Below are 238,127 nucleotides of genomic sequence, written 5' to 3'. Positions count from 1 at the left end.
GATTCAAGTTTATTTTCTTCAGAATGGATTCAAAATAAAGGTATATAAAATTATTTGCTTTATTTTTATATAAATATTAAAAACCTACAAAATACAAATGAAAGTAACTTAGGTGGATACATTTCTTGGCAGACTTTTTTTCTTTTCTTTCTTAGCTTCCTTATTCAGAAGACGTGTTGAATTCATTTTTATTTTCTCTAGAGCCGCTGTTTTTGCTCGACATGGTGGCTTGGTACTTGCCAGTGTAACAGGTTGTGTAAATTCTTGATGGTCACTTTCACTGTCAAATTCCTCTGCTTTGGAAGGTTTTTTTTCTGTTTCTAAGCTTGGTGGCAGCTGGTGTTTTTATATATCCTTGCTGGGAAGTGAAACACAAGGTGGTGTGAAGAAGGAATCTGCTGATGTCACCTCAGTGGGGTCTAGAAGCTTGGGAGAGATCCTCACTGCCTGTGCCATCCATGACATTTTCATGGTTTTGACACTTAACAGGGTCACATTTACAGCCCTCATTGCATCCCATCTTATGTTTCCGACAGCCACACAATTTATTTCCACAATGGCCTTTGCAGGAACACCCAATCTTCTTAGCAACTTTACTAGTTTTACTGGGAAATCCGTTCTGCATCTTCCTCTTTATTCTGGGAGTTCTCTGATTCCGAGATGAGCACCTCTAGCTTCATGCGTGGTGCCAAGCCTGGAGCCCTGGCCATAGTACGCCTGTAGTTCCTTGGCTGTTTCAATACTTCATTCTCTTGGATAAGATGCTGGTTTTCCTCACAAAGTTCTCTCATGTTCTCAAGCTCCTCATCTGTTTCCTCATGCTGCTGTTCTAGCTGCATGAGTTGACACTGGTGATCCGTTGCCATCTCAGCCATCTGACTTTGATCCTTAAAGGTGGTTTTCTGAATGTATGCACACAGACCATTACTCTGCTTCAGGGCACTCTCCAACTTACTGCTCTGCACTTTGGAAGAAACCGGCTCTTCAATGGCGCATTTTGCTTCAACAATGGTGACAGTCATGTCCCAGCGTTGTTTCACTTGATCCTCGCTGTCTGCATCTAGCAGCTTCTGTTGTAAGTCAGTAATCTGGGCGCTCCGGAGCTCCATTTCAGTCTCCAGGCTCTCTATCTGCTTGGCTGTAGATGTATCCTTGTCTTCAATATTAGTTAGTACTTTCACAGTATAAGCGCGCCTCAGGATGATTCTTTCTAGCATCTGTGCCATTTATCCTGCAGTCTCACTGAGCTCCTGGCTCAATTTTCCATTTTCCTCTTCCAGAGAGCTGTTCCTCTCCATCAGCGACTTCAAATTCTCAGATGGCTCCATAACAGCATTATTTATGTATGTGATTTGGTATGTGCATCGATATCCACTTTGGTGGATTAAGAATCCATTTTGTTAAAAATGTTTCTACTTCCTACATTTCTACTGTGATTTCTCTGGAGGCAGATATCCTATTCTCAAGATATGTAAAGATTTGCTCACTGTTTCTTTGTATTGCTTTTTCAGGTCAATGTAACATATTTGTGTAATTTAGCACATGGAGTATCTTTTGATAGGAAAGGAAATTCTTTATTCCTTTAAAACATGAATATAAAAAAGTTCTGAAATGCTGTCTTAGACATCCCCATTGTATTTTATAAATACAATGTCTACGTGTTATAAACTCACCCCACCCCCAGGATTAACATTGTCTTTAAATATTAAAATGTTATTTTTAACAGGTTTCTGAATGTCTTAAAAATGTATGACAGAGAGTGCAAAATTATACTTAAAATTGTATGCATTGCACTTGGTAACAATTATAAAGGAAGCATGAATGCCTGTGCTAAATTGTAATCAGCAAATTGATTCAGAACATTCTAACTGATTAGAATACAGGTGTTTTAAAGGAAATAATCATACATTAGTCACACTCCAGAATGATTGCTTAAAAATGAATGAACTTTCAGTAACAACTGCAAGAACAGCAGTTTTGTTTTTTTAATATCAGCATTTTCAGGCACTGGGAGTCTAACTTTGTGCAGTAGTGGCACCTAGTGGCCAGACATGGGCATATATACCAGGCTCATGAAGGCTCCATAGTGTGTTGCCCTTGATTTAGTGAAACAAATGATAGTGGGAAGGTGGAGATGGCTTGAGAAAAACCAGGAACACAGGGTGATCATAAATTCCAAAAAGCTTTATTTCTTATACTTGTAGTGACAGGGTGTTGCATATCAATACAAGTATAAGAAATAAAGCTTTTTGGAATTTATGATCACCCTGTGTTCCTGGTTTTTCTCAAGCCATCTCCACCTTCCAACTATCGTTTGTTTGTTTCATTACGGTATTGTTTTTTGTTTTCTTCTTCTCGCCCTTGATTTAGTTACTGCAATAACTAAGTTAGATGAGAGAACAAGGGGGGGGGGGGGGGGTTATAAAATAGGGGTAATTATCCCAGGTTTTCACCAATATAAAGGCTTGAGTTTTGGGTTTAATCCACTGTAAATTCCTAATTGAGCAAGAAGTACAAAGGAGCCAGTATTTATTTTCATAAAGAATTCCATTCAAGCACATAAGGATACATTCTTATATCAAGAAAATAGGGCATACAGATAATCTTTACAGCAAATGTTTTACACAGCAAAAAGAAACATTCAGAATATCAGTTCCTAATTAGTCCACAGTAACAAAGGGGAGAGAAAATATCAGATCAAATTTGGGAATTAATACTGGAAAAAAAAAACAAGGAGTAAGGGATATAACACACAAGCCCAGCTTCCATACATACAGCTTGAGTGACAAACCCAAATGTCTACTGTATTGGGTACCTTTTTACGCTCAAAGGAAAACTTTTAACTGTTCTGGTTCCTAGAAAACATAACGGACATTAGCAAACTTACACACTGGGTTTTTTTTTTTTTGGGGGGGGGGGGGGGGGGGCTGAAAATGGATGTGCGGCAAATTGAAAATTGCTGCACATCCATTTTGGGTCTGAGACCTTACCGCAAGCCATTGACCTAGCGGTAAGGTCTCACACGGTAACCAAGTGGTAATGGTCTGCACTTGTCAAATGCCATGTGCCAGAAAATAATTTTCAGACGTGCGTAGCGGATGTGAGCCAAAATTGAAATTACCGTAAGGGCCACACGGTAACTGGGTGGTAACTCCAATTGGGCGCGCGTAGTTGCCAACGCAGTTTAGTAAAAGGGCTCCTCAGCACTGAAACAGAAGCAGCTACCAGAGAGCCAACCCCAAGAGTGGGACTGAAGAAAGCCAACAATTTTCATCAGTCCCGCAATGGGAGAGGAAACTCCAGCAGTGTGCCACCATGTTTATTCATTTATCTGGGTTTAGTTCACACCTTTTTCAGTAATTGTCCTTTTCCTTGAGGGATTAGTCGAAGGAGTCCTTTTACCAAGGTGCGGGCAAAAAGGGCCCTCCGCTAACGGTGGGGGCTGTTTTTACGCAGTGAGTAAAAAGACCCCAAGCACCTATGGAACCCTTACTGCCAGCCATTGAGGTGGCGATAAGGGCTCTTGTGGTAACCGAGCAGTGTGCAGCAATGCCCGATTACCACCACGCAGGCTATTTCCAGGGGCTTCCTTTGTCCCCTGGAAATGGCACATACTCGGGGTGGGACTACAGCCAGTGGGCACGTTGGGCTTACTGCAGCTCTGTAAAATGGCCCCTAAATTTGTTCCTGCAGCAATGAAGGATTAAGTGACATACCATCTGTCCAAGATGCCAGTGTTAACTGCTTGACTAAAAAAAAAAAAAAAAAAAAAAGACAAGAAGGGCTCTATTGGGGGCAGGGAAGTACATTTAGATTAAACTGGCTTTCTTTCCCCTGTTGGTCTGTAGGAGTCTTCTGGGTTGGCCACTTCCATTGGTACTAGGCACAGGCTTCTGGACTGTGGCTGCATGTGTTTCCTTTTTTTGGCACATTGCTGTCTAGTGACATAGAGTTAGCTTCATGGCTCTGACTGATCTCATTTGCTTGCGCTTGTTACAGCATCATCTGGTACCAGCTTTTCTGAGTTGATCGGACAGCTGTGGCTAAGTGCAGGTTCCAGGGTTCTGGCTGCCATTGCTGTCCTTACCAACACCTTGCATATTCTAGAGTAGTGCACCAAAGAGGGTAACGGAGAAGATAGACACGAACAGAACATAATGCAGGGATGGGCAACCTTTATATAAAGAGAGCCATGTGAATGTCATTACTATCCCTAGTGGGCTGCACCCAGAAAGTTAACAACTGTGCCATATAATTAACTGCCAACAAAACTCAATATGATGACCTGAAAGAACATGAATTGTTACCAGAATGGTCTCTTACCATACTTCTGTCTTTCCAAACAGTTGTTAACACTGTGAAACAAGTCTTGTCTTCTAGCCAACAGTTCTATGGACTACAAAATTCTGGTTAATGATTTTTGTGTGGGTCTCTTTTAAATCTTTTTATTGGTGAACAGAATGTAATATAGGACACCAAATATTATAGCATATCAAGAAATGTGTCAACTCAACTGTAGAGACTTGCTGGAATTCTAAAAAAAATCACCATAAATGGGAAATAAACAGAAGAGCCCAATTATATTTGTACACAACACTCGTGATTATTATTTTTTTTAAACATGAGGAAAAGACCTCAAACATACAAACACTTATTTTTTCAGCATCATTCACTGGGATAATATTTTGTATCATTGGTCAGAAAAACTTTTTTTTTTTCCAATAAACTATTCAAAAATCTGGTACTACTGGTATATTGTAATTTAAAATCTTCCTCTTCGTTAACTTTTATACACAATTGTTTATGAGCTTAAATTGTATCTCATATAGGCTCACGTTTGGGGCATTATCAAAACTATATGATAGTTTGTCTTCTGAAAGTTCCTCCCCTATCAGGAACTAGCCAACTTGGAGAAAAAAAAAAAAGGAGAGGGGTGATGTTCCCTACCCAAGTTATACCATACAATTAGTTGTTTATTTTGTGCTTGCAAGTATAAGAAAAGTTTGTCAAGTGAAGGTGGGGCATGTGTTACCTGCTCTTTGCAAAGAGAGGCAATAAAGTCGAAGCTGAAGAATATTGCAAAAAGCTAGTACTGGCGGTTTGGATTGAGGGAGTATCTCCGATGTCTGCATCTACAAACTGACCAATGTATCTGTATTCTGTACGACCCTAGCTCTGAAAAGATGTTTCACTCTGACCTGTTGGGAAATCCAGGTTAACAAGCTCTAAAAAATGGAGGAGGACCTAAATATTTCCCAGGTTCACAGTCCACAGGTTGCCCGACCCTAACATAAAGTGTTTTCCTGCAAAAGAATGCTTAAAATATGTACTACTGCACTTAACATACTGGCAGTTCACGTGTTGCTACTCAGTAGTCCTGCACACAGAACATAGTAATATAGTAGATGACAGCACATAAAGACCTGAACAGTCCATCTAAGTCTGCCTAACAGTCACATTCATTATCAATTCATGATTAAACCAACAATGAATGTTACATAAAAAAAATACTTGATCCTGGCCTTTGCCATTTTCAGAACAGAGACCAGTAGTACTTCCATTACTTTTACAATGACCAAAGTGAGGCTTACCAGCCTATAGTTCCCCACTTCTTCTGTGTCACTACCTTTGTGAAGAGGGACCACATCTGCTCTTCTCCAATCTCATGAAACCTCTCCTGTCTCCAAAATTAATTAAGCATATCTTTAAGAGGACCCACCAGAACCTCTCTTGAGTTCCCTCAATATCCGGGGATGGATTCTGTCTGGTTCCATGGCATTGTCCACCTTCGATTTTTCAAGTATGATATCTACTCCATTCTCATATGTACCTTTGTCAGCTGAAAGTGGCCCTTCTCTGGTATTTTCTTCCATAAACACAGAAGTATTTTTTTGAATGTCTGCTTTTCCTTCACTCTCCACATACTACTTACTACTACTACTTATCATTTCTATAGCGCTACTAGAAGTATGCAGCGCTGTACACTTGAACATGAAGAGACAGTCCCTGCTCAACAGAGCTTACAATCTAATTAGGACAGACAAACAAGAAGAGATAAGAGAATATTAAAGTGAGGATGATAAAATAAGGGTTCTGAACAAGTGAATAAGTGTTAGGAGTTAAAAGCAGCATCAAAAAGGTGGGCTTTTAGCTTAGATTTGAAGATGGCCAGAGATGGAGCTTGACGTACCGGCTCAGGAAGTCTGTTCCAGGCATAAGGTGCAGCAAGATAAAAGGAATGGAATCTGGCATTAGCAGTGGGGGAGAAGGGTGCAGATAAGAGAGATTTACCCAGTGAACGGAGTTCCCAGGGAGGAGTGTAGGGAGAGATGAGAGGTACTGAGGAGCTGCAGAGTGAATGCACTTATAGGTCTATAAGAGGAGTTTGAACTGTATGCGGAAACGGATAGGGAGCCAGTGAAGTGACTTGAGGAGAGGGCTAATATGAGCATAGCGACATTGGCGGAATATTAGTTGCGCAGCAGAATTTTGAACAGATTGAAGAGGAGAGAGATGGCTAAGTGGGAGACCTGTGAGAAGCAAGTTGCAATAGTCTAAGCGACAGGTGATAAGAGTGTGGATGAGGGTTCTGGTAGTGTGCTCAGAAAGGAAAGGGCGAATTTTGATGATATAGAGAAAGATACGACATGTTTTAGCAGTCTGCTGAATATGTGCAGAGAAGGAGAGGGAGGAGTCAAAGATGGCCCCAAGGTTACGAGCTGATGAGACAGGAGGGATGAGAATGTTAGCCACAGAAATAGAGAATGGGGGGAGAGGAGAGGTTGGTTTAGGTGGAAAGGTAAGAAGCTCAGTCTTGGTCATGTTTAGTTTCAGATGGCGGTGAGACATCCAGGCAGCAATGTCAGACAGGCAGGCTGATACTTTGGCCTGGATTTCAGCTGAGATTTCTGATGTGGAGAGGTAGATCTGGGAGTCATCAGCGTAAAGATGATACTGAAAACCATATGATGAGATCAGAGTACCAAGGGAAGAAGTATAGATGGAGAAAAGAAGAGGTCCCAGGATAGATCCCTGACAGTGGGATAGAAGTAGAGGGGGATCCACCAGAGTATACACTAAAAGTATGCTGGGAGAGATAAGAAGAAAACCAGGAAAGAACACAGCCCTGAAATCCAGGTGAGGACAGTGTATCAAGGAGTAGGCTGTGATCAACAGTGTCAAAAGCAGCAGATAGATTGAGAAGGATGAGGATAGAATAGAGTCCTTTGGATCTGGCCAGGAACAGGTCATTGGAGACTTTAGCAAGCGCTGTTTCTGTTGAATGAAGGGGGTGAAAGCCAGATTGAAGTGGATCAAGAATAGCTTGAGATGAAAGAAAGTCAAGGCAATGACGGTGAACAGCACCATCCTTCAAGTATCTTGGATAGGAAAGGGAGGAGGGAGATGGGGCGATAGTTGGAAGGACAGGTATGGTCCAATGAAGGTTTTTTAAGGAGTGGTGTGACTATGGCATGTTTGACGGCATCAGGAACAGTCGCAGTGGAAAGTGAAAGATTGAGGATATGACAGATAAAAGGGATGACAGTAGGAGAGATAGTGTTAAGTAGATGGGTGGGAATAGGATCAGAGAAACAGGTAGTTAGTTTTGAGGAGGAAAGAAGATGTGTAGTTTCCTCTTCAGTGATTTCAGAAAAGGAAGAAAAGGAGGCAGGGGTTGGAGGGTTGAGAGAATGGACTAAGGGAAGGAGAGGTGAAGGTGACCTGGTTGAGAATTCAAGTTTAATCTTGTGAACCTTATCATGAAAGTACTCAGCCAGAGTCTGGGGAGAAAGTGACGGGGGAGTGAAGGCACTTTGAGGAGAGAGCTCAGTGTGGCAAAGAGACGTTGAGGGTTTGAGCAAAGAGAATTTATCAACTGGATGTAATAGTCCTGTTTGGCAAGTAAAAGAGCAGACTGGAAGGAGGTCAGCAAGAATTTGAAATGTATGAAGTCAGCATGGGCACAGGATGTTGCCAGCCTTATATTTCTCTTCAATTTCCTTCAGTTTCATCTGATACTCTCTTCTGTGTTCCTGTTTTCGAGTTTTTCTATATTTCATGAATGCCAACTCTTTTTGCCTTTATTTTCTCAGCCACTTGTTTAGAGATCAATATTGTTTTCCTTTTTTCTCTTGTTTTTATTTACTCCCCTTACACAAAGGTCTGTAGCCATTTTTATAGCTCCTTTCAGCCTGGACCACTGTCTTTCCTCTTCTCATATGTCTTCCCATCCCATCAGCGCTTTCTTCAGGTCCTTCCCTATTTTACTGAAGTCATCATGTTTGAAATCCAGGAATTTGTGTTTTGTGTGGCTGCCCTCTACTTTAGCTGTTATATCAAACCAAACTGAACACTACTGCCAGGCGTGTACACATTCACACATTAGACGCACTTTCCCCATTTGTGAGCACCAGGTCCAGTGTTGCTCCTTCCCTCTTCCATTTGCCTGAGCAGAATACTTTGAAAGGCACCCACAATCTCTACTTCATTCCAGTTCTGCAGATGCAACTCCAGTCTGCATCCAACAGGTTGAAATCTCCCAGCAACAGTACCCCTTCCCTTTTATCCCCTACTTTTGCATATTTACAACCAGATCTTTGTCCTGCTGCTCTTTCTTGTGTCGGAGATCTGTAGACAACACCCATGTGGATAGAGGTTTCATCTTTCCTAGGTGATCTATATTGCTTCTTTTTCCCCCCAGGCTCCCTCCATTTCATTCGTTTTAATATTATTTCTCACATACAGAGCTACTGTTATGTTGATAATCTGTACTTCCAGAAAACATGTGTGTCATTCTAAGCCATATCTAATTTGACAGTAGGATGTTAGGCATTCAATATGTTGTAAAGAAAAAGGCTCCCACCCGAAATGGCTGCGCGTCAAGTGCTTTACTTGCCGTCTGGCCAGGAAAGTGAGACCTTCCCTTTTGCCAGCTGCGGTAAAAGGGGGCCTTGGCGCGTGTTTGCCAGTGCTGGCCCTCTTTTGCCGGACCTTGGTAAAAGGGGCCCTACATGTTCCATCTTTGCTTTACTCTTCGCTGTTAATTAAAATGTTCTATTACGCATTGTGTTGACATTGCAAATAGTATACCATGCCATACTTTGTATTGTTAGTTGTAAATTTTTACTGCTATAATTGCCTATTGCTCATGTTTGATCTTTTCCTACTGTACACCACCTTGAGTGAATGCCTTCAAAAAGGTGGTAAATAAATCCTAATAAATAAACAAATAAAACAATTAAGTTCTAACTGTACATAGTTTTAGCAAAAGGGCCCCATATTTTCCAACATCTGTTGAGAAACTATGCAGGGAGTGAAACTGGGTTCCTACTTTAACCCCCGAGATTAGCAGAATACAGGCAGTAGAAACTGTCTGCACGAGTACTATTACGTATCTTTATTCTGGCCAACAGATGTCCTCATAATATAGAAATACAGCTGATTTACAGCCTTGCCTTTTCCTCTTTAGGGACACATTTTTGCTTTACAGCTTTCTCTGATGATGAAATATGTTTTTTTCAAAAGGACATCTCTGGATTTATAAGTTCTTAGATAACATTCTGAAAAATAGTGTAGGCTTTTTTATAGACAAGTTAACTCGACTATGCTGTGAACTATACTATCACTATATACATAAACTGCCCTTATGAAGAGATACAGCATTGTACGAAAGTATGTGAAGTAAAAAGTAGAAAAATAAGTCCATGTTCCTAATTATACACAAGGCACATGACTTCTCAAACCTGCTCTGGAGATCTCACAGTCGCTCAGGTTTTTAGGTAATTCATAAAGAGAGAAATCGGTATGCACTGGAGGCCCAGCTTCATGCATATTAGTTGTGGATGGCACCCTGACATTATAGCCTTCTAACAAAATAGCCCGTCACAAAAATAAGAAGTATAGTAAAACTCTGTCTCCCTCCCTCCCTCTGGGGGGTCCAAGCCTCTCTTTTCCCCCTCTATTCCTAACTCATGCATCTGAGCTCTCTTTTCTTTCAACTCCCTCTCCAGTACACCTTTCTTTCCCCACCCCAGTGTTCTGTCATTTATGTCCCATTACCCCCTTCCCTGCATTCGTGGGGGGGGGGGGGGGGGGGGCACATCAGTGCGCCAGCTCCTTTCCAGCCTCAAAGGGGGCCCGGTACCTTGGTCTGTCTCTCATCTGCTCCAGTGTGCCGGGACCGGTTTCCAATAGGAGCAGGAGAGAGACAGACCCTGGGGCCTGGTACTGGGCCCCCCTTGGAGGCCGTGCCTGGGGAATTTTGCCCTCGAGATCTCCCACGTCAGTGCAACAGCTCCTTCCCAGCCTCAAAGGGAGGCCAAGTCCCGGGATCTCATAGCAACCCGAGAGTAAGTGAGGGGCAGCAGCGGTGGCTGCGCTCTGGGTTGGGCCCAGCGGCTGTGTCCCAAGTGTGATTGGGGGACCTTGCAGCGCCTGCATCCCTGAGTGTGTGTGTGTGTGTGGGGGGGGGGGGGGGGCTAGCGGCAGCCCTGCCCCAGGCTCGGCTCTGTCTCTCGGCAGCCCTGCCATCGTGAATGTTGAGGTCTGAGGGAGTGAGACAGTTGTACCATTTTTGACAGGTGTCCATTATGCAGAGACAAAGGGGGCTCCTTTATGGACAAAGGGCCTGTGTTATGGAAAAAATTGCCTGGATTTCTTCAACTGTGCCCATCGATGCAGAAAGGAGTTGAAGACATATTATTTTGATCATGTGTCTTTTCATGAGTACTGTTTTAGGCAGTTGGTGTCCCTGGTGTTTGAAGCATTTGGATGAGCCTGGGGAGTATTTTAGTGTGGTACTGTGAAATCTTGTTGTGTATGCCAATGACTACGTTTTTTTAAAAATTGAGAACCACTTAGGTTTAAATGGGTATAAATGGAAATACATAAACAAACAAGTAATCAAGCCATGATTTTCACCATAGTCTTGCATTACAGCTTCTAGGGGTTGCAGTAGTATTACGAGACTAGGGTGAAAGGTCACTGCTCCCATATTAGATACTACTGCAACCATGGTAAGGAGCCAAATGGGCATTGCTCCTGCTCCAAAGGACACCTACAAGACCAGCAGGGATTCAGGTAGACCTGAGGGTGGGCCATAAGGAAGGGGGGGGGGGCAGTCATTCACTCTTGGCAGGAAGTGGAGGAGCTGAAGGAAGAGGTCCCTGAAAATTTTAATTTTCTATCTTCTGTGATGACAAAAAGGAAGTGGGAACCTTAAAATAAAATGGGATGTTAGAGACAGACTGCCTAGCAAAATTTGTTTTTATTAACGAGATCTCTAATATGAAAGGACAGCTTCTTTTTTTTGGGGGGGGGGTGGGGGGGGGTGGGGAACATGGATGTCTCAGAGATGATGGAAGGGAAACCTTGTATTGAGGATATGGTCTCTTTGGAATAAATGAAACAGTTACGCATTATGATTAATGCCACTTTAGTGACGTCTGGCCTAGTATCCTCATCTGTGTTAAAATATCTGTACAGAGGATTTATTAATTTTGATTTGTGATGTAGTAAAAGCCTCCTTGCTACTGAAGAACTCAGAAATCACAGTCTATAAAAAGGGAGCTGAAGATTTGTCAATTTGTGCCAATTATAGGACCAATATTAAAATTTTCATGTTTGGCCAAATTAATTGAGAAAGAGGTAGTTATGTAAGTGGGATTTTTTTTTTTTTTTTTAAAGAAGAGACTAGTGCACTGTTATGATGCCTTTTACTTGCTACCATGCTGGATCTGATCTGTCACTATTTAGATAAAATTGAATCTATCCTCTTGTCTTTCCCTTGACCTAAGCTCTGCCTTTGATTTGGTGAAATTTGATCTACTAATTATGAGATGCTTTCAGATGGCTCTAGTGGAGAATGTGCTGAGATGGTTTGATTCATTTCTTGGGGACAGAACTTTTCAGGTGAAGTACAAGGGGACTTGGTCTTCAGCGACCATCTCTTTGCTACTATTTAAGATCTACCTGTAACACCTTGGACAGATAATTCAATCTTGAAATATGGAAGATGCCTCATATATTCATTGGTAGATTAAACTCTTGTTTAAACCAAGTCACTGGCTTGCTACAAGAAAGTGTCCTTGTGCTTAATGTGCATAAAACCAGATTTTTGGGGATACGTGAGTGACCCATACTGTCCCATAATTTCCCATTAAGAATGTGAAGTTTAGAAGTTTGGTTTGACAAAGAAGCTACATGTCACTCCAGGCAGCCCATTCAACAGAAAATGCCTAATTTAGACTCAGATTAATGAAAAAAATGAAACAATTTTTAGATGACGGGGCTTCATTGGTGGTATTGATATTTAGGAGGTAATTTTATAAAGGATTTATCATGTGTATATGCCAGTACGGCTAGATTCTATATTTGGTGCCCAAAAAATCAGCACCTAAAAAAGCGCTATTCTATAAGCCATGTTTAAAGTTAGGTGTGGTTTATAGAACAGTGCTTACACCCAGTAATCACGCCTAACTTTAGGCATGACCATTTGCACCAACTGAAATGTGGTGCAAATTTACACACCTACATTAACCTAACCTGGGGCTTTGGATCCAATTTGGGGGGGCCCCGGCCCCCAAGGCCCCTCGTAAGTACGCCACTGGCATAGATTGCATACTTCAGTTAGCACAACGCTCTTATCGCAAGCTGTCAGTTCTGCAGTTACCACTGAGGAAGCTTTAAGTGCTTCTGTGCTACTCACAAACAATCTTAATGCGTGGTAAAGAACATTTCAGTGTGGCGGCTGCAGAGGACGTGCTCGCCTGCCCTCAACAACTGCCATACAACCTTTGCACTTACCCTTCTACAAGTTTTTGTTGTTAAAGGGAAGTAAGTGCAGAAACTTATCACACTTTAGTAAAAGGGCCCCCAGAATATCTTATTTCTGAAAAAGAAATTACAAAGATGTTGCATTAACTTTGCTGCACAGTTCAAATCTACAGCAGCCTAAATCTCAGCATTGCTGCAGTATAATTTATTAGGCACACATGCCATGTCTGTTCTTGCTAGCTAATATAGTCACTGACAAAGCAAATCTGTACAATAGGTTTACTGCTTTGAGGAAAGTTTTACACCAATTAAAATGGAGTTTATGGGAATACACCTTAAGTTACAATTCCAGCACTTTAAAAAGACTTGCAAAAGTCCTATCACACTATACTCTCCAGCTATATGCTGCAAAGTAGGGTTAAATACAGCAGATAATCAGTGGGACTCTGCATTTTGCTCAAATCCAAAGGGGGTCGAACAGTCCCTCTCATACATTGTGCTGTAAAGGATGGAAGAATATTGGCATGAAGTCCCTTGCAGATAATAGAATAAAACAGCCATCAAGCATCTCAGAATTGTTCTCTTACAAGCATTGGTTCTATAAATAGCAGTAATCCTTTGACACAAGCACTGGGTCAAAACCCAAACACTTAGGGCTCTGTTTACTAAGGTGAGTTAGCGTTTTTAGTGTGTGCTAAAAATTAGTACTCGTTAACCATGCAGATGCCCAAAGGAATATTATAGGTGTCTACATGGTTAGCGCACGCTAAAGATGCTAACGCGCCTCTAGCATGGCTTACTCAACAGGGTCCTTAATAAAGGCCATTCCAATGCAGAAAATATCAGTGCAATGCATTAGATTTCTGGTCCAATAAATGAGAGCTGCTGCTGCTTCTGTAGGTACAGACATGGGAGGAATTCAAGAAATGGTGCCCAAAGTTAGGCATTGGGATGATGAGTGCTACGTCAGTATTCTGCGAAAGGTACTCTGTGCAGAGCAACCTTGACGTGAACGGGCAGACTGGATCGGCCATGCGGTCTTTATCTGCCATTATTTTTCTATGTTGTGGAATACTAGCTTGGCGCTCATTTCATGTCTAACTTTGGGCGCCACAGGAATTGACCAGCGAAGTGGAGAAACTGGATCCACTACGAAAGGAGTAGCACAACGAGAGGAGTAGCGTGATCATCAAGACTCTTCCAAAAAGCCGAGATGAGGTGAAGAGAAAAGCTCTTTATTATTATATAATAACGAGCTTTTCACTTCACCTCGTCTCCTTGGCTTTTTGGAAGAGTCTTGTTGATCATGCTACTCCCCTTTTGTTGTGTAATTTTGGGTGCCAACATTGACACCTACCAAAGACTGGCACTAATGGCAGTAAGGCATGCAAATGACATTATTCTATAATACTGCACCTAAATACTGGGAATGCCCCTCCACTGGTTATGCCCCCTTTGGAGTTGTGCACAGTAAAATTGAGGAACTCATGTTACAGAACAGGACAGATCCACATGTAACTCCTAATTACTGTCAATTAAGTGCTTTTTTAACACCAACTATTGTTGAGCCATTATTGGGGCAGAGACTGTACAATGTAGGGGGCATCATGGATTACATACAACACACAGCAGAACCCTGGTATTTACAAACAAGCTGTAGTCAACCCATTCCCTTATATTTTGCTGGTTACAGGCTATAACCAAAGTGGGTCGCTCTTGTCTTATGCAAGTTCACAGTAACAGTCATAAGCAGAGGCTCGTAGTGCAATTGTAGGCAATTCTCTTCTAAGGCAGCAGTCCCAGTCTCAAGGCCAACCTCCTCTACAGTCTGTCAAATGCATTAGACGGCTGTGGTACAGAGTGGGTTGCATTCCTGTCTCCAAGCCTCCATACCCGTCACAAAACCACACAACAGCTAGTGCAAATCCTGCAGCAATGACACAGGGGTCAGAAAATGAGGTCTCCAAAGTTCTCTATACATTTGTTTCCAGTCCGAGCAAGCGTCCCATGCGTTCCATATTCTTGTCTATTGTGGCGCGACATGTGATCTCTTTAGCACACTCCATTGGAAACCATCCTGTCTCTCCATCCCGCACTCTTTCGCCTTCATACCAACCTGAAAAGCAGAACAGAAAACACAAACTCACAATTAGATAATTATAATAATAATAATAATATATATATATATATATATATATATATATGAGCTTATAAACCATAATTTAAAAAGTTTATTAATTACTTGATATTTTGTTTTGATAGAACTTATAGGTTTTGGAAAACAATTTTTTCTATAAAATGGCAAAAAGGCCCTTTCACAAAAATGCATTAGGCAGTTACGGGATAATTCTATATAGTCTGTCAATTAGGTGCCTAAAAAGAGCCGATAATGGTAGTTAAGTGCAGTTAGGCGCTATTCTATAACTGGGTGCCTGTCCAGCTTATTTTCGAAAGAGAAAAACGACCAAATTCCGACCTAAATCGGGAGATGGACGTCTTTCTCTTGTGGGTGCCCAAATCGGTATAATCGAAAGCTGATTTTGGGCGTTTCCAACTGCACTCCGTCGCGGGAACGCATAAAGTTGACGGGGGCGTGTTGGAGGCATGGTGAAGGCGGGACTGGGGCATGGTTATCGACTGAGGACAGATGGGTGCGCTCGGCCGATAATCGAAAAAATAAAGGCGTTTTTAGCCAGAATTTAGGACACTTTTTCTGGACCCTGTTTTTTCACGAACAGGTCCCAAAAAAGTGCCCTAAATGACCAGATGACCAATGGAGGGAATCGGGGATGACCTCCCCTGACTCCCCCAGTGGTCACTAACCCCCTCCCACCAAAAAAACCCGAACTTTAAACACTTTTTTTCCAGCCTCTATGCCAGCTTCAAATATCATCCCTAGCTCCATGATAGCAGTATGCAGGTCCCCCGAGCAAATTTAGTTTAGTTGGTGCTGCCCGGACCCATGCAGAGAGCAAAAATTGGAAGAAAAAAAAAACATGCAAGTGCAATTGGGGACGTCCAAATTAAAAAATAGTAAAAGGGAGATTTGAACCAGCCACCTTCTGTAGCAATGCTTTGAAGGAGCCACCACTCACCATCATTAACTTTCTGATACACCAGAACCACATCAGCAACCTGAAGAGAGAGTTCCTCTGGCTGCTTGGCCGTGTAGCTTCTGACGATCTCCACCTGCGTCAGTGCTGGAGAAGAGGATCATACATTATGAATGTACAGGATGGACATACAAATATATAAATGTAGTAAACAAAAATAAAACAAAGAGAGAAAAGTAATAGGATACCTTTTTATCGGACCATCTCAATACATTTTGGGGGCAATTCTCTAAGTGGGTGCTTTCTTTTAGATGTCAGGTTGCTGGGTAGTTGAGAATCTATTGTCTAATGCAGGATTTCTCTACCCAATCCTTGGGACACACCCAGCCAGTCAAGTTTTCAGAATACCCACAATGAATATGCATGAGACAGATTGGCATGCATTACCTCCATTGTATGCAGATCAATGTCAAGCACATTCATTGTGGATATCCTGAAAACCAGAGTGGTTGAGTGTGTTTTCCGAGGACTGGATTGAGAACCCCTGGTCTCATGACATCTAAGTGCCCAGATTCCATTACAGAATACTACGGTAACCCGACATCATCGTGCCATAGACCTGGCATGAACTATGGGTGCTTAAAGGCAATGAGAGCATGCATAACTTACTGTGTTTTGCAAGTTGTGAGTTTAACTGCCCAACTTCCCCTGGCATTTGCGTGCTATGCCACTTATCAGCATTCTTACAGAACAGTGCTTACTCACTTTGCTGCCCCTTACCCATAAAATGCTGATATTCTGTACATTTATGTGCATAAGTAGCATGTACATGTTTAATTACAGAATTGCCTATTTTATGATTCACTTTTAAAGTCCAGAACCTCCTTCCTAAGGTCAGGACACTATGAGTAAAAGATGACAATACCAGAATAAAATTGAAACATAAAAGCATTCTGACGACTATTCTCAAAGGGAAAAGGTGAGGGTGGGGAGTGAGACACAGGGAGAGATGGATAGGGATCAAAAGGTGATACAGCAGTATAATTTCATGGTTTTTTAATGTGAGAGTTAACCCATGTTTCTGTTAAGGGTTATCTTATTAGTGTCAAAGTATTTCATCATCTTAATATCAAAGGTCTTACATTTCTGAATTAAAATTCCCTTTTATTATACACAGCAACTGCACTATTTTATCAAAATATATACCATAAAAAAGCAGCAATATTATATTTTTAAAAAGTATTTAAGCATGGTTATAACTGCATCTTAATTTGCTTTTCATGCTTCCGGTCACTTTAAGTGTGAAATCATTTCACAGATGATGCCGTTTGAAGGCCTCAGCAGATAGTGGAAGGGTTTGTTTACTATCGGGCTCACTCTATAAGTGGGTGCCCGCTTTTAGGCACCCTGATGCTATGCAGGAAATGCCTACTCTATAACGACCATAGCCGGGACTGAGGCAAGACCGCTCCCCCCACTTGCACCCCCCCTCACTTGTACCCCCCTCCTACGTTCAGGTCACCCGCTCCCTTACCTTCTCTGCCTGACTGCTCCTGCGTGCCGGCCGGGACCCAGATGATTGCATTAATGCGATATCCTGGGTCACCCAGGTTATTGCGTTAACACAATCATCCAGGTCCCGGCCTGTACACAGGAGACAGACAGACCTGGAAGAAGCTTGATGGTGACGGGCCCCACCTTGGAGGCTGGGCTCGGGGAATTTTGCTCCCCTGTCCCCTCTGCGACAATTGGATGCCCAGCTTCTGTACAGAATATTCCTGTAAGCCGGTACAGATTGACCTGGTGTAACTGGGCACTCAAATGTAGCAAGGTTGAACGTAACTTAATGTAGCTGTGAGTGGCAGCACCACCAATGCTGTCCATTTGATCTATAGTTCATCTAGGTATGAACCTGCCTCCCCACTGTTGTTGAAACTTCACTGGCTCCTGCTTAAGGCTCAAATCATTTTAAAATTGTGTACCATGGCTTTTCTTATTTTTTTTTATGGTCTTTCACCATTGTATCTGGCACATTTAATTCAGCTAATGGCCTTAAATGACAAATTGCCATTGCTCTTGCGATTTCCAAATCCAAAGAGTGCGATTTATAAAACCATATTTAATGGAATGTTTACTTATATATCTCCTCATTCGTGGAATGCGCTTTCTTTAAGTGCTTGGCAAATAACTCATTATCTCTCATTCAGAAAGGAACTGAAAAATCATCTTTATGAGGTTTTTAAAAAATATAAACTGTTAAAATTATTTTTAATTTTGTCACAGCTATTATACATGATCATTGTATTTTTCCTGGGAACTGCCTAGCCCCTTGAAGTCTGAAAACTACACAGAACCCATATGGGGCATTGTGTTAGATTGTATGGCGAACGCCCCCCCCCCCCCCCCCTTGCATTTACATGCTACCCCCCCAGGCAATACCAGCACCCAAAACTGCACATAATCCTGAGATCTGTGCCCAAATAAGTTAAAGAGCCATTAACAACGAATAATTGGCCATTAACAATCAAGTACTGACGTTAATTGGCTCTAATTTGGATTTGCATGAGGATCTATAAACTACCATTCCCAAATCTTCTCATGTGGAACTCAAGAGGGGGTATGGCTACAGGACAGTCATAGGCATGCCAAAGAATTCCGCACAGTGTTACAGAATTTAGGGCGGCTGGGTGCCCAAGTTGTGTGCCTGGATTTACACCAGGTTTAAGTCCTTGTGCCCAAAGATGGATGCCAGAATACACACTAACCACTATTCTATACAGAGCACTTAGCCTGGCGCACCCTTTGTAGTAAGCACCGAGGAAAAATATTTCCCATCGCCTAACTTTCAGTACAAATTACTGACTCCAGCCCTAAGTCACTTACATGCCCTTAGAGAGTACAGCATTGGTGCTACCATTCACATAAGTGTACACTTTTATCTGCGAAAGTGACAGTATTCTCTACACTTATGTGTTCAAATGGTGAGTAGCAGTGGGCATTCTGTTACAGATTAATCTTTCAAGTTCTCCTTGGTGGTACGCAGGTTTTCTGACTGTCCACAAAGAAGAGGTACAACTTTGATCTGGAGGTTCTGTTGCTGATACTTACTTGACCTGTCTATGCTCTGCCTGTCACCGTTCTGGCTCAGTGCTGTGATCCAGCGTGCCCGTTCACTCCTGCAAACAATAAAGGCAGGTTTAATCCAGGGACCATTACCACTTCCTACATACCATTAGTCTCCTTTACCAAGTTCAATGCTTTAGTAGTCATAATGACACCACAGAAGGTAGACGTTGTCCACCCATTTCAAAACAGAGAGGGCACTTGCCTCTAGTAGCTAGAAAAGTCAGGTCACAGGACAGAACCAGAGGCAGGGTTACTATATGTCCGGATTTACCCGGACATGTCCTCTTTTTGAGGACATGTTCGGGCGTCCGGACGGGTTTTGCCAGTCTGCCCGTTTATCCTGATTTCTGGACAAACGGGCAGGCAGTGGGCCTATCCTAGCCTCCCCTTCCCTTACTTACTATCTACTGCCCTGGTGGTCTAGTGACCTCTTCAGGGCAGGATAGAGCCCCCTCTTTCCTGCCCGGAGCGCTGCCCTTGCCCTGCATCCTGTTGCTGTGACGGTCTCGGGATTCAAAATGGCTGCTGAGAGTTGAAGCAGCCTCGTGAGACTTCAACTCTCAGCGGCCATTTTGAATCCCGAGACCATCACAGCAACAGGATGCAGAGCAAGGACAGAACAGAGCTCTGGGCAGGAAAGAGGGGGCTCTTTCCTACAGCGAAGAGGTCACTAGACCACCAGGGCAGTAGATAGTAAGTAAGGGGAGGGGAGGGGATGGGGGGGCAGGGGAGGGGAATATGTGACCCGGGGGGAGGGGAATATGTGACAGGGGGCGGGGTGAGGATTCAAAAGGGGCAGGGCATGGGCGGGACATGTGTCCTCTTTTTGAGAGGACAAAATATGGTAATCCTAACCAGAGGAAGTGTCAGCATTTAGGAGGTGAGGGTTGGGAACTCATTATACAAGATCATGGTTTCTCCCAGCACCAGCTCTGAAAAGAGAGGTAATACATGGGAAGGATGTGAATTGTGCTTTCCAGAGATATTCATCCCCTATTCAGCTCAAGAAGCAGTGGGAAGTCAAGGCTGCCTCCAGGTCAGCCAAAGGTCAGAGTGAGACTAGTGCCCTACATTTTTCTGTTTCAAGATTCCAGAATTCACTGGTAAAGCCCTACTAGCTAAACATACATTCACAGCTGATCTCAATGAAAACTAACACTTTCCCCTATATTGAGCCAGGGCTAGGTGGTCTGAATGCTAACCACAATGAGGAAACCCATTTATTAGGATTTATTTACCACCTTTTTGAAGGAATTCACTCAAGGTGGTGTATAGCAAGAGTAAGTCCAACATAGCAATAGACAATTACAGCAGTAAAAATATTCAAATAGCAGTACAAAGTATGGCATAGTATGCTACATTACAATGCCAACACAATACACAAGAGAACATCTTAATAGAAGGTCGGAGAAAGAAGGCTGCTAAGGGGCTCATAAATATGGTATAATGGGGGTGAAAGAATTGAACTGCACAACCAAGAGGAACAGCCAGTGATGATGATAAGAGAGAGTACAGACAGATTGTGCTTGAGAGGAAAAAAAAAAGAAGAGGAAAACTGAGAAAGCACAGTACCTGAGAGTCCCGAAGAAGTCAGGTGAGAAAGAAGGAGGGAGCGGTTTACTAGATCAAAAGCAAACGAGAGATCAAGTGAAACTAAAAGATTTTTCCTGCGTGAAGCATAGAATGAATTTTGCTTAAGAGTGCAGTGATTCAGTTTCACTGCTGTGGGAAGCCCTGAAACCAGTTTGGTGGGGGTGCAAAATGGAGAGCTGATTAACATGGGCAGAAAGTTAATCGAAGACAATCCATTCAACTACCTTGGAAAGAATGCAAAGATTTGAGACAGGACAGAAGTTTCTGGACTCTGTAGGTTCAGGGACCATTTCTTCAAAAGAGGGAAGACAAGTGCCTTTTTCCAGAGGCAAGGAACAAGTTGAAGAAGCAGGGGGAATCAGACCATGTCTGAGGAGGAGGAGGAGGAACCAACCAACCAACCAGAAGGGATAGGATTGAGGGGATAGATAATAAGATGCATAGATGACATAAGCTTTGATAGTTGGGTTAAGGAAGGAAGAGAAAAAGTATCCCAAGTGGAACAAGATTTGGTGATAAATGCAAAATATCAGGTGCAATAGGTGGTGATGGTAGCGGAGAGAACATAGGCAATGTGTCCCACAAGAGGGTGACTTTAGAGGAGAAGGGCGTGACAGAGCAGAGTCTGAAGAGGGGTGAGAAGACAGATAAGACCACCTGGAAAAGTTTCCTAACAAGATAATTTGATGCACAGTATTAATAAGGTGACTCAAATAAGAGTTCTTATCTCTTCATCTGGGAATGGTAGAACTTGCTGACAGATTTGAACATATGGAGATTAAGTGATGAACAATCTTTTATGCCAGTGGTGCTCAGCTTTCCAAACCCAATAGCGAATGAGATGAATCCACTGTGAAACCAGGCCTGTTCACGTGACGGAAAGTGTTTAGAAGCAGATGAAGACACATGGGGGAAATTGGAAGGAAAGGAGAACATTCCAACAGGAAGCCATCTTGTCAAGTGGGAGGGAAGGAAAATTGTCAGGGAGACATGGAAAGAGAGGAGTAACAGAATTAGGATTTCGGTAGGGAAGCGGGATTGAGAGAGAGGGGTCGAGGTACAGTTGGCTGAGGGGAAGTGAGAAGGAGGGGGTGAAAGCCTAAAGGTCAGACCGGATAGCTAGATAATGTGGTTGGAGAGAATACTGGATTTAGAAGTGATGACTAGATCTAACATATGACCCATATTGTGGGTAGGAAAAGAGACCAATCCTGAAAACCCGACCTGGCCTAGTGCATCAGGTACCCTTGGACGAGCCCTGGTGGCAGTGACTTTTTCTCTGCATTAACTGCATGGGAAAATGCTGGAAAGATCCCTAACAGTTAGCACAGACGTTTTGAAGCTGCCACATGCTACTTTTGGCAATTATTGCATGGTCACTGCAGAACCTTAGTACACCTTAGAACAATAAATGAAGCCCTCTGTAAATCAAGTCCACTGTCTCATGCTCCATAAGGAAGTCTTGTGTTTGTTTCTCATGAAACATCTATTATTCCTCTAAGTCATTAGTGACCTAAGCAACAAAACTAAACAAAAACATTCTGACGCAAGCAATTTTTTCCCAGATATTTAATTGTTTTCCTGAGTTTCCTTATTTGATGAAATCACTTTTTGTCCTTTGTGATAAGTGTCAAACAGTATTTGAAGTATATTACTGGAATATTCAACTCAGTACCACAAAGTTTATATCACAATTTGGTACATTCATTATAACAAAACTCTCAAAGGAGAAAGTTTTGTTATACCCTGGAGGAAAGGGGAAATAGGGGTGATATGATACAGACGTTCAAATATTTGAAAGGTATTAATCCGCAATCAAACCTTTTCCAGAGACGGGAAAGTGGTAGAACTAGAGGACATGAATTGAGGTTGAAGGGGGGTAGACTCAGGAAAAATGTGAGGAATTATTTTTTCGCGGAGAGGGTGGTGGATACTTGGAATGCCCTCAAGCAGGAGGTGGTGGAGATGAAAACAGTAACAAAATTCAGAAATGTGTGGGATAAACACAAAGGAATCCTGTTCAGAAGGAATGGATCCACAGAAGCTTAGCGGAGACCGGGTGGCAACACCGGTAATTGGGAAGCAAAGCTAGTGCTGAGCAGACTTCTACAGCCTGTGCCCTGAAAATGGCACGGAATAATCAAGGTCAGGTATACATATAAAGTAGCTCATACAATGAGTTTATCTTGTTGGGCAGACTGGATGGACTGTACAGGTCTTTATCTGCCATCACCTACTACGTTATTTCTTTAAGGGCTTTATCATTTTCAGGAACTCTTCTAAATCTTTCTAGATAGCCATGTTTGAGCAAGCACAATAAGAGGGGCTGAACAAAGAGGAATGTACTGGGGATCAGAGTTCGAAATCTGATCTGGAAGGAAAGATGAAGAGAGGGGTAAAATACCACCATCAGAATGCAGTAGCATTGACAGAAGGACTCACACATCCTTCCTGACAGTGAAGATTCAAGATGTTCTAGAATGCATTCTAGAGCACTGGAGAGAGATGGAGATGGTGGTGGTGGGGAAGAGGGCTAGTGGGAGGTGTCAGGGGTTGGATGCTGGGAGGAGATCTTGGTGTAAGGGAAGGGGGAATTATTTTATTTATTTATTTTTATTAGGATTTATTTACTGCCTATGAATTTTGAACAATCTAGGGGAGGTCGTGGTCTGCACTGGGGAGAAGGGATGACAATTTTATTAGAGCCTACTTGAGCATGTAAAACACCATTCTACACATTCAAGTCCATTATAAAAGTACCAACTAAGTGGTATTTTAGAAAGGATTTTACATTTTTAGCCCAGATACCAAATATTTTTCATGCATCTAGTGCCCGAACCCCAATGTGTTGAAACCACTGCAAGCTATCTCTGTATAAAGAAACAGAACCCAAGTCTCTCAAAAAGCTCATTTCTAAACAAATTAAATGCTGGATCAAACACAGCACTAAATACAAGTCAAATACAAACACATAGAGAACCTGGCGCAGAAGCTAGACAAATAAAAAGGAGCTGCATTATTTTCCTGAAGAATTCAAAATGACATAGAGGGGGCATAATCGAACGGCGCCGGCCATCTTCGGGGCCGGCCCCGCAAAGGGGCGGTGCCAACTGTATTATCGAAAAAGATGGCCGGCCATCTTTTCTTTTGATAATACAGTTGGGGTTGGCTAAATCTCAACATTTAGGTCAAATGTTGAGATCGCCAGGTTTACAGATGGCCGGCTTCAAAAACAGTGGAAAAAGAATCGGATTTGAACCGGCCACTCTGGATTACAAGACTGGTGCTCTAACCACTTGGCCACAACTCCACTTACTTAGATATCCCTCCCTTTTGATTATGCCCCTTCAGGTCTCTCTCAGCCAATCATAGACAGGGGTCTCTCTCAGCCACTCACAGACAGCTAAATGCGCTGTGATTGGCTGAGAGAGACCCCTGTCTATGATTGGCTGAGAGAGACCTGAAGGGGCATAATCAAAAGGGAGAAACATCCAATTAAGTGGAGCTGTGGCCTGTAATCCAGAAGTGGCTGGTTCAAATCCCACTGGTACTACTGTGGACCTCCCTGATGAGCACTTGGATTTTTGGGGTGGGGGGGTGGGAGGGGATTGGTGACCATTGGGGGAGTAAGGTGGTTAGTTGGGGCTCTTTTTTGAAGTTTGGTCGTGAAAAAAGAGGGACCAAGTAAAGCCAGCGAAATGCTCGTCAAGCCTGGATTTTTTTTTATCGGGCGAAGCCGGCCATCTCGTAAGCACGCCCCTGCCCCGCCTTCACTACCCTACCGAATGCCCCCTTGAAATTTTGCCGGCTCCGCGACGGAAAGCAGTTGAAGCCGGTCAAAATCGGCTTTCGATTATACCGATTTGGCCGGTTTCAGGAGATTGCTGGCCATCTTCTGATTTGTGTAGGAAGATGGCCGGCGGTCACTTTCGAAAATGAGCTGGATTGTGTTTAAAAAAAATGAAGTTTATGTCTAGCTTTGCAGACATGCAAAAGCAGAAACCAGAACAATAAGAATCTGTTGGGAATAAAGCACATGTAAATGATCTGAAGGGGGGGAGGGAAAGGGAAATGGGACTTGATATACCACCTTTCTGAGGTTTTTGTAACTACATTCAAAATGGTTTACATATATTCAGGTACTTATTTTGTACCAGGGGCAATGGAGGGTTAAGTGACTTGCCCAGAGCCACAAGGAGCTACAGTGAGAATTGAACTCAGTTCCCCAGGATCAAAGTCCACTGCACTAACCACTAGGCTACTCCTCCACTGAAGGGATGGGGTCACAGCATATACAGCATACTGGGATCCCAGATTTCCACAAATCAGCCTATGCACTCCCTCCCCTCCTAAGTTTATCTAAAACAGAGTTAGAGCAACATTTTGCATCGGAATTGAGATGTCCAGGTCAGGATGTACTCCATTCCGATAGCATTTAAGAAAAGGATCTGCCAGCGTACAGCCTTTTGTAAAATACCCATAGGAGTTCACATGTATTTGCCAGAATGTGCAGTGGGAGTAGCCATTTTACAAGTATACACGTGGGAAAAATCAATGGAAGAAACACATCAACTTACACGTATATATCAGCCATGTTGCAAACCTGTGTGAAATGCTGCTAATTAGAGAGATCACAATCCTTACTTTCAATTTGGAGGGGGAAATGAACAATGGAAGATTAAAGAGGATGCCTCCCTTAATCCCTCCTGTACAGGGCTGGCTGAAACAAGCACGTTTAAAAAATATATATATGTACCAGGATGCAGCGGGAAATCTCTACATGAAATATTATGCGCTACGTGCATTCCCTTTATGAAATGGAGAATATATGTATAGATGCTTAACCCACCCAGGCTGCAGGGCCACCAAGAGACAAAGTTGGGGCCCAGGACAAAAAATCTTAACAGCCCCAACGCCACCCTCGCCCCCGTGGTCTGCCATCCCTGTTCTCCCCCCCCCCCCTTGTCTGCTTACTGGCATCGCTCTCTCTCCCTGCACACATGCTGGCATATTTTACCCTTCTTCCCCCCACTACCCGCGGCCCGATATCAATGTCATCCTTCCCTCCCCACCTTCAGCAGTCCTCCATCGTTTCTGCAGGCTGCCGGCAGCATCAATAAGAAGCGCAAGCTGCCTCTGGTTGGCCCTGAAAGTGTTTCCTCTGCTGTGTCTTACCTACGTGGACACAGGAAGAGGCAGGACACAGCAGAGGGAATGCTTCCGAGGCCAACCAGAGGCAGCTTGCTCTCCTTATTGACGCTGCCGGCAGCCTGAAGAAATGACGGAGGACTGCTAAAAGGGAGGAGAGAAGGATGGCAGCAATATTGGACTGCGGAGAGCACGTCTAGATTTTTTTTATGGCCGGCGTCAGGCCCTCCTTAAAGGTCAGGCCGGGGAATTTTGTCCCCCCCCCAGCCCCCTTCTCGGCGGCCCGGCCAGGCTGTGCCCAAATGATGCCCTATATCTCCTTGCAACTTCTATGTATTATGGACATCCACATGCAAACTGAGCCCTTTCTACAATTGCCATTTATATATGCATGTTGCTTCCAGGTGTAAGTGCTGGAATTTCCATGTGGAAATTGTGAATAAGGTTTCTAAAATAATTGCCTTATTCTTTAATTCTTGTATAGAGCCTTTGGCATCAAACAGATGCTTCTTGCAGTTGTCTGTAGCAGCCAGGACAAGACCATTCTTGTGGTTGCTGCCTACAGCAGAACTCTTCTTGAAAATCTTCCAGTATGTTAAGGATCAACCCCCCTCCACTGGCAGAGTTTCCCCAGCTTCCCCTAGGGCTATAAGGAGCCATGCCAAGTAGTTCCCACTGTTTACATGAAAGTAGTGTGTTTCATTCCATGATGGTATCACTCTACATGGGCACCATTTAATAAGCACAGAGCATGAGATAAGAATCTACAGTTTGCAGAGGTTAATCTTTCTAGTGTGAGATGTTTGTGATGGCATTACACAGCATTGTAAAAGCGTCAGTCAACTGGATGTCTTCATTACCCAACCAGCCAGAACATTGTCATTTTAAAAGAGCAGCTCTAAAGCAATTATCAGTATTAAGAGAGCCCACAGGTTAACTATGGGCATGATAACATTGGCTTAGCTGCTGTAGTAAATTCATTGGTGGTGGGGGTGTGGGAAAAAAAGAATTTAAAGAAAATAATAGTAAGTCAATAATTGCTTGTTAAGAAGCAATTGTCGGTGCTGATTTTCTTGTTACGTAATTAAATTGCACACATAAATCCAGAATACGACCGGATTTGCACGCACAATTTCAGTCGCGATATACAGAATCCGATGGATAGTGTGCAACAAGCCAGAAACTATTAACCTATGCTCTACTGTAGGTCCTGTTGGCCTGACATATAACTGGCCCTCCAATATCAGAAATGTCATCAAAAAAAGGTGGGGGGGTCAATATATCGATCTGCCTCGTGTGCATATTGCCCTTCTCATGAATACAGTTTTGGAGATAATCCTGAATAACTATTCAGACTCACCTATTCGGAAAGGCATACCCGACTGACCCAAACTTAAATGCCTCAACCGTGCAACACTTCACTATCAAAGATCGTACTGGACATTAACAAACCCTTCTACCTCTAACCCAACTTGACTGAATCTTATCTTCCCTATCCCTCTATAACATCTTTTGTACTTATCCCCTACCGGACTTGGCGAATGCCTTTACGGTATTATGTAAGCTCTTTGAGCAGGGACTGTCTTTCTTCTATGTTTGTGCAGCGCTGCGTATGCCTTGTAGCGCTATAGAAATGCTAAATAGTAGTAGTAGAAATAAATAAATACATAAATTTCCATAAATATTATCTGTATGTACTGTTTAAACAGTCAATAGTCTACAGCATTTGTTTACTTTGCAAAATCCCCTAATTGAGCAAACACAGAGACCCAGTCCATAACTGCTACACTACCATCTTGTATAAAAAATTGATGAGATCATTTTAAACTATTGTGTACATAACATTCCTTTCTGTAAACAACTTCATAAAATTACGGGTTGCATCCAAAAATATTGCATCCTCCAGGTGACTCTGAGGTCAGAAAGTTACTGAACTTGGCTACTTTCAGTTCAACCTCGTCAACTAATTTTCAGTTGCCCGTATTATTATTATTTTTTTTTAATGATAAGTGACACTTATATGGAATTGCTTTGTATGAAAAGGTCAAATGAAGATCATGCAAACGTTTAGCATTCAGACTTTGCCTTGGGATAGTTTCCAAAGATTTATTGTAAATTCAGTGATGTATGTTTACTTTCTTGGTCTGGTTTTGAAAAGGGACTTCTTAAGCTATAAGCAGAGATTTAACTGTTGATTACATCAGTATAAAGCAGACTGCATGTAATTGGAAAAGATTGCTGACATTTCTGGTAAGACTACATTTTTTGCCACTCTTTCCATATGACAGTTTCCTTGTGAAACCACAGAATACCTTCACTATTATGCAATGTGGGAAGACCCACTCCCTTCAAATGTAATTATGGGGCTTTCACTTTCTGAGTCACTAAATGCAGGCACCCCACAGACATAATGTATTTGGTCTCTGGCATTGGTTAAGGGTTTATTGTTCTTTAGTTTTTGATTCATGTTATACAGGACCTGGTACAAGGGGTAATGGTATGGGAACCTCCAGGTAACAGTGATAACAGTGGGATCAAATCTGTCATCACTGGAAGGAAAATGCTAAAAACAAAACAAAAAAAAAACCCTACTGTGGTAGCACTTAATTGTACAAAGGGAGACTATGGAAAATTTAAGGAAACTGGACAAAAGAAAACTAAGACCTATGTTTACTAAGCGGCACTACGGGCTCGTTAACAATTTTAATGCGTGTAAATGGTTTATGCGCGTTTAACGCTAACGCGCCCATAGAAATGTATAGGCGCATTAGCATTTAATGCGCCTTAAATTTACAGGAATGTTAAAAACACTAACGCACCTTAGTAAACATACCCCTAAAAGAAGCAGTTACATTGCCAGGGTCAAATGTTTGCATGAGGCGTGGACATTATTTAAAAAAGACCATTTTGGAAGCCCAAATAAAATATATTTTGTGCAAATAAAAAAGGTCAAAAGAAGGTCAAATAATGGTTAGTGTGGTCTTATGGTGTGGTAGAAGTTGCAGTGACAGCCAAAAATGAAGAAAACAGGGATCGGCATAAGCTTTGGAAAGCTAGATGTAAAAAGTTAGTAAGCCTGACCAAGAGATACCAAGAGGTAAAAGGAGTACTCAAGGTGGACATGATAATAGCAAAACATCAATCTTTAATGTGGAGGATGCTGGGGTCATTTCAACACTAGAAACCTTCTTTGATGGTGATCATTTGGACCAACTACAGAACATCGCCCTAAGTTTAGAAGACGTAATAAATCAAACTGACAAACACAAGAACAATACCAAATAACTAGACCTCAATCTTTTTCACCCCAGAATGCTGAATGAGTTCAAACTTGAGATTGCTAGTCCATTACTAGTAATCCATAATCTATCATTCAAAATGGCCAGGATACCTGAGGATTGGAAGGAAATGGCATTTGTTAAAAAGGGTCCAAGAATGATCTGGAAAACTATAATTGGAGAGCCTGGAGTTCTTGCAGGGCAGGATGGTTGAAACTATACTAAAAAACAAAATCATTGATCAGACAGACATGACGTTATGGAAAGTCAGCATAAGCTCAGAAAAGTCAAGTCCTGCCTTACCAATAGATTAGATTTCTTTGAAGGTGTAAACAGAATAGTAGATAACAGTAAGGAGTCCTTTTACAAAGGCGCTCTAAAAACTGGCTTGCGGTAGTGTAGGCACAGGTTTTGGGCACGCGCCAATCCATTTTTCAGCGCACCTGTAAAAAAAGGCCTTTTTTTTGCCGAAAATAGATATGTGGCAAAATCAAAATTGTTGCGCGTCCATTTTGGGTCTGAGACCTTACCGCCAGCCACAGATCTAGTGGTAAAGAATTTGGGCGGTAATGACCTGTGCGCGTCCACTACTCGCGCCTGAAAATAAAAAAATATTTTTTAGACGTGCGTATCGAACACGCGCCAAAAATGAAATTACCGCAAGAGCCACGTGGTAGTCGGGCAGCAACTCCATTTTGGCGCACGTTGGGCGCGCGTAGATGCTTATGCGGCTTAGTAAAAGGACTCCTAAGTGAATAACAAGCCAATTACTGCCAATAATTGGCTTTTTAATAATTATTGGCACTGATCAGATTTACTAGATAATTATGTCTGTAAATTTAAGCACAGGATCCACACTTCAATTTTACACATGACCTAAAAAAGGGGGCATGGAAGTGGGAGGCTCATGGGCCTTTCAGGGCAGAGAGGTTTTGAGTTACGCACGTAACTGGGGCATCGCGTGCAAATTCAGGTGCGGTTATTTGCACCACATTTTCGTTTGTGCAAATGGCGGTGCATAAATTTACACACGATCCCAGAGCCTAAGCATTATTCTATAAACCGCACCTAACTTTAAGCACGGCTTATAGAATAGTGCACCAATTTTTTTGTCACCATATATAGATTTCACCCTTATGTGCAAAGAGAATGCACCCTTTCTGAACAGTTAGCCTATGCCAATGGCTGCCCTGTTTTAAAGTGTGCACTCTCACTTGAAAGAGTATGTACTATTATCGGCAAACAATAAAACATTAATTTTGTGTATTTTCTGCTCATTTTCATTTGATAACAACATGGAATGATTTGGGATATGTTGCAAACAAATGCCAATCCCTAGTCGTCAGTGATCTACTTACAAAGTTTCAGCTCCCAGAAGCATCTCCACTTTTTCTCCTGCATGGTTCATGTGGATGGTTAGCCTGAAGAGGTGACTGGTTGAACTTTGGCGCAAGTAGAGCGCTGTCGTACTGTTTTTCCCTGGGGAAGAATTTGGCTCCTCATTGTCACACTGTTCAACTGAAAGCTGATCCCTTAACGCGTAATCTGTGACATTGTAACTGTCCTCACTGCATGAGAACAAAAGACATTTTTTAAAAAAAATTACAGTGATTCCCTATAGCATACAACAGGCTACAGAGTTCACAGCTGGTGTTCAGACATTTCATCCAAGTTCCTCAATCAACATTTTGGGAAATTAACAAAACATCTGCTTGTCCAGGATACAAAAGAAATTAAAGCCAGAGCCTTGAGGCATTGTACTCAAATGAAATAGCTCTGAAATGCATTCTGTGAAACAAACACTTCTTACCCTATTCACTGACAGTTTAGGGATGAAAGACATCTAGAAAGTGGAATGGTCCACAGTAGTTTATTACCTTTACTGACAGGTCAATGCTCAAAACGTAACGCCAGTACCAGAGGCGATAGAAAGCACAAAATGCTTAGAAGGCTCTAGTAAGGGTGATAATGTGCATGCCAAAGATTATCACAGATAGCATGCAAATGTATTTAAATAGATGTTCATGAGGATCATTTCCTATTCCCTCCCAGTGCTCGCAGAACAGCACAGAAAACAAAGCTGCCCTTACCCCTGAAAACCTAATGCCAACTTGGAGCAGGCGTTAGGATGTTTGAAGAGAGGATTTCTCACAATTCTTTCTTTAAAATCTGCTGGTTCTGATTTCTTTTGGAAGTGGAAGAAAGCCCGTGCAAACCTGTAGGCGTCGGTACTAAGGAAGAAATGTTTGCGAGCCCGAGCAAACCCAAAAGTGAAAGCACACGCTGGTGCCTCTTTCGTGCACTTAAATATAAGCCTTCCAAGTAAAAAAAGAAATTGAACAGCTTATATTTAAAGGCGCAGAAAACAGGCACTAATGTGTGCTTCGGTTTCAGGTTTGCCTGGCGCATGCGCACAAGAGCTACGTTTATCTCAACACTCTTCTGCGCATGCGCCAAGCACGTTCCCTCTTGCTTTCGCTTTTACAGAGCGCATATAATTTGAATGCCAGTTCCTTTGAGCATTGGTGAGCTAGATTTCTTCGCTGTTCCGGCGGTATGGGTTCTAAACTTTACTGCGGGAGTTCTGGGCATCAGTCTATGAAAGCAGAATGTGATGAACAAACCTACCACTCTTCTTATAAGTTGCAATTAGAAAATGCTCTGTCCTTCTCTTCTTAGGTTTCTAGTCAGAGTGCAATAATTTACTTTCAACTTTATTGCAGTATGATCTATCTCTTGGTTTCATATCTATCTAAATTTTGTATGCTGTTCTTATCTGGCTTTCCTTTATGTGGGTGTCAGAGAAGCTCAGTGCTATCATGAAATTAACATGAAAAAATTCTGCTGGCATGCTATTCACAATGAGAAGAAAAATTACTGCCAAATTAATATCGTGCCCCTTCCCTTTGGAATGGTTTGCCTCTGGGACTTCGTCTAAACTGAAAATGCATCTTTTTTTCTGCCGCCTTTGGCTAGATGTAGGGCTGACTGCACGATTTACTGTACTGGGCTCAATGGTATTACATACGGAAGTATTGATGTCTAGATTCTTTGGGGCCGATATTCAGATAGCGGGAGTCAACCCAGCTAATTCCCACTGTCAGCGTTAGTGCCGGATATTAAATGCCAGGCTGTTTCCCGTGACCGACACTGAATATCCGGTTTGTTTTTGGATGGTTTGAACTTATCCAGCTGATATCTGTCCCTAGTCGGTTAAGTTCAAAGCAACCAAAGATATACCAGCTATACATGTGGCCAAAGATGGCTGCCAAACCCATGCTACAAATTGGTGCAGAAATAGCCGGCTATCTCTCGTTGAATATCTCTGGATAACCAGCTAAGTACCATTTCCCTAGCCAGGTGCCATTCCTGGCCTGTTAAATGGTTTTGAATATCAGACGGGGGGGGGGGGGGGGGGGGGGGGGGGGGGGGGGGGGGGGAGGGGGGTCTCTGTTCTGTTATATATAGATTAGACTAGTATCTTGTGTGAGTGTGTTCTTTCCTGTCCATTTTATTGTAGTTCTTGTCTTGCTTTTTGGTTTTGTTAGGTTTTTTTTAGTTGTACATCGCTTAGACTTAGCTTGTCCACAATTTTGTGATCCATCAAGCTCTCAATAAACATGAACACTGTGAAATGTCACCCTTCATGTCAGTGCGTGAGTAGCGATTGGGTCACACATTGACAAGAAAAAATGACATTAACAAAACCCCCAAAAACAAAACAAGCCAGCAGTTTGCATTCGTCAAACTCCCTCTCTAACCTGACTCACCTAACCCCCAATTCAAGAAAATCTTTATTTGGTAGTATAGTGGCCCCCATCCCTCCTTGACCCTCTTTCCCCCTGACTAAAATAAAAATGTAATCCCTAGCTATTTTTGAAGATGTGATGCCAGAGACAGGAGTGACAGGTGGGCTCGGCAGGGCCTGGGGAAGGGGTGGGGTGCTACTAGACATCAGGAATTTAAGGTACATAAGTATTACCATAGTGGGAAAGACCAAAGGTTCATCGAGCCCAGCATCCTGTTTCCAACAGTGGCCAATCCAGGTCACAAATACCCGGCAAGATCCCAAAAATGTACAAAACATTTTATACTGCTTATCCCTGAAATAGTGGATTTTCCCCAAGTCCATTTAATAATGGTCTATGGACTTTACCTCTAGGAAGCCGTCCAAAACTTTTTAAAACTCCACTAAGCTAACCGCCTTTACCACATTCTCTGGCAACAAATTCCAGAGTTTAATTGCACGTTGAGTGAAGAAAGATTTTCTCCGATTCGTTTTAAATTTACTACATTGTAGCTTCATCGCATGCCCCCTAGTCCTGGTATTTTTGGAAAGCGTGAACAGACGCTTCACATCTACCCGTTCATCTCCCCTCAGCCGCCTTTTCTCTAAGCTGAAGAGCCCTAGCCGCTTTAGCCTTTCCTCAAAAGGAAGTCATCCCATCCCCTTTATCATTTTCGTCGCCCTTCTCTACACCTTTTCTAATTCCACTTTATCTTTTTTGAGATGTGGCGACCAGAATTGAACACAATATTTGAGGTGCGGTCGCACCATGGAGCGATACAAAGGCATTATAACATCCTCTTTTTTGTTTTCTATTCCTTTCCTAATAATACCTAACATTCTATTTGCTTTCTTAGCCGCAGCAGCACACTGAGCAGAAGGTTTCAACGTATCATCAACGACGACACCTAGATCCCTTTCTTGGTCTTTGATTCCTAATGTGGAACCTTGCATGACGTAGCTATAATTCAGGTTCCTCTTTCCCACATGCATCACTTTACACTTGCTCACATTAAACGTCATCTGCCATTTAGACGCCTATTTATACGTTATTCATATTCGGCTGAATGGTGATTTACTACTACTAAATTCAAATAAGAATAATCTGGGTTTGTACTAAGCTAAATCCTACTGAAAAACACTTTCTCTCCTATTTCATGTTGCTTCTTTTATTATTCGGTATGTTAAAACCCAAGGTGTTTTTTTTTTAAGTTACGGGGGGGGGGGGGGGGGGGGTTTGAGAAGGGAAGGAGGCCACTAGACTACCAGGGAAATGTGTTTTTAAATATTGGGGGGGGGGGGGGGATAGGGTGGGGTGGCCAGTTTGGGTAGGGGAGGAAGGGTTGTTGCAGAAAACTATCTGGGGCAGGGTGGTTTGGTTGGGGAGAGAGAAAGGAGACAATTTTAAAGACTATTCAGCTGTGATTATGTCATTCTTGAGCTGGGCTGACTTTTTTCTTCCAGCTCAAAAGCTGCCAAGTCACACAAAGGACTGTGGTATCCTCCATTCAGTAGTGCAGCGTGTCAGTAACTATACTGGTAATGGAGAAAATGAGATTCCTTACAAGGAGAAATACTGAGTAGAAATAATCCTGTTTTTTTCAGTCGTTATATCTCTGTACTGAACTTTTAGATCATAACACACTCTGGGGGTAATTTTAAAAAGCAATGTTGTGCATAAACCACATGTTGAGGGTAATTATATAAGGGGGTATCTAGTCAGTGGCGTAGGAAGGGGGGCGGTGGGGCGGTCCGCCCCGGGTGCACGCGCTGGGGCGGGGTGTCGGCTCGCTGGTTCTCTGCTCTTTCTGCCCCGGAACAAGTTACTTCCTGTTCCGGGGCAGAGAAAGCAGGGAAGCAGCAGAGCAGACGCAGCTCCCAGTGATGTGCACTGGGGGCGGATCGGCCCTCCCGCCTGCCCCCTGCTGCAAGGTAGGGTGCGTTTTGGGGGGGGGGGGGTGTGCAGCGGCGACCCGCCCCGGGTGTCAGGCACCCTCGCTACGGCACTGTACCTAGTGTAGGTGCATTTTGGGGCACCTATTTTAAGTCAGTTTTATAAAGACAGATAGAAGCCTATTTGTCTTTACAATATATCAGTTTACGTGGCAGGAACTGTGCCTATATTGCAGGTATTGACCTGGAACAAGTGTAGATGTCAACACCAGGCCGGTTAAATGTCCCATAACCAGCTCTCCGGCGATATTCAGTCCCGCTGAATATCACCGGTTAGCGACTAGCAGATAGCCAGTTATATAGGCCGACATCAATGGCTATCCGCCGATTTTCAGCCCCACTTTAGCGGTTATATTTGGCTGTGTGAATATGTGGGGTATCTTTGGCCGGTGAAAAGATCACCGGCTAAGTCTGGATATCAACATAGCCAGTTATCTTCTAACCAGCCAAAAATAAACCGGATATTCAACGCTGGTCACTGGAAATGGCCCGGCATTGAATATCCCGGGTTTGGCGGTGACCGTGGGAGTTAGCCAGGCTAACTTCTGCGGTCTGAATATCGGCTCCATGCATTAGTATCTGCATATAATAATAAAAATAGTATACCATTTTAGTTGTACCATAGAAAGATGGTATATCAAATCCACAAACCAGGCACCTTGTTACAAAATTATCTTTTGTTCTTTGGTTAGCATTTGCTGTTTGTGAAATGAGTGCTAGCAGGTGTTTAAAGTGCAGAAGAAATAGCCTGAACACTTCAAGCTGGTTTTTGTCACGCTTATTGTTTTGTTTTTTTAGTCATTTCTGTCCAACAAACATTAATGCATGCCTGAAAGAAGATCTTCCAGGAAACGCTCGTCTTAATAAATTGGCCAGAGTTCGGGCATGTTTATGTCTGTTTGGTTAACAAACATATGTTTTGTGGAGAAACTTGAATAATCTGTGCTGCAACCAGGAAGTGAATTCCCAGTCTGAAATCAAGAAATGCTTCAAAGGCCTTGACTTTTTTGTCAACACTAAGTGGCTCTTTTACTAAAGCTTAGCTTGAATTATCTGCAGCAGGTCCCATATTATTCCCACGGGCCCTGCTGCAGATAACTCGAGCTAATCTTTAGTAAAAGACCCCCTATGAATTTTCTTTAGGAAATGTATCCCATAGTTGCAGTGTCATAGCAAGGGCGTGGCGGCAGTCCGCCCCGGGTGCACGCCGCTGGGGGGGGGGGGGGGGGGGGGGGCGGGGTGTCGGCTCCGCTGGTTCTCTGCTCCCTCTGCCCTGGAACAGGTTACTTCCTGTTCCGGGGCAGAGGGAGCAGGGAACCAGCGGAACCGACACCCCCCCAGCGGCGTGCACACGGCAGCCAAGAATGCACTAGGGGTGGGGGGGCTTGGGTGATGTGCCGAGGGGAGGGGCTTGGGTGATGCGCCGAGGGGGGGGTGTCATGCTACACCTGGGGGGGGGGGCACAGCGACGAGCCGTCCCGGGTGGCAGCCGCCCTCGCTACACCACTGCATAGTTGTCTTACAAGTACAAGCAAGTTTTCTACCTGATAATCAAAACAGAAGGGCCGCCCTGAAGAGAAAGGGGTTCTCAACCCAGTTTTTGGACACACCTAGCCAGTCAGGTTTTCTGGATACCCACAATGAACATGCATGAGATAAATTTGCATATCATGGAGGGCATGCAAATCTATCTCATGCATATTCATTGTGGGTATCCTGAAAACCTGACTGGCTAGGTGAGTCCTCAGAACCCCTGCTGAAGAGTAATCGATAACTATTACATTTTAATGAAATCATATTCTTTCAAAATAAGAAAAAATCAATTTGTATAATAACCACAGAAAATTGATGAACAGGGGTTTCATACTCTTGCTCTTCAAATACATACAAACATACAAAAATACATACAAACTTATCTATGTACTTATGTACTAACATGTGTACTTGCAAAATCCAGGCATGGACACTTGCACCTGCTCGTGAGACACTCGAGAGCAGGTGGTAATATTCATTCCTGTATGGTAGTGTGATTTCCACTGCTTATGCTGAATTCAAGCAGGGGCGTAGCCAGATAACAGATTTTGGGTGGGCATAGGCAAGAAGTGGGTGGGCACCAAGTGTTCTCCCTCCCCAAAACCACCACTAAAAAATATCTCAGCTGGCATGAAAATTCTTCTTCCCACCTTGGCAGTCTGTAGCAGGCATGCATTGAAAACTGAGCATGCGCAGGTGCCAGTACCATGGAGAGTAGCATCTCCGTTACCATCAGGGGGAAGTCTTCAGCTGGCAGAGCTTGGGATCTCCACCAGCTACTGCTAAACGTGTGCTACTGTTGGGTGGGCCTGAGCCCTAAGTGGGTGGGCCCTGGCCCACCTGTGGCTATGCCACTGAATTCAAGAGAGCTTGGGACAAGTACACAGGATTTCGAAGGGAGTGACAGGGAGAGCAGATGGCATGGATGGGACACAATGGCTAGGCCATACAGTCTTTATCTGCCTGCAATTTTCTATGCATGCAGAAATTCCATGATGGACCATCAAAAAGATTCAGTTTTACTCCTTCTATGCACTCCAAAATTATTATTATTTTTTATAGTCGTGACAAACACTTCCCAAAAATCTGCTTTTGTGATAATTATTATTCAGGATTGTTTTTATTTATATTCATCCTTACAAACACCAAGAATTTGGATGAATCCAGCCTCAAAGTGAACTTCTGAAGTGTTGCCTGATGCCTAAGAAGAAATTTATTTTAAACGTTTGTCTTAGGAGTTTAGGCACTGTTGAGGTTTGGACCTGAGTGGTGCTGGCTCACACTTGTGTGATATGGTGCCAGAGATACAAAATGGAAAATTCAAGTGAAAATGATGCTCTAACCCTGGAAAAATGTGCAAAATTAAGTCTGAAATATTTCAGCTCCAGTTCCAAAGCTTGCCTTGAGCTACTGCTGAAAACATAATAGCTAAACCCAAATAAAATAGTTTCAGACAGCAAAACACATTCTCATTGGCCATCGGCTGTCACACAGAGAAAAAGCAACAGAAAAGTTATAGCGCTTACGAGTGAGACTGAGATTGAAGATATATAATTAGTGGCTATTTTCTCTGAAAGATTGAAATGATGTATTTTTGTTATATGACAACACTTGAAAAAGCTCACAAATAATATTTTACCATTGATTTAACAAAAAAAGTATCTGCATATTATATTTTGGTTGTTGCACTTAGAAACCCAATGAAAGATAATATTAAGAAAGGTTCATGCTTGAAATATCCTCCTTTCTGAGGATGTCATCTGGATGAACATTCATTCTGAGGGCTTCTCTCACATATTAACATTTTTTTTTTAATTTTTGCATTTGTTATACACACTGGTTTATTGCTATTGTTGAATCAGAGTTCAGTGCTAGAGGGTCTTTAGAGTTTGCTCAGATGACATGAGAACTGGAATATTTTGGTATGATGATTTTCATGGAGAAATGTCTTAATTCTGATTTGCACCTGTTATTGGGTGGAGGTTGGATTTTGTGGACGCAGAGACTGTTTACATTTAACACATAAGAATCCCCTCACTCCCTAGTTGCAGTTATGAAAAGGAGCCACCCCTATTCCTGGTGCCTTAAGGGGGTGGGGAACATAGGCGGGGCATTGAGGTTCAGCATAAGGGGCAAGGAATGAGGTGAAGTATCATGAGGCGCTGGTGGTGCTATCTCAGCCCTGAACTCAGACAGCAGTGCCATACCTGGCTGCTGCTGCTGCTCATGGCATTGGGTGGGCCTCCAGTCCATCGTAGTTTGGGTTATATAGGCCTTACGTGCACTGCTGTTTCCTGATCTGCCTAGCCCCAGACAAACTGGCTGCCACTGCAGCGGTATTGTAGATCTGAGTCCTGCCCCCATGGCCTGCATAGGCACACTAGTAAGGTCTTGCCCTCTGGCCTCCTCCACACTCCACCATGTGCCATGACCTGCCCAGAGCCAGGATCTGACTCAGAAGCCTTCAACATGGCTCAGTACATGCCTCATCCTGAAATAAAAGGGGCACAAGTCAGAGTGAAGACAAGACCTCCCTTGGCCCCTCTACTAGTGCTCAGGCATAGGCATAGTTTGACTGCTCCATTGGGGGGGGGGGGGGGGAGGGTGTGCTCTGACATATTAGCATACTAATTTGCATCTATACATCTAATATACATCTAATAATGCAGGATCACCTCAATTTCCGGAAATCACTAAAGACCGATCTGTTCGAAAAGGCATACACTACTGATCCAACTTAAGTAACTGAACTCAGCAACACAACGAAGCCATAACCTGCAATGAACAATATATCACTCTACTTCTCTTGAATCTCTAATGTTCTGTAACAACATCACTCTGTATTTGTTTCATCACCGGAGGTGGCTAACACCTCACGGTACTGTGTAAGCCACATTGCGTCTGCAAATAAGTGGGAAAATGTGGGGTACAAATGCAACAAATAAAATAAATAAATAAATAAAAAATATATTCATTATGGCTCGTATTCACATTTGTGATACATGCTGTATGCAAGGAACTTAACTTATCAAAATGTTGTCACAACTAATGTTATGGATCCTTCTATCACTTATCCCTATAGTGGTCATGTCATTTTGCTTTATGGTTTTCATCAGGGTACATATGTATGACAACTAAGAGGTTCACCAGCATATTCTTTCGTTGAATGGGTCTGAATTTTATTACAGTCAAACATGTAGACACTTTCAGTATGGTGTAAGAGTTCAGCAGCCGAAAGCGTCTAAATTTTTGACTGTATTATCTGTATCAGCTGTACCTAATGGTTAGAGCAGTAGGCTGCCAACCAGTGAAACCAGGGTTCAAATCCAACTGCAGCTCCTTGATTTCTTGGATAAGTCATTTAACATTCCATTGCCTCAGGTAAGCACTTACACTGCAAGCCCTCAAGGAAAAGGAAATATCTACTGTACCTGAAAGTAACTTTCTTTAAGCTACTACTGAGAAAGGCGTAATCTAAATTCAAATCCAGTATCAGGCATATTTTAAATTAAAAAACCCTAGAAATGTCACTCAGGAACTATAGAGCAATTCTACCATACCACAATAGCACTAATTTCTAAGAGTCACACAAGAAGGGCCTACCTAAAAGAAGACTGCACCGTAAACATTGTGGTGGACACTAGAACATCAATGTACCTATTGGAAAACTAAACAAGCCAGATTAGTACAGATTGATCCTGCACAGACATTCAATACGAACAGAACACTTGGTCTCTTCCACACACATAGAATGCAAATAGATCCTCACAAAATATGGAATAAATAACTACAAATTAAAAATAGATATTTGCAGACAAAAATTAAACTGAACTCCCAAAATAGCCAGACTTTGCACACAACACCAGCAAACAGTAGTGTGTCCCCTTATACAGAGAAACCTCGGTTTTCGTCGATAATCCGTCCGAAAACAATCGTCGAAATCCGAAACCGATGAAAGCCGAGGCAAATAACGAGGACGGCCAAAATCGGTAGAAGGATGTCCATCTTCCGATACAAATTGTTTTTTGTTTTGTTATGTTTTGTTTTGTTACATTTGTACCCCGCGCTTTCCCACTCATGGCAGGCTCAATGCGGCTTACATATTGTATACAGGTACTTATTTGTACCTGGGGCAATGGAGGGTTAAGTGACTTGCCCAGAGTCACAAGGAGCTGCCTGTGCCTGAAGTGGGAATCAAACTCAGTTCCTCAGTTCCCCAGGACCAGAGTCCACCACCCTAACCATTAGGCCACTCCTCCACTCAAATTGGGAGATGGACGTCCTTTTTCAACGAAATCCGAGGCAACCAACGAAAACCGAGACAAATTTCTTGTCGAAAAAAATCAACGAAATCCAAAACCAACGAAAACCGAGGTACTACTGTACTGTGCAAATTATAAGGACAGCAGGTGTAAATTTCAAAACCTGACGTATTTCAAATAGTACATTAGAAAATAAGGGGTTATTTTACTAAGGTGCATAATGGATTTAGCATGCTAATGATTAGCGAATGCTACATGCTAAGAAGCCCATTTTATACCTATGGACTTCTTAGCATTTAGCACACACTAATCATTAGCACACCTTAGTAAAAGGACCCCTAAATATGAGATACTGTCCTAACCAGAGGAGGGTGGCTTTGACCTCTGAATGCTAACTGAAAAATGAATTAACTTCGTCCAATAAAAAGCTATCACCTTATTTTCCATCTTTTAATTTATATTTCATTTGTAATATACTGTTTGTAATATGCCAGTTTTTGATACTGATATTTTCCGCAGTACAGAGGGACAGACAACACTGTTTCTTTTTCTGTGATGTTGAATTGTGTGCTGAGCTTAAGGATTCATTTTAATTTTTGTCTACATATTTGTTTTATTTTTTATATTAACCTTTAGAGTAGGATTCAGGGCTATGACACTACTTTATCCTAAATTAAAAATATTTTTTTCTACCTGTGTGGTCCGGGCATTTACTTTTTCTAATCATGTTGATTTCAGTCTCTGGTTTCTGCTTTCCTCTCTCTTCTCTTAACTCTCTTGCCAGGGTTTCATTTTCCATTTGCCATTTTTCTCTCTCCTCCTGTCCTTTTCATTCTGGTCATTACATCCAGCATTCATTTTTTTCCTTTCAGTTTCTTCCATTTATAGTTCTGCCTCTCTGTCCAGCTTTCATTATTACTGACCAGTCTTCAATTGTTCCTCTTTTTACTGCACCTACCTACATGTTTCCATCTCTTTCCCTCAACCTGGCTCTCCCATTCTCCTTCCTCATATTCCCCAAACTTTTACCAACTCTGTCGTCTCCTCCTACCATCCTCGTTCTCCCTATTTTGTCTCCTTCCTTTCCCTCTCTCTCCCCCTATTCCATCCACCATCTCTGCTCTTTCTCCTATTCCCTTCCATCCTGTCTCTCACCTCCCCCCTCTTCCATTGTCTCCCCTCCCTCCACTTCCATTTAATACCTCTCCTTTCCCCTTCCCCCTTCCATCAAGCATCTTCCCTCTATTGTCTCCCCTTTACCCCCCCCCCCTCTCTTCTTCCATTTCAGTATCTCTCCTTTCCCCCCTTTCATCCCTTCCTCACCATTCCATCCAGAATCTCCTCTCTCACTCCCCCTTCCCTGCTACAGTCATCCAGAATGTCCTATAATGCTCCCTCCCTCCCAGCCTGCCTTGCCCTGGGCATCTAGGATTTCTTCTGTCTCTCCCTCTTATGCCCCCACCATTCAACATTACCCCTCTGTTTCTCTTGCTCCCCCACCATTGCCCTTCTGTCTATCATCCCCCAGCACCAAGCATTACTCTGTCTCTCTCTTCCCTCCCTTCATTCAGCTTGGCCCGTCTCTCACCAATACTATTGTCTCTTTTTACCTTCTCCCATCATGCAGCATAGTCCCATCTCCCTTTTTCTTTCTACCTTGCTCCCTCTTGATGACTAATTAAAACATCTTGAGTCCGCAGCTGCCTGGAGGCAAGCAAAACAAAATGAATTCCCTACTGTCCATACCTGGGCAGGGGTAAGGGCTGGTGCCCAGACACTGATTTCCTCCCAGGTCGCTACTGCGGTGGCCTGGAGGAACCATGAGTTGCCCTGTCTCTTGCTCGCTCTCCTCTTCTCGTGGTGGCAAAGCAAAAAACAAAATGAAACTATGCACGAGGCCATAGCCCTGCACGTGCCGCTGCTGGCTTCCTTCCTTCTTCCTCCCCTCATGATGTAACTTCCTGTAGAGGAAGGAAGGAAACCGGCAGCGGCGCGCCCAGGGCTACGGCTTCAGTTTGTTGTTTTGCCGCCACGAGCGCGAGAGTCAGAGAAGAAAGTGAGTGAGCGAGCAAGAGACAAGGCATCTCGTGGTTCCTCCAGGCTGCCGCAGTAACAGTCCGGAATCAGTGTCTGGGCACCTGTGCCTTTACCCCTGCCCAGGTAGGGGCAACTCGTTTGGAGGAGGGCAATGTCTCCCTCATTCCCCCAAACTATGCCCAAGTGCCCAGGTTTAAAAAAAAAAACCTCTTGCATTTTATCTATGTACAGGGGGTGGGGGTGGGGTAAGTGCAGGGAAGATGATGGGGTATAGGGAGGGGAGATATGAAAGAGCTTATCCATGTTAACTCTGGGCCCATCCAAATAGTCAGGTCTGGCTAGGCCACAGATGCAATCAATTGGAGTGGAGGAGAATCTTAATGTTAGTAGTGCGGTGGCCTGAGAACCAGAGAAATGGGGTTCAGAGCTAAGGCTCTTCAGCTTGGAGAAAAGGCAGCTGAGGGGTAGATATGATAGAGGTCTATAAAATAATGAGTGGAGTGGAACAGGTAGATGTGACTCGCTTGTTTACTCTTTCCAAAAATACTAGGATCAGGGGGCATGCAATGAAGCTAGAAAGTAATAAATTTAAAACGAACTGGAGAAAATATTTCTTCACTCAACATGTAATTAAACTCGGGAATGTTTGCCAGAGAATGTAGTAAAAGCAGTTAGCTTAGCGTGGTTTTAAAAAAAAGGTTTGGATGGCTTCCTAAAGGAAAAGTTCACAGACTATTATTAAAATGGACTTGGGGAAAATCCACTGCTTATTTGTAGAATGTATTTATGCATGTCCTTGTGACTCTAGACAAGTCACTTAACCCTCCATTGCTCTAGGTACAAAATAAACACCTGTATATAATGTGTAAACCACTTCCACTGTAACCACAGAAAGGCGGTATATCAAGTTCCATCCCCTTATGTTAGTAGAAAATCAGCACTCATTCAAAAAACAGAACACATCTTCATTCACACAGAAAAGACAAAGGGAGGCTGGATGTCTGCCAGCTTACACAGAACTTCCAATGGAAGCAAGACACCAGTGAGAATGAAAGGTGATATTTACAGGGCTTGACCAGAGACCCTTTAATTGCTTTCTGGATGGCATGAACAGCTGCAGATCCAGGAATGAGCCAACCACAAATTCGACTGCCCCCCTCCCCTGCAACCCGGAAATTCCTTCACTTGCATTAAAGTATGACAATGTCTGTTTCCTTAGGAAAGTGACCTGATGTGACTGAAGATGTTTCTAACTCACAGGAAGGAAGACAAATGGTGCTAATGACAGTCCCAGTCAGCCTTTCCTGGTAAGTATCCAGCCTCCATCATCAAATTTCAAGGTCAAGACAATGGGTTTGATTGGTAGTCTTTAAAAATCTATTAAGAGTAGCCTGGAAAAGATTTGCAGCACCTGTGATGAAAGTAAATAAGGTGGCAGGATACGGTGCATTAATAAGATTAAATGGTGCCAAGCAATTCAAGATTTAAAAAAAAAAATCTTTTTAATGTGGTATTTTCTTTTGGTATATCTTCTGTTGAATCAGCATTAAGCCACTTCAAAATTCGGACCCCAATTCTATTCTATAAAGAGAACTCATCTTGGAGAATAACGCTGGGTGCCTTTTTTTCCGAGGTCCAAATTTAGACACCATTTACCGAATCTAGCCCTACAGGGAAAGAGGGCATGTCCAGAAACACAACAACAGGAAAAAGATCTTTTTGACAGGCACGCTAGAAACAATCTTAGGGCCTGTTTTACCAAGTTATGGCAAAAAGGGCATGTTTTCGATGCACGCCGAGGCCCCCTTTTACCGCAGTAGGTAAAAGGTATGTCTTTCTTTTCTTGATGAAATGGCCATGCAGTAAGCTCATTGAGGTGGTGGTAAGGGCTCCTGCACTAAAATGGTAGTAACCAGGCAGCACGTGGCACTGCCCGATTACTGCCAGATACACGGTACACTGGGGGTAGGAACTACTGCCAAGCTGCTGCGGTAGCCCAGAGGTACTTCCTTATTAGCGAGCGGTAAGCCCGTGTTGGGCTTATAGCAGCTTTGTGGAACAGTGGAATAGCAACATTCCATGTAGAATCTCAAATAGTAGCAACATTCCATCTAGAATCTCCAATAGTAGCAACATTCCAAAATCTCAAATAGTAGCAACATTTCATGTAGAACCTCAAATAGGGAAAGGGAACTGGGACTTGATATACTGCCTTTCTGAGGTTTTTGCAACTACATTCAAAGCGGTTTACATATATTCAGGTACTTATTTTGTACCAGGGGCAATGGAGGGTTAAGTGACTTGCCCAGAGTCACAAGGAGCTGCAGTGGGAATCGAACTCAGTTCCCCAGGGTCAAAGTCCATTGCACTAACCACTAGGCTACTATTGATCTTGGAAAGCCTGTTACAGAATACTGTTTAGTGCCGATTTTTTTTCCAGTGCTGAATTTTGAGCGCCATTTATTGGATTTCCCCTATGTGGAAAGAGGGAACACTGTTTCATGACAACACTCTTTTCCAGAAAGGGCATGCCTGCGTTCATAAGTCTGCACATGTGCAAAGGTTTCATTATCAGCAATGTGTGTCCTCTTTCCATATAGGACTAGATTCTTTATATGGCGCCTGAAAACTGAAAAAAAATGCACCTAGGCGGTACTCTATATAAAGTATACCTGATTACATTTAGTTGTGGGCAGTTCCGCCATGTAAAACTTGGTGTAAATCCCGGCGACTAAATTAGGCGTGCACCTGGTATATTCTATAACAACGTGCAGAAATTAAAAAAACACCAATGACCTGCCCATTCCATGCCCATGGCCACGCCCCCTTTTCAATTATGCAACTTAGAATTTACATGCATCACATTACAGAATATGGTTAGTCAATTGTGCACGTAAATTCTAATTAATAACATTTAGTGTCAATAATTGCTTTTTACATGGCAATTATCAGCACTGAATGGCTTGTTAACTAATTAAGTTGCACGTGCAAATCCGGAATATGACCAGATTTGCACACGCAACTTATGTCGCACTGTACAGAATTCGGGGGATAGTGCATACGATTTCCACAGAGTGTGCACTACTAACAGAGAAAGGCAAAACACGAAATGTCGTGGGTTTTTTTCCCCCACTCGTTTTCATTTGATAACAACATGCAACAACACAGGATCATTGTTGACATTTCCTAATTGCAAACGACAGCCCATCCCTAGTTTAGAATCGACTTTTCTCAGTACACTTAGCTCGACGTTTACTAAGGCACGCTCGCGTTTTTAGTGCGCGCTAAAATTGTGGGCGCGCTAAATGTTAGAGACGCCCATAGGAATGCATTGGCATCTCTAATGTTTAGCGCACCCTCAATGTTAGCGCGTGCCAAAAACTTGAGCGTGCCTTAGTAAAAGACCCTCTTAAAATTTTGTATTTTCAGGTTCTGTCGAACACCAATGTTTTAGAAAGAGAATGGAAATGGAGGTGATGAACTCATGACCTTAAATGCTACAAATTGGTCTTTTAAGGATAGTGACAGTCACGAGATTTGTTTGCAAGTAATGACTCCAATTTACGTATTTTGGCTACCCTTACAACAAAGCTATTTGGATAGTCTGGGGTTATAGATTTTTCTGATCCCTTTCTCTTTCGCCTCTTGTCCTTCAAATGGGGATGCTACCTTTATAATGAAAAATATTTGTTCTCCAAAACTGTAGACTTGGCCTTTCCCTGTATCCTGGCAGGCTCCTGAGAAGCAAACCAAAATTTGAATTAAAAACCTTCATTCCTTCTGAAGGCGTGTAATGCTACACTTAAGCAATGTGTCAACAGGGGCAGCACTCCTGCCATTTAACAATCTGATGCTATATTTTAATACTAATGTGACAGCCTGCCTCTTAAAACATAATTTAATTACAAATATTTATGTCTACATAAAATTGGAATTCAAGGTCATATATATTTGGCACCTGCATGTAAATTGTGTGAGCAGCTGTTCAGCAGTTGCATTGCTTTGTATTGTTTTGATATTTGGATCACTTCCAATTTATGAAGTCCAGCTACATTCCACAGCTAAGAATATCTCAGGAGCTGACGAGGCACAAAGTCATTAGTTTCAAAGAATTTGAGAGGAATCCCAGGGGTGCACAGAGTGATCAGAAAGCTTAACAACTATCCCAGCCAAAAAGACTGTAGAAACTAGTTAGGTCTTGGAGAGATTATTTCATATTTCAAAAGGTATTTTAGCACCATTATCTTAACAAGCCAATCAGTGCCAATAATTTCCAATTAACAAGCAATTGACACTAATTAGCTCTCATTAGAATTTACGCACACAACTTGCTAAGCGTATTCTATAATGTGATGCGCATACATTCTAATGCATACTGCCAAAAGGGGCATTGGCCATGGGCGTGGAATGGGCAGATTGTAGATGTTATAGAATACACCCACTCCATGCCTAACTTATACCAAGGTTTACTTTGCATATGTTCCCGCGACTAGATAGTCATGCGGATGGGCTCTAGGTGTATTCTATAAACCGCACCTAACTTCAGGCGAATTTTATAGGATACACCTAGGCATATATTTTTTTCGGTGCCAAGTTTTACAGCACCATATATAGAAGCTAGCCCAACATGCATTTCAGACTAGTCAACATATATGTGGGAAGGCAAGGAAAAATGTGGTCTCAGGCGGAGTATGGTTATGACTGTTTTAAGCATGTTTAGAGTTTCTACTCTTAGTTGTTTATAAATTGTAAAATTAGGCTTTTTAAAAAAAGTTAATTAGGGGTTCTTTGAGGGTACATAAAATCAGTATTTATCGGTGTTTTTGCAGTACATAGTACCAAAGTAACATAATAATGACGGCAGATAAAGACCTCAAAGCTTGAAGGAACCTCAACAGCATGACTCATTCAGACTCCCCAGAAAGTTTGGGGAGTTTCTGGCCAAGGTTGTGCCAGAAACTCTTTGCAGGTTACCCCCCCCCCCCCACACACACTTTTGTCTTTAAGGGGTACTTTTACTAAGCTGCGGCAAAAAGTGGCCTTAGCACACCCTTATGTAGGTCTTTTTCATGAGCTAAGGACACTTTTTGTTGTGGCTGGAAAATGGTAGATTTTCCATTTTCTGATTTAATGGCCATATGCTAATGTTGCCATCAGCATGTAGTCATCAACAAAAATTAGCACATGAGCCCTTACTTATCACGTAGGTGCTCACATGATAATCCTGTGCTAATCAGTTAGTGCTCGGTAATGAAGCTGTGCTGATTCGTGTAGACACACCCCCTTGGCGAACGCATGCCAGTAGCGTGTGCATACGTCAAAAGTATTTATGTATTTATAGCATTTATATCCCACACTTTCCCACCTATGGGCAGGCTCAATGCGGCTTACATTAGGTCAAAAAGGCTAACATCAGTGTAAACAGGCTTACATCAATCTAGTAACAAACAATCAGATACATTAAGGGTGAAGTAGTTGGTGAATAATGACAGAGGGGAAGAAAAGAGAAAGGTGCAGAAGAATTCAATACGGCCCCATAACAGTAACAGTTCAGGAGTCACTAATTCAATGCGGGACTGTAGCGTAAGCTTTTCTAAATAAGGTGGTCTTCAGTGATATTCTGAAAGCCTGTTGTTCGGAAGTAGTTTTAACTGATTTGGGTAAACCATTCCACAATTGTGCGCTGATATAGGGAAAGGTAGATGCATAGCTGGTTTTATACTTGAGGCCACTACATGTGGGGTAGTGGAGATGTAAGTAAGAACGAGAAGATTTGTAAGAATTCCTGGGTGGTAAGATGATAAGATTATCCATATAAGTACTACTACTACTACTACTTATCATTTCTATAGCGCTACTAGACGTACGCAGCACTGTACACTTGAACATGAAGAGACAGTCCCTGCTCGACAGAGCTTACAATCTAATTAGGACAGACAAACAGGACAAACAAGAGATAAGGGAATATTAAAGTGAGGATGATAAAATAAAGGTTCTGAACAAGTGAACAAGGGTTAGGAGTTAAAAGCAGCATCAAAAAGGTGGGCTTTTAGCTTAGATTTGAAGACGGCCAGAGATGGAGCTTGACGTACCGGCTCAGGAAGTCTATTCCAGGCATATGGTGCAGCAAGATAAAAGGAACGGAGTCTGGAGTTAGCAGTGGAGGAGAAGGATGTAGATAAAGAGATTTACCCAGTGAACGGAGTTCCCGGGGAGGAATGTAGGGAGAGATGAGAGTGGAGAGGTACTGAGGAGCTGCAGAGTGAATGCACTTATAGGTCAACAAGAGGAGTTTGAACTGTATATGGAAACGGATAGGGAGCCAGTGAAGTGACTTGAGGAGAGGGCTAATACGAGCATAATGACCCTTGCGGAATATTAGTCGTGCAGCAGAATATTTAACAGATTGAAGAGAGAGATGGCTAAGTGGGAGACCTGTGAGAAGCAAGTTGCAATAGTCTAAGCGAGAGGTGATAAGAGCGTGGATGAGGGTTCTGGTAGTGTGCTCAGAAAGGAAAGGGCGAATTTTGCTGATATTATGGAGAAAGAAACGACAGGTTTTAGCAGTCTGTTGAATATGTGCAGAGAAGGAGAGGGAGGAGTCGAAGATGACCCCAAGGTTACGAGCTGATGAGACAGGAAGGATGAGAGTATTATCTACAGAAATAGAGAATGGGGGAGGAGGAGAGGTTGGTTTAGGTGGAAAGATAAGAAGTTCAGTCTTGGTCATGTTTAGTTTCAGATGGCGCTGAGACATCCAGGCAGCAATGTCAGACAGGCAGGCTGATACTTTGGCCTGGATTTCAGCTGAGATTTCTGGTGTGGAGAGGTAGATCTGGGAGTCATCAGCGTAAAGATGATACTGAAAACCATGGGATGAGATCAGAGTATCAAGGGAAGAAGTATAGATGGAGAAGAGAAGAGGTCCCAGGTCCCAGGGTAGAGGATTTTATGCACCAGGGTGCAAATTTTAAATGTTATATGATCATTGACAGGTAGCCAGTGCAGTTTTTCACGTAATGGTCTGGAACTCCAGGATGCCTCAGCACGCCCCACAGTACACTATTTTAAGCTGCGGCAAGCATGTTTAGTCCTTACCGCAGCTTGGTAAAATGGCCCTTATGTTTGAAATTGATCACCAGTGCAGTCTCCCCTCCCCCCTCCATGCCTTTTTTCTTTAAAGTGTAAAAAATGATTTAAGTTTTACTGTGAGAGAGTGGGAATGCTCTATTCTTGACTTCCATCTTCATGCCAAATAGGAAACCTTTCGTGTTTATCCTACACCTTTTTGACCACCCCATCCATCCCTGTTTTTGACCCCACTAATTCCCACAGAACATCTGAGGCATGCACCACTCTTTCCGTTACAAAAAAAAAAAAGTCCTTACATTGCTTTTAAGTTTTCTTCTTTGCAACTTCATTTCATGTCCTCTAGTTTTACAGCCTCTCCATTTTTGGAAAAGGTTGTATTGGTCTTCATAATCTTTCAAGAATTTAAATGTCTGTATCATATCTCCCCTGTCCCTCCTCTCCTCGAGGACATATCAGAGCCGTAGCGAGGGGAGCTGACACCCGGGGTGGGTCGCTGCTGCGCACCCCCCCCCCGGGTGCAGCACGGCGCACCCTCCTCCCACTGGGGCGCACCCCCCCTGGAGCGCATACCTCCCCCCCCCCGGAGTGCATACCTGCGGCGAGGGACGGGCGGGAGGGCCGATCCGCCCCAACTGCACGTTGCTGGGGTGTGTCGGCTCCTCGCTGGTTCACTGCTCTCTCTGTCCCGGAACAGGAAGTAACCTGTTCCGGGGCAGAGCACCAGCGCGGAGCCGACACCCCCCAGTGGCGTGCACCCGGGGCGGACCGCCCCCCCCCCCCTGCCCTCCCTTCCTACGCCACTGGGACATATATATATAGCAGTCTTCAAGTCTTCTCATATGTCTTCTGGTACAGACCCCATGCCATTTTAATTTAATTTAATTTGGGCATTTATAATCCATCAAGTTCGAGGCGTAGAACAATCCAAACTAGAACAGTTTTACAGTGCAACGTTTAACCTAACTAGACGTATGAACTAATGAACACAGGGTTAAATTATAATAAGTCAACCTTTAAGTCTAACAATTGACAAGAACCTAAGACTTATTAGAATTAGTTAGAACTAGTTTTTCTCTTCTTTGATTCAACATCAGTGGGACTCTATCCGTTGTGATCTGGTGCTGTCCTAATTTCACATTGGATGTCTAGAGTTCATGCTATTAACGTTAACTGACTGTTCATTGAGTTCTATTTGTGTACCACAATATTTTTGAAATAACCAGGTTTTCAGTTGTTGGTGGAAGCTCAAATAGTTTGGTCTCAGTCTGATCTCCGAATGCAGGGAATTCCAGGGCTCTGCTCCCTTTCCTAATAGGGTGGCGTTGAATGTTTGTTTCAGATGGCAGACTTGGCTGTTAGTCATTATCAGTCTGATGTCATTTAAGGATCTGAGTGCTATCCTGGGTTAATAGATTTGCACAAACTGTTGTAGGTAACCTGGCGACAGGCCATAAAGACCTTTGAAAGTTATGATTAGTAACTGAATTCCACCCCCGCTTTGAGCGGAAGCCAGGGCAGTTTTATCAGGTAAGAGATGGAATGTTTGAATCATTGCCCTCTTCCTATTAATTTGGCTATGCTATGATAAATATATGTTACATACTGCTCATTTATCCCTCATGGACTTCTTGGTGGTTTACATATTTAAGACCAGTGCTTTTTTTGTGCCGGTACGGCCTACCAGCACCTTATTTACCTCCCGAGTCCAGTTTTCTCTCAATGTCTGCGTGAGAGTCTGGGCCCCCAATCAATCAGTACAAGGCCCGGCACCAGCACATTCAGCCTTTGAACCTATCTGCTCGTGGAGGCCCTGTTGGTACTGCCCCTCTGACGCATACGTGAGAGGGCGGAACTAACAGAGCCTTCCTTGCAGAGCGCATGGCATTAGGCGCAAAGGCTCATCAGAGCTGGTGCCGGGCCTTGTAGTGGCTGATTAGTGCCAGGGGCCCGGACTCTCAAGCAGGCAGGCAGCGAGTAACACTGTGTGTTCTGCATTTCTCCTGCACGGAGTCTTTTGGGCTGCTTTATTTCCTCTTGATCATAAGCACATAAGCACCGCCATACTGGGAAAAGACCAAGGGTCCATCAAGCCCAGCATCCTGTCTCCGACAGCAGCCAATCCAGGCTTCAAGAACCCGGCAACCCCCCCCCCCCCTAAAATATATATATATATATTTTTAATAATGTTCAATGGACCTTTCCCTCAGGAATCTGCCCAAACCCCCCTTCAACTCCATAAGGCCAGCTGCTGTCACTACATTCTCCAGCAACGAGTTCCAGAGTCCAACTACATGCTGAGTAAAGAAAAACTTTCTCCTATTTGTTTTAAATCTACCATATTCTAGCTTCATCTTGTGTCCCCTGGTTTTGTTGTTGTTTGAAAGTGTAAACAAACGCTTCGCATCTGTCCGCTCTGATCCACTCATTATCTTGTAGACTTCTATCATATCACCCCTCAGCCGCCTTTTCTCCAAGCTGAAGAGCCCTAACCTTCTTAGCCTTTCCTCATAGGGAAGTCCTTCCATCCCTTTTATCATTTTCGTCACCCTTCTCTGCACCTTCTCCAATTCCTTTATGTCTTTTTTGAGATGCGGCGACCAGAATTGGACACAATATTTGAAGTGCAGTCGCACCAAGGAGCGATACAATGGCATTATAACATCCTTGTGTTTGTTTTCCATCCCTTTCCTAATAATACTCAACATTCTGTGCGCTTTCTTAGCCGCCGCAGCACACTGAGCAGAAGTTTTCAACGTCTTATCAACGATGACTCCCAGATCCCTTTCTAGGTCTGTGACTCCTAACGCGGAACCTTGCATGACATAACTGTAATTCGGGTTCCTCTTACCCACATGCATCACTTTGCACTTATTGTGACCCCTGATCATTATTGTGACCCCTGAGGCAGGCGTTTGTTTACACTGAAACACAGACGCATTGGGTCCCTTTGTCCACGCAACAAATAAAGCGTCTTTTAAGTACCACTTCTTGTTCTGGAGTGTCTGTTGGCCTGCCTCTACTCTAATTTGGTTTGTGTCATTTTGGGTATACTGGAGCTGTATCAGCTTACAGAAATTATTTATAATGAAAAAAAAATCACAATTTATTTTTTTCTCCTATACTGGTTTAATATTTTCAATGATGCCTGTTTCTATGTGACATGGCTGGTAAAAGGGGTGCAGCTACTGTGGGTGTGGCTACCATAGGGGTGGAGCCATGGATAGTGACCCCCATTCCTAAGGTAACTCATAATGAGTACCGGTACCTTTTTTCCTACAAAAAAAGCACTTTTTAAGACCAAGCTCATCTCATGAAGAGAAAACTATAAATAAAGTTTTTGAACAACGTGTAGCTTCCTCATAAATTTGTTCAGGAGTCCTAGGTATACTATGTTGCAGTAGTCCAAGACAGATAGTACCAGGGCTTGCACCAGGGGCGTAGCCAGTCAACAAATTTTAAGCGGGCCTAGGCAAGAAGTGGGTGGGCACCAAGTGTTCTCCCCCCTTCCAACCACCACCAAAAAAAAAATATTTCAGCTGGTGGGAAAATGCTTCTTTCCACCTTGGAAGTATGCAGCAGGCATGCGCTGAAAACTGAGTGTGTGCAGGTGCCAGTATTGTGGAGAGTAGTGTTTTTGTTACCATCAGGGGGCAGTCTTCAGCTGGCTGAACTTAAGATCCCCATCACCTACCGCTAAATGTGTGCTACTGTTGGGTGGGCCTGAGCACTAAATGAGTGGGCCCCGTCCCACCCAGGCCCACCTGTGGCTACGCCACTGGCTTGCACAATGCTTTCCTCTGGACCACTTCAAGTCTTTTTACGCCCTTGGTAAGATGAAGCCTCCAAAACTGAACACAGTACTCCAAATGCAGTCTCATCAACGACTTGTACAGGAGTGTTATCCAAGTTTCCAAGTTTATTTAGAGCTTGCTATACTGCAGATCAACAGAAATATCCGAGTGGTGTACAAAGCTACACTAGGAAGTGCAAAGAATAGTGGATAGAAAAATGGTATGTTACGTCTCTCTCTATGCAGCCAAGCAACCTTCTGGGCTTGGCCATTGCCTTGTCATATTGCTTTGCCACCTTGAGGTCCTCACACACCATCACCTCAAAGTCCCTTTCCTGGTCTGGGCACCTCAGACTCTCACCTCCTGTCACATAGAACTCTTTATGGATTTCTACACCTTTTATGGTTGAATCGCATATATACACTTGTACAACTGAGAATGATCAACACAGAAAACATACAAAGACAGAGTGAAGGATCCAAGGCAGGTCGTGCAGAGAGTACTAGAGTGAATGGATTTTTTCAGTTTTTATCCAATAAACACCTGCATTTTTTTGGTGCCAGTGAGGTTTTTGTTTATTAATTAAAACCTAAAATCAGAAGCCCTAGACATGTTGCTTTGCCTTCATATCTTCAAGAAATGAGCGGAACTCTGTTCACTGGGTAAATCTCTCTTATCTGCACCCTTCTCCTCCACCGCTAACTCCAGACTCTGTTCCTTTTATCTTGCTGCACCATATGCCTGGAATAGACTTCCTGAGCCGGTATTCAAATCCAAGCTAAAAGCCCACCTTTTTGATGCTGCTTTTAACTCCTAACCCTTATTCACTTGTTCAGAGCCCTTATTTCATCATCCTCATTTTAATATTCCCTTATCTCTTGTTTGTCCTGTTTGTCTGTCCTAATTAGATTGTAAGCTCTGTTGAGCAGGGACTCTCTCTTCATGTTCAAGTGTACAGCGCGCTGCATACTTCTAGTAGCGCTATAGAAATGATAAATAGTAGTAATCTCACACACGCCCCTTACTTCTTTCTCATTCTCCCATGTTGTGTCTTGTCTTTTTTTTTGCCTCTGGTGCGCATTCCTCCCTTTCCAGGCTTTCACCCAAGTCAGAGAAAGCAAATTTATTTCAGAGGTGATACAACCTGAAGGGTTCTTATTTATGATTTAGAACACTGATGTTGGCAAATTAGAGGAATTCTATCCCACAGATGTTTTGCATTTTTTCTGTCATATGTTCTCTCGTTTTAATAACAGCTATCTAGCAGAGGCAGGACAAGGAATTAACAGACTAAGGGGGAGTTTTACTAAAGTGCACTAACGTTTTGCACTTAGCGCATCTTAATAGTAAAATTTAAAACACGCTAAGTGAAAAGGTTGTTCAGTACTGGTTAGAGACATGCCTAGCATGTCCTGCACAATTACTGCCTGCCTACACTTGGTTGCAATAAGCATGGAAGCATTAAGGGGAGAATTGATCTGATCTATTCAACACATAGAAACAATATCATTACTTATAAAATTGCCACGCCTTACCTTTAAGGCCTTCAGGCGTGGGATCCCTGAGTATCTTTCCTGTCTCACTATTCCTTACTTTCCCTCCAGAACCCTCCGTTCTTTAAATGGTCACCGTTAAGTTCTGCCTTCTCCAAAACGTGCTCACTTGGAATCAACACATCACAGCGCTTTCTTTTTTCTTGCTCCTCCCACCTGGAATAATCTCCCCTTTCCCTTTCGTAGCAATTCCTCTTTCAAGAACTTTAACATTCAGCTGAAAACCTGGCTCTTCCAATTAGGTTTTGGGGAAACAGTCTGATTGAAACAACCAGTGGTACCCGTTCAACCCTGCTATTCTTTTAGTGTGCGTTTTCTTTTTTCTTTTAGCTATGGTTGTCTTTCAGATTTAACTATCCTGCTCTTCTGTACCTTTTCATGTTTTCTACCTTAGCCTTTACACTGCTCTGTCTGCCCATCAGCTAGAGGAGTATAGAAAGTTTTGCAAATAAATAAATAAATAAATAAATAAATATCTCATCAGCCTGCCCTTCAAACACTAGTTCATGCTCTAGTTATTAATAACTTGGATTACGGGAATGCCCTTCACAAGAGCATTAAAGTCTTTGAGAATCAATGCCTTCAATTAATTCAAAATCTTACTATTAAACTCATTATAGGAGCCAAAATACGATCACGCCTCAATTACTCAAGCAAGCACACTGGCTACCACTGACATATTACATTACGTATAAAATACTGCTATTGGTTCATAAGAGTCAACAGTCTGGTTTCCCACTTTTTCTAGCAAGTTTACTGATCCCATACTCCCCAAGCCGAGCACTTTAAATGAGGGGAGATATGATTGAAACCTACAAAATCCTGAGTGGTGTAGAACGAGTAGAAGTAAATCGATTTTTCACTCGTTCCAAAAGTACAAAGACTAGGGGACACTCAAAGGAGCTACATGGAAATACTTTTAAAACAAATAGGAGGAAATATTTTTTCACTCAAAGAATAGTTAAGCTCTGGAACTCTTTGCCAGAGGAGGTGGTAACAGTGGTTAGCATATCTGGGTTTAAAAAAGGTTTGGAAAAGTTTCTGGAGGCAAAGTCCATAGTCTGTTATCGAGATGGACATGGGGGAAACTACTGCTTGCCCCGGGATTGGTAGCATGGAATGTTGCTACTGTTTGGGGTTCCGGAATCTTGTCATTGTTTGGGATTCTATAATGCTGATACTATTTGGGTTTCTGCCAAGTACTTGTGACCTGGATTGGCCACTGTTGGAAACAGGATACTGGGCTAGATGGACCATTGGTCTGATCCAGTATGGCTATTCTTATGTTCTTATAAGTCAACAACTGCTTGTGGTTCCCACATTTAGGTACATTAAGTATGACCATGTTTGAAGTAAAATCTTTAGTGTAGTTGGTCCCAGGCTATAGAATGCTCTTGCAATTCAATAACAACTAGAAACTTCTCTATCAAAATTTAAGTCTCACCTGAAAACTTCTTTTCCAGGATGCGTTTTAAAATCTAGAGTCTAGCTTTTCCTTAGAGATGCAGGAGTGCCTCTGGTTAGTTGGTAGGTCTGGAATGTATGGCTTCCCGTCACCTTTTCTTTCTTTTTATACCTTTCCAGTAAAATATGGAAGGGTCCATATTACGCCGGTGGCACTCAGCATTTTACTGAATGCTGCTGACATTATGTCCAGAAATTCAATGCCAGGCCACGTCCAGGCTTCATAAGAACTTAACAATGCCATACCAGGTCAAACCAATGGTCCATCTAGCCTAGTATCCTGCTTCCAACAGTGGCCAATCCAGGTTACAAGTACCTGGCAGAAAACCAATTAGTAGCAACATTCCATGTAGAATCTCAAAGAGTAGCAACATTCCATGCTGCCAATCCCAGACACTGCATATCTGGGTTTCCGGAGCCGGCTACACCATAGATGGTTAAGTGCAATATTCAGCATTCAACCAGTAATGGGGCACCGTATAAAGATAGGTTTGACTTTTATGCGATCCTATTTATGCGGTTACCTTGGCTGGTCGAGTTCTGAATATTGAATCAGCCATGTGCCGACTCCACTCCTGGAATGCCCCCATAATAGCTGGTTTTACTTTAAAGTGCCACTGAAAAATGACTGGTTGACCTAAACAGGTGATTTAACCAGCCAGGAGTTGTTTCTGGCTTGTTGAATTGTTTTGAATATTGATGCCGGGGTTCCTTCCTTTTTTTGTTTTTATACTAAATCCAACTTTTATGCCTTGCTTTAGTTAGTAATTGTAAACCGCTCAGAAGGCACCAGAGCGCGTGCCGGTCCTGTGTGGGCTGCAAGAGATGTAGCTCGCGGGACTCTGCTCTCTACTCTTATTAGTGCCAGTATCAGCATCGGTGCAGGGAACTGTGCCTAAGGAGGGCTTCACACTCTCCACAACAGAAGATAAGCAGTGAGAACATCGGAAGTGTGAGCAACTTGGATTCTTTTTGTCTCTACCTTTCGGGCACCCTTGAGTTTGAAGAAAAGCCCGTCCTGCTTGTCAGGGATGTCCTTTTTTTTTTGTTTGTTTTTTTGAGTGGACGTCCTTGGCATGCGCAGAGCAGCCAGCATAACGCTTGGCTGCTCTGCGCATGCTCCGCTGGCTGACTGGCTTGGAAGGAAATCACATGCAAATGAGCTAGCAGTGAGCAGCTGATTTGCATGCCCGTTTCTTACCGATTCGCTAAGGAATCAGTAAGGGCAGGGCTTTAACGTTTTTGTTAGTGCATCTACCCCTTAATGGGGAGCGCACGGTTTATTGTGATTCCCATTAAGTCACTTTAAAATTAATGAGCTGCTTCACTTGGATTTGCATGTGGCATGGCTCATTATTGTTTTCCTTGAAATGTGCCAAATGTATTTTGTTACATTTGTAATGCTTGCATATGCATTACTAATACCATAATTAAATGCAGGTTTAACCTGTGTTGCTTCATCACAGTAGGTTAGTAAACAGGTTCCTTAGGCATGCTCAGTGCAAAAGAAATGCAGGATTCAGTATTGATGAATTTTCAACCTAAAGTTTTAATTCCTAAGGGTCAGATGCACAAAGCTTACCATGCTGTTAATATTTGCTTTCTAGCCAGTCTAAAGCAAATGTTCTTTAGCTAGTAATGCACAAAAGGGTTTTCTGTGGCTCTACATGTGACGCTAGTGGTCACCGAGAACCCCATGCAAATGTATTACAATGAGCTCATTAATATTGTAACGAGCATTCTGGGGAATGCACAGCTCCAGAGCAGCCGCAAATTTTATGGCTTCTTTGGAGCTGTCGAAGAGGAGGGAAGCATAAGCAGGCAGCTCTGGCACCCCCCCCCCCCCAGTGAGACCCCTGGGTAAGCCCCCATCCAATTAAAAAAAAATTCCCTGGTGGTCCAATGGACCAGACCCCCCCCCCTCCCCCGGTGACCACCCCAAATCTTTTTTTTTTTAAATTTTCCCTGGTGGTCCAGTGAACGATCCGGATCCCGCACCCCTCCCTATACCTTTGCAAGGTGGAGGCAGGAGAAACAACAGATCCCTCCTGCCTTGGGCCTGCCTGGAACAAAATGGCAGCACCCAGGCCATGCTCAGTGCATTTTGAAATGCATTGGGGGACTAAGCACCATATAGGGAAAAACCTCCTTATATGGTGTTTAGCTTTGCACAGTGTATCCCAGAATGCACTGGGCAGGACCTGGGCATCCCATTTTATGTTGGATGGGCCTGAGGCAGGAGCTGTTGCTCCTGTTCTTCTGCCTCCACCTTGTAAAGGTACAGGGAGGGGTGTAGAAGCGTGCAGGGGGGGTGGGATCAGGGTCAGTGTCTGGAGGGGGTCCGGTTCAGTGGACCACCAGGGGAAAAAAAAAAAAAAGATTTGGAGTTGTTGCTGGAGGGTGGGGGACAGTCAGGGTCCACTGGGCCACCAGGGAAAATTAAGAACTGGGGAGGGTCACGGTGGGGGTGCCAGGGAGGCATGTCACAGGGGGTTCGGGAGGACAGAAGGCGAGTCGCGAGGGGAGTGGGGTTCTGCAAGCAAGCTGTCGGGAGGTGAGGGAGGTCGTGTTCGATGTGGGTATGGTCAGTGCATCCAGAGCTTTCAAATGCATTTGACAGCTCAGACTCGCAAACAGTGACCGATGCACAAAGGGGGTTCTGTGCAGCTCACTTGCATGAAATCCCCTTTGTGCATCGCTTGCTGTTTCTGAGTTGCTAAATTTTACCAAGGCAGACGTATTTTACGGTTGCTTTTGCATATCGGGCCCTAAGACTGCCTAAAAATCATCCAAATATAGGTGCCTAAAATAGGAACTATAGTGAAGCACAGAACTAACCAATAGATGGAGCTCTAGAGAGAACATTGGAAACTAGAGTGAAGTTAATACTTTCTATGGGCAAAGCTTGCTGGGAAGTGTAGTTTCAAAAGGAATCTTGCCTGGGCAGCCAGATGAAAATGAAAAAGAAAACAACTAGCAGAAATGCAGTCAAAGAGGAGGACCTCAGACTGACAGATAACCTATGAATGAATATACTTATAGGGAATTTTAATTTAAGAAACATGTGCAGTCAGCTGTTAGCTGTTTTAACAGTTTGCTAATATGCGGAAGCAGAGTTTTCATTCTCATGGTATGTAGTTACGCTGGCATTTTTGCACTTATGTGCATGCCTGGAATGCTTGTAGCACTGAGCTGTAAATAGCGTCTTGTGGCAAGAACAAAATGGGAAAGTACTGCTGCTGAGAGAATATATATAGGGAGGTATAGAAAGACATAGATATATAGTTAGATATAGACGGATAAATATGGATATGGAGATGTATTTTCAAAGCACTTAGACTTACAAAGTTCCATAGTCTAAGTGCTTTGAATTCAGCCTTCACAAGTCAGGAATAATCAGCCTTGCCCTTGCCCCATGGACCTAAGGCTGCCCTCAGACAAGGGGGGAGGGGGGGGGGTGTATAGCACCCTATGGCTATCTGCTCTTTAAGGATCACATAGCAAATTGCCAATGTTCTCAAGGACATTTAACTACACCTTTTTAGGAATCCTTAACTTTTCCAGCTTAATGGGCAGTGCATAGTTTATTGTGATTCCCATTAAGTCACTTTAAAATTAAAGAGCTGCTTCACTTGTATTTGCATGTGGCATGACTCATCATTGTTTTCCTTGTATTGTGCCAAATTTGTTTTGTTACATTTGTAATGCTTGCATTTAATTATGGTGTTAGTAATACAAATGCAAATGCCATGTGAACACTGAATTTCAAAGCAGTTCCATAGTAGCCTATGGAACTTTGTAAGTGTAAGTGCTTTGAAAATGAGTCGCTTAGATACACAAAATAAAGATAAATATTTAAAAGTATGATGTCAATTTTGCATTTTTTTGTGGAATTCTAGTGGGATAAACTCAAACTCAACAATCATGATTAAGGGCCTGAAAATTAATTGCACCAGCCCTGGGTTGGAAAGGGGAAGCTAAAGGTATAGAAAAAGTGAAAATGGGGGAGGGTGAAAGAGAGGAAGATGGTGGTAGGTGGAAAGGCTGGTTGTGGGAAATGTCTGGAAGGAAAGTGGAGAGAAGCTGACACTGCTGATTCCCGGGCCCGTTTCCTAAAGCACTTATCGCACAATAAATATGTGAAAACAGCCTTCTGTGAGTCTGCGTTAAGACATTTTGGGGTAGTTTTCCTGTTTTCATATATTAAACCATGTTGCTGAATTTTTTTTTACAATTTTTTATTTATTTATTTGTTGCATTTGTATCCCACATTTTCCCACCTCTTTGCAGGCTCAATATAGCTTACAATACATCATGAATAGTGGAGATATATATGAAATAAACATTTAGTATTACAGAAGGATCTTGGGTAACATGATAATGATAAAGCATGATTATTAATATAACAAGCAAATAGTAAAGACAATTCTGGATATATGTGAAGGAGGTTTCTCTTCAAGGTCATGGCACGGGTGGAGATTGAGCATGGAAGCATAACTGGCTAACACACTGTTAAAGCAGGATCACTCTGCGCCTCCTAAATAGGAAGGGGTACCTCTCTCCAGGTACCATGTGCCAATGGTAACATTAATGCATAAAAAATAGAGAGAACACCCCCCCCCCCTCATTAAATCTGGTAATAGCCTGTTTCACAACGTGTTAATGTTAGCAGCTAAGATTTAATGGTAATAAATGCAGGGTCATGCACATGGGTTACAAAAATCCAAGGGAACGGTACTGTATAGGGGGTGAAGTACTTCTGTGTATGAAAGAACATGACTTGGGAGTGATTGTATCTGATGATCTTGAGGTGGACAAACAGGTAGAAAAGGCGATGGCCAAAGCCAGGAGGATGCTCAGGTGCAAAGGGAGACGTATGACCAGCATGAATAAAGAGGTGATAGTGCTCTTGCATAAGTCTCTAGTGAGGCCCCAATTAGAATACTGTGTGCAATTCTGGAGACCACACCTATGAAAAGATATAAAGAGGATGGAGTCGGCCCAGAGGGCGGCTACAAAATTGGTCAGTGGTGTCTGTCATAAAGCATATAGGGACAGGCTTAGAAACCTCAACATTTATACTCTGGAAGAAAGGCGGGAGAGAGGTGATATGATAGAGATGTTTAAATACCTCCATGGCATTAAGGTACAGGAGGTGAGCCTTTTTCAAATGAAGGAAAACTCTGGATGACGTTAAGAGGAAACAGTCTCAGGTGCAATCTAAGAAAATACTCTTTCATGGAAAGGGTGGTGGACGCGTGGAATGGCTTCCCAGTGGAGGTCATGGAAACATGGACTAAGTCTGAATTTTTGGCAATTTTTGTTTATAATTTCACAGCTATACTGGAAGTGCAATAGGCATACATTTCATAACTTCCTTGTCTTCATCCTTCATTGACTCTGAGATAAGCTGCAAAACAGGCCATAATAAAATACAAAACAATACATTGTAGAGGATCAAGTCAGCAAGTGTATCATCAAGTAATGTTCTAGGATCCAGAAAGCAACATTTAAGAGATGTTCACCGAGTTTGAGCACTTTCAGAGTGAGAAACCTCTTACCTCTTCTTCTTCGTGACAATGAGGACATCGTTGAAGAGGAAAAAGTAGACTTGCTGCTTTGAGGTGCGCTTAGAGAAAATTCCAGTGTCTTCTACGTATGCCATTAGCTCTCCCCTTTTTACTAGCCACCGGGAGGCGGACACCAAGGGAAATGGCTATAAATAAATCAGATAAACAGGACAGAATATTTAATTGCGCAGGGACATAAATACTATAATAATCTTTGTCCTTATCCCAGGCAACTATTTAATTCAACACAGTCCAGCAAAGCAACAACAGAGTATAGATTAAATCCAGAGCCCTTCAGAAGTTTCTTACATTATACTCAGCATTTTTACTATTTTCAAATAATTTCCATAAGGATCATCAGAATTCACAGCATCAGTTTTGTTAAATTTTCTTTAAAAATATTCCAAAATGCAATACCACTTAACTTGCAGCTGTTTTCCAACACGATTTGGAAAACAGCTGCAAGTTAAGTGGTATTGCATTTTGGAATATTTTTTTTTAAAAAATTTAACAAAACTAGAAAATTCAAAAATCATATCTAATGAAAATTCAATGAAAGAATCTGAATGGATCGATCACAATTTGCACATCGTTCCTTTTGAAGAGTTTGATAGCAACGTTGATGCTGTGAATTATTTGAAACTAGTAAAAATGCTGAGTATAATGTAAGAAACTTCTGAAGGGCTCTAGATTTTATCTATACTCTGTTGTTGCTTTGCTGGACTGTGTTGAATTAAATAGTTGCCTGGGATAAGGGCAAGGATTATTATAAATAAATCAGGGCATAAGATGCTACTGTGATCTCTTCAAAAACAAAGGCAGTCACACGTTGAGCTACTGGCAAACTACAGTCATTACCTTGGCCTGATATTCAAAGTGATTTAGCCGGCCGCTGACTGGTTAAATCGCTCGGTCAAGGCCAGCTGCTGAATCTCATGGCTAGCGCTGAACACAAAACCAGCTATATTGGGGGTGTTATGGGGGCGGAGTCAGCAATTGGCTGTTTTAAGCGCTGATATTATGCACTTAAGCGGCTAGGGTTAGCATATAAATGGGACCTCATAAAAGTTTGTCCTATTTTTATGCGGTAAGCCCATGGCTGCATAAGTGATGAATATCAACTTAAACGGCTATGTGTTAGCCAGCTTAAAAATAACCAGATATACAAAGCCGAAGCCCGCACAGGTCCCAGTTTCGAATATCCAGGAATAATTCCATCGGCTTTGACCCCCCCCCCCCCCCCTCTATTTTTGATATTGTTTTTCATTATAATTTTTCAATGTTAGCCCACAGTGATTGTAGACACATCATCAGATCTCTTAGATCACAAGCAAAGTGCTAACTGGATGTTCCTTTCTTTCACTAGGGGGTAGATGCACTAAAAAAAAACCGAGCCATTAATGTGGGTTTTAAACTGGTTCAAGCCAGTTCAACGAGCAAGTAGTAAACCGTGCCATGCACAAAAGGGCATTTTCCTGTCACGGTAGCAGCTAACGAAAAATGTATGCAAATGATCCAAAGGGTATTATAATGAGCTGCACTACCGCTGCAGGCTATTATAATGAGATGCACTAAGGTATTACGATCCCCTTACCATGGAAAACCTAATGGGAGGTCTGCACCTCTCGTTAGGCTGGGGCTGTTGTGAACGGGACCCATGGAGACCAGTGGGAAAGCGCCTAACACCCATCTAAAAAAAAAAAAAGAACAAGCTGCGTGTTCCAAGTGCTCGTGAGGGACTTTTACAGACTTTTACATTTTTTTTTTAAAGTTATGGCACCTTCGCTAAACGCGCTGTGATTGGCTGAGAAAGAAATAGGGGCGGAAGATGGACAGGAGTTGAAGACGTGGACATCCTCAACTGCGTTCTCCTGCACTTTTCTTGCCTGGGGTGGGCTCTCAGGGGTGGCGGCTGACTCAGGATCACGGAAGGAAGGAAGGAACATCGAAACCTTTCTGCAGCAGGCTGTGGAGCGGGTGAGCGGTGCGGCGTCTTCCTTTTCCCGGGCGGCACAGGGAGGCGCATGGACGGCCACAGGCATAGCGAAGCTGCCATAACTTGGGGCAGGCAGCTTGTTCTTTTTTTGCTGAGATGGGTGTTAGGCGCTTTTTGGACATATTTGGCATGCGCAGAGTAGCTAGCATAACGCTTGGCTGCTCTGCGCATGCTTGACCGGCCGACTGGCTTCTGAGGGAATAGAGAATGCAAGTGAGCTACAACGAGCAGCTCATTTGCATTCCCTTTCCTTGATGCATTTCCATTGCTTACCGATTCGCTAAGGAATCGGTAAGCAACGGGCATTAACGATTGTTTTAGTGCATCTTCCCCTAGGTCTGGCTAGAGGAGGTTCGTTCTCACATGTTTCTTTTTACTGCTGGGGCGACAATGTGGAGCTGAGACAAATTACTTCTTTGTCTAGTTTTAAGAAGCAACTAAGGACTCACTTACTCCGCCAAGCTTTTTCTAACGATGTTTAATGAGATGGATTTTATGAGGAATGCATTAATTGATATTATGTTTTGATTTTAATTATTGCATAATTATTGCATGTGTTGTAATTGTCTTTGGGGATCTTTTACTACAGATTAGCTCGACTTATCTAAAGCAGGGCCCTGCTGCAGATAACTTGAGCTAATCTTTCGTATAAGACCCCCTTTGTCTTTTATAACTTTATGTCTGTGCTTTTGTAACTCAGGAGTTCTTTTACTAAGCTGCAGGAAAAAGGGCCTTGCGGTAGTGGTGGGGGCCATTTTTCCCACGTGCCAGGGCCCTTTTTATTGCAGCAGGTAAAATGCCCCCCCTTGCAAAAAAATGATCAGTCTTTATGTCAGGTTTCAGGAGGCGTAAAGTCCTTGTGCCCAAAGTTGGATGTGGGAATCCGTGCTCAGCACTATTCTATAAAGCTTGCTTAGTGCTAAGTGACCTTTATGGAATTGGCGCTTAGGGCCTGGTTCTATGTATGGCGTCTAAAATTAATGTATGCTAGGCAATTACATCTAAGTTCTAAATACCACGTGTAGATTTATGTATGGTATTTAGAATATGTTTAGGTGTAATTAATGCGACTGAATCTACATGCGTCCATGTATGCAAACGAAAAGATGGTGTAAATCCCTGCGTGTAGATTTACGCGCACCGGCCCACATTTTATAACAATGTGTGCAGATTTTGGAACGTCCACAAAACGCCCATTTCCACATCCCCCCCCAACCACACCCCTTTCTGCCTGTGTGCATCAGAATTGAGGCGGAGTATATTACAGAATGCGTTTAGCAATGTACGTGTGTAAATTCAAATTTTTGCCAATTAGTGCTCGTTATTACTTGTTAAGAGCTGTTAACGCTTAACAGCTTGTTAAAACAATTAATTTATGCAAGTAGTTATAAAATACACCTAGATTAACACAAGGAATCACGCGAAACTCTAGGGGCACTATATAGAATCCGGGGGATGGGGTGAATTCTATACATGGCACTGAAGAAAGCGTTATTCTATAAGCCGCACTTAAAGTTAGGCATAGTTTATAGAATAGAGCTTACACCTGGGAATCGTGCCTAATCTTAGGCGCTGCCATTTGCACTGACTGAAATGTGATGCAAATGTACACACCTACATTAGGTGCATATCCTTGTTACTCTATAATAACACGTGTAAATTTTAGGAACACCCCCATCTGCTCATGACCGCACCACCCCCTTTTTGTAATCGTGTCTATATTTTAGGTGTAGATCCCGCGCCTAAATTTACGCGCATAAAGTTCAATTAACTTTTATTAGTGCCAATACTTGCTAGTTAAAAAGCCAATTATTGGTGCTAATTGGCTTGTTATTCAATTAAACTGTGCACCCAAATTGGGTACATGCCAAATTTGTGTGCACAATTTTTGGCAATTTTTACAGAATTTTATTTATTTTAGATCATTTATACCCCGCCTTTTGCCACAGATGCGCAGCCCCAAAGCGGCTTACAAAGAACTAATAAAATAAATTAAGTACAAAGAGAAGGAAAGGAAGGGAGGAAGGGAATATAAATACAATCTGAAAGCAAATTAATAAACTAAGTGCCCTCGGTATGGGCTCTAAAGTGACTGACTGGATTAGGAACTGGTTGTTAGAGTGGAAGGCGACAGAGAAATGATAAATGGAGCTCACTCTGAGGAAAAGGATGTTACTAGTGGTGTGCCACAAGGTTGTATTTTTGGGCTGGTTCTTTTTAACATTTTTGTAAGTGATATTGCTGAAGGGCTGTCTGGTAAGGTTTACCTCTTGGCGGATGATACCAAAATCTACAATAGGGTAGATACCGGTGATGGTGTGAATAAGATAAGGAAGGACTTAAGAGATGCTGTAGGAATGGTCTGGAATTTGGCAGCTAAGATTTAATGCTAAAAAAAATGAATGGCCAAGCATTTGGGCTGCAAAAACATAAGCGGGTACAGTTTAGGGGGTGGGTATGCGACCTTTATGGAATTGGTGCTTAGTGCGGATCAAAATAGCGCCTAACTTTGGGTACACACTGTCATTGTTAAACAACAAAACACAAAATGACATGTTTTATTCTGCTCATTTTCAGGACATGGGATGTATTGCTTACATTTCCTATATCTAGCAAATGACAGCCTATCCCTACAAGATACCTTCCACTGTAGTTGCAGGTGATGGCTGCAGAGGTTCAGAGAAAATATCCACAGTGGGATTCTCCTTCTGAACAGACAGACACACACTGGTCAGTTTTACAGGATAGACTTGTTCCTATCATAACCAAACGTATCTTCTTACTGGACAGATCGCAGCTTTTCAGGGTCTGCAGTTTGAAATTTGTGGGACTGTTCTGCATGTCAGATGAGTTCAAAAGCAGAAATGGAAGGTTACCTTGATTTTAAACTCCAGCTGGGAGTTGATTGTATACATCATTTCTGTCCTCTCCATTGTTCGAGCTCCCTCGTTGCACAAGCGAACCAACTGGAAAGAAAAAGAATTAAGGCATTATTATTATTTTAAACAGGTTTCTACAATTTTCTTTCTTTAACTATTTTAGTGTCATCCCCTGATCATATAAACTTTTAGCATCCTGCAAGTATCAAAAACAATTTGAGTAGTCACATGGCTATGCAAGGAAAGCTCTGAGGTCATGCACGAGTGACTCACACCATTCGCATGTGCAGCATCAGGTCACTGTGTCACAGCAAATTGGAGTTTGGCCAGGAGCCTAAAAATGACTGGAAACAGGGGAGGATTTAGGGCAGGGGACAAAAGTTAAGAGCTTAGCACTGATTTCTAGTATCAGGCACCTAAGGGACCCTTTTACTAATGGGTGTTAAGCCCTAAAGCAAACTTTGTGTGGGAAAATCAGACTACTGCAAAACGCGTTGTTTCGCGGTATTTTGCTTCTTTTTTTGTGCTCTGGCACATTAGCTATTTGTAAAAAATATTTTTGGAGGGGGCGTGCCATGGGCTGAGAATGGACATGGAAGCATTAACCAGCTAGAGCGTTTGCATTAGCATGCGCTAACTGGCTCACGTAGAGTTAATGTAGGAGTACTTATCACCTCCTAAATAAGAGACGGTAAGGGCTCCTGCATTATCTTTTTATAGTTACTGAACTTTAATGTGAATATTAGTGCATAACCTGAAATTCAAAAAATAGAAAATGCAAAGTCCCATATTAAGCCTAATTAAGACCAGATTTCAGTGCAGTTTAGTAAAAGGGCCTCTGAAAGAGCTCAGCTTTCTTTAAATATCGAGCCTGTACTACTACTACTTATCATTTCTATAGCGCTACTAGATGTACGCAGCGCTGTACACTTGAACATGAAAAGACAGTCCCTGCTCGACAGAGCTTACAATCTAATTAGGACAGACAAACAGGACAAATAAGAAGATAAGAGAATTACTAAGGTGGGGATGATAAAATAAGGGTATTGAACAAGTGAGTAAGGGTTAGGCGTTAAAAGCAGCATCAAAAAGGTGGGCTTTTAGCCTAGATTTGAAGATGGCCAGAGATGGAGCGTGAATCAAGGGCTTGCACTGTTCTTTATGGGGAAAAAAAACACAAAATAAAGGAGACACCTCCTTACATAGGAACAGTCACCTTTCAAGTAAGACAATAAAAGGTTTTGTCTAAAGAAAGAGTACAAGAAAGTACACAGGGCAGCTCTATTACTGCATCCAAATATTTGACAGCTAAACAGGAAGAAGGCAATTTTGAAAGGCAATGGGCCTGCAAGCAAATTTTCCCAGGGAAACTCCCCACAGAGTTTCTCTTCAAAATTCAGGCAGTGTGTGCACTCTGTGAGCACTTCTCTGCTCATGAACTTCATGGAAGCAGCTGCAACTAGAGATCTGAAAATGAAATCACTGCACACCTCAACTGGTCTTTTTTCTTTTTTTAATTATTTATCATTTTAACATTTTTACCAAGCTAATAACTTGTATAGAAAGGTAGACTATTCAAGAATAATTATATTTCAATAGTGAAAAATATATAAAAAGAACAATCATATTTTGAATAGATACTCTCAAGTCTTCAAATTTGAATCCAAGATTAACATAGGTGGAATTAATCTATAGAAATAATTCAAGAAAATAATAGAAAAAAACCCTGTTAACTATTAAATGTCTTATATTATTAAGGCTCTAAACTAAATGACAATAAATCATTACCATTATTCCGTGAGTTGTGAAGGGTCAAAGAAAACATATTTTATCGACTGATAAAGAACTATACATTTGCATGGGTAACGCAAGTAAAAGGTTGCACCAATCTGGAGAACTCCTATCTTAAGTAACAAAAATTGCCGACGTCTTCTTTGAGTCTCTTTAGTAACATCCTGAAATATTCGTATTTTAAATCCCATAAACTCTTTATCCTTATTTTTAAAGAACATCTTCATAATCCAAACTTTATCTAGAGTTAATGCCACTGTGGCCAATAAGGTAAAGCTAAGTCTGTGTCTGAAGACTCCAAAATTGCTGACACATCCAAAGGGGTGTCCGCTGATTGATCAGTCAGTTGAGCTGTTGGTGGCTTACTCGGCAAGTAAAATACTTGTGGGAAAGGTGGAATAGCATCATCTGTAACCCCAAATATTTCTTTTATATATCTATTCAACATTTCCCTAGGTGTTATCGATAATACCCTAGGAAAATTCAGAAATCTCAAATTGTTAATTCTCAAGGAATTTTCTCTTTTTTTTTTTTTAACATGGGTAAAAGGCACTGGCGGGGGAGGGATCAATTTCCAGACACTAAGGGAAGAGGGAAAATTTCAAATAGTCTTTTACATAAGTAAATATGTTTACCCAGGCAAAACGTTTTGAATAATGTGTCCTCAATATAGCAAACTCTAAAAGACTGAGGAGCTGATATTCCAGCTAACTCCCACGTTTTGCGGTGAGCCTGGATATTCAATGTCGAGCCATTTCCGGTGACCGGCACTGAAAATCTGGTTTATTTTTAGCTGCTATAAACATAGAGGGTCATTTTGAAAAGAAACATCTAAGTCGGAATTTGGACGTTTTACAAAGACATCCAAATTCGGAGGCGGGGAGAAGGTCATTTAAAAAAAAAAATGGCTGTCCATCTTTCGTTTCGAAAATACCAAGGACGTCCTTAGATTTGGACGCCCTTAGATTTGGACGTCTTTGATTTTCAGCTATTTTCGAAACCAAAGACGTCAAAGTCCAAAACGTACAAATGCAAGTCATTTGGACGTGGGAGGAGCCAGCATTTGTAGTACACTGGTCCCCCTGACATGCCAGGATAGCAATAGGGCACCCTAGGGGGCACTGCAGTGGACTTCATAAAATGCTCCCAGGTATACAGCTTCCTTACCTTGTGTGCTGAGCCCCCCAAAACCCATTACCCCCAACTCTACACCACTACCATAGTCCTTATGGGTGAAGGGGGGCACCTATATGTGGGTACAGAGGGTTTCTGGAGGGTTTTGGAGGGTTCGCTGTTTCCTCCACAAATCTAACAGGTAGGGGGGTATGGGCCTGGGTCCACCTGTCTGAAGTACACTGCACCTACTACTAAACTGCTCCAGGGACCTGCATGCGCTGTCAAGGACCCGAACATGACATCTGAGGCTGGTATAGAGGCTGGCAATCAATATTTTTAATTATATTTTTTGAGGATGGGAGGGGGTTAGTGACCACTGGGGGAGTAAGGGGAGGTCATCCCCAATTCCCTCTGGTGGTCATCTGGTCATTTCGGGCACCTTTTGTGCCTTATTCGTAATAAAAATAGGTCCAAGTGAAAACATCCAAGTTTTAGGCTTGGACGTCTCTGCTTTTTTCCATTATGGCTCAAAGACATCCAAGTCTTACGAACGCCAAAGTCCCGCCTTCACCACGCCTCCGATATGCCCCCCTCAGATTTGGACGTCCTTGCGATGGACTCTCGCTAGAGACGTCCAAAATCGGGTTTCGATTAAACCGATTTGGACGTCTCTGAGAGATGGACGTCCAAGTGACGATTTATGTCGGAAGATGGATGTCCATCTCTTTTGAAAGTGAGCCTGATAGCCAACTAAGTCAATATTGAGCACTGGCTAGCTAAGTTCATAGTGGTCATAGATAGGCCTGCTATTTCGGAGGCCCAGTTTGGCCACTAAACTTAGCTAGTGAAGCTCTCAATATTCGTGGATAGCCAGTTATATCGCATGATATAACCAGTTAGCCGCTATGCGCTGATCATGAATATTGAGTGGGAGATAACCAGCTATCTCCCACTGAATATTTGCAGATAGCCAGTTAAATGCTATTTAACCAGTCAGGAGCCGTTTCTGGCCTGTTAAATAGTGCTGAATATCATGCAGTGAGGCTTTAACTCCTGGATTCTATAAAAGTCACCCAAATTTGGGCACCTAAATTTGGGTGTGGATCCCAGATAGGCGCAGAACCTAATTAGTCAATTAGGTGCCAACAATTGATTACTGGCATTAATTGACCCTAATTATGAATTATGTGCACATCTGCCCTATGTCCTATTCTATATCGTGGGCGCCTATATTTCATAGCGTGCAACTCAAAAGGCGACATGGGAGGGGTATGGGCAGGTCAAGGGGCATTCCCTAAAATCAGGCACCATGTCATAGAATAATTGGATTTCCATGTCCAACTGTCATTAGTTGAGCATGAGATTTAGCCCAGGTTTCGGTGGCTGTTAAGTCCTCGCATCCAAAGATGGGTGTGGGAATCCACTCTAAGGGGATCTTTTACTTAGGTGTGCTGGCGTTTTTAGCGTGCAATAGGCGCGCCAATATATTCCTATGGGCATCTTTAGCGTACGCCTATTTTTAACACACACTAAAACCACCAGCATGCCTAAGTAAAAGACCCTCTAAGTGTTATTCTGTAAAGACTGCATATTGCTAAGCAACCTTTATAGAATTGGCACTTAGAGCAGATTTTAACGGCGTCTAACTCTGGGTGCCGTTTACTGAATCTGGCCCTAAGTGACCATTGAGAGACACAAAGCTTATACATGACCAAAATCAGATAGATGCACCAATCAATGATTCGAATCATCAGTACTGTACAAAAACCTGAATGTTTGTGAACAGGTACAAACTTATCCAGGATAATAATTCCAGGAACACTGCCACACGATGCACTGGCAGAAGAAAGTATAGACACGATGCATGCAGGAAACAAAACAGTGCAAAGTTCCTAGCATACCATTCTAAGAATAAAATAATCTCTGACTAATACAAGTAAACAGAGCCATACTAATCACCGAGGACCTTGCTGCCAAAACAGTAATGCATGCTCGATTGCCTCCTAACATCTTAAAAATCATAAATATGAAAATGATCATAGCCTATAGCAAAGAATTCCTTTCTAAACTCTGTAATTATGGGCCCTAAATCTAGCACATGGTAGTGTTTTCCTCTCTCCCATTGGAACTGTGAACGCTGCCTCTATGTTCAGCATCTCAAACCCCAGTCAATACAGGGAGCAGAAGATCTGAACTGGAAACTGAACAACAGTCCCTCCACTGAGCCACCGGACACGCCCTCCTGTACAGTTTTCAAGGAATAGACATTCAACTGACCTACAGCACTTTCAGTAAGAGTACTTGCGACAAAGTGGTACCTATACCAATTCATTTATAACACTAAGGGGCCCTTCTAGTAAGCTGTATTGAGCAGCTAACACTGCATTATCAGTCTGGTATAAAGTAGCGCAGGCCCGCGCTACTGGCTATTGTGCCACATCAGGAGGCTTTCGGTATGAGATGCTGAGTTAGCTGCCTAACATGGGACTGGGCTGGGTCTGGGTGTGTCAGGAGTGGGACAAATTCAGCAACAGCAACGATTTCAATTCCAATGAAGTGGGACAAACAAACTGCCCGCCGATATTCAGCAATAAACAGACGCAGTTTCATCAGCACTGTCTTGATCAAATTAAGTCTAGTTGCTGCTGGGCAGAACTCCCCTGACGCAGCCTCTCTGAAACAGGGGGCCTCGTCAGGAGTTGCTCGTTCATAAGTCTCTTCCAGCTGCTGCAATTGCTAAAGACTGCTCCTGCACGTTACTCTCTGCATTATTAAGCTAGTACAGTACAGTCTCGATTATCCGAACTTCGCTAATCTGACCATCCAGCATATCCGACAACCCCCCCCCCCCCCCCAGCGACATCATTGCATTTACTTCTATTAAAAATCTTTGTTTTAGATCAATTTTTGAAAATTGGGAACTCTATGCCTTTGTTTAATGCATTGTTTGAGGGGTTTATGCCGTGTTTTTTTGTATTATCCAACTTTTCACTTATCCGACAACGGTTCGGTCTCATTTATGTCTGATAATCGAGACTGTACTGCACTTTATTCTGTTTATAATTTATGAGACGCTTTATAAAATTCTTCCAGTCTAGCCCAAGTTTGTATTTAATTGCAGTGTATTTTTCAAAGCTTTTACATTGTTCATCATCATTTTGGAGAGTTTGGAAATTGAGTTTTTCTGTCCAATGATGGTGATTTTTGCTGTACAGGCTGAGTACTTCTTTTTTGTATAGGTCACTGAGGTCTTTTCTCCATTTCCTTACAGCAGGACTTTAATTCCTTTATGATTTACAGATTGGGTTTTCACGTGTAATATTGATTTTCTCCCTTCTGTATTCTATAGTAGTTCTTTTTGCTAGACTAGATACTCTCATCTGCGTGTTGGACTGAATTGCTGTTGACTTATTTAGATACTAGTAAAACATGCCCATTTCTGGAGGAAATGAAACGGGCGCTAGCAAGGTTTTCCTCCTGAACCCCCCCCCTACCCACCCCTTCGGCGTTGTGAAGCCACTGACCGCCATTGTTCCGCACCTCGTCAACGCACGCCACCTTCATCCACTGACGCCATTGCTCCGCCCTCGATCTTTGACGCCATTGCTCCGCCCTCGACGTCATCACGTTTGACGCGAGGGCGGGGCCCAGACACAGTAATTTCGGTGGCTTCACCACCACGAACCCTTTGAACCCGAAGGAAGTGCCCGCAGGAAGTGACACTGACGTCAGTGTCCTCAGAACGTTGAGGGTGAGTTTTATTATATAGGATTTGAATCATTGTGATCCTCATTGGACCCCTGATGCAGCCCGGTAAAAGGCAAAATATGGGCACATCGGGCGATTGTTTTGGGAAACTTCCTGTTAAGAATAAAAGATTTTATCCTACTGAAGTGTAACCTGCTCTTCTTACACTCCTGCATGATATCTGAATATTGTCTAGCATCCGCATAACTTCTGGGTTCACCGGAGTACTGGATAGCCAATGCCAATACCTGGCCATGGCCAGCAGTGAATACCCAGGTCTAATTTAGCTGGCAGCAGTTAGCGCTTACGACAATGCCGACTGTTCCCAGTTGAATATTGACCAAGTAAGTGTTATTTCCTAGACTCCTGATGAAGGATGCCAAGCCGAAACATGGTGCCCGTGTTGGGTCCTTTTAATAAAGGCTGACCTTATCTGCACATCCTTCTAGTGTGTTTTGACTCCACTCCTTGTTTGCATTTGGTTCTCATTTTGTGGAGCTCTGGACTTTCCCCTTCTTTGCCATCAACAACCCTCCAGACAAGTCTCAGAAGGAAGTCTGAATACACAGATCGTCTCATTGTGCGTACCTTGCTTACTACTTTTAAGGCTCGTTTGCAGGCTTGATACTTCGGTGAATCCTTAGGTGTTTTCTGACAGATAGTCTAAAAGCAACAAAAAACAATATTAGAAAATTAAATCTGTCAACGTTATCATAGAACGGCATGATGTTTTCATAGACTAGACAGATATTTATCAAGGAAGACTATAGAATAAAGTGAATGCCGTTGCCTAAAACTATTATGTCCGCAACTAGTTATATTGATTTTCCACATAGACATTAGCAACATATCTATTATTTCAAAGGCAACATTGATATTTTGCCAATTTCTAAGTCATATTTTTACGAGCATCATTTAAAATGTGTTTATCGCTTAACTTGGTCTGAGAAAGAACAGAGGTATTTCAATCTAGCAGAGTCTAAGACTTGGCTTGGAAAGGGTATCCAGATGTACACAGCACACCGACAATGGCAGGAGGAAAGGAAAACTATTGTAAATTCAAAAATGATTTCCTCCAAAGTCAAAAACTTCTTGTGACTTAGGAGAACCTGTCTTGCATCTACAGTGGTGCAATGATTCCTTGTTGAAGTTCTGTCAGGGATAAAGTGTTCTGAACGTGATGTGCCAGGAATACAAAACTGTCAGGTGTGAACCCCCGGAAGAAACGCTCCAGAATGTAAAAGAAAGTAGTTTACACATTTTAAAAAGAATTTTCTCCTTTGCAGGCAGGCTGCATTATATTTTAGCACAAGACATCAATAAGTAAAGCTTTCCCCCTGGCCTGGTTTTTCAACATAACCGTTACTGCATCACATTTGTCAAGTGTGGAAGTTCAACTATAGGTATAAATCAAATCCCAGAAAAGACCAAATAAACTAATACAACCTCCCCCCCCCCCCAAACCCCACAATATATTTGTAATTTCAGGTAACCTGAAAATGCGCACACAAAGACACACACACACACACAGAGGAAAATCTAGGCATGAAATAAATTACTTTTAGCTAAATGCATAAACAATTTGAATCTTGCAATGATGTAGTTCAACTTAAATACAGTAAAACACTTACAAAAAATATTTGGTTGCAAGATTAGCCCTAACCTGTTTATACAAATGATGAGTCAGTGAACAGAAAAGGCGAAACAATTTATTATAAATATTAATTCTTCCTAGCAGAACTGCACTTAGGAAAGAACGCGGGAATCATGCCTTTTCCTATTTTCCTCTAAGCTGTAATAACTCAGCATTAGAATGCTAATGCACTTACATCCATTAGCAAGGGGAGGCGTGTTACCCTCTGCATCGGTAAAATGAGGAAAGATATCATGGGCAAATTGCGACAGTCTTCATTGGATTCTATGCTAGATAACACTTCTTTGAAGGATGCATTTGTTGATCTGGGGAAAAAAATACCATAAAGATTAGGTTTTATTCAGTTTTGCTGCCTGGTCTCAAACTTTCAGCCTTGTGCCCTGTTCTTCCAAGTTTCAGGTCCCTTGGATTCCACTTCCCTCCCTAATAATTTGATAAATTTAATAATCATTGTCACCCCAACACCATCCATACCAGAACAATCCAGTAAAAAAGTATAGTTAGGCATGTTCCAGCTGATAATCAGCCAGCGGAGGTCAGCAGTTTTATGTCCGCCACTGGCTATATTCCTGGATATTCAATGCTGAGCCATGTCCAGGCACCGAGCTGAATATCTGGTTTTATGTTGGCCAGCTAAAGCTTATGTGTTTAAGTTCAATATTCAGCCCTTGACCACATAAGCTGAACTGCTTAAAGATAGGACTGCTATTTATGTTGCCCAAGTTAGCCGGTTACAGGAGCAGACCGAGGGCGGCCGGTGGCCTTGGCCCCTAGGCACTGAAGGTGGTTTGGGCCCCCCTTGCCACCGCCCTACACTCCCGTTGCCACCGCAGCTGATGCCCCTGCTACCCCTGGTCCTACGTGAGGGGTCCTGGTAGTGTGCAGGGGGGCATGTTCTTTCCTGCCCACTGCGCTGTTGCTATTCGCCCACCTGCTGATGCCGCTGTGTTTTCAAAATGGCGGCTGAGACTTCCCGTGGTACTCTCACGGGTCTCGACATTCTTACGAGACTTCCGCAGGGAGTTTCAGCTGCCATTTTTAAAATATGGTGGTGCCGGGTGGGGGAGGGGGAATAGTGGCAGCCCAGCGGACAGGGCAGGAAAGAACATGTTCCCCCCCCCCCCCCTCCCGCTGAGGCAATTAGATCACCAGAGTCGCGCCAGGCACCTGGGCAGAGCCTCTGGGCCCTCAGGCACTGCCCGGTTGCTTGAAAAGTCAGTTCGCCTCTGGCCGGTTATCTTTTGCGGTTAAGAGCTAAGCATTGGCAACTTAACCGCATAAGTGCAACTCTGCCCCGGAGCATCCTCAAATTAGCTGGTTTCGGCGCAGGCACGAACTGCAAATATTCATTTGTGCTAACCAGTTAAATGCAGCTGAATATTGGCAGTTAGCCACAGACAAGTGATATAAGCGGGTAGGAGCCTCTCCTGCTTGCTTTAATTGTTTTGAATATCGGCCGGTATACTTTCAAATATTAGCACAACCTGGCATCGGCCTGTCATATACTTACATACCATAGTTACACCAGCCATAAACCTGGAGTAACTGAGAGCACTGAAACTCAACAAGGGTGCCCATAATATATTTGTAATTTCAGATCACCTGAAGACGCGTGCTTGCAACACACACACATACACACAAATACGTGCACACAGACACGTGCACGCATACACGCAGGCACACACACACACAGTGGAAAATCTAGGCATGAAATAAACGACTTCTACTTAAATGCATAAACAATTTGAATCTTGCAATGATGTAGTTCAACTTAAACACAGTTGTGTATCGGCCATTAAGGGCCTTGAAGTCAGATCATGCGATGCTGCTTGTAACTGGTGATTTGCATTCTGCAAAATATGTTTGTACTTGGAATGCTGCTGTTCTCACTCACTGGTCCGCAGTTTTGGAATGCACTACCTGGAGTTATTAGGTTGTGCAGTCGTATGACATGTTTTCATAAATTACTGAAGACACATCTGTGTGTGCAGGCATGGAGCTAATGTGTTAAAATTTTGTACACTGCTGCAGTAAAATAGTTTTTATTTTATTTAGGGGCCTTTTTACTAAGGTGTGCCGAAAAATGGCTTGCGCTGGTGTAGGCCCGTGTTTTGGACTTGCGCAGGTCCATTTTTCAGCGGGCCAGGAAAAAAGGCCTTTTTGTTTTGTGCAGCAAAATTAAAACCATTTTCAGTTAGCGGTAAGTTCTCACACGCTAACCAGGAGTAATCGTTAGTGCACATAAACTGCTGATTACCACCGGGTAAGTGCAACATGTTAGAAAATAGGTAGTCGGGCGGTAGTTCCAATTTGACACGTTTTGGACGTGGGTAGGCACCTAGGTGCCTTTGTAAAAGGGCACCTTAATTCGCTGAGACCATATTTGTATGTGTTAGTATGAGGTCAATCTGTTACATTTTTGTTTTGCATTGATTTCACTTTTATTTGTTTAAATTGGATTATGTGCTCTTGTAATCCACTTAGTTGTAGGTGGAATATACATTTAAAAAAAAATAACTTAGAGTAGTCTGTAAATTTCATGAGTAAGTGAAGCACATGTTCTATCTCTGTGAACATCCCAGGGGCGTAGCCAGACTTCCGTGGCAGGGGGGTGCAGAGCTCGAGGGGAGGGGGCACATTTTAGCCCCCCCCCCGGCGCCGCCCCCCCGCCGCCATTGACGCCCCCCGTCTCTGCCGACCCCCCTCCCGCCGCGAACCCTTCCCCGCTGCCGCCTACCTTCGGTTTTGCTGGCGGGGGACCCCAATCCCCGCCAGCCGACGTCCTCTCCGACCGTTCTGCTGCAGTAGGACTCAGAAAACTCTTATTCCTTCAACAGTTGCATGCTGACGTCCTGCACGTACAACGTGCTGGACGTCAGCATGCAACTGTTGAAGGAAGAAGACTTTTCTGAGTCTGACTGCAGGTCGGAGAGGACGGGGAGGGGGGTCCCGACTGAAATCTACGGGGGCCCAGGCCCCCTCAGGCCCCACGTAGCTACGCCACTGGAACATCCCCTCCTCTGCATTTACGTGCTATGCAACTTGTGCACTCCTTTAAAAAACTGCGCTCTGTCACTTTGCTACCACTGTATACTTACGAAAGTGTTAGTATTCTGTACATTTACAAGCGCAAGTGGTGCGACCATGGGGTGCCCAGTTCTAGAATTTCCCTTAAAGAGAACATGCACAACATACTTTTCTGCATCCGCATTTCCGCACTGTTGGGGCTGGATTTGGGAGCCTTTTTGAAACAGGTTTAAAATAGACACCTTTTTGAACTCCTCACGTAGGTTCATTGTTAAGAAATCAGCCCCGAACTGCATAAATGTATGGTAGTACACTTCGGTAAATGAAATCTAGTCTTAAATTTGTTATAAGCAGCATAGCACTTACTGCAGTACACAGGCCAGTTTATTTCAAACCTAGGGCCAGATGCACTAAACTTTACGAGCCATTAACGAGCAAGTAGTAAACCCTGGCATGCACTAAATACTCCCCCCCCTCCCCCGAGGATGGTAGCAGCTAACGCAAACGGAATGCAGATGAGCAAATTGTGTAGAAACCCAATTGAAATGAGATGCACTAAGCTTTTCCACTTGCTCTAACGCTGGAAAATGCTGGGAAATCTAACAAGAGGTCTGTACCTCTCGTTGGGGCTGCGCGGGCTTGGAAAACTTATAAAATGTAAAAAAAAAAAATCGGGAGGGGGCAAAAACGACCAAATGCTCGTCAGGAGTGTCCTTTATGGACGTTCTTCACTGTAGTGTATTATAAAAAAAATCACAGGCTCCGATGCTGCAGGCATCCGCTGCACCTACCATGGTATGCCGCTCCCCCCTACCCCTGCATTGAAATCAGAGCTTTCCGCAGCCCCAGCCCCCCTCCCTTGAAATGACAGCTCCCCGTCATCCTCCGCCCCCCTGTGGCCCCGCCCCTGCCGCCCCCCCTGAGGTCGGCGCCACCACTCCCCCTCTCCGTCTGCCACCGGGCCCTCATAGCGCCTCTCACCTCCGTGTGAAGGCGCTGCACTGGCAACAACAGCTGATCGCCTCTCCGGACTTCCCTCCTTTCCTCCCTGGCCCGCCCTTGTCTGACGTAAGTAACTTACGTAAGTTACTTACGTCACAAGAGGGTGGGCCATGGAGGAAAGGAGGGAAGTCCGAAGAGAGGCGATCAGCTGTTGTTGCCGGTGCAGCGCCTTCACACGGAGGTGAGAGGTGCTTTGAGGGCCCGGTGGCAGAAGGAGGGGGCGGGTGGAGGAAGGGAGCGGCGGCGGCGATGACCTCAGGGGGGGCGGCGGGGGCGGGTCCACGGGGGCGGAGGATGGCGGGGAAGTTGTCATTTCAAGGAAGGAAGGAAGGGAGGGAGGGAGGGGGGCCGGGACTGCGTAAAGTTCTGATTTCAATGCAGGGGGGAGGGGAGTGGCGACCTCGGGCGGGGGGTGAGGGGGGGGCAAGGCCGTCCATAAAGGACGTGTTTGTTTTGTTTTTTACGTCTTTGGCATGCGCAGAGCAGCCAGCATAATGCTTGGCTGCTCTGTGCATGCTCTACCGGCCGATTATCCGACGGTTTTACGAGGGATTAGAGAATGCAAGTGAACTGCAACGAGCAACACATTTGCATTCCCTTTCCTTCATGCATAGCCGTTCCCTACCGATTCGCTATGGAATTCGGTAGGGAAAGGCTCTGACGACGACTTTAGTGCATCTTGGCCCTAGTCTCCTTTTAAGGAAAAACAAGATTAATATATAACTGAGAACTGCTCCTGGCTGGGGCTATGGTGGATCAAAGAATCAATCAGGACCCACTAGATTACTTTTGATGACCTATAAGACATTTTCATATGCAACTTCACATTGCCTTATTTAAGAGACTGCAATGAAAATATTTTAATACAATACTAATAGTAAAAGGATTCAGTGCTAGAAACCTTTGGGCCCACCTAACTATCACCCAGTTAGTCATCCTTTCCCTCCAATGCCTCTTTTACTGTCCACGATCTCTCCTACCAGTCATTCCCAAGACTATTTGCTGGGTATTTCTGAAGCTACATTCAGCTTCCTGTAGTGGATTTTGGCAAATGCTCTCCCTAAACAAGGTCAGTGCCATTTCAGCCTGCCCTCTAAAACCTCCAAACCTTTCTCCTCCTGTTCCTTCTCACACCTCAGATCTCAGTGGTTCTGCTCCAGTGACAGTTTCAGCAGACTCTCATATACAGGTCTATCTAATCCATGCTTCCTGAGGTTGAGGGATGAATGGGAGGCAGCAGTAGAGAAAGGTTCTTAGGTCTGGGGTAATATACAAAAAGAGGAAATACACTGTGCAACTACCCCAAATTATTCTATCAATACCTTTGACTTCACCAGCACTGTCAATTATTCCAGTCCTATGGCTCACACGATAATTTGGGTTTTAAATGCAAAATATCTAGGACACTGAAGTTACTGTTGACTACTAATGCAAAATGAAATATGACGTTTGAAGGAATGAGACATCTTACATTAGTTTCTGAAGTGTTCTCTGCTGGTAAACTTCGTTAGTGCAATACTTTACATAAGGGTCAAACGTTGACATTGCATGTTTCTCTACAATATCACTTATATCATCTATAAGAATGGCTTTCTGGTGCCTTGCTTCTAGTTCCTTAAAGAACCTGGAAAAGAAGAAAAGAAATGATTTTGATTGAGGGTTTTCTCCGTTAAGTATGGAAAACGTTCTCATTTAGCCTGGCAAATGACCAATGTGATAAGCATCTAGGAACTGGTTTCATCAAGTCTCAAGTCATGCTAAAGCTACTTCTGCTATGGCTTAAACCTGGTGACATTATGGACTAGATCCAGTAAATGGCCCTGAAAAACAGACGTCGAAAAAACCCCATGCGGAGCACTATTTTATAAACGGTGCTCCAAGTTGCATGTGGTTTACAGAATAGCGCTTAGAGACGATTTCTGCGCCAAACTTTGGGTGCAAGGATTTACACCAACTGAAACCTGGTGTAAATCCTGGCACGTAAGTTAAGCTCAGATCCCCGGTATTCATTTATACTACACGCATCTTTAGTGAATGCCCCTGAGCCACCATGCCCCTCCCATGGCCATGCCCCTTTTGAGTCGCACACTATAAGATTTGCGTGCAGATCTTTATAATGCGTCGCAAGATGTGTGCACAAATCCAAACTGTTTCCAATTAACACCAATAATTGTTGGCGCTAATTGTGTCGTTAGCCAATTTAGTTATGAACGCATCTCGGGATAGCGCATAATTTTGCACGCTGTTTATAGAATCCGGGAGTATATGTCAGACAGCCAAAGAGTTTTCAAATAACACAAGAAGGAGATAAGACTTTAAAGCAGAGCAAACATTACCAGTCAAGAACCAAAGGAAGCAGAGATTAAACCTGTTCCACACAGGAGGATAAATGACGCAAAATTTGGGCACCGATAAATATTTGCGCTAAATGTTATTCTATAAATGGTACTCAGAGTTGGGCGCCAGGGGCGGCCTGACCATTAGACCACCTGAGGTGGGGGCCTCAGGCAGCACTCTTCAGGAGCGGCATCTCCCCACTCTTCGGGGAGCAGCATCTCCCCCTTTGCGGCGTTTACCTCATCATGTTCCAAACCCGGAAGCGATTCCCATACGCTGCCCTGCCGCCGGTACCCGCCTCTTCCCTTTACTGTGGCTGCCTCTCTGATGTAACTTCCTGTTTCGTCAGAGGCTCAGACAGCCGCAGTAAAGGGAAGAGGCAGGTGCTGGCGACAGAGCAGCGTATGGGAATCGCTGCCGCTGCTGGGTTTGGAACATGAAGAGGTAACTGCCACGAACAGGCTGGAGGTAGGAAGGAGGGCAGCATCCTAGCTCCGTCTCAGGCGGCATCTTGCCTTGGGCCAGCCCTGTTGGGTGCCTCTTATAGATGGCATTTGACGCCAGGATTCACATCCAGTTTTGGTATGACGATTTACACCAAGTAAAACCTGGTATAAATTCTTGCACCTAAATTAGGCACACACGTCCCTTATTCTATAAAACTGCACGCAAAATTCCAGGAACGCCCCTGATCCGCCTATGCCCCTCCCAAGGCTATGTCTCTTTTCAGATTTGCATGTAAAATTTACGCATGGATCCTGGCGCCTAAAGATGCCCATTTAAATTTAAATTAATGTCAATTGGTACAGAGAATTATTAGCACCCAATTAAAAGTGCTAACTGGCTCATTTATCAATTAAAATATGTGCGTAAATTGGGTATGCACCCATACTTACGGCGCAATTTTGAGCGCCATATATAGAAATAGGATGAAAATGCATTAACAATTTTTTGACAGAATTTTCAGCTAAAATCAGATCCAGGTAAAGTGGCATGAGGACTCACAAATGAAGAAAGAACCCATAACAGGCCAAGCAGCCCTGGTCCTAGGGCAGCTTCTGGGGGCTCTGAGCCCATTTCCCTCCCCTCTGAGGTGCTCTGAGCCCGTTTCCCTCCCCTTTCAGGTGCTCAGTCACACCTATTTCACCTAATGCGCAGATTGTAAGCTCTTTGAGCAGGGACTGTCTTTCTTCTATGTTTGTGCAGCGCTGCGTACGCCTTGTAGCGCTATAGAAATGCTAAATAGTAGTAGAAGAGATTCCCATTCTTCACTGCCACCTCTCTCTCTGCACCTTAAATGCACCTGCTGACCTGTCACTTTCTTCTATGCCTTTCCTATGATGGTGACAATGCTAAATTATGTTGGAGACAAGACAGAGAAAGTAGTGATGTCTAATGGCCGCTCTACATCTAGATGTCAGAAGGGCTGAGCTTCTATAGCTTCCCGTTTTATGGAGGATATGTTTTAAAATTATGACAATCAGACTCTATTATGTATTGCTGCTACCCTTAAGATCTATGCACCAGCTACTACTACCACTACTTATCACTTCTATAGCGCTACAAGGCATAAGCAGCGCTGTATATCATACACAAAAAGACAGTCCCTGCTCAAAGAGCTCACAGTCTAAATATGGAATGTTGCTAGTGGAATAGCAACATTCCATCTAGAATCTCAAATAGTAGCAACAGAATCTCAATAGTAGCAACATTCCATCTAGAATCTCCAATAGTAGAAACATTCCATGTAGAATCTCAAATAGTAACAACATTCCATGTTCCACTGCACTAACCACTAAGCTAATCCTCCACTAGCAACATTCCATGTAGATTAGCAATGTAGCCGCGCAGGCTTCTGTTTCTATGAGTCTGACGTCCTGCACGTATGTGCAGGACGTCAGACTCACAGAAACAGAAGCTTGCGCGGCCACGTTGCTGATCTGCAAGGGCAGGCTTCTACATTACTACTACTACTACTTATCATTTCTATAGCGCTACAAGGCATACGCAGCGCTGTACACCATACACAAAAAGACAGTCCCTGCTCAAAGAGCTCACAATCTAAATAGGACAGACACACAGATAGTAAGGGAATTAAAGAGAGAGGTGGGGATAAAAGGGTACAGGGCAAGTGAGTAGTGGTTAGGAGTCAAAAGCAGTGTTAAAGAGGTGGGCTTTTAGCCTGGATTTGAAAATGGCCAAAGAGGGGGCTAGACGCACAGGCTCGGGAAGTCTATTCCAGGCGTGAGGTGCAGCGAGATAAAAGGAACGGAGTCTGGAATTAGCAGTAGAGGAAAAGGGGACAGACAAGAGAGATTTATCCTCAGAACGGAGTACCCGAAAGGGGGCGTAGGGAGAGACAAGAGTGGAGAGGTACTGGGGAGCAGCAGAGTGAATGCACTTAGAGGTCAAGCCTTAAGGTGTATTGATAAAAGTTTATCCTTGTTTATGGTTGCAAGTCTGAAGTTTTGGAATATTTTACCTCAGAGTTTACATTCGAGCAAATAACTGCTTAACTTTCTAAAAACAATTGAAAACATTTTTTTTCAGGAGGCCTGCCCACAGGAAATTGCATCAGAGGAGGCAGGAGGCAGCAGAGGGCAGACCCAGGAGCTGTCCAAAGACAGCTTGTCATCAAGCTACTGCTGGCAGCAACCAACATAAAGTTTAAGGATTGGGGGGAGGGAGAGAAGAGAGGGTGTGATACTGGACCCAAGGGGAGGAGGAGAAGTGGAGGGGAGAGAGAGACTGGACTGGACCTGGGGGTTGGGGAGAGAAGAGACGGTAGACTGAGGGAGGGAGTGATTCCAGACCTGTGGAGGGAGACGAGGGGGAGAAGTCTTAAGCTTTAGACCAAGCGAGGCACTGGCAATGACTTCAGAGGCTGGGGATTTTGGCACCCTTTATCGCTAGCGCCCTGAGCCAGCACTCACCTGGGTCCAAATGTTATGCCAGCCCTGATGGACATACTTAAAATTTCTTAGCTGTTATTTTGTACTGCTATGAAAAAAAAAAAACAAAATGACACACACATTTTTTTCTCTACTCCTGAGGTGTGGGGATTGGACGCTCATGCTATGCACGCTCTCTCTCTCTCTCTCATTTTCTTGTACACTCTGTCTCTCTGCTTCAATCCTCTGGAGTGAGAGGAGAGATAGAGGGGGCCATTTACTAAAGCTTAGCTCGAGTTATCTGCAGCAGGGCCCATTTTATTCCTATGGGCCCTGCTACAGATAACTTGAGATAAGCTTTAGTAAAGAAGACCCCCAGAGCTAGCAGTGCTATGAGTATTTATTTTTGGATATAGCTCACACCTTGTCCAGTACTAGATCAAGGTGAATTGCATTTAGGTATAATAGGTATTTCTCTGTCCCCAGAGGGCTCACAGTCAGGGCCGTGCCTAGGGTCTCCGGCGCCCCCCTGCAGTTGGCCCCGCCGGCGCGCCCCCCCCCCGAAAACGATCGCTACACTACCCGCCCTCTTCTCCCCAGATCCTTTTCCTTTTTTGTTTAAATTTACCTCTCCGGCGCGCGGCAGCGTAGCGTTAGTGAGAAGGAGGCGGCGCTCCCCCGCCCCGACGTGTCTTCTTCCCTTCGCTCAGTGTCCCGCCTTCTTCTGACGTCAGAAATGACGTCAGAAGAAGGCGGAACCGAGTGAAGGGAAGAGACTGACACATCGGGGCGGGGGAGCACCGCCTCCTCACTAACGCTACGCTGCCGCGCGCCGGAGAGGTAAATTTAAACAAAACAAAAAAAAAGGACAAGGATCTGGGGAGAAGAGGGCGAGGTAAGCATGGTGCGGCGGGGCGCCCCCCAGAGGATGGCGCCCTCCTGCCATGCTTACCTCGCTTACCGTGTCGGCACGGCCCTGCTCACAGTTTAATTTTGTTCCTGAGGCAATAGAGAATTGTGACCAAGATCACAAGGTGCAGCAGCTGTAGGTTTTGAACTAGGTTTCTCTGGTTGTCCACCTGGTGTAAGCAGAAACTATTTCCATCCTGGCTTTGTGTCCATGCAACCAATATTGATTTATTGCAATGTAAATTAAACTGTTGCTGTAATGAACTCACTGCCAATACCGACCGTGTTTCAATTCTCTATCTGACAGTGCATGCGCTGTAAGTTGAAACATGTCAGTTTCAGTGAAACATTCCTGGTTTCAATATATCACGGAGCAGAAAATATATAACAGTCTGCACTGGGCCTTCCAGGCAGGGCAAGTTGACATCATAGTGCTTTAGGCTAATCAATTATTTGGCTGCTATTCACCCAACTTAAAAGTCAAGGATGCTTTCTAGAATCACCTTTATGAAGCTTCAAAGAGTTTTATTATGAGTAAGACTGTCCTTATCTTAGGTGCATTCATATAATTAGAGAAGAAAGCTATCAATCAAAGATCTGTCTTTGTGAGAATGAAGCACCGTTTATCCGACAGATTTAGAGATAAAACAGAAACAAGCATATGTGTCCTTACAGGTGAAAAACAAACTACTGTATTTCTTCTCAATGTCCTCTCTTTTTCATACTGAGAGATCTTTCTTGGGTTTTAAATTGTCTCTGTCCTTTTTTCTCTCTAAAGTGAACAGCCACTGCCTAGCCTAGGGATCCTCAAATCCAGTCCTCAAGGTCCACAACCCAACCTGGTTTTCTGCATTTCCAAAATTAATATTATCAATAGAAAACAAACAAAATAAAACATGGAAAAGAAAGTCAGAATGATTGAATATTTTGACACCCAACAGACAGGACTTAACAAGGCTCTGGGTTTTCTAGCCCATTATAAACCATAAAATTGTATGTCTCTGTTTATCACCCTCCTCTCACCTATCCAATCCTGTTAGAATATCAATGATATGCTTTGATGTCCCCATGCATACCTCCTACCCACCCCCACCCTCCAACCCTGTCAGACTGTCAAAGTAATGCTTGGATGTTTCACTTATATATACTATCTGCTACCACATTTGCTTATTTCCGATCTGACGAAGAAGGGCAACCTTCGAAAGCTAATCAAGAAATGTATTAAGTTATGTCCAATAAAAAAGGTATCATCTTTTCCATGTTTTATTTTGTTTGATTTCTATTGATAACCTTAAGAGTGGACTAACACGGCTACCACACCTCTCTACTCAAACTTAGTATGTATGGAGGTGGTGGAGATGAAAACGGTAACGGAATTCAAACATGCGTGGGATAAACATAAAGGAATCCTGTGCAGAAGGAATGCATCCTCAGGAGCTTAGCTTAGAATGGGTGGCAGAGCTGGTGGTTGGGAAGCGGGGCTAGTGCTGGGCAGACTTATACGGTCTGTGCCGGGGCTGGTGGTTGGGAGGCGGGACTAGTGCTGGGCAGACTTATATGGTCTGTGCCGGGGCTGGTGGTTGGGCGGCGGGGATAGTGCTGGGCAGACTTATACGGTCTGTGCTAGAGCCAGTGGTGGGAGGCAGGGATAGTGCTGGGCAGACTTATACGGTCTGTGCCAGAGCTGGTGGTGGGAGGCGGGACTGGTAGTTGGGAGGCGGGGATAGTGCTGGGCAGACTTATAGGGTCTGTGCTAGAACTGGTGGTGGGAGGCGGGACTGGTAGTTTGGGAGGCGAGGATAGTGCTGGGCAGACTTATAGGGTCTGTGCCAGAGCTGGTGGAGGGAGGCGGGGTTGGTGGTTGGGAGGCGGGGATAGGGCTGGCCAGACTTATACGGTCTGTGCACTGAAGAGGCCAGTACAAATAAAAAAGTAGCACATATGAATTTATCTTCTTGGGCAGACTGGATGGACCGTGCAGGTCTTTTTCTGCCGTCATGTACTATGTTTATATGTTTGTATGAGATCTATTTGCATTCACTGCTTCCACTGCATGTGTAGATCTCATACATATTCATTGTAGAAATCCTGAAAACCAGGCTGGGTTGTGCCCACAAGAAGTACAGTTAATTATATAGCATTTCTAAAGTTGCTAAAGGCCCATTTATTCCATGAGTATTTAGATTGATTCCATTAGGTCTTTTAAAAAAATCTTTATAAGGTTTTTAGAACAATACAAAAGTAATATATATGTTTATAAGAAATGAACAAGCACCATATAGTATAACCAACGAATCGCCAAACATTTTCAAAAACTAAAATAAAAACAATAAACCAAAAACAATAAAGAAAACCTATTATATCAGTAGGTTAACAGAAAATAAAACAAAACAGTGTATGTATATATTTTAGAGAGGTTGAATTGATCTTATAAAGTTACATCTAAGTGTCAATTAACATAGTTGTCTAGCAATGACCATGGTATACGAAATGATAAAATGTGACCAAATTTTATGGCAGCTATTTCCTTGTAACGCCTATATGAACAAAGCAAATTCCACCATTCATGAAATGAGACATGCAGATTATTTTTCCAATGTAAAACAATCAATTGAAGAGCAAGCAAAATCATCAAATTAAACCATTTTGCATGTTTTAATGGAACTGACAAACCAGGGGTGGATACTTTAAGGATTAACACTTTAAATGACAAAGTATCTGAAATAGCAAATAATTTTTGAAAAATGTCCCAAATCACAGGGCCGTGCCAAGGGTCTCTGGCGCCCCCCTGCAGACTACCAGTTGGCGGCGCCCCCCCCCCCCTGCCTGGCTCCAAGGCAGCGATTCCCCTCTCTCCCCTGCCCTCCCGCTCCCAAGTAGGAACTGCCCGCCCTCTTCTCCCCCCCAAGATCCCGTTCCTTTTTTTTTCTTTTAAATTTACCTTCCTCCGGCAGCGCAGCGTCATTGAAGGAGGCAGCGCGCCCAGTCCCGACGTCTCTAGCCTTCCCTTGTTCGCTGCTCACTGCCCCGCCTTCTTCTGACGAACAAGGGAAGGCTAGAGACGTCGGGACTGGGAGCGCCGCCTCCTTCAATGACGCTGCGCTGCCGGAGGAAGGTAAATTTAAAAGAAAAAAAAAAGGAACGGGATCTTGGGGGGGAGAAGAGGGCGGGCAGTTCCTACATGGGAGCGGGAGGGCAGGGTAAGCACGCAGTGGCGGTGCCCCACAGAGGATAGCGCCCCCCTGCGGCGCTTACCCCGCTTACCGCATCGGCACGGCCCTGCCAAATCGATTTCCAGTACGGTTGCAAGTTAACAGTTGCAGCGGTGGCAGGATCAGAAGCAGACATATTCAGAACCTGGAAAGCCTTAGCTATATAGGAAGGCAACTCCTCCTTACAAAACACCCACACTGCGGTGGAATCATCAGATTCCTGACCTGCTGAGCAGAAATGCCTCCCGGCATAGCCTCATGATGTTCTCTGGCTGGTCACAAGAAAGGGGATCTGGTTTCGAGAGCCATGGTGGCCGCTGGATGAGAGATGCAATTTCTTCGGCTGGCCTCTATATGGGACAGTCTCTCCCGCTGCAGGTGGCAGCGCTTTCTTCCAGAACGCAGTTGACTTCCTTTTCCTAGTCCTGTCTGGCTTCCGTGGCTGCCCTTTGCAGTTCGGCCACTTGGTCCTCTGTCCTGCCATGGATGGTTTTTGCAGATCGTCCAGTATTTTAGTTGTAACCCACTTTGATTCTCTGATTGAAACAGACTGGACTGAATATTGATGGGGCGAATGTTATGATGTATTGTACTTGATGATTTTATGTATGTTTTGATGTAACTCACCTTGGTTTAAGGCAGGATTTAAATATGAAAATAAATAAAATAAGTCAGGTCATGTGAGTGATTATCTGTTAGAACTTTTGTAGATATAACACAGTGGGGTGGATATACAACTTGATCTAACCAGCCAGAAATGGCTCCTGGCCAGTTAAATCGCCTGTTCAGGAATAGCTGTTCATTTTTAGTGGCATTTAACCGGTTAGTGCCAAACTAAGAACCAGCTATTTTAGGCGCATTCCAGAGGCGGAGTCAGCATTTGGCCGGTTAAGTGCTGATATTCAGAACTTACGGCCCTCTTTTACAAAGCCGAGCTAGCGATTCCCGCACGGCAAATGGGAGGAAACTCACAGGAACTGAATGGGTTTCCTCTCACTTACTGCGCAGGAATCACTAGCGCAGCGTTGTAAAAGGAGCCCTTAACCAGCCAGGTTAACCACATAACAAGGACTGCATACAAGTCAGTCCTATTTTTATGTGCTGAATATCACACTAAGGGGCCCTTTTAAAAAGGCACGCTAGCATTTTTAGGGCATGCTAAAAATAAGCATGTGCTAACCCCTGGATTCTATATAGCACGCTTACAGTTACGTGCGGTTCTGTGTGTAAATCTAGGCGTATTCTATAACTACACGTGTAGATTAATAGTTTTAACAAGCTGTTAAGCGTTAATAGCTCTTAATAAGCAATAATGAGCACTAATTGGCAAAAATTAGAATTTATGCATGTACATTGCTAAGCGAACTCTGTAATGTATTGAGCCTAAATTCTAACGCACGTAGGCTAAAAAGGGGAGGAGTGCTTAGGGGTATGGAAATGACATTTCGTGGGCGTTCCAACATCTATGCATGTTGTTATAAAATATGGCTGTAGTTAAAGATAACACTAGACAAAATTTCAGCGACAGCGGAATAAAGTATAACACTAATAATGAGCTGAAATGAACTTAACTAACCTAATCACTTAAAAGTGTGTGGTATCCAGTTAGTGGCTTTCTTTTTTATTTTTTCAGTACAGAAAGAGACCTCAGTAGTCACCGCGTAGCAGCAGAACAACAAATGCACTCGGTGCTCGCGTTTCTTTGACTCCATTTTTATCATTGGTCAAAAAAACTCTGAGACTACTGAGGTCTCTTTCTCCACTTAAAAAATAAAAAAGAAAGCCACTAACTGGATACCACACACTTTTAAGTGATTAGGTTAGTTAAGTTCATTTCAGCTCATTATTAGTGTTATAAAATATGGGCCAGTGCACATAAATCTACGTGCAGGGATTTATAGCAGCTTTTCGCTGGTGTAAATGGACACGCGTAGATTTAGTCGTATGAACTACACCTAAGCGTATTCTAAATACCGCACATATATTTATGTGTGGTATTTAGAATACATTTAGGCGTGATTGCCTAACGCATGTTAATTTTAAGCGCTATATATAGAATCGGGCCCTAAATGCTAGAGACACCCATATATTCCTCTGGGCATCTCTACTGTTTAGCGTGCGCTAAAAACACTAGCGAACCTTTGTAAAAGGACCCCTTAACCGGCTATATGTTAGACAGCTCTGCAAACCTGGAAATTTGTTGTTGGTGCCCAGACACAGCCTGGCATTGAATTTCTGTATTTAGTCCAGCAGTGGTCAGCAAAACGCTGATTGACGCTAGCTGAATATTGGACCCAGTGAGTTTCAAACACTGGTTTGTGGAACTGATTTATCACACTGGATTTCTGGGATTACTTTATCATTTTTAGTGGAGGAGTGGCCTAGTGGTTAGGGTGGTGGACTTTGGTCCTGGGGAACTGGGTTCGATTCCCACTTCAGGCACAGGCAGCTCCTTGTGACTCTGGGCAAGTCACTTAACCCTCCATTGCCCCATGTAAGCCGCATTGAGCCTGCCATGAGTGGGAAAGTGCAGGGTACAAATGTAACAAAAATAAAATAGATACTATTGGAGATTCTACATGGAATGTTGCTACTACTGGAGATTCTACATGGAATGTTGCTATTCCACTAGCAACATTCCATGTAGAAGCCTGCGCGGCCACATTGGTGATCTGCAAGGGCCAACTTCTACATGGAATGTTGCTAGTGGAATAGCAACATTCCATGTAGAATCTCCAATAGTAGCAACAGTGGGGGAGTGGCCTAGTGGTTAGGGGTGGTGGACTTTGGTCCTGGGGAACGGAGGAACTGGGTTCAATTCCCACTTCAGGCACAGGCAGCTCCTTGTGACTCTGGGCAAGTCACTTAACCCTCCATTGCCCCATGTAAGCCGCATTGAGCCTGCCATGAGTGGGAAAGCGCAGGGTACAAATGTAACTAAAATAAAATTTTTGGCTTTTTTTTGGACTTGTTATATGTATTCATTTATTTAATTTATTTAATACATTTATACCCCACATTTTCCCGCTAGTTGCAGGCTCAATGTGGCTTACACAAAACTGTAGGAAAGGCTACAGTACAGAAAAGTACAATTAAACAGTGTAAAAGTAAGATAGTGAACATATAGACATCATTTAAACAACAATACGTAGATGATAATAAAGATAATTAGTGTCCATGAATCTTGTTAAACCAGGAGTTAATCAGATTATGTTGAACCTGGAGAATAAGACTTCTTGAACAGGATGGACTTCAATAATTTTCTGAAATTTAGGTAGTTCTGAGTACATTTTACTGATTTGGGTAAAGCATTCCACAGTTGTGTGCCTATGAAGGTGAAGTTGGAGGCATAGGTAGAATACATACACTTTGATTTATAGTACTGTAAACTGTTTTGATCTTTAAAGTGGTATATTAATCCCTATCAAACATAAAAATGGCGAGTGTCGTACTCACTCACAAATGCGCAGTAGAGACCCTCTCTGCCCCACCCCCGCGTCAATACGTCATGATGGGGGCGGAACAGAGAGGGTCTCTACTGTGCATTTGCGAGGGATGAAACCGCCGTCGCTAACGCTCCCCCCACCCTCCACCCGGCCGGGCCCTCGCTCCGCTATTGAAACAGAGAGGGAACGCAGCACACAACTCTGCTGAGCTGCCGTCCTTCCTTCTTCTTCTCTGCCTGTGTCCCGCCCTCGACGACGTTACATCACACGAGGGCGGGACACAGGCAGAGAAGAAGAAGGAAGGCCGATGGCAGCTCAGCAGAGCTGTGTGCTGCGTTCCCTCGCTGTTTCAATAGCAGAACGAGGGCCCGGGCCGGATGGAGGGGTTGCAGCGGTGACTCGGGGGGGGGGGGGGGGCGAGCTCGGCGGCGGGGGGGGCCTTGCAGAGGCGACGGGAAGGGGCTTTCAACCCCCCCCTTTCCTATACGAGCCCGTTTTTACGGGCTCAACGGCTAGTAAACCATAAACCATTCATTTGGACTGCACAATAATTTTGTTCTTTTTTTCCTGCCGGGGGGGGGGGGGGGGGGGGATATATGATTGAGAATGTCTTAGAAATCAGAAAAAAAATTGGAAGTGTTTTCCGTCCTGTGATCTACGATGCTTTTTTCAAATTTTAGTCTTACAATTTTATTAACAATGAGTAAAAAGTTTGAGAGATACATCATATCTTGCTTTTGACTTCGTTCTTTTTTATATACAATCTAATTAGTTTTTTGTCATCTGGGGTTTCCACTGCTCGCACAGATAGCGATGACAATGATCTCTTGTAGCAAACATTAGATAAGCGAAACTTCATCAAGACAGCCATGTCTGCATCTTGACAGTGATATAAAAGACCTTTTGTTTACGTACTCATTGCAGACTGGCACAGTCAGACACAGGGCTCTCTCTGTCCATGCTGCTATCAATTTACAACTGCATGACTCTTCAGTAGCCTGCCTTGAGGCAGAAGTGGAAATAATCACTCAGTGCAATTTTTTTGCCTATGAAATCAGTTTCAGCTGAAAAAGCATGTTTTTTTTTTCTTCTTTCTTACAAAAGGTCTGTCTACAACTCAGGTTCTTTATTGTTGCAAAACAATCTAGCATTGGCGAAAGACCAAGACTAACAAACACTGGTACCGACTACGTCAAGGTTTTTCGTAATCCTATTGGAGACGCAGAGAACGCTCTTAGAATGAAAATATTCATACCTTTGTGGTGCACTGCATACTTGGCTAGGTTCAGGTCAACTATCTTCACTGAACAATGAGTAGACTACTTTGGTGTAAAGAATGCAACAAGGCCAGCCAAAGTCCCATAAACAAAACTTAAAGGCACAGGTGTGCCCAGTTTTCATTGTATGAACTCCTTTTGTATTTATTTAATTGGGAGCACCTACCAGTAATTTATTTGAGTGCCTGCTTTCACTTAGCAAAGTTTTGTGCTTGCCTAGGTTAATTCCTACCCAGAACAATGTGTCATGTCCCCTACCTCAACGCAAGCGGTGTCCTCGGCCTGCGCGGGGTCCCGTCGACACGCACACTTGACTGGCACTGCCCTGACCCATGAGTGTGTAGTTCTTCTCTGGCTTTGTTCACATCTGCTCTCCCTCTGCCTGGCTTCCCTTGCTTCTCTCCTATTGGTCTTCTGGGTCCTCCTTCCCCTGCTCTTGTCCTATGGCTGTGCTCCTTCTCCCTGCTGGTTCCTCCTGATGTCAGAAACCAGCACTTTATCAGCTGAGCTCTTCCTGGACTCCATGCTTCAGCTTCTACTTTGGTAGGTGTTACTTGCTCAGTAGTTTGCTTCTTCTCTACTTTGTCCCTCATTGCTGACTTTGCTTGTACCTGGATTACTCTCTTGCCTGCTGCCTGCCTATTGACTTTACCTGTGTCTGGATTACTCTCTTGACTGCTGCTTGCCTACTGACTTTGCCTGTACCTGGATTATTCTCTTGACCTGCTGCCTGCCTGGCCGAGACATTCACCACCCCGCTTCCAGCTCCGTCTCGTAAGTCCTGCAGGCTGCCCGCACCTAGGGGCTCAACCTCTGGGGAACGGCGGTCAGCGCAGGTGAAACCCGGGGTTGTCCGGCTGCCAAGCAGAACCAGGCTCAGCAGTGCTCTACTTGGTACAAGAACTCACAAGTCTGACACAATGTTACAGTATAGGAAAGCCCAAAAGCTAATAAAGCTATGACACTGCAGAAGAAATGAAACTGGAAGACTAGATGGGATTTATGGGCCTTATCTGCTATCATATTCTATCCGGAGGCCATGTTTATCAGGCAGGGGGCAGGGGAGAGGAGATTTATTTCATTCCTGGCTTTGTACTCATATACACTCAAGATCCTAGACCCTCACTATCCTCAGAGCTTGAGGAAAGCATCCTCTGATTACTCTCTGTGCCTAGATCCCAGGAAGGGCACTGCCCTGCATTACACTCTGCGCTCAGTCTCTTTGGCCCCAATGCTACTACTACTACTTAACATTTCTAGAGCGCTACTAGGGTTACGCAGCGCTGTACAATTTAACAAAGAGAGACAGTCCCTGCTCAAAGAGCTTAGAATCTAATAGACAAGTGAACAATCGGTCCGATAGGGGCAGTCAAATTGGGGCAGTCTGGATTCACTGAACGGTAAGGGTTAGGTGCCGAACGCAGCATTGAAGAGGTGAGCTTTAAGCAAAGACTCAAAAGTAAACGCAAGCACTAGAGGCTTTTAGCACCGTATAGTGCCCACATTTACTGTACAGAATGTTCAGAGCAGTCTAGCACGGGAAACAACAAGAGTGTCGGGCATTAGCACAGATAGCATGCAAATGTAGTCAAGTTCATGCTAATGAGGTCATTTTATATTCCTCCTCAATGCTCAGAAAAGAGCGCCTGAAACAAAACAGCCTCACTGCTGCAAAAAATAATGCCAGGCCGCAGCAGGCGCTAGTGTGTTGGAAGAGAGGATTTCTCATGATTCTCATGCTTCTTTCTGCAAAATTTGCCAGTTTTGATTGCTTTTGGAAGCAGAAGAAAGCCTGTGAAAACCCTTAAGCGCTGGTCGTGAGAAACAGCAGACCCAAGCGAAAGCACACATTGGCGTAGGTTTCCTGCATCTAAATATAGGCTAAAAATATTTAAAATTCTTGTATTTAGCCCACAGAAGACATGAAGCCAATGTGTGTTTCATGTTCGGGTTTTAGCAGGTGCATGCGCACAAGAGCCAAGCTTACTGCGGAACTCTTCTGCGCATACATCAAGCACAATCCTCCTGCGCCAAAAGCACAATCCTCCTGCTGAACTCCCTAATGTTCAACGCTATGAGCGTGCCTATATTTGCATTAGTGTGTTGTTCTTCTGCGCTGTTCTGGCGGTATTTATGGCGCCAAATATCTGGGGCTAATCTAGCTGGCAATAGTAAGCATTTTTTTTAAATGCTGACCGCCACCAGCTGAATGTCGACCAGTTTATGTTTTATGGAGGAAAGTAGTGGAGGATTAAATAATTGCGAGAATATGGAGCATCTCAGCAAGTAAAACGGTGACAGCCCCTTGACATGCAACTGGAAATGCATCAATGATTATGTAATAATCAACCAGTATGGTTATCCCATTGGCTCTTCCAGTGTAATTGCCCCTATAAGTGGCAAACATAATGAGGGTAAGTTTATAACATAGATTCTACCATGTGCTCCATATGTTTTATAAAGTAGGGCTGCAGATTTAACATGTTAATAACATGATTAATGCGTAAAATTTTTAACGACAGCTAAAATATTTAATCGTGACTAACAACAGCATCAGCGGAAGGCAGATGCCTATTTCTGGGTCTGGCAGAGCCAGCAATAAGCTACCCTTCCACCCTTCCCATGAATCCTTTGGTCTCACCTCGCTCCCACAGGGTGACAACTCTAGGAGGAGCATTACCAGCACTGCACAGCCGGCTGGGCGGGGCCTTGAGTGTCTGTGAATGCTCAAGGCTGGCCTGTTTCCGGCTTCTCCAAAACAGGAAGTTCAGTGGGGACAGGAACTGGCCAGCCTTGAGCATGCGCAGATGCTCAAGGCTGTGCATTGGGCGGGCCATGCAATGCTGGTGATGCAACTCCTAGAGTCACTGCCCCATGGCTGCCTTGATACCAGTTTCTGCAGCCTTTCGCCAATCCCGGGCCACTCCAGGGAAGCCCCAGACTGCTGCAACTGTCTGGCTGTTCCACTCCTGCCAGAAGGCAAGACGTCCTTTGTTTTTTTGTTTTCTGTTTTTTTTTTTTAATTTCGGGGAAGAGAGACAGCAGACATAGATGGAATGAGGGGAGAAGGCAAACGTTGGGTGGGAGGGTGGAGAAAGGACAGACGTTGTTGCACATTGCATGTATAGGTAACAAATGTATTTTTTTTTTATAGTGGATGGAACAAAGAAGAGAGATGGTGTCCACAGAAGGGAAGGGGGGGGAGGAGAGAGAGGGAAGATATTTTGGAACAGGGGAAAGAGAGAAGGGAGGGGGAGGGAGGGAGGGAGGGAGAGGCAGAAATAAGATGCTGGCACGCATCTTTTAATTGCACGATTAACCAACTAAAAATTTTAATTGTGCGATTAATTACGATTAATCCTTCCTGTAGCCCTATTATAAAGGGAATTTATGTTAATATATCTAATTTTATAAAGCAACCCTCTGGCAAAATGAACATTCCCATAAATGACACGGGAAACATAACAGAAAAATGTTCTAGCTTTACACACTTATATCTAAAGTGACGTGAAAATACTACACTTTACAGTTTCAGTGAAAAGAAAACTTTGTCCTCATGGTCCACCAGTCTCAGCAGGTAGTAAAGTTGCATTTTCCCTCTAACCTCTCTCTGTAGATAGTAACCCTAGAAAAATAGAATTCCTATGTTGTTTAACTGCAAAATATTGGTTGAGGAAATTATTTTGTTTTGACTTCTCTTTGCAGTACAGTTTGAAAAGATTGGAATGCTAATCTCAATTCACTCGGCGGGAGCCAAAAACAGCTACTGGTTGTAAATCTGAAGATAACAAAATATGCTGGTCCGTTGCAGGAGGTTTGGTTTGTAAGTATTCAACCTACTAAATGATACCACAGCGTTAATGAAAAAGATGACAGAGAAAAATAAATGTTTTCGCTAGAACAGTGTTCCTATCACATTCTTTGGATCAGGCCCAAAGGCGGGCTGTGTATGATGGGTTTTAAAGCCTTCTTGCAGATAAAATCTTCAGCTGTAATTAATGGAAATGCTTTTCTAGCTGTAGGTGCCTCATAATTTGATGAGTCACCTGAAGGGGATGTGCTGAGTTCCCTGCTTCTATGAGGAAATTGCCAGCAAGGTGCTGCTACAAACCAGTATATTTTACATTATAGATGGTTTTCTCCACTGGATGGGCATGCATGGTCTCAATACACAAGACAGCTTGTGGAATCCATTTTGCATGATGTCATATTGTTAAATGACATTAACTAAAGCAGAAAGGAACGGTCTTTCCAAAATAAAATCAAGGGGCTTGATCTTCAAAGCGATTTTACTGGCCAGAAAAGGCTCCTGGCCAATTAAGTCATTTGAGCAGGGCTATCTGCTCATATTCAGTGGAACTTAACCGGTTAGTGTCACCGAATATCACCAAAGACTGCTAAACTGAAAGCTGGCTATTTTGTGGGCGGTCCAGGGCGGAGTTTCACTTATGAGGTTAAGTGCTGATTTCAGCCCTTAACTACCTAAGGGGTCTTTTTACAAAGGCGCATTAGCAATTATAGCACTCACTAAAAATAAGTGTTAAACGTTAGAGACCCCCACTAATCTTGCAGAGCTCCTTCTTAAATTGCAATATTCACCAAAAGAAGATACAGTAGTGTAGCCAGGGATTAACAACAGATTCTCTCTCTCCTACCACATCTGCTGGTGGGATGGCTTCACTACCATGAAATATGAGATTTATTTTTAATGGCATCACTCTCTCCTCTTGCCAACAGATGGTTCCGGAATAAGAAAAATAACGTTTTCTAGAAACAAGTGTTATGCTGGCTTGGTACTGCATTTGAAGGGGGAAAGTTTGTTTTGGGATGCAGTACCTGTTAAATTGTTCCCTGAAAGCATTTAAAATCAATAAAATTATATTCTTATTTGTAGGAAGTGAGCAGCGAATTATGTGCTCTGACCTTAGAGTCAAGGAACTGATTAACTGTGGGCAGTTTATCAGAGCTTAAAGCCTGTAGACTTTTCTGGGAGACATGTTATAATTTTTCATGCTTCTTGGTCTATTTACATTGTTCAGCATTTCACAATTTTAAATAGTCTGAAATATTTTAGTGAAATATGGAATAGAACAGAAGAAACATGTGTCCTGCAGGTGACTTTTAGATATGCCTTATGTGCAAGAGGCATATAATGACTGTGGAAACAGAAGAGTTAAGAAAATGTCTCATCTATTTTCCTAATTTCACTTTTCTAATTATGTTACAGGAGACAAAAATGAAAGTTGTGTTTTTACTCTCTTTACCTTTTAACCTTTGCTTTTGTAGGGATTTTTTTAAATACAATATTAATACCTAGATTATTCCTTCCTTGAATGATAATGCACTTTTCAAATGTGTCCTTCTTGCCTGCAAGGAGTGAATATTTACATATGGGCTCTTTACCAGGGTTGCCAGGTGGAAAATTTTTTCCCCACCCAAACGAGCCCAAATCCAGCCCAAAACCCACCCAAACTCAAACCCCGCCCCTGACACCCCCACCCCCGCGTCATCACCCCGCCCCCGTCATCAACCCCGCCCCCGCCGTCATCGGCCCCGCCCTCCGCCCAAAACGTCACTAACCACGCCCAAAACGTCACTAACCCCGCCCCCCGCGGCCGAAAAAAAACGCTTTAAAAAACCGCCCAAAAGACACAAAACAAGCCCAAAAAACCGCAACCCGCTGCGGGCAAAAATTTCCCGTTGCCGGTCGCGGAAAACCGCCCAATTGGGCGGTAAAACCGCCCACCTGGCAACACTGCTCTTTACTAAGCTGTGTTAAAAAGTGGCCTGTGCTATCACTAGCACAGGGCTTCCCCCCCCCCCCCCCCCATGCTGAGGCCGTTTTAGTGTGGTTGTAAATTGGCACATTTCCCAGTTCCTCTATTAATGGCCGTGAGTTAATTTCCTCATTAGCACGGAAGCATTTACTAACACCTATTTTCTAGGCAGCAAGGATTCCCGTGCTAATCGTTGGCGCAAGGCAATGTAGTTGAAATAAATGATTTGCACAGAACATGCCCGCTCTATGCCCCCAGTGCTAATAAATAAAAAGTATTTTTAGTAGCGCTATAGAAATGATAAGTAGTAGTAGTAGTAGTAGCGAGTGGGAAATGCATGCTGACCCTAAAACGACTGTGGGTTGCTAGAGTGTGCCCCATCGTAGTGCTTTTTAACCTGTGGTAGGCATGGGTTAGTACTTACTACAGCTTAGTAAAGGACCTCATGGTAATGCAGGGCTAGATTCTGTTCATAGCGCTGAAAAAAATGAGTGCGAAGAACTATCCCATCAATGGCACTCCGAGCTGGGTTCTGTTTACAAAATAGTGTTTGGCGCCGGAATCCACGCCCAATTTTGAGCATGAGGATTTAAACCAATTGAAACCTGGTGTAAATCCTCGTGCCTAAATTAGATGCGGATCTACCTTGTTCTGGAACACTGAGCGCACTGGAATGCCCCTCCCATAGCCACGCCCCTTTTCAGATCCACATTTAATGCATGCATCTTTATAGAACAGCAACCATAAAGATGAGTGGCCTAGTGGTTAGAGTGGTGGACTTTGGTCCTGGGGAACTGGGTTCGATTCCCACTGCAGGCACAGGCAGCTCCTTGCGACTCTGGGCAAGTCACTTAATCCTCCATTGCCCCAGGTATAAATGAGTACCTGTATATACTATGTAAACCCCACAGAAATGCAGCATATCAAGTCCCAGTTCCATTTCCCTATTTCAGATTCTACATGGAATGTTGCTACTATTGGAGATTCTAGATGGAATGTTGCTACTATTGAGATTCTGTTGCTACTATTTGAGATTCTACATGGAATGTTAATGTTGCTATTCCACTAGCAACATTCCATGTAGAAGCCTGCCCTTGCAGCCGCGCAGGCTTCTATTTCTGTGAGTCTGACGTCCTGCACGTACGTGCAGGACGTCAGACTCACAGAAACAGAAGCCTGCGCGGCTGCAAGGGCAGGCTTCTACATGGAATGTTGCTAGTGGAGGAGTCGCCTAGTGGTTAGAGTGGTGGACTTTGGTCCTGGGGAACTGGGTTTGATTCCCACTGCAGGCACAGGGAGCTCCTTGTGACTCTGGGCAAGTCACTTAACCCTCTATTGCCCCAGGTACAAATAAGTACCTAAGTCGCATTGAGCCTGCCATGAGTGGGAAAGCCATGAGGGGTACAAATAAAAAAAAAAAATTCTAATTACTACCAATAATTGATTGTTAGAGCATAATTACTGGCATTAATTGGCTCATTATAAAATTAAATTGCATGAACAAATTGGGCACATGCCAAAATTTGTGCATGTAATTTTGAGCGTCATATATAGAATTAAGGGGTTAGTAACTGACAGCAGATAAAAGACTGAAATTACCCATCCAGTCTGCCTATCTTAGATTCATCCATTGTAGGTAGATGCATAAGGGGCCCAATCTCACGCGTTGGCGTCCTCCCCCACCACCCGCAATCTGGTACCTCTTCTCTTCTTTTAAAAGTTCTTTTTGCCACAATCTGCGCAGTGCCAGCACTCTTAGCAATAGCAAGTTGCTTCAGCCAATCCCCCAGGACCTTCCTCCAGCTGTGTCCCGCCCTTGCTGAAGGAAGGCCACGGAATTGGCTGAAACAGTCTGCTACTCAGCAGTAGTTGTTTCTGCCAATCCCAGAAGCCTTCTTTCAGCTGTACCCCATTCTTGCTTAATGAAGGCCCTGGGATTGGCTGAAGCTGCCTGTAAATCAGCAATACCTGCTTTAGCCAATCCCAGGGGCCTTCCATCATTTGCATCCCGCCTTTGCTGAAGGAAGGCCCTGGGATTGGCTAAAGCAGGCTGTTCTTGCTGAGAGTGCTGGACCGTGTGTGACCCAAGAAGGCGATATAATGGGGTGGAGAGGTAGAAAGAGAGCCGATGAAGGAGAGAGATACTGGACCCAGAATAGACAGTAGGGGATGTGAGGTATGGGAGGAAGGGAAAAGAGAGAAGAGGGACAGAAAGACAGAGAAGAGATACTGGGCACGGAGGGAGCATAGGGACAGGGACACAACAGCAAAGGAGGACAAAGAGGAAACAAGGACACACAGGGACAATATTGGACACTGGGGGGGGGGGGGTGCTGATCACAGAGGAAGGGATATAGACTGCAGGACAGGTCAAGATACACCGAGGAACCCTCAATTTATGTAAACATGTATATATTCATACCAACAGATTCTACAATCTAATTTCTTAAGGAACAGAGTTTGAGGATCCCTAGGGTTCTGAAAAACCCAGTTTGGGAATTACTGGAATAAGGTATGGTACTCTGCTAGCATGCAGTGCCTGTGTAGAGATCTTGTTGACGTCGTGTTTGTTTTGTGTTTTTTTTTCAATAGGTAGGTATTGGTGTTTTACGGCATGGTATAATATTTACAGTGCTGCCTTTTCATGCGTAAGGTTGTCACTTTTTGAGTCTTGGGAACTAGTGTTATTAAGGTATGGGTTTTACACAAGTTTTTGCATAGTGTTTTGTAGTGGAGGGATTGTGTGTTAGCCTTACTGAGGTGACACCAAAATGTTAATCTAATTATAGTTTGTCATTACATCAGAAGTGGTTTTAGAAAAGTTTGCAGGATCTGTTGTGTGTTGAGGTAGTTGTCTTTATGGCAGACATGTATTTGATCAAGTTTAAATCATGAGGTACTGGCAGATGAGGGATCTTTAAATACAGTTGAATTGTCTCCACAGGTTTGTATGTGGTTTTGTGTTAAGTGTTTGAAATAATTGTGTTTAAAATATGTAACATGTCATCCATGAAGACACATGGAGGCATTACTTTTCAATAAGTGTAGTCAGCGGCCCTTCCTTGGACTTAGTCTCTTCACCACCATTTCAAATTTATAGATTTGAATGCACTGCGAGAAAAGCCTCACTCATTGACCTTCAATTTCACTTATTGGGGTGGTACATGTCACTCTTCTGGATAGGCCACCCTTGACATCTCTGACAACAAATGTAGAAAAATAATGTTATTTTCTATTTATTGATTGGAAAATGTCAATTTTTGGAATGTGCATCTGCCAGAACTAGTTTTAGACATGGCTGTGGCTCACGAGAACAATCTCACTCATTTGGCCTTCAATCTCCAGAATTGCGGTGGCAAATCTCCAACATTGGGATGAGCCACCCTTGGCGTCTCTGATGCTCCTTGCTTTTAACTAGCACCCAGGCCCCCTTCTCTGTCTTCCACCCAGCTCCCAATATTAATGAGATTCTTGTGAAAAATCAGTCTCCCTATGCTTGATAAAGTTTGGGTTCCAATCATGGGTTAGCTTAGCGGGGTTTAGAAAAGGTTTGGATATCTTCCTAAAGGAAAAGTCCATAGACCATTATTAAAATGGACTTGGGGAAAATCCACTGCTTATTTGTAGAATATTCAAACAATAAGAAAGAAATGGCAACGCTCCACCTTATATATCTTTGTAGAAATACACAACGTTTAAGAGGCAAAGCAATTTACTTCAACAGTAATAAATTGATTATTGAAGGCGTCTCATACTGTCACATAGACATTTTGTGTCATGCTTCTTTCAAGCTTGTACAGTTGTGACTTTATATAATCATAGACCGCTTCCAGCCTACCAGTAGTACACGCTGTCTGCTAGTAGTGAATCACCTATGTCTATATACCAGTGTGCTCACTGTCGGGCTGGCAACGATACCGGAGACTTAATTAATGTTTGACAAGTAGAACCCTGGAAACGTGAAAGGCTCAAGATTATTAAAACATGGCTTGCAACTTCCACTGATATTAAGATAAGTTGATTTTTTGCATCATAATCAAATTTATCTCAACAGTGTTTCAAAATTTGAACAGTAGTGCACAAAATTTTTTTTTTTTAAATGAATCAATGTGAGCACACTGGTATATAGACATAGGTGATTCACTACTAGCAGACAGCGTGTACTACTGGTAGGCTGGAGGCGGTCTATGATTATATAAAGTCACAACTGTACAAGCTTGAAAGAAGCATGACACAAAATGTCTATGTGACAGTATGAGACGCCTTCAATAATCAATTTATTACTGTTGAAGTAAATTGCTTTGCCTCTTAAACGTTGTGTATTTCTAGAATAAGCAGCATAAAATGTATTGTACTGTTTTGGGATCTTGCCAGGTACTTGTGACCTAGGGATTGGCCACTGTTGGAAACAGGGTGCTGGGCTTGATAGACCTTCGTTCTGTCCCAGTACGGCAATACTTATGCAGGTCACCCCAGCCTTCTTGGAACAGCAGTGCTGTTATACTACAACCACTCAAGGCTGTAACTGCTGCTGCTTGCAGGTTATTCCAAAACTTTCTTGGAGACCTATAAAATCATAGCACTGCTGTTTAGGACTGTGACTGCTGTTCCGCATGAGTTACCCACCGACTTCTCAGAAGCACAATGCAGTCCTAACACTGCTGTTCTGGGAATAGAAGATATGGTAGAAAGAGGTTTGTAATTTGTTCATCCGGTAATTAGCCAGAAAACACAACATGTTCAGTCGCTGATCTGGCAGTGAGTTTGTTCTTTCCAGACTGTGTGGGGTACAGTTTATTCCTGCTTATTTGAAGTTTCCACTGTGTGATTTATCTATTTTTTAATTATTATAAAAGTTACAGTTTATTCTTTAGCAGGAGGTCTGTGGGACTAGGTGTAAGTACTCAATGTGTAACTGTCTGATGATACCAAATGAGTTTTTGGCTAAACAGAGGCAAGCAACCTGACCCTGGCGTAAAGCCCAGCTTCGTACAGTGATGGACCGCTCTTGGTACTTAAAGATAAACCCAAGAATCCTGCAGCTGCCTGCAGAGGAATAACACTTACTGCAGAGAAAACTCCTCGATACCTCCTTTCAAAAGAGAGCAAACTGCAAGAAAACAAGTGATAGCACCTGGTGCAATGATTAGCCAGTATTAGAGGTGTTACTTACACCGGGTTTCTCTTTTCTGTCTGGCAGTGAGCCAGAATTTTACATTCTTAAAAGGACTATATGATTGTTTTGCACTGAAGAGATGTTAATGAACCATAAAAATCATGTGTTGCAAAATGTATTAGTACTGATTACAACAAAAACAAGGTCAATTCCATGTTAATATAAAATTATTTTTTTGCAGACAAGTGAAGGGCAATTCTGTATATACACCACCTTCCTGTACACCACCTTGAGTGAATTCCTTCAAAAAAGGCGGTAAATAAATCCTAATAAATAAATAAATTTACATAGGGGTCGTCAAGCTCCATCTCTGGCCATCTTCAAATCTAGGCTAAAAGCCCACCTTTTTGATGCTGCTTTTAACTCCTAAACCTTATTCACTTGTTCAGAACCCTTATTTTATCATCCCCCCTTTAATATTCCCTTATCTCTTGTTTGTCCTGTTTGTCTGTCCTAATTAGATTGTAAGCTCTGTCGAGCAGGGACTGTCTCTTCATGTTCAAGTGTACAGCGCTGCGTATGTCTAGTAGCGCTTTAGAAATGATAAGTAGTAGTAGCAGTCTAACTTTCATGGGTAAGTTACACCTGGTCCCTGCCACGTTTAGGTCCCTGAACTTAAGACAGCTCTATGACTGGTGTAAATGCAGGCACTTAAATATTACGCATGCCAATACCAGGTTACGCTGGCATTCTATAACGGAACCTAGATGCCTAGATTCATAGGAGCCAACTTTTCAAAATTATTGGGGGTGCTAAGCCCAATGGAAATAACCCCTCCTTGGACACATACAAGGAATTTTCTCAATATTGGGGGTGCTCAAGCACCCACAGAGTCGGCTCCAATGCCTAGATTCCATTAAAGAACAGGCTCCTATCACCTATACTCAGGGTGTATAATTGGAGATGCCCAGTTATAGAAATTATTATAAGGAGCTGCTTAAGGAGCTTTAATCACTTATGCATGAAAGTGACCTATTATAAAATAGTGACCAATTTAAAAGTGTACATATTGTGAGCATGACACCTACTTTCACTGTAGGTGTGCACATGGATGGAGTTCATTATAAAATACTAAAATTTATGTGCGTATTAGCAAAATGTAGGTTTGCTCATTTATATCAGCTCTAGGGCTGGTATAGGTAATTAGGCCTGAAATTATGGCACTTTTTTGGCTACTTACACTAGAACTAAGAAAAGTAAAAATCTATTTTCCATGATAAAATAAGCTTAAAATAAGTCCATTTTTGGTTGCTATAGGTTAAGTGCCTGGTTATAAAACTGCCCTTCCTTTGGCCATATATTGACGCTTACATGTATTAGAACAAAGCAAAAAGCACAGATAGATCTTCAAGCCCAGGACAAAGATAGGCCATAGCTCTGTTTCAATGTATCAGAAGAACTGCGCTCAATCATATCTAATGCAAGTTCACTTGCAATAATCCACAAATGCAAAAAATAAGAAAATGAAAGAGGGGAACCAAAGAGGAGATAAACCGAAGACAATCACATACAAAAGGAGGTTCTCTATAACAAAAAACCCTCCAACAACACTTATTTCTTGAATAATGACAATCATTGGGTAGGATTCCAATCCTTGTGTGCCTGGAGTTGTGATTTTTCAATTGTAAACACTACTAATGAACTTTACATTTACGCTGAGAACCAGGAAATCCTGGCTCCTTTTTCGAAGATATTAATAAGAAAGTAAATTAATGTTATGTAAACACAACCTTTTGGATCTCTGGAGCTTTTACCCTCATGCACATAAGCAGAAAGCTAACACGCATCAGGAATCCGCTTGCTCCATCTCTAGGGAATAGAATGGTAACCAGAATCCTGGGTCAGTAAGGACATTAGAAGATCCTGCAAGGACCCTGTGTTCTCTTGAAGGAGTCACAAGACTACAGTAGCAGCCTGCATGCAATAAAGTATTGGAAAACATAAGAACCTTCAAGGGAAGAAATCTGTTCTGCTGAAACAAATGCCTAGCAACCCGTCCACCAACCATCGAGTAAGATAGGAAAGTTTGTGTGAAGAACTGGTTCTGAAACACTTGGTACATTCATTCATGCTCTAGCCCAGAATTTTTACTCTGAAATTCTGCCAAGGGGTTATGAGAGACGTGAAATATAATTTTCTAATGAGGCACAATTTAGAGGCAAAATCTGTCACGAATCTGCAGGAATTTGACATTTAAATACAACTGCATAACTGTGATAGAGACTTTTTGTTGCTTTATTAATTATTTTGTAAAACTTGAGCACATTTTCAAAGGCTAGCTAGAATGGATGAATCTGACTAAATGGTATTTACTGCTAGACCTGTGCCGCATTCTGCATTGGTAGAAGCCCTAGTTTACAAATCTTTCACGCTTAAAAATCATTTTTGATTGCAGACGCCATGGGCCCGATTCTATATATGGCGCCTAAAATTATTGCTTGTTAGGCAATCACGCCTAAGCGTATTCTAAATACCGCATGCAAATCTATACACGTTATTTAGAATACGCTTAGGTGTAGTTTATGCGACTAAATCTACGTGCATCCATTTGCACCAACAAAAGGCTGGTGTAAATCCCTGTGCATAGATTTATGCTCACTGGCCCATATTTTATAACAACACACGGAAATAGATTTTGGAACACCCACGAAATGCCCTGCCTGTGCACGTTAGAATTTAGGTACAGTACATTACAGAATATGCTTAGCAATGTACGTGCGTAAATTCTAATTTTTGCTGGTTATTGCTTGCTAAGCGCTGTTAACGCTTAACAGCTTGTTAAAACAATTAATCTATGCACATAGTTATAGAATACGCCTAGATTTACACACGGAACCGTTCGTAGCTCTAGGTGCGCTGTATAGAATCCGGGGACATGTGTCTTTGTCGTTTTAACACATGACATTGAGGATATTGCTACTTAGGATCATTTATATGGATATTGCTGACTCCTGAGGCAGGCACTTGGGTGTCAAAATGCAAATCTGTGTTGAGTTCGTTTTTTTAGTTTTTCCAATCAATTTTTCCTTTATGTGCTTACCCTGCTATTGGTTTTGGATTGGTCCTCTCCTAACTTTTCTACTTTGACCTTTGCGCTAGGGGAATATCTTTTTCTTTTTATGTTGTTTCAGCTTTCTAAGAATATTTATGCAGCTGCGGAACATGTAATCTCCTAACTGCCTTAAAAAAGAGGCTTTATGGAAGTGAAATGTCATTGAATGACAAAACCATGCACATACATTCACGGACCTATTACACGCACTAATGTTTTGCACCAGACACATATGAACTTAACAAGTTAACACCAGGGGCGAAGCCAGACTTCGATGGGAGGAGGGACCAGAGCCCGAGGTGAGGGGGCATATTTTAGCCCCCCCTGCCCGCCGTCGCCAACTTTCACCCCCCCCTTCCCGCCGCCAACCCTCTCCGGCCGTGTACCTTTGCTGGCAGGGGACCCCAATCCCTGCCAGCCGAAGTCCTCTCCTCGGTCGCGTGGCGTTGCTTGCTGAATGATCTGATCAAGTTTCTGTGCGTGCATCTGACGTCCTGCACGTACAATGTGCAGGACATCAGACACATGCACAGAAACCTGATCAGATCATTCAGCAAGCAATGCCACGAGGCCAAGAGAACTTCGGCTGGCGGGGGTTGGGGGTCCCCTGCCAGCAAAGGTACACGACGGCGGCACGGGAGGGTTGGCGGTGGAGGGGGGGGTCGAGAGGGTCGCGGTAGGGGGCTCAGGGCCAAATCTACAGGGGCCCAGGCCCCCGTGGCCCCATAGTAGCTATGCCCCTGATTAACACACGTTAGGTACAAAACTCATTAACTGTCGGGCACATTCCCAGTGCTTTTGGAGGGCTTTTGTGAAAGTTAATGCAGAGCAAACTTTGCTACCACACATTTAACAGCATGGCAGACAATGCAAACTTCAGTTAGCTGTGCTTGCTTTACTTTATTGGATTTGTACCCCACATGTGTCCAAGTCGGGGACTCAGTTCTATTTGGCTTACATTAAGTTCAGTCAGATTTACAAATAGAAGTCAGATATACAAATCAGATAAACCAATAACAGTTCAGGGATGCATGAAGAGGGAGAATAGAGGTAGATGGACTAGTTAACATAATTTGGGAGCAGGGGCCTAGCCAGACCTCGGCAGGAGGGGGGTCCAGAGCCCAAGGTGGGGGGCACATTTTAGCCCGCCTTCCCCGCCACTGCCCCTCTCCTGCCACTTTTGACCCCCCCTCCGCCGCCGACCCTCCCCCACCACCTTCAACTGGCCGACTAAGTTTAAACCAGCCAATGATATACCTGCTATTTTGGTGACCAAATCTGGCCACCAAACTTAGCCAGCGATGTGCTGAATATCAGGAGATAGCCAGTTAAGTACCATTTAACTGGCCAGATACAGTTCCTGGCCAGTTAAATGGTTTCAAAAATCGACTGGTATGTGGCCACTGAGGAAGGCTGATGGCCTGATATTTATTTATTTATTTGTAGCATTTGTATCCCACATTTTCCCACCAATTCGCAGGCTCAATGTGGCTTACATTTGCTGTAATGGCGGTTGCCATTTCCGGGTAACAGAGTTACAAATGGTATTGCGTTAAGGTGCATACATACATGATAACATACATGGAACATAACATATATGGAACAATTCATGGTATACATACCATGTGCACACATACATGGTAAAGAAGAGTAACTTATGGTATTGCATGAAGGTTCCTGAGTAATAAATTGGATTGTGACATACATTAGGTTGTCGACTATAGAGAGACCCTATGCAGCATGAGGTGTCATGCCCAACCACTTTCTCTAAACCTAGTTCATTTTGTAACTGGAACTCATGCTTTTTCATAGTTCTTTTGATGTTTGTGTGTTTTAAATTTGACTGAAAAAACCCATCATTATCCCACTCCCCTTCATCCTCTTGCTCACTACAAATTTACTTAGTGCTGAATGCACGAGGTATTACTGCAGCTTTAACTGAAAACAACTGGGAATGCCGAAAACGCTACCTCAGGATAATATGGGCCGAAAGGGGAAGAAAAACAAGTTTAAGAAAGTAGAGCCAACCTCATGGCAAGATAAAACTGTGTGGTGTTAGAACGGGAAACAAGCAGGATGCTAGGCATGACACGGATAAGGGACAAAAGAATCACATGACAACACTGAATTAGCTAACTTAGTTGGAATACTGCATCCAGTTTGATTGCTAGAGTAGGTATAAAAGACAGCAATTAATATGATTCACTGCCTAGATGAATTGAGCTATGCAAGCAGGCCAAAAGCTCTGCATCTTTTTTTCATTTTACACAATAGTAAATGCAGCACAAAACAGCTCTGAAATCAGGTCTGAAACATCAGAGAATATGAAAGTGGACACGGTGTCCAAGCAGAAATCTATGACTCTGCTTAGCTGACTTTCTATCATTCAAAACAAAAATGTAAGGTAAAGTAGGTGTAGAGATGTGCATGGGAAAAGCAAATATATGCGGCCTGATATTCAGACCGCAGGAGTTAGCTTGGCTGTCTATTGCGGTCGGCATAGAGCCCGGATTTTCAATGCCGAGCCATTTCCGGTGAACGGCAATGAATATCCGGGTGTTTTTTTGGCCAGTTTCAACTTAAGTTGAAACTAGCTAAAGATAGGCCTACTATTTCGGCGGCCGAATTTGGTCGCCAAACTTAGGGCCCTGTTTACTAAGGCGCGTTAGCGTTTTTAAAGCACCTACAATTAAGCGCCTAGAGGGATATTGTAGGCACGTAGAGAGTTAAAGTGCGTACATGGTTAAGGTGCATTAAAAATGTTAAAGCGCTTATAACGCGATTTAGTAAACAGGGCCCTTAGCCTGCAACTTGTTGAATATTAACGGATAGCTGGTTATATCATGTGATATAACCATTATATCACGTGATATAGCCGCTATCTGCTAAGCACTGACCAGAAATATTCAGGAGATATTCGGCGATCTCCGGCTGAATATTGCAGGATAGCTGGTTAAGTGCCATTTAACTGTCCAGGAGCCATTCCTGGCTGGTTAAATAGTTATAAATATCAGGCGTATAGTTTGTATTTACTCGTTTTCACACTTTTGACAGTTTTTATATACTTTTTCCATTTCCTTTCACACATCTATGGATTGTCGCATGCTGACTTAGGTGCATGTGTACCATTTTGCATATATTGCTGTTTGTCCCTGTTGTTGGAGGTTTTAAGCCACGACATTGCAGGTTTTTCACAATATGCGCTGTTGCATCAGCCTAACCTTTTGGTCTGATGTTGTAGCAGAAACACGGCCTGTGTAGGGTCCGCTGTACATTAGACATCACACGCTATTCGTTCTGACATATTTTATCTTGGAAAAATTACCACTGGATCATCCACGTGGTATCAGTGGTTAGTGTATCTGGGTTTAAAAAAGGGTTGGACAAGTTCCTGGAGGAAAAGTCCATACACTGCTATTGAGATAGATATGGGGAAAGCCACTGCTTGTCACTGGGATCAGCAGCATGAATCTTGTTACTGTTTGGGATTCTGTCAGGTACTTGTAACCTGAATTGGCCACTGCTGGAAGCAGGATACTGGGCTAGATGGACCATTGGTCTGACCCAGTATGGCTATTCTTATGTTCTTATGGTGGTCACTTAGATGCGTTAAGGGAATAAAACACTATATTTGCCTCTTAACATGCATTAAGCAGCAAAATAATGAATTTTTGTTACCGTAATACATGTTGATATACTGCAACGCACACCACCTTAATAATGAGATGCAAAGCATGCAAATATATCCAAAGAACCTGATTATTTTGCAAATTGAATAATGCAGCTTGTGTTGAACTTTGCAAGGTGCGCAACTTCTGGAAAAAGTATGCCAGCATCAGCAGCTCTAGGCCAAATGTCATCATTTTGAACCTAGAGCTCAATGGGGCAGAAGTGACAGCGACTGCTCCTTCCCTAGTCACTAGACATCAGGGAAGACCCGAGGAGGTCCCAGAAGGACTCCTGGGGAGTTAGGGGTCTTCTCATAAGGCCTGGAGGTGTTTCTTCCCTCCCGTCTCTCTCTCCTGGTCAGCATCTCTCCCCTCCCTCTGCTCCCTCCAGGGGTCCAGCAAGTGTTCCTCTTTTCTCTTGCTCCTATTCTCTCCCCTTTGCAGGACCAGCACCTCTTCCTCTTCCTTCATTCCCCACAGGTCCTGGTATCCCTCTCTTTTCTTACCACTCCCCACAGATCCTGGTACCTCTCTCTTTCCTTTTCCTCCTTTCCCCCAAGTCCATCACCTCTTTCCCTCTTCGTGCCCTTCTTCCTTCCTCATCTCCCTCCCTGGATCTCTCTTCCCTACCTGTCCAGCACCTCTCTCCCTTCTTGCACCCTCCCCACTCCTTGCCCACCCAATCCCCTCTCTGGATGCAGAACCAACCTCTTACTCCTTGCCCCTTCTTCCCTCTCAATGTAGCACTGACCTCTCAATCCTTGCCCCCACCCCCTTCCGATGCAGCACCCACTTTTCACTCCTTGCCCCTCCTCCCGATGCAGCACAGGCCTCTCATTCCTTGCTCTCCCCCCTCCCCTGATGCAATTCCGACCTGTCATTCCTTGTCCCCCTCTCCCCAATGCAGCACCAATGTGTCATTCCTTGCCCTCCCCTATCACGATGTCCTGGTGGTCTAGGCACTCTCGGGCAGCAGTGATCCCATCCCCAATTTTTGCTGCCTGCGCTGGCTCTGAAGTTAAAAATGGCGGCTGCGAACTCTCACAGTAGTCTCATGAGAGTTTGCAATCACCATTTTAAACTGCAGAGCTGGCACGGGAAGCAGCGATTGGGGAATCGCTGCTGCCCAACAACACGCCAAAGTCCGTTCCTCTCAATGCGTGAGAGAAGGATGCTTTCGTGTGTAAGCTGGAGTCAGGGGATGAAAGCGTGTGTCACAGGCCAAATGCGTGTGACTTGGTAGCTCTGATAAGGGATATTTTTCACACTTCCTAGTGATCTGCAAAGTCTGCAGGCTGACCCTACACTTTGTGCAGGTAAAATTTTTATAGAAAATACCACACAGACTACATGGATCATTTTCAAATCCCATGTTGTAGTCAAATGGAATGATGCAATTTTCAGACTGTCACTTCACCATTGTACCTCACTATTTACAAGAGCAAAGAGCAGATAACTGAAATACAGGTACACTGTGTATTCATGATAAGTAATAATGGAATCCGATTTCACAACAGAAATATTCACATGATGAATTTACAGACATGATGACAACATTTCATCTGTACAGTATTGAGCAATCCAGCCCTGTACACAGGAACACACTGCTGGTATCGCCTTTAGCCCCATCTGGTTATCATACATTGCACATCTGACTAAAATACTGTCCAGCTTAACCATGGAATACAGTTGGATAAAAACACAATGGGATAAATTCAAGAAAGTGCAGCAAATATTAGATGCAAAAATTATGGGCACTAAAGCAGGAGCGTAGCCAGACCTCGGCAGAGCCCAAGGTGGGGGGGACACAGTTTAGCCGGCCTCCTCCAGCTGCTGACCCCCTGCCACTTTCGACCCCCCTGCCATCGCCAACCCTCCCCCGCCACTTTCGATCCCCCCTCCTGCCGCCACCACTGACCCTCCCCCACCATCGCCGCTGCCTAGTACCTTTGCTGACGGGGGTCCCCAACCCCCACCAGCCGAAGTCTTCTTCAGCACCGGTCCCCGGCGCCTTCGCTGATCTGTTTCTGTGAGTCCTGACACGCAGGACATCAGGAGTCAGGACTCACAGAAACAGATCAGCGAAGGCGCTGGGGACTGGCGCTGAAGACTTCGGATGGCGGAGGTTGGGGACCCTGCCAAAAAAGGTATCAGGCGGCGGCGACAGGAGGGGGGATCGAAAGTGGCAGGGGAGGGTCGGTGGCGGGGGGGTGTCGAAAGTAGAGGGGGCCAGGGCTAAATCTGTGGGGCCCATGCCCCCACCCAGCTACGCCCCTGGCACTAAGTGCCAATTCTATAACAGCATTTGCACATGAAATTGCCATACAGAATAGAGTGTAAGGCTGGTGTAAATAGCTGTGCCTAAAGTTGTCTGTTGTACACGATTGTATTCTATAACCTATTGCACATCTGCAAGACAAGACCCTGATCGGCCATGGACAAGCCTTCTTTGAAGTTACACACTTTATTACATTACATGACACTTATACCCCACTCATACTTTTAAAAGTTCAGTGTGGCTCACAAAAAGGAAAGAGCTGAAACATCTCCAGGAATTACACAATTTCTTTAAAAAGCCCCCCCCCCCCCAATATTCAGCCGGTGGCGGTCAGCGTTTTTTTTAAACGCTGATCATCGCCGGCTAAATTATCCCGATATTCAGTATCGGGCCATGTCTGGGCACAGTCATGGAACATCGGGGGATAATTCAGGGCGGGCAGGCTGCCGGAGGCTATGCGGGATTGGCCGATATTCAGCTGGGGTTCACATAAGAGTTATGCGACCCCCAGCTGAATATCGGGTTGGGGCCGCATAACTTTAGGTGCGGGCAACGATAAAAAAAAATGTAAATCACAACCAACCACGCGATTAAATATTTTAATCGCATGCTTGGTTGTGCTTAACTGCAGCACAGATTTGGGGTAATAAAAAATAGTTTCAAACAATAAAAATTGTCCATCAAATAAAAGCACCTACAAAAATATATAGCAGTGTCATCATAAACATTGAAAACATAAGTAAAATGAACAATAAAATCCTTTTACAAAGGTGTGGTGGCATTTTTAATGCATGCTAATGATTAGCGCACACTAAATGCTAGAGACACCCATAGGAATATATGGGCATCTCTAGCGTTTAGCGCACGCTTACTTTTAGCGTGCGCTAAAAACACTATTGTGTCTTTATAAAAGACCCCTTGAGTTAAGCAAATCAATCATAAGCAACAGCAAACATTTACATAGGACATACCATAAACCTTCAGTACATTGCTATGGTCACCTACTCCCAATAATAAAATTAGAAGACCAACCTATTCCCCTCTGTTTTTATGTTTTGAGGTATTATAGAATGATCGTTTGAAAACCGCTTTATAGCTTCTTTCTGGGAAGGTAGTCTAGTAATGTGAAAATAAATGTCAAATTATATGTGAGATTCAATTATACAACAACAGAGAAGGAAACTGAAAGGAAAGAACAGGTGTGGGCATGCTTTCTCACAGCGGTGAAAAGTCATGTGCTTGTCACATTCCACGTTTTATGTAGAAGCAAAGGTTAACCAACAGCTGTAGGTGATTCTTGTTTATCAAAGCAACTTAATACATTTATGACTGGATTTACAGAGTTACATACTTTAAAAAGGTCAGTACTGAATATTACAAGTGAAGGATGAAATTACCTAGATGTGCAAGTCAATCGCTGTACAATCAAGACATCATTATCCTTCATTCAGCTGGTTACGCAATACAGAATAACAGTGGCGTACCAAGGGGGGGGGGGCGGTCCGCCCCCGGGTGCACGCCGCTGGGGGGTGCCGCGGCGCGCGCCTGTCGGCTCCGAGTTCGCTAACTTCGCTCGTTCGCTGCAGCTCCCTCTGCCCCGGAACAGGTTACTTCCTGTTCTGGGGCAGAGGGAGCGGCAGCAAACGAGCAAAGTTAGCGAACTCGAAGCCAACAGGCGCACGCCGCGGCACCCCCCACCAGTGGCGTGCACCCGGGGGGGTGTCATTTCGCGGGGGGGGGGGGGGGCGCTGCACCCGGGGGGGGGGGGCATCGGCGATCCGCCCCGGGTGTCATCCAGGCTAGGAACGCCACTGCAGAATAATACTTCACCCCAAGATCTCAAAATATAAACCTACAAATCTCACTACCAGCCAGGGACCCTATAAAGCTAATGTCTTAACTGAACTAATAAATAGTGAGAACTAACAAATAGGAGGAAATAGTTTTTCACTCAACGAAATGTCAAGCTCTGGAAATCATTGCCAGAGGATGTGGTAACGGTGGTTAGCATATCTGGGTTTAAAAAAGGTTTGGACAAGTTCCTGGAGGAAAAGTCCATAGCCTGTTATTGAGATGGACATGGGGGAAGCTACTGATTGCCCTTGGATTGATAGCATGGAAGGGTGCTACTATTTGGGGTTCTGGAATCTTGTTATTGTTTGGGATTCTGGAATGTTGCTACTATTTGGGTTTCTGCCACTCCTGGAAACAGGATACTGGGCTACATGGACCACTGGTTCTTATATGATATTATTGCTCATTTTCGCTACCTTTATTACCTCTACCCATTTCCAGGGCTGGGTGGGGAATAAGCATTCACAAATCATACCAGTAACACTTCCTCTTTTCTGTCTCAGCTACTGAAATACCTGGGAACCAGTAAAAAGCAGAGATTCTAACTTAAAAATATTTTAAGCTTTTACAATTTATGTGGTATTTTTTTTATTTTTTTGGTGCAGGTGACATGTCTGGGAACAGAGAGTGGGCGTGTTACATGCTAATCAGATAATGAAGCTACACTGCAGCACGCTAACCAATTAGCGCAGGTTCAGTAAGTGAGTCTCTATCTTCTAAAAAGTAGGTAGCAATAGGAGCTCATATGAAGCGTCTGTTTACACTTTCCAAAAATACTAGGACTAGGGGGCATGCGATGAAGCTACAGAGTAGTAAATTTAAAACAAATCGGAGAAAATGTTTCTTCACTCAACATGTAATTAAACTCTGGAATTCGTTGTGAGAGAATGTGGTAAAGGCGGTTAGCTTAGCAGAGTTTAAAAAAGGTTTGGACGGCTTCCTAAAGGAAAAGTCCATAAACCATTATTAAATTGAAATTTCTGTGATAAGCAGTATAAAATGCTTTGTACTTTTTTGGGTTCTTGCCAGGTGTTTGTGACCTGGATTGGCTACTGTTGGAGACAGGATGCTGGGCTTGATGGACCTTTGGTCTGTCCCAATATGGCAATACTTATGTACTTATGCTAATGGCCGCATGCTAATGTGAATGTTAGTGCATGGCTATTACTGAAAAATTCAGAAAATTGGCCATTTTACTCCAGCAGAAAAAATGGCCTTAGCGCGCAGGAATAAGCCACATACCCCCGGATTCCATATAGTGCACTTAGACTTAGGTGCCAAAATCGGCACAGATTCTATAATACCATGCGTAACTTAATAGGCTTAACAAGCTAAAAAGTGCTGATAACAGCACTTAACAATAATACAATAAACTTCTCTTTCAATATACATCTTCTCAGTCTTTGGGATCCTTGGCTGTCCTCCCACTTTTTGTATTATTGTTGTTCTCCGTGGGGAGTCTTGAGTTCTCCGCCTTGCGGCGGATTTTCTCTTTAACAGCACTTAACAAGCAATAATGAGCACTAACTGGCACGGATTAGAATTTAGGCCCACAACTCACTAAGCGCATTTTGTAATGATGTGCGCTGAATTTCTAATGCGTGCAGGCAAGAAGGGACGTGGTTATAGGTGGGGAAATGGGCATTTCATGGGCGTTCCAAAATTTAGGTGACTAGTTATAGAATATAGCCCAGTGCGCCTAAATCTACTCACCGGGATTTCTGCAATGTTTTAATTGGTGTAAATGGATGCCTGCAGATTTAAGCACTGAAATTTACCACTGCTTGATAAAAGGGCCCCTATATCCATTTACCTCACATACCCTCCACCTCAGCTCAACCATGCCCTGTTGAGCACCTGCCATGTCAGGATTCACATTCCGAGACAGAAAAATCTGCACTGGCATGATCTGGGCCTGACCAATGCTGCATCTCAAAATAAAGGTCTTGAGGCTGAGGAACCACCACATAATCCATGCATTTGACTCCTTATGGTGAGCTATCCACTTGAGGGGTTCATGGTCTATGATGAGCACAAAGTGTCATCCCAGCAGATAATACTGGAATGTCGCCAAGGCCCATTTGACAGCTAGAGCTTCTTTTTTCAACTATGGAACAGACTCCCAAATGCTGTGAGAACAATCCATGACCACTTAAAACTTCAGGAAATCACTCAAAACTCACCTCTTCAAAAAGTCCTATCCCACCGATCCAACATAAATCCCAGCACCCAGCAACGCAGCATAACTAATGATCGTATTGGACAATTTATAATCTTCACTTCCTTCGACCCCATGACGCCTGATCCACACCTACCTCATCTGACCACAATATAACTTTGTATCTGCTATCAACCGAATTGGCAAACGCCTGTACGATACTATGTAAGCCACATTGAGCCTGCAAATAGGTGGGAAAATGTGGGGTACAAATAAATAAATAAATAAATAAATTTATCTTTTACGCACTATTTGGCATTATAGTGCATTCTGTTGGTTATGTTATATATGGGAATCAAGAACATTTGACATGCATAGAAAGAGGCAATTCGTCTGCAAGTGCGATAGTTGAGAAAAAGAATTGTAAACACAGTGTTATATACATGAAAGATACACCGGAATACACACAAATGCACGGCCCCTTTCACTAAACCGCACTTGTGACTGTTTCAGAACAACGAGTTGAAGAATTACATCTTGTAGTGCTGGAAGTAATCATCTAATGTTATAAATATGAGTTATTATTAAAGACGTTAGATATGAGGAAGAAGTAGCAGGAAATCTAATGTATGTTTGTTAGTCACTCACACAGTCAGGACGATAGTAAAAGGATGATAGTGATTTGCATGAATGGTGTGTACGAATATGAGTGTGGGATTAAGTGTTAAGTAAATGAACCTTGTGTCATTTTTTATAAAAAAAAGGTTTATGGAAGGAGACACAAGTTATATAGATAACAGTTTAGTAGTTACTTGGTGTGCAATGATTATAATTTGTAACTAGATTGGAAAAGTGATACTCAGAATAGTAGACCGTATGCATTGTGGATACTGTGAAAACCAGACTGGCTCGGTGTGTCCTAAGGACTGGTTGAGAACCCCTGCTCTAAACTAACATAAAACCAGCTCTGCAGTTGTGAGCTTTAGTTTTCAAAACATATGCTAAACAAAGTAATGTCCACTCTGAACATTAAAACACATTTTTGCAAAAATTGCAAAAGGATGATGCTAACAAGCTGACACAGGCTGCGCAATCTTGGCTGGTGAAACCTGTCTCTGCCTTGCCCCCAGGCACAGTCTCATCATGCTCACGAAATGCCTTTTGCCTCATTATTTGTTACTGAACCACGGAAAAATGCAGTGATAAGGAACAGACAGGGGTAAAAGAGTTTTATTTCTTAACTTTGCATGTTTACGGGCCTCTTGGGGTTTATTCATTTTTTTTTTATTCTGTCATGCCCTATGGCACAGTATAATCACGGCCCTTTGTGACTATTAGGTCTCACACAGAAAGGGATGATATTCAGTATACTTTGAAGCAACACAATGCCACTCATTCCTATCCTAATCTTTTCCCTGCTCAGATTTCTAATTCAGTGCATTACACACCTGTGGAGGGGCATAATCAAACGGGGCGCCCAAGTTTTCATGAGAGCGTCCTCACAGGACGCCTTCGCAAAAGGGTGGGAAAACCCGTATTATCGAAACAAGATGGGCGGCCATCTTTTGTTTCGATAATACGGTCGGGGACGCCCAAATCTCCACATTTAGGTCGACCTTAGAGATGGTCGTCCCTGCTTTTCAGCGATAATGGAAACCGAGGACGCCCATCTCAGAAACGTCCAAATCCAAGTCATTTGGTCTTGGGAGGAGCCAGCATTCATAGTGCACTGGTTCCCCTGACATGCCAGGACACCAACCGGGCACCCTAGAGGGCACTGCAGTGGACTTCAGAAATTTGCTCCCAGGAGCATAGCTCCCTTACCTTGGGTGCTGAGCCCCCCCCAAAACCACTACCATAGCCCTAAGGGGTGAACGGGGGCACCTACATGTGGGTACAGTGGGTTTGTGGTGGGTGCTCACATTTACCACCACAAGTGTAACAGGTAGGGGGGGTGCGCCTGGGTCCGCCTGCCTGAAGTGCACTGCACTCACTAAAACTGCTCCAGGGACCTACAATGTCATGGAGCTGGGTATGACATTTGAGGCTGGCAAAAAATATTTTTAAAAGTTTTTTTTTTGATGGTGGGAGGGGGTTAGTGACCACTGGGGGAGTAAGGGGAGGTCATCCCCGATTGCCTCCGGTGGTCATCTGGTCAGTTCGGGCACCTTTTTGAGGCTTGGTCGTAAGAAAAAAATGGGCCAAGTAAAGTCGGCCAAGTGCTCGTCAGGGACACCCTTCTTTTTTCCATTATCGGCCGAGGACGCCCATGTGTTAAGCACGCCCCAGTCCCGCCTTCGCTATGTTTCCGACACGCCCCCATGAACTTTGGTGGTCCCCGCCACGGAAAGCAGTTGAGGACGCTCAAAATCGGCTTTTGATTATACCGATGTGGGCGACCCTGGGAGAAGGATGCCCATCTTGCGATTTGTGTCAAAAGTTGGGCACCCTTCTCTTTCGAAAATAAGCCTGTTAATCTACAAGACAGGACCACAACCAGAGAACACTGTCCTAAGGGAAAAAAAATCTCATACAAACATGTTTTATTGGTTTCACTGAAAAGTCAGAAAGAATGATGATATTTTTTAAAAGACCATTCAGATGCATTCTTTTCTGAACTGAAGGTAATTTGTAATACTTCTTGTATCCTTGGGAATTGAATTCTACCATTTAGAACCCAGATCACTAAATCCAGCCATATAAATGTATTTGAAAATTATGTTTCTACGGTTGGGTAAATGAAGTAACAAGTAACCTCTGGGTGATAAGTCAATCAAGTCTAGCACGTATTCAGGAGACATACCAAACAGTATTTTGAAATTAAGAGTGCTAGTTTTAAAAACTAATCTGGTCTTAATTGGGAGCCAGTGTAGCATTACAAGCAGCGAGGTTACTCTTTCACATTTTAACTTTTTGAATATCAGTCTCGCTGCCATGTTTTGAACGGTCTGCATCCTACATATGCTGCATTGCAATAGTCTAATTGGGACAATATCAATGACTATACGAAAAACCAAAATGATTGTCTGGGGAAATAATCTCTGATCCTTCTCAGGTTCCATAGAGTTCTTGAGAATAGCTAAATTTATCCCTGCTACTTTCCAACCCTAGATTTTTAAAGTAATCTGGGTCATATACATCTGTTAAAGCAACTAATAGACAACCACTTTCCTTTGAAATGCAACCTTGGTGCTCTGCCCCTACCTTTGTTCCAATAGTTTCAAGTCTCATTCCTTTAATTGTTTTAGCGCACAACCTTCATAAAATTATTTTTAAAACATCTAAAACATGTTGCATAAAATCTGGGCTTAGCATGCGGGAAAAATCCCACAGTAAAATGTGCTAAACTCAGATTTCAGTAAAAGGGTCCCTACATCTTAGATAGGCGCCAGTTCTTTCCTTGTGGATTCGACGGGGTCCACCCCGGAAGAGGTTAGGGGCCCAGAAGATCGCCGACTGGAAGCTTCGTTTACAACAGAGGTGGGACTGGAGGGCAGTTTGCCCGTGGAAACGCCGCGGATCGAGGGGAGAGGAGCAGAGCGAGGCCCGTGACCAGCCTGTAAGGTTTGAAATTCCAAAAGAATTTGTGGTTAGACCAAAAGATGTGACATTAGAAGCTTTGTGGGACCTGGTTTCTAACCTAAGACAAGTTTTCCTGAAACAGATAAATGAAGTACAGCCTAAAGTTAAATCTTTGGAAAGTGACTTGGTAAAGAAAGATGAGCAGATTAAGGACTTGAATGGGAAAGTTGCTAATTTGGATCAAAGGGATTATGAAGCTTGAAACGGTACAACCTATTATGAAGAAAGATTTGACCAACAGCAGATTTTTAAAGTAATCTGGGTCATATACACCTGTTAAAGCAACTAATAGACAACCACTTGCCTTTGAAATGCAACCTTGGTGCTCTGCCCGTACCTTTGTCCCAATAGTTTCAAGTCTCATCCCTTTAATTGTTTTAGCGCACAACCTTCATAAAATTATTTTTAAAACATCTAAAACATGTTGAATAAAATCTGGGTTTAGCATGCAGGAAAAATCCCACAGTAAAATGCGCTAAACCCAGATTTCAGTAAAAGAGTCCCTACATCTCAGTTCAGGATAATCCCACGCAATAAGACTGTTGTCAAAAAACAAAACTATTAGGGTCGATATTCATCATGCATTAACCCCAGCATTCTATATATGGCGCCTTAATTTTGCTTGGAAATCGAAGCGTATTCCATAACAATGTGCGTAACTTAATTAGTTAACTAGCTAATCAGTACTGTTAATTGGATGCTAACAAGCAATTATCATCACTAATAGACATTAAGATTTACACGCACAACTTGCTAAGCGTATTCTGTAACATCATGGTACACCTAAGTTCTAAGTTGCATAGTTGAAAAGGGGTTGTGGCCATGGGTGGGGTGTGGGCATTTCTAAAATCTATGCGTATTGTTATGAATACACCCACTCTTTGCCTAATTTAGGCGTCAGGATTTACACCAAGTAAAACATGGTGTAAACGGATGTGACTACATTTGGTGGCATGGAAAGGTGCTCAGCGTTGTGGAAATTTAAGCCTATTCTATAAATTTTAGGCGTACTTTACAGAATACGTGTAGGAGTATTTTTTTTCCGCGTGGAATTTTCAGGTGCCATATAAACAATCTAGCCCTAACCGAGCATCAGAGGCTCTGCCTACTCAAACCACACTGAGCAGGGCCATCTGCCAATACTCAGTGGCATTTAACAAGGTAGTGCTGCTAAATATTGGCTCTGACCACCCTGGCACATTCCAGGCAATTCCGAGGCATCCGTGGTGGAGTAAGGGTGGAACCAGACACTGGCTATATTCAATGCCCGTGTCCCCATAACTGGACATAGGACTGCAATAAATGTAATCCTATCTTTACTCTTTGCCCAGATAGCTATGTGGGAACTGCCACTGAATATCAGCCGGCACCTACATAACTTCCAGGTCCACCAATGACCTTTGACAGTGCCCAATGCCAGCTGAATATTGACCTGACTATTGTTTCAATGCATGAGTAAATAAATGTCAATGGTGCTAATTATTGCTTATTTAAGGGCATCGTTATCAATGCTGACAGCGTCCTCCGCTCCAGGCGGAAGTCATTAATAAATGGGAGTGCATGGGTGAATGTTTTGATGTTGTTCAGAATTGTCTGGAGTATGTATATTTGAATATTTTTGAGTTACACGTATCAGCACAAAGCATGAGCAAGTCTGCTGTGTGAATCATAAGGATCAATAAGTTCCAACATGATAATCAGGATGAGGAGTGGGGGAGTGGCCTAGTGGTTGGGGTGGTGGACTTTGGTCCTGAGGAACTGAGTTCGATTCCCACTTCAGGCACAGGCAGCTCCTTGTGACTCTGGACAAGTCACTTAACCCTCCATTGCCCCAGGTCCAAATAAGTACTTGTATATAATATGTAAGCCGCATTGAACCTGCTATGAGTGGGAAAGCGCGGGATACAAATGTAACAAAAATAAAATAAATAAATAAATGTGGGTTACCATTAAGGAGGACATTCATCAAGCAGCGTGGGGGCCTTTCCACGGGTTTTAAGGCCTTAACAGTGGCGTACCAAGGGGGGGGAGGCGGTGGGGGCGGTCCGCTCTTCATTTTCATGCTCCCTCTGCCCCGGAACAGGTTACTTCCTGTTCCGGGGGGGGGGGGGGGGGGGGCGCTGCACCCGGGGGGCGGGACGCATCGGCAATCCGCCCCGGGTGTCGGGGCCCTAGGATCGCCACTGGGCCTTAACGTGCACTAAATGCTAAGCTTCTTAAGGCCCTAATGTTATTTTTCCTCTAACTCAAGCTATTTTAATGCAGGTTCTCTGAGTCTGACGTCCTGCACGTACAATTACATGCAGGACGTCAGCAAACAAATTGAAGAGCAGGAAGGACTGAGAAGACGTCGGCTGGCGGGGAGTGGGATCCTCCGCCAGCAAAAGTAAAGGTAGGCGGCGGCGGGTTCGCCGGGAGGGGGGTTCGGGGGTGAATCTGTGGGGGCCCCGGCCCCCTCAGGCCCCACGTAGCTACGCCACTGGCCCAAGTTGATAACCTTCCACCTTAGTGGCCTACTTACTAAAGTGTATCAGTTGCTTAATAGGAGTTTTAATACACTTTACAGCAGTAATGAGTGTTATAATTTCTTAACATGCATTAAAGTCCACACTTATTTGTTAACAAGGAATTCTACCTAAATACAAAGAAAGGTGTGGGAAAGGGATGGAAATGGTGGAAAAGGAAAGCTACACCTCCAAAGGCAAAACTTAAGTGCTTCTGTGATAGACATCACCATGTTTGTGCATCTAAATGAATGTTAACATGGCAGCCGTTTCTCCCCACAACCAATCATATGCTCCTTTTCACTAAAACATTATCGCACAGATTTCTCTACCTACATGCACTATAAATAACCATTAAGGTGCAATAATGGTGAAGATCAGAATACTTTAGTGAATAACCACCATGGACTGCAAAATACTTTACTCACATCCAAGTAAAGTAGTCCCAAACTTACTGCATTATTGCAACTACTCACCAAGTTCTAATGCAATCCCACAATGGACCTGTCCTTAACGATACACTTACTTTTTGCTTGCTTCATAGACATCAGAGATGTTGGAGAAAAGGTGATGACTTTCAGTTTTGGTCATTGTGGAACTCAATGGCTTAGAATGTTTAAACATCCGGATTAAAATTTCAAGGCTGAGCAGGTACGAATTTTCAGAAGAGATGACTTCAAATATAGCCTGCAAGATTTACAGAACATAGACTCGCCATGAGTCGCTTCTTCCAAATGGACAAAAAAAAAAAGAATCCTTCACGGTCCTAATGTTCAGTTAACTTTCCTCTGTTGTTCTCCAATGGTATTGCTAGGGATAAACCGATGGACAGCTGCCTTAAAAGCCCAGGTCCAGTATGTTTTGCATCCATAGGGGCCCTTTTGCAAAGCTGCGGTAAGTAATAACACGTACTTACCACAGCAAACATTGACTTACTGCGGGGTGTGCTGAGGCGTCCCATGGTAATTTGGGGCGGAAAGTGGGCGTGTTCTGTGCTAATCAGTTAGCACATGGGCATTGCCTTGCGATAATTGATCAGCGCAGCTTTAGCACATGAGTCCGTACTGCCTACAAACTAGATGGCGATCGGGGATTACACTAATGGTCACATGCTTCTGGGAAACTTAGCGCGTGGCCATTAATACCAAAAATGGGGAAATCAGCCATTTTACCTCAGCGATAAAAATGGTCTTAGCATATGGGAATGACACATGTAAGGGCATGCTAAGACCACTTTTTACCAGTGTTTGGAAAAAGGTCTCCATAGAGCGATGTGATTTCTAGGACTCTCTCTTTAATTAATTTTGTTTTGTGTTTTTTGAAATACAAGTTTTGAACATTTCACCCATCAAACATATAAACGGCGAGTGACCGTACTCACTCGCAAATGCGCAGTACAGACCTTCTCTGCCCCGCCCCCACGTCAATACGTGATGACGGGGGCGGAACACAGAGGGTCTGTACTGCGCATTGCTGAGGGAGGGACACCGCCGTCTAACGCTCCCCCCACCCGAGTCGCCGCCGCCAACCACCTTCTACCCGGTCGGGCCCTCGCTCCACTATTGAAACAGCGAGGGTCCGGGAACACAGCACTGAGCTCTGCTGAGCTGCCGACATCGCCCTTCCTTCTTCTTCTCTGCCTCTGTCCCGCCCTCGACGACGTTACGTCACACGAGGGCGGGACAGGCAGAGAAGAACGAAGGCCGACGTTGGCAGCTCAGCAGAGCTCAGTGCTGCGTTCCCGGACCCTCGCTGTTTCAATAGCGGAGCGAGGGCCCGGCCGGGTGGAAGGTGGGTGGTGACGGCTCAGTGGGGGGGCGCGAACTCGGAGGGGGAGGGGCAGCGGCGAACTCGGCGGTGGGGGCGGGCCTTTCAACCCCCCCTTCCTATAATAGCCCGTTTTTACGGGCTCACAGGCTAGTAGCCAATAAAATAAAAATAAAAGCGACAGAAATGTGGATGGAGCACACAAGTACAGTGCATGTGTAAATTATTATTTCTGAGTATTTCATGGCAATCTAGGCACATTTATCCCCCTTATTCTGTAACACTGCGCGCAAATTCCAGGAACGCCCCTGATCCACCCATGCCCTTTCCATGGTCGTGCCCCCTTTTCGGATCCACAGAAATCCCATCGCCTAAACATGCTTGTGTAAATTTAAATTAATGCCAATTAGCACCCAATTATCAGTGCTAATTAGCTTGTTTGGCAATTAAATTGCGCATGCAAATTAGGCGCATGCCCAAATTTGCACCTGCAATTTTAAGCACCATTTATAGAATTAAGGGGATACTGTGTGTGTATATACATATATATATATATATATAATATATATACACATACACACAAACATACCTAGATAGATAGATATACTGCTCTGAAAAGCCAAAAAACAAAGGGCTCCATTTACTAGAGGCGAGTTAGTGCTTTTAGCATGCTAACCATTAGCGTGCGCTAATTGTGTAGGCACCCACAATATTCCTAAGGGCACCTACACAGTTAGCGTGCAGTAATTTTATGCACGCGCTAAAAATGCTAGCTCACCTTAGTAAACAGGGCCCAAAAGCTGTTGAAAATGTAAATATGAGAAAAGTCCAAAAAACTAATTTCTTTGGCTAAATCCCCATGATGTAATCCTTGACTAAAACTAATACAGCGCTGTGTTCCAGCTTAACAAATCTTCCATTTATCAAGAGCGATTGGGGATCATTTTCAAAACAGAAAAATGTCCAAAAATGGAACAAAGCGGCAGATGGGCTTTTTTCCCCCCGCAAAAACGTTCAAATCATTATTTTTGCAAATCATTTTAAGATGTTTTTCCATGCAGTTCATCTATATCTCAAAGAGACATGTTGGAGGCGTAGATGTTTTTCTCGATAATGAAACATTATAAAAATGTTCAGGACGGACAATAGAACATTTTTGCCTAGACCTTTCTCAATAAAGACTAACCAGCTTATAATCGAAAGTAATCGCCGGCTATTTCCCGACACAAATCAGGATATGGCCGGCGATTTCGCAAAAGCGGCGAAAAGCGTATAATCGAAAGCTACATTTGTGATAGCTTCGCCGCTTTCCCTTCGCCTCGCCGGCGAAAGTTCAAAGGGGCGTGTTGGCGGCAAAGCGAAGGCGGGACATGGGCAGGCTTGGGCGTGGCTACCAGATGGCCAGCTTTCGCAGATAATGGAAAAATAAAACCCGGCGATAAGCAGTATTTCGCCGGGTTTACTTGGTCCTTTTATTTTCATGACCAAGCCTCAAAAAGGTGTCCCAACTGACCAGATGACCACCGGAGGGAATGGGGGATGACCTCCCCTTACTCCCCCAGTGGTCGCCATCCCCCTCTCACACTAAAATTATTAAAATACAAACCTTTTTTGCCAGCCTCAAATGTCATACCCAATACCCTGACAGCAGTATGCAGGTCCCTGGAACAGTTGTTGTTGGTTGCAGTGGACTGCAGAAAGGCAGAGCCAGGCCCATCCCCCCCTACCTATTCCACTTGTGGTGGGTAATGTTGAGCCCTCAAAAACCCCCCAAAACCCACTGTACCCACATGTAGGTGCCCCCCTTCAGCCCTTAGGGCTAGGGTAATGGTGCACACTTGTGGGCAGTGGGTTTTGGGGGGGGGGGGGGATTTGAAGGACTCAGCACACAAGGGAAGGGTGCTATGCACCTGGAAGGTAATTTGGTTGTTTATAAAAGATGTTTGAAGTGCCCCCTAGGGTGCCCGGTTGGTGTCCTGGCATGTGAGGGGGACCATTGCACTACAAATGCTGGCTCCTCCCACGGCCAAATGCCTTGGACTTCGTCGGGTTTGAGATCGCCGGCAGTTTTTTCCATTATCGTGGAAAAACAAAAGTGGCAATCTCAAACCCGGCGAAATCCAAGGCATTTCGCCGGCCCACACCGTATTATCGAAAAAAAAGATGGCCGGCCATCTTTTTTGAAAATACGGTTCCGGCCCGCTGTTGCGCCACCGCCAAAATAGATCGCTGGCGACCTATTTCGCCGGCGACGTTCGATTATTCCCCTCTAAGTGACAAAAATGATGCCCAAACTGACCAGACGACCTCTGGAGGGATAAAGGCATGATCATCCCTTCATCCCCCAGTGGTTACTGACCCCCCTCCCACTCTTATAAGAGGTGAAAGTGACAGCTCAATGACAGCTTCAGATATAATGGTCATTCCTCTTAAAGCAGCAAGCAGGTCTCTGGAATAGCCTACTGGTTAGTGCAGTGGACTGTAGAGAAGGGGACCCAGGCCCATATCCCACTATAACTAGTACACTTGTGGTGGAAAGTGTGAGCACTCCAAAAACAACAAAATACCTACTGAACCCACACACAGGAGACCCCTGCAAGCATAGGGGCTATTGTAATGTTATACAGGTGGGTACAGTACATTTGTTTGCTCACCATACAATATAAGGAGATTATGATGTGTACCTGGGATCTTTTAAGTGAAGTTTATTGCAGTGCCCCCTAGGTTTCCCCACTGCTCTGCTGGGATGTCTGTGTGGCCAGCCTAGTAAGATTGTGGCCCCCAGACCTTCCAATGCCTTGTTTTTGTATGTCTTTCCCTTGGATGTTTTTGTTTGAAAATGAAAGACACACTGAGCAAAAACCATCTAAAATAGGGTGATTTAAGAGCCACAAGGATAAACATTTGGCACTAGATTTTTAAATCAGATTTGGACGTCATATTGAAAATGCCCCTCACTGTGTTTTGGAGTTTGCTATAGGCTTGACAATGCATCCAAATGTTAAATAGCTTCCAGATTAACAAATACACAGTAACTACAGGACATCTAGCAAGTTAGCTTAGTTTTGACAAAAATTTGAGTTACAGTGTTCTAGTTTTTCAGGGCAGTACAGATATCAAACATATAAATGGCTAGTGACCGACTCACCTGCAAATGCGCAGTAGAGACTTCCCTCTCTGTCCCGCCCTCGCGTCAAGACGTGATGACATCAGAGGGCGGAACAGAGAGGGAAACGGAGTCGGACGCTGCCTGCCGCTGGACCCTGGAAAGTTGAAACGAACCAATATCACTGGCGCACCAACCTCCACCCCCCCATCCCCGATGTCGTCTGCCTGCAGCGCTTTCACACGGAGGTGAGAGGCGCTCTCATGTCAGTGCAGGGGGCCCGGCACAGAGGGGGGAGGGAGCGACGGCAAGGAGGGTAGCTGGACATTGGGTGAGGGCAGGGGGGAGAAAGGAGGGTTGCTGGACAAAGGGAGAGAGCAGGGCAGAGAGGAGGGTTGGTGGACGGGGGGGGGGGGGGAGGCCAAGGGAAAGAGGAGGGTTGCTGGATATGGGGAGAGGGCAGGGGAGAGAGCATGGTTGGTGGACGGGGGAGGCCAGGAGATACAGGAGGGCTGCTGGACATGGGGGGGGGGCAGGGGAGAGAGCACGGTTGCTGGACATGGATCAGGGGAGGGGAGGGCAGGGAAGAGAGGAGGTTTGCTGGACATGGATGGATGGAGGTGAGAATTATTACATTTTGCAAAACACAAATCTCGCCCGTTTTAACGGGCTTAACAGCTAGTTAATATAGATAAATCATACCTCTTGTCGCTTCCTTTCCTCTTGACTAACGACACTGGATAAGCCATTCTTCTGCACCTAAAAACCCAAGATGAACATATTTACTTCTCTGTATATTTCTAGAAATAATAGCTTTCCACAAGTTGTCCTAAGTTCATAGGGAAAAGAAAATGCCTCTTGAAAGCAGGAGCCACACTAAATCTTTGCAGTAGAAATAGATAGCAAATGGGTGAAGTATATTTCCAAAAGTGTAGAGGGATCTACAGCCTAAAAATGTTCATTTTGTTTAGTTGCCTATGTTTTTAATGTGAATTTTTGTTTTATGTTTGTTTTTAATTTTCTTTTTTTGCATTTTGGGGGCAATGTTGTAGATAGCGTGAATTCTTCGGAAAGAGAACACACACTATTTGCATCAGAGCTAAAAACCTGAAATTTTGCGGGTTGATATTCAAAACGATTTAACCAGCCAGAAATGGCTCCTGGCAAGTTAAACTAATTGTTCGGGCTAACCGGTCATTTTCAGCGGCATTTAACAGGTTACTAATATCCAGTGTGTTTTTTCTAGCAAAAAAGGTGCCAGTACTCAAATGTTAGGCCACCCTTCAGGGGTAGGGTGATCACTGAAGGATCCACCCCACAATAGCCAGGCCCCCTACAACCAGTCACAGAATCTATGACCAGGCAGAATTGGTGTGTAGAGTCTGAGCTCTTCCATTAAAACTTGGGGTCCATGGGTCAATTTTAGTAGACAATGGAAAAGGTGCCGGTACTCAGTACCCCCAAGTACCCCCTCAAAAAAAGCCCTGCTAATATCTTATTAGTGCCTCTCTCAAACCCGGCTATTTTGCACCTAATCAGCTAAGGTAACCGCATAAAAGTCAATCCTATCTTTATGTGATGCCCTGTAGCTGCTTAAATACTGAATATTGCACTTGGCTGGCTATGATGTAGCCAGCTCTGAAAATCCAGAAATTCGATGTCCATGGCCCGGCATTGAATTTCTGAGCAAAACGCCAAGTGCCGCCAGCTGAATATTGACCCCTTGGTTTTTTTTCCATCATTTTGTAGTAGATACATTGACATTTCCCAGGTCACTTCAAAGGAATATACATTCTTAATAAAGATAAAGGACAAACTCAAAAAAAGCAATTCTACAAGCTGTCAACTAAACTGAAGTACTAATTATGCCTCAAGTTTATAGAACTTGCACGCACGGTTGACATCAATAATTGGCAGTAACGCATATGTGCTAGGTTCTACTCTACAAACAGTGCGCCTAAATTGCTTAGTACTACTACTACTTATCATGTCTAAAGCGCTACTAGACGTACGCAGCACTGTACACTTGAACATGAAGAGCCAGTCCCTGCTCAACAGAGCTTGCAATCTAACTAGGACAGACAAACAGGACAAACAAGAGATAAGGGAATATTAAAGTGAGGATGATAAAATAAGGGTTAGGAGTTAAAAGCAGCATCAAAAAGGTGGGCTTTTAGCCTAGATTTGAAGACGGCCAGAGATGGAGCTTGATGTACCGGCTCAGGAAGTCTATTCCAGGCATATGGTGCAGCAAGATAAAAGGAACGGAGTCTGGAGTTAGCAGTGGAGGAGAAGGGTGCAGATAAGAGAGATTTACCCAGTGAACGGAGTTCCCGGGGAGGAATATAGGGAGAGATGAGAGTGGAGAGGTACTGAGGAGCTGCAGAGCGAATGCACTTATAGGTCAATAAGAGGAGTTTGAACTGTATGCGGAAACGGATAGGAAGCCAGTGAAGTGACTTGAGGAGAGGGCTAATATGAGCATAATGACACTGGCGGAATATTAGCTTAGCATGCAACTGTCAAGGGGCATTCACATGTACAACCTATCGAACACTGTCAGTTGCTTGGTGCACTTAGAGGTCCTTTTACTAAGCGGTGGTAAGCCCACCATGGGCTTACCATGTTCCAATCTGGAGCTACTGCTAGCCCAACACAGGGACCGGTGGCACTTCTGCCCCAGCAAATGACAGTTCCAGTCCTAGCGGAAATATTCAAAAAATATTTCCGCAGGGTTTTACCCGGCAGTAATCGGGCAGTGCTGCGTGATACCTGGTTAACGCTGGGTTACCGCAGGAGCCCTTGCCGCCATCTCAATGGGTGGTGGTAAGTGGTCCCCCCCCCCCCCCACATAGCCATGCGGTCAGATCAATCTAACCGCATGGCCATGCCTTTTTTCAGCCTCCACCGCTAGCACAGGGCCCTTTTTACCACAGCTTTGTAAAAGGGCCCCTTAGCCACACCCACTAATACCAGACATTGACCTGTTGTTAGTAAGTGTGCCTACTTTTTGGCCTGCCGATATCCCTGTATGATGCCATATGTACATGAGTAGAGGCCTTTCTAAAAAAGCTACTTTCTGTCAATTTCACACACAGATCTACTCATATATGTAAATGGCACCTAAGCCTTCTGAAATGTTCTTCTATATCTGGTGCAATGCAATATTTACCTCGCAAACAGATTCCTTGACTATAGAGTTCACTGCATTATCTGTAGAAAGCATGTCCTTGAGCCACAAAGGGTTGTTTTGGTCTTTTGTTCTGAGAAACAGGAAATGAGACTACATCGACTACATCTTTCTAATTAATGGAGGCAAAGACCCAGCAGAGTCGGCCAGCTTTGATCTCTATTTTCACTAGATGGTCTTCCTCCTACAGATTTTACATGTTGTGCACAAAAGACGCAAAATCACCACCCGTGTCCTGAGCAGTTTTAAAAGTGCTTTGTAAAATGTGTCACCTGATCAACACAGGGGCGTAGCCAGACTTCGTGGGAGAGGGCCAGAGCTCAAGGTGTGGGAGGGCACATTTTGGTCTGCCCCCCCCCCCCCCCGTCTCACCACCCTGCTGCTCCCCATCCACTGCTGCCGCTGTACATCTTGGTTGGCAAGTGTCCCCAACTCCTACCAGCTGAAGACTTCCTCCAGCACTGGTCTTCGGTGCCTCCTCATTGCCTGCCATACTCTCTCTTCCCCTCATGTCTGGCATGCTCCTTTTAGTGAAACTGAGCATGCTCAGTTTCACTAGAAGGAGCGTGCCGGATGTGAGGGGAAGAGAGGGCAGGGCAGGCAATGCGGCGGTGCTGGAGACCAGCGCTGGACGAAGTCTTCAGCTGGTGGAGGTTGGGGACCCCTGCCAACCAAGATGTACAGCGGTGGCAGGGGAGCACCAGGGTGGTAAGATGGCAGAGGGGGGGGGGGGGGGGGCGGCAGACCAAAATGTAGTCACATTTCCTGTTTCTCAGAACAAAAGATCAAACTTGGGGGGTAGGCCCCCCTGGCCCCAAGTAGCTATGCCACTGGAACATGACTTATATTCTTCCTACAATGTTGTCATCACGTATCCCCTAAAAGTGCTTTGTAAATTGTAACAGCTGATCAGTAAGACTTGTCTTCTTCCCACAATCCCCTCTCTCCTCGAATTGCTATATTGGCTCAACATCTGCTTAAATTCAAACTGCTTACACTTGCCTACAGGTACATTCACTGCAGCATTTCATTACTTTCCTTCTCTCATTTTCCCATTCACCCCTAGGTTGGCTCATCATTCAAACTGCTCTTATCTATTCCTTTCTGAATCTTTAAAATCTTGACTTGGCACTTTCCAAGCTGCTGTGCCTAATGCCTAAAATATTCTTTCTGAACATGTGCCATCGCTCCAGCTTCGCTAGGTCCTGAAATGAGGAAGGACTTAGCGAAGCTGGAGGAATGGTCCGATATTGGGCAACTAAGATTTAATACTAAAAAAATTCAGGGTCATGGACTTGGGCAGTAATTTCATTTTTTACGTGCGTCCACCAAGCATTCCAGAAATTTTCCGGCGGGCGGCGCTATCTGGATGGTAATCGGCATTGTACATGCGTAGATCATTACCCTCCGGTTAACATGTGAGACTTTACCACTACGTCAAAGGGTGGCGGTAAGGTCTCAGGCCCAAAATGGACGCGTTCCAATTTTTATTTTGCCGCAAGTCCATTTTCATCCCCCTAAAACAGGTCTTTTTTCTGGCGCGCTGAAAAATGGACCTGTGCGCATCCAATAAACGCATCTACACCAGCGCAGGCCATTTTTTGGCGCTCCTTAGTAAAAGGACCCCTAACTTGCTAGTCTCACACACACGAGTGACACTGGCTGCACATACTATATAACAGGACATGGTTATCCACTCCTACCCAAGCTAATATTCAAGCACCTTTGTGACCTCAATTGCAACTTTCTTTAAATTAGTCCGTTATTTTCTTACTTCTGTTACTCTGTCTTATCTATCTATATGTTCCATCTTTGCTTACACCCTGTGCTGTCTATTAAAATGTTTTATTGCATATTGTGTTGACATTGTAATATAATATACTATAAAGAAAATCAATAAAGTATATATACCACTCCAATTATACTCTCTGAAGTTAATGCAAAATTATGATATATACTAAATTTTATAAAGTAGCCTCAATGGCCCAGGGAACCATGTTTAGTTTAGGACTCCACTGAATTGGCCGACATCATGGGCTCCTCCTCTTTTCAGAAAAAACCACCGATACTAAAAAACTCCCTCTCTCAGGGGAGAAAAAGATCAAGTGGATAAAAAACGGAAAAGAGGGGTATTTTATCAAAATATCAATAAGAGTGCACAACACCACAGCGAGTATTAATGGAAGTAAAGGAAATACATTTACTTCATAAACCTTGATATTAAGAGAACAGAGAGCACTATATCAAACTGAAACCAATGTATCTCGGAGCTACAAATGTTTTTCACTTTGAGATGAACTTGCTTGTATAAATATGTTAAACAAATTACTTATCTTTGAGGCAAAATAAATTAGCCTTTTTGAAAGTTCAACCCATCTGGTTAATCTTTATGTAATGCTCTCGATCATCAATCCATAGTATCCTGTTTGTATAGTCGTCAGTCTCTGGTTGTTTTGGTATTGAAGTTAAGTTGTATAAGCGTGGGTAATACTTAGAGAAGTATTAAATCTCGCTATGTCTAACAGGGTTTTTATATAATATACTATGCCATACTTGTACTGTTATTTGAACTGCTGTAAATAGTCTATTGCTTTTGCTTGACTTATTCTTTCTGCTCACCGCCTTGAGTGAATTCCTTCAAAAAGGCGGTAAATAAATCCTAATAAATAATGATCTAAATACCCTCCCGGGGATATGTGGGATGATCAGATTGTTTAGATATGATAGCTGTAAACTATAAAAAGCTTTATGAGCTGAAACTAAAGTCTTAAAAAAGATTTCAATATTTAATGGGTAACCAATGATAGTGAATAAATAATGGAGTAACATGATCAAATTTTCTTTTATTAACTAAAAGTTTTATTGCTGCATTTTGTACGGTTTGAAGCCTATTTAGCTTAGAACTCAACAAACTTGTATAAAACTTTAGGTGCGCCTAAACTAGGTGCAGATCTGTCTTATTCTACAACACTACACTCAAATTGTTGGAATGCCATCCCATGGACATGCCCACTTTTCGGATCCACGCATAAAATTACAGGCGCATTTTTTTAATAGAAAACTGACTACAAAGATGCACACGTAAATTAAAATTGTTGCCAGTTAGCACCAATAATTAATTGTTAGCATCCAATTATTGCCAATTAATTGCTCATTTGTCAATTAAGTTGCCAAATTTCAGTGCACAATTTTGGCGTGAAGGGTTAATTTTATGACAGGCCACTTATCTGTGATGGCCTAGTAGACTCTAATTTCCATCATATTTTATAAAGGGGGAAAGGGACTTGATATACTGCCTTTCTATGGTTTTTGCAACTACAATCAAAGTGGTTTACATTGGATATACAGGTACTTATTTGTCCCAGGGGCAATGGAGGGTTAAGTGACATGCCCAGAGTCACAAGGAGCTGCAGTGGGAATTGAACCCAGTTCCCCAGGATCAAAGTCTGCTGCACTAACCACTAGGCTACTCCTCCACTCCAAGCCATATAAACACCTACTAGGTGTCAGGTGGAAGAAATAATGGGTAGATTTCTACGTACATTTGTGTTTTATAAATAACACACAAGAATTGCGACTCTGCCAGTGATCTGCCCAAACTCCACCTCTGAACACACCGTACAAGCTGGTCACGTAAAAGTATGCGCCTTCTTGTCACCACCATTATTTTTACCTGAGTATCCCTCAAAGTAATTCTATAAAATCTCTTATGCACTTAGGGGGTCTTTTACTGAAGATTAGCTCGAGTTATCTGCAGCAGGGCCCACAGGAATAAAATGGGACCTGCTGCAGATAACTCAAACCAACCTTGAGTAAAAGACCCCCTTAAAAAGGCCATGACATGTAAAAATTCCTTTAAAAAAATTACCCCCAGAAAGATGGAAAGCCCTTGGCACATTTGTGTCTTAGGGTAAAAATGACTAAGTAGACGCTTATAAACATTAAAAACTGAGAAATGAAAACCAAAACAATAATACACTGAAACCTTCTGCTCAGTGTGCTGCTGTGGCTAGGAAAGCGAATAGAATGCTGGGTATTATTAGGAAAGGTATGGAAAACAGGTGTGAGGATGTTCTAATGCCATTGTATCGCTCCATGGTGCGACCGCACCTTGAGTATTGTGTTCAATTCTGGTTGCCGCATCTCAAGAAAGATATAGAGGAATTGGAAAAGGTACAGCGAAGGGCAACTAAAATGATAGCGGGGATGGGACAACTTCCCTATGAAGAAAGACTAAGGAGGCTAGGGCTTTTCAGCTTGAAGAAGAGACGGCTGAGGGGAGACATGATAGAGGTATATAAAATAATGAGTGGAGTGGAACAGGTGGATGTGAAGCGTCTGTTCACGCTTTCCAAAAATACTAGGACTAGGGGGCATGCGATGAAACTACAGTGTAGTAAATTTAAAACAAATCGGAGAAAATCTTTCTTCACCCGACGCATAATTAAACTCTGGAATTCGTTGCCGGAGAACGTGGTGAAGGCGATTAGCTTGGCAGAGTTTAAAAAGGGGTTAGACAGTTTCCTAAAGGACAAGTCCATAAACCGCTACTAAATGTACCTGGGAAAAATCCACAATTCCAGGAATAACATGTATAGAATGTTTGTACGTTTGGGAAACTCGCCAGGTGCCCTTGGCCTGGATTGACCGCTGTCGTGGACAGGATGCTGTGCTCGATGGTCCCTTGGTCTTTTCCCAGTGTGGCATTACTTATGTAATATAAGGGTGGCGTTTATAAAAAATTCATTTGTGTCTACAAAAAAACAACAACAAAGTTTTTCTAGTGCTATTGATGCCTAACAATATCGATGAAGAAACTTCGGTTTAAAGTCACAGCACATGTACCCAACTGGGTTGAATGACAATGTCAGAAGACATCCAACGGATCAATTTTCAGAAAAACTCTGTAAACGAAAAGTAACGTACCTGCAGACCTTACACCTAGGGGCTCTTTTACTAAGTTGCAGAAACATTTGCAGTTTACTACTACGACTACTACAAATCATTTCTATAGCGCTACCAGTCTTACGCAGTGCTTCACAATTGAACATGAAGAAGAGACAGTCCCTTCTCAAGAGAGCTTACAATCTAAATCAGGACAGACAGACAGGACAAATAAGGGATAAGGGTAGGGCAGACAGATAGGACACATAGGGATAAGGGACTATTGAAGAGAGGAAGATAAGATAAAGGTTACGAACAAGTGAAAAGTTAAAAGTCAAAAACAGCATTAAACAGGTGGGCCATTAGTCCGGATTTGAAGGCGGCCAGAGATGGAGCTTGACGTAGCGGCTCAGGAAGTCTATTCCAGGCATAAGGTGCAGCAAGATAAAAGGAACGGAGTCTGGAGTCAGCGGTGGAGGAGAAGGGTACAATTAGGAGAGATTTACCTAGTGAACTGAGTTTCTGGGAAGGAGTGTAGGGAGAGATGAGGACTTTAAACACAGGACTTTATTCCACAGTAGCTCCAATTTTATGTGACAACTACTGGGAGGGGGGGGGGGGGGGGGGGTGCCCAGGTCTTGCAATAACATTAACATTCACATGCAATATTTGCTCCCGATTAAGGTGTCCCATATTAACCCTGCATTAGTCAGCACACAGTAAATGCAGTGGATTAGCTGCCAAATACCTTCCACACCCACTTATTTATTTCACAATTTTTTGATATACTGCCAATTGCTAAATTACTTTGCTTCTAAGCAATTCACAATATGTGATAACGATGCAGAAGAATCGATGAGAAGGGGAAAAGGGAAAGACAGTATGGAAAAGGAAGACAGGGGGAGATAAAGGAACAAAGTAAACTGGAACAGTCATGTTTTAATGAGTGTCTTGAAATGGTGCACAATGGTTCTTGCCTGATGTGTAATGGAAGAGAATTCCAAAGCTTTGGACCAATATATCTAAAAGCTGTATCCCGTGAGACATCCAGGCACAGGGAAGAAAGGGGATTTAGGTGAAGAAGTGATTGTTGGGAGGACAGTAGCAGAGGAGCTAGTGAAAAAGGAATTAGGAGGTCACAATTATAATCTAGAGTGGTGGATAGACAGCCCATAATCACCAAAGTGAAAGTTTTGAAGATGACACAAGCAGAAACCGCAACCAGTGTTTGGGTTCATGCCATATCCCCTGACAAAAAAAAACAAAAACGTAATGTGCAATTTTCCACACTGTAACCGCTAAATTACAAGAAAGCCCCTTAATGTGACTCTGCTCTAGCAGTTACCACATGGTAAATCACATTTTAAATGCTTCATTAATCTGCAAAGGAAAAACTATGCAAGCAGTTTCCCTTTGAAATTGCCGACATGTATTCGCAGACTTTCTTTCTGCAAAACCAACACACACAGCTGTGAAAACCTAGTCTATGTATTGATTCCCTACCTTGCCATCTCCCTAACCCTGAGAATGCCCGCCTTCAATCTGACATGTGATGTGGAAGAAGACATGAACCTCTAATTGGTCTAGGGAGAGCAATTTTCAGACAACACACTTTACTAAAAATTGCTCTCTCCATGAGTTCAGCAGAGGAGAACACCGTTGGTGTACTCTAGATGGAAAATCATAAAATTGTAGACATCAAACAAGAAACTAATTTGCACACCATGCCTAAGAGGCCCTTTTACTAAAGTGCATTAGGCTCTTAACACATGGTTAGTTCGCAGTAACAGGCTACTGCAATGGAATTTATGCGGGATGCAAAGAGCAACTTATAAAGAAACTTCAGACCGCTCAAAACACAGCAGCCAGGCTTATATTTGGAAAATCGAGATTTGAAAGCGCCAAACCCCTTCGAGAAAAACTGCACTGGCTCCCAATCAAAGAACATATTGCTTTCAAAATCTGCACCCTGGTCCACAAAATTATGGACTATATGACTGACCTCATTGACCTACCAACCAGAAACACAATCGGATCATCACGAACATACTTAAATCTTCACTACCCTAGCTGCAAAGGACTCAAGTACAAATCAATCTATGCATCCAGCTTCTCCTATATAAGCCCGCAACTGTGGAATGCACTACCCAAAGCAGTGAAAACAACTTACGACCACCTTAACTTCCGGAAATCACTAAAGACCAACCTGTTTGAAAAGGTATACCCTACCAACTCAAGTGCCTGAACCCTGCAACACAACGAAAACAAAGCTCGTAATGAACACTATCAGGCATATTTTCAAAGCACTTTGGGAGGCTAAGTGCTTTGAAAATGAGCCTCTATATAACTTTTCTTCTCTATGATTCCCTAATGTGTCTTAACACATGAATCTCATTTGACCATAACATCACTTTGTATTTGTTTCATCATCGGAGGTGGCTAATGTCTCACAGTACTATGTAAGCCACATTGAGCCTGCAAATAGGTGGGAAAATGTGGGGTACAAATGTAACAAATAAATAAATAAATAAATAATCGGACTGGAAAATGAGCCAGTGGCATAGCTACGGGTGGGCCTGTGTGAGCACAGGCCTGCCCATTCTTGGCTCAGGCCCACCCAGCATTGGAACCCCACATCATCATCTCTCCTCCTCCTCCGCATCCCGGCATCTGCTCGCCTGTCGCTGAACCCCGTCTCTCCCTGGTGTATCTTACAGGTGTCCCCAGTGCCTGCGATGATTCATTATTGCTGCCTGCACTGGCCCCACCGGGACCATTGGCCGGGACCCGCCCTCACTGATGTCATTTCCTGTTTCCTGTCTGGCGGAACCCAGCTGATGGAAGCCAGCAGGACTGGCGCAGGCAGCAATAATGAATCACTGCAGGAGCCGTGGACGTCTGCAAGGTACACCAGGGAGAGACGGGGTTCAGCGACGGGTGGGCAGATGCCAGGAGGCTGCAGAGGAGGAGAAATATTGATGTGGGATAGGTGAAAAAAAACCCTAGATTTTTAAAATATCTCGGGGGGGGGGGGGGGGGGGTGAATGTGGCATGGTGTGGAACAGCCCATCCAAAATACTGGGTCTGGCTACACCACTGAAATAAGCCTATTTACTAAATGTTTTCTTCCATTTTCAGCATAATTTTTGAAACCACTTCCATGCATAAGACACTGATTTATGACTGATTTATACATGTAAATGGGGTCTTATTAAAATACCAATCAGTACAAAAATACATGACATGACAGTGCTTACTTTGCTGGTATGCATATACAGGGGTGGAGTTTGAGGGGAGCATGTGTGGATTCCGTAGGTACACGTGATTACAAAATATCTAATCTTTTATTAAAGATGTTATCTGCCACATGACCACTTTAATTCTGATGGGTCCTGCTGCAGACAGCATGCACCAATCTTCAGTCAAAGACTCCCCTTTGTATCTTTATAAAATAGCATCTAAGTGAACACCTACTTTACTCTCCTAAACTAGGTGTCCTGCTATAAAATTACCCTCAGAATATCAATGGGAAGACGCTCAGTAAGTATGGACCGTAATGTCTATTACTTTTCTAGGAATATTATTGATTGTACAGGAACAGGAAATATATTTAAACCTTGGTATATATGATATTTCCCATTAACTGAAAAGCCTGCAAACTTCCGTTGGGACCTTCTGTTGCAGCTTCAGCGCTGGTTGTGCATTTCCGAGCAACCAGCATATCAAAAGAAGCAATTAATCAATGAAATTATGTATTATGTGAAACTTCAATGACATCCCTCAAACTGCCCAGGAAAGAGGAGGAAATTATTCCGAGAGGACTTCCTGTTATGACATTCTAAAATAAATAAACAAAAATGCATCTATTTTTAACCTTAATCTAGATCTCTTAAAGAAACCATTTCCTACCAAAGAACAGAGAGAACAAGGTCTTAAAAGTCCTCTGAACCCCAAATATTTTTTTTGCCTTTTTTTTTCTCTTTTATACACAGTACTCCCTTTACCTGCTAGAAACCATTTTAGGGATCCATTTAATTAAAATACACTAAGGTTTTGCACTTACTGCACGTTAAAAGCAATAATTAACGTGTAACATAATAACATAGTAAATAACGACAGATAAAGACCTGAATGATCCATCCAGTCTGCCCAACAAAATAAACTCAATTTACATGGTATGTGATACTTTATATGTATACCCGAGTTTGATTTGTTCCTGCCTTTCTTAGGGCACAGACCATGTAGTAAGTGAAAAGCCTGTGTGCTAACTATTGGGGCATTCATAGCATGTTACCGTGCAGAAAAGTTCTTTGGCACAAGTTAATCCCCAAGTTCTGTAAATGGCACCCAAATTTAGTTCTGCAATTCGGCGTGCAGTTTATTTATTTGGCTCACTTGTATCCAGTGGTGTGCTGGAGCAGGCTCTCACAGGCTCGCAAGAGCTGGTTGTTAAGTTTTTAAGAATTTTGGGAGCCAGTTGTTAAAGTAGGGCCCTCCATAGCTACTTTAACAACTGGCTCCCAAAATGTGGGCTTGGGCCCCCTGCTGAATTCTCTTTTACTTTGCTGGTGGGGATGCTGAGCCCTGCCAGCCAAGTAAATAGACTAGTGCTGCTCCCCGCTCCTTGTTTCCAGCTCTGGGCAGCAGGCTGGGACTTCTCGGGCATGTGAGAGAAGTTCCAGCATGCTGCTCAGAGCAAGACGTTGGGAGTGGTGGCAGTCCATTTATTGGCTGCCAGCAAAGGTATGCCTAGCGTGCCTGCACGAAGTGAGGGAGGAGAGAGAGACAAGAGTGGCTCCCCCACCCCACCCCCGGCCACCCCTGGCCCTTCCAACTGCAGAGCTGGCTACGTCCGGAGAAAGAGCTTGTTGTTAAAAATTTACCAGCACACCCCTGCTTGTATCCCACATTTTCCCAGCTTGTTCAATGTGGCTAATAAAGTTACAAGAAAATTACGTTAATACAGCAGGATATAATAGATAAATAAAAAATTAACACAGTTCTCTTATATACAGTAATGAAAGCAGCTAAATAAGAGAAGACGGATGGGAAAACAGGAGCAACAAAAGGCAAGCAGACAGAAGGCAAAAAAGTGGGAAATCTGTCAAAACGGACATAGGGGTTTAAAGAGTAATTTTTAAAATGTAGGGTGATCCGTTGTCTCTTTCAGTAGTCTCGGCAAAGCATTCCAGGACTGCAGGCTGATGTACGAAAAGGAAGAAGCGTAGATTGACTTGTACTTTAGATTCCTGCAGGAAGGATAGTGCAGAATAAGATAAGTACGAGATGACACCGATGAATTTCTGGGAGGTAAATCTATCAAATCACACATGTAAACTGGTGCTTCTCCATAAATGATCTTATGTGTTAAGGCGCAGATTTTGAATTCAATACGGCCTTTAATGGGTAGGCAGTGAAGACTCTCCCGAAGAGGCTGCGCACTATCGAACAGAGTCAGTTATGCACGTAACTTAGGGGTCCTTTACTATGCTGAGGTAAAAGGGGGCCTACACTAGCATCAGCGCATGTTTCTGATGCACACCGAGGCCTCCTTTTACCTCAGTGGACAAGAAATGGCCATGTAGTAAATGAAGCACTTGCTGCACGGCCATTTCAGGGGTGGGGGGGAGCACCTATTGCTATCCACTGAGGTGGCGGCAAGGGCTTCCGCAATAACACGGCAGTACAAAAATAGAAACGTTTTTGTGGTGACGGAAATGGCATGCTCTAGGGGTGGGAACTACCACCGGGCTCCTGAGGTAGCCTGGCAGTAGTTTTGGACTGGCGCAGCGCCATTTTTTTTCAGCACCCAAATTTGGGCGCCATTTACAGAATATAGTCCAAAATGCCTGTTTTGAAATTACCTCTCAGTCTGTTCATGTTTGCGGCCACGTTGCAGCCACAATTTCAGCAGGTTTTGTGCTGGTGGTTTATAGGGAGGGGCAGCCAAAAAGTTTGGTTTCATGTCATTTCCAGGAATGTTCATTTTGATTGTTTCTGGTGGCCATTTTGTTTTTCCTCAAGGGAGCTAAGTCGAGTGTATGCTCTTTGAAAAGTGTATGCACTATTTGGGAAATGAGGGCGCTTTTTTGGAAAGAGAGTGCACAGTTTCTCTTCCCAGTGGTGCACACATGCATGCACTACTTACACTTGCAAAGTGGTCTGTGCATGCACAATGGGAGCTCTATCAGGAGAGTGTGCCCTCTTTCACACTATTATCAGCAAAGAACATGACTTGTTTTTTCTGCTCATTTCTGAGTTTTAATGATGTGCAACAACAAGGGGATATGTTTATCTTTATTGTACAATTTGCTATACTACTTAGCTAAAACAATAGATCACAGTGATTTATAAAATATCATAAAAAATAATTAAAAGAAAGGAAAGGAACTCCATTCTTGAAAGGACAGAAGTCAAACATTCCAAAAAAGAAAGAAACTGAATATTGTAAATACTCCTAAAAAAAAAAAACAACAGCCTGTTGATTGAAGAGACTCCCAAATAAAACTCCCACCTTCATACCACAACAACATTAATGACTGGCCAAATTAAAAGCCAATGATAAAAAATGACTCAATCGAACAAAAGACTACCACATGGAGAGAAGCCGGCAACTACTGAAGACTTACCTGTTTGAACAAACTTACGGAAAGAACCAAAACACATAGAGTCCATACTCACTGTTCATCAATGCAACATACATCCACTTCAGATCCCTCATCCCGTAATCAATTGTCCCACTGTCTCCTCCCAATGTCTCTATGTTGATGTCCCATTGTTATATTCCTAATGATATTCGAATGTCTCGCACAACTCTGCAAAATGTATTCCATAACCAAGTTGTTACAAATGTATTTCTATTATTCATATCTTATTGTAAGCCACACTGAGCCCGCAAAAAGATGGGAAAATGTGGGATACAAATGCAATAAATAAATAAACTTGTTCCATAAATCCGGAACCACTCAAACAAAAGCCCTCCTCTGAGTAAGGGCATGACAAGCTAAAGACAAAGCTGGAACCACCATCCTATTGTCGGCCTCAGATCTCAACGGCCTCTGTGGAACATATAGAACAGTTAACGATGCCAAATAGGATGGTGTAAAATTACAGAACGCCTTATCTGCAAGAGCTAATAATTTAAACTCCACATGGTAACAAACTGGGAGCCAATGAAACATCACAAACAATGGGGTCACATGATCTCTCACTCCCCAGCAACCATACTGTAGCATTCTGCAATGTCTGTAGCCAATGCAGGCAAACTTAAGGGAGCCCTACATACACTACATTCCCAAAGTCAAAATGCGAAACTACAAACGAATGCATAAGAGCATGCAGAGCCTTCTCATCCAAAAAAGCATGAACCGAATGTTAATTGTCGCAATGCATACAACCCTCTCCTCACTACCTGAGAAACCTGGGCAGTAAACGTCAACTGATAATCCACTATCACCCCCAAATAAGAAAAAGATTCAACCAATGTCATGGGAATGCCAGCCAACAAAGACTGCGATTTAGGATGAGGAGCAGAGCCAATGGCCCGATATATATTGTTGATATTTCCCATGTCACTGCAAATGACAGCCTATCTCTAATGTTTTATGTAAATAGGCTTAATTTAGGCACCTACTTTACCTTAAAACAGAGGCAAACTGATATAAAATTCCTTGAGGACTGGGTTGAGTACCATGACTTTAAACCATGCATTCTAACATGTCCCTGTGTCCTGTACAAATTGCCCCACACTGAATTTTGCTTAGAAAAGGTTCAACTGCGTGTTGGGATTCGTTTGGATTACTATGCACTTCAGGTTTGACCTCTGTTGGCACTACTATGCAATTTGGATGGTACCTCATTGGGATCCTTTACCAATGCGGCCTTAATAAAGATCACATGGGTTATTTTGGTTGCATTGGAATAAGGAAGTAAAACACATTTCACAGAACACAAGAATGTGTAATTGACTACCTACATCACATATCTTTGGGGACAGAAGGGTAACAATATTTCCCCTAAACTCCTTTTGTAAAGGACTCAGGAGGTCTTTTACTAAAGATTAGCTCGAGTTATCTGCAGCAGGGCCCATAGGAATAAAATGGGCCCTGCTGCAGATAACTCGAGCTAATCTTTAGTAAAAGACCTCCTTAATGTTTCTTTATTTTTCTACACTTACAACGTTGTTAAGGTGAGCTGCAAAGAGGGACACCACTGTATGACAAAATTCTGTTGTACATTCTAAAACCTTCACTTTCGAGTCTGGAGTGGAGAGAGAGCTGGCAATCGACTAGCTCGTCCAACTTGTAATTCTTCACATATAAAAATAACAATTACTAAAGTAGGTTGATTGGGGTGTATTTTTTCCTTATATTTAAGCATGGCTAAACCCTGTTTGATGAGGGTTGGAACGTCTAGGTGGAAGACCAGATGCTCCCATATTTCTTTTTTTTTGTTACATTTGTACCCTGCGCTTTCCCACTCATGGCAGGCTCAATGCGGCTTACATGGGGCAATGGAGGGTTAAGTGACTTGCCCAGAGTCACAAGGAGCTGCCTGTGCCTGAAGTGGGAATCGAACTCAGTTCCTCAGGACCAAAGTCCACCACCCTAACCACTAGGCCACTCCTCCACTGTTGCTACTATTTGAGATTCTACATGGAATGTTGCTATTCCACTAGCAACATTCCACGTAGAAGTCGGCCCTTGCAGATCACCAATGTGGCCGCGCAGGCTTCTGCTTCTGTGAGTCTGACGTCCTGCACATATGTGCAGGACGTCAGACTCACAGAAACAGAAGCCTGCGCAACCTTCTACAGAAACAGAAGGCTGCGCAGCCTTCTACATGGAATGTTGCTAGTGGAATAGCAACATTCCATGTAGAATCTCCAATAGTAGCAACATTCCACGTAGAATCTCCAATGGTATCTATTTTACTGTCATAGTAATGCTTGAATGTTTTCACTTATATACACTGTCAGCTAGCACATTTGCTTATTTCCGATCTGACGAAGAAGGGCAACCTTCGAAAGCTAATCAAGAAATGTATTAAGTTATGTCCAATAAAAAATGTATCATCTTATTTTCTTTTCCATGTTTTATTTTCTTTGATTTCTATTGATTACCTTTAAAAATGGACTAACACGGCTACCACACCTCTCCTTTCTTTCAGCATTTCTCATTCCTTATGGCCCACCTCGTCCTCTACGTTCCTCTCAACAGGACCTCCTTGTTGTTCCTATTGAAGTATGATATAAATTTAAACTCTGTATTTTCATCCATAAATTATTTTATGGTTTTGTTGTTCCAGATTATTTTGTGCAGTTATTTACAGTAGAAACAACAATTCACAAGATCATTGCCAGTTAGTTTCCTTCTGTGAAACATGTGAAGTATAAGTCCTATCAGAGTTCTGGCTTTGTTTATTGCTCAGTGCAATGTTGGAACTCCCTTCCTTTGGAGTTCAGATTAATAGAACCGTATTTACATTTTTGTATATTGTTAAATGCTCATCTGTTTTCCATATCTACTATAATAAAACTCAACCTCAACGTTCTGAGGACACTGACGTCAGTGAAGCCAAGCCCTGACTTCCTTCAAAAAGGTTTGAAGGTTCGTGGTGGTGAAGCCACCAAAATCGCTCCGGGCCCCGCCCTCGAGGGCGGAGCAATGGCAAAACAACGAAGGGGTTGGCAGGGAGGCGTGGGGGTGGGAATTCGCTCCGGGCCCCGCCCTAGCGTCAAACGTCATGACGTTGGGGGCGGAGCAATGGAAGAATAATGAGGGGGTTGGCCAGGGAGGGAGGGAGGGGTGTTGGCGACGAACACCTTGCTAGCGCCCGTTTCATTTGCTCTAAAACGGGCCTCTTTTACTAGTTTAATATAATTTTGGTGACTAAGTTCTGAGATAGATATTAGTCTATGAATATAATGTTTTTTTTTTTTTTTGTTAACATTTGTACCCCGCGCTTTCCCACTCATGGCAGGCTCAATGTGGCTTACATGGGGCAATAGAGGGTTAGGTGACTTGCCCAGAGTCACAAGGAGCTGCCTGTGCCTGAAGTGGGAATTGAACCCAGTTCCCCAGGACCAGAGTCCACCACCCTAACCACTAGGCCACTCCTCCACTCCACTGTATTCGTCCTATTGATGGACTAGTTTTATTTTGTAATCCGCATCAATAGTTGGCATATAGCAGAATATAAATTTTGTTTTGTATTGTACTGTATTCTTTCCACAACATCTCCTCTGCTATTTCACATTGCTCCAACTGTGGAACCACTTGCTGAAAAGTCTGAAGAGCCTTCCTACTCTAACTCAGTTTAAGGCTGACTTAAAAACCTACCTCTTCTCTAATGCTTATGGGCAGTAACCAAGGATGCATGTTTTTCCTCCCCCCTCTCTTTCCTATCGATATTGTAGTTCTTCCCACACTCTTCTTATGCCAGTATGTTCCGTTAATCTGTCTTGAGTATGCTATTCTTTCTTTTACCTATATTAGTGGGTCTTTTACTAAAGCTTAGCTTGAGTTATCTGCAGCAGAGACCATTTTATTCCTATGGGCCCTGCTGCAGATAACTCGAGCTAAGCTTTAGTAAAAGTCCCCCTTAATTTATAAGCCGCCTAGACACACAATTGATGGGCGGGATAGAAAATCTTTTAGTAAACTTGAATTACCTCCCGGCGTCTCCTGCTTCCTTCCATGCCTGCAACCAGTCACTGGTAGCCTCAGTAGAGCTCATTGAAACCAGGGGGTAGCCAGACCTCGAGGTGGGAGAGGGCCAGAGCCCAAGGTGGGGGGCACATTTTGGTCACCGCCCTACCACCATTCCCCTCCACCACCTCCCACTCCTCCTCCACTGCCCACTGCCGCAGTTGTAACATCTTGGCTGGTGGGGGTCTCCAACCCCTGCCAGCTGAAGACTTCGTCCAGCACTGGTCTCCGGCACCACCACATTGCCTGCCCTGCTCTCTCTTCCCCTCACATCCGGCACGCTCCTTTTAGTGAAACTGAACATGCTCAGTTTCGCTAACAGGAGCGTGCCCGACTTGAGGGGAACAGAGAACAGGGCAGGCAATGCGACAGCACTGCCACAGACCAGCGCTGGACGAAGTATTCAGCTGGCGGAGGTTGTGGACCCCTGCCAGCCGACCAGGGGCCCAGAGCAAATTTGGAAAGGCCCAGGCCCCCGTGGCCCCATTTAGCTACGCCACTGATTCAAACACTGTTGTGAGAACTGAAACCTGCAATGGCCTCCAAGGGCTGAATATTATCACACCAGTCTGAATAAAGGGTGGTTGCCTTATATTTGAGGCCATTTGATGTTTACGCCAATATGGTATTTTGCAGGACAAAATCAGTTCCCCCAGAAAATGTCCTACTGCATGCCAGTCTCTTTGTTGGCACTGCCCTCATCAACCACGTAGTTGAAAAGTCTCTGTATGTACTATTGAATAGATCTGAATATGTTAGATGTTTTTCTTTTCTTTTAGTACTAGCCGTTGAGCCCGTGAAAATGGGCTACTTTTGAAATGGGGGGGTTTCCGAGCCCCCCCCTCCGAGGTCGGCGCCGCCCCGCCTCCCCCGGAGTCGCCGCCGCCGCCCCTCCACCCGGCCCGAGCAGCACTGTGAACTTACATCACCACGCAGCAGCAGGCACATCAGCAAAGCTGCAGTCAGGGCAGGCTTCCTTCTCTGCCTGTGTCCCGCCCTCGTGTGACGTAACGTCGGCAAGGGCGGGACAAAGGCAGAGAAGGAAGCCCGACGGCAGCTTTGCTGATGTGCCTGCTGCTGCGTGGTGATGTAAGTTCACAGTGCTCGGGCCAGATGGAGGGGCGGCGGCGATTCCGGGGGAGGGGGGAGGGGGAGCGGTTCCGACGTCTGCAGCATGCCAGTAGAGACTTCCCTCTCTGTCCCACCCCCGTCATCACGTATTGATGCGGGGGCGGGGCAGAGAGGGAAGTCTCTACTGCGCATTTGCAAGTGAGTACGGTCACTCGCCGTTTATATGTTTGATTATGGTTCAAAGTTTGCCGAGAAATGTCTTTCAAACTGTGGACAAATATCTCACATCCTTATTGAGCATCTCTTGAAAGGAAAGATAGAAGAGGGAAATCCAGGAAACCCTTGATCTAGAATGTTTTTCATTTTCAGATTCCATTTCATACAAGCTTCATACAATCGGCTGCTTTGTTTACATCCAGCTGGCAGGAGCATCACACTTCAGATACCATCCCTGTGCCAAATGAGCTATTTTACTCTAAAGCAGATGTTCCACTAAACTCCACCTCACGAAAACAGCTTGTATAGAAAGAAATTAGTTCTTTTTAAATTCCTGCATGCACTTTTCATTTCACTGGCATCTACCAAACCTCACTGAAACCTGAAGTCCCATGCTAATGTCTAGTGGAGATAAAATCCTAAGATTCCTCTTTGGTGGAAGGAAAATACTTGAGCAGAGAAATGAGAGCTATCTGAATTTTTGACATTCCAGGATACCACATCATATTTTTGAATCCAACCCTTTCCTATTCCAGAGCTCCTTGTTCAGTCAGCTGTCAGTTAAAAGGGTTTGGATGCTTACAATACCTCCTTAGCAGCCTCAGATGTTAGGGCCAGGTCTATTAGAGCAGCATGCAGGTCCCTGGAGTAATGTAGTGGTCAGTGCAGTACAGTGCAGCGCACCATGGTGTGAAGGACTCTGGTCCCTATCTCCCCCTACCTGTTGCATTTGTGGGGGAAACTGTGAGCCCTCCAAAACTCACCAGAAACCCACTATACCCACATATAGGTGTCCCCTTCACCTATAAGGGCTAGTGTGCTGGTGCACGGTTGTGGGCAGTGGGTTTTGAGTGGGTTGGCTCAGCAGACAAGGGAGCAACGGTGAGATGTGTACCTGGGAGCATCTTTTTGAAGTCCACTGCAGTGCCCCCTAGGGAGCCCCATTTATCTCCTAGGATGTCTGAGAGACCAGTCTACTAAAAATCCCAATGGTTTCATTTTCTATGTTTTTCACTGGGACTTTTTTTTTTTTTTTTGACAATGGACCAAAAAAACAAAACCTTGTTAGAAACAGTATTTTCGAAAACAAAAGATAGATGTTTTTCTTCTTTTGAAAATGAACTTCTTTCCAATTCAGATTTTGGACGTGTTTTGCAAAACATCTAAAGTCAGACTTAGACGTCATATCGAAAATGCCCCTCCACGTGTAAACGATAAATCTAATGCTAATCTCCTGCAGCAACTTGTAATGCCTTCTGTTTAACAAGAAGCCTGTTTCAGCGACCTTCCTCAGGAACTGGCAGAACAACTTTTGCTAATACATGCTAGCTTGTACGAATTCCAAAAGTGGATGCCCTCCATCCTAGGACGAAAATAGTTATAAAAGGATAACTGCTGCCTAGGAACTCTCACAAATCAGCTCGTTCGTACCTAAACCTCCATTACCCAGTTTTCTAAGGCCTCAAGTGTAAGACCACTTATGCATCCTCCTTCTCCTATCTCAGCACTCAATTGTGGAATGGGCTGCCTCAATTGGTCAAACTTACTCCTGATCACCCGACCTTCAAGAAGCGCCTCAAGACCTTCCTCTTTAGTAGAGCATATGCTTCAAACTTGCTGGCATCTCTTCCTTCTGAATTCCAACTGACGTAGTGACACATTGCTCATCCCTACTCTTTCCCCCTTTTCCCCTTACCCTTTTACGACATTGTTTGTTTGCTGAATTGCCCGTCTCATCTTCCGCCAGGGTCGCTTTACTCATACCACCCCTCTCCTCAAGACCCTTCACTGGCTCCCTATCCGTTTTCGCATCCTGTTCAAACTTCTTCTACTAACCTATAAATGTACTCACTCTGCTGCTCCCCAGTATCTCTCCACACTCGTCCTTCCCTACACCCCTTCCCGTGCACTCCGTTCCATGGATAAATCCTTCTTATCTGTTCCCTTCTCCACTACTGCCAACTCCAGACTTCGCGCCTTCTGTCTCGCTGCACCCTACGCCTGGAATAAACTTCCTGAGCCCCTATGTCTTGCCCCATCCTTGGCCACCTTTAAATCTAGACTGAAAGCCCACCTCTTTAACATTGCTTTTGACTCGTAACCACTCGCCTCCACCTACCCTCCTCTCTTAATTGATTTGATTTGCTTACTTTATTTTTTGTCTATTAGATTGTAAGCTCTTTGAGCAGGGACTGTCTTTCTTCTATGTTTGTGCAGCACTGTGTATGCCTTGTAGTGCTATAGAAATGCTAAATAGTAGTAGTAGCAGTAGTAGTAGTTATATGTTTTTATAGACAGTTGTACGCCACATTGAGCCTGCCCTTGGGTGGGAATATTGTGGGATATAAATGCAATAAATAAATAAAATAAATTGCCAATATTTTACGCATGACCATTACACATGTACTTCTCAAACAGTGCCACTGAAAAATGTCACCACTTTTTTTTTAAACCACATTTGGTTTTAAGCTCCAGTAGGATTCCTTGTTCTATGGTGAGGTATAGAAACTTTTGTGTCCTTTGCCTACTCAGTTTACCTGCTTTTCTGAAGGCATTTACAGGTGGGTCTCTGATTCTACATGTCTAGATAAATAAGTGAAATGACTGCAAGATGTTTATCAGGCTCATTTTCAAAGCACTTAGCCTCCCAAAGTTCCATAGAAACCTATGGAACTTAGCCTCCCAAAGTGCTTTGAAAATATGCCTCTATGTCTCTTTTCTAGTCTGTGGAGATCACGGAGTTGGAATTTATGGAATGCTATCTACCTTGAGACTGGAACATCAGACTTGGACTCGGCAGTGTAGTATTTCACGTTGGAGGCGGAAAGAGGCTCAGACCACAGTACATTAGGTAATCCACCATATGTTAGGTTATGCACTCTACAACGACATGACACTTTGACACCAACTTTAAAAAGTTACAACTGCTGTGATTCTTAGAAATACATAATGAATGCCCAGGGACAGAGGGAATACAATGTTTAAAAGCATCCAGTACAAGTACAACATGTTTTATAAAGTTAATATTTGGCTTTGATACGTATCCATCTTTCCACATGGAATGTTGTTGTTATATATCTGGTGTTCAACTTGGATAACATGTTGCCAACAGGTTTTCCCTCCACCTAATTAGAAGTACACTGAGAGAAAGGAACCCTGGGCAGAATACCAAATTCTGGGGTTTGGCACTTGGCCAAGACTGCATGTACCTCTTCAGATAATGATTTAGTTCTGAAAACAATTCGAAATTGATAACAAAAATCTCAAAACCTTTTCAAGATAATGGGATTCTTTGTATGTGGAACTCTGAAAATGAACTGCTGTTCCTCCTCTAATCCATCCGAACAGTTTAATGAGGTAAAATTAAAAATCTTTGCTTGATAAGTTGAATATTAGAAATCTTAAAAAGCAAGCGAGTAAACTCCATAGTTAGGTTTTTTTTCAGGACTTTCTAATCTGCAAAATAATCAGGGGTGCATTAGGCAAGCAGAAGAAAAATGAATGAAAGTAATTGGAAGTTCTGGTCGCTCACTACGGACCTTTGCTTACGGCTTACAACTACAGCTGAGCTGTTGCAAATAAGACAGGTTCATGAGAGGACTGGCAATGATTCAAGTAAAACACAAACCCAAGCCTATTCCAAGGGAATCTCCATTTCAATAACTGTTAACAGACTCCATCAAATGCACACAACAGGACATATTGAAAGTAAAACCCCTTTTTTCCCCACTATAGTAGGTCTCCATGGCGTCTTACTGCTGACCCACTCCTCCTCCTCCTTTTCCCACAAGAGAGGCAACTTGATGCTGAAATGATACACTACCCCAGGGCAATTTTACTTATGGGCAAAAGGGGCAGTTTGCACAGCAAGAAGCTCAGTGCCTGAGCCCGTGGGGCTTTGCCATAAATTTCAGACAGTGGAGAACAGCCCTTTGAATTCTGCTTCTGCTCCTCCCCTCTAAGGCAGCTGCAAGGAACAGCAGAGGAGGGTAAGAGCCCAGAGCACACAAAGAATAGCAAATGAGCCATCCCGCTCCTAAACCAGCCACTGCCCTCCTACCATTCAGGAACAAAGAAGGGAGGAGTTGAACCTGGAGGAGACACTTTGGTTTTTTTTCTAGGATAAGAAGCACAAAATTTTGTTTACTCTTTTGGTATATTGCCAGGTACTTGTGACCTGGATTAGCCACTGTTGGAAACAGAATACTGGTCTGTCCCAGGGCAAGATGCATCAACCAAACGTAAAAGAATCTAAAACGTTAGTCCTGAACGAATTTGAAAAAACGAAGAATGCACCAAAAAAACAAGTCACACATGTTCAGTACGGTATTGAAAAACGTAATCCCCGTCGTTAATCGGCCCCTAAAGCATGTGCAGAGCAGCCAAGCTTAATGCTGGCTGCTCTGCGCTTGCCACAAACGTCAAAACAACAACAACAAAAAAAACAACACAAACACGTGGCTCCCAAAATCAAAACAAAAATCAAAAAAGGATCGGGAGGGGGCAAAGGCGCTCGTCAGGAGCGTCCTGTATGGACAGTCTTCCCCCCCCCCCCCCGCCTAAGGTCCCCGCTGCATCCCCGCTTCACCCTGCACGAAAACTCAAAATTTTAGCAGCCCTGGCCCCCCTCCCTTCCTCTCTTCCTTTCTCTCTACTCTCCCACAGCTCCGCCTCCTGCCATCCTCCGCCCCCGTGCCCCGCCCCCCCTGAGGTCGTCGCCGCCGCCCCCCCAGCGCCTCTCACCTCTGTGTGAAGGCGCTGAACGGGCAAGAAGAACATCTGATCACCGCGAGTCTTCAGGACGTCTCTCCTTCCCTGAGCTGGGCCCGCCCCCGTCTGACGTAAGTAACCTACGTAGGTTACTTACATCAGACTGGGGCGGGCCCAGCTCAGGGAAGACTGAGAGATGTCCTGAAGACTCGGCGCCGATCAGATGTTCTTCTTGCCCATGCAGCACCTTCACACAGAGTTGAGAGGCACTGGGGGGGGGGGCCCGGTGGAGGGGGGCGGCGGCGACAACCTCAGGGGGCGGCGGGGGCGGGAGGCGGAGCTGTGGGAGAGTAGAGAGAAAGGAAGAGCGGAAGGGAGGGGGGCCGGGGCTGCTAAAATTTTGAGTTTTCGTGCAGGGGGAAGCAGGTAACTCGTGCGGGGGGGGGGGGGGCAAGGCCGTCCATACAGGACGCTCCTGACGAGCTCCTTTGCCCCCTCCTGTTCCTTTTTCGATTTTGTTTTGCTTTTCTATTAATGCAGGGGGAAGCCTATGAAGTACTGCATCCACCATGTCGTTCTTTATTGGTAGCGTTTTTATTTAATCTCACTTAAACATGCCAGCTTGGATTTTTATGCTGCAGGGGGAAGTGGGGAGTGACAGCTCAGGCCTTAATGGCAGCTCTGACCTCACGTTAAATATTTTGCGGTAAATGATTCGGTGTAATCCCTGGAATGGTTAGTGTATCCCGAATCGTCCACATTACAATGGTAGTTACTCTTTTGTACTCTGTTTTTGGTAGCTGCTAGCTTCATCGGAAAAAGATCTTTAATGCATGCTACGGTTAAAAATTTCTTCTTTAAAGGGTCGTTAAAGTTTAGTGCATCTGGCCCCCAGTACGGCAAGGTTTGTAAGTGTATTTCCACTCTAATTCAGCCCTGTCCTCTTGTTCCAGTGAAGGGGTGAGGCTGGAGGGGCCAGAAGTTCAAAGAAGAATTTTGTCTGCACATATCTATTTCTAATTTGTGGTCATGTATTCTAAATTTGGTGATGGTCTGTGTTCTGCATATGTGACTAAGGTGAGGTATTCAGCTAATATGTTGTAAAGAGAAAGGGAAATGGGACTTGATATACTGCCTTTCTGAGGTTTTTGCAACTACATTCAAAGCGGTTTACATATATTCAGGTACTTATTTTGTACCAGGGGCAATGGAGGGTTAAGTGACTTGCCCAGAGTCACAAGGAGCTGCAGTGGGAATTGAACTCAGTTCCTGAGGATCAAAGTCCACTACACTAACCACTAGTTGCCATTACCAAGATGACAGCAGAATTTGAATTTTATATTTATGAGTCATATGGGGGAAGATCCGAGTTCAGCCTAATAAGTCAAGCCAACCAGCCAATCTGAAAGATAATTGGGTGGGGAAGCGCAAAGCTGAAGGTCTGCACAGGATGCCTGCTACCTTTCTATCAGTCCTGCATTGCAAAACCTTTAACACCACACTGGTGCCAGCACAAAATGGCCAAAAGGAGGAAGACACCTCAAGCTGTACTTCCATGAGCTCCATGGGTTTCTGGTTTGGAAGAAGGTAGAGGCTTATTTACCGGCTTATGCAGGCTGGAAGAAGGTGGTGGAAGCATATAGTTGCCACTCTATAAACCTCACGTTCACATTTACTCATGCATTCCACATGTAAAGGAGTGGAGGAGTGGCCCAGTGGTTAGAGCACTGGTCTTCCAATCCAGAGGTGACCGGTTTAAATCCTGCTGCTGCTCCTTGTGATCTTGGGCAAGTCACTTAACCCTCCATTGCCTCAGGTACAAACTTAGATTGTGAGCCCTCCTGGGACAGAGAAATATCCAGTGTACCTGAATGTAACTCACCTTGAGCTACTACTGAAAAAGGTGTGAGCAAAATCCAAATAAATAAATAAATTAAATAAATACAACATCAATGGCATAGTCTTTGGAATATAGGGCCCTCCATGCCCTTGTGACATTTCTTAGGTAATGCCTAATAGAGTAGCAGGCTGAGAGCCAGTGGAGCCCAGTCCAAGTACAGTTCCTTAAGATTTTGGGCAAGTCACGTCATTCTTCATTGCCTCAGGTACAGACTCAGATTCTGAGCCCTCTGGAAACAGAAAATGCATCCTGTACCTGAATGTTCACCGCTTCGCAGTTTCAAGTATGTAAGAAATGAAACAGATGTCAGAATACCAAATCCCACATCTTTGATTTATTCATGTTTCCTAAGCTCTTGCACTCTTCCCTAGCTTCTATGTCAAGGAAATCTGATTTAGGAAGCATTTTACTAACGCTTAGCTCCAGTTATCTGCAGTAGAGTCCATAGGAATAACATGGGCCCTGTTGCAGAGCTAAGCTTTAGTAAAAGACCCCATGAAAGTTTAACTCTTAAATGGTTGCCAGACAGGGTTTCAAATAAATACAGATCACTTCCTGGCTTCCATGTGAGCATTTTCACACTCCTATGACTAGACTATCTACATGCAAATAGGGCCTTCTATTTCCTTATAATTGACCTAGTTCCCAAGACCTTTAACAATGCACAGTATTCAAACTCTCAGCAAACGTTAGTACTAACAAGATCAGACATCTTGACTGGCTAGGGACTGAAAAGGCTTACTCTTCTTGGCACTCAATAATGAAAGAGTCAAGAGTGTAAATCCAGCACAATGAATGTTATTACAAAGCTTTACTCATTGGGCCCCCATTGTCACCATCATCTGGAATTTAATTTTCTTTTGAGTGAAAACAATCATCAAAACCAAATAAACTAAGACCCCCTTTTATTAAGGCGTGCTCACATTTTTAGCGTGCTAAACGTTAGAGATGCCCATAGAAATCCATTGGCGTCTCTAACGTTTAGCATGCGCCCAATTTTAGCGCGCGCTAAAAACATCAGCACGCCTTAGTAAAAGACCCCCTTAGTCTTGTGATAAAAAAAGAGGAGAAGCAAGGGAAAATACTGAACTCACACCCCTAATTCCTGGATCACAAAAACAACTAGAGGTATATAAAATAATGAGTGGAGTGGAACAGGTGGATGTGAAGCATCTGTTCACGCTTTCCAAAAATACTAGGACTAGGGGGCATGCGATGAAACTACAGTGTAGTAAATTTAAAACAAATCGGAGAAACGTTTTCTTCACCCAACGCGTAATTAAACTGTGGAATTCATTGCCGGAGAACGTGGTGAAGGCAGTTAGCTTGGCAGAGTTTAAAAAGGGGTTAGACGGTTTCCTAAAGGACAAGTCCATAAACCGCTACTAAATGGACTTGGGAAAAATCCACAATTCCGGGAATAACATGTATAGAATGTTTGTACGTTTGGGAAGCTTGCCAGGTGCCCTTGGCCTGGATTGGCCGCTGTCGTGGACAGGATGCTGGGCTCGATCGACCCTTGGTCTTTTCCCAGTGTGGCATTACTTACGTACTAACTCATCCTGTTTTTAAAAATCTGCATTATAATCAATATCACTTGCTGCAGGGTTCATGTGGCAGAAAGTGATTTCCCAGCTTTAGCGTGTCACCTAGCAGAACTCATTTACGTTTCAACAATTTTTATTGATGACACTCAGACAAAATACACACAACACTTCATGTACCCAGTATCTGACTACCTAAATAGCCAGAACACTAAGCATACAATTGGAAACCATCATCAACTTTTTGTTTTAACCTTGTCCCCCAACCCATCTCCCCCTTTGCCCACACAAAGCAGAACTCATTTAAAGAACAACGATGATGAATACTTTATGATGATGCAAATAGAAATTATGAATATAATATAATTAGAATACAGAACAATGTAGAAGAACCTGGGTTACAGAAAATGCTCCTTGTGTTCAGAAATTCACCATAACACTTTTTCTTCATGCATAGTTACAAGGAAGGAAATGACAGCATCCTCCTCTCGCTAAGAATAGCAAACCATTTATATACCTGGACACAAAAACTTGAACATCCAGAAAATGCAAATGCCATGGAATGAATAAACTCTTGTCCTTCTACTAAGGTGCGCTGAAAAATGACTTGCGGTAGTGTAGGCGCGGGTTTTGGGCGCGCGCCGATCCATTTTTCAGCATGCCTGTAAAAAAGGCCTTTTTAAAACTTTTGCCGAAAATGGACATGCAGCAAAATGAAAATTGCCGCGTGCCCATTTTGGGTCTGTGACCTTACCACCAGCCATTGACGTAGCGGTAAAGACTCACGAGGCAACCGGGTAGTAATGACCTATGTGCGTCAAATGCCACTTGGCACATGCTACTACTACTACTACTTAACATTTCTAGAGCGCTACTAGGGTTACGCAGCGCTGTACAATTTAACATGTCCAATATGCGCGTCTGAAAATAAAAATTATTTTTCGGACGTGTGCCAAAATGAAATTACCCCAAGATCCAAGCGGTAACCGGGCGGTAACTCCATTTTGGCATGCGTTGGGTGTGCGTAGACGCTTACATGGCTTAGTAAAAGAGCCCCTCAGTAAATAAAAAAGAAATCATTCCACATCTTAAGAATATAATGCAGCAAATAGAAGTATTATAAAGAAAATTCAGCTATCTGAAACCACTAGAATCAGTAACTCATTTAAGATTTGTTTTCTTTCCAAATCCTAGTTTGATACACAGGTACCTCACTGCCCAAGAAGGCTCATAATTTGTTTTGTACCTGAGATATGAAGGCTCATAATCTGTTTTGTACCTGAGATATGAAGGCTCATAATCTGTTTTGTACCTGGGATATGAAGGTACAGGTGCTGAAGGTCAGAGGGATTATCTGATGGAAAAAGCAGGATTTGAACCCTTTAACAACTAGGTTACTCCTCCCCTCTGTTCAATGATGATATAACTTATTGTAAATGGTTAGCTAAAAGGTGCTCTCTAGTAATCCCTGTTCACCTGCTACACAGCTGCCCTTAAAGAGTTCAGCTGTGCTCAGGGAAGCAATCGATCAGCATCCTGTCATGCTCCCTCTAAGTAGCTTAGTCACCAGGGTCAGGCTTAGCTAATACTCTATCAGAAAACACTAGGGAAATATCAGGTAACCATGCAAGAAAATGAATGATGCAGCCTCAGAAAAAGAAAACCAGAAAAAGCAAAATTCCCCATGAAATAAATCACAGAAAAAGAAAGAAGTAGGGGCAACGTACTTCCTCACAAAAAAAAAAAAAAAATTATATTGAAACCAGGAAATGATCCAGCCTCAGACCAAATTCACAAATATGATTCCTGGTCACTCAATCAAACAATTAAGTATTAAAGGCTAAATTCTATATATGGTGTCTATAAAATCGGCACAGAAAAAAATCCCGCTCAGCGCTATTCTATAAACCACGCTTAAAGTTATGCACAGTTTATAAAATAGGGCTTAAACCCAGGAACTGCAGCCACATTTAGGTGCAAATACTTGTGCCAAAATTAGGGGGAAATCCCACCTTATAAATGCATGCGTAACTGAAAGGAATGCCCCCGATCTGCCCTTGACCCTCCCATTTCTATGCCCCCCCCTTTTTTGACTCATGCATACATTTTAATTAATTGTAATTAGTGCCAATAGTTGCTTAAAGCCAATTATCAGCGCTAATTAGCTCGTTATGCAATTAAATTGCCCATGCAAATTGGGCATGCACCCAAATTTGTGCGCACAATTTTTAGTGCTTTTTATAGAATTAGGGGGTAACTGCGTATATTACGCCATTTCTACAGAAAGACCACTGGCTCTTTATCACACACAGAATAACTTTCAATATTCTAATGCTTGTTCATAAAGGGGCCCTTTTACTAAGCCACGCAGGTGCCTACACGTGCCCAATGCTCGTCAATTTTGAGTTACCACCTGGCTACCACATGTCCCTTGCGATAATTTCATTTCTGACGCGTGTCTGCTATGTGCGCCGGAATCTGTTTTTATTTTCTGGCGTGCAGGCGGTAATCGTCATTTTACGCGCATACACCATTACTACCAGGTTACCGCGTGGGACCTTACTGCTAGGTCAATGGCTGGCGGTAAGGTCTCAGACCCAAAATGGACATGCAGCAACTTTCATTTGGCCTCACATCCATTTTCAGCAAAAATTTTAAAAAGGCATTTTTACAGATGCGCTGAAAAATGATTCTGTGTGCACCTAAAACACGCGTCTACACTACCGCAGACCGTTTTTCAGTGCACCTTTGTAAAAGGGCCCCAAAGCCCATTGCTCAGGACTTCCAGTTTTTTTTTATCTCAATTGCCAATATCTTACACTGCATCTAGATTGTTCCCTTCTACTCTACAAAACTGCTTAGTCATTCCCTCGTATTGCCAAATTTGCGTAGAAAATACCCAAGATTCCGTTTTTAGCATAACTGTCCCGACACTCTGGAACTCATTGCCATCTCACCTGCGTTTGGAACCCTCTTTCTTAACATTTAAAAAGGGGTTGAAAACATTTTTATTTACCTACAGTTATAAAGGTTGATTGATTTGAAAGTATGAGAGGAGGGCAGTGGAGCGAAGATCACAGGACACACGAGACTTCTTCTTCTCCTCTTTGTCCATTGACACTATGCATTTGCACCTTTGCTATCTTGTTTCTTTGAATTATCTGTAATACCGTATTTCCTCAATTTTAAGATGCACTTGATTCTACGACACACCCCTCCCCTTTTGCATACAAGGGGGGGGGGGGGGGCACTCGATTCAAAGACACACCCTCATTTTGCAACAGTGAAAAATATGGTAAATAAATACCATAAACAAAGATATGCCTAAGAAAAAGCACAAACATATTGACTGTCAAATAAAGGTGGCTATGTGAAGAGAATAAGGAATTAGGCTGCGTGATTTCAAATTCTGGACCTCGACTCTAAGACACCATTGAATGTAAGCCACACCTACTTTCCACAGACGTTAAAACTGGCAAAAAAGTGCATCACAGAACTGAGGAAATACGGTATTATTATTATTGTGAACCGCTATGAAGCAGTGGCGTTCCTAGGGTGGCTGACACCTGGGGCGGATTGCCGATGCCCCCCCCCCCCCGGGTGCAGCGCGACCTCCCCACCCCCAGCGAAAGGACATCTCCCCCCAACGAAAGGACACCCCCCGGGTGCATTTTTACCTGCTGGGGGGGGGGGGGGGGGTGCCACGTGCCTGTCGGCTTCACTCGTTCCCTGCTCCCTCTGCCCCGGAACAGGAAGTAACCCGTTCCGGGGCAGAGGGAGCAGGGAACAAGCGTTGCCGACAAACGCGTGCGTGGCACCTCCCCAGCGGCGTGCACCCAGGGCAGACCGCCCCCACCGCCCCCCCTTGGTACGCTACTGCTATGAAGGTAATCACCGTATGGCAGTATATCAAATGGAAGTAAACTTGGAAACAGTTGCACTCACACATGCTCATCAGAACATAAGAAGCACCATGTTAGGTCAGAAAAGTGACTTCAATGAGCTCAGCATTATGTTTCCCAAAACAAACTGTAATTGGAAGACGCCTCTTTTATTGTTCATTCTCAGAAATAAGATGTACTAACCGAACCGAATGGACCTATAACATTATACTTGTCTATCCAAACATATCTGTAACCCACAGTATGACCTATCCATTTAAGATTATTGCAATCCTCCTCGAACTAATATAACCTATAACCTACTCACTTCTACATAACTGTAAGCTACAGGAAAATGTGGGGTATAGATGTGTTCAATTCTGGTCGCCGTATCTCAATAAAGATATAGTGGAATTAGAAAAGGTGCAGAAGGTGCAGAGAAGGGCGACGAAAATGATAAAGGGGATGGGATGACTTCTCTATGAGGAAAGGCTAAAGCGGCTAGGGCTCTTAAGCTTGGAGAAAAGGCGGCTATGATAGAGGTCTATAAAATAATGAGTGGAGTTGGAACGGGTAGAAGTGAAGCGTCTGTTCACGCTTTCCAAAAATACTAGGACTAGGGGGCATGAGATGAAGCTACAATGTAGTAAATTTAAAAGGAATTGGAGAAAATGTTTCTTCACTCAACGTGTAAGTAAACACTGGAATTCGTTGCCAGAGAATGTGGTAAAGGCAGTTAGCTTAGCGGAGTTTTAAAAAGGTTTGGACGGCTTCCTAAAGGAAAAGTCCATAGACCATTATTAAATGGACTTGGGGAAAATCCACTATTTCTGGGATAAGCAGTATAGAATGTTTTGTACTTTTTTGGGATCTTGCCAGGTATTTGTGATCTGGATTGGCCACTGCTGGAAACAGGATGCTGGGCTTGATGTGTTGGAATGTAATTGTATTTTACATGCATTGCCTGTCACCTATTATTTCTCTGTGATTACTCTGTGACCTCTGATGTGAATTACTTAGAGAGGTCACACAGCTATGCAACTTCCTGTGGGGGTTAGACACAGCAGATGCAGCAGATGCAGCACATGGAGCACATGGAGCTCATGATCTCTCCTAACCTGAGAGGATCTATGGTGGTGTGAGCATCCATTACCATCTAAGCACATGGAAGGAGCTGATAAGACAAATGTATAGTAATATGTAAATATAAGCCTGTCTGATTATAATCTAACTGCAAACTGTGAGTAAACAGATGTTTTGTTACTTCAACTTTAAAGTGACTCAGCAGTGAATTATTCAGGGGTGAATGAGAGAGAGATGAAGAAAGAAATTAACATTTCTAAAGCTGAAGCTGTGTGTACTAAAATCTGCTAATTATTTACTACAAATAATCCAACAAAAGGGTTATGGGCCCAGGGTCCAGGAATTGAAAAAGAAGAGAAATATTACCAGGCAGAAAAAAAGGCCACATTTTTCTCTTAAGTTTTAAAGGAAAGATTCAGTCTGTCTCTCTCTCTCCCCCCACACAGCAGACAGAAGGCTAAGAAAATGGCTGAGGGAAGAAATTCACCATTGTTCTATTCTCTCAAGGTGCCTAGATTAACTGAGTTTAATTATCAGCAGTGGGAATTAAGATTCATATGTTTCCTTCGAGCAAAAAGATTAGGTATATGCTTAGACCAAGACAGAACAGCTGAAAATATGGCTGAATGGGACAATGCAAACTATTATGTGAAGTGCATGCTTTTGGAAGCTCTCTCTGAAAAACAAGCCATATTAGTGGAGGGAAAAGATACACCAAAGGACATTTTATATAAACTGAGAACTATGTATGCAACTACATATGCAAAGCAGCAACCAATTTGGTTGGCAGAATTGAATGAAACCAAATTAAGGGATAAAAGTAAATGTAATGATCACATTATGCATCTTATGTCTTCATTTCAAAAGCTAGAACTTTCTGGAATTCCCATGTGTGATGCATTGAAAAGAGCATTTCTTTTTACCTCACTATCAAAGAAGTTTGATGTTTTTAGGTCTGTAAATGAGGCCATTGAAGGGCAATCTTTTGAACAGGCAACATCAAAACTAAGGCAGGAATGCATAATAAATGATTCTGAGGAGATGTGTTCTCAAAGTCAGTCAGAGAGAAATGAAACAAATTTCTTGGCAAAGAACAGAGGAAGGCGGAGCTATGGGAAAACTCCACCCAAGGGCAAGCTGATTTGCTACTCATGTGGAAAGGAGGGACATGTATCTAAATGGTGTAAGGAAACACAAAACACTCCCTCTAGCTCACCTAAGCCAATGGAACTAAAGAATTTTCAAACCAGGAAATGTATGAAGGACAAAGATAAACACAAGGGCTTTCTAATGGCAGAAAAATCTTTGACTATGGTAAATAATAATTCAAATGAAAGTACTTGGATTTTGGATTCAGGGAGCACATGCCATTTAACCAATTGTAAGAATTTCTTTCAGGAAATGTGTCCAGAGGAAGGTATTCTTAAAACTGCAAACGCAGGGACTGCTAAGATCCAAGCAAAAGGTATTGGATTCTTAAAATGCAAAGTGTCTAATGAAGTTAAAGAAATTCCTGTAAGTGATGTCTTGTATATTCCCCAAGCAGTTTGCAATATGCTTAGTGTATCTACATTAGATAAGAAGGGATTTGCGATTCATTTTGAAAACAGTAAGTGCACAATCTCTAAAAATGATGAAGTGTATGCTGAAGCTTTTATGCATAATGATGTTTATAAGCTGAACATTTCAGGTGAAGCCTCACATATGGCGCAAGTAAGGAAGAATGATGGTAAATGTAGTCTGGAAATCTGGCATCGCCGCCTGGGACATCGTGATTCTAAGGTGATCCAGGATCTTTACAGTAAGCAACTGGCCACCGGCATTCAGATAAGTGCAGATGCTGGTAAAATTGAGAAATGCATAGACTGTGTTACACAAAAAGGTGTGAGACCCTCATTTCCTGCATACACAGGAAATAGGAGTAATAAAGTGCTGGACTTAATACACAGTGACTTATGTGGACCGTTTAATATCCCATCATTGGGAAATAACAGATTTGTGCTAATATTCTTGGATGATTTCTCTAGATATTGTGTGGCCTATTTGCTGAAAGAAAAAAGTCAAGTCACAGACATGCTGAAGAAATACGTAGCCATGGTGAGCAATAAATTTGAAAGAAAACCAAAGGTTCTTCAGACCGACAATGGTGGTGAGTTCACTTCACAAAGCATGCGCACATTTCTAGAACAAGAAGGCATTCAGCATATCACAACAGTAGCTTATACACCAGAGCAAAATTCTGTTGCAGAGAGAAAATTTAGGTCACTTGTGGAAATGACCAGATGTATGCTGTCAGATAGCAATCTCCCTAAAAGACTATGGGGGGAAGCCATTCTCACAGCAGTGTACCTACAAAACAGAATGCCAACTAAAGGCGCTGAGCGCACACCACATGAGACATGGCATGGTAGGAAGCCAAACCTGTCACACATAAGAACATTTGGAAGTACAGCATATGCTCATGTACCAAAGCAAAGAAGGCATAAGCTGGATTCCACAACAGAAAGGGGCATTTTAGTTGGCTATGCTCCAGGACACAAAGGATATAGAATTTTGAATCTGAAAACTGGCATTGTTGGCATAAGACATGTTACATATTTTGATGAAAACAAAAGGGTTGATAAAGGCTGGATTATCCCAGATGAGCCTTATCATCCAGAATATGAAAATAGAACCATAATAGACATGCCAGTGTATATAAATGCCATACCAAGGCAGATGTCTGAAAGCAACTCATCTGTATCTAACGAGGAACAGGCAGAGGAAACAGACACAGAAAGGATCATTGAAGAAGACAGTACAGTTGGAGAAGGGGAATCAATTGGAGAAGGACTCTCAGATTTAGAGGACGCGGAAAGGTCAGACCAACCTGTTGTCAGACGCTCATCCAGGGAAAACAAAGGTGTTCCACCCCTAAGACTGTCTTACCTAACAAAGTCAGCAGAAGCTCAAGAGCCCTTAACATGGGATGAGATTGAGAAAATGCCAGCAGAAGAAGCTGCTGAATGGCATAAAGCTGCACAAGAAGAAATTGATGTATTGGATAAAAATAATACTTGGATTCTTACAAAATTACCTCCTGGCAAGAAAGCTATAGGATGCAAATGGGTATTCAAGTTAAAAAGGAATGCACAAGGAAAAGTGGAAAGGTATAAAGCCAGATTAGTGGCAAAGGGATATCTTCAAAAATATGGAGAAGATTTTGATGAAGTGTTTGCACCTGTAGTGAAACACACGACAATCAGAACACTTCTGAGCATTGCAGTCTCAAAAGGCATGCAAGTCAAACACATTGATGTGAAAACAGCATTTCTTCACGGAGATATAACTGAAGACTTGTACATGGAACAACCAACAGGTTTCATAAATACAAAACAAAGACAGCTAGTGTGTAAATTAAACAAAGGTCTTTATGGATTAAAGCAAAGTGCAAAATGTTGGAATGATAAATTGCATGAAATATTGACAAATTTAGGATTTAAGCAAGGTGAAGCAGATAAATGTTTGTACACTAGGTGCACAAATGGACAATATGCATACATTTTAGCTTTTGTTGATGATCTGCTCATTGCAAGCGAAAGTGAGCAAGAGTACAAGGACATTGTAAAATGTTTAAACCTCAATGTTGAGATAAAAGAACTTGGTAATGTGTCATACTATCTTGGTATAGAAATTGAGAAACAAAATGATGGTTCTTATCTTCTAAGCCAGAAGCAGAAAATAAATGAGCTTATTGAAAGTTTAGGTATGCAAGATGCCCAAGTTGTAAGCACTCCCATGATCACTGATTTTCTGAAGGATGAAACAGTAAGAGAACCTTTACCAGATAACATCCAATATAGATCAGCCATAGGTAAGCTTTTATATCTAGCTACCACATACAGGGCTGATATAGCAAATGCAGTAGGAATTTTGAGCAGAAGGGTCAGCTCACCTATCAAATCAGATTGGACTGCAGTTAAAAGGATGGTAAGGTATTTAAAGGGTACCATTGATTGTAAATTAAAGATTTCAGCCAATAGTAATCCAAAACTAATATGTTACTGTGATTCAGATTGGGCAGGGGATCATTCTGATTATAAATCCACAAGTGGATATGTGTTTATGTATGGAAATGTACACATTTCATGGGCCAGTCATAAACAAAGTATTGTGAGTTTGTCTTCTACAGAAGCTGAATACGTGGCCGTATCGGAAGCGTGCAGAGAACTGATGTGGATTGAAAAACTTTTGCTGGATTTTGGAATAGCTGAAAAGAGACCAATCCAGATAATGGAAGATAATCAGAGCTGCATCCGACTGTCACAGAATGACAAGGTTCAGTCACGCACCAAGCACATCGCAACGAAATACCACAACGTGCGAGAGTTGGCGAAAGAAGGGGTCATCAGTCTACACTATTGTCACACCAGTGAGATGACAGCTGACATCATGACCAAACCGTTACCCAGAGAACATTTTGTGAATCTGCGTATAAAGCTTGGACTTTGTATGAATAAATAATTGCATGACAGTTATGCATGAGAAGGGGTTTGTTGGAATGTAATTGTATTTTACATGCATTGCCTGTCACCTATTATTTCTCTGTGATTACTCTGTGACCTCTGATGTGAATTACTTAGAGAGGTCACACAGCTATGCAACTTCCTGTGGGGGTTAGACACAGCAGATGCAGCAGATGCAGCACATGGAGCACATGGAGCTCATGATCTCTCCTAACCTGAGAGGATCTATGGTGGTGTGAGCATCCATTACCATCTAAGCACATGGAAGGAGCTGATAAGACAAATGTATAGTAATATGTAAATATAAGCCTGTCTGATTATAATCTAACTGCAAACTGTGAGTAAACAGATGTTTTGTTACTTCAACTTTAAAGTGACTCAGCAGTGAATTATTCAGGGGTGAATGAGAGAGAGATGAAGAAAGAAATTAACATTTCTAAAGCTGAAGCTGTGTGTACTAAAATCTGCTAATTATTTACTACAAATAATCCAACATGATGGACCTTTGGTCTTTCCCAGTATGGCAATACTTCTGTACTTATGTAATTAAAAAATATATATATATATATATATATATAACTATTTCTTCAAACACAGAACACCAACAGAGTAAATATCATCACAGAAAAATTTTCATAGATAATTAGGCTTGCTCCCCATATATTTTTACACATTTTCATAAGTTTTTATAAGGATCAACAGAATTCACAGCATCAACTTTGCAATCCAGAATTTCAAGAATGATGTGCAAATCTTCATTTATCCATCTTTTTTCATTTTTTTAAAGATAATTTCACTCGTCCAAGATTTCCCGTAATTATTAAACAACCTTTGCAAATTATTCTTTAGGAACCGTCCAAAAAGAAATCAAAACTTGAATAATATCACTAGCACCACTTAACTTGCAGCTGTTTCCCACACTGTGAGAACCTTTCTTTTTGGACGGGTCTTAAAGAATAATTTACAAAACGTATTTAATAATTATGGGAAAGCTTGGACAAGTGAAATGATCTAAAAAAAAACGGAAAAAGATGGATCAATGAATTATGAAAATGTGTGAAAATATGTCAGGAGTATGCTGAATTATCTATTGAAGTTTTTCTGTAGTGATATTTACTCTGCTGGTGTTCTGTGTTTGAAGAAATAGTTGCCTGGGACTAAGAATATTGTTATATGTATGTCCCTGCACAGTTAGACTTTTTGTCTGTTTTATTGGAAATCTCACTTATTAGCTGAATGTCACACCTATTTGAAGGCTCACTCACTCATAACATAGGCAGCCGAGACCCTTCGGGCACCCCGTTTACTGTTTTATCCCTTTTACTGAATAACGACTTCACACATGTTATTTGTTGACTTGGCACAACTTGGCCGCAGCTTTATTTAAATACAACAACATATCTTAACCCAGGGCATACCCAAGCCGCTTCAGCCTCTGGCTCAATAACCCCCAAGCCAAGTCCGCCGCACTAGCAAGACTGGCTAATCTTGAACAGGGTTCCCCGCCGCACAGCAAGGGGGCTGTACAGTAAACACAGCTGCCAGCTGCCTAACAAATGCCATCCGGCTGCGGTCCGCTTGCCGTGGCGACCGGAAGAGGTCGACCCAGCTATTTGCGCGGGCTTTTAAGCCCCTCCGTGGCTCCTCCTGTTGCCCAGCGGGGAGCCCAGGCGATGGGGCTTGACCCTCCCTCGCCTCGCTCGCCCCCCGCTGGGCTTGGGTGCGCATGCCCGTCAGGGGCACGGCGCCATGTTATCTTTGGCTCCGTGCACCCTGCAGGGCACTGCGCCTTGCATCTCTCACACTCTTTACGCCTCTTCTGTCACTCATTAGAGCCTTAGTGGCAGTGCAGTGATCCTAATTGCAGCTTTCACGAGAAGCAATCCTAAGAGAAGAAAAACTAAAATAGTGACCTTACCAGCAGAAAGAAATCTGAGTGCACCTTCCAATGTAACTTGCTCTTTCCCCTCATTCCTATCCCCTGAACCTATAAGCATCTACACTGTGAGATTTTCGGCCACTGGACAAATTCCTTTGAAAATTATGTCATATTGTCATTTGCGAAGTAATACTATATTTACATCCTTCTAGATTTATACTTCAGACAGACCATCTTAAATCTCTCTCTCTCTCTGGCTCTCAAGTCATTCTTTGGCCGCTGTAAATCTCTCTTTAGCATGGTTCACCCTTAGCATTCCTGAGATATGGCATTCCTCATGTCTGCCTGGCTAAAAATTGTTCATGGCCCTGTTCTTCGGAAACGTGTCAAAAAAAAATCCATCTATAATATTAAGCTAGACCACATCTTCTGGAAACAATTTTTGCAGCTTAATTGTGCATTGACTAAAAATTGTTTTCTAAAATGTATTTTACATCTTTACCAGTTAGTGTCAAGCACTGTCCCTTTGCCATTACATGAAAGTGTAAGCCTGTTACTCACTACTCATAATTTTATAAATTGCTGTCGTATTCCCCATTTCCAAGATGTAGCGCCCTAATCTGTTCAGCCTTATCCTGTATCAAACCATTACAACGGGAAGAATATTTCCCTAAGAAAAATCACAAAGAAGTCCAAAAAGTTGGGGAGAAACGTTGACCAACCAAGGAATATACAAAAAAAATTATATATATATATAGGGATGGGCTGGAGTGTAAATTTTAAGGGGCTTCGATGTTAGCTTCAGAACCTTTAGTTCAAGAACAGTGCTGGGCAGACTTCTACGGTCTGTGCCCTGAAAATGACAAGGATAAATCAAACTCGGGTATACATATAAAGTATCACATACCATGTAAAATGAGTTTATCTTGTTAGGCAGACTGGATAGACCGTACAGGTCTTTATCTGCCGTCATTAATATGTTACTATTGGGCTCATTTTCAAAGCACTTAGACTTACAAAGTTCCATAGGTTACTATGAAACTTTGTAAGTCTAAGTGCTTTGAAAATACACCTCTATATGTGTTACCAGAGGTTTATTGCAGTAAATTTATTAAATATCAAAATACATGCAGACTCATGGACCTCAGCCCTATCCTGTGACATTTTAATTTCCTGAAGCACCTCTCATGAGGGATTTGATAAAATCCCTTCTGAAAATACAGATACGCTGTATTGACTTCCTTGTTATTATCTGCTTGCTATCTTATCTACACTGTCAAAGAATTCTAATAGATTATTAACACATGACTTTCCATTGCTAAATCAGTATCGACTCTTCCCCTTTAAGCCATGTTTAGTCATATGATCAGACATTTTGTTCTTAACAATAGCTTCCATTAGCTTAACAATAGCTTCCATCATATTGTTTGTTTGTTTGTTTATTTATTTATTGCATTTGGCTCACATCTTGTTCAGTTGTAGCTCAAGGCTAATTACATTCAGGCACAGTAGGTATTCAGGCACAGTAGGTATCACTTGAGTCTGCTCAGCATTGATGTCATGCTCACTGGTCTGTAGATACTAGATCACCCTGGAGCTAATTTAGATGTGTTATACATTCAGTGAGGACACCTGTTACTAAGGCTTTTTCTATTTGTCTGCTTATCCATCCATCCATCCATCTACATGTTTAATGAGTTCACAAGCAGACACAGAATCAAAGCAGGAGCCTGAGGGGTGGTGGAGAGGTCACACACCACCACACAAATATGCAGCAGCCCGGATGGTGGATGGAGGGATAGTATGGTTGGGAGGTCAGGAACTGTCACCTGGAAATATTGCAACTGGGCAGTAAATGAAGCCCCCCTTTCTACCTTCCCTTCCACTGGCAAAGAACCAAGAATAAGCAGCCAGTGCACAGAACAGTCACCAAGATCCCTATTGATAGCCCTGAGATTCCAGGAAACCAGCCTCTGAAGTGCTGACTGGTGCTACAAGCAGATGACAACAAGATGAGAGGAGGAAACAGAGGAGAAGAGTGGAGGGCAGGAGGGGGAAGCTTGGAGTGGAGAACAGAGGAATGAATATGCCCCCTAAAACCCGCCCTACATAACTCTTAGCATCCCACACCTACACCCTACTTTCCATACTCACACCATACCTCCTTAAACCAGGGACAGGCTATTCTGACCCTCAAATGCCAATGGGAAGTCAGGTTTTCAGGATATCTACGACGAATATGCATGAAATAAATTTGCATGCACTATTTCCATTGTATGGAAATCTATCTCATGCATATTCATTGTGGATATTCTGAAAATCTGAACTACCAGTCGCACTCCAGAACTAGAGTTGCCCATCCTTGCTGTACACATTCACCCCCACACATACCATGCCACTACACACACCCACATCCCACACCTATTCTATGTATGTGTTTTCATACACCCACTCTGCACACCCCACATATACACATCCCTACCCATTCAATTCCCCCACCACACACACATGTACATGTACTACACACACAGACATACACATCTATAACTATATCTATATATCTACATATATATTTTTATAGATGGACATACACTGCCTGATATTCAGCGCTATTTAACCAGCCAGGAATGGCCCCTGTCCGGTTAAATAGCACTTAACCAGCTATCTGTGAATTTTCAGCAGGAGAGGAGGAGTGGCCTAATGGTCAGTGCAGCAGTCTTTGATCCTCCTGGCAACCTGGGTTCAATTCCCACTGCATCTCCTTGTGACCTTGGGCAAAGTCACCTAACCCTCCATTGTCCCAGCTACAAAACTTAGATTGTAAGCCCTCCTAGGGACAGGGAAAGTATCTGCACATGACATGTACAGCACTGCATACACCTAGTAGCACTATAGAAATGATTAGTAGTAGGGATAGCCAGCTATCTCCCACTGAATATTCATGGTAAGCACATAGTGGCTAACAAGCTACATCACACAATATAGCCAGCTAGCTGTGAATATTCAAACACTGGTCAGCTAAACTTTGTGGCCATATCAGGCTATATAAACAGCAGGCCTATCTTTGGCCGCTATGAACTTAGCTGGCCAATGCTTAATATTGAGTTAGCCGGCTCAGTTTGTAGCAGCCAAGAATAAACCTGATATTCAATGCCGGTCACCGGAAATGGCCCGGCATTGAATAGCCAGGCTCACCGCTGACTGCAGGAGCCAGCTGGGCTGCCTCCTGCGATCTGAATGGCAGAGCTGGACAGTGCTGCTGAATATTTCTGCTAACTGGCCAGGTTAGAGGTAGCACACAACAACAAAAAAAAAAGGTGGAAAAGAACCAAGTTCAAGAGATCAGTCCAAACACCAGGATAAGATGCTCTAAACTCAACTTTATTTGGACCCTACACGGTCCGTGTTTCGGCTACAAAAGCCTTCCTCAGAGGTCAATCGATGAGTGCTCAGCTTTATATCGACTGATGATGGAGTGTATGAATACATATCTCTTGGTCAAAGTGGGTATAGCGTCCAACTCGAACAAACTCAAAAAGCTTTTGATGCGCTCCATCATCATGCAAGCAACTGGTATTAAACATCTAGGCAGAGATTCTCAGTCTTTTTCATCTCAGGGACACTTACATGGCACTAAAATTGTCAAGACACACCCCTACACATGGTTCAGCATTTTACCTTCTTCCCCCTCACACCCCCACATATGGTCCAACATTTTACCTTCTTCCCCCCTCACCCCACCTGCACCTCCACACATGGTCCAGCATTTGGCCTTCTTCCCCTCTCGCTCATGGTCCAGCATTTACCTTCTCTTCCCCCTCACAAATAGTCCAGCATTTACCTTTTCTTCCCCTCAAGACCACAAAAATAGTCCAGCATCTCTCCCTCCTGTCCACTCTCCAGCTGGCAACCAGGCATCTCTCCTTGTCTCTCTTGATTCCCCCCGCCCTCCTCAGGTACTTTTTAAAAGTTTTCTTGTCTCTAGCAATTGATGGCAGCGAGCAGTGATTTCATACAGCCTGAATGTTACTATGTACTATGGTTTTCAGGATTTCCACAATGAATACGTATGGGTTCTATTTCCATTCACCGCTTCCATCACATGCAAATAGATCTCATTCATATTCATTATGGAAATCCTGAAAACTAGGCTGAGTTGTGAACCTCGAGGACTGGATTTGAGCACACATAGCAGGTTCAATGTGGCTTAGTAAATAGAATTACAAAGTCTTGAAGGAGAATGTTACAAGTTGTAGTAAACATAGTAGTAGTGGGGTTTTGAGGATATGTAAATTGAGCATGGAGAGGTAAACAAAGATAGGATAGGATGAGCAAAATGAGAAGTGATTGGGAGGGGTAAGGAGTAGGAAGGATGGAGAGGAAGAGGAAGAGATTGAGGAATGAGAATAAGGAGACTGTGGGACATGGTCAAAGGTATATAAAGACGTAGGCGCCTTCTGTATGTGTAACTGGGTATTAATGTGCCTACCGTTTAGCTGAGAGCACTTAGGTGAGTCATAGAGCCATTTTCCTTTCCTTGGGCAGCATTAAGGACATAAGAATAGCCATACTGGAATAGACCAGTGGTCCATCTAGTCCAGCATCCTGCTTCCAACAGTGGCCAATCCAGGTCACACGTACCTGGTAGAAGATTGGGTTGTGGAATTCGAGGACTGGATTCGAGGACCCCCTACTTTATAGAATAGACTTCTATCATGTGCCTTCCAGAGGCATAATTTTAGGCGCTCTGTTATAGAATTACTCCCTAGGTGATGTGTAGACCTCGGGGTAGCACCCAAAAGTCAGCCTCAAAGGTCTAAGGTAGTGGTTTTCAATCCAGTCTTTGAGGCACACTTAACCAGCCAGGTTTTCAGCATTCCCACAATGAGAGTACATGAGACATATTTACTAACAAATCGGTGCAAGTGCATGCAAATCTGTCTCATGCATATTTATTATGATTATCCTTTACAGCTGGATGTGCCCCGAGGACTGGGTTGAGAACCCTGGTCTACGGAAACCTTAAGTAAAGCAGAGAAGGGATTTTAAATTTAGCTGTAGCTCAAAGCAAGTTACATTTAGATACAGCAGTTATTTTCCTATCCCCAGAAGCTTACAATCTAAATTTACACCTAAGGCAATGGATGCTTAAGAAACTTGCCAAAGATCACAAGGTGTGGCAGCAAGATTTTAACCAAGCTGCCCTAGTTCCCAGCCTGCTGTTCTAACCATTAGGCTACTCCTTTAAGTAGTTTACGGGACCTTTTACTCAACTGTACTAAGCACTTAACATATGGGATACCGAGGGGTAACTGCTAACGCATAACCAGGTTAAGGGTTTTTGCTACACTACAAAGAAAAAAAAAGCCACAGACAGAATCCTCCTTATAGTGACATACAACCCAGAGATGGAAAAATTAAGAAAAATCAGAAAAGATCTGCAGCCTCTACTCCAGGAGGATGGATTACTGAAAGAGATATTCCCATCTCCACCAGTGCTGGCCTTCCGACAGCTACCCAACTTAAAACACAAGCTAATTAGAAGTAAGCTCCCAACACAGACTGAAAAAGAAAAGAATGGCCCACATCCTTGCAATATATCCAGCTGCAAACTATGCCAAAATATTTCACAGGACCCCACAGTCATTCACAAAGGAAAAATATTCAACATTAAGGAATCTTTCATGTGCTCATCTTCCAATGTGGTATCAATTCAGTGTAAAAAATGCAATGAGGGCTGCTACATTAGAGAAACAAGTCAGATGCTAAAGAAGAGATTTAATTTACATAGACACCATATGAAAAATGTTAGTACCAATATAGATGTCATGCCTGTGGGGCAGCACTTTACAAAACCAGAACACTGTACCAGTGATTTCATGGTAAGAATCCTAAAAGGGAACTTTAAAACAATACAGGAATGTAAGACCTTTAAAGTCAGAATGATTAAATATTTTGACACCCACCAGACAGGAATTAACAAAGATCTGGGTTTTCTAGCCCATTATAAACCATAAAATTGTATTGCTTTGACACCCTCCTGTCTCCATGCATATCTCCCTGTCTCTCACCTACCCACCCCCATCCTGTTAGACTGTCACTGAAATGCTTTGATATTTCACTTATATATACTGTCATCTACCAACATTTGCTTATTTCCAATCCGACAAAGAAGGGCAACCTTCGAAAGATAATCAAGAAATATATTAAGTTATGTCCAATAAGAAAGGTATCATCTTATATTCTTTTCCATGTTTTATTTTGTTTTATTTCTATTGATGACCTGCTATAGCTTAGTAATTACCTTGTGGTAACCCGCTTGTTACATGCTTTGTGTTGGGGTGTGTGGCACGGCCAGAGAATCGGCTTGGATGCACTAGGCAGCTAGTGTGCTGTACTTACCATTTATCGACCTCCTGAAAAGTCCCTTTCTTCCTTTCCCCCTGACTTTGACTCCTGGCTCTCCTTCATTCTCAAACCTTCATCTCCTTCCCTCATTCTTGGGGATTTTAACATTCATGCTAATGACCCCTCTGACTCTTATGCCTCTCAGTTTCTCGCTTTACTATCCTCTTTTAATCTTCAGCTGTGCTCCACTACCCCTGCTCACCAGAACGGCCACTATCTTGATTTTGCCTTCTTCAACTGCTCACATTCCAATTTCTGCACCTCAGTTCTTCCCCCCATCATCTGATAACTTTCACACTTAATCACCCTTCACCCAGTCCTTTCCAATCTCCACCAACACATTTAGAAATCTTCAGGCTATTGACCCTTGCACTCTCTCCACCAGTGTTTCATCCCTCTTCTCAACCACTTTGTTATCCAAGTCTGTCAATGAGGCTGTCTCTTCCTATAATACTATTCTCTCCTCTGCTCTGGATGCCTTCACTCCTCCCATTCCATGTTCTGTAAGACATACCAAACCCAGCCTTGGCTGACCTCTAGAATCTGATACCTATGTTCCTGTGCCCAATCTGCTGAACGCCTTTGGCTAAAATCCCATATTCATGCTGACTTCATACTTTTATACAGACGTTCAAATATTTGAAAGGTATTAATCCGCAAATGAACCTTTTTCAGAGACGGGAAGGCAGTAGAACTAGAGGACATGAATTGAGGTTGAAGGGGGGCAGACTCAGGACTAATGTCAGGAAGTATTTTTTCATGGAGAGGGTGGTGGATATGTGGAATGCCCTCCCACGGGAGGTGGTGGAGGTGAAAATGGTAATGGAATTCAAACATGCGTGGGATAAACACAAAGGAATCCTGTTTAGAAGGAATGGTTCCATGGAATCTTAGCGGGGATTGTGTGGTGACGCCGGTAATTGGGAAACAAAACAGGAGCTGGGCAAACTTCTACGGTCTACGCCCTGATCGGGACTGAATAGATAGGGATGGGCTGGAGTGTAAATTTTAAGGGGCTTCGATGTTAGCTTCTGAACTTAGGAACAGTGCTGGGCAGACTTTTACGGTCTGTGCCCTGAGAAAGGCAAGGACAAATCAAACTCGGGTATATACACAAAGTATCACATACCATGTAATGAGTTTATCTTGTTCGGCAGACTGGATGGACCATATAGGTCTTTATCTGCCGTCATTTAATATGTAACCCTGTTACTATGTTACTATGTTGCTGACCTCCTTCCAGTCTGCTTTTCATAAGCCAAACAAGAGAACTGCATCCATTTCACAAACTCTCTTCGCTCAAACCCTTGATGTCTCTTTTCCACACTGAACTCTCTACTCAGTGTCTTCACCCCACCCCACCCTTCACTTTCTCCCCAGACTATGGCTGAGTACTTCCATGACAAGATTAACCTTGAAATCTCAACCAAGTCACCTCCACCTCTCCTTCCCCCAGTCCATTTTGTCAACCCTCCTTCAATCCCTGTCACATTTTTCTTTTTCTGATATCACTGAAAAGGGAACTGCACATTTTCTTTCCTCTTCCAAACGTTTTCTTCTGTTCTTATTCCCACCCATCTACTCAGCACGATCTCTGTTACTGTCATCTCTTCTATCTGTCATATCCTCATTCTTTCACTTTCCACTGCAACTGTTCCTAATGCCTTCAAACATGCCGTAGTTATATCACTCCTCAAAAAAACTTCATTGGATCCTACCTGCCCTCCAAACTATCACCCCATCTCCCTTTCTTATCCAAGCTACTTGAACATACTGTTCACTGCCATTGTCTTGACTTTCCTTCAACTCAAGCTATTCTTAATCCACTTCAATCTGGTTTTCACCCTCTCCATTCAACTGAAACAGCCCTTGCTAAAGTCTACAATGATCTATCCCTGGTCAGATCCAAAGGTCTCTAATCTATCCTCATTCTTCTTGATCTATCTGCTGCTTTGGATACTGTTGCTATTCCTTGACACACTGTCTTTGTTTAGATTTTGGGACACTGTTCTTTTTTGGTTTTCTTCTTATCTCTCCTATTGCAATTTTTAATGTATGCTCTGGTGGATCCTCCTCCACTTCTATCCCACTATCAGTTGGTGTACCTCTGGGCTCTGTCTTGAGACTACTTCTTTTCTCCATCATTCCCTCGGTGATCTGATCTCCTCCCATGGTTTTCAGTATCATCTTTTATGCTGACGATTCCCAGATCTACTTCTCCACGCAGAAATTTCAGCAGAAATCTAAGCCCAAGTCTCAGCCTACCTGTCTGACACTGCTGCCTGGATGTCTCACCACCATCTGAAACTAAACATGACTCTTCTCTCTCTTTCTTTGCACATACCCAACAGACTGCTAAAACCTGTCATTTCTTTCGCTATAATATCACCAAAATTTGCCCGGTCCATTCTCAGCAAACTACCAAAACTCTTATCCACACTCTTATCACCTCACATTTAGATGTATTTATTTATTTAAAGCATTTATATCCCACATTTTCCCACTGGTTGTAGGCTCCATGTGGCTTACAAAAGCATATCAGGACTACAGTATTAATAGTAAATTTAAACAGTAAAACAGTAAATTAAAGATTGGCATTATATTAAACAACAGAATAGTAAAGAAATAAGTTTAAGTGTCACTAGATTATTTGAAACCAAAGAAATTGATCAGATTAAGTTGCATCTGGAGAGTAGACCTTTTTGAATAGGATGGACTTTAATAATTTTCTAAACTTTAGATAGTTCTCAGTTGATTTAACTAATTTGGGTAAGGCATTCCACAGTCGAGTACCCAAAAAAGGAAAGTTGGAGGCGTATGTAGATTTGTATTTGAGGCCAAAACAATCCGGATAGTGTAGATTTAAATAAGGTCGGGAGGAATTAGATCTGTTTCTGGGTGGTAAGTCTACTGCAACTTGCTTCTTACAAGTCTCCCAACAAGCCATCTCTCTCCCCTTCAATCCATTCAAAATTCTGCTGTACGACTTATATTCCACCAGTGTCGCTATGCTCATATTAGCCCTCTCCTCAAGTCACTTCATTGGCTCCCTATCCATTTCCACATACAGTTCAAACTCCTTTTATTGATTTACAAGTGCATTCACTCTGCAGCTCTTCCGTACCTCTCCACTCTTATCTCTCTCTACACTCCTCCCAGGGAACTCCGTTCATTGGTTAAATCTCTCTTATCTGTACCCTTCTCCTTCACTGTCTCCAGACTCCATTCCTTTTATCTTGCTGTACTGTATGCCTGGAATAGACTTCCTGAGTCAGTACATCAAGCTCCAGCTCAGGCTGTTTATAAATCTAGGCTAAAAGCCCTCATTTTTGAGGCTGTTTTTAAGTCCTAACTCCTATTCAGTTGTGCAATACCTATATCTGAGGAGTAGCCTAGTGGTTAGTGCAGTGGACTTTGATCTTTGGGAACTGGGTTTGATTCTCACTGCAGTTCCTTGTGACTGTGGACAAATAAGTACCTATATATAATATGTAAACCACTTTGAATGTAGTTGCAAAAAAACCACAGAAAGGCGGTATATCAAGTCCCATTCCCTTATTTGTCTGTCTTGATTAGATTGAAAGTTCTGTCGAGCCAGAGGGTGGTGGTTAATGGAATTTGCTCGGATGAGGGAAAGCTGAGTAGTGGAGTGCCTCAGGGATCGGTGCTGGGGCTGATTCTGTTCAATATATTTGTGAGTGAGATTGCCAAAGGGTTAAAAGGTAAAGTTTGCCTTTTTGCGGATGATACTAAGATTTGTAACAGAGTGGACACCCAGGAGGGAGTGGAAAACATGAAAAAGGATCTGCGGAAGCTAGAAGAATGGTCTAAGGTTTGGCAATTAAAATTCAATGCGAAGAAATGCAAAGCGATGCACTTAGGGAGTAGAAATCCACGGGAGACATATGTGTTAGGCGGTGAGAGTCTGATATGTACAGACGGGGAGAGGGATCTTGGGGTGATAGTATCTGAGGATCTGAAGGCGACGAAACAGGGTGACAAGGCAGTGGCCGTAGCTAGAAGGTTGCTAGGCTGTATAGAGAGAGGTGTGACGAGCAGAAGAAAAGAGGTTTTAATGCCCCTTTATAAGTTGTTGGCGAGGCCCCACCTGGAGTATTATGTTCAGTTTTGGAGGCCGTATCTTGCTAAGGATGTAAAAAGAATTGAAGCGGTGCAAAGAAAAGCTACGAGAATGGTATGGGATTTGCATTACAAGACGTATGAGGAGAGACTTCCTGACCTGAACATGTATACCCTAGAGGAAAGGAGAAACAGGAGCGATATGATACAGACGTTCAAATATTTGAAAGGTATTAATCCGCAAACGAACCTTTTCCGTAGATGGGAAGGGGGTAAAACTAGAGGACATGAAATGAGATTGAAGGGGGGCAGACTCAAGAAAAATGTCAGGAAGTATTTTTTCACGGAGAGAGTGGTGGAGATGAAAACGGTAACGGAATTCAAACATGCGTGGGATAAAAAATAAGGAATCCTGTTCAGAAGGAATGGATCCTCAGAAGCTTAGCCGAGATTGGGTGGCAGAGCCGGTGTTGGGAGGCAGGACTAGTGGTTGGGAGGCGGGGCTAGTGCTGGGCAGACTTCTACGGTCTGTGCCCTGAAAATGGCAGATACAAATCAAGGTAAGGTATACACAAAAAGTAGCACATATGAGTTTATCTTGTTGGGCAGACTGGATGGACTGTGCAGGTCTTTTTTTGCCGTCATCTACTATGTTACCATCCTGCTTATTTTCGAAGGAGAAGGGCGGCCATCTTCCGAAACAAATCGAGAGATGACCGGGCTTCTCCTAAGGCCGGCCAAATCGGTATAATCAAAAGCCGATTTTGGCCGGCTTCAACTGCATTCCGTCACAGGGCCGGCCAAAGTTCAAGGGGGCGTGTCGGCAGTGTACCGAAGGTGGGACGGGGGCGTGGAAAAAAGGCCGGCTGGCCCTGATGAGCATTTGGACGATTTTACTTTGTCCCTTTTTGTTCACGACCAAGCCTCAAAAAGGTGCCCGAACTGACAAGATGACCACCGGAGGGAATCGGGGATCACCTCCCCTTACTCCCCCAGTGGTCACCAACCCCCTCCCACTCCCCCAAAAAAAAACAAAAAACAAATTTTTTTGCCAGCCTCTATGCCAGCCTCAAATGTCATACCCAGCTCCATCACAGCACTATGCAGGTCCCTGGAGCAATTTTTAGTGGATACTGCAGTGCACTTCAGGCAGGCAGACCCAGGCCCATCCCCCCTTAACTGTTACACTTGTGGTGGTAAATGGGAGCCCTCCAAAACCCGCCCAAAACCCACTGTACCCACATGTAGGTGCCCCCCGTTACCCTTTAAGGGCTATGGTAGTGTTGTACAGTTGTGGGTAGTGGGGTTGGGGGCTCAGCACACAAGGTAAGGGAGCTATGTACCTGGGATCAATCTGTGAAGTCCACCGCAGTGCCCCGGCATGTGAGGGGGACCAGTGCACTACAAATGCTGGCTCCTCCCATGACCAAATTGCTTGGATTTGGCCGGGTTTGAGATGGCCGCCATTAGTTTCCATTATCGGCGAAAACCGATGGCGGCTATCTCTAACGCCGGCGATCTCTAAGGGCGGCCCAAATGTTGACATTTGGGTGTCCCCGACGTATTATCGAAACAAAAGATGGCCGGCCATCTTGTTTCGATAATACAGTCGGGCATGCCGCTTAACGGGGCCATCATTGGAGATGGCCGCCCTTATAGATGGCCACCCCCGTTCGATTATGCCCCTTCATGTTACTATGTTACTGCATACATCTAGTAGTGCTATAGAAATGATAAGTAGTAGTAGCAGTAGTACAAACTGGTTAATGCGCAGTTAACGTGGGACCACTTACTTTTCAGGCACTAAGTATTCCCACGTTAACTGCAGCCAGGTATTATGCACTAATTGGCATGTTAATGCAGGACCTGCACATGAAAATGTTAGTTCCACCACTACTGGTTGCTGTGTACGATTTGCAGCTACTGTGCGACTAGGTTCTGTGTTAAGCCGTGGTGACTGCAAATTTTACCACACATAAAAAGGGTCCCTTAGCTAATTTATATTCCAATTCACAGAAACTGACATTAAAGCAATAACTAGGATGTCCAGTATTTAGTAGACCCTTGCATATCACCAAATCCACTAAAAGTTCTATTCTGCCTCTGCTGCTTCCACGCCCTGCCCCTCTGCTCACCTCTTCCTCACCCTCCCTGTTCACACATCATTTTTTAAAATTTTTATTCAGAATTATATATCATTTTTCAAGTACCGTATTTTTCGGACTATAAGACGCACTTTTTTCCCCCAAAATTTGGGAGGAAAATGGGGGGTGCGTCTTATAGTCCGAAGGTAGATTTGGCTGGCTGGCTGGCTGGCCGCCCGCCCGCCCTCCGAGTTCGAGATTGCCCTCCCCCCGGCCCTGTCACCACTTCTACCTACTCACGTCAAGCGATCTTCCCTGGTGGTCTAGTGACGTCGGGCCATTTTGAATCTCGCCGAGACCGTCAGGCTGCATACAGGAGGATGGAGAGCAGCGCGCTGGGCAGGAAAGAGGGGGCTCTTTCCTGCCCCGATGTCACTAGACCACCAGGGAAGATCGCGTGACGTGAGTACGGAGAAGTGGTGACAGGGCCGGGGGGAGGGCGATCCCGAACGTGGAGGGAGGGATTCGGACAAGACGCACCGGAGCACCTAGGTGTTAGAGGAGGGAAAAAGGAAAAAAAAATTTTTCCTAGTTCCCTCCTCTAAAACCTAGGTGCGTCTTATGGTCCGGTGCGTCTTATAGTCCGAAAAATACGGTAATCCTTGAATAAGTCAACAAGTTGGCAGAAAAGAAAACCTTTTTCTTTTTTTGCACACAAAAAAATACAAGAAGAAAACAATCCTTATATGACCGATGTCATTCGAGAAATCAAACAAAAAGAAAACAACAAAAAAGTTCTCCTATAGAAATAAAGAAATAACCCAAAGGGGAGACAATTGTAAGGGCCCTGTTTATTAAGCAGTGCTAGAGGCTAAATGTTAGAGGCACCCATAGGAATAAATGGGTGTCTCTAACGTTTAGTTTGCACTAATATTTAGCATGCATTGAAAACGCTAGTGCACCTGAAGGCCCTAAATCTGAATAGTTCTCAGATAGGTTAACCATTTTCTGTTCCCATGAACACAATCAGTTCTGCCCTCAGCCACTCCTTTATTACTAAGAAACATTTCTGAGATGGCTCAAAAAATACATTAGCTTTGCCTCCCAAATTTTATAGCACATTTACATTGAAACTTTTACACAAATGTCATCTCTAGTGATAACACTAGGGCACAAGGCCAAAAATTGTTTGCGACATTTCTGAGTGGCTTCTGCAACACTGAGAAACATCCTAACTTTTAAGGAAAGAAAAACAGAGTTGTTGGGCCCGTTATTCACATGGCAGCGGGCAGCGTGTCTGCTGTCCACTGCCAGCGTTAAACCTGGATATTCAATGCCAGGCCACTTCTGGAGACCAGCGTTGAATATCCGGGTTTATTTTGGCCACTAAAAAGTTAACCGGCTATGCCGATGCTCGGCACTAACTAGTTAACATTTTAGAAGTCAAAGATAGGCCTGCTATTTAAGCGGCCTCTTTTGACCGCTCAACATAGCCGGTTTGGCGCTGAACATCAATGCCTAACTGGCTATATCGAGCAGTTATCTCCCCCTGAATATCCGCAATCAGGTACTTAAACATGCCTACTTTTGAAAAAATACAGGACAAGTACACTACTCACCACAGACAGCTGACTCCATGAAGATCTCAAAGGTTTATACTGAACAACAATCTTCTCATCTGACTTTTGTTTGGGGTCAGTATCCTCATCTGAGTCAATCTCCAGAGCCTTCTCTTTATAGTTCTGATACAATACTGCAGCCTCTACAGGACCAAACAATACAATTATTAACAACAGAAGGAATACAGCACCTTACAGAAAATAAGCAAAATATTGGTTATCTTTGAGAACACTTAAGGGCCCTTTTATTAAAGCGTGTTAAAATTTTGCACATGCAAATGTGAATGCAAAATAACTACAAAGCCTCCTTGTTAACTGCTGGAGCATTCCCCATATCTGTCCGTACATTTATCCCCGATTCTATATATGCCGTCCAAATTTGTGCGTGCTGCCAAGATGCACATGCAATTTAATTGGCTAGCGAGCTGTTAGCCATCAATAATTGGATGCCAACAAGCAATTATTGACATTGATTGGCACCAATTAGAATTTGTGCATGCAACTGGCTGTGCACTATTCTAGAACATTGGATGACTAAATCCCACTGGGGGGATTCAATATATGGTGCCTAAAAGGTTCACGTAGAAAACATTTCCACCTAAGTGCATTCTATAAGGAGCACCTAGATTTAGGCATGGTATATAGAATACGCTTAGTTGAAACCCTAGTGCCTAAATCTATGCGCCTCCATTTATACCAACAAAAATGCGGCATTAATCCCGGCATGTAGATTTAGGCGCAGAGGGCCATATTCTATAACAGTGCACGTAAATGTTGTAATGCCTATGAAACACCCATTTCCTCACCCATAACCATGCCCATTTTTACCTGTGTGCATTAAAATTTAGGCGCTGTGCATTACAGAATGCACTTAGCGATTTGCGTGTATACATTTTAATTATTGTCAATTAGTGCTCATTATTGCTTGTTAAGTGCAGTTAACAATGGCTTGTTAAGCCAATTAAGTTATGCACAATGTTACAGAATTCACTTGGATTTCAGCGTGGAACGCTAGGCGCGCTATATAGAGTTCGGGGGATAGTGCACAGCCCAAAAGGGTGTGTGGCCACGGGAGAGGCATGGACGTTCCAAAACATTGCATATAACGAGAACTAGAAATTGTATTATTTTTCTAACCATGAAATACTCAAAGTCTGCAAGATTTTCAGCAAAAAAAATGGGCTTCTTTGTATATATGAAATGATTCAAAAACTCCCTGTAAACACACACAAAAGGGCAGCAGAATCGTGAAAACCAAGCTGCAAATTTTCAAAACCCTTCTCATAGAATATACAGACAACCAGAGACATAATACTTTTAAAATAAGCCATCAAAAGCTAGCTTTGAGATGAGGCCAACTTCATAAAGGAAATAGTAAATAACCTCTGTTTTTTTTTACCACTATAAAGCAACATTTGGAAATGTTATGCATAAACAACAAGGGTCTATGTACAAAAGGACAAAAGGCTTTCCCTGATCCTGTGGTTATTGCAAAAATCTTGCAAATAAAGCAAAAATGTTATGCCTCGACATCACAGTGCTTCAGCGTCTAGAAAGCTAAATTCAAAGGGCCTTATTCAAAAGGGATATTCTCTCATTCTGTACAAATAGAAAAAAATCATTGTTGAATAAGGCCTAGAGCAGTGTTCATCATTATTTCTCAAAAGCACGGGTGACTGGCAAAAGAAAAAAAAAGAAGTAAATCTTTAATATGGGAGTGAGAATCTCCAAAGGACAGCGCATTCTGGGTAAAAGTGGGGCGAGGGGGGAAGCGGGAAACCAGTCCTCCCCAGTGATATAGCCAGTCTAACTGCTCAGGTGCATAGACAGCAACTGGTCCAAGTAAAGCAAAATCAGTTTCCCACAGTTCCTCTCTCTCCTAGCGTGTTAGACATGCAGAGGCATAGGGCAGAAACCCACCTTCGGGCTATTTCCAATTCAGATTGAACCAATTTTGTGGCTCCCTGTGTAATGGGAGCCCAGGGCAATTTGTCACCTCCTAATATCTGGCCCTGAACATCACTCCCCAACTCTCTCCTACCTTCCTTCCAATATTCTCCCCTCCCCCAACATTCTCTTACTCTCTCCCTCCCCTCTTTCCTTCCCTAGCTCTTCCATCCCTCTCCCACTCTCTGTCAACCTCAACCTTCTAATTCAATCTCTACCTGCTTCTCTCACCAGAAAGCCATCACCATCCTGCCTCCACTTCCTTCCCCTCCAAGCCGGCTGTCCCATTTATTAGCCCCTCCCCCTTACCATCTTCAGAGGCTTGCCACCAGGACCATTTCTAGAGAAGCTAATTTGTTTTCTTCTGGCATCATATGGCTCTCAGGGCCCCTTTTACTAAGCCGTGTAGGCGCCTACATGCGCCGAACATGTGCCAAATTGGAGTTAGCGCCCGGCTACCGTGTGGCCCTTGTGGTAATTTCAATTTTGGAGTGCGTCCGCTACGCGTGACTGAAAAATAATTTTTATTTTCTGGCGTGCTTAACGGACTCGTGTGCCAAGTGGCATTTGACGCGCGTAGGTCATTACCGCCCAAATTCTTTACCACTAGGTCTATGGCTGGCGGTAAGGTCTCAGACCCAAAATGGAAGCGCGGCAATTTTGATTGTGCCGCACGCCCATTTTCAGCCAAGAAAAAAAAAAAAAAAAGAGGTCTTTTTTTTACAGGCGTGCTAAAAAATGGATCGGCCTGCGCCCAAAAACCGCGCCTACACTGCTGCAAGCCATTTTTCAGTGCGCCTTTGTAAAAGGACCCCCTCAGTGAGTTTAAACCCCTCAGTGCCCAAACCCCTGTGCTATTCTATCAAAGGAGTCGGATTTACCATAAGGTTCAAACTCACTGAACTACTCACTGCCAGAAGAAAACAGAAGAGTTTTTCTGGAGGCAGCACTGGCACCAGGCTTCCCTAGGTCTAGAGGGAGTGCATACAGGGGAAACAGAATCCAGAAGCCGGTTAGAGTTACTGGGAATCACCACCGGCCTAGAGAGACTTAAAATGAATTCTCCATTCTATCATGCTTCTGTTTTATTCTACAATCTTCCAAACCTCTCTCTAATAGTGTTAGCTTTGCTATGTTACAACAAATTTCGTAATTTGACAGACAGAATGAGCATTTGAGGAAAGATGAGAGCAGGAAATTTATGGGGAACAAAGAGACTCTTATGTGCCTCTAGCAGAATAGTTTGGCCCTTTTTTGCTACCTGTCATTCTGTCACTCTTTTTGAGTTTTCCACAGAATTAATTTTCTCTTTTCCATCTTGCCAGATATTATTATTTGCAACTCAGTCCTATAACAGTAGTGAAGAGAACAAAAGCCACACCATGCTAACACTTTCCCTGGTGACACAGTCTCTGGAGATATCTGGTAGCAGCGGCGTGGGAGCAGTCTGCCCCGGGTGCACGCCGCTGGAGAGCAGCCGCACGCCTGTCAGCTCCACTGTTTCCCTGCTCCCTCTGCCCCGGAACAGGTTACAAGGCATTTTGTTTTGTTTTAAAGGAAATGGCCATACAGCAAGTTAACCACTTGCCACGTGGCCATTTCCCAGTGGAGCCCTTAGTGACACCTATTTAGGAAGCGGTAAGGGCTCCCTCACTAACCTGGTGGGAACTGGGCAGCACACGGTACTGCCCGATTACTGCCGCGTAAGCTCCTGGTGCAGAAAATTGAAAATAAAAAACTGGCCAGCTGGAAATGGCACACGGAGGGAGCAAGAACTACTGCTCGGCTCCTGCAGTAGCCCAGTGGTAGTGCCTGATTGGTGCGTGTTTACGTCAGGGTAGCTGTACCGTAGCGTTGTAAAAGGGTCCCTAAATCTGTTAGCGCACCTTAATAAAAAGGACCCCTTAATGTGTTAAAACTTTTTAACACATACTAGTAAACTACTGTTAACCAGTGCCTGTAGTGGGAGCACTGTTACAGAATCACTCTCCCATGTGTGTTAAATTGATTTTAAATGCACTTAATTCTTTTAATGCACACTAAAGAACTAAAGGGGTCCTTTTAATCAAAGGCATTAAGCCCTGTGGGATGGATTCTATAAACAGCTCTCAAAGAGTCCCTTTTACGAAGCAGCGGTAAGCTAAAAGGGAAGCACCGGCATATACCCAGCGGTAATTGGGCAGTGCCACACGCTGCCCAGTTACCGCTGGGTTAGCGTGGGAGCCCTTACCGCCACCTCAATAGGTAACTGCGCCTCTCGAAATGGCCGCGCAGCATGTACTTCACTTGCTGCACAGCCATCTCTTGAAGAAAACTAAGATCTGCCTTTTACCCACAGCGGTAAAGCGGGGCCCTGGCGCATGTCAGAAACATGCACCAACGCCAGCGCAGGCCCCTTTTTGCCGCAGCTTCGTAAAAAGACCCCAAAATTAGGTGCCGGGGGAAAAAAATCTGTGTTAATCGCTATTCTGTAAAGGTCATGCAGCTTTTATAGAACAGCTGCAGCTTTTATAGAACAGCGCTTAAATGTGGATTTCGCGCCTAACTTTGGCGCCAGACTTATGCCTGCTGAAACCTGGTGTAAATTCTGGTGCCCAAGTTGCTCACTGACCCAGTATTCCAGAACTACGCATGCAAATTTTCGGAATGCCCCAACATGTCCATGCTGGTCCCATGGCCACGCCCCCTCTTGAGATATGCGCTATGGGAGTTAGGCGCACAGTTACATGTACGCAGAAATATTAATGAGTGCCAATTAACATCAATAATTGTAGTTAGCTCTCAATTATTGTCATTGAGCTCATTAAGCAATTAATTTGTGCACACATCTCAGATGCACACACAAATTGGAAAATGGGGGGTTACTGTCCAATTTACCACAGAGTAACTGCTTGCACAGAGCCGAGTTAAGGAGTTCTGCGGTAGTTTAGAAGATACTACACAGTAAACGGCACATTAATCCCCTAATTCTATATATAGCACTTAAAATTGTGCATGTAAATTTGGGCGTATGCCCACATTGTGTGCAAAATTTAATTGCTTAATGAATCAATTTGCACTGATAAATTAGGCACTAACAATGAATTATCGGTGCTAACTGGCAATAATTGGAATTTTGACAAACTTGTCCAATCACACATAATGGACTTGACACATGCCGTGCTTTGGCTACATTGCCTGTATCAGGAGTCCTAACAATAAAATTAAACGAATAAATACAAACAATAAAAATGCTGGAAATAAATAGCATAAATATAATCATGCTTAAAGGATACACATAATGAAACACATATATGAAAAAAAAAACAATATTTATGTATAACACATATATAAAATAACTGTTTTGAGTATATCATAAATAAAAGAGATATGTGTATATGTAAAAAGTATCTATACATAACACTAGTTGTAGGCTCAATGTGGCTTACCCAATACTGTAGTGCAGGCTACAGTTAGTAAAATACAATTAAACAATCTCTCTATATAAAACACACCTCCAACATTCTAATGAAGCCTCACTTTCCCAACGTTCTAAAGTGAGGCGGCAGAGAACATCAGTGTTTGCCCCGCCCATGCGCTGCTGATTGGCTGTGCCTCAGGTGATGCACACAAAGTACGGTTCCACCTCCCAAACACTCACATGGACTTAGAAACCACCAAGCCTTTGAATGGGACTGGTGCTGCAGAGGAGCAGGAGTGGGACAGCGAAGAAAATGCAGCAGCGTTCAGGAAAAAAAAAAACAAACACACACGAGTCCCGCCCCTTCCTGAGGAGGGGGTAGCTACCAGCACGGGGACCAACCGCGAGGAAAGCGCGGACGAAGAACGCCACTAAACAACCACTACATCGCGGACCTTACCCTGCAAGCTGTTCATGCGGTGAGTCTCCAAGCCGGCGTTCAGTGCCTACAACAGAGACTTCCAAACACATGCGCCCTCAGCCCCGCCCCCCTACAGAACGCCACCCACATTCCACACTAAAACCAAACCAACCCCCCCCCTCCCAAAAAAAACCACCCAAACGGAAACCTCCGGCGCCCAACCCCCCCTTAAAAAAACGGATAATAGCCCACCTGAGTGCCCAGCTGAAATCAGTGCCTACAAGGAGACCTCCAGACACATGCGCCCTCAGCCCCGTCCCCCCCTACAGAACACCACCCACATTCCACACTCGAAAAAAAAACCCATATCTACTCCTACTGCCTGCCTGCAACGGATCCCTCTGGTTTCAACAAAAATACAAGTGCCTACAAATACCACATCAGAGTGCCCTGCTGAATTAAGATTACTGTATCACACTCACACGCAGAGAATCACCCCCTACCAGCCACAAAAAAAACCCCACATCTAATATGGACAATCAGCATCACTCACTAACACACATACATACAACCAAACTGCCCACCACCCAAAATGCCACACACTGCCATGGACAGACAACATCTTGCTTTCACACTCATACACACACACTCCCTCCCCCAACCCCCTTAATACAAAAACTGAAACAGTAAAAACCTACATCTCTCTCTTACAAACACCCACAGAATCCCATAATCCCCCCCCCCCCAAAAACACAAACACTCATACAGAACAACCCTACCCCACAAACATCCCCCTACAAACACCCCCCACAAAATGGCACACACACCCACAGACACCCACAACCCCCCTCAAAACCACAAACACTAATACAGAACAACGCTACCCTACCCCACAAACACCCCTCCCCCCCAAAAAAAACAGCATACACCCATAGACCCCCACAACCCCCCTCAAAACCACAAACACTCATACAGACTTTACAACTTAAAAAAAAAAAAACTCTTTTCCTTTTTAAAAAAAAATATATCCCTTAATATCAAACAGAAAAAGAAAACAAAAAAAAAAACCACATGCTAGCGCCCGTTTCATTTGTTTTGGAAACGGGCCTTTTTTACTAGTGTAATAATAAGACAGTAATCGAATATGCAAGGTATAAAACAACATAATAAAAAGATAATTAAAGACAATAGAGTCCATGAATTTTGCTGTAACAAAGAAGTAAGTAAGTTAGGTTGAGTCTGGAAGGTAAGCCTTCTTGAACAGGGTGGTCTTCAGTAATTTCCTGAAATTTAGATGGTTCTGAATTGATCTTAAGATTTTCGGTAGTGCATTACATAGCTGTGTGCCTATGAAGGAGAAGCTGGATGCATAGGTAGATTTGTATTTAAGGCCGTTGCAATCTGGATAATGTAAATTTTTATGAAGGATCAGGAAAAGCAGGAACTATTAGATTTCACATGTATCCAGGAACTTCTCCGTAAATAATCCTATTATTTGTTGGATGTACGATTCTTGGAGTGATTGTATCTTTCCTATAGTTCGCTGGAGTTCTTTTTCTTTATATTACTTATTTAGACTTTTTTATGCAAACCACCTAGTCTTGTTTTTCAAATTAGGATGTATATAACATCACATCATAAATATAAACATATATATATGGTGCCTGAAAATTCCATACGGTAAAAAAATATACCTAGGTGTATTCTCTACAGTACCCCTAAATTTTACAGAATACGTTTAAATTCCCACACGGTATATATAGAATAACGTCGAGCGCCTCTCCATGTGACCAAATTTGGTCATGTCCATTTAGGCCATGTTTTACTTGGCGTAAATCCCAACGTCTATACTAGGCGCAGAGAGGGTGTATTCTACATACATTTTAGAAATGCCCATTCCATGCCTATAGCTATCCCCCTTTTCCACTGTATGACTCAAAATTTACGCGCACCACGATATAAAATAGGCTTAGCACATTGTTTGCGTAAATCATAATTAATGCCAATTAGTGCTGATAATTGCTTGTTAGCATTCAACTGACAGCGCTGATTAGCTAGTTAACCAATTAAGTTACGCGAATTGTTACAGAATATGCTTCGATTTCCGCATGGAAATTAATGCGTGATATATAGAATTTAGGGAATTGTGACTCCTCCCAGGCTCCTCCCCTGAGCGTGCCTAGTTAAAAAATAAGTGCTGGCTTGCATCATCATTTTTCCTCTCAATGGGGCCCTTTTACTAAGACGCATAGGTGCCTATGCGTGTCCAACATGCGTCAAATTGAAACTACCGCTCGGCTACCGTGTGCCCCAGACGGTAATTCTATTTTTCACGCACGTCCAAAATATGCAGCAGAAAATATTTTCTATTTTCTACCGCGTGGTGCTAATGGGCGGTAATCGGCAGTGTACATGCACTGACGATTACCGCCCGGTTAATGCGTGAGACCTTGCCCCTAAGTCAATGGGTGGTGGTAAGGTCTCAGGCTGAAAATGAGCACGCGCTGGTTTTAATTTTGTTGCATGTCCATTTTTGGCCACAAAAATAAAGGCCTTTTTCACATGTGCGCTGAAAAATGGACCTGCGTGCGTCCAATACACATGCCTACACCAGCGCAGGTCATTTTTCAACACACTTTAGTAAAAGGACCCCAATATTATCCCCATACAAGCAATGAATTCTTAGATATACACCCTACCCCCAACCAATTTTGAGGTAGGTGGATGATCCTTTGAGAATCTGTGGCTTACCTTCCCCATCAAAGACTCCTTGTCCTCTCATCATTTTCCTCTGTTAACACATTTGCGAGACATAAGGGGGGAAAAAAGACAAGAGCAGAAATGTGAGACCACATAACACATCACTACAGATGCTTTCTAACAGCCTGTTTCTGCGAGTTCCACTTTCCAGTTTCTGTTGGCATTTAGAACTCACACAGCTATGGCTTTGTTGACACTACACAGGCATTCCCTGAAAACAGCTCCACAGCAGAGTTCAGGGGCAAAGAACTAGCTCAGAAGCACATCAGCATTAAGGGGAAGGGAAATGGGACTTGATATACCGCCTTTCTGTGGTTTTTGCAACTACATTCAAAGCGGTTTACATATATTCAGGTACTTATTTTTTTTTTTTGTACCAGGGGCAATGGAGGGTTAAGTGACTTGCCCAGAGTCACAAGGAGCTGCAGTGGGAATCGAACTCAGTTCCCCAGGATCAAGGTCCACTGCACTAACCACTAGGCTACTCCTTCGCTCAGGGGCCTTTTACTAAGCCAAGTAAGTGTCTACGAACACCCAACGCGCGCCAAAATGGAGTTACCACCCAGCTACCACGTGGCTCTTGCGGTAATTTCATTTTTGGCAGGTGTTTGGTACGCGCATCCAAAAAATATTTTTTTTCATTTTTGGACGCGCATAATGGGTGCACGCCAAGTGGCATTTGACACGCGTAGCTCATTACCGCCCGGTTGCCGTGTGAGACTTTACTGTTAGGTCAACGGCTGGCGGCAAGGTCTCAGACCCAAAATGGACGCGCGGAAATTTTCATTTTGCCGCACGTCCATTTTTGTAAAAAATTTTTAAAAGGCATTTTTTTGCAGGTGCGCTGAAAAATGATTCTGCGTGCTCCCAAAACACACGTCTACACTGCTGTAGGCCATTTTTCAGCACACCTTAGTGAAAGGACCCCTAAATTACTAGCTTTCTATCATCCTTCAAAAGTACCTAGAAACTATTATTAGGGAGCACAATTCTTCTGAGATCAGAACAAATTCTTTATTTATAAAAATATATATGATAGTGCCTTCAAAGGATCAAAACATGTGTTTTAGACTTAGAAGAACAAACTTTGGACTACGAACTCTATGCGCCTTGCAAAAGTAAAAAAAAAAAAAAAAACAACCAACATCAGCAGGATATCAAGATAAGACACAATGAAAGTCCACTTTCTCTTCATGTCTTAGTCTTTTTCTGAGGTGGTTTTTTTTCTTCTTTTTTTCGAGAACTGTTTTATGCTTTACAGTTATTCTACTTACAGCTGTTATGACTGGCCTGCATTTCCCTGCATAATTTCTACAGGCCACCCTGCAGAGCTTATCTATCAATTTATTAAAAGCACTCAGAGCCTGAAGCACATAATGCAAATGAGGCCAACAAAAGCCAATAAATCCAGCAATTGGCACTTCAAAGTAAATCTGTTTGGCTGACCTTTGGGGCCTAATTTTTAAGTGCTTCTATTATTCAGCTGCATAACATGAGGGAGCTACTAAGAGAGGATTAAATAAGAGGGTCTTGCATACCTCATGATTATCCCTGTGATATATGAAATATAACACACTTCCTACAGTTATCTTTGGTCTTGAATGCCAAGTTTTAAGCTGGATAACATAGTACGGTTGCTGTATTAGTCCACTTGAAAGGCAACAAAGGGAAATAAAACTAAGCAAAAGAAAGGAAAATAAAGTGATACCTAAATGGAGACACCCAGTTATAGAACGGCCCCCAAAATGCATTGTTTTTCGAACAAAAAACAAGTATCACTTTATTTTCCTTTGTTTTATTTCTGTTTAATCATTTTTAAGTTGTGCGTTGCCATGTTGATCTCTTTTAAAAGTATTAAATATGGGGGCTGGCATTCAGACCGTGGAAGGCAGCCTGGCTAACTCCCGTGGTCAGTGCTGAGCCTGGTTATTCAATGCCGGGCCGTTTCCAGTGACCAGCATTGAATAAATACCCGGTTTATTTTGGGACGTTTAAACTTAACTGGCCAAGCCAATATTCACTGCTGGCCGGTTAAGTTTAAATTGGCCACAGGCAGGCCAGCTATTTCGCCGGCCTGATTTGGCTGCCAAACGTTGCCAGCGATGCACTGAATATTAGCGGATAGCCGGTTACATCACGTGATATAACCGGTTAGTCTCTAACCCCCGGATTCTATATAGTGCAACTTAAGTTATGCGCGCACATCTGGTCGGGATTTGTGAATGCAACTTAGTTAACAAGCCAATCAGCGCTGATAACTGCCAAATGACAAGCAATTATTGACACTAATTGGCATTAGTTAGAATTTACCCACACAACTGTCTAAGCGTATTCTGTAATATGATGCGCGTAAATTCTAAGACGCATTGTTGAAAAGAGGGCATGGCATGGATGGGGTCATGGGCATATCACAAATCTATGCGTGCTGTTATAGAATACACTCTGTCCGCACCGAATTTAGTCATCGTGATTTACGCTAAGTTTTACTTGGCATAACTGCCAGCAACTAAATTTAGTCACGCGCCAATTTTTATTTTGCTGCATGTCCATTTTTGGCCAAGAAAAAAGGCCTTTTTTGCAGGTTCACTGAAAAATGGACCTGCGGGCATCCAATACATGCATCTACACCAGCACAGTCCATTTTTCAGCGCACCTTAGTAAAAGGACCCCTAATATTACCTGAGGCAATGGAGGGTTGTAACTGGGGCAGCAGTGGGATTTAAACAGGGCACCTATGAATGTCAAGACTGGTGCTCTAACCACCAAGCTACTCTAGTGCGAATCCTGCACCTCACGTTGGTGTGAATGCCAGCCCCCATGCTAGGCACGGTTAGGCAGCATTCCTTAATTCTGTGTGCAACTTTTTGGAACATCTCTCACACGCCCCCTTTTGAGATACACACCATGATCCCGATGCTCGAAACTTCGGTGCTATTCTGAATAGCACTGTAAAAATAGCACCGGAACAGTGCAGAACACCACCCTAATCCTTAACGCTAATGAGATGCAAATATAGGCACACTCACAGCACTGAGAATTAGAGTTCAGTGGGAGGACTGAACTTTGGCATGGGTCGATTGTGCTTGGTGCATGCGCAGAAGAGTTCTATGGTAAGTTTGGCTCATGTGCTCATGCGCTTGATAAAATCCGAACGTGAAGCATCCATTGGCGTCTGTTTTCTGCAGGCTAAATATAAGCATTTTTACATTTTTTTTAGCTTGGATGCTTATATTTCAATGCAGGAAACAGACACCAATGTGTGCTTTCACTGGGCGTTTTAACATTTTTTTTTAGCTTGGACACTTTAAATTTAGACGCAGGTAACAGACGCCAATGTCTGCTTTTCCATGGGGCTGCTGTTTCTTATGACCAGCGGCTTAAGAGCTTTCACGGCCTTCCTTCTGCTTCCAAAAGCAATCAAAACCGACAGATTTTGCAGAAAGAATCATGAGAGAAGAATAGAATCACGGGATTTCCTCTCGTCCAACACCCTAATGCCTGCTCCAACCTGGAGTTATTTTATGCAGCGGTAAGGTAGTTTAGTTTCAGGTGCTCTTTTCTGAGCACTGGAGAGGAATTAAAAATGACCTCATTAACATGAGCTTCACTACATTTGCATGCTATCTGCACTAGTGTCTTGTGCACTCATTGTTTCCTGCACTAGACCCCTCTGAACATTCTGCACAGGTAATTGCAGGTATTAGTACGGCGCTAATGGCCTCTAGCGCCTGCGTTTACTTTTGAGGATCAGGGCCCATGAGAGTTAGGCATTGTGCCTTATAGAATATCACACATCCAGATGCACATGCAAATTTTAATGAGTGTCAATTAACATCTATAATTGGTTGCTAGCATTGATGGTTTAGAACTCATTATCCAATTATTTGTGTGCACATTTTGGGTGTGCAAATTTGGGCAGCATATAGAGAATCTGGGGGTTTATAGGCCAGATACCTCTTCCTCAGTTCAGGATGATATTTTGCTTACCTGGTCCTAACCTGAGACAACTGTTTCTGTCCTTTGAAAGCTAGTCATAAAGAGAGAAATTCTACACACAGCGCCAAAATTTAGGCACCAAGATCAGCGCCCAACCTTTACAGAATAGCAGCCTAGCACACAGGTCACAGGCTCATGCCTAACTTTGGTGACAGACTTACTCATAGAAACAGGTTTAAGTCTGGCACCAAAGTTAAGCACAGATTAGCAGTATTCTATAACTTGGTGCCTAAATTTAGTCAGGGGTCTGAGCACTACGCATATTCTATTAACCACGCCTGTTATAGAATAGCGCTAAGCATGTTTTTTTCTGCACCAATTTTTTCAGCACCATATATAGAATCTAGTCCTTCGTGCATAACCACCCATGCTCCACCCATATGTACACCCCCCTTGCAGTGAGACGCTATGACACCTAGGCACTACCTTATAAAACAGAATATTGGTGCCTGTCGATCAATGGCACCTTTGATGTGTGTGACTGTGCCTCTAGGTATCAGTTCACAGTATTGTCTCCAAATGCATATATACTTGGGGGATCTTTTACTAAGCCGCAGTAGCACTTTTAACTTGCAGTAGAAATCAGCTGGTGGTAAATGCCGAGACTATGGGTTTCTCAGTATTTACCACCAGCTGATTTCTACCATGAGCTAAAAATGCTACTATGGCTTATTAAAAGACTAATTAAAAAAGGCCCGTTTCTGTCAGAAATGAAACGGGCGCTAGCAAGGTTTTCCTCGGAGTGTATGTTTGAGAGACAGTGTGTGTGAGAGATGGAGAGTGTGATAGACAGAGAGTGTGTCAGAGAGAGTGTATATGAGACTGAGTGAGTGCCCCCTCCCCCCTCCCTTTATGGTCTGAGGCCCCCTTCCACCCCCACCTTTCTGTTCTCAGGACCCCCCTCACCCCCTCCCTCCAGCCACCCCTGTCCAGCGACCCTCCTCTCCCCCTGCCCCCCCTGCAGCCAACCATTTGTCCAGCAACCCTCCTCTCCCCCTGCCCCCCCTGTAGCCACTCATGTCCAGCAACATGGGTGGCTGCAGGGGGGGCAGGGGGAGAGGAGGGTCGCTGGACATGGGTGGCTGCAGGGGGGCAGGAGGAGAGGAGGATCGCTGCTGGACATGGGTGGCTGCAGAGGGGGCAGGGGAAGAGGAGGGTCGCAGGACATGGGTGGCTGCAGGGGGGGCAGGGGGAGAGGAGGATCGCTGCTGGACATGGGTGGCTGCAAGGGGGGCAGGGGAAGAGGAGTGTCGCAGGACATGGGTGGCTGCAGGGGGGCAGGAGAGAGGAGGGTCATTGTTTGATGCGCCGCTGGCTCCAGTCCGTGCCACTTGCTCCAGCTGTGAGTGACGTCAGCCTGGCTACGGAGCCTAGCTCAAGAAGGTGGCACGGACATAGGCAGTTCCCGATTAGAACATTGGTGGTGAGAATTATTATATAGGATCTCCTTGGTTAGGCTAGTATTCCATAAAGGAAAGTAAGCACCTACATTGCTTTACAGAATAGGTTTCTACCGGTTAACCGTATTGTACAATTGCCCTCAAAATGTATTCTTAGTCCAATAAAAAGGGGTATCATCACCCTGTTTTCATAATGTTCTATTTATTAAGTTGTCAGCATCACTACACTTTATTTAGGCTTTACTGAAAGTTTTTTGAAACTTTTTGAGGTTTTTTTTTCCTCTGCTTGCTTTTACAGGTGCATATCCCAAGAATACTTTAACAGGACTTTAAAGCTCTTGCATTAAAAATATTTTCCAGCCACATTTGCTGTCCTCAGCACTGGGTCAACATTAATACATTAACTAGGGCCAGGCTCGTACCAGCGGGATTTTCCCCATGTCCTGTACTCAGCACCAATGGCCCCACCGTATCAAGGATATTCTTGACTGAGGCATTTAACATGCGTGTAATCCTTCTATTGGTCATTCTGAATGGAACAGTGATAGAGGCATATACATAGGGGAAACAGTACAGTCTACAATTCTTAACAGTAATTTAAAAGGGCAAGGATGATTTATTTACAGTTAAATGAACTTGTTACAAATTCAACATTTGTTGTGTTTCTAATCAAGAGAAAAACTGATGTAATACACGAATTGTACTTAGGAACATTTTTACGAAACCTGATCTTCATGAATTATGCCAGAATTGTTGATTTCCAAATGTGCAATATAGTGTCCATGATTAAGATAAATGATCTCATCATCTAAAAATGTAGAGGGTAATTTTATAAAGGGTTGCTTTCTTTAAGTGGTAAACTATGCACCCACACTGGCAGTATTGAATCATTTATGCACGGATGACGCCACATTCAAGCATTACTGGCCTTTTATGACATACGAACTGGCGCAAAAGCATGCTTTGAAATGATAGCATGCACTTTGTCAGTGGCATGCATGGGGTGGATTTTGATCAAAACATGCCTAGATTATGATATACTGTCATTTTCACGTAGCATTGACAAATATCAGTGCTGGGCTATGATAAACGCTGGTGCGTGATTATCGCATCTTAAAAGGGCTTACATGGTTCATGGCTCATATGTCCTGCGGTATGTTCTGAATTGGCGTGCGCTAAAAAATATTTTAATTTTTGCTCGACTTGTAACCACTCGCCTCCACCTACCCTCCTCTCTTCCTTCCCATTCACATTAATTGCTTTGATTACTTTATTTATTTTTTGTCTATTAGATTGTAAGCTCTTTGAGCAGGGACTGTCTTTCTTCTGTGTTTGTGCAGCGCTGCGTATGCCTTGTAGCGCTATAGAAATGCTAAATAGTAGTAGTAGTAATAGTAGATGGGCATGTCTGGGGGGGCAGAGAATGGGTGATCCAGTGTTAATCCAACCACATTTGCTGTCCTCGGCACATGGGTCTATGTTAATACATTAACTAGGCAGAAATAGGGTGGAGAGGGCCTAATATCAAGAGATCAGTCACCACACACAAGGGTAAGATGCATCTTACCCTTCCTTGTGTGTGGTGATTGATCTCTTGATATTGGGCTCTCTCCACCCTATTTCTGTTGTGTTCGATTGCTGTGGAGAGTGTGGACCCCGCTTTGTTTTTCAATACATTAACTAGGGCCACGGAATCTTAGCGGAGATTGGATGGCAACGCTGGTAACTGGGAAGCAAAACCACTGCTGGGCAGACTTCTGCAGTCTGTGCCCTGATCGTGACTGAATAGATATGGATGTTGAAGTGTAAATTTTAAGGGGCTTCGACGTTAGCTTCAACACTTTTAGTACAAGAACAGTGCTGGGCAGACTTCTACGGTCTGTGCCCTGAGAATAGCAAGGGCAAAATCAAACTCAGGTACACATATAAAGTATCACATACCATGTAAAATGAGTTTATCTTGTTGGGCAGACTGGAAAACTCTTTTTATTGGAAAAAACTAAAAACAAATAACATACAAATCAAAAACAAGCCCCTAGCTATACACGGTCCTCCTATCTATGTACACCCCCTCCCCCTCCTCAATAGTACAGTGGAAACTGTTTATTAGAAAGACCAAAGAAAAAAACCGGACATGCAAATCAAACCCCAGGCTCCTAGCTAGACATGGTCTGCCTATCTATGTACACCCCCTCCTCAATAATACAATGGATCAACCCCCCCCCCCCCGACCCCCCACAACCCCTTCAGACAACTGGCACACAATCCCCTGGGAAGCATGTCCCCTCATGGCGGCTTAAGCCTCACGTGTCTCCACCACCTCGAAGCCACCCCCACCCCTTTTTCCACCCTTTCCCACTTCGCCGCTTCCTGCACCGCCCTTACCACATCCCAGCTGACTACCTCCGCCGGCCGGACCTCCTGGTACAGGGACACCCTGCAGCGCGCCATCCAGAGGCAGTACCGCAATATCACCGAAATCAGAAAGCGTGTTACCGGATCCCCGCGTCCCTCTCCACCCTCTGGGCCATACACCCAGTCCGCATAGCTGTAGTTGCGGAAACTGGGGATCTGCAGCAACGAGGAAACCCGGTCAGAGACCTGGACTGTAAATGGGCACCTCACCAGGAAATGCTCCATCGTCTCTTCAGTTCCAGCACATTCCTCCCGTGGGCACCCTCTATCCCGCACATTGCGATATTTCAAATTTCCTCGGACGTACAGTCTACCGTGAAAGGACAGCCACGCCAGGTCTTTATACTTCACCGGGATGCGGTTCGAAGCAATCAACCGTAACCCCTGCTGCATCCGTGGGGCCGGCGCGTCCCTCAGCGCCAGAGGAGCTGAGAACACCTGCGCCCGTACTCTGTCCATCCAGACCCCCCGTTGTCCTGCCTTCACCTCCCCCACCGTCAGCCCCCACACCCTCACCAATTTCACTAGGGTCTTGCAATAACTCACCCCCCCCGGAGCCCCCCTTCGCAGTGCCACTACCCTCCCCCCCTCCCGCCATAGGTCCCAATATCTCGGCCACCACTGCAGGACACTCCTAGCCCACCCCGGTGGCTCCCGCCCTACCGCCCTCCCCAGATTGAACTGCAGGAACAAAGCGCTGAAAAACAGGACTGGGTTTATCATGCCCACCCCCCCCTCCCTCCTAGGCAGATAGGTAACATTCCGTTTTACCGGATTCGTCCTGTTGCCCCAGAGCAGCCGGAAGAACACCCCATACAAGGCCGTGTACCGGCTCTCCGGCAGCAGGCAGATGTAACTGACGAACAGAAACAAAGGAACTAAGTGTGCCTTGATGAGCTGTACCCGCTCCCCCATGGTCATTTTCCACCCCTTCCATCTATCCACCCTCCCCTTCACTTCTTGGAGACACCTATCCCAGTTGTAGAGCCTATAATCCCCCTTCTCGAAGTATATTCCCAAGACCCGTATACGTTCCACAGCTGTAGGAAACCTACCTCCCAACTCAAATTGCAGCCCCTGATCCCCAACCCACAGGCTATTGGACTTTTGAAAATTGACCTGCGACGCTGTTGCCTGCGAGTATTCCTGGATCAGGTTCTGCAATCTACCTCCCTCCCTCTGGTCCGCTACCCACACTGTAACGTCATCTGCATACGCCACGACCCTTAACTGGTTATTGTCCCCCACCTCCACCCCTTCCAGCCCCTCCGCCCCCCCCTTCTCCAGCCGTCTTATAAAAGGGTCGATGGCGTATGCATACAACAGCGGGCTGAGTGGGCACCCCTGTCGGACCCCTGCCCCTACCTCAAACCCCTGCCCTCTCCACCCGTTAACCAGGGGAAAACACCCCGCATGCCGATAGAGTAGCTGTAATTGCTCTATCCAACCCTTCGGAAACCCATAGCGCTCCAGAATGCTCCATAGGACACCCCACTGCACTCTATCAAACGCTTTTTCCTGGTCGAGTGTTACCAACAGCCTACCATGCCCTCCCACTCTACTGCGTTCTACCCCCTCCCGCACCCACGCTGCAGCTTCCAAGACCCCTCTCCCTTTAACCCCACATGCTTGCGAGGCTGCTAGCAAATCCCCAGACACCTGCCTCATTCTCTGGAATAGCATTCGCGCAAAGATTTTTCGATCCGTATTAAGCAGTGCTATAGGCCGCCAGTTGGCCAGCATCGCCGGGTCCTTCCCCTTACTTAGTAGGATAAGAGCCGCCTCTGTCAAGGAACTAGGCAAGGAACCCTCCAACTGGGCTGCCCCCCATACCCTCACCAGGATCGGCACCAGCTGCTCCTTAAAGGCCTGGTAGAACTCAGTTGTTAGCCCATCCGGCCCCGGTGAGGTCTTCCTGTGGAGCGCCCCGATGGCTTCCTCCACCTCCTGTTCTGTCCACGGGTTCAAGAGGGCCTGAAGCTGGGGTCCCCCGTGACCTATCCCCGGGGTTCCTTCCACATAACACTCCATCTGCTCCATATCAATCTGCTGGGCTGAAAGGAACGCCGCAAAGTGGTCCCTCACTGCCCCCAGAATCCCCTCCTTGGTGTCCTGCAGGACCCCCTGTGCATCCCGCACCCCCTCCATCACCCTGCGCGCCCTCCGCTCCCGGCAGCATGCGAAGGGGTCCGGGCTACACATTTTCCCGAAGTCCCGCTCATACACCAAGGAGGTGTAGCGGTTGTACTGTACCTGCTCCAGGAGTGCTTGGAGATCATGTATTTCTTCCTCCCTCCCCCCTTGTGAAATCAATGTGTCCCTCTTTTTCTTTATTGCCATGCCCAACTTTGTCCTTTCCCTCCCCTCCCTTCTCGCCTGTCTGAGAAAGAATCCCCGCGTTCGTCTTTTCACTGTATCCCACCACTCCCCCAATGACTGAAATGCCCCCTGCACTGACACCTGATCTTCCAAAAACCGGCGGTACTCCTCCCGCACCTGCTCGCTACCTAACCACTTTAAATTTAGTCGCCATAACCCCCTCCCTGGCCTCTGCGCTGCCGCCCCCCCCACCTGAAGGAGGACCATGTGGTGGTCTGAAAAGTCCACGTCCACGGTTCGTGGACCCCCCAGACAAACCCCCTTCTTTACCAGGAATCTATCGATTCTACTTTTACACTGCCCTCGAAAGAACGTGAACCCCTCCTGTTCCTCACAGAAGGCCACATGCGCGTCTACCAGCTCCGCCTCCCGCATGATCCCTGCCAGCCTCACCCCGTCATAGCCCACCTGTACCGATCGTCCCCCACTATCCTTTTTCCGCAATATGGTGTTAAAATCTCCCCCCCAGACTACTTGGCGCGAAGTGTATAGGTAGGGCTTGATCTTCCCAAAGAGGAGCACCCTTTCCTTCTTGCTTTGGGGCCCGTACACATTCACCACCCTCAGTGCTCTATCCTCCCAAATCGCATCCACAACAAGACATCTCCCCACCCCCAGCTCCACCACTCGCTGAATATTCACCCGGTGGGACTTAAATAAGATCCCCACCCCACCATACCTCTCCCCCGCCAACCCCCACACCGAGGGACCCCACTTCCAGGCCCGCCTTGCCCGCCTGATCACCTCAATGGACCGCAGCCGAGTCTCCTGGAGCAGGAAGCAATCTGCTTGGACCCTCGCGAACCAGTCATACGCTAAACCCTGCTTCTTCGGAGAGGCGATGCTGGCCACATTCAGCGTGGCAAATGTCAACACTAAGCCTGCCATCCTCATTGCGAGTCACGGGTCTGCTCACTCCCAACTTCTTTCCTTATCTCCTGGGATACCCCCTTCTTACCCTGAAGCAGGTCCTCTGCTATGCGGTCTACATCATCCCCTGCCAAATCCCCCTCCCCCCCCCCGCAGCCGTCCTGTCTGCACCTTACCCCCCCCTCCCCCTTTCTTCCTTCCTTTCTTCTTTGCTCTATCCGGACCCACCCCCTGATCCCTCCCTCTCCCCTCTTCACCCCCGCCCCCTACCTCCTCCTCCGAGTCCTCCACCTCCCCCAAGTCCTCCAAGTCCTCCAGATCCTCCTCTAGCTCCACTCTGTCCCCCCAAGCCTGCACTTGGGCCTTCACCACCTGCCCGGCCCCCTCAGCTTTCCTCTTACTCCCCTTTCCCCTCCCTCCCTCCCTTCCCTCTTCCTCCTCCCTCACCCCTCCCCCTCCCCCCAGAGCCTTCCCGCCCTTCTTCCTACCACCAGTACCCTCCTCCAGTGCTTCCTCATATTTCCGTTTGCCCTCTCCAATCCCCCCTGCCGCCCCCTCTTCCTCCATTAACTCCACCTCTTCTCCTTCCCCTGTTCTTCCTCCTCCCTCCCAACCTCCCTATCCTCCTCCTCCTCCTCCAACACCTGAAATCTGTTCCCCCCCCTCTTCCCCTGCAGCGACCCCTCCCTGCCCACCCCTACTTTCCCCCCCCCTCCGAAACTTCCCTTTCCTCTGTGGCACTTGTACCCACTCCCCCTCTCCCCCCTGCTCCACTCCTGACCCAGCCCCCTGCCGCCCCCCCTCCTGCATCCCCTCCTTCTCCCCCCCTTGCCCCTCCCTGCCTATCACCCCCTGCCCTATCCCCTCCTCCATTACCCCCCCTCCCCGTCCCTTCCCCCACATATCCCACTCGTTATGGGCCGCCCTAGGGCAGTTCCGATATGCATGGCCTAACCCGCCGCAGAGGTTGCACCTGATCGCGGTGCAGTCCTCTGTGGCATGCTGATCCCCGCATCTTCCACACTTTACCACTGGGCATGACATGCTGAAGTGCCTAAACGAACCACATCTGAAGCACTGCCGCGGCTGCCCCTTGTAAAAGCACAGTATCCTGTCACGACCGATAAAGGCAGCCGAAGGAATGTGCTGGACCACATGGCTCTCCTGTCTCAATTTGACCAGGGCTCCCCAACCTCCTGCCCAAACCCTGCTTGGATCCGGTAACTTTGTAAGTGGGGATCTCAGCTCCGCGTACCTCTGTAGCCAGTAGGCTAAATCTGCCCCAGAGATAGACTCATTTCTCACGAGCAGGGTGATCTGCACCAGGTCCGGCTTGCTGACTGGAATGGCCCTGAGGTCCCGCCACTCCCCCTTTCCCCTCACCCCCTCGTACCTTTCCCAGAATATTTCCATCCCCCTCTGGGTCATGAAGCTCAAGTCATATTCTGGGATGTTGATGGGGTGTATACACGCGTAAAAGTCCTCGGGTATAAACCCCATCCCCATCACCAGCCTCAAGACCCGATCCCTGGAGGGCATTGCCCCCTCCCCTATCCATTTGAGCTGTACCACATTTCGCCGCTTAGGCAGCTGTCCACCCCCTGTCCCCGCTCCCCCCCAACCCCTCCCTGGGCCCTCAAAACCACCCGATCTCCCCCCCTCCCTCCTTCCCCCTCCCTGGACTACTGCCGCAAAGGACTTGGACCCCAGCCCCCACCGCCCCCCCTCCACACTTGTTCCAGCCCTTCCCTCTGCCTCTCCCCCCCTTCTGTCCCTCTGCCCCTCCCCTCATCCCTCTCCCTTCCTCAATATCCACCGCCCCCTCCCCCTCCCGTTGTCCCCCGTCCCCTTCCCTCTCAGACAAACATCCAGCATCGTCCATAGTCAGTTCTGCGGCTTGGGCTGCCTCCAACTGATTGTCCTGCCCATCACCACTTCCTGGAACGTCCCTGCTCGTCCCTGCCACTGCAGGCTCCAGCCTCTGGGCTAATCGCCTCCTCTCCTCTGTCTCCTGGCGATACTCTGGCACCTGCCCAGTCAGGTCTGCAGCTGGCGATACCAGACTCCCTGCTCGCTCTGCCCCCGAACTCCCTCCAACCTCCGGCACCAGGGGCGAAGCCTCCGGAACTCCGCCGCTCCCCTTGGCTCCTCGCTCCCAGCCGTCCTGCTGGCAGGTCTGCTCCACCACCCGCTGCACATCTGTTAGACTTGCCATGTCCACTTCTGTAGTCAACGAAAGTCTCTCAACAATCGGGTTACTTCCCCCTTGCTTCTGGTGCAGTCCCTCCTGCGTTCTCCCAATGGCTGGCGCTTCCCGGGGGCATGGCTTGTCTGTTCCTGATTCCGCCACAGGCTGGCTGTTAGCACCCCCCGATTTCACCTCTTGTAATGGACAGCTGGTCAAATGAGCTCCCAGCTGCTGCCCGCTCCTATTCCTCTCTCTCCGACCCCTCTCCTGTAAACCGCCAGCTACTCCATGCTCAGGGAAGACCTCCCCTGCTCCCGGACTTCGTGGGCGGGGCTTCTCCAGATGCCATGCTGCTTCGGTTTCCACTTCAGTCATTGCAGACCCGGCCAAAAATACCGGAGTCTGCCTCTGCTGACCCTTTTCCAACAGGGCCTCCTTCACGGCAACTGTCTCTGCTGTTTGCACAACTGCAGGTAAGCCCTCTGAGACTTCGACCACCACCTCTGTAGAAAACAGGCTGCTACCTGCGTCTCCCTCTGCTGCCTCCATTATCTGGAGTTTTGAAAAGTTACTGAGTTCTGTCCTCCCCTCCACAGGTAGGATCTCTACTCCAGCCCCCACCTCAGAGCCATGTCCTGCCGCTGCCTCCTTATCCTCTGGCTGCTGGGTAAGTGCTCTGGACTGTGTTGCCAACTGTCTCATGTATTTTAAAGTGGGGTCACCTCTGAACCCAGACAACTCTTTTGAGTCTAATGCTGCTGAAGACACTGAAGCTTGCTGCAACTGTAGTGTTCCTGAACCCCCAGACTGTGGTATTGAAGCCATCCTTTCTCGGTTAACATAGAGCTCCCTCAAAGGATTCACAGAGCCCTTTTTTAAACAGTTCAACAAGTGTTCTTTTTTCCCCAACAACTTTGATATCCGGGCTTCCTCTTTAACATACATTTGTCTGTGCTCCGCTGGGGCAAATTTACACATAGTTCTTGCCATTTTCAGACGTTTTCCTAGCTCCACTACTTCTTTTTCCACCAGCTTAATTCGTCTTACAATATTTACCACACTACTTGCTGGATCATCAGGGTCATAGCTCACTTCAAGGAACTCCTCATCTGACGATCCACTCTCACTTTCAGCTGCCTCCAGCAAAGGCTTCTGGCAAACTTCCATCGCCTCTTCCTTCTCCCTTCCTTGGAAGCGCCCTTCTGGGGCCTGTACTATCTTCCTCCCCCCTCCACTGTCTTCTCGCTTACCTTCCGCAAGCTGGGCCATGGAGGGGGAAATGCTCTGGTGGCCTCCACTGGGCTGCTTCTCCCTTCGGTCCACTGGACTCCTTTCCCTTCTCCCGGTAGTCAAACCAGGGAGAGAGCCACTCCTTTCGGCCTTCTGGTCCCGGGCCCCAGGAGGCCCCATAGCCTGGGACTTTCCTGAGGCCTTCTCCCCAGGGACCCTCCTCATCTTTGGGGAGGGAGCTAGGTCTCACTCCCTTTCCACTGGAAGTCAGCAGAGCTCTCTAAAACACCTCCTTCCTCCTCAGCAGACTGGATGGACCGTGCAGGTATCTGTCATCATTTACTATGTTACTATGTTACTCTTTGGGGTTTCTTCATGGAATGTTGCTACTAATTGGGATTCCGGAATCTTGTAACTCTTTAGGATTCCAGAATCTTCAGAACTTTTAGTACAAGAACAGTGCTAGGCAGACTTCTACAGTCTGTGCCCTGACAATGGCAAAGACCAATCAAACTCGGGTATAAAGTATCACATACCATGTAAAATGAGTTTATCTTGTTGGGCAGACTGGATGGAGCGTAGTATGTTAATCAGCACATCCTCACTGCCACATGCTTATTAGCGCAGGATTACCATGTGTGCCATTACCACCTACCAAAACAGGTGCTGGTAAGCGCTCCCGTGGTAATCTTTTTAATGGCTGTGTGCTAAGGGAAAATCGACCACTTTACTGTTGCAGTAAAAACGGCCTTCGCGCAAAGGGTGTGCTAAGGCCACTTTCTACCGCTGCTTAGTAAAAGGACTCCTTAGTATTTTATAAAGACAAGCTGCCCCCCTACTTATGTTTATAAAATAGGCTTCAAGGGACTCTTTTACTAAGCCGCGTAGGCGCCTACGCGAGCCCAACATGCGCCAATTTAGAACTACCTCCCAGCTACCGTGTGGCCCGGATGGCAATTTGATTTTTTACGCGCATCCACTATGCGTGCTGGAAAGTTTCCTGCGCTAACCGGGCGGTAATCAGCACTGTACGTGCGCTGACAATTACCACCCAGTTAACGCATGAGACCTTACCGCTAAGTGAATGGGTGCGGTAAGATCTCAGGATCAAAATGGATGCGCGCCAATTTTCATTTTGCCGCACATCCGTGTTTTCGGCCAATAAAGACCTTTTTTGCAAGTGTGCGCCCAATACACACGTCTACACCAGCGCAGGCCACTTTTCTGCGCACCTTAGTAAAAGGACCCCCAAGTAGGCACTCAATAGCCCTTTAACCCGGTACCCCCTTAAAAAATTACTCACAAGTGCATAACTGACCACTGACAAGTTTGTTCTCTCTAGCACACATTCATTTAAACCACCTTCAAAATAAACTCGAAACGATGACAGTTTTCCACAAGTCTATTTCTAGAAGTGACTCCAAGAATAGTGGGAGACTTTTTTTTCAGCTGTTCAATGTCCTTACCCGGAAATCTATGGGCGAAAAACCACAACAGCTACGGGACTTTGTTGCTACTTATTATATTCCTTACCCGTATCCTCACCAAACTGGAAAACTTCTCCTTGTCCTCTGCAACTGCTTTAAGGATGGGTTGAGACATTCTGTTGTGCTTTTTAGCATTTGCAGAGCCATCGAAGTCAACGCCACTCACTACCGCCCTGCGATAAGAGGTGGACCTCAGCCCCCTCCTCAGGGTGCCGGGACTGTCCAGATCGGGCTCCTGCTCGCCATCCGCATCTGCCACGGCTACCAAAGGGAAAGTGCTGGTCTCCACCATGCTCCGCACCTTCAAGGCCCTCTTGGGCTCCACACTGAAGCCGTTTTGATGGCTAATCTTGTTTGTCACTTTCACTTCGGAGGCCAAACCCAGAGGGATCATTTGTTGTTTGCCCACTTTGAGTGCCGCGGGGCTATTGGTGCTCAGCACAATGGACGGATTCTCTGCAAAGTTATTCGGATTAGAAGGCAGCCTTTGAAGAGCCGGCTTGTGCTCCGGAGAAGGGGTGCAAGGAGCAAAAGAAGAGTCCGGGCTCCTGGAAATGGGGCTGCATTGCACGGAGTGTTTGCTGCTGGCAGAATGCACGTCCCCATTACAGGAGAGCCCAGCAGCATCAGAAGTCAATTCCACCTGTCCTTGCTCCGAGCTCACAGTTCTGCTGGAAAGATCCGGGGAGGTCCCGTTGGAAACCATTTTCAGGACCTGAGCAGGAAGCTCTTTTGACCACCCAGCCCCGCACTCAGGGGCCAGGCAGCCGTTTGGCACCAGCTGCGGACTGGAGGCTGTGAAGGGCTCCCGCGCCAGGAGTCTGCTCTCCGGGGCAGGGACTATCCGCTCGGCGGGCTGGCTGACGGTGAACGTGCACCTGTCTTCCAGGGGGAAATCGGTGACCAGAACGCCGCTACGGCTCTGGTAGGACTGGGGTCCGTGTGTGAGGCAGCCCAGCCGGTACCCCTTCTCTCCCAGCTGGGGCGAGGGCTTGGACTTCCTTTTCCAGAACTGGCCGATTGGGATGTTGTTGTTCGCGAAATCCACTTCGCTTTCGCTATCCATGGGGGAGGGGGATTGGGGGTGGTGTGGGGCACCCAGTCTATAGGAAGCAGAGACGCCGCAAACTGAAACGTTTCCTGATCATCAGGTAGCAGCCGATCTAAAGTTTCTCGGCGCTCCCCGGGGACGGATCCGTCCGCGGGGAGGTCAGGGGGAAATGATCCACCTCGACCCCCACCTCCGCTCTGCACGGAAGAAGTCCTGGCCAGAGAGAGAAAGTTGAAGAGTCCGGAGTGACCCGCGCAGCCAACAGAAAGTGAAGCGAAGCGATGCAGAACTCTCTCCACTCCGCGCGGACTCTGCCCGCCGGCCCGAACACCCCTCCCTCGCCGGCTCTTGGTAGCAAAGGCCGGACGCCCCCCTGCGGCCGTCCAGCGCACTGCAGGCTGTGCCTTGGAAGTCGCTCGCTCTCCTTCTACCCGGTACGTTTTATGCATGAATGGAGTTTCCCCCCATGGGAGCTGAATTTTGGCCAAAATGTATACGTATTTAATTCTTGCTTCATTGCTATTCAAAGACCGTTTAAAGATCGTGGAGATGTGCAAAGTCCAGGGGGAGAGAAGTTCAAGACCTAAACGAATAAGCCAGATGCACTAAACTTAATGAGCCAGCAACGTGGTTTTTAAACTGATTCTAGCCAGTTTAGCGCGCAAGTAGTAAACCGGGAAATGCACAAAAGGGTTCTCTGAGCCATTTTTCTGTCACGGTAGCAGCTAACGAAAACGAAATGCAAGAAAGGCGGTATATCAAGTCCCATTTCTCTTTCCCTTATAATGTGAATGCGATTCACTATTGTTTCCGACCCCATGCACCATGGAAAACCTAACGGGAGGTCTGCACCTCTCGTTGGGGCTGCTGTGAGTGGGACCCATGCAGAGGAGGACACCCATCGCAAAAATCGGAAGAAAAAAACGTCAGTGACGTCCTTTCAAGTGCTAACACTTGGACGTCCTTCACAAAAAAAAAAAAAAGACGTCCCTGACGAACACTTGGACATTTTTTCCTTCAGATTTTGTGATGGGCGTCCTTCTTTTGGATGTGTGGACGTGTTTTTCTTACGACTAAGGTGTCCGAACCGAAATGACCACTGCCGGAGAGAATCAGGGATCGGGACGTGCAAGGACGTCCAAATCAAAACTATTTGGACGTCCCTTTTGATTATGCCCCTCCAGGTCTCTCTCAGCCAATCACAGCATGTTTAGCTGTCACTGGTGTCAGCTAAACGCACTGTGATTGGCTGAGATAGACCTGGAGGGGCATAATCAAAAGGGACATCCAAATAGTTTTGATTTGGACGTCCTCGCATGTCCCGATCCCCGATTCTCCCCGGCGGTGGTCATTTCGGGCACGTAAGAAAAACACGTCCAAAAAGGACGCCCATCACAAAATCTGACGAAAAAACGTCCAACTGCTCGTCAGGGACGTCCTTTTTTTTTTTTTTTTAATTTTTTTCTTTATTGAATTTTTCATTTTTACAAGATAGACTTATAAATGGAAATACAGCAGTAAAATTGTCATAGGTTAACATTACCATGAAACAATTCAACATAATCTCAAACTAATAAGTATTTCAATATACCTAACAGATATTAACTATGAAACATAGTCTACTTTCTTAGACCACAACAATGAGAAGGAGGGAGCAATTAAGGAGATAAAAAAAGATAGACAAAAAGTAAATAGCCTGGCTCATATTCCCCCGTCAATTTTCCATTTTCTTAATGTCTTCTACACATTTACTTGGATAGCTTTTTAGCATCTATAAACTTTTTTAGCTGGTCTGGTTCAAAAAATATATATTTATTCCCTAAATACTTGATACAGCATTTGCAGAGATAAGCCAGCAAAAAGGTAGCACCCATAGTTTTAACCTCTTCTCTGTAAGCTAGAAACGCTCTCCTGCGATCCTGAGTAGTTTTTATCACGTCTGGAAAAATCCAGATTTTTTGACCATGAAAAAGTTTAGTAGCATTCTTGAAGTAAAGTCTTAATAATGCATTTAGGTCTTGCTCAAAAACAAAAGATATCAATAGAGTCCTTCGACAAGTTATCTCTGAAATAGATTCTTCCAGAAATGCTGATAAGTCTTTCAAGTTTATTTCTGGACCTTGATTATTATCACACGGGTTCGCTTTGGAGATTCCATCTGGCAAGTAATAAGCTCTGTTAATAGGTGGTATTGCTGATTGAGGGTAAGCCAAAACTTCCATTAAGTATTTTTTAAGGAAATCCACTGGAGGAACTCCAATTTGAAAAGGAAAATTCAGTAACCTCAAGTTTAGTCTTCTATTATAGTTCTCTAAATGTTCCAATTTTAAAGAAGTTTTCATTTTGTCTTTTATCAAAGCATCTGTGACAGATTTTAGCGATGTTATTTCAGTTTTTTGAGCAAATTGTTCAGTCTTAATAGTTTCTAAGGTTAATGTTAAAGAATCAAGCTTATTTACCAGCAATGCTGTATCTCGAGAAGTGTTTGTGACCGTAGTTGTTAGTTGTTGAATTGCTGCCCAGATAGAGTGTAGAGTCACCGCTTGGGGAGCTTGAAGCTCTATGTTCGAACCATCTGCGTCCTGGGGAAGAGTTCTACCGTCTGAGGCCCTTTGGTTACCGACTTCCGGTCCCATCGAGTCCTCATCGCTCATCCGAAGGGCTGCAGGGCAAAGCAGCGGATTAAGATCTGCCGGGGATAGTGATGTCTCCGACCCCAGTGGAAACACTGCTGCTTCGGCGGATCCAACAGCGGGTTTCCTCATGCCAGTATCCACAGGGGTGCTCGTGGCAAACTGTAGGAGCGTTCGCTGGCCCGGAGGGAGTGATTGGGCCGACGGTAAGACACCCTTCACTGCACCTTTTCGCTTTATATGCGGCATATTGGAAAAAGGTAATAATTGAACAGAGCTCAGCGTTAGCCTCCACAGAGCCTCAAGCTCGAGCCGCCATCTTGACTCCAGGGACGTCCTTTTTTTTTTTGAGAGTGACGTCTATGAAGCTGTCTTTGGCATGCGCAGAGCAGCCAGCATAACGATTGGCTGCTCTACGCATGCTCAGCTGGCCGACTGGCTTCTCTTCCTTAGGAAGGAAATCACATGCAAATGAGCTAACAGCGAGCAGCTCATTTGCATACGATTTCCTTCATGCATGCCCGTTTTTTACCGATTCGCTAAGGGATTGGTAAGGGAAGGGCGCTTTCCATGGAGTTAGTGCATCTGGCTATAGGTTAGAGATAAGGGCCAGCAAACAAACGTAAAACCATCTACAACTTTTATTGACTCTTATTTTGCAACACTGTATGGAGAAACCGCTGATTTTTGTAAGCCTGGCATGCACCAGCTAAGCTTACCCTTTTGAAGATTTGGAGGGCTTTTTTTGTTTTTGTTTTTTGCTAGCCCTGCTCTTGTCTGCATTTTCCTTACAGATGTTTACTTCTAGGAAAACTCGCTTCTGTAAGAACTGCAGAGCTTTTCAAGTCATTGGAGCTAGCTGAGATTCTTTTACCGTTTGCCAAAAAAAGTTGGCAGGGGGCCTCGATCATTTCTTTCTGACTTATAAGAAATAGAAAAAATTCTCTTGGCATTTTAAAATCTTGAATTACATCAGTTTTGGACAAAAAGATGTTGCAAGAAATAGTTCTTGTTTGGGTACATATTGTTTCTTTGGGGGGAGGTGGGTAGGAGGGGAGACCTAACAGTCAAAACAACAAGCAAAGTGGCTGGACCGGTTCCTTGGTGACAACCACAGACACACTGCACAATGTAGTGCTGTTGCCTGTGCTAAGGAGGGGAATACATACTACCCTCTGATTCAATAACCGGGCTCTCGCATGCCTTTTGCACACTTAAATCTACAGAATAGTGGCACTTTCATGGGCAGGCAGGGCACCTAAGCGCTATTCTGTAAGAATGTGCGTAAATGGCATAGCATGTGAATTCGGTCCATGTTTTATAACTGCAGCTGTGGCATGAGCAGGTTCTCATTTTAATTTATTGTATGTTGTTGATTTATTTTATTGTGTTATGATGTGACTTTCTTGTATATTTTATGTTATTTTGATTATGCATGTATGGTCTGTCGCATCCTGTTTCCAACAGTGGCCTTTCCAGGTCACAAATACCTGGCAAGATCCCAGAACAATACAATACATTTTATGCTGCTTATCCTAGAAATAAGCAGTGGATTTTCCCCAAGTCCATTTTAATAATGGCTTATGGACTTTTCTTTTAGGAAGCTATCCAGAACCTTTTTAGAGCCCGCTAAGCTAACTGCTTTTACTACATTCTCTGGCAACGAATTCCAGAGTTTAATTACACATTGAGTGAAGAAATATTTTCTCTGATTCATTTTAAATTTACTACTTTGTAGCTTCATTGCGTGCCCCCTAGCCCTAGTATTTCTGGAAAGAGTAAACAAGAGTTTTACTTCCACCTGTTCCACTCCACTCATTATTTTATAGACCTCTATCATATCTCCCCTCAGCCATCTTTTCTCCAAGCTGAAGAGCCCTAGCTGCTTTAGCCTTTCCTCATAGAGAAGTTGCCCATCTCCTTCATCATTTTCGTTGCCCTTTTCTGCACCTTTTCTAATTCCGCTATATCTTTTTTGAAATGCGGTGACCAGAATTGCACACAATATTTGAGGTGTGGTCGCATCATGGAGCGATACAAAGGTATTCTAACATCCTCATTTTTGTTTTCCATTTCTTTTCTAATAATACCTTAAGTAGAGGAGTGTGGTAGCCGTGTTAGTCCACTCTTAAGGTTATCAATAGAAATCAAACAAAATAAAACATGGAAAAGAAAATAAGATGATACCTTTTTTATTGGACATAACTTAATACATTTCTTGATTAGCTTTCGAAGGTTGCCCTTCTTCGTCAGATCGGAAATAAGCAAATGTGCTAGCTGACAGTGTATATAAGTGAAAACATTCAAGCATTACTATGGCAGTCTGACAGGGTGGGAGGATGGGGGTGGGTCGGAGGTATGCATGGGGACATCAAAGCATATCATTGATATTCTAACAGGATGGGTGTGGATAGGTGAGGGGTGGGGTGATCAACAGAGAAATACAGCTTTATGGTTTATAATGGGCTAGCAACCCATTATAAAATAAGCCTGAAAGTCAGCAAAATATGGTGTCAGAATGCTACTATGTTGCAAATAATTCCTACATCAACATGTAATAAACTGTGCTAAAAACCATGAGATCACTGTGCTCAGCTGTCAATAAGAGACACTAGAACCTGTCAGGGGTTTAAAAAAAAAAAGCCAGTAGAACCAAACCAAATTGTAATATTCCACTGCAAACAAAATACAGGAGTGTGAGATGTGATTTCCAAGTTGCCCGGCATTACCCAGTACTCTTCACCGTTTGAAGATAGATCTACACGTGTGCTTAGGAAAAGAGAGAAAGAGAGTAACTCATGGGAATAATATTGTTACACAACCCCCCCCCCCCCCCCCCACTTCATCATGCATAGTTATAGAGACCAGTGGCGTAGCCACAGGTGGGCCTGGGTGGGCCGGGCCCACCCACTTAGAGCTCAGGCCCACCCAACAGTAGCACATATTTAGTGGTAGCTGGTGGGGATCCCAAGCTCTGGCAACTGAAGACTTCCCCCTGATGGTAACAAAAATGCTAGTCTCCACGTTACTGGCACCCGCACATGCTCAGTTTTCAGCGCATGCCTGCTGTAGACTGCCAAGGTTGAAAGGGAATGGAAATGGGACTTTCTGAGGTTTTTGCAACTACATTCAAAGCGGTTTACATATATTCAGGTTTTCTCACCAGCTGAGATACTTTTTTTGGTTGGTGGGGGGGAAGAACACTTGGTGCCCACCCAGTTCTTGCCTAGGCCCACCCAAAAATCTATTTTCTGGCTACGCCCCTGATAGAGACTCTTAGACACTCTCCTGCTATTTGTCACCTCAACAGTAGTCTGGAGCCAACTTTGCCTTACATTGACTAGCATGTTTCAAATAATTGTTCCGTATTCCTGCTAATGTGTAAATGCCAGCCCCTGTCACTATTTGGTCGCCACAGGTGTATCAGTAAGAACAACCCACTGACTGCTGACTATGGTGGTCTGAATAAGCAATGTGTGCCACCCAGTAGAAGGGGATAGGGTGGATAAGGCAGTTGCCTGGGGTTCCTACCTCGAGGTACCTACTTTCCTTTATAGATTACGGAGCACTAGCATAGCAAGATTTAGGTGTGATGCACACGTTTGGACTTAAATTGCCAAAACATTCATGTAAATTAAATTCATTGTATAATTTATAAGTGGAACTGTGCACCTCGTCCATCTTCTGCACAGCCTCCACCCACGTGTATGCCTATCTTCAAACTATGGGCCCTTTACTAAAGAGTGGCTTTTTCAGCAATGGGTTTGCTGTGCAGCCACCCAGAACTACTGCCGGCCCGATGCTGCCACTGGCGGTATTTACGGCACTGCTGGAATTTTTGAAAAATGAATACCATGGGGGGAGGGGGGGGGGTTACCACCAGGTCGTCGGAGCCCTTACTGTTACCTCAATGGGTGGCGGTAAGGGCTCTCCCCTGTGTGGCAAGTGCAAACTTACTGCATGGCCGTTTCTTTTTTCTACCTTTTTACTCGCTGAGGTAAAAGGGGACACTGTGCACGGCAAAAATTCACGCTGCTGCTAGTGCACGACCCCTTTTACCGCAGCTTATTAAAAAGGTCATTACATTTCTAGAACAGCCCATAGCTTGCAGATGGGCATTGAAGTGCACGTGTGCACACATACATGTATATGTCAGTACTGTGCTTGGCACTTACATGTTGGCACACATTTGATAGGATTGGAAAAGGTGCAGCGAAGGGCGACTAAATGATAGTGGGGATGGGATGAAGAAAGACTAAGGAGGCTAGGGCTTTTCAGCTTGGAGAAGAGACGGCTGAGAGGAGACATGATAGAGGTATATAAAACAATGAGTGGAGTGGAACAGGTGGATGTGAAGCGTCTGTTCACACTTTCCAAAAACACTAGGACTAGGGGGCATGCAATGAAACTACAGTGTAGTAAATTTAAAACAAATCGGAGAAAAGTTTTCTTCACCCAACGCGTAATTAAAACTCTGGAATTCGTTGCCGGAGAACGTGGTGAAGGCGGTTACATTGGCAGAGTTTAAAAAGGGGTTGGACGGTTTCCTAAAGGACAAGTCCATAAACCACTACTAAATGGACTTGGGAAAAATCCACAATTCCGGGAATAACATGTATAGAATGTACATTTGGGAAGCTTGCCAGGTGCCCTTGGCCTGGATTGGCCGCTGTCGTGGACAGGATGCTGGGCTCGATGGACCCTTGGTCTTTTCCCAGTGTGGCATTACTTATGTACTTATGCTCCCTAAGGGGGTCTTTATAAATGTGTGCTAGCATTTTTATCATGTGCTAATGTTTAGCATGTGCTAAGCGTTAGAGACACCCTTAGGAATATATGGGCATCTCTAGTTTTAGCACACATATACTTATAGCACGTGCTAAAAATGCTAGCACACCTTTGTAAAAGGACCCCTAAATCATGTATGTGCATTTTCAGATGCTTGTGCTAGTCTTCTATTAAGAAAGTTAGGCAACTGCTTTTCTGTACAGAATAGGCTTGAAATAGGTGCCATAAACAGTGTGTTTGGTAGACGTTCAGTCATAGATTTACACTTTATATGATGTCTTGGATCATTTTTAGCATTTATTTATTGGCTATACTGCCTCTTTTGTGCCCAAGTCGAGGCAGTTAACATATAATTTAAACAACAATCGATTAAAAACACGGAAAGGAATGCCATAAGTTAAAGGAAAAAGATCTACACATGCACACCAAGCTAAAGATAGAGGATGTACAGTGGGGGAAATAAGTATTTGATCCCTTGCTGATTTTGTAAGTTTGCCCACTGACAAAGACATGAGCAGCCCATAATTGAAGGGTAGGTTATTGGTAACAGTGAGAGATAGCACATCACAAATTAAATCCGGAAAATCACATTGTGGAAAGTATATGAATTTATTTGCATTCTGCAGAGGGAAATAAGTATTTGATCCCCCACCAACCAGTAAGAGATCTGGCCCCTACAGACCAGGTAGATGCTCCAAATCAACTCGTTACCTGCATGACAGACAGCTGTCGGCAATGGTCACCTGTATGAAAGACACCTGTCCACAGACTCAGTGAATCAGTCAGACTCTAACCTCTACAAAATGGCCAAGAGCAAGGAGCTGTCTAAGGATGTCAGGGACAAGATCATACACCTGCACAAGGCTGGAATGGGCTACAAAACCATCAGTAAGACGCTGGGCGAGAAGGAGACAACTGTTGGTGCCATAGTAAGAAAATGGAAGAAGTACAAAATGACTGTCAATCGACAAAGATCTGGGGTTCCACGCAAAATCTCACCTCGTGGGGTATCCTTGATCATGAGGAAGGTTAGAAATCAGCCTACAACTACAAGGGGGGAACTTGTCAATGATCTCAAGGCAGCTGGGACCACTGTCACCACGAAAACCATTGGTAACACATTACGACATAACGGATTGCAATCCTGCAGTGCCCGCAAGGTCCCCCTGCTCCGGAAGGCACATGTGACGGCCCGTCTGAAGTTTGCCAGTGAACACCTGGATGATGCCGAGAGTGATTGGGAGAAGGTGCTGTGGTCAGATGAGACAAAAATTGAGCTCTTTGGCATGAACTCAACTCGCCGTGTTTGGAGGAAGAGAAATGCTGCCTATGACCCAAAGAACACCGTCCCCACTGTCAAGCATGGAGGTGGAAATGTTATGTTTTGGGGGTGTTTCTCTGCTAAGGGCACAGGACTACTTCACCGCATCAATGGGAGAATGGATGGGGCCATGTACCGTACAATTCTGAGTGACAACCTCCTTCCCTCCGCCAGGGCCTTAAAAATGGGTCGTGGCTGGGTCTTCCAGCACGACAATGACCCAAAACATACAGCCAAGGCAACAAAGGAGTGGCTCAGGAAGAAGCACATTAGGGTCATGGAGTGGCCTAGCCAGTCACCAGACCTTAATCCCATTGAAAACTTATGGAGGGAGCTGAAGCTGCGAGTTGCCAAGCGACAGCCCAGAACTCTTAATGATTTAGAGATGATCTGCAAAGAGGAGTGGACCAAAATTCCTCCTGACATGTGTGCAAACCTCATCATCAACTACAGAAGACGTCTGACCGCTGTGCTTGCCAACAAGGGTTTTGCCACCAAGTATTAGGTCTTGTTTGCCAGAGGGATTAAATACTTATTTCCCTCTGCAGAATGCAAATAAATTCATATACTTTCCACAATGTGATTTTCCGGATTTAATTTGTGATGTGCTATCTCTCACTGTTACCAATAACCTACCCTTCAATTATGGGCTGCTCATGTCTTTGTCAGTGGGCAAACTTACAAAATCAGCAAGGGATCAAATACTTATTTCCCCCACTGTATTAACAGCGGTTAGCATATCTGGGTTTAAAAAAGGTTTGGACAAGTTGCTGGAGGAAAAGTCCATAGTCTGCTATTGAGACAGACATGGGGAAGCAACTGCTTACCCTGGGATTGGTAGCATGAAGTGTTGCCATGATTTGAGTACCCGCCAGGTACTTGTGACTTGGCTTGGCCACTGTTGGAAACAGGATACTGGGCTAGATGGACTATTAGTCTGACCAAGTATGGCTACTCTTAAGTTCTTATGTACAGGATATAGACAATGCTCTTCAATTGATTACTAAGACATTTCATAATCGCATGCCAACTACTTCTCAGAACACCCCCCCCCCCCCCCCCAGGAGGTACTGGCCCAGATCTGTGAAGAATTCAACTTGGATAGGGATAAGTCCAAACCCACTTTCTTGAAATTCTGTGATAACGCTATGACACTGACATAGAGGGGCATAATCGAACGCGAACGCCTATGTGTAAGAACGTCCATCTCTGAGAACGGGTCCATGAAGGGGCGGGCCGAACCGTATTTTCGAAAAAAATGGACGTCTATCTTTTTTTGCGAAAATACAGTTTGTGCCAGGCAAATGCTTTGGATTTGGTCGTTTTTTGAGCTGGGCGTTTTTGTTTTTTAGCGATAATCGAAACCGAAGCAGCCCAGCTCAAAAATGACCAAATCCAAGGCATTTGTTCGTGGGAAGGGCCAGGATTCGTAGTGCACTGGTCCCCCTCACATGCCAGGACACCAACCGGGCACCCTAGGGGGCACTTTTACAAAAAAAAAAAAAAAAAGTAAAAGAGCTCCCAGGTGCATAGCATCCTTCCCTTGTGTGTTGAGCCCCCCAAAACCCACTGCCCATAAGTCTACACTATTACCATAGCCCTAAGGGGTGAAGGGGGTCACCTACATGTGGGTACAGTGGGTTTTGGGGGGGGTGGAGGACTCAGCATTAAGCAGCACAAGTGTAACAGGTAGGGGGGATGGGCCTGGGTCCACCTGCCTGAAGTCCACTGCACCCCCTAACAACTGCTCCAGTGACCTGCATACTGCTGTCAGGGAGCTGGGTATGACATTTGAGGGTGAAAATAAAAAGTTGTGAAACTTCATTTTTTGTGGTGGGAGGGGGTTAGTGACCACTGGGGGAGTCAGGGGAGGTCATCCCTGATTCCCTCCAGTGGTCATCTGGTCATTTAGGGCACTTTTTGGGGCCTTATTCGTGAAAAAACAGGGTCCAGGAAAAGTGTCCTAAATTCTAGCTAAAAACACATACTTTTTTTCCATTATCGGTGAAATGCGCCCATCTCTGTTCGGCCGATAACCACGCCCCAGTTCCACCTTCACCACACCTCTGACACGTCCCCATCAACTTTGTCCGCATCCGCGACGGAGTGCAGTTGAAAACGTCCAAAATCGGCTTTCAATTATACCGATTTATTCGTTTTTGGGAGATAAACGTCTATCTCCCGATTTGGGTCGCAATATAGGCGTTTTTCTCTTTCGATTATAAGCAGGATAATATCTCAAGGCTCCAAGGCTGCCTCCTCTGTGGTTGCTGTGCAATTGGAAGTTCTCTCCACTCCCTGTTAGATGCATTACTTTAAGTTACACGCTAAGGTGCTGCATTTAGTCACATATATTTTTGCTTGCTACTGACATGACGTGAGTAGGCATGTTTAATGGCACATAAATGGTGATTTATGCTAGCATTCTACAATGGAAAGTTGGCGCCCAGATGCTGATACAGAATTAGCGCTTAGCATGCTGCATCTTGGCCCCCATTGCTGCTTACCTGTCCACTGTTCCCTCTAAATTGAACGGGAGTCTTCCACCTATGGTGTTGCCAGTGGAGGATGCTATTTCACTATCGTATTTTCAGTAGTGAGGGACGGGCAAGTTCTGCAGAACTCTGGGGCACCTGTCTGTCCCTAGTGATTGAAAACATAATACTGAAACACCGCCCCCCACTGGCAGCAATGTAGTTGGAGGACTCCCTCTCAACTTAGAGGGAACAGTACCTGTCTCCTTATGCCCTGCAGCCAGTTAACTCCCTTATCTGTACCTTGAGGCTTTTTAGTAGAAATTATCCAATAAACCTAGGCCTGTCCCAGATCCATTCATGTGTTTATCTGAGAAGAGTCAGAAGCTTATCTAGGCTTTGTTGTTCCTTTGAAAATTCCAGTGTACTAAATCTAAGGTCAATAGTTTGAAGAAGACTTGGAGAGTATGCAAGGGACCCAGAACCTGGAACTAGACAAAAGCAGTTTATATTCACTCAATATTTTCCCATAAAGTGTCAAAATGACTGGGAACTTCCAAAGTTAAAAGCCTGACTAAAATGGAAAAATATCCTGTAGCAACCATAACAAAGGCTTTTGAAATCTGAAAAAGTCATAGGATTAAAAATAAATATATTTATACTGACCTGTGTGTGCTTCGTAAGACTTTTTAAATTACAAGCAATAAAACATCAGGAGATTATTTATTTATTTATTTATTACATTTGTATCCCGCACTTTCCCACTAAAAGCAGACTCAATGCGGCTTACATAGTAATGGGTAACACAGAATTTTGTTATGTAAAGTAGGAAATTAAGTATAAACATAGTAATAGGATGGATGGGTAGGTAGAGACAGGTGATAGAGAGGAAGGTAAGGTGGGAGATAGTCTGGGTCAATGTCGTTTTCTCTTCGGTATATGTAAGGTAGATGGGTTCATAAGATTAATCTGGGTCCTTTGGGTAGGCTTGCTTGAATAAATGGGTTTTTAGTGCTTTCCTGAATGGTAGGTGGTCATGGATTGCTCGGATAGGTCTAGGGAGAGCGTTCCAGAGTTGGCTGCCCAGGAAGGAAAAATTAGATCCATAATATATATATTTAAAAAAAAAAACAAGCTCAGAATATAAATTCAGCCACATACACTTGGTAGATATATAATATAATATAATATAATATAAATAGATATGCTCAGAATAGGAAATGTGCCCAATATTATAAAGTGCTAATAAACACCATTTATTTATTTATTGCATTTGTATCCCACATTTTCCCACCTTTTTGCGGGTTCAGTGTGGCTTACAATATGAGTTGAATGTTGGAAATACAATTTGTTACAGATAGTTAGGGATTATATTATGCAGGGTTAAGCGAAACAATTGAGGTGTCGTTAAGGGATGTAATAATGGAACATAGGCATTGCAACTTTGGAAGGAAACAATGGTAGCTTAGGGGCGATAAAAGACATTTGGATGGACTAACTTATTTTTCAATCACTGTATATCAAAAGGACATCAGAATATTCAATTCACAATACAATCCAGTTAACCTTGAGGTAGTTTGGCTTGAAGGAGTTGCCTGCTAATTGTTTTCAATTTAGTCTCCCGAAGAAACATTACAGGAAAAATAGGTCTATGTCGGGACTAAAATGCTATTGTAGTTGTATGTTTGAAAATACAATTGATATGGATGAAATAAAGAATATGCATTTATGAGTTACGTTGTACCAAGAAGCAGGGATAAAGGACATCAAAGTGGAGTTAAGTATTGTCACTGGGTTGTATTGTGTATTGGATGTGCACTGATTGAAAAATAAGTTAGTCCATCCATATAGGACTAGATTCTATACATCACGCCTAAAAAATTAGCGCCGAAATGAAATTCGCTTAAGCATATTCTATAAAGTACACCTTAATCTAGGTGTACTTTATAGAATAAGCCTAAATTTCCACACAGCTTATGGAAAGTGCCGGTCCACATGACTAAATTTAGTTGCAACCATGTACGCCAAGTAAAAACGGAGGGGGTGTTTTCTATAACAATGTGCACAGATTTTAGATGCACCCACGACCCGCCTGTTCCATTCCCATGGCCATGCTCCCTTTTCAACTATGTGACTTAAAATTTACGTGCACTACATTGCAGAATACGCTTAGCAAATTGCGTACATAAATTCTAATTAATGCCAATTAGTGCTGATAGTTGATTGTTAACATCCAATTATCAGCACTGATTAGCTTGTTAACCAATTAGCTTATGCAGATTGTTATGGAATACAGTTCGATTTCTGCATGGAAATCTCAGCATGATATGTAGAATCCAGGGGATAGAGTTTATTAGCACTATATAATATTAGGCATATTTTCTATCTATCTATTTATATTATGTATCTACCAAGTGTATGTGGTTGAATTAAACTTTTTAAATTAACAGACATTTAAAAAAAAGTGCCAGAAATATTTTACCTGGAGAAATTTAAGGGTTGTTTTACTAAACTGTGGTAAAAACCGGCCTTAGCATGCCTTTACAACAGCCCTAAATGAACAATTTTTTCTTTTTGTATTAATGATCATGCATTATTGGTAAAAAGACCACAAAAAGTGGAAAAAAACCACAAAAGTCCCATGGGATAGACAAAGCCAAGAATAAGGAATGGGAACTGGATCAGGCTCTTTGAAAACAGACTCAGGACTCCTAATATGAAACTAAAGATATTTAAGATGACTCAACACATTACCATGTTTCGGCATACACGTGCCTGACTCAAGAGTCTTGATTTATTTATTAGGATTTATTTACCGCCTTTTTGAAGGAATTCACTCAAGGCAGTGTACAGTAAGAATAGATCAAACATGAGCAGTAGGCAATTAGAGCCTTAAAAATATTCGAACAACAATACGAAGTATGGCATGGTATACTACTTGCAATGACAACACAATAATTGGTAGTGAAGGGTAAGGCAAAGTTGTAACATATAGATGAGTAAGAGAGTAGGAAGAATTAGAAAGTAAGGTGATTTGAAGAAAGTTGCACGTGAGGTCAGAGAGATGGTTAAATATTATCTCAGCTAGGGTAGGAGTGGATAAACATGTCCTGCTGCAGTATGTGCAGCCCAAGTCAATCCTTGTGTGTGTGAGTAAGACTAACAAGTTAGTTACTTCTTCCATTAATGGCCTGGTTGAAGAGAAAAGCTTTCACCCGCTTCCTGAAGTAGAGGTAGCCTTGTGTTAAGCGGAGCCTTTCAGGCAATGCATTCCAGAGTGTGGGGGCTACTCTGGAGAAGGCTTGCTTGCGTATACTTGACAATCACATCTATCCTTGGCAATACAATCTTGTAAAATAAAGATAAGCTGGTCTTTAAAAAGACCGCTGATGAAAGAAAAAGCATGGATAGCATGTGAAATTCCGCCGTACTGCTGCCACTAGCGCGCAGCCATTATAAAAAATTATTACGTGAGCACTTACTGCCACCCATTTTGTAAGGCGGTAAGGGCTCATGCGGTATTCCTGCGCTAACCAGTTAGTGCACACTAGGGGCCAAATTCTATAAACGGTGCCTTAAAAGTCAGCACCGAAAAATCATGTGGTTAGCGTGATTCTATAAGTGATGCCTACAGTTGCGCATAGTTTATAGAATATGTTCTTGCGCCATTCTTGTGACTAAAATTAAGGCGCGTCCATTTAGGCCATCTAAAAACAGGCCTAAATACCTGCACCTAGCTTAGGAGCAGATCGGGTGAATTCCATAATAGTTTTTGTAAACATCCACAACCCGTCCATTCCACACCTTCGGCCATGTCCCCTTTTCGACTGTGTGCATGAGAATTTATGCACACAGCGTTATAGAATACACCTAGAAAGATGTGTGTGTAAATTCTAATTAAAGCCAGTTAATGCTGCTAATTGGCTAAGTACCAATTATTAGCGCTGATTGGCTTGTCAAAAGAGACGATGCTGTCGGAACTCTCCTGTGTGAATGTTGTCGGCCGTGCAAAAGCTTTTGACAGCCGATGCTATTTTAATATTTTAAAGTTGCATTGTTCTCGGAGGATTTGAATTTCATCGTCATGTACATATTTTAAAACTGCACATCGACCCCTGAGGCAGGCGTTGTTGACACCGAAACACGGCCCGTGTCGGGTCACTCATTAATAAAGGACGCCTGTTGTCTCAGTCTTCAAGGCCCAGTTGTGCTTTTTTGGTTTGTATATTTTTTGTGTATGCTGTTTCTCCCTCTCTTTTTGCTCTGAAGAGTTCTCTTACCACATGGCCATGTTTGTCTGGGGGCTTTTAACCCGCTGCGGTAAAAAGGGCCCTGGCGCACGGGAAAAATGACCCCCCGCTGCTAGCGCAGGGCCCTTTTTCCCCGCAGCTTGGTAAAAGGACCCCTCAAAATCTTGCTTATTGTCTACAAAATATTCCACTTGTCCCTGCAAAATCTCTCGTAAGCTTCCATATCAGTTCTGTAGCCAGCGTACTGTTACCAGTAAAATGGATGGAAGGATATTCAGATGAGGGGACTTGTGTCGATTTTTTTATACTGAACCTGCTATAACCTCATCGTAGAAATGCTGTAAATACTACTTCTAGATAAACTAGCACACAGCTAACTACTCACAAGGCCCTCACATATTTTACAGGACACAGGACTTTGTCCTATGCAGAAAATCTGGAGGCATTTAAACAAACATGGGTGTGATTTAGAAAGATTGGGCCAGAAGGTTCATGATATTAAATGTTATCGTCGTCTTAGTTTTAGCAACCTTTAAGCAAACACTATGGGCTTGATAGGCATGCATTTATGTATTTATTCATTTGCTTATTTATTCTTTTCTTGTATTTATAAACTGCTCAGAGTAGTATCCAGAGCACCTAAATATTCTAGAAGTGAGGTGGCAGTAAGAGCTCCTGCGCTAAGCCGGCGGAAACCGGGCAGCATGCGGAAGTGCCCAATTACCGCTGGGTACACACCAGCGCTACAAAAATAAAAGTATTTTTGTAGCACAGGATATGACGGTGCGCTGGGGTGGGAATCACCGCTGGGCTGCTGCGGTAGCCCGGTGGTAGTTCCTTTTTAGTGAGTGGTAAGCCCATGTTGGGCTTAACGCCGCTTTGTAAAAGGGGCCCTAAGTGTATTCTAGAATGTACTGGTGTCTAAATTCTAAGGCACATAGTTAAAAATGGGGTGTGGCCACATGTGAGGCATGGGCATTTCTACAATCTATGGGGCCCCTTTACAGAGCGGCGCTAAGCCCGATGTGGGCTTACTGCTCGCTCTTTCGGGACTACTGTGTGGCAGGGCCACCGAGAGGGGGGGGACAAAATTCCCTGGGCCCGGGCCTCCGGGGGGGGGGGCCGGCGCCGCCGCCGCTGCAGTCCGGCCTGCACGCCCTCCGTCGCTTCCTGGCATTAAATTTAAGCGCCTCACCTTGGAAAGCACAGCAAGCAGCGGCAGACCACTTCTTCCTTGAGGGCGGGACACAGAAGGAAGGAGTGGTCTGTCGCTGCTTGCTGCGCTTTCCAAGGTGAGGCGCTTAAGGTCAGTGCAGAGGGCCCGGTGGTGGAGAGAGGCCCAGTGATGAGTGGAGGGGGGCCCGGCGACCTTGGGTGGGGGGGGGGGCCGGTGGCGGCCTTGTCCCGGCCTGGCCCAGTCTCTCGGCGGCCCTGCTGTGTGGAACTACTGTGTGGCCATATGTGTTGGGGGCTTTTTTACCCGCTGTGTTAAAAAGGGCCCTGGCGCATGTGAAAAATGGCTCCCACTGCCAGAGCAGGGCCCTTTTTCCCGCAGCTTGGTAGAAGGGCCCCTAAGTGCATTCTGCGCCTAATTTAGGCATCTGGATTTACACCAAGTGACACATGGCATAAATGGACACAACCAAATTTGGTCACTTGGAGAAGCGCTTGGCGTATTCTATGTACTGTGCGGAACTTTAAGCCTATTCTATACAATTTAATCGTACTTTAGAAAATACGCGTAGGTGTAATTTTTTTTCCACGCAGACTTTTCACACACCATATATAGAATCTAGCCCCTTTTGCAATGAGTTAGGCTGGTATAAGTGCTCTCACCAAAAGTTGGACGCGTAACTGAGGACTTATAGAACCCGCATTGAGCACGCAATATCCTGGTACCTAACTTTAGATGAGCTTTATAGAATTTAACTCTAGGTTAGAGCAGGGGCATAGCTACAGGGGGCCATGGGGGCCTGGGCCCCGCAAATTTCATCCAGGCCCCTGGTTTGGCTGGCAGGGGTCCCCAACCCCCACCAGCCGAAGCCTTCTTCAGCGCCAGTCTCCGGCGCAGCCGCGTTCGCTACTACTACTACTACTACTATTTAGCATTTCTATAGCGCTACAAGGCATACGCAGCGCTGTACAAACATAGAAGAAAGACCGTCCCTGCTCAAAGAGCTTACAATCTAATAGACAAAAAATAAATAAAGTAAGCAAATCAAATCAATTAATGTGAACGGGAAGGAAGAGAGGAGGGTAGGTGGAGGCGAGTGGTTACAAGTGGTTACGAGTCAAAAGCAATGTTAAAGAGGTGGGTTTTCAGTCTAGATTTAAAGGTGGCCAAGGATGGGGCAAGACGTAGGGGCTCAGGAAGTTTATTCCAGGCGTAGGGTGCAGCGAGATAGAAGGCGCGAAGTCTGGAGTTGGCAGTAGTGGAGAAGGGAACAGATAAGAAGGATTTATCCATGGAGCGGAGTGCACGGGAAGGGGTGTAGGGAAGGACGAGTGTGGAGAGATACTGGGGAGCAGCAGAGTGAATACATTTATAGGTTAGTAGAAGAAGTTTGAACAGGATGCGAAAACGGATAGGGAGCCAGTGAAGGGTCTTGAGGAGAGGGGTAGTATGAGTAAAGCGACCCTGGCGGAAGATGAGACGGGCAGCAGAGTTTTGAACCGACTGGAGAGGGGAGAGGTGACTAAGTGGGAGGCCAGCAAGAAGCAGATTGCAGTAGTCTAAACGAGAGGTGACAAGGGTGTGGATGAGGGTTTTGGTAGAGTGCTCGGAAAGAAAGGGGCGGATTTTACGGATGTTGTAAAGAAAGAAACGACAGGTCTTGGCGGTCTGCTGGATATGAGCAGAGAAGGAGAGCGAAGAGTCAAAGATGACCCCAAGGTTTCGAGCTGAGGAGACAGGGAGAATGAGAGAGCCATCAACAGAAATTGAAAATGGGGGGAGCGGGGAGGTGGGTTTGGGGGGGAAAATGAGAAGCTCGGTTTTGGTCATATTTAATTTCAGGTGGCGTTGAGACATCCAGGCAGCAATGTCAGACAAGCACGCTGAAACTTTGGTTTGGATGCAAGGTGAGATATCAGGGGTAGAAAGGTAGATTTGGGAGTCATCAGCATAGAGGTGGTAGGAAAAGCCATGGGATGAGATTAATGAACCAAGGGAAGAAGTGTAGATAGAAAAGAGGAGGGGACCAAGAACAGAACCCTGAGGTACACCGACAGGCAGAGGGATAGAAGTAGAAGAGGATCCACCAGAGTGAACACTAAAGGTGCGGAGGGAGAGGTAGGAAGAGAACCAGGAAAGGACAGAGCCCTGGAATCCAAGTGAGGACAGGGTATCGAGAAGTATGCTGCTCTTCTTTCTTCTTGCTCCTCCTGTGCACGCTGACACCGGAGACTGGCACTGAAGAAGGCTTCGGCAGGTGGGGGACCCCAACCAGCAAAGGTACCCTCATCTCCCCTTACGTTCCCACCCGAAACCTCCGCTCACAGGACAAATCCCTCCTCTCAGTACCCTTCTCCACCACCGCCAACTCCAGGCTCCATCCATTCTGCCTTGCCTCACCCTATGCTTGGAATAAACTTCCTGAGCCCTTAAGCCAAGCCCTCTCCCTACCCATCTTCACATCCTTGCTCAAAGCCCACCTCTTCAATGTTGCTTTCGGCACCTAACCTTTACACCTTTCAGGAAATCTAGACTGCCCCAATTTGACTGCCCCTACTTGACTGACTGTACATTTGTCCTTTAGATCGTAAGCTCTTTGAGCAGGGACTTTCATTTTATGTTAAATTGTACAGCACTGCGTAACCCTAGTAGCACTTTAGAAATGTTAAATAGTAGTAGTAAGAGGCAAGGAGGTGAGGGGAAGCGGCAAGGAAGCGAGGCGGTGGGGGGAGGCGAAGCGGTGGGGGGCGAGGAGGCGAGATCAGGCGTGGTGGTGGGGGGCGGTGGGGTGGCACTCAAAATGTGCCCCCAACCTCGGGCTCTGGCCCCCTCCCACCGTGAGGTCTGGCTACGCCCCTGGGTTAGAGGTTAATTTTCTAAAGTTGTGCCTATTTAACCGTCTCTCTGACCTCATGTGCACCTTTCTTTAGTCACCTTATTTTCTAACTCCTCCTACCTATCTATGGGGCCTTTTTACTAAGGCGCGTAGACACCTACATGCATCCAACGCACGTCAATTTGGAACTATTGCCCGGCTACCGCATGCCCTGGGTGGTAAGTCCATTTTTTATGTGCGTCCGATATACGTGGCAGAAAATATTTTTTATTTTCTACCACGTGGTGCTAACCGGGCGGTAATCGGCAGTGTATGTGCGCTAATGATGACCTCCTGGTTAACGCATGAGACCTTACCGCTAAGTCGATGGGCGGCGGTAAGGTCTCATGCCCAAAATGGACGTGTGCCAATTTTTATTTTGCCGCCTATCCATTTTTCGGACAAAAAATGACTTTTTTGCAGGCGTGCTGAAAAAAGGACCTGCACACGTCCAATACATACACCTACAACAGCACAGGTCATTTTTCAGCGCACCTTAGTAAAAGGATCCTATAGGTTTCATCTTTGCTTATACCTACACTGTCAAATAAATGTTCTATTATGTATTGTGTTGACATTGTAAGTACTTTGTATTGTTGTTTTAATATTTTTATTGCTGTAATTGTCTATTGCTCATCAAGGGCGTAGCCAGAACTTCGGTGGGAGGGGGTCCAGAGCCCGAGGTGAGGGGGCACATTTTAGCCCCACCCGGCGCCGCCGACCCCCCCCCCCCGCCATTGCCAACTTTGCCCCCCCTGCCATTGCCGACTTTGCCCCCCCGCCACCGACCCTCTTGACCCCCCCTCCCGCCGTTACCTACCTTTGCTGGCGGGGGACCCCAACCCCCGCCAGCCGAGGTCCTCTTCTCGCAAAAGGCTTCCTTCTGTACGTGCAGGGCATCAGAAACAGAAGGAAGCCTTTTGCGAGAAGAAGAGGACCTCGGCTGGCGGGGGTTGGGGTCCCCCACCAGCAAAGGCAGTCAACGGCGGGTTGGCGGCGGGAGGGGGGGTCAGGCGGGTCGTCGGCAGGGGGGTCCAGGCCCAAATCTACGCAGCTAAGCCACTGTTGCTCATGCTTGATTTATTCTTTCTGTACACCATCTTGAGTGAATTCCTTCAGAAAGGCGGTAAATAAATCCTAATAGATATAAATAAATAGTTAACAAGTATTTTCATTTCCCTATTATATGCTTGTTTTATAAAATCAAGTAAAAGGGAGACCTGGTCCCTAGTCACCCATATTATTTGTTGCCATTTCATTACAGGGATAATTTTTGCTCTTTTGTTTTAATGATCTTGTTTATCACAAAAATTCATGATCAATAGACTTCACTCCAAGTTTAATCTTGGGTCACTGAATGTTACAGTCAAAGAAAGCCAGTGAGTGTAAAAAGGGGAGGTGCTGCTTGCCTGACATAGCGTATTCATTGCTATTGGAAACAGCTACAATACAATGGGGAAGCGATGCCCGGAGCTGGGATTTGTTCCTTGCCTTGGAAGGATACTATCTTCAGGAACTGCTCCTTCTTGTTTTCACTCATACTATGCATTGTATGATAGACAATAAATCAAAATAAATGGCCAACTTTAAGGATTAACTTATTCTTCACCCAGCGGGGGCTACATTAAACCAAAAGCATCTGTCAGCACAAGAAAAACCCAGCACCTCAAACACTTTCAAATTTACACTCTCACAAATTATTTATTTTTATATATTCCTTCTAAATGTATCATGAAGCTTAAAGCTTGCTGCTTAAAAATGAAAAACAGCTTTTTAAAGGTAGTTGTGAACAGCAGGACCACCTATAAACAGCTAAGTTTTTCATTTTTAAGCAACAAGCTTTAAGCTTCATGATACATTTAGAAGAGTGAGAGTGTAAATTTGATAAGCAATTGGGCTCATTTTCGAAAGAGAAGGATGTCCATCTTTCGACAGAAATCGGAAGATGGATGTCCTTCCCCCAGGGACGTCCAAATCAGTATAATCGAAACCCGATTTAGGACGTCCCCAACTGCACTCTGTTGCAAGGACGGCCAAAGTTCAACGGGGCATGTCGGAGGCATAGCGAAGGCGGGACTTGGGCATGCCTAACACTTGGACGTCCTTGACCCATAATCGAAAAAAACAAGGACGTCCCTGATGAACACTTGGACGTTTTCACCCAGACCTGTTTTTCTTACGACTAAGGCACAAAAAGGTGCCCGAAATGACCAGATGACCACCGGAGAGAATTGGGGATGACCTCCCATCCCCCAGTGGTCACTAACCCCCTCCCACCCTCAAAAAACATATCTACTATAATACAAAGCACCTCCAATGTTCTGAAGCTGACTCCGTAGCTTCACTGAAGGGTTCGTAAGTTCGTAACTGTGTAGCCACCTCTCTCTGCCCATGTCTCTCTGCCCCGCCCTCGCGTCTAAACCCTGGAACTGGGAGGGAGGGAGGGCGGGCCACCCTGCAACTGGGAGGGAGAGGGTGCAACTGGGAGGGAGGGGGCCACCCTGGAACTGGAAGAGGGGGGTCACCCTGGACCTGGGAGGGGGGGTGACCCTGGAACTGGGAGGGAGGGGGAGGGGGAGGGAGGGGGAGAGGGCCACCCGAACTGAGGGGGGGGGACCCAGGAACTGGGAGGGAGGGGGGCCCACCCTGGAACTGGGAGGAAGGGGGGTCCCTGGCACACACTCTCATTCTCACACACACACACTCTCTCTCACACACACACTCCCACCCAGTCTCTCTCTGTCACACACTCACTCTCACACACACTCTGTAAAACATACACACTCCGAAGAAAACCTTGCTAGCGCCCGTTTCATTTGTGTCAGAAACGGGCCTTTTTTCCTAGTTTAAAAATATGTCGTGCCAGCCTCAAATGTCATACTCAGGTCCATCGAAGCAGTATGCAGGTCCCTGGAGCAGTTTTAGTGGGTGCAGTACACTTCAGGCAGGCGAACCCAGGCCCATCCCCTCCCACCTGTTACACTTGTGGTGGTAAATGTGAGCCCTCCAAATCCCACCACAAACACACTGTACCCACATCTAGGTGCCCCCCTTCACCCGTAAGGGCTATAATAGTGGTAACCAGTTGGGGGTAGTGGGTTTTAGAGGGCTCAGCACCCAAGGTAAGGGAGCTATGTACCTGGGAGCAATTTATGAAATCCACTGCAGTGCCCCCTAGGGTGCCTGGTTGGTGTCCTGGCATGTGAGGGGGACCAGTGCACTACAAATGCTGGCTCCTCCCATGAACAAATGGCTTGCATTTGGTCATTTCTGACATGGACATCTTTAGTTTCAAAAATTGCCGAAAATCAGAAACAGCCATGTCTAGGGACGTCCAAATCTAGGGACAGCAAAATTTAAGGATTTGGACGTCCCTGACGGTATTTTTGAAACGAAAGATGGACATTCATCTTGTTTCGAAAATTTTGCCATTTTGCAAGGATGTCCAAATCGCAATTTGGACGTCCCTTTCGAAAATGCCCCTCTATATGGACCTATGAAGAGGCAATGGCGAGTTATGAATGTTTTTACCTGTTGATAAATGAACCGCCACCGCATGCTAAGTGCCGCTCAGGTCCCTTTTACACATAAAAAAAATCTTTACAATCTTTTTTAAAAAAGAAAAAAAGATTAAGAAAACTAATGATATAATGTCACTTTAAAACACTGCACTTAATATGTTAAATTGAAAGTTTTTGATGCGCTGGGTTTTTCTTGGGCTATTGCATGATACACATACACGTTCTGCTCAGATAAAATATGGGTAGGTGACTATCTTGGAGTACTTCTCTTCTGTTTGCCTTCATTGAAAAAGCGCAGACCTAAATGAGAAACTAAGGATATTTCATGGTGTTACAATGAGAGGACGAGGGAGGCTGTAGCCAAGGGGGGGGGGGGGGGGGGTGAGTGGGGCTAGGATGATGGTGGGGACCTGGGAAAGGATAAATGAGGTTGACTTGGGGAGAACTGGAAGAAGAGTGTAATCAGGGGAGGATGAGGCTTGCTAAACCTCTTGATAGAGAATAAACAAAGATAGAAAAGGAATTATAATTTTTAGTAGCTATGGACTATTTAAAACTGAAATATTAATGACAGGGTCGATGTTTAGCCTGTGGCGGTCAGTGTTTATTTTTTATTGTTACATTTGTACCCCATACTTTCCCACTCATGGCAGGCTCAATGTGGCGGGCAATGGAGGGTTAAGTGACTTGCCCAGAGTCACAAGGAGCTGCCTGTGCCAGGATTCAAACTCAGTTCCTCAGTTCCCCAGGACCAAAGTCCACTACCCTAACCACTAGGCCACTCCTCCACTGTTGCTACTATTTGAGATTCTACATGGAATGTTGCTATTCCACAAGAAGTTGGCTCTTGCAGATCACCAATGTGCCGTGCCGCACAGGCTTCTGTGAGTCTGACGTCCGGACGTCAGACTCACAGAAACAGAAGCCTGCGCAGCCTTCTACATGGAATGTTGCTAGTGGAATAGCAACATTCCATGTAGAATCTCCAATAGTATCTATTTTATTTTTGTTACATTTGTACCCTGCGCTTTCCCACTCATGGCAGGCTGAATGCGGCTTACATGCAGGCAATGGAGGGTTAAGTGACTTGCCCAGAGTCACAAGGAGCTGCCTGTGCCGGGAATCACTCAGTTCCTCAGTTCCCCAGGACCAAAGTCCACCACCCTAACCACTAGGCTACTCCTCTAACCACCACCGGTTTTATCCCTGGATATTAATTGCTAGTCCAGGCTAACACCGTATCCTGTTCGAAAATACATTTGAGATGGACATCCATTTGGGATGTTCTGACCTGGATGTTCCTAGTCTGACTTGACCATCCTTTCGAAAATGCCCCTCCGTGTATCTTTTTAAAATCACACCTACGTTATAAGCATAGATAGTTCCATCTGTTCTGGAGCAGGTGTAAATATCCACACCTAGGACCCTGTGTACTTAGCTGCGCTAGAGGCATTAGTGTTTTTAGTGCTCGCTAACCATTAGTGCGTGCTAACTGTGTAGGAACCCACAATATTCCTATAGACACCACAGTTAGCACGTGCTAAAAATTCTAGTGCACCTTAGTAAACAGGGCTCCTAGATTATTTAAGTACACAGGAAAATGAGCTATAATCGACATCTACTTGTAAACTCTACCCTGAGTCATCCACACATGCAAACAAACTGGGCAACACAATAATAATGGGGGATTTCAATTACCCGCATATAGACTGGGTTAATGTAACATCTGTACACGCAAGGGACATAAGATTTCTTGATGAAATCAAGGACAGCTTCATGGAACAGCTAGTTCAGGAGCCGACAAGAGAAGGAAAAATACTAGACTTAGTCCTTAGTGGTGCTCATGATCTAGTGCAGGGGGTAACGATACGAGGGCCGCTTGATAACAGTGATCATAATATGATCGGTTTTGATATTGGCATTGAAGGAAGTGAAACTAGGAAATCAAGTACGCTAGCGTTTAACTATAGAAAAGGTGATTACGACAAAATGAGAAAAATGGTGAAAAAAAGACTGAAAGGAGCAGCTCGCAGAGTAAAAAACTTGCATCAGGCGTGGATGCTGTTTAAAAACACCATCCTGGAGGTTCAGGACAAATATATTCCACGTATTAGAAAAAAGGGAAAAAAGACTAAACGTCAGCCGGCGTGGCTAAACAGTAAGATAAAGGAAATCATTAGAGCCAAAAAACAATCCTTCAGAAAGTGGAGAAGAGAACCAACTGAAAGTAACAGGATAGATCATAAGGAATGCCAAGCCAAATGCAAAGCAGAGATAAGGAGGGCAAAAAAGGACTTTGAGAAGAAATTAGCGTTGGAAGCAAAAACACATAGTAAAAATTTTTTTAGATACATTAAAAGCAGGAAACCGGCCAAAGAGTCGGTTGGGCCGCTGGACGAAAATGGTGTTAAAGGGGCGATCAAGGAGGACAAAGCCGTAGCGGAGAAATTAAATGAATTCTTTGCTTCGGTCTTCACCGAGGAGGATTTGGGGGGGACACCGGTGCCGGAAAGAATATTTGAAGTGGGGGAGTCGGAGAAACTAAACAAATTCTCTGTAACCTTGGAGGATGTAATGGGTCAGTTCAGCAAGCTGAAGAGTAGTAAATCACCGGGACCTGATGGTATTCATCCCAGAGTATTAATAGAACTAAAAAATGAACTTGCGGAGCTACTGTTAGAAATATGCAATCTGTCCCTAAAATCGAGTGTAGTACCGGAAGACTGGAGGGTAGCCAATGTTACTCCGATTTTTAAGAAGGGTTCCAGAGGAGATCCGGGAAATTATAGACCGGTGAGTCTGACGTCGGTGCCGGGCAAGATGGTGGAGGCTATTATTAAGAATAAAATTGCAGAGCATATACAAAAACATGGACTGATGAGACAAAGTCAGCACGGATTTAGTGAAGGGAAGTCTTGCCTCACCAATCTAATGCATTTTTTTGAGGGGGTAAGCAAACATGTGGACAATGGGGAGCTGGTTGATATTGTATATCTGGATTTTCAGAAGGCGTTTGACAAAGTGCCGCACGAAAGACTCCTGAAGAAATTGCAGAGTCATGGAATCGGAGGTAGGGTATTATTATGGATTAAGAACTGGTTGAAAGATAGGAAGCAGAGAGTAGGATTGCGTGGCCAGTATTCTCAGTGGAGGAGGGTAGTTAGTGGGGTCCCGCAGGGGTCTGTGCTGGGTCCGTTGCTTTTTAATGTATTTATAAATGACCTAGAGATGGGAATAACTAGTGAGGTAATTAAATTCGCCGATGACACAAAATTATTCAGGGTCGTCAAGTCGCAGGAGGAATGTGAACGATTACAGGAGGACCTTGCGAGACTGGGAGAATGGGCGTGCAAGTGGCAGATGAAGTTCAATGTTGACAAGTGCAAAGTGATGCATGTGGGTAAGAGGAACCCGAATTATATCTACGTCTTGCAAGGTTCCGCGTTAGGAGTTACGGATCAAGAAAGGGATCTGGGTGTCGTCGTCGATGATACGCTGAAACCTTCTGCTCAGTGTGCTGCTGCGGCTAGGAAGCGAATAGAATGTTGGGTGTTATTAGGAAGGGTATGGAGTCCAGGTGTGCGGATGTTATAATGCCGTTGTATCGCTCCATGGTGCGACCGCACCTGGAGTATTGTGTTCAGTACTGGTCTCCGTATCTCAAAAAAGATATAGTAGAATTGGAAAAGGTACAGCGAAGGGCGACGAAAATGATAGTGGGGATGGGACGACTTTCCTATGAAGAGAGGCTGAGAAGGCTAGGGCTTTTCAGCTTGGAGAAGAGACGGCTGAGGGGAGATATGATAGAAGTGTATAAAATAATGAGTGGAATGGATCGGGTGGATGTGAAACGACTGTTCACACTATCCAAAAATACTAGGACTAGAGGGCATGAGTTGAAGCTACAGTGTGGTAAATTTAAAACGAATCGGAGAAAATTTTTCTTCACCCAACGTGTAATTAGACTCTGGAATTCGTTGCCGGAGAACGTGGTACGGGCGGTTAGCTTGACGGAGTTTAAAAAGGGGTTAGATAGATTCCTAAAGGACAAGTCCATAGACCGCTATTAAATGGACTTGGAAAAATTCCGCATTTTTAGGTATAACTTGTCTGGAATGTTTTTACGTTTGGGGAGCGTGCCAGGTGCCCTTGACCTGGATTGGCCACTGTCGGTGACAGGATGCTGGGCTAGATGGACCTTTGGTCTTTCCCAGTATGGCACTACTTATGTACTTATGTACTTATGTACTGTTTACATGTGTATGCTTCCAATATTTTCAGCATACCTGTGCTTAAAACTAGGATCTTGTAGATCTGGAGACCACCTTGGATTCTGTATTTGGGTTTAATTGATAACCTTTTCTAAGTCCAAGCTCAAGTTATTTCCCTGCTCAAGTGGAGGCAATAGACGGTGAAGTGACTTACCAAAGGTCACAAGCAGCGTTACTGAGAGATGCAGTATCTGAACCCTGGTTTATTTGCTTCTCAGTCCATGGTTCTACTAACAAGCTACTTTTCAGTGCTTGATGAAGATTGTTTCTTCGAAATACAGACTGTGTTGGGCTGAGTACTGGTTTCTTCGGTTATATTCCTAATATCATTACATGAATGGGATACAGCTTTGCTTACTAAATATTTTACAGTGCTGGAACAATAATATTCCTTTAATCCTTTATTTTTCCTGAACACATTAATCTGTGTGTGGGAGAGACTGATGCTATCAGACTTTTGGACTTTGAAACTGAACTTCATATTTGTGTACAGAATTTCTCGCTTTGAAAGTGCCTCCCCTCTGTTAATTAAGGGGTTCTTTTACTAAGGTGTGCTGAAAAACGGCCTGCGGTACTGTAAACGCACGTTTTGGACGCGCGCAGAATTTTTTTTAATGCACCTACAAAAAAATGCCTTTTTAAAACTTTTGAAAATTGCCACGCGTCCATTTTGGGTCTGAGAGCTTACCGCAAGCCATTGACCTAGCGGTAAGGTCTCACGTGGTAACCAGGCGTGCGCCAGAAAATATAAAATATTTTTCAGACGCACGTAGTGGATGCGCGCCAAAATTGAAATCACTGCAAGGGTTATGCGGTAACCGGGCGGTAACCGGGCGGTAACTCTAATTTGGCACACGTTGGGCGCATGTAGGCACCTACGCGGCTTAGTAAAAGGATCCCTAAATTACACTGGCTTTCCGTCAGAGCGAGAATCACTTTCAAATTATGGGCTCCTTTTACTAAGTGGCAGTAAGTCCAATGTGGGCTTACTGCTCGCTATACAGGAAGTACCGCCCCTAGCGTGCCATCATATCCGATGCTACAAAAATGTATTTATTTTTGTAGCGCCAGAGTGTACCCAGCGGTAATCGGGCTCCCCCCGAAATGGCCACGCGACAAGTGCTTTACTTGGCGCACGGCCATTTCCTATAGGAAAGCGAGACTTCCCTTTTACCAGCGCAGGCCCCCTTTTGCCGCAGCTTGATAAAAGGGGCCCTATGTGCCTTCATCTTTCAACTCTTGAATGGTACAGCCCCAGATTATATGCAACCGTTAATAAATCTACCCCTGCGAAATGCTACCTAAGACTACATTTCCCTAACTGTAAAAAGATGATCTACACACAAATGTTCACGCTTTCCAAAAATAGTAGGACTAGGGGGCATTCGATGAAACTACAGTTTAGTACATTTAAAACAAATAGGAGAAAATGTTTCTTCACCCAACGCGTAATTAAACTCTGGAATTCGTTGCCGGAGAACATGGTGAAGGCGGTTAGCTTGGCAGAGTTTAAAAAGGGGTTGGACGGTTTCCTAAAGGACAAGTCCATAGACCGCTACTAAATGGACTTGGGAAAAATCCACAATTTCGGGAATAACATGTATAGAATGTTTGTACGTTTGGGACGCCTGCCAGGTGCCTTGACCTGGATTGGCCGCTGTCGGGGACAGGATGCTGGGCTCAGTGGACCTTTGATCTTTTCCCAGTATGGCATTACTTATGTACTTATGCACAAATCAGTTCATTCTGCTGACTTCACATATTTAGGGACTCCCTACATATTTATACCACTATTTTGTGGGCTTTGCTTTGGCATGTAATGTGCTTTGGCCTTAAGTTTTATTGAGTTGCCTTCCAGGTGCATAATAAGAATGGCCTGCCAGTAGTAGAGTTTATTTTCATTTCATGTGTGCAGTTTAATAACTAATTCCAAAGTATCATGTACATTTGGTCAAAAATATTTAAGTTAGAATGCAGAGGCCATAAAAAGGACAGCTGGCTACAGATGTTTGAGCACTTGAGGGCGGAGACCCTGGAGATGCTTGAAATACTCCAGATAATTCAGAACACTGGAAAGCTCCAGGGAAAATTATATTTTGCTTAAGAAAAATCATGAACAATCATCACTCGATAGGGAAACTTTTTTTTAGAAATGATGCAAAGTGTATTTTTCTCTTTGGTACAGAGTAGGTCCACTATCAAATTTTGGCTAAGTACTCAAAGGCCTGGCTAGAAAGAAAAGGCCAAGTGCTAAATTGTAAGCATGGAATGCTTATTCAAAATATTTTGGCTATTTTCTTTGGAAGCAATTAAAACAAATAATTTGACTCATTGATACCTCCAAAGATGGTAGGAATGAGAGCTCGCCAAAAGACATTGGGGCCTGGTTTCTAAAAGGTGTTAAGTCTTTAAGGCTGGATTCAATAAATGGCGCTCAATATTCAGCACTAAAAAAAATAATTGCTGAACGATCTTATTTATTATGTATTTATATTATGTATTTTTCATGTATTTACATAGATTTATTCATTTTATCTATTTTACATATATATTTTAGGGCCCTGTTTACTAAGCTGCACTATAGGTGCGCTAGCATTTTTAGTGTATGCTAACGCTAGAGACACCCATAGGAATATATGGGTGTCTCTAGCATTTAGCACACACTAATTTTAGTGCGCCCTAAAAATGCTAGCGCACCTTAGTAAACAGTGCCCTTATTTTCTTAGACCTCTGAGGCCGACACAACAGCCAAAACATGGTGAATGGCCCAACCAAGAGAACTGGGAATGTTCCAACCAAGAAAACTTGAATGTTCTAACCAGGGGGATTGTGAATGTGCCAACCAAGGGAGATTGAAACATGGGGCTGGTTGTCAGTACTGAACTCCAGAAAAGGAGGTTGAAGGAGAATAGAGAGGTTGAAGAGAAGAGAAAACAGATATCCTTGTGACCTATGCTGTGTCTTGTACTCCTGTTGTGCAATGTCTTTCCATTGTTTGCTTATTGCTGTAGGTTGGTGGGTAAGATCAAACTTTTTGCCTGTCAGTCTTCTATCTCCAATAGGGTCTTAAAAGGGTAGAGTGAAAGGATGTGGTTGGTGGAAGAATGTATTATGGAGACTTTGGACCCTATGCAGACTTTGGTATCATCTACAAAGAGGCAAATTGTATTAGACAGCCCTTCTGCAATGTTGCTTACAAAAATGTTAAAATGAAATGGACCAGGAACTGATCCTTGTGGAACACCACAAGTAATGTCCCTTTCCTCAGAATGAACTCAATTTACCATCATCCT

General features: G+C 44.0%; 1 protein-coding gene and 1 long non-coding RNA gene across 2 annotated transcripts; both read right to left on the bottom strand.

The window, feature by feature from the left end:
• Positions 1-13,498: 13,498 nt before the first annotated feature.
• Positions 13,499-207,837, bottom strand: ARHGEF26 (Rho guanine nucleotide exchange factor 26). The gene is made up of 14 exons (XM_030216522.1): positions 206,523-207,837; positions 190,503-190,542; positions 181,984-182,126; positions 128,923-128,979; positions 123,874-124,034; positions 80,698-80,850; positions 75,373-75,502; positions 74,132-74,206; positions 66,887-66,976; positions 62,006-62,160; positions 30,331-30,540; positions 18,936-19,003; positions 15,870-15,974; positions 13,499-14,890 (listed from the first exon to the last, which is right to left on the bottom strand). The coding sequence occupies exons 1-14, from the start codon at positions 207,540-207,542 to the stop codon at positions 14,748-14,750; spliced, it is 2,550 nt and encodes an 849-aa protein (XP_030072382.1). The 5' UTR covers positions 207,543-207,837; the 3' UTR covers positions 13,499-14,747.
• LOC115478879 lies at positions 45,845-59,547 on the bottom strand. The gene is made up of 3 exons (XR_003943585.1): positions 59,536-59,547; positions 48,637-48,639; positions 45,845-45,952 (listed from the first exon to the last, which is right to left on the bottom strand). It is a non-coding gene; the product is annotated as an uncharacterized LOC115478879 (long non-coding RNA).
• Positions 207,838-238,127: the final 30,290 nt, after the last annotated feature.

The sequence above is a fragment of the Microcaecilia unicolor genome, chromosome 10 (genome assembly GCF_901765095.1).
Source record: "Microcaecilia unicolor chromosome 10, aMicUni1.1, whole genome shotgun sequence".
Lineage (NCBI taxonomy): Eukaryota > Metazoa > Chordata > Amphibia > Gymnophiona > Siphonopidae > Microcaecilia > Microcaecilia unicolor.
Note: the sequence above shows the minus strand (reverse complement) of the source record. Positions and strands in the feature narration are given on the sequence as shown.

Excerpts from the sequence above, each read along its gene's own strand:
- ARHGEF26 (XM_030216522.1), bottom strand. The coding sequence starts at position 207,542 with ATGGATAGCGAAAGCGAAGTGGATTTCGCGAACAACAACATCCCAATC. Across the intron at positions 182,127-190,502 it reads AGGAGTCTTTGATGGGGAAG|AGGCTGCAGTATTGTATCAG; the intron begins GTAAGCCACAGA and ends TTGGTCCTGTAG. Across the intron at positions 14,891-15,869 it reads GTATCAGAAAGTTAATGATG|GTTGGTATGAAGGCGAAAGA; the intron begins GTGAGTGGTGGC and ends TCTGCTTTTCAG.